Source organism: Talaromyces atroroseus (assembly GCF_001907595.1).
Source record: "Talaromyces atroroseus strain IBT 11181 chromosome Unknown scaffold_15, whole genome shotgun sequence".
Lineage (NCBI taxonomy): Eukaryota > Fungi > Ascomycota > Eurotiomycetes > Eurotiales > Trichocomaceae > Talaromyces > Talaromyces atroroseus.
Genome location: NW_017971447.1, coordinates 101,629 through 372,722, shown reverse-complemented (window position 1 = coordinate 372,722; position 271,094 = coordinate 101,629). Strand labels below are relative to the sequence as shown.

At 45.3% G+C, this 271,094-nt stretch overlaps 93 protein-coding genes across 93 annotated transcripts in view, besides 13 other annotated features; 43 read left to right on the top strand and 50 right to left on the bottom strand.

Annotated features, from left to right (window-relative positions):
* UA08_08708 (hypothetical protein) overlaps positions 1–1,277 on the bottom strand; it is a gene marked incomplete at both ends in the record, with an annotated part of 1,863 nt that extends 586 nt beyond the window's left edge. The window contains 3 exons of the mRNA XM_020263602.1: positions 1–29; positions 113–511; positions 555–1,277. The exon at positions 1–29 is cut by the window's left edge and continues 400 nt beyond it. Coding sequence (XP_020116244.1) covers positions 1–29; positions 113–511; positions 555–1,277 — 1,151 coding nt within the window. The remainder of the gene's footprint in view (positions 30–112; positions 512–554) is intronic.
* Positions 1,278–1,550: 273 nt separating this feature from the next.
* Positions 1,551–3,429, top strand: UA08_08707 (hypothetical protein; the record flags this gene model as incomplete). The annotated part of the gene is made up of 5 exons (XM_020263601.1): positions 1,551–1,571; positions 1,767–2,091; positions 2,150–2,463; positions 2,528–2,661; positions 2,712–3,429. 5 exons carry the CDS (start codon positions 1,551–1,553, stop codon positions 3,427–3,429), a joined length of 1,512 nt encoding a protein of 503 aa, XP_020116243.1.
* Positions 3,430–4,532: 1,103 nt separating this feature from the next.
* On the top strand, positions 4,533–5,902 carry UA08_08706 (hypothetical protein; the record flags this gene model as incomplete). The annotated part of the gene is made up of 4 exons (XM_020263600.1): positions 4,533–4,877; positions 4,933–5,165; positions 5,219–5,576; positions 5,741–5,902. 4 exons carry the CDS (start codon positions 4,533–4,535, stop codon positions 5,900–5,902), a joined length of 1,098 nt encoding a protein of 365 aa, XP_020116238.1.
* Positions 5,607–5,639: a repeat region (Identified by RepeatMasker using a combination of RepBase library and repeat library created with RepeatScout).
* Positions 5,903–6,941: 1,039 nt separating the features above from the next.
* Positions 6,942–8,285, top strand: UA08_08705 (hypothetical protein; the record flags this gene model as incomplete). Its single annotated transcript, XM_020263599.1, has 2 exons — positions 6,942–6,962; positions 7,095–8,285. 2 exons carry the CDS (start codon positions 6,942–6,944, stop codon positions 8,283–8,285), a joined length of 1,212 nt encoding a protein of 403 aa, XP_020116237.1.
* A 319-nt stretch (positions 8,286–8,604) lies between these two features.
* On the bottom strand, positions 8,605–9,309 carry UA08_08704 (hypothetical protein; the record flags this gene model as incomplete). The annotated part of the gene is made up of 2 exons (XM_020263597.1): positions 8,605–8,667; positions 8,734–9,309. The coding sequence occupies 2 exons, from the start codon at positions 9,307–9,309 to the stop codon at positions 8,605–8,607; spliced, it is 639 nt and encodes a 212-aa protein (XP_020116148.1).
* Positions 9,310–10,880: 1,571 nt separating this feature from the next.
* UA08_08703 (Diphthine synthase) lies at positions 10,881–11,887 on the bottom strand (the record flags this gene model as incomplete). The annotated part of the gene is made up of 3 exons (XM_020263596.1): positions 10,881–11,475; positions 11,544–11,668; positions 11,753–11,887. 3 exons carry the CDS (start codon positions 11,885–11,887, stop codon positions 10,881–10,883), a joined length of 855 nt encoding a protein of 284 aa, XP_020116239.1.
* A 322-nt stretch (positions 11,888–12,209) lies between these two features.
* UA08_08702 (hypothetical protein) lies at positions 12,210–13,393 on the top strand (the record flags this gene model as incomplete). The annotated part of the gene is made up of 3 exons (XM_020263595.1): positions 12,210–12,254; positions 12,386–12,475; positions 12,545–13,393. The coding sequence occupies 3 exons, from the start codon at positions 12,210–12,212 to the stop codon at positions 13,391–13,393; spliced, it is 984 nt and encodes a 327-aa protein (XP_020116149.1).
* A 128-nt stretch (positions 13,394–13,521) lies between these two features.
* Positions 13,522–14,276, bottom strand: UA08_08701 (Protein bli-3; the record flags this gene model as incomplete). The annotated part of the gene is made up of 3 exons (XM_020263594.1): positions 13,522–13,544; positions 13,604–14,012; positions 14,076–14,276. 3 exons carry the CDS (start codon positions 14,274–14,276, stop codon positions 13,522–13,524), a joined length of 633 nt encoding a protein of 210 aa, XP_020116240.1.
* Positions 14,277–16,893: 2,617 nt separating this feature from the next.
* On the top strand, positions 16,894–17,544 carry UA08_08700 (hypothetical protein; the record flags this gene model as incomplete). Its single annotated transcript, XM_020263593.1, has 1 exon — positions 16,894–17,544. One exon carries the CDS (start codon positions 16,894–16,896, stop codon positions 17,542–17,544), a length of 651 nt encoding a protein of 216 aa, XP_020116242.1.
* Positions 17,545–17,807: 263 nt separating this feature from the next.
* UA08_08699 (hypothetical protein) lies at positions 17,808–20,476 on the bottom strand (the record flags this gene model as incomplete). The annotated part of the gene is made up of 3 exons (XM_020263592.1): positions 17,808–20,097; positions 20,153–20,262; positions 20,336–20,476. The coding sequence occupies 3 exons, from the start codon at positions 20,474–20,476 to the stop codon at positions 17,808–17,810; spliced, it is 2,541 nt and encodes an 846-aa protein (XP_020116241.1).
* Positions 20,477–21,219: 743 nt separating this feature from the next.
* UA08_08698 (hypothetical protein) lies at positions 21,220–22,868 on the top strand (the record flags this gene model as incomplete). Its single annotated transcript, XM_020263591.1, has 2 exons — positions 21,220–21,237; positions 21,306–22,868. 2 exons carry the CDS (start codon positions 21,220–21,222, stop codon positions 22,866–22,868), a joined length of 1,581 nt encoding a protein of 526 aa, XP_020116144.1.
* Positions 22,869–23,384: 516 nt separating this feature from the next.
* UA08_08697 (Histidinol-phosphate aminotransferase) lies at positions 23,385–24,828 on the top strand (the record flags this gene model as incomplete). Its single annotated transcript, XM_020263590.1, has 3 exons — positions 23,385–23,470; positions 23,544–23,705; positions 23,778–24,828. The coding sequence occupies 3 exons, from the start codon at positions 23,385–23,387 to the stop codon at positions 24,826–24,828; spliced, it is 1,299 nt and encodes a 432-aa protein (XP_020116145.1).
* A 1,924-nt stretch (positions 24,829–26,752) lies between these two features.
* On the bottom strand, positions 26,753–27,581 carry UA08_08696 (hypothetical protein; the record flags this gene model as incomplete). Its single annotated transcript, XM_020263589.1, has 3 exons — positions 26,753–27,148; positions 27,248–27,515; positions 27,568–27,581. The coding sequence occupies 3 exons, from the start codon at positions 27,579–27,581 to the stop codon at positions 26,753–26,755; spliced, it is 678 nt and encodes a 225-aa protein (XP_020116138.1).
* Positions 27,582–28,881: 1,300 nt separating this feature from the next.
* On the bottom strand, positions 28,882–29,505 carry UA08_08695 (hypothetical protein; the record flags this gene model as incomplete). The annotated part of the gene is made up of 2 exons (XM_020263588.1): positions 28,882–29,344; positions 29,441–29,505. 2 exons carry the CDS (start codon positions 29,503–29,505, stop codon positions 28,882–28,884), a joined length of 528 nt encoding a protein of 175 aa, XP_020116139.1.
* A 590-nt stretch (positions 29,506–30,095) lies between these two features.
* UA08_08694 (hypothetical protein) lies at positions 30,096–33,010 on the bottom strand (the record flags this gene model as incomplete). Its single annotated transcript, XM_020263586.1, has 4 exons — positions 30,096–30,501; positions 30,568–32,649; positions 32,715–32,890; positions 32,993–33,010. 4 exons carry the CDS (start codon positions 33,008–33,010, stop codon positions 30,096–30,098), a joined length of 2,682 nt encoding a protein of 893 aa, XP_020116136.1.
* Positions 33,011–34,600: 1,590 nt separating this feature from the next.
* UA08_08693 (hypothetical protein) lies at positions 34,601–36,012 on the top strand (the record flags this gene model as incomplete). Its single annotated transcript, XM_020263585.1, has 2 exons — positions 34,601–34,767; positions 34,872–36,012. The coding sequence occupies 2 exons, from the start codon at positions 34,601–34,603 to the stop codon at positions 36,010–36,012; spliced, it is 1,308 nt and encodes a 435-aa protein (XP_020116137.1).
* Positions 36,013–36,653: 641 nt separating this feature from the next.
* UA08_08692 (DNA-directed RNA polymerases I, II, and III subunit RPABC1) lies at positions 36,654–37,515 on the bottom strand (the record flags this gene model as incomplete). The annotated part of the gene is made up of 3 exons (XM_020263584.1): positions 36,654–37,182; positions 37,244–37,326; positions 37,417–37,515. The coding sequence occupies 3 exons, from the start codon at positions 37,513–37,515 to the stop codon at positions 36,654–36,656; spliced, it is 711 nt and encodes a 236-aa protein (XP_020116142.1).
* Positions 37,516–38,213: 698 nt separating this feature from the next.
* On the top strand, positions 38,214–39,860 carry UA08_08691 (hypothetical protein; the record flags this gene model as incomplete). Its single annotated transcript, XM_020263583.1, has 3 exons — positions 38,214–38,342; positions 38,404–39,588; positions 39,660–39,860. The coding sequence occupies 3 exons, from the start codon at positions 38,214–38,216 to the stop codon at positions 39,858–39,860; spliced, it is 1,515 nt and encodes a 504-aa protein (XP_020116143.1).
* A 2,591-nt stretch (positions 39,861–42,451) lies between these two features.
* Positions 42,452–43,558, top strand: UA08_08690 (hypothetical protein; the record flags this gene model as incomplete). Its single annotated transcript, XM_020263582.1, has 1 exon — positions 42,452–43,558. The coding sequence occupies one exon, from the start codon at positions 42,452–42,454 to the stop codon at positions 43,556–43,558; it is 1,107 nt and encodes a 368-aa protein (XP_020116140.1).
* A 1,726-nt stretch (positions 43,559–45,284) lies between these two features.
* UA08_08689 (putative beta-galactosidase A) lies at positions 45,285–48,807 on the top strand (the record flags this gene model as incomplete). The annotated part of the gene is made up of 9 exons (XM_020263581.1): positions 45,285–45,422; positions 45,490–45,566; positions 45,623–45,925; positions 45,987–46,250; positions 46,315–46,330; positions 46,389–46,484; positions 46,545–46,679; positions 46,741–47,416; positions 47,483–48,807. 9 exons carry the CDS (start codon positions 45,285–45,287, stop codon positions 48,805–48,807), a joined length of 3,030 nt encoding a protein of 1,009 aa, XP_020116141.1.
* A 275-nt stretch (positions 48,808–49,082) lies between these two features.
* Positions 49,083–50,967: a repeat region (Identified by RepeatMasker using a combination of RepBase library and repeat library created with RepeatScout).
* Positions 50,968–51,470: 503 nt separating this feature from the next.
* Positions 51,471–51,906, top strand: UA08_08688 (hypothetical protein; the record flags this gene model as incomplete). The annotated part of the gene is made up of 2 exons (XM_020263580.1): positions 51,471–51,488; positions 51,556–51,906. 2 exons carry the CDS (start codon positions 51,471–51,473, stop codon positions 51,904–51,906), a joined length of 369 nt encoding a protein of 122 aa, XP_020116226.1.
* A 531-nt stretch (positions 51,907–52,437) lies between these two features.
* On the bottom strand, positions 52,438–53,133 carry UA08_08687 (hypothetical protein; the record flags this gene model as incomplete). The annotated part of the gene is made up of 1 exon (XM_020263579.1): positions 52,438–53,133. One exon carries the CDS (start codon positions 53,131–53,133, stop codon positions 52,438–52,440), a length of 696 nt encoding a protein of 231 aa, XP_020116225.1.
* A 917-nt stretch (positions 53,134–54,050) lies between these two features.
* UA08_08686 (hypothetical protein) lies at positions 54,051–54,893 on the bottom strand (the record flags this gene model as incomplete). The annotated part of the gene is made up of 1 exon (XM_020263578.1): positions 54,051–54,893. The coding sequence occupies one exon, from the start codon at positions 54,891–54,893 to the stop codon at positions 54,051–54,053; it is 843 nt and encodes a 280-aa protein (XP_020116230.1).
* Positions 54,894–56,729: 1,836 nt separating this feature from the next.
* Positions 56,730–57,826, bottom strand: UA08_08685 (hypothetical protein; the record flags this gene model as incomplete). The annotated part of the gene is made up of 3 exons (XM_020263577.1): positions 56,730–57,359; positions 57,425–57,602; positions 57,669–57,826. 3 exons carry the CDS (start codon positions 57,824–57,826, stop codon positions 56,730–56,732), a joined length of 966 nt encoding a protein of 321 aa, XP_020116229.1.
* A 517-nt stretch (positions 57,827–58,343) lies between these two features.
* UA08_08684 (hypothetical protein) lies at positions 58,344–60,156 on the top strand (the record flags this gene model as incomplete). The annotated part of the gene is made up of 5 exons (XM_020263788.1): positions 58,344–58,397; positions 58,457–58,496; positions 58,549–58,917; positions 59,035–59,199; positions 59,270–60,156. The coding sequence occupies 5 exons, from the start codon at positions 58,344–58,346 to the stop codon at positions 60,154–60,156; spliced, it is 1,515 nt and encodes a 504-aa protein (XP_020116228.1).
* Positions 60,157–60,482: 326 nt separating this feature from the next.
* Positions 60,483–63,009, bottom strand: UA08_08683 (hypothetical protein; the record flags this gene model as incomplete). The annotated part of the gene is made up of 6 exons (XM_020263787.1): positions 60,483–61,034; positions 61,064–61,241; positions 61,297–61,452; positions 61,506–61,718; positions 61,774–62,767; positions 62,922–63,009. The coding sequence occupies 6 exons, from the start codon at positions 63,007–63,009 to the stop codon at positions 60,483–60,485; spliced, it is 2,181 nt and encodes a 726-aa protein (XP_020116227.1).
* A 982-nt stretch (positions 63,010–63,991) lies between these two features.
* On the top strand, positions 63,992–64,820 carry UA08_08682 (hypothetical protein; the record flags this gene model as incomplete). The annotated part of the gene is made up of 3 exons (XM_020263786.1): positions 63,992–64,315; positions 64,367–64,466; positions 64,525–64,820. 3 exons carry the CDS (start codon positions 63,992–63,994, stop codon positions 64,818–64,820), a joined length of 720 nt encoding a protein of 239 aa, XP_020116234.1.
* Positions 64,821–64,969: 149 nt separating this feature from the next.
* UA08_08681 (hypothetical protein) lies at positions 64,970–66,673 on the bottom strand (the record flags this gene model as incomplete). The annotated part of the gene is made up of 1 exon (XM_020263785.1): positions 64,970–66,673. One exon carries the CDS (start codon positions 66,671–66,673, stop codon positions 64,970–64,972), a length of 1,704 nt encoding a protein of 567 aa, XP_020116233.1.
* Positions 66,674–67,757: 1,084 nt separating this feature from the next.
* Positions 67,758–69,781, top strand: UA08_08680 (hypothetical protein; the record flags this gene model as incomplete). The annotated part of the gene is made up of 4 exons (XM_020263784.1): positions 67,758–67,819; positions 68,027–69,378; positions 69,434–69,605; positions 69,658–69,781. The coding sequence occupies 4 exons, from the start codon at positions 67,758–67,760 to the stop codon at positions 69,779–69,781; spliced, it is 1,710 nt and encodes a 569-aa protein (XP_020116232.1).
* Positions 67,897–67,936: a repeat region (Identified by RepeatMasker using a combination of RepBase library and repeat library created with RepeatScout).
* A 716-nt stretch (positions 69,782–70,497) lies between the features above and the next one.
* Positions 70,498–72,893, bottom strand: UA08_08679 (hypothetical protein; the record flags this gene model as incomplete). Its single annotated transcript, XM_020263783.1, has 6 exons — positions 70,498–70,935; positions 71,011–71,693; positions 71,757–72,104; positions 72,168–72,480; positions 72,536–72,620; positions 72,685–72,893. The coding sequence occupies 6 exons, from the start codon at positions 72,891–72,893 to the stop codon at positions 70,498–70,500; spliced, it is 2,076 nt and encodes a 691-aa protein (XP_020116231.1).
* A 448-nt stretch (positions 72,894–73,341) lies between these two features.
* Positions 73,342–73,789, bottom strand: UA08_08678 (hypothetical protein; the record flags this gene model as incomplete). Its single annotated transcript, XM_020263782.1, has 3 exons — positions 73,342–73,468; positions 73,549–73,626; positions 73,695–73,789. The coding sequence occupies 3 exons, from the start codon at positions 73,787–73,789 to the stop codon at positions 73,342–73,344; spliced, it is 300 nt and encodes a 99-aa protein (XP_020116131.1).
* A 1,211-nt stretch (positions 73,790–75,000) lies between these two features.
* On the top strand, positions 75,001–76,658 carry UA08_08677 (hypothetical protein; the record flags this gene model as incomplete). The annotated part of the gene is made up of 2 exons (XM_020263781.1): positions 75,001–75,598; positions 75,739–76,658. 2 exons carry the CDS (start codon positions 75,001–75,003, stop codon positions 76,656–76,658), a joined length of 1,518 nt encoding a protein of 505 aa, XP_020116132.1.
* Positions 76,659–77,161: 503 nt separating this feature from the next.
* UA08_08676 (hypothetical protein) lies at positions 77,162–78,082 on the top strand (the record flags this gene model as incomplete). Its single annotated transcript, XM_020263780.1, has 1 exon — positions 77,162–78,082. The coding sequence occupies one exon, from the start codon at positions 77,162–77,164 to the stop codon at positions 78,080–78,082; it is 921 nt and encodes a 306-aa protein (XP_020116127.1).
* Positions 78,083–78,486: 404 nt separating this feature from the next.
* Positions 78,487–80,517, top strand: UA08_08675 (hypothetical protein; the record flags this gene model as incomplete). Its single annotated transcript, XM_020263779.1, has 2 exons — positions 78,487–78,848; positions 78,933–80,517. The coding sequence occupies 2 exons, from the start codon at positions 78,487–78,489 to the stop codon at positions 80,515–80,517; spliced, it is 1,947 nt and encodes a 648-aa protein (XP_020116128.1).
* A 1,020-nt stretch (positions 80,518–81,537) lies between these two features.
* On the bottom strand, positions 81,538–83,040 carry UA08_08674 (Adenylosuccinate synthetase; the record flags this gene model as incomplete). Its single annotated transcript, XM_020263777.1, has 3 exons — positions 81,538–82,245; positions 82,316–82,767; positions 83,001–83,040. 3 exons carry the CDS (start codon positions 83,038–83,040, stop codon positions 81,538–81,540), a joined length of 1,200 nt encoding a protein of 399 aa, XP_020116129.1.
* Positions 83,041–83,679: 639 nt separating this feature from the next.
* UA08_08673 (hypothetical protein) lies at positions 83,680–86,659 on the bottom strand (the record flags this gene model as incomplete). Its single annotated transcript, XM_020263776.1, has 3 exons — positions 83,680–85,006; positions 85,083–86,463; positions 86,563–86,659. The coding sequence occupies 3 exons, from the start codon at positions 86,657–86,659 to the stop codon at positions 83,680–83,682; spliced, it is 2,805 nt and encodes a 934-aa protein (XP_020116130.1).
* An 811-nt stretch (positions 86,660–87,470) lies between these two features.
* On the bottom strand, positions 87,471–90,675 carry UA08_08672 (Positive regulator of purine utilization; the record flags this gene model as incomplete). The annotated part of the gene is made up of 3 exons (XM_020263775.1): positions 87,471–88,313; positions 88,370–88,422; positions 88,473–90,675. The coding sequence occupies 3 exons, from the start codon at positions 90,673–90,675 to the stop codon at positions 87,471–87,473; spliced, it is 3,099 nt and encodes a 1,032-aa protein (XP_020116123.1).
* A 521-nt stretch (positions 90,676–91,196) lies between these two features.
* UA08_08671 (hypothetical protein) lies at positions 91,197–94,510 on the top strand (the record flags this gene model as incomplete). The annotated part of the gene is made up of 8 exons (XM_020263774.1): positions 91,197–91,250; positions 91,802–92,496; positions 92,561–92,760; positions 92,826–93,013; positions 93,115–93,211; positions 93,276–93,327; positions 93,499–93,522; positions 93,676–94,510. 8 exons carry the CDS (start codon positions 91,197–91,199, stop codon positions 94,508–94,510), a joined length of 2,145 nt encoding a protein of 714 aa, XP_020116124.1.
* Positions 94,511–95,748: 1,238 nt separating this feature from the next.
* On the bottom strand, positions 95,749–97,590 carry UA08_08670 (hypothetical protein; the record flags this gene model as incomplete). The annotated part of the gene is made up of 3 exons (XM_020263773.1): positions 95,749–96,484; positions 96,539–97,439; positions 97,506–97,590. 3 exons carry the CDS (start codon positions 97,588–97,590, stop codon positions 95,749–95,751), a joined length of 1,722 nt encoding a protein of 573 aa, XP_020116125.1.
* A 2,510-nt stretch (positions 97,591–100,100) lies between these two features.
* Positions 100,101–101,697, top strand: UA08_08669 (hypothetical protein; the record flags this gene model as incomplete). The annotated part of the gene is made up of 2 exons (XM_020263772.1): positions 100,101–101,579; positions 101,692–101,697. 2 exons carry the CDS (start codon positions 100,101–100,103, stop codon positions 101,695–101,697), a joined length of 1,485 nt encoding a protein of 494 aa, XP_020116126.1.
* Positions 101,698–102,007: 310 nt separating this feature from the next.
* UA08_08668 (hypothetical protein) lies at positions 102,008–104,768 on the top strand (the record flags this gene model as incomplete). The annotated part of the gene is made up of 4 exons (XM_020263771.1): positions 102,008–103,588; positions 103,865–103,909; positions 104,068–104,168; positions 104,249–104,768. The coding sequence occupies 4 exons, from the start codon at positions 102,008–102,010 to the stop codon at positions 104,766–104,768; spliced, it is 2,247 nt and encodes a 748-aa protein (XP_020116218.1).
* Positions 104,769–105,094: 326 nt separating this feature from the next.
* On the bottom strand, positions 105,095–106,281 carry UA08_08667 (hypothetical protein; the record flags this gene model as incomplete). Its single annotated transcript, XM_020263770.1, has 2 exons — positions 105,095–106,010; positions 106,118–106,281. The coding sequence occupies 2 exons, from the start codon at positions 106,279–106,281 to the stop codon at positions 105,095–105,097; spliced, it is 1,080 nt and encodes a 359-aa protein (XP_020116217.1).
* Positions 106,282–108,842: 2,561 nt separating this feature from the next.
* Positions 108,843–110,070, bottom strand: UA08_08666 (hypothetical protein; the record flags this gene model as incomplete). Its single annotated transcript, XM_020263769.1, has 4 exons — positions 108,843–108,929; positions 108,995–109,791; positions 109,859–109,956; positions 110,009–110,070. 4 exons carry the CDS (start codon positions 110,068–110,070, stop codon positions 108,843–108,845), a joined length of 1,044 nt encoding a protein of 347 aa, XP_020116223.1.
* A 521-nt stretch (positions 110,071–110,591) lies between these two features.
* On the bottom strand, positions 110,592–111,575 carry UA08_08665 (hypothetical protein; the record flags this gene model as incomplete). Its single annotated transcript, XM_020263768.1, has 2 exons — positions 110,592–111,199; positions 111,449–111,575. 2 exons carry the CDS (start codon positions 111,573–111,575, stop codon positions 110,592–110,594), a joined length of 735 nt encoding a protein of 244 aa, XP_020116222.1.
* A 473-nt stretch (positions 111,576–112,048) lies between these two features.
* UA08_08664 (putative aldehyde dehydrogenase-like protein) lies at positions 112,049–113,638 on the top strand (the record flags this gene model as incomplete). Its single annotated transcript, XM_020263766.1, has 2 exons — positions 112,049–112,173; positions 112,240–113,638. 2 exons carry the CDS (start codon positions 112,049–112,051, stop codon positions 113,636–113,638), a joined length of 1,524 nt encoding a protein of 507 aa, XP_020116053.1.
* Positions 113,639–113,954: 316 nt separating this feature from the next.
* Positions 113,955–114,046: a repeat region (Identified by RepeatMasker using a combination of RepBase library and repeat library created with RepeatScout).
* A 360-nt stretch (positions 114,047–114,406) lies between these two features.
* On the bottom strand, positions 114,407–118,862 carry UA08_08663 (hypothetical protein; the record flags this gene model as incomplete). Its single annotated transcript, XM_020263765.1, has 5 exons — positions 114,407–115,314; positions 115,386–115,684; positions 115,749–115,866; positions 115,934–117,682; positions 117,767–118,862. The coding sequence occupies 5 exons, from the start codon at positions 118,860–118,862 to the stop codon at positions 114,407–114,409; spliced, it is 4,170 nt and encodes a 1,389-aa protein (XP_020116224.1).
* A 950-nt stretch (positions 118,863–119,812) lies between these two features.
* UA08_08662 (hypothetical protein) lies at positions 119,813–121,012 on the top strand (the record flags this gene model as incomplete). The annotated part of the gene is made up of 3 exons (XM_020263764.1): positions 119,813–120,122; positions 120,181–120,756; positions 120,819–121,012. 3 exons carry the CDS (start codon positions 119,813–119,815, stop codon positions 121,010–121,012), a joined length of 1,080 nt encoding a protein of 359 aa, XP_020116052.1.
* A 1,474-nt stretch (positions 121,013–122,486) lies between these two features.
* UA08_08661 (hypothetical protein) lies at positions 122,487–123,932 on the bottom strand (the record flags this gene model as incomplete). Its single annotated transcript, XM_020263763.1, has 2 exons — positions 122,487–123,692; positions 123,753–123,932. The coding sequence occupies 2 exons, from the start codon at positions 123,930–123,932 to the stop codon at positions 122,487–122,489; spliced, it is 1,386 nt and encodes a 461-aa protein (XP_020116219.1).
* Positions 123,933–125,022: 1,090 nt separating this feature from the next.
* Positions 125,023–126,252, top strand: UA08_08660 (hypothetical protein; the record flags this gene model as incomplete). Its single annotated transcript, XM_020263762.1, has 1 exon — positions 125,023–126,252. The coding sequence occupies one exon, from the start codon at positions 125,023–125,025 to the stop codon at positions 126,250–126,252; it is 1,230 nt and encodes a 409-aa protein (XP_020116221.1).
* Positions 126,253–127,165: 913 nt separating this feature from the next.
* UA08_08659 (hypothetical protein) lies at positions 127,166–129,925 on the bottom strand (the record flags this gene model as incomplete). The annotated part of the gene is made up of 1 exon (XM_020263761.1): positions 127,166–129,925. The coding sequence occupies one exon, from the start codon at positions 129,923–129,925 to the stop codon at positions 127,166–127,168; it is 2,760 nt and encodes a 919-aa protein (XP_020116220.1).
* A 730-nt stretch (positions 129,926–130,655) lies between these two features.
* Positions 130,656–131,861, top strand: UA08_08658 (GPI-anchor transamidase; the record flags this gene model as incomplete). The annotated part of the gene is made up of 1 exon (XM_020263760.1): positions 130,656–131,861. The coding sequence occupies one exon, from the start codon at positions 130,656–130,658 to the stop codon at positions 131,859–131,861; it is 1,206 nt and encodes a 401-aa protein (XP_020116109.1).
* Positions 131,862–132,766: 905 nt separating this feature from the next.
* On the bottom strand, positions 132,767–135,410 carry UA08_08657 (hypothetical protein; the record flags this gene model as incomplete). Its single annotated transcript, XM_020263759.1, has 2 exons — positions 132,767–134,575; positions 134,637–135,410. 2 exons carry the CDS (start codon positions 135,408–135,410, stop codon positions 132,767–132,769), a joined length of 2,583 nt encoding a protein of 860 aa, XP_020116110.1.
* Positions 135,411–136,180: 770 nt separating this feature from the next.
* UA08_08656 (Mannosyl-oligosaccharide alpha-1,2-mannosidase) lies at positions 136,181–137,883 on the bottom strand (the record flags this gene model as incomplete). Its single annotated transcript, XM_020263758.1, has 4 exons — positions 136,181–136,263; positions 136,322–136,496; positions 136,556–137,606; positions 137,681–137,883. The coding sequence occupies 4 exons, from the start codon at positions 137,881–137,883 to the stop codon at positions 136,181–136,183; spliced, it is 1,512 nt and encodes a 503-aa protein (XP_020116079.1).
* A 1,672-nt stretch (positions 137,884–139,555) lies between these two features.
* On the top strand, positions 139,556–141,630 carry UA08_08655 (hypothetical protein; the record flags this gene model as incomplete). The annotated part of the gene is made up of 3 exons (XM_020263757.1): positions 139,556–139,642; positions 139,707–139,801; positions 139,854–141,630. 3 exons carry the CDS (start codon positions 139,556–139,558, stop codon positions 141,628–141,630), a joined length of 1,959 nt encoding a protein of 652 aa, XP_020116235.1.
* Positions 141,631–141,677: 47 nt separating this feature from the next.
* On the bottom strand, positions 141,678–143,166 carry UA08_08654 (hypothetical protein; the record flags this gene model as incomplete). The annotated part of the gene is made up of 3 exons (XM_020263755.1): positions 141,678–142,487; positions 142,542–142,843; positions 142,914–143,166. 3 exons carry the CDS (start codon positions 143,164–143,166, stop codon positions 141,678–141,680), a joined length of 1,365 nt encoding a protein of 454 aa, XP_020116112.1.
* A 625-nt stretch (positions 143,167–143,791) lies between these two features.
* UA08_08653 (hypothetical protein) lies at positions 143,792–144,403 on the bottom strand (the record flags this gene model as incomplete). Its single annotated transcript, XM_020263754.1, has 1 exon — positions 143,792–144,403. The coding sequence occupies one exon, from the start codon at positions 144,401–144,403 to the stop codon at positions 143,792–143,794; it is 612 nt and encodes a 203-aa protein (XP_020116078.1).
* Positions 144,404–145,011: 608 nt separating this feature from the next.
* On the bottom strand, positions 145,012–147,154 carry UA08_08652 (hypothetical protein; the record flags this gene model as incomplete). Its single annotated transcript, XM_020263753.1, has 9 exons — positions 145,012–145,642; positions 145,699–145,845; positions 145,912–146,014; positions 146,077–146,380; positions 146,438–146,457; positions 146,506–146,634; positions 146,715–146,861; positions 146,937–146,966; positions 147,037–147,154. The coding sequence occupies 9 exons, from the start codon at positions 147,152–147,154 to the stop codon at positions 145,012–145,014; spliced, it is 1,629 nt and encodes a 542-aa protein (XP_020116236.1).
* A 640-nt stretch (positions 147,155–147,794) lies between these two features.
* UA08_08651 (hypothetical protein) lies at positions 147,795–149,729 on the bottom strand (the record flags this gene model as incomplete). Its single annotated transcript, XM_020263752.1, has 5 exons — positions 147,795–148,195; positions 148,263–148,613; positions 148,683–148,909; positions 148,984–149,284; positions 149,345–149,729. 5 exons carry the CDS (start codon positions 149,727–149,729, stop codon positions 147,795–147,797), a joined length of 1,665 nt encoding a protein of 554 aa, XP_020116077.1.
* A 379-nt stretch (positions 149,730–150,108) lies between these two features.
* On the bottom strand, positions 150,109–151,760 carry UA08_08650 (hypothetical protein; the record flags this gene model as incomplete). The annotated part of the gene is made up of 6 exons (XM_020263751.1): positions 150,109–150,227; positions 150,488–150,630; positions 150,703–151,434; positions 151,492–151,566; positions 151,610–151,661; positions 151,730–151,760. 6 exons carry the CDS (start codon positions 151,758–151,760, stop codon positions 150,109–150,111), a joined length of 1,152 nt encoding a protein of 383 aa, XP_020116111.1.
* A 3,958-nt stretch (positions 151,761–155,718) lies between these two features.
* Positions 155,719–158,425, top strand: UA08_08649 (Histidine biosynthesis trifunctional protein; the record flags this gene model as incomplete). Its single annotated transcript, XM_020263750.1, has 2 exons — positions 155,719–158,125; positions 158,262–158,425. The coding sequence occupies 2 exons, from the start codon at positions 155,719–155,721 to the stop codon at positions 158,423–158,425; spliced, it is 2,571 nt and encodes an 856-aa protein (XP_020116076.1).
* Positions 158,426–158,817: 392 nt separating this feature from the next.
* Positions 158,818–159,754, bottom strand: UA08_08648 (hypothetical protein; the record flags this gene model as incomplete). Its single annotated transcript, XM_020263749.1, has 2 exons — positions 158,818–159,597; positions 159,659–159,754. The coding sequence occupies 2 exons, from the start codon at positions 159,752–159,754 to the stop codon at positions 158,818–158,820; spliced, it is 876 nt and encodes a 291-aa protein (XP_020116055.1).
* Positions 159,755–160,276: 522 nt separating this feature from the next.
* UA08_08647 (hypothetical protein) lies at positions 160,277–160,748 on the top strand (the record flags this gene model as incomplete). Its single annotated transcript, XM_020263748.1, has 2 exons — positions 160,277–160,421; positions 160,489–160,748. 2 exons carry the CDS (start codon positions 160,277–160,279, stop codon positions 160,746–160,748), a joined length of 405 nt encoding a protein of 134 aa, XP_020116056.1.
* A 432-nt stretch (positions 160,749–161,180) lies between these two features.
* Positions 161,181–162,014, bottom strand: UA08_08646 (hypothetical protein; the record flags this gene model as incomplete). Its single annotated transcript, XM_020263747.1, has 1 exon — positions 161,181–162,014. One exon carries the CDS (start codon positions 162,012–162,014, stop codon positions 161,181–161,183), a length of 834 nt encoding a protein of 277 aa, XP_020116057.1.
* Positions 162,015–162,648: 634 nt separating this feature from the next.
* On the bottom strand, positions 162,649–165,040 carry UA08_08645 (hypothetical protein; the record flags this gene model as incomplete). Its single annotated transcript, XM_020263746.1, has 4 exons — positions 162,649–163,504; positions 163,559–164,450; positions 164,499–164,858; positions 164,932–165,040. The coding sequence occupies 4 exons, from the start codon at positions 165,038–165,040 to the stop codon at positions 162,649–162,651; spliced, it is 2,217 nt and encodes a 738-aa protein (XP_020116133.1).
* An 832-nt stretch (positions 165,041–165,872) lies between these two features.
* On the top strand, positions 165,873–169,137 carry UA08_08644 (hypothetical protein; the record flags this gene model as incomplete). The annotated part of the gene is made up of 3 exons (XM_020263744.1): positions 165,873–165,916; positions 165,971–166,164; positions 166,220–169,137. 3 exons carry the CDS (start codon positions 165,873–165,875, stop codon positions 169,135–169,137), a joined length of 3,156 nt encoding a protein of 1,051 aa, XP_020116134.1.
* A 422-nt stretch (positions 169,138–169,559) lies between these two features.
* On the top strand, positions 169,560–170,781 carry UA08_08643 (tRNA(His) guanylyltransferase; the record flags this gene model as incomplete). Its single annotated transcript, XM_020263743.1, has 7 exons — positions 169,560–169,573; positions 169,650–169,739; positions 169,795–169,926; positions 169,978–170,022; positions 170,074–170,249; positions 170,312–170,400; positions 170,455–170,781. The coding sequence occupies 7 exons, from the start codon at positions 169,560–169,562 to the stop codon at positions 170,779–170,781; spliced, it is 873 nt and encodes a 290-aa protein (XP_020116058.1).
* A 162-nt stretch (positions 170,782–170,943) lies between these two features.
* Positions 170,944–171,861, bottom strand: UA08_08642 (hypothetical protein; the record flags this gene model as incomplete). Its single annotated transcript, XM_020263742.1, has 1 exon — positions 170,944–171,861. The coding sequence occupies one exon, from the start codon at positions 171,859–171,861 to the stop codon at positions 170,944–170,946; it is 918 nt and encodes a 305-aa protein (XP_020116059.1).
* Positions 171,862–172,338: 477 nt separating this feature from the next.
* Positions 172,339–172,901, top strand: UA08_08641 (hypothetical protein; the record flags this gene model as incomplete). The annotated part of the gene is made up of 2 exons (XM_020263741.1): positions 172,339–172,552; positions 172,624–172,901. The coding sequence occupies 2 exons, from the start codon at positions 172,339–172,341 to the stop codon at positions 172,899–172,901; spliced, it is 492 nt and encodes a 163-aa protein (XP_020116060.1).
* Positions 172,902–173,484: 583 nt separating this feature from the next.
* Positions 173,485–174,939, bottom strand: UA08_08640 (hypothetical protein; the record flags this gene model as incomplete). Its single annotated transcript, XM_020263740.1, has 6 exons — positions 173,485–173,640; positions 173,706–173,772; positions 173,920–174,266; positions 174,330–174,396; positions 174,462–174,561; positions 174,624–174,939. The coding sequence occupies 6 exons, from the start codon at positions 174,937–174,939 to the stop codon at positions 173,485–173,487; spliced, it is 1,053 nt and encodes a 350-aa protein (XP_020116135.1).
* Positions 174,940–176,458: 1,519 nt separating this feature from the next.
* On the top strand, positions 176,459–177,666 carry UA08_08639 (hypothetical protein; the record flags this gene model as incomplete). The annotated part of the gene is made up of 2 exons (XM_020263739.1): positions 176,459–176,670; positions 176,766–177,666. 2 exons carry the CDS (start codon positions 176,459–176,461, stop codon positions 177,664–177,666), a joined length of 1,113 nt encoding a protein of 370 aa, XP_020116061.1.
* Positions 177,667–178,453: 787 nt separating this feature from the next.
* On the bottom strand, positions 178,454–180,135 carry UA08_08638 (hypothetical protein; the record flags this gene model as incomplete). Its single annotated transcript, XM_020263738.1, has 5 exons — positions 178,454–179,528; positions 179,587–179,727; positions 179,798–179,886; positions 179,942–180,003; positions 180,066–180,135. The coding sequence occupies 5 exons, from the start codon at positions 180,133–180,135 to the stop codon at positions 178,454–178,456; spliced, it is 1,437 nt and encodes a 478-aa protein (XP_020116175.1).
* A 708-nt stretch (positions 180,136–180,843) lies between these two features.
* On the top strand, positions 180,844–186,339 carry UA08_08637 (DNA-directed RNA polymerase II subunit rpb1; the record flags this gene model as incomplete). The annotated part of the gene is made up of 4 exons (XM_020263737.1): positions 180,844–180,972; positions 181,045–181,323; positions 181,402–186,269; positions 186,324–186,339. The coding sequence occupies 4 exons, from the start codon at positions 180,844–180,846 to the stop codon at positions 186,337–186,339; spliced, it is 5,292 nt and encodes a 1,763-aa protein (XP_020116174.1).
* Positions 186,340–187,203: 864 nt separating this feature from the next.
* On the top strand, positions 187,204–191,140 carry UA08_08636 (hypothetical protein; the record flags this gene model as incomplete). The annotated part of the gene is made up of 5 exons (XM_020263736.1): positions 187,204–187,243; positions 187,317–187,460; positions 187,569–189,509; positions 189,597–190,002; positions 190,129–191,140. 5 exons carry the CDS (start codon positions 187,204–187,206, stop codon positions 191,138–191,140), a joined length of 3,543 nt encoding a protein of 1,180 aa, XP_020116160.1.
* A 251-nt stretch (positions 191,141–191,391) lies between these two features.
* UA08_08635 (Beta-glucosidase 1B) lies at positions 191,392–193,133 on the bottom strand (the record flags this gene model as incomplete). Its single annotated transcript, XM_020263735.1, has 5 exons — positions 191,392–191,530; positions 191,600–192,185; positions 192,266–192,738; positions 192,809–193,000; positions 193,075–193,133. The coding sequence occupies 5 exons, from the start codon at positions 193,131–193,133 to the stop codon at positions 191,392–191,394; spliced, it is 1,449 nt and encodes a 482-aa protein (XP_020116088.1).
* A 902-nt stretch (positions 193,134–194,035) lies between these two features.
* Positions 194,036–196,468, bottom strand: UA08_08634 (hypothetical protein; the record flags this gene model as incomplete). The annotated part of the gene is made up of 3 exons (XM_020263733.1): positions 194,036–195,855; positions 195,933–196,019; positions 196,117–196,468. 3 exons carry the CDS (start codon positions 196,466–196,468, stop codon positions 194,036–194,038), a joined length of 2,259 nt encoding a protein of 752 aa, XP_020116087.1.
* A 533-nt stretch (positions 196,469–197,001) lies between these two features.
* On the top strand, positions 197,002–198,885 carry UA08_08633 (hypothetical protein; the record flags this gene model as incomplete). Its single annotated transcript, XM_020263732.1, has 1 exon — positions 197,002–198,885. One exon carries the CDS (start codon positions 197,002–197,004, stop codon positions 198,883–198,885), a length of 1,884 nt encoding a protein of 627 aa, XP_020116086.1.
* A 737-nt stretch (positions 198,886–199,622) lies between these two features.
* Positions 199,623–201,275, top strand: UA08_08632 (hypothetical protein; the record flags this gene model as incomplete). Its single annotated transcript, XM_020263731.1, has 4 exons — positions 199,623–199,640; positions 199,780–199,881; positions 200,188–201,158; positions 201,236–201,275. The coding sequence occupies 4 exons, from the start codon at positions 199,623–199,625 to the stop codon at positions 201,273–201,275; spliced, it is 1,131 nt and encodes a 376-aa protein (XP_020116085.1).
* A 454-nt stretch (positions 201,276–201,729) lies between these two features.
* UA08_08631 (hypothetical protein) lies at positions 201,730–203,715 on the bottom strand (the record flags this gene model as incomplete). Its single annotated transcript, XM_020263730.1, has 1 exon — positions 201,730–203,715. The coding sequence occupies one exon, from the start codon at positions 203,713–203,715 to the stop codon at positions 201,730–201,732; it is 1,986 nt and encodes a 661-aa protein (XP_020116084.1).
* A 988-nt stretch (positions 203,716–204,703) lies between these two features.
* Positions 204,704–206,119, bottom strand: UA08_08630 (hypothetical protein; the record flags this gene model as incomplete). The annotated part of the gene is made up of 4 exons (XM_020263729.1): positions 204,704–204,743; positions 204,807–205,091; positions 205,179–206,037; positions 206,101–206,119. The coding sequence occupies 4 exons, from the start codon at positions 206,117–206,119 to the stop codon at positions 204,704–204,706; spliced, it is 1,203 nt and encodes a 400-aa protein (XP_020116083.1).
* Positions 206,120–208,396: 2,277 nt separating this feature from the next.
* Positions 208,397–213,358, top strand: UA08_08629 (hypothetical protein; the record flags this gene model as incomplete). The annotated part of the gene is made up of 4 exons (XM_020263728.1): positions 208,397–208,544; positions 208,652–212,297; positions 212,340–213,053; positions 213,115–213,358. The coding sequence occupies 4 exons, from the start codon at positions 208,397–208,399 to the stop codon at positions 213,356–213,358; spliced, it is 4,752 nt and encodes a 1,583-aa protein (XP_020116176.1).
* Positions 213,359–213,816: 458 nt separating this feature from the next.
* On the bottom strand, positions 213,817–214,080 carry UA08_08628 (hypothetical protein; the record flags this gene model as incomplete). Its single annotated transcript, XM_020263727.1, has 2 exons — positions 213,817–213,894; positions 213,961–214,080. 2 exons carry the CDS (start codon positions 214,078–214,080, stop codon positions 213,817–213,819), a joined length of 198 nt encoding a protein of 65 aa, XP_020116065.1.
* A 521-nt stretch (positions 214,081–214,601) lies between these two features.
* UA08_08627 (putative D-arabinono-1,4-lactone oxidase) lies at positions 214,602–216,359 on the top strand (the record flags this gene model as incomplete). Its single annotated transcript, XM_020263726.1, has 1 exon — positions 214,602–216,359. The coding sequence occupies one exon, from the start codon at positions 214,602–214,604 to the stop codon at positions 216,357–216,359; it is 1,758 nt and encodes a 585-aa protein (XP_020116066.1).
* A 4,863-nt stretch (positions 216,360–221,222) lies between these two features.
* UA08_08626 (hypothetical protein) lies at positions 221,223–222,146 on the top strand (the record flags this gene model as incomplete). The annotated part of the gene is made up of 2 exons (XM_020263725.1): positions 221,223–221,277; positions 221,365–222,146. The coding sequence occupies 2 exons, from the start codon at positions 221,223–221,225 to the stop codon at positions 222,144–222,146; spliced, it is 837 nt and encodes a 278-aa protein (XP_020116064.1).
* A 615-nt stretch (positions 222,147–222,761) lies between these two features.
* Positions 222,762–225,231, bottom strand: UA08_08625 (hypothetical protein; the record flags this gene model as incomplete). The annotated part of the gene is made up of 6 exons (XM_020263724.1): positions 222,762–222,925; positions 222,995–223,933; positions 223,997–224,654; positions 224,756–224,982; positions 225,057–225,141; positions 225,199–225,231. The coding sequence occupies 6 exons, from the start codon at positions 225,229–225,231 to the stop codon at positions 222,762–222,764; spliced, it is 2,106 nt and encodes a 701-aa protein (XP_020116187.1).
* A 363-nt stretch (positions 225,232–225,594) lies between these two features.
* UA08_08624 (hypothetical protein) lies at positions 225,595–226,968 on the bottom strand (the record flags this gene model as incomplete). Its single annotated transcript, XM_020263722.1, has 1 exon — positions 225,595–226,968. The coding sequence occupies one exon, from the start codon at positions 226,966–226,968 to the stop codon at positions 225,595–225,597; it is 1,374 nt and encodes a 457-aa protein (XP_020116063.1).
* A 459-nt stretch (positions 226,969–227,427) lies between these two features.
* Positions 227,428–229,121, top strand: UA08_08623 (hypothetical protein; the record flags this gene model as incomplete). Its single annotated transcript, XM_020263721.1, has 4 exons — positions 227,428–227,565; positions 227,612–228,114; positions 228,163–229,043; positions 229,078–229,121. The coding sequence occupies 4 exons, from the start codon at positions 227,428–227,430 to the stop codon at positions 229,119–229,121; spliced, it is 1,566 nt and encodes a 521-aa protein (XP_020116186.1).
* An 86-nt stretch (positions 229,122–229,207) lies between these two features.
* On the bottom strand, positions 229,208–230,813 carry UA08_08622 (hypothetical protein; the record flags this gene model as incomplete). The annotated part of the gene is made up of 4 exons (XM_020263720.1): positions 229,208–229,897; positions 229,962–230,120; positions 230,176–230,715; positions 230,754–230,813. The coding sequence occupies 4 exons, from the start codon at positions 230,811–230,813 to the stop codon at positions 229,208–229,210; spliced, it is 1,449 nt and encodes a 482-aa protein (XP_020116184.1).
* A 239-nt stretch (positions 230,814–231,052) lies between these two features.
* Positions 231,053–232,938: a repeat region (Identified by RepeatMasker using a combination of RepBase library and repeat library created with RepeatScout).
* A 645-nt stretch (positions 232,939–233,583) lies between these two features.
* On the bottom strand, positions 233,584–233,910 carry UA08_08621 (hypothetical protein; the record flags this gene model as incomplete). The annotated part of the gene is made up of 1 exon (XM_020263719.1): positions 233,584–233,910. One exon carries the CDS (start codon positions 233,908–233,910, stop codon positions 233,584–233,586), a length of 327 nt encoding a protein of 108 aa, XP_020116185.1.
* Positions 233,911–234,575: 665 nt separating this feature from the next.
* UA08_08620 (hypothetical protein) lies at positions 234,576–237,758 on the bottom strand (the record flags this gene model as incomplete). The annotated part of the gene is made up of 5 exons (XM_020263718.1): positions 234,576–235,689; positions 235,749–236,025; positions 236,096–236,259; positions 236,648–237,511; positions 237,583–237,758. 5 exons carry the CDS (start codon positions 237,756–237,758, stop codon positions 234,576–234,578), a joined length of 2,595 nt encoding a protein of 864 aa, XP_020116062.1.
* A 1,717-nt stretch (positions 237,759–239,475) lies between these two features.
* Positions 239,476–239,557: a repeat region (Identified by RepeatMasker using a combination of RepBase library and repeat library created with RepeatScout).
* Positions 239,558–239,567: 10 nt separating this feature from the next.
* Positions 239,568–246,883: a repeat region (Identified by RepeatMasker using a combination of RepBase library and repeat library created with RepeatScout).
* Positions 246,884–246,891: 8 nt separating this feature from the next.
* Positions 246,892–247,441: a repeat region (Identified by RepeatMasker using a combination of RepBase library and repeat library created with RepeatScout).
* Positions 247,442–253,304: a repeat region (Identified by RepeatMasker using a combination of RepBase library and repeat library created with RepeatScout).
* Positions 253,305–255,189: a repeat region (Identified by RepeatMasker using a combination of RepBase library and repeat library created with RepeatScout).
* Positions 255,190–255,690: a repeat region (Identified by RepeatMasker using a combination of RepBase library and repeat library created with RepeatScout).
* Positions 255,691–255,795: a repeat region (Identified by RepeatMasker using a combination of RepBase library and repeat library created with RepeatScout).
* Positions 255,796–255,817: 22 nt separating this feature from the next.
* Positions 255,818–263,129: a repeat region (Identified by RepeatMasker using a combination of RepBase library and repeat library created with RepeatScout).
* A 679-nt stretch (positions 263,130–263,808) lies between these two features.
* On the top strand, positions 263,809–265,099 carry UA08_08619 (hypothetical protein; the record flags this gene model as incomplete). Its single annotated transcript, XM_020263717.1, has 2 exons — positions 263,809–263,812; positions 263,871–265,099. The coding sequence occupies 2 exons, from the start codon at positions 263,809–263,811 to the stop codon at positions 265,097–265,099; spliced, it is 1,233 nt and encodes a 410-aa protein (XP_020116183.1).
* Positions 265,100–265,486: 387 nt separating this feature from the next.
* Positions 265,487–267,396, top strand: UA08_08618 (hypothetical protein; the record flags this gene model as incomplete). The annotated part of the gene is made up of 4 exons (XM_020263716.1): positions 265,487–265,658; positions 265,696–266,181; positions 266,256–266,561; positions 266,642–267,396. The coding sequence occupies 4 exons, from the start codon at positions 265,487–265,489 to the stop codon at positions 267,394–267,396; spliced, it is 1,719 nt and encodes a 572-aa protein (XP_020116182.1).
* A 1,609-nt stretch (positions 267,397–269,005) lies between these two features.
* UA08_08617 (hypothetical protein) lies at positions 269,006–270,764 on the top strand (the record flags this gene model as incomplete). Its single annotated transcript, XM_020263715.1, has 4 exons — positions 269,006–269,053; positions 269,131–269,682; positions 269,806–269,816; positions 269,897–270,764. The coding sequence occupies 4 exons, from the start codon at positions 269,006–269,008 to the stop codon at positions 270,762–270,764; spliced, it is 1,479 nt and encodes a 492-aa protein (XP_020116181.1).
* Positions 270,765–271,086: 322 nt separating this feature from the next.
* Positions 271,087–271,094, bottom strand: part of UA08_08616 (hypothetical protein) — a gene marked incomplete at both ends in the record, with an annotated part of 2,018 nt that continues 2,010 nt past the window's right edge. The window contains one exon of the mRNA XM_020263714.1: positions 271,087–271,094. This exon is cut by the window's right edge and continues 1,146 nt beyond it. Coding sequence (XP_020116179.1) covers positions 271,087–271,094 — 8 coding nt within the window.

The window sequence follows — 271,094 nt, the reverse complement described above, 5'->3', positions numbered from 1 at the left end:
GCTATTGAAAGACGGACTATTTTGTATCCCTAGCCGCATTATCAGTGATTTGTTCTTAACGTGGGTGATGATGGATAGATAATACGTCTAGCCCTATTTCCAAGAAACTGACGGCCTCACAACCCAGCAGGCGCTCGGTCACTAGAGAGTTTTTGGGACAACCAACCCATTTTGAAACCTTCCCATCACCGTGGACGACTTGTAGAGCTTGGATTCCTCGTGATCCCATCGCCAAAACGAAGCCCTTGATTGTTGTAATATCGAGATGGAGTTCCTTGCCCTCGGTAATATAGCCCAGGCAAATATGCGAACAGTCCTGTGATATGAAACGCATTCCAGTGAGATAACCATTTTCTTCTCCTGTGACAGAAAAGGCAATTCCGACAAGATCACTAGGTAAAGTTGTTGTTTGCGTTTGCAAAAGTCGACAACCCTCGTAAAAGAAAGCGTTAGGAACTGCGTCTTCTTGGGTATCTGCGGCTACCGTCCAGGGGCTCGGGGTTCGTAATCGCTTGATAATGGCAATCCGTAGATTCGACTAGTTGGGAACGGACCAGATTAACAAGTGGCTTAATCAGCGTCCAGATCCTCATTCTATTCTTCAAACCCGGTGGGCTCTGAACATCGTTTGTCATTTGATACAGGCTGATCCAGTCTTTCGGCTGCTGCTGCCTAACTCTGGTCTCAAAGACAGACTCGCGTTCTCCTCCAATCTGGAACCTAGAACTCCAAAACGTCTGACTGGTCAAAAACGGGAGAAAAGCTTTTGAAGACATTAGAAGGTTGGCAACATCATTAGTCGACAAATAAATGGCAATAGCTTCACGAATCTCCCATGGAAGTACTGAAAAGCAATTATTGCTATTCGCGCCTAAATTTCCACGATAATCGTGATTCTTTCGAGGGAGCATCGATAGCAAGTCAGGTAATTCGGGAATGTCATATGGGTTAAAGGTCGCATGTTGATAGGTTTCCGACCTGCTAAACTGTTCTATAAGTCGGTCCTCCCATGGATAGAAGTTCTGGTTATCGATTATACTGACACCCCCGTAATTATGGCCCCAAGACACGCCGATTCCTTGTATAGGAAACGGCAAGGAGCTGCAAATCTTGTAAAGCCGAACCAGAGGAATATCATGGGGCTCTGAAGCTTTCTGGAGAAGACGCCAACAGGCATCATGGACAACATAGCCATGCCGATTGTCTTCTGGACGCTGTTTCATAACTGGAATCTCGTAGCTGGAGGGTTCCGTATAGCCGTGATCGTCCCATCGCATGTGTGGAAGAGGAGGCGCCACCCATGTGCCACTACCGGGATCATCATAGCAGCCGACACCGGAAATGTGAATTTCTTCATGAGTTGAATAGACTTTGGGCCAAGGTCAGCCCACATATCGATTGCACGCTGGGGATCGTACTTGCACGGAACTCCTTCAACCAAGACTTCCGAACGGACGTGACATAGCCATCAATTGCGTACCCGCATATAATACAAGCAAAAACGACGGGACTCATGACAATTCGAAGTGTAGATATCCTTGAAGCTAGGGATGCCACGAAAAGAGGATGATGTGAGTGCAAGTTCCAGGTAGTAGTGGGGGCTTAGTAGCCACTAGTTGTAGAAATAGGCAAGACGTGCACTAATTCTCTAGCACGGGGCAAGCGCAAGCCAGTCTCCTACTCGTTCGCATGCAGCAACGCCCGTCAAGCGTGACTCAGTGCTCACGGATAACTATTTTCATAAATTAACCACTCGATGACTGCAGATGGAGGAGACTGGGAAGCGCCACTGTTGGGAGTGTCGCCGGCGCCGATTGGTCTGCGACTTCACACGCCCCGAGTGTAACCGTTGTTCGCGCGCTGGCATCGTCTGTCCGCGATATGGCGACACGAAACCCCTCAGTTTGAAATGGCTCGTCCCTGGAGTTGTCCAGTCGCACGATCGCAGACCCAGGAAAAGGAATGTTGGAAACATACCTGATGCCACTGCAGAACGGTCCTTAGCCAATGCCCGCGGAATGGCCGTTTCTCCTCGTCACATGGAGATGATCGTGCCTGCGGAAAGTGACTTGGTCCAGGCTACGGAATACTGTATGTGAAGACGACAAAAGACGTTTCACAGCGGATTTTGACCTCTTATCATTGGCAGTTAATGCGTATGTTGGCCCATCTATACAGCCTGTGCTTGAAGTTGTCCCCGAATTCGGCATTCCCCTGATCTCGCCCGCGATATTTCAAAAGTGTCTAGGCTGTCCCAGCCATATAAGACATTTCATGATATGCACCGCCCTGGGCCACCGGATGAACCACAATGGAGCCCAGTGCAATGCCTTGGAACGGAAATATCTCCACTATCGAGGCCTGATGATCAAGTCTCTTCGTAGCGACATTAATGTCGAGTGCACCGCTGGGAGAAGGGGCGGCTATACTATTGCCGGAATTTTGGCCCTTTTACTGACCGACGTGAGTCTCCTTTTGGATAAACGAAAGAGAGCTAGCTGTGCTTAATGGTAGGAAACAAAAATAGGCCCGACAGGGTGCCTCTTACCAATCTTGGCGACATCACCTCGAAGGAATCCGAAAAATCATCAAACTGCGCGGCGGCATGCGTGTGTCAAGTGGAACGGTTGGCATAATGCCTTCGCTTAATTTATTCATGCTGTACGTGGGTTGGGATCTAGAAGCATGATTGGAATTGACAAATCATCTAGCACCGCTGTTCTAGGCGATACTACATCTCCTGCGTCAGACTTGGCTATACTTCCTGCACACCTCGAGGACGTGGAGTATATGGTAAACACACATGCCGATGAAAACCATGCTCTATATATAATGTTTCCCTCGCCTCTTTTCGCTGGAACGGCAAAGACCAATTACCTTCGCATGCGAGCCGCCAAAGATAAGTCAGTAGAAGCCGGAGAGCTCGCTCATGAGGCTTATGACATACTAGACGTTGTTCTTAGTTTCTCTCCAGAAAACTGGGCCAAGACTAAGACAAAAGCATTGCAGAAAGACTGCATGCTGCTGGGGAACCTATATAAAGCTGCCGTGGCATTATTCTGCATCTCCTCGCTACAAAGCGTGTCAGCTCTGCCCATGACACCATTCCTGACACGCACTTGTGCCGCACTAAGCCAGCAGCTGCAGTCTTTCCTCGGCGAAGCACTCTTGTCCCAAAAATTCGAAAGAATTATTATCTGGCCCCTGGTTGTGCTCGGCGCGGAAGCTGTGAGAGGCGACGCGGCAATGCGCGACTTTGTTCGAAAGGGTTTACTGGAGGTAAGTGGCTACACCGGCACAATTACGCCGCGGATGGCAAAAAGCGTGGTGGAGAGATTCTGGGCTTCGGGAAAGACGCGTTGGGACGATTGCTTCGACGAGTCGTATATGTTCTTGGGCGCGCATGGGATTGACTGCAGAGAGTTGTAGGCACAACATTTGGGGACTGGGAGGCGCATGCATGGCCATTTTCGCTGGAAATATATATATGCCTTGCCGCCATATGGAAACATGTGCTTGTCACAAAATTAACCTTGGAATGCTGATATTGCCCACGTGAACCGGAGCTTAACCCGACTTGGCTGAGGCTGTGCACTACAGACAAGAAGGGCAAAGTGGCACGATGAGCTCCACAGTGAAAGGACTAGTTCGGAGCCGAGTAGCCAATGGATTTCCTATTTTGGTAATTGAGGCTTATTGAGCGCCAAAGCGAGAAAGCGCACTTCCATGCCCACCCATCTCCTCCGCACACGCTCCAACTCTTTTCATGCTCGCTCGCCGCACGGAGAAAGAAAGCAAGGCGTACCCCAAGTCTTAACTTAAGCACCATCAACGACCAATATCCATACATAGGGAGCAGTCGTCTGGCATCCAAATGCACACGATCGGCGCTACTAGTCGCAGAGCCCCTGGCGCTTTCCCGTTTCATCCGCACAACAGCCCGCGCTAGTACCTGCCAAGCCGCAGGCAGTCATACTCGCCGGGCCAATCAGAGGGCCGCACTGCCGGGCCAGCCCTAAAATAGCGAAATGAGGTGTTCGCCGGCCGGTTCATCGGATGGGGAAGGCGCCTGCTCATTGGCTGTCGATGGTGCAGCTGCAGTGCCTGAAGAGGGAAGGAAGGAAGGAACCGTCTCAAGTCGGCACTCGGGGCCCTGGGAGCGCGCCGTCCTGCCTTGGCCCCCCAAAATATCTCCTCTCTCTCTCTCTCTCTCTCTCTCTCTCCCCTCTCCTCTCCTCTTCCTCCTGCTTTGTCTGCTTCGGCTCGACTCGTCGCTCCTTTCGCTTCGTCGTTCTTTTTCTGCCATTCTGACCTTAGTCTTTCGTTTATCAACGCGATCTGGACCGTTTGCTTCTCTCCTTGAAGGCGAACCCATTGCTTTTGCTTCTCAACCGCTCACTACTTTCGTTCCATCGCAACTGCAACGTATAGTCGCACAAGCTGCCTATAAGCCCGAGCAGAGCCGAATAATATCACTACTCTACACCTTTCCTATCAGTTTATCTCGTCATCAACAAAACAGCCCAGCCATCATGAAGTCAGCCTCCCTGGCTTGCCGCGTAGCCGCCCTAGCCGGGCTCTTGGCTTTCGCTGAAGCATCGCATAGTCACCATCACTCTCATGATCACAGAACTCAGCATCTTCGCACCCCTACCGAGGAAGGGGATCTTGCTGTGCAGAAACGAGGCGGACAATGCCAATTCCCTACCGATGCCGGCTTGGTCGCTGTTACCCCGGATTCTGACAACGCAGGGTGGGCTATGAGTCCGGATCAGAAATGCACGCCGGGCTCTTGGTGCCCCTATGCATGCCCTGCAGGACAGGTTTCCATGCAGTGGAACCCCAAGGCTACTTCTTACACCTATCCGCTCTCGATGGTATGTATTCCTTGGCTGTGCATAGACAACACCCGCGTCTGATGAGTGCATTCAGGATGGTGGACTATATTGCGACGAAGATGGCAACATGCAAAAGCCTTTCCCGGACAAGGATTACTGCGTTGACGGAACTGGCACTGTTTCTGCTGTCAACAAAGCCGGTCAAGCCCTTTCTTTCTGCCAAACGGTCCTCCCTGGCAATGAAGCCATGCTCATCCCAACCCTGGTTGAGGATACTGCAACCCTTGCAGTGCCCGGACCTAGTTTCTGGTTAAGCACGGCTGCCCAGTACGTACCCAATAGTGCTAGCTGTTGTGACGAGTGCTAACGATACTCCTTAGCTTTTACATTAATCCCCCCGGTACTGGAACCGAGGGATGTATTTGGGGAACTAATGCCAATCCAATCGGAAACTGGGCTTACTTTGTCGCCGGTGCGAATACTGATTCCACCGGAAACACGTTTGTCAAGATCGGCTACAACCCGGTCGTACAGGAAGCCAGCACCCCTTTCCGTGATACACCTGCAACTTTCGGTGTTGAGATCACTTGTGATGACGATGCTGGTTGTAACGGCCTGCCATGCAAAATTGATCCTTCCGTAAATGCCCTGAATGAAGTTACCTCCAATGAAAGCTCCGACGGAGCCGGTGGCGCTGCTTACTGCGTTGTCACTGTTCCCAAGGGTAAAAGCGCAAACGTTGTTGTTTTTGAGGCAGGAAGTAGTGGTTCCAGCTCCAGCTCCAGCTCCAGCTCTAGTGCCAGCTCTAGTGCCAGCGCCACCAGCACCACCACCAGCAGCAGTTCCAGCACCACCAGCACCTCCACTAGCACTTCTAGTGAGACCTCTAGCTCTAGCTCTAGCTCTACTCCATCGTCAACTTCTTCTCCCACAACCACGTCTCACAGCCCAAGCTCAGCCAGCTCAACAAGCACCTCAAGCACCTCAAGCGCATCAAGCTCGACTCCAAGCTTGACCACATCCACTCCGATCAACTCTTCTTCCTCTTCCATGTCATCCTCTGAAGATTCATCAACCCCATCCCCCTCGGCTTCGCAGACCCCTTCTTCAAGCTACAGCTATGCGCCACACGTTTTCGTTGAAACTTCATCGAGCCAAGGAGCTTCCGCTTCGCCCACTTCTTCCGGTGATTCTACCGTGGCTTCTACCACGTCGGCTAGTCATTCTTCTGGCGCCACTCCCCTGTCTGCTAGTTCGATCACCGGCCTAGCATTGTGCTTAATAGCTGGCATCATGATGCAATTTTAAGAACCAAACGATGCTCAGCCTCCGCCTGTCAGGAACCCACCACGAGACCACGTGCGCTTCTTGATTTCTTTTTTTCTGTTTTTAACGACTTTGAACTTCTCTTCGACTCTATCTTTATTATGTTCAACTTCTTGATCTGATGATCTGATTGATACCCCTCAATTTTTGGTCTTTGAATTCTCTCCAGGATCTGGCGGCAGCATCTTGAATCACTTTTTTATTTACCTTCTACACGAATAATTACTATTAATCATTGATATTTAATTCACTGTATACACTATCACGGGTCCTGACAGGGCGGCGGCAGTCAGATGTCTATCTTCTAACAGAAGCAAGGGAATGCGAAATTCCTGCTCAAAGAGCAGGTAACTTCAGTCAAAAGTGTTTTCCGTTCGATGTGTTTATATTCCACATCTCTATCACTCTATGGCTGTCATGGCTATATTTCTATTCTTGGCGTGAGCTATTTCAGCTATCATTAGTTATATATATTTGATTATACTAGAATGTGAAATGTTCATCTTCTTACCAAAATAGAGCGATCTGAAGATATCACTTGAGCAGAATGTCTGGGACTCCTTTCAACCGATAATTTAGTCGTCTACTCCTGCACATTGGCGGATGCCTCAACGTTTAAGGAAACCCACGTGGGGCCCGCCCATCCGAGCTTCCGGCGCTGCTTGAACGTTGCACGAAGCTGGAACACCAAGCCACCTGGAATCCATCGCCAAGCAGAATACATTTCCCTATTCGCCAGTCTCATACCAGGTATAAGGCATATGCCATCATTGAAATATGCCTTCCTCGACTCAAACTGTAAGTCTGCATTGTTGCTCCCTTTCGAACGTTATCGTCAACCCCGCCACTTATCAGTTCAACAACAATTGCGTCACCTCAGCCTGTATACACTACACATCCATGCTAACAAAATACCTAAACTCTCGCTAGACAAAGCTCCAATCCACGCTGCGTCTACTGATCCCTCGTCTGCGTCTTCTGCAGAAGAAAGATACTGCCTCCTCGGTTGCGCAGCGCCGCGAACTGGCGCAACTCCTAGAAAATGGACGCGAAGCTTCTGCTCGGTACAGAGTTGAAAATGTCATTGCCACCGATATTGGCGTCGAGGTTATGGAAATAATAGAGCTTTACTGCGAGTTGCTACTTGCGCGGGCAGCCGTGCTGGATCAGATCGCGTTCTCGGAAAAGGGCGTGGAGGGACGGAATAAAGCGAAAGAGGAGTTTAAGCAGAGTCTTGAGAAAAAGAGTGCTACGCCGTCTACGCCGGAGCCACAGAAGCAAAGCGGAGGGAGAGGGATGGGTTGGTTTTTCAGCGGCAGGACATCGTCGACAGTTCCTGATCCTCCTCCGCACGTTGCGGAAGGGGTTCAACGACAAGATCCGGCTGCGGCTCTGGATGAGAGCGACGGCTTCGACGAGGAAGCTAATAGCTACCTTAATGCTGGCCTTGATGAAGCAGCGGTAGCAATATTCTATGCTTGTCCTCGCTTTCCACGCGAGGTCAAAGAATTGACAACCCTGCGCATATTACTGATGGAGCGCTGGGGTAAAGAATTCGCAACTCTCGCGCAAAATAATAAGACTGCAATTAAAATCCCTGAGCGACTAGTCAAAAAGCTCCGCGTGAAGCCACCTTCTGTCGAACTGGTAGAGAGCTATCTGAGAGAAATTGCAAAAGCATACAATGTTGCTTGGCCCGGGGGCGAAATAGCAGAAGGCTCGGTGCCAGAACCAATGACGACGACGGAGGAGCAGGCACCGTCATCCTCACAGTCGCCCCCGCCAGGTTACGACGATACGGGAGATGTCGCGGCACCCCCGCATACGCCTCGAAAAAATCTTGCCGATATCCGTCGGATGTCTGAAACGGATGAGCTCTCGCGCGCTACGCCACCAAGAGATATCGGACAACACGACGCTACGGGGAAAAGCCCTGTGAGCGTTGCGAAGCCAGGACCTAGTAGTGACAACCCGGAGCCTAGAGTCAAGATCCCAGGCGATGCCGATGCCGATCCGAAAGATCTCAATCGCAGACCAAGCGGTGGGCTACAGAGGAAGGATAGTAAGGGTATCCCTGATGTGGATGAGCTGTCAAAGAGGTTTGCTGCATTGAAGAAGTAATGTGAATCTACGTCGTTGACATCGCGATGGGGATACTTGAATAGTGCATATATACTTCGTTTATTTTCCTTTTTATATACCACCTGAGATAGGCAATGCCGCATTTATTTTTACCAGTCATTAGATTCTACATGCCTAAGTAGACATCAATGGTATATTCCCCAAGGGCACGCTCATTTTGCACAAATAGAGAAACGTCAATGAGGCATCATATGCATGTATATCAAAGTATCTCCAGAAAACAAAGAGATGAAAGCAAATGGGTTTATCATGAATCATCAGGTTTATTCGTCAAGCCATATCCTCGCAATTTCGTAGCTCATGCTTTGCGTCGCCAAAATGATCTCTTCTTTTTCAAACCAGGTGTTTTGGGCGATTCAGGCTGGAGAAAAGTTAGTATGAGACCTCTGAGACAAGATGATGATGATGGTGATGATAAAAGACGCACTGGAACAAAAGGAGACGACTTCCCAGTCTCCGAGCTTTGAAAGCTGGCAATATCACTATGACTAACATCAACATCATCACCAGCTGCTTCGGCATCTAGATTGTCGTTGTCCTCCATTCCGGGATAGTATCTCTCAGGATCGCCGTTGTAAACGATCCACCAACCGATCTTCTGGCCCGGAGCGACGGCATCACGAACCTCGGCGAGCGCGGCTCGTCTTTCAGGCGAAAAAGCGTCGTCTAGCAGATGCTGATCGATACTCACACTTAGTCCATGCACCGGTCTCGCGGTCTCCGGGAGCATGGTGACGCTGTCCGCAACAAAGGCGTACGGCTGGCTGACAGCCGTATCGGTCATGTCTAGAGGGTCATATTGTTCAATCAGTTGCAGATCGGGCAGATACTGAGCAGCCTGTGGATGGTTTTTCTTCAGCGCATTCAGAATCAGATTTGAGGTTCTCTTTTGTTGCACGTATTCTGCGGCTGCGTCGTCCAGGTTCTCCAGCACAATGAAGACTCGTATGCTGGGTATGCCACCTCGGGGCCATTGGAAACCGTGGACTTTGTAGACGGGCATTTCTCTTCGTCTATGTGAATGAGATGAACATTTGCTGAGGGGGAAAAAAAAGAAGCAAAGAGAACAGCGTGTGTTTGGGCCTCTTCAACTCAGTGCGGGGCCGACATAGGTTTCACGACGTGAAGCTCTGATGCTGGGTTTTTCTTCATTCCGTGAGGCAGATGGCTTTCTCAGCGCGAGTCTGCAATTTTCACATACTAAAAGAAGAATCACTCCAAGGAGGTTTTGGGCAAATAAAACTCGACCTGTTCCCTTTTTTACGCATTCTAAACAAAGCGATGTGCCCGATGCAAGCCCCCGGGGGCGGTGAGCAGTCAATGGCGGCAGTATAAGCAGCTTGCTTAGTGCGGATTACAACTGTCGCATTAATTAATACCATCTGCCAACACTACCAGTGACTTGCAGAAGGGCTGAATGGTCGAGGAGCTGTAGAGCTCTTCCTCCCCACATCAAACGGGATGGTTCTCTCGTTTATTCTCATTCAAAATCGCCAGTAAGTGTGCTTCATGGCTGTTCCAGGGGGACATCCAGAGCATAGTCCAGCTGCTAACACGACATCGCTCTTGACAGAGGCAAAACACGGCTGGCGAAGTGGTACGCTCCATATAGTGTATGTGATGGTGGCTGAGAAGTATACAAAAGAACTCGACAATACTGATTCACCCGCATCAGGATGATGAAAAAGTAAAGCTCAAGGGCGAGGTGCGTCGACTAACTTCCCAAACTTCATCAAAGCTCTGACAACTTCGAGACATTATCTGACCGCAGAGAATTGATAACTAGGTCCACCGCCTCGTTGCCCCCCGAGACCAGAAATACCAGTCCAATTTCGTCGAGTTCAAACGCAGCACGAAAATCATCTACCGTCGATATGCCGGCCTCTTTTTCTGCGTCTGCGTTGATGCGAATGACAATGAACTAGCGTACCTTGAGGCGATCCATTTCTTCGTCGAAGTTTTAGATCAATTCTTCGGGAATGTGTGTGAATTGGACTTGGTGTTTAATTTCTACAAGGTATGTATATGATTATTCGCTTTTTAAGCGGGTATATGTCTATCAGATATCTGACGACTTTCGATCGATCGTGGGTAGGTTTATGCCATTTTGGACGAGGTTTTCTTAGCAGGGGAAATCGAAGAGACTAGCAAGCAGGTTGTTCTCACGAGACTTGAACATCTCGATAAGCTGGAGTAGTCCGGCTTATTTGTTTCTTGTCAGGATACTTGAAGGAGGGGGCGTTTGTCTTTCACAGGGCTCTGTTTGTTTCGCCTTGTATATAGTATATACTTTTATGAAAGCATCACGCAGGGCATGATTGGAGTTTGGCGTTGGACTTATATCGCACGTCTACCAGCGGCGTCGAAATTATTGTTGCGAAATATACATAGTTGCGCACGATTTTGAGCAGCCAGCGCTGTCGATGTCTTGTGGCTTATTGGTTATAAAACAATTGTAGAAAGGTTGGAGAGAACTGTTATTGATAAGTTTTTGGGACTGTTCGTTAAAAGTTCGAAATATGTACAGTTGAAGGGCATCCAAGCTCGAAAAAGATAATTAATTGCCAAAAGTGTTTAATTTCCACCGTATCCACGCTTCCAAGCAGCATTGAAGGTTTCCTTGTTGACTGCGAATTGCTCAATGTAATCTTTCTCCAGATCGTGTGCTCTTTTACCGAGCAAGACAAGACTGTGAAGAGGCCTTCCCATATCAACATCTGTCAGTTCCTTCAATGTCCCCGCAACGAGCTTCTGGTCGGGGGCTCCAACACGAGCGGCGCCTATGGCAAGACTGTCCGGTCCATACACCCCTTCCTTTCTTTCCTCCTCGGTCTCTAGCATCTGGCTTGCACACTGTGCAACAGTCATGTAGCGCGGAGGCTCGTAAATCTTTCGTCCTCGAGCCATGTTTTCCAGCGATTGCTCCTTCACCTTGATGTCTAGGAGCACAAGTGTATGCAACCCGAGATTCGCATTCTCTTTTACTCGGTCGTAGTATGACGAAGGCTTCCAGGTTTCTGTGAAGAATACCATGCTGACAGTCTGACCGAAATTATACAACTGTAAGCCTGTACAGCCGATGGCGGACATTATTGATGCATTAGGGATCGTTTTCGTGGGTATTCCGAGTTCGCGAGCCCGAAGCACTAGGTCTGTATGCGTGGTCGCTCTGAAATATTTCATATCAACAAACGGAATTGTCAGGGAGAGAGAATAATAGAGTGACACAAGACATACCCAAACGGATCTCCTACAACGAGGAACGCTACATCGACATCTTTGGCGTTATCCAGGATTTCGTCGCTTCCGCTTTCAACAAGCTCACGGTCTGCTACAATCACAGGACGTCCATAGTAAGCTTCCTACTAATTGATTACGAGGCCCAGTTAGTCAAAAATTTCTTCTGTTTGCGACCTCGGTGCTAATTAGAATAGTTGACAACCCACTAGCTTTTCCTTCTCAATAAGCAGGATGCTCGTGTAAGCTTCCAGGTAGACTCTGGACGCGGTCTTGACGACTTCCAGTCCTCGGACGGTGATGTCCTTTTCATCTGCAAGACCGAGGCCAACAAGGTAAAGCATATTGAGATTGATGAATTGAGTAAGTAAACGATATTATGGAATCAATCTTTCATACGCATAATATTTGCTCGTTAAGTTCCCCCGCCCCCGCCAAAAGACAAGAAAAAAACTATTTACGGAGCTCTTTCTATGCGGCGCGGAATAAAGATTTCCCGGTGCATTCCGCCGACCCACTTCGATGCTACAGCCTCCGCGTTTCTCGAGTCATCTATATCCTAATCTGGTTCATCCAGACTATCGTTTACTTTCTAGACTTTTTGGTATTAGTTGTTATCCATATTCTTACATATTACTGTCTGGCAACCGCCAGCGACTTATCACTATGGCAGCTGAACGTGCCCCCAAGTACAGGCAGGAAATCCAGCAGGTATGCCTTGCTCTTTGTCTTTCTGTCTTCGATCATGAACCCCCGCAAACTATCGAAGGAGGCAGCCTAAGTCCAACAGAGACGTATTTCAGCTTGTGGGATTCAAGGGAGTCGAGCTAATAAAATAACAGATGATGTTTGTCTCTGGAGAAACCGCCGAACCGTCCCAAGAGACCACCACTCTTATCGAGGAGATTGTGCGTCAGCAAGTTGTCGAAATGGTACGTTGCTGTTCTTGACATACTTTACATTCTCTTTAAGGTATAATTTCAGGCTGATTAGTTGAGCAGCTTACTCGCAGTACTGCCCTAGCTACTCGACGCGGGAACCGTTCGATTTCAACTGACGATCTTATATTCTTAATACGCCACGACAAAGCGAAAGTCTCCCGTTTGAGGACATTCTTGTCCTGGAAAGATGTTCGCAAAAACGTGAAAGATTCGGACGACAAGGCAGGAGGGGCTGATGCTGCCGATTTCGCGGCTGGCGATGATCCCCTGGCTGGTGCCGGAGTGGCTGGCCCCCAAGACATGGCTGCAAAACCGAAGAACAAGCGCGCCAAAGTTGGTCTTCCGTGGGATGTTAACAGCTTTTATTCCGTCCAAGTACCCGAGCGAGAGGATGAGGAGGACGAGGAGGAAGAAGAACAAAACTACGCCACACTTCAACGTCTTGCAACCGCCGACGAACGCACCAAGAATATGACTAGAGAAGAATACGTGTTCTGGTCCGATTGCCGCCAGGCTTCATTCACGTTTCGCAAAGGCAAGCGTTTCCGCGAATGGGCCGGGTTTGGCGTCGTTACGGAGTCCAAGCCAAACGATGATATTGTCGATATTCTTGGTTTTCTCACGTTCGAAATCGTGCAGACCTTGACGGAAGAAGCACTCAAGGTGAAAGAGCGTGAGGATCGTGAGAAGAAAGGTCGCGGTGGCACTGATTCCGACTCGGGCGAAAACCAGAAAAAGCGCAAGCGCGAGACAGGATTATTCGATCCCCCGGAAGAAGGTCGTACGCCAATCGAACCTCGACACATCCGAGAAGCGTTCCGTAAATTGCAAGCGACTCCACAAAAGGCCGTTGCTATGCTGCTTCACGATGGACGTGTTCCGGCGCGATTCCCAATTCGATTGGTGTAGACTACCCTCGTTTCCAAAAAATTACGACGCCGACTATACATCTTGGAAAGGTGCATGAATACGCTACGGATGAATCTATTAGATTAACACGCAATGAACTGTATTCACTATGCTAAACCGCGGAATATTCACTCCGGATGAGTGCGACGCCCTTGAGAAACTGTCAGTTATCTTTTCGAAATCTCCGCTACGCAGGAAGAAGATACTCACATTCGGCCAGCTCTTCTGTCCGAATTTCGTGGATTTTATTGATGGGAGGAACATCTCCCTTGACAATCCCCTTGCCGGCATCTACTGCCCTGCCGATCATTCCTTTGCGAGGGGAGACATGTATAGCTGATTTGGCTTCCACTTTGATGACACCGATTCGGGGATCGGAGGGACCACCATCATGCACACCATCACCTAAGTCGCCCAGCCATGCCTTGAGAGATGGGGAATAGAATTTTTGAACCACTTCCTTATTAGAGAGAATGGTAGCCGTTCCGGAGACAGAAGCCCATGCACCAGATGCCACATCAAGGAACGAGATGTTTGTCTCCGTTGGGTGTGCCGTAAGGTCCATTGTCTTTCCAGAGAAGAGGTTGGTGTGAAAAATCAGATCGACGCCACCGCTCTCCTATACCAGCGAATGTGCCGTCAGCATTTTGTTACTTCTTTTCGAGCGTTATTAAGTCCATACCGTTCCCGCAAGAGCCATTGCTCGCGATGACAGCCGCTCGCTGTCCGAGGCCTTCGTGGTGAGCATTCCGTACTTGAGATCAGTGATGAAATTGACGAGACCCTCGACCTTATCCTTGAGTGGTGCCTCGGGATCGAGGTTCTTGGCCTTGTATGGATCGATAGGCTTGCTACCGGAGCTGGTCGAGATTGAGGAAGACATTTTTCGAGTTGGATGCGAGGTATATTTTTCTATAATATAATTAGAGAGATTGATCTAATTTTAGTTCTGTCAACTTGAAATGAAGGAGGAAGCTGCAAAGAGAAGTAAATTTATGCAGACGTTGTTGACCGGCTGTCGTCTACATGACGTAAAATCTTGGCAGTCGGTCAGCCCTAAAAGCCACCTTCGTGACTATCTAAATCTATGGACTAAAGTGTTGTTCCTAGGTACAATATACCTCTCACTACCATTTTCGGAATTAGTGGAATTGTTTCCTTGTTGAAAGGATGCGTATGACGATATTAAAGATCTACAGGCTGATAAACCAAGACGTGGAAGTATCCCTTAAAGCAATGTTTTCCCAACGTTGGATTCATTCTATCTGATGCTTTCTTTTGTAAATGTCATCCTAGATGGAAAACCATACTCTTAGACTTTAATTTTATCAGTAGTGTTTTTAACCGGCCAAAAAAACGGCGTATAACATATAAATTTACAAGGTTCGTTTTTATATTATATTGTCTTTTAGGCGTATTTTTAATGCCAGTCGATTTGCGAATCGCCATCTGCAAGTCCGGATCGGATTCTCATACCAGTCTTCAGCGTATATCGCTTTGTATAATTAATCATGTAGAGAAAAAGCCCAATTTGCTGACGCTGAGAGGTGATACTAGTTCTCAAACAGGAGTGTGATGCATGGATTTGAGTCTGCGTAGGGTTTTTAGCGCTACAGAACGCGGCCTAAGGCCATCAGGAGACGGTGGGTCGGGTAGGTATCCACCAACCACATATAACCCCTTGTTCTCAGCTAAACGTCGCTTTACTTGACTCTCATCGCAAAGGGGAAAATAGCCTCAGAATTTTAGCTGAATACTTTGTTGGTTATCTTATATCTAGGAGGCACTCTACAGACAGCTTCTTCTCTCTTCTCCGCCTCGGTATGATGGCTGTGGCTTCCGTTGCAGCCTAATCGACTCGTGTTTATATCTCCTATCAACGGAGGCAAGTTACAGATTGCTGGCGCCTAACTTGTACAGAAAGCATTTAATTTGCATTAGGTGTCATCTAGATGGAATTTTTATCTGATATGCTAGTACTACAAGTTGGCATGGCCACTGGCAGCAACTATTCTTGAACAGATATCACAAAACGGACGCCAGGCCACTTCTCTGATCTTTCGGTGTCTCTTTGTTATTGACCACAGTGTCTTCTATCTTCCTGACGTACTTTATTCAAATGGAGGACCTGAATCAAGTCAGGATCGGCAACTTACCTGAATTGCATCGGCCAGAAGCCGAGCCCCGAAATCTTATGGATCTCCCCACAGAACTCCATATGCAAATAGCCTCTTTTCTCAGTTACCCGGATGCGCTCGCCCTGAAACATACCAACCGACATTTTCACTCTTTTGTATATACGGGCATATATCTGAAAATCGGCTGGTTACTCGAGCGGTTTGAGTGGAACCTCGAGTGCCCCCAGAAGGAGAAATCTTCGTGTTCTTTTCGCACGGATGAATCATTCTGTAACAAGACTGTCAGGAGGATCATGGAACGCAGGAGACGCCACCTTGAGTGCAGGGCTGGCGCTGGTGGCTGCTATGTGATTTATGGGAGAACTTGTAAGAAAGCGACGATACCACCCTGGGTGAGGGAGCTAAAGAGCTGGAAAGTATTGGGGAATGAAGGTGGGGTTTTAATTTTACCTAATTTCGTTTATTAGAACATGAGAAAAGAAGATGGTTTTCTGACTTTGGTTATAGTCCTTACATTCGGCTTACTGTTTGTCTTTTGGCTGCTTGTATGGCATGCAGTCAGAATGTAAGTGGCGAGATTACATCCTACGATGGTCAGTGCAAGTGTCAACGAGTTTCTGATGACAAGAAAACAGACTGGTCCTCGGACGATATTCTGAGCTTGAATCGAATGGCAGCTTGTTTGTGCTTTGAAACATCAAACATGCAGGAACATCCATTGAGGCATTTCCACGGATCGGGAATACGATCCAGCACATATAAACAGCAGCAAGGATTTGTTAATAGTCTGGATTGTGTGTCTCGAAGAAAGCCACCTTCTGAGGCGGGATGAACAGAAATCGAGTCAACTATGTCAATCCTAGTATACTCACTGTACATATTTGCTATACCCAGCAGTACCCTTGGGAATTTCGCTCGCACCTGAATATCGTATCAAGATCGACAATTGCCTACAGTAGAAGAATACAACGTAGTATCTCTACCTAGAACAATTACTAGTATACACTTCATCCTAGCACTAGAAACAGGCACATTTTCAAGAAGACTTAAGTGTATTTAATTAGGTAGTTATGGCACCAAAAACCTTGTAATTCTTGATGTGTTTGTTTACCTTAGGCCTTCATCCTAGATATGGTCACGCTAGTACTAACGTAGTAATCGAGATTTGCGTGCAAAAGTAGTGGGGATCGCCCCACCGCCACTCAAGCTCTTAAACTCTTGAAGCTCCATACAGCGCCCTTAAAATAATAATATTCACATTCAACGTTAAAAGCACGCTGACTTCAGTCGTCATCGAACTCAAAAGTGCGATACTTGCGAGACAGCAACAAGAGAAGGAAGGAGACAAAGAAAAATAGAGCAATGTCCGACCATACCGCCAAGCGTTCGGCCTATGGCACCGCATCCACAGACACCGATTTCCGCAAGACATGGGATCGCGAAGAATATGCCAAGAAGGCAAAGGAGAACGAAGCCAAGGCAAAGGAAGAATCGAAAGCCCGATATGAAGCCAAGCTAGCTGGCAAAAAATGGCACGCCCCCGTCGATTACAGCACGCTCGATCAGACTTCGTTGCGAACGCAAAGGCTCGATGTCGCCTCGATGGTTGGGAAGACTACCATGGTGCCTGCGGGTGCTTCTGTTGGGAAAAGAGGCCGCGGAGCTGGATTCTATTGCTCTGATTGTGATCTCACTTTCAAGGATAATATACAGTTGGTGGAACATTTGAACAGCAAACAGCATCTGATTGCTATTGGGGAGAGCGGTGAAGTCAAGCGCGCGACACTTGAGGACGTTCGAAATCGATTACGGTGGCTGGCGCATAAGAAACGAGAAAAGGAAGAAGAAGATCGCAGAGCTTTTAATTTGGATCTTGATGCTCGCTTAAGAGATCGAGAAGAGCAAGAAGCCAGAGAACGCGAAGAGAAGAGAGCCAAACGAAGAGAGAAACGGAGGGCCGTCAAGCAAGAGGATGATGAGGGTTGGGAGGGTAGGCTAGGAATAATTGCATAATATGTCTAGACCGCGTTACAAGGAGGCTGCTGTCGTTAGTATTACTGTTGAAGGTATGCTATTTACTATACCCATGGCGTTAGGTTTAACAAAAACAGATGGTTTAAATTGGAGCAGTCTGGGTGTTTCTACCAGGAATATTAACCAAATCAAGTGCATTCAATATCATTTACCCAAATGACAACCTTATCAAATATACAAACAATTGAAAAGCCTCCAAAAACGCCCATTTCATAATGCTAAAGTCCGCACATTCTCAGAAATCAGTCAATGCACTCAATACCTTCTAACGCCCTCATAGCCCTGCCGCCTTCTCTTTCAAAAATGCTAATGAGTCTTTCGCATTCTTGTCTCAATCGCTCCTCTCCATTCTTCGCATTAAATTGAATCCATTCCTCCACTGTCATCTTTTTCTCCGGGCTTGTAAGGATATCCTTAAGGCTGCTCTGATTAATCGTGAAATCACGATTTTCTTTGTCATCGAGGCTGCCGAGAAGTTCGTCGATATCCATTGGTTGCCATGAATGTGAGGATGATAGGTATCCTGTACCAACTTGACGTTTTGACGGTGATTTAACTGGAGTGCTGGCTGCAAGAGGTACGCGTGTTGACAGTGTCTTTGATGGCGAGACAATAGGCGGCCTTGCCGAGCGTGGTCTGGTGGAAGGAGGTTTGTTCTCGGCATCGGACGATTGAGGTGACGGCGACGGGGTTCTTTCTTGTGTTCTTGAGTGCGTTGTATCCGGAGCGCGAGTTTGAGGCGAAGAGCTTTCTTGCGCAACAGACTCTATAAAGCTTTGAGCACGGTGCCTGTCTTTTGGTAAGTCGCTGTAGCGCCGAGTATTCTTCGGAGGCAGTTTAGACTTTGGCGACCGCCGCGATTGCTTGGACTGTTCCTCAGTTTCTTGCTCATCTTGGTCTTCATCTCGTGGTATCTGCTTTGATGGCCGGCCTCGTTTCGGCTTCGCTTCAACGACTTGGTTGTTGTTGTTGTTGTTGTTAGGATTCTCTTGAGATTTCCTCTCAGCGTCTTTGGCAGGCCGTCCACGCTTCGCCTTTACTTGTGGCTGCTCGACAGCTGCCTCATGCGCTGAACCTTCCGGAGCGGCATTCTGTTGGTCTATGACCACCACAGCCTTGTTAGCTTCTTTGCTTTTACGTTTCGAACTGCTGCCACGCGTTTTGGCAGCATCAAGAAGAGCATTATGAGAATTGGTATCAGAGGCTTCGTTTTGCTCCTCATTGAAGGCAATATCATCGTCTATTCGCTTCGAAGCAGCGGGCTTCTTGCCTTTACTTGCTGTCTTCCTTCCTTGCTTTTTCATCGGAGGCTGCGTGCTCTCGGTATCTGATTCTGGCTGGCGCTTGTTGATTTCAATCTCGACAGCTACAAGCGAACCTTGTCGTGCATGTGGCTCGACTTCCGTCTCCCTTCGTACAAGTTCTTCTTCTTCAATAGATTGTGGCTGCGAGACATCAAGTTCTGCAGGTAGATCTGGTTCTGAGTGCATGGACTCTACTAGTTCGGGCTCGGGCTCGGGCTCAGTAGGGGTGGCGGCCTTTTCCTTCTTAGATTTCTTTGTAGGGGCCTTGCGCTTAGATGACTTTTTGGCTTTTGGTTCTGCAGTGGCCTCGTGAATAGGTTCAGGCTCAGGCTCAGGATCGGGGACATGTTCTCGATATGTAGCTTGAATTTTTGCTCGAGTGTCCTGAGCGTCTTCAATGTCATATTGTGTGACTGGCACTACTTCCGTTGAAGCAGATATAGATTGCTTCCTGAATCTCGCGCTTTCTCGTTCCTCGTCCTTGTAATGGAATTCAAAAGGCTCGGATTCCTGCCTGTTGCGAGCGAGATCGGCTTCAATGGCAGCCTCGAGAATCGAGTCATCTGGGATCTTGCTGTTGGTCGTTCTTCCAGAAGCAGATGCCGATGATATTTTGCGTGTCTTCGTTGCTGTACTTTTCTTGGTACCCTTGCGTCCTTTTTTGGGCATCACGGGGGAAGTCGCTACATCTACAGGAGCTTCGTCCGGATAATCCGGTCGCACATCCTCATGGGGCTGAGAGAGACTGCGGCGAATTTCTGTGGCTCGCCTTTTTGGTGAGGGTTCCTCTGGGTCAGGGGTTATATGCACCTCCGTTGAGGTTACGAGAGGCAAATCCTGAGCGACAGCCTCGCTACCCCGTTTTGTTCCTCTCGTTGCACGCTTAGGTCTCTCTGGTTCTGGTTCTTTTTCTTCGGCCTGTTCTGGTTCCACGAGTTCGTCGAGTTCGAGAGGCTCCTCTTTCTTTCCCTTTTTGGCTCGAGATCTAGGGGTTTTTTTTGTGCCTTTCGATTTCTTAGTTGTCGCCTGAGACGTGACGCTTATATCCATGGTGTCGTCTTCATGAGTAGGGGCTTCCGAGGTTGTTATCATGACAGACTGTGTCGATAATCGCGAAGTCTTTGAGGCGCGTGGTTTCTTTGCGCGAGTAGCCTTTTTGGTAGGTTTTGCAGCGGGTAAAGCGAAGACGAAGAAGGAGCAATCGGATGACCGGCGATAATGTTCCTCGCTGTCACGATTCATTGAGTGTGCAAGTCAAACAGGAAGGAACGATGGGTACTCACAATGGATTATCCGTTTCTTCCCAGCCATCTAAGGATAGCTTGCAGTAAGGGCAGCTTGCCAAGTCCGGGCTTTCTTCGTTCGGGCAGAAATACCATCCGGCTTCGACCATCTAAGAGACCATTGGGTCAATTAGGATACGCAACTCAGTGTTTACTTCTAAATGTGCATTGTAATTGCCGTACCTTGTCGGACTGGCATACCCAGCCAGATTTTCCATCGTGTGGCCACCCTATCGCGAAAGTTGTTCTGCGAGCCTCTACAATGGCCATACTGGTGGGGTCCTCGATTTCAGCAGGATTGGACGTCTTTTGCTGTATATCCATGATGATAGCCCAGGCGCAGTCCGGTGAGTGCTTTAAATGCTCCGTTATCGGGTTGTCGCCTTCTTCCCAGCCATCTAACGCTCGCCTACACAGGAAACACGTCGTGTTGTCGGGATTGGTGTCATATGGATTGAAAAAGAACCCGGCATGAGCCAGCTGTCAGATACGTAAGCAAACCGTTACGACTTGTATGATAACTTGACATTTACCTGCTTCGGCGACGGAGAGTCATATGGCCATGCTATGGGCTGGATGTTTCTTGAAGTAGACGTTCTCGAGTTGATCGATGGCAGGACAGAGTCAAAGCTCGCCAGTCGAGCGGAGAAAGTCTCCATTCTGTGGCCCATGTCTAATTTCTTTTGCTGCCCTATAAGTGTCTCGACGCACGTCGCATGTGCGAGAACTGCTGAAGAGCAAGAATCATGCGAAAGTGGCGTGTTGGGATGGAGGAGGGAATGTTTATTTACCTCGCTGCGCGCAGCTCAACGCGGGAACGACAGCACGTGACCTGGGGCGGAGTTTGGGGTCGATCGGGCCCGAGCGGAAGACCTGCGCCTACGTCAATACTTCAACACCACAACATATTAACAAAGCCTCATCAACCTGCTGCTCTGTGAAAATATTGTTGAGTAGTGCTAGCCAGCAACGCCATGGTTTAGCATTTGTTCTTGCGAGCCCTTTTTAAACTTCTTCCGACGTTCTTTCCTAATTTGTTTTGACATAACCCTGTCCGTCTTTCCACAATGCGACGACATCTTCCGGTAGGCTTCCTTCACCTGCAGCATTTACCCGAAGTTCGTGGGTTGTTAATACAATGATGTTGCTATAGCACAAGGCCGTTCTACGGCGTGGACTTTCCGCACAGTCGTCCGTCCATTCGCTGTCAATACTAGGCTCTACTCGCAATGCGAGGCCTACCCATTATCGCTTTCAATCCCACGGTATCCGAAGCCTCCATACATCTCTTGAGAAACCGCATACAAATTTGTATACATCCAATGATTTAAGGTCAATATATACACCAGCATACAGCCTACAAAATGGAATTCCCGCCGGCTATTCATCACCTTTCTCAAGCTCAGCTCTCCTCCAGAAGGAGTTGACCGACTGGGAAGACAACCCCGACCCCTCTATTTCTGCCTTCTCGCAACTGCCATCCAAAGACTTTGGTGTCAATCAACATATGATCATCAATGAAGAATTTAAGGAGGCTCTTCGGCAAATACTTTGGAAATTCCGGGCCCCGATACGATATGCCTTTGCCTATGGTTCTGGGGTATTCTCTCAGACAGCAACAGCAGGCTCAGAATCAGATCCGGGCCATCCGTCTCCGCCGTCAGCCATTCGGAATGTTCAGCAGGGAAAAGGGAAGATGATCGACTTCATATTTGGCGTATCACATACACAGCATTGGCATTCTCTTAATTTGCAAGAGCACCGCGATCACTACTCTGCGCTCGGCTCTCTTGGATCTTATGCGGTATCAGAGGTGCAGGACAAACTAGGAGCGGGGGTCTACTTCAACCCATTTGTAACCGTAAACGGCACGTTGATCAAATATGGCGTTGTTAATATCGACACACTATGCAGGGATCTCAGTCAGTGGGATACCATGTACCTTGCGGGGCGTTTGCATAAGCCCGTGAAGATCCTTCGCGACCACCCACGGGTGCGTGTAGCGAACCAGATCAATCTTCTCTCAGCATTACGTGTTGCTCTTCTCCTATTACCGGAGGACTTCACCGAGCATCAGCTTTACACCACAATTGCCGGGCTTAGCTACATGGGTGACCCTCGAATGACTGTCTCTGCTGAGGATCCCGATAAAGTGAAGAACATTGTCACAGGTCAGATGGACTATTTCAGACGTTTGTACGCACCGTTGATTGAAAACCTACCCAACTGTGTGTTCAACGATTCTCGCTGCTCCCAATCCGACTGGATCGACGACCCCTCCGCGAATGTCAAATTGAGCCAAGACATGGATCCAGTGAAAAGAGGCAACATGGTACGGCGGCTGCCCAAATCCTTCAGAGAGAAATTATATTTTCAGTATCAGAGTCGTTATCAGATTCCACGGGCAGAGTTCCTTCGGATGATGGAGCAGACGAGCGATGAAGACCCAGAACGAATTCACCGGCGTCAGGGCGGCGCCTTTGAACAACGCATCGCTGGTGACGATAGCCTTAAAGAGGAGCTACAACATACCATCACCAAGACAATTCGCTGGCCAGCCACCATGCAAACTGTTAAGAGCGCAGTGACAGCTGGCGTTGGCAGGGCATGGACATATGTTCGCGAAAAGCGAAAGAAACATGCCAATTCTAAAAAGGGCGCTTCTGAGCAATCATCAGAGCAGCCGCAAACAGCAGAGAGTTCTAAGAAAGAGTGAAAGAGTGATAGTCTTGTTTACTCTGCGGAGTACATACATGCTTCCGTTGACTTGGAAAAGGGTTTCATTTGTTCATGGACTGAAAAGATAGAAGCATCGACGGCGTTAGATTGCATCTTTCTAGGCCCCGGCCTACGATTATGTACATATATAGATGATTTGGACTTGGGCTTTCGGCCAGTCAGTGTTTGGTGAAGCTGCTGTATATTGTGGACAGTTTGTAAGAAATTTGGTTGTGAATTGAGAGATACTCAGGTATCCACGGACGCATTGGAGCATTGGACATTATTGGCACATGGACAGAATATCAAAAGGGTTAGGAATATATATTTTATCTATATAATAATAAAAAAATCGAAGGGGCCATTCAAAGGAAATTCGTGAAAGTTGCGATGAGTCAGAAGAGAATTATGTCATGGAATGTGGGGGGCTTCAATTATTTCCTCCGTCTTCGGATTCCCAACTCTCTCAGCAATTGCTACATCCTTGCACTCCTCTGCACCACAACCAGGCTCAATGGCTTCACCAAAATCAGCGTTTGACTTGTCCAAATGCGCGCGACCGAATATTCTCAAGTTGCATCCCTACCGGTGTGCCAGGGAGTGAGTATTGCTCGATGCGTTTTTCTTTGTCGGTGGAGCTATAGCAAGCGCTAATAAAGTCACCATTTTATAGTGACTACAAAGACGACGGGACAAACATTTTGCTTGATGCGAATGAGAATGCGTACGGGCCTGGTCTCTCGTTGAATGCGAAGAGGGATCTTGAGAATGCCTCGTCAATTAATGACTCTCATTCACAGATTGATTTCCTGGGGTTGAATCGATATCCGGACCCGTGAGTCATAGTTCAGCGATTTTAAGAAAAAAATCCAATCAAGCTGCTGACGTTATCTTTGGTCTTGAATAGTCACCAATATGACCTAAAGCAATTGGTCTGCAAACTCAGAAATACCAAGGTTCACACGCAGAAGGAACTGAAACCGGAGAATCTTTTTGTTGGCGTTGGCTCCGATGAAGCCATTGATGCTCTCTTGCGGTGTTTCTGCGTCCCAGGCCAAGACAAAATCCTTACATGTCCTCCGACATATGGAATGTACGCCGTCAGTGCGGACGTTAATGATGTGGGAATTGTCAAGGTGCCTCTGGACGTCAACAACGGCTTTCAATTACAACCGGAAAAGATCAACGAGGCTCTGACAGCGGACAAAAGGATAAAAATTGTCTACATCTGCTCTCCAGGCAATCCAACAGCAAATCTGATACGCAAAGAAGACATCCGAAAAGTCCTCGAGCATCCAACGTGGAATGGCGTTGTTGTTGTGGACGAGGCATACATCGATTTTGCGCCGGAAGGGTCAAGTTTAGCGGAATGGGTTACTGAGTGGCCGAACTTGGTGGTTATGCAGACACTGAGCAAAGCGTTTGGTCTAGCTGGTATCCGATTGGGAGTTGCGTTCACAAGTCCCGACATAGCGACCTTGCTCAACAGTTTGAAGGCGCCGTACAACATCTCCAGTCCGACGAGCGCAATTGCTCAGGCAGCGCTGTCTCCCGAAAGTCTTGCTGTCATGCGAGAGAATAGAGCTAAAATTATTGCTCAGCGTGATCGGTTGTTGAGAGAGATGCCCAAAATTCCGGGAGTCGGGCGGTTCCTTGGTGGGCAGGCCTCAAATTTCCTGCTTGTGGAAATGCTCAATAAAGATGGCAAACCAGACAATGTCACTGCGCTGGCCACGTACGAGGCGCTGGCTGAAAAGAGGGGAGTCGTATCACGTTTCCGGGGCAAGGAGTACGGATGTGAAGGCTGCTTGAGGGTGACGGTGGGCACTGAGGAGGAGGTCACTCGGTTCCTGAAGGAGCTGCAGGTTGTTCTTCAGAATCTGCACTCGGAAACACCGATACTGTCGTCGAAAGAGGAGGCAATTAAGGAAAAAGACGCAAGTGCAGTTGTTGCGTGATGAAGGTGAGATTCTAAAAGTGATATAATAAATGATATAAATCAATGGACATCGAACAGACTAGATATTATGTCTAGGACTGCTAATACTTTATGCCAGTTCAATATTATTATAGATGCTTAAGATGATCCATTCTTGAGGAACTCTCGATGATAACCCTATGCCAATCCCAATCCTGGGAGTTTCCGAGGAAGCCCTAACCTCCAAGGCTGTCTATCTCCAAAACCACCCTAACTACCCCTGGCATGACACAATGAGTGAAAGCTAAGTCACAAAAAATATCACTCATCTAAAAGAGCGAATTCCCTCCTCACTCTTGGGTACTCATTCCCCAGCCAGAGTTCGCCACTCCGTGGCACTGTACTAGTCATGGCAGATCACAGGCAGTATATCCAATAGTGCATAAAACATTAAGACCAAAAATTCGACAAGCGGTGAAATCTCAAATCTCAGTAGCAGGTATCCATTCCAACATCCGCGATTGGCTGCAGCTGGTCAACCCTTGTTGCATGCTGCCAATCCCTTCCACGGATCAGTATGCAGCCGAAGCCTCTAGAAGCGAAAAGCGGTGTCCGACCATTTTTCTTTGTTTCTTTTGTGTCTCGCAAAATATGTACGTACATCGTGCATGCACGCATTCCTTTGGCGGTTGGCCGATATTGCAATACCACTGCGTGCTGCGTGCTGCCTGGCGAGGAGTAGCCGGTACCACCACGGCCAGCCCTATGACTCTAGAATATCCACCAGGCGCCGGTTCATACGGTCGAGAATGTCTCATACATCGCTTGGATCTACTAAAGAATACGAGATGACGCCATTGCACGGCGCTCCTATCCGTGCTAATACATAAAGAGTAAGAATGAGCAGGCGTTGTTGGGATTTTACATGTTTCACTCCCTTCCCGAGGTTGTTTTTAGGCTATTCGCACGGGCAGACGGGCTGTAATGCTGCATGCTTGATAGTGTGTAGTACACGCAGGCCACAGGCATCAACCGCGTGCCCCCGCCTGGCTAAGTATGCGACCTGCTTTTTGGCCCTCGAAAAGCTTGTGCTCCCGGCCCCGGGCTATGGAAATGGCCCCGGGCAGCGGTCGTGCCTATCGAGTCGGCGTTATCATCGCCACGTCAGTTTGGGTGGTCGGACAGATGCATGCAGGTAGATAGAAGGAAAGACAGAGAGAATGTCAGCAGGTTCTCCCAGGCATGTGAAGACAAGTGGAAAGATGCAGGTGCCAAGTAACTACGCATCTACCTATAGGTGTCTAAAGGAAGTGCGTATTGAATAATTATGTGCGTATATCCAAAAGAAGCTACTGCGCTCTTGGCCACTCTATCATTGATATCCTGGATATACTGGATACTCGTGCTGCTGCTCCGATGGGCGATTAGCCGCAAGATAAATAAAACAGGGCTGATGGAGCTAGTTAAATAGTGAATACCAGTTGAGATCAGATAACATATATTAAATGTGCGGCCGCACAGACATCCGGGGCTCTAGGGCTTCAGGATTTAACAGTTGGATGGATTCAATTTCCCGATTTGGCAATTGCTCTATCCGGAAGCGGGTTAAGAGGGGCGTACTACTATAGCTACTATAGCCACTAGCTTTAGGCGAAATTTATAGTGAGTAATCACATCGGTGACGACTTGAAGTTCGGAAGGATTCCCGTTTTTCTAGAAACAACACTCGGAGTGTCATGGTGGCTGCTTACACAGATGCAGGATTAACAATTGAACTGATCACTAAGCAGCCACGCCTATATTAGCTAGTTAATACATATAATGACAGTTAAGTTTGTTAATAGTCAAAGTGTCGACGATAAGTTACATTGAAATGAAATCCCAAACTCCACCCGTGTCCGCTCGCTAACCTCGTAGTAATATCTCCATGCAATAATAACAACAACACCACTCTGCAACTATGACTACGTGAAATGTCCGTGTTGCATATGATGCATGCCCGGCATGACTGTAATGTGAGCATGCCCGGTAGGAACTATGCTATTATTTGCCTCCACCGGAGTCATGGTCGAGCTCGGGCCTAATGTCGACGGATGCATAATCATAGGAGACGCAGCAGATGAAGGAGATGAGCCGGCACTCGGGGGCTGCGCAAGACATCGCCAGTAGTCGAGTTCTCCCTGGGCTTCGATTAGTTGTGTGTAGAGCGCGCTGACTTGGTCGGTGGACTCTTTATAGGACGCTTGGAGATTCTTGTGGCTGGCGTCGAGCGTTTTGATGTGCGCCTCGAGGTTTTGTATATATCGGTCTTTGCGTTCGCGGAATGTGCGTTGTGCGATGCGGTTTTGTTCTCGTCTTCTCTGTATGTGAAGGACGGTCAAAATAAAGTAAAATAAAATAAACATGTTTTGCAAACAGGTGGTACAAGTCCTCTTAAGCGAAAAGTGAAGACTGCCTACCTGTGATTTGTTCTCCGGGCTATCTTCCTCAGAACCGGGGCTTTGTTTTGAGGACCGCGTTCTTCTAGACTTCTCTTTCCTTGAAGATGGCCTGCTGTCGTCAGGTTGGAAGAGCCCAAAGTCTGGGCTGGCGGTCGTGGAAGGAGGAGAGGATGCTATATGATCTGTCGGTGGGATAAAATGCTCAAACTCGATCTCGTCCTGCATGAATTTGGCATTTGTGATACTGTCAGTAGCCTGCGGATCCTTGTTGCACGGCTTGTCAGAACTGGGTATGATTCAGGAAACAATAGACAGATAGAGTAGGTAGGTACACATACAGATATGGCAGCATTATGATAGCCTTTCAAGCTGTAATTATTGTAGAACCAGGGTCGGTTGTCAGTGTTACCCGACAGCAAGACGACGTCTGCTTTCATGTTGTGGATGTTCATTTGAAATAATAAATAAATAAGAACACACACAGAGCGACTCGAGGTTGAACAAGCTCTGTCAGAGTTGAACGAGAGATTTACCTGGGTAGCAGCGATCAAGTAACTATATAGCTGGAACTTAAGTAATCGTACAGTAACTGTCGGGGTGAGCGTTCAGCTTAATATAAGAGAACAACCACATTACCGATAACTGCACGAAGGGGCCACCCAAACCTCCCATTGGCCAGCACCCGGATTCCAAGCATATCCCTAGAACGTGGATTAAGGGCAAAAAATACGCACAACAATACTATTATTCCTGGGGTTTGTTCCACGGAGTACGCTCGGTCAACCGGGTTAGTGCTCTTTGATCCGGCCAAGGACTCAGCCCGAAAAGATGGGACAGTAGCAGCAGGATGGGCACATTTCCTGCAAGTATGGATAATGATGTTACCCACGATAGCTAGTTACTACTAATAGATAGTCCCGTGTCTTAAGATAACTCGGTACTCGATCTTGGCTGCTGCGCCTGGCCCGACCTAGAGACTTCCTCCGCTCGAGTTTAAAGACGTATTATAAAGCGCCACTCCGTAACTCGCACATGTGCTATGATAACTAGAGGAAACTTGCCCAAACACCCCTGTCAGCACTCGGCTTCACTGCCCTATCAGTGCCTAGCTTCTTCCCCCCCCTCCGGGGCTGTAAACATTTTAGTCTTGCAGGAACGTTGACTCGCATGGCGGACCAGACCGCCCCTTGGGACATGGATAGGAAGGATTTCAGCCGCACCCCGGCTACTTATATGTCGTACAGATCGTCTGGATACGGTGTGTCTCTTGTGTTTTCTTTTTGCATTGCCATGCTTTCTTTTGTAAGCGTGCACCGCACTGGAATTTAAGCGGTTGTGAAGCGGTGTTTAATCCCACGTATGAAGATTCACGATGTGTATGCTGAAACAACAGAGTTTTACTAATACAATAATTTTTATTTTGACTGGAAGCGAAATATTGGCAAAGAAAGAAATAACAAGGGAAATAAGAACGAAAAATAAGACAGGTGCGGGACAGACACGGGAAACCGTGACCTGCGGAACCCTAATTCAATGCGAAAACAACCTGGCCAAGCCCTAACGCAGATGACCATATTCCGTCAAGTCCATTCCTGATTAATCTGTATGCTAAAACGCATGCATGCAATACTAAAAATGAACATCGGCCTTTTCTATTTCTTTTCGTCCCGCGAGAAATACGGGGGTGGTGCATCTGCCCGCTGTCCTTCGGACGAGGGCTCCCTGGGTGCTTCTCTAGGCCAAGAGTTAGGACCACCAGAAGCAGGATATGGAGATTGACGCTGAGGAGGTGGAGATTGGTATTCAGAAGAGTAATTAGGATTGTATCCGTAATTCTGGTCCCATTGTGGTTGCTTTTGCTTTTGCTGTTGCTGTTGTGGTGGCAGTGGTACTTGTCTCGCGGAGTTGCTGTGACCAGGGCCATACTCCTGTGGTGGTGACGGTCCATCTCTGTAATATTGGCTAGGTGGTGGACCGTATTCCACCGGTCCTTGCGGTGGTTGCTGGTAGTATTGTTGATATCGAGGAGGGATATAACCGTAGCCAAGTCTATCGAATCTGTCGAACCTACCGTATCGATTATATCGATCATACGGAGTATACCGACCGTCATAACTGTAGCAGTAGTACGTATGTCAGAATGGAAATTGCAAGACATAATATAGACATGTATATATGCTGTAGAGGCAGAGGATGACTTGGGAGACTTACTTTGGTCCAGCACCAGTGTTATTGCTTAGCGCACCGACCACAAGAGCAGTTCTGATGAGACCCATGATGAATATTCACTCTAGGTGGTATGTATATAAAACGACGTGAGAAGCCGATTGGCTAGGCCCGGAATAGTTTAGAGAATGAGTATAGGAAGAAAGATTGTTGGAAGAGTACTGCTTGAATGGGAAACAGAAAGAACAATCAGACCCAGCGGTCTTTCAAAGCCATATTTATACCTGAATTTCTACTCTGTTATCATTTAGAGCAACATGTTGAAACAACTACACAGTGTTGTTGATCGCCCGTAGTGGATAAGATGCCAATTACTAATTACGCGTGTTTGCTGTTGGGTCCGCGTATTAGTTAATCCCGTATAAGAAACCAATGAACATCGTTTGAGCCTTGAGGGACTTGTACGTTGGAAGCTAGAGATAGCTTAGCTTGGCCAACTTTGATATCGGCCCTCATTTACGTAGAGTTTCAGCCTTCCACATACGCGGAAGATCCGTTCTTTATGAGAAAGTCATTGCTGGCTAGTTACTCTCTGGGTCCAATCAACCATTGTACCATGATGATACAAACTTTCAGATAACCACACGATGTATTTTGTAGCTGCAAGTTACTCCGTATCTCCCAGATCGATGCCACGTGGCTATACAGTCGTATTGAACCTGTCTTCTTCATCCCCATCACGTTGATAAGTCTCCCGTTTGGCCATGAGATCTTCCTGCTCTTCCCCGCGCACAATGTCTTCCGTTTTGATGTATTCCTCTTCTGTCTTTCCAACCGGGGGTGGAATATCTTTTACGATCTCGGCATAAGCTATTTCGGGCTCCGCTGCACTAGGCTCGAGATCAGATCTCGAAACTGGTTCGTCTTCTTCGCCTACTGTAGGCGTGGTGACACTCTCATCTCCTCCTGCAGCTTTCTTGGATGGAGGATGTCTGACAGGTGTGTCGTCATTGAAGAGTCGGAGAAGTAGTGCGCGCCGATCTTCTTTCGAAAGCATAAGGTTGAGAGAGTACATTGATCGCCAAAGAGGGAGCACCATCCGTTCTCTGTAGCGAATGTTAGCTAGGCTATAAGATTGGATTACCTCCTGCCAAATACATCGCTTTACTTACGGAAGTCCTTCCTCAGTTTCACTTGGCTCAACCCTCAATATACAACACCCAAGCTCCATATCTTTTGTTTGTTCTCCCACTTCTCCCAGATGCTCATAGGTATGTTTGTCGAGTTTTGGGAAGAGGTCAATGAGTAGTCGCCGTAATGTCTCTTTCTTATGTAATGTCACTGTTCGCTGAGGCCCAAGCCAGCGCTCGAGCAATTGCAACCCATCGGTCTGGATGCGCCATGGACATTGGTTAGATCGCTGAGCATCCTGTTTCACAAACATTTTCACACCAGCGTGCACAAATTTAAGGCCTCGTCCCTCATTTTGCGTCAAGATGTCCCGCACCAGTGCACTGCTGTAGTAGACTGTCTTGGTCAGACTACCCGACGCATTTCTCACCAGGAACCGGTCCCGTGGAAACCGACTTGGAATATGATAGAATTCGAATATCTTTTCAATTTCATCTTGCTTGCCATCAATATATTTGAAGGGTTCTTCAATCGGCTGTCCGGGTTTCCTTTTTGTCGGTGCCGGGACCTCTGTTTTAGATTGTGTAGGCTCTTCTACTTTTGGATAGTCAGTAGTATCTTCCGTGCCCTCCACCAGGGATGGGGGAGGGAAATGGACAGGTCGGTCGCCGATAGCAGCATCGGTGCCATCATCAAGCCTCGTACGTTTTGTTGGAAGCTGTTCTTCGAGAACGGACCTCGCTCGTTTGGAAGGGGAAGAGGGTACATCCAAAGTTGTTTTGTATGGAGGTTGATGGGATGATTGAGCGACGGTCGCATCTTTGCCATCTGTTCCCTCGCTAGGTGGTACTATATCGTCGAGGGCCTCAATCTTCTGGATGGGATCACCGTTACCATCGCGAGTTTTCTGCTCCAACTCTTCCACTACCGCAGCAACGGATGCTTTCGGTATCACTTTCGAACTGTCCTCTTTAAGGGCTCTGATCTCGCCCTTTTTCTCTAAGACGGTAATAAAGAAACCACCCGTATCTTGTAAATGGGGATAAACACGCATGCAACGTTCGAGGTGCACTTCCTCCGTAGGTGGGAACATGGTCCCCGCTAATCGACCAAGTCCACTAATGCCGGATTTTTGCCTATGTTCGTCGACTTCCTGCCAGCTATTCCAGACGCGAGAATCGCGATCCAGGACTTTCCAGCTGCGTAGCCCATTAACTCTCTTCAAATCAGGCAGCTCCTTGCTGCAGTCTATGATTTCGACATGAGCTGATCCACCACAGCGGTCGATAGCTCCAGCAACGACAGCTTCGTTTTCAATTGGGTTCATGCTACAGGTGGAGTATACAACGCGACCTCCGACTTTGAGCATCTGGAGAGCCCGGACAAGAATGCGCACTTGAGTAGCGTGTAGGCCTAATGCGTTTCCAGGCGTCCAGTCGTTCCAAATACTGGGGTTTTTCCTTGTCGTTCCGTCTCCGGAACAAGGAACATCCGTCAGGATGCGGTCAAATTTAAGATAGACATTACCCTTTCCGCTTCCAGAGTGTAATCTTACAGATGGAAAAAAAGTCGCATCGTGGTTCGTAACAATCAAGTTAGGAGAGTTCAATCGTTTCATCTGATGGATTAACAAATGCGCTCGCTTATAATCGCTATCGTTGGCGATGAGAAGACCAGTAGTTCGACCGTCATCTCTCAATCCTTCGGGGTAATTTGATGCGTCGAATGTGCCTTCTCGGATCTCAGCAGTTGCCTTTGCGATGCTGTCTTCTTCGCCGGCGTGCAGCATCTCCATCAACTGTGTGGATTTGCTTCCGGGCGCGGCGCACATATCAAGCACGGTCATTCCGGGCCGAACGTCAAGAAATAAAGGCGGAATCATGCTCACGACTTCCTGGCGCGTGATATTGCCTACATCTGCCTCGGAGACAAGGAATTTCTGGAAGGACGAAAACGGGGGAAAGCGTCGGATAACATTTTTCGGAGTTGTCATGTACCATGCCAGTTGATCCGGGTACCAGGGGACGGGCTTTGGAGGTTCGACGACATTTCCCTCATAAGTGATGGACGTGATTTGGGGGATGTGGTGGTCGACAAGCGTCTTTTTAACCGCAATCGCATGGCTATTGTGAAGAATCATCGTTAATACCACACATAGAGGGCGTCTAGAAATCAGGGTATGACGTACCCTCGGGAGCCAGTAAAGCGGAAGCTGTTGGGAAGTTCTCTCTTCAATGCAGCCCAAAAGGCTTCTTGTTCCTCCTTGGGGATGATTCCAAAGTCATTGTAGTATGATTCGAGTTTCGTGTTCGCCTTTACTATGTCCTTCCAGTCCGCACGTTGGCGACTGCCTCTCTTCGCAACCTACGAAATAAGACGAGGTTAGTGGTGATTGCGAACTTGTGTCAGATGAAGGAAAGATGACTTGCTATTCTGTCATCCTTTCGCATGGGAGCGATGTCCTACCTTTTTGCCTTTACCCATCGCGAATTGGTGGCGAATGGCTCGTTGTGTTCGTCGCTGGCTGTCCCGCGATGAGATTTTGCTCTGCGAGAGCTAAAAAAGAGCTTGCTGCTTATCGATACGGAAATTAGTCGGGCCGACGGGGGATGCGTCTAGTCAGGTGACTAGGGTTAATATAATAGGAAAGATTGGCTACAACCCTTAGATATTGCTCTAAGCTTGTTATGCAGAAGTTAATTTTCGCGCTTACGAATAATAGAAAAGACTTATGGCCCCGAGTCTTTGGATTGTGAATGATATAATGTCCAGGTAGAAAGTAAAATACTAAGGGGAGCTTCTGGGCGGCCCGATCAATCCATTCACTCGACCAAGGAACAATCACAAAACAAAGCAAGCGTCTGCCTTTCCTCGTTTACGCCCGGTTTGTATAGTTACTAATATGGCATCATGACATTGATTCGCATGCCTCTTTGTCTGGTGAGTGCTCTGGTCTGCTCATAAAGCGAGGAGCCGCCGTGGCGGGCCTCACACGTGGTGGGCTGGGCTGATTGGCTGGAAGCGAATGCTGATACGGCCAAACCCACGGCCAGGGCGTCTAAAAGTAAATTACCCAAGTTTACCCCGAATTACGCTGATAAAATACACCGAGCCTTTAGAAAACGGTGCTCTAGCCTATCCGGGGGGACTTCTCGCCTTTTTTTACATATCTGGTACAGCCTTATACAAACACAGGCTGACATCTGCCAGCGCCATTTTTTTTTTCGGCCTTTTTCGCTCGCGTGAGGCGGTACTTTTGTTGTTGTCTCTCCCAAGTCAAGCAGAACGGCCAAACGGTCGGTTAAAATTATTCTCTAAACCATCGTAGCTGGTCGTCCTTGGTACATCCTACTTACTACGTCTGCTGTCCACCTCGTCTGGAGGACTCGAATTCTTTGTTTTCAAGTATAGACCGGAGTAATCGGTTGTTGGTTTCTTGGCTGGCTTTGAGCATGACTCGCTATCTGCTGATAAGTCTTTCGTGCCTCATCAAGTAGCGAAAGCCTAATCGTCCCTACGCGCCCAGGGACTTCTATGTTTCTATATTTTCTCTCGATCATCTCTTCACTTCTGAATTCGTTCTGTGCTATACAAACTAGACCTGTCGGCGTATATTTGCCGTCGTTGGGTTGGCGTTTTGTATATATATATACGTATACTGGCGATTGAGCAACCTAGACTCTTGCTTTCGCGCCTACCTAGGTACTGCTCACTACTAGGCCGACTTGGTGCCGATGGATTCAAGCCGTGCAGACTTCGTGAAACAACTATTGCAGAATCATCACAAAGTGCCTTGATAAGCCACCCCGGCTTTCACACGGCTGGCTAACACCAAGACCTACCTGTATCAGGTAGGAGAAGGGCGAGGCAATGCTAGAATCTGCATTGCGCTCCTTGCCCGTCGTCGTCAGGGGCATATATAACCCTGTCCCGCCAAACCCACGCACGGCATACGAGGATCATCCAACTCTACTGGTGTGCTGGTGGTGCACTTCCGTCTCTTTGGGCATAATTCTCATTCGACTCGTCGGCCGCTATAAGCGAGTGAAGCGACTCTTTACCGAAGACAAAGTTATGATGGCTGGCGTTGTCCCACTTGTTGCTAGGATGACTCTGGTCCACTTGGTTCTGACTTGGGGCACGAATAATGCGAAAACCGCTGCGCTGTCGGAATCTGATCTCCAAGATCGAGAAAGGGGGAGCCGGCTTGTCCTGGCAGCGAGAATATTCTATGCTATTTAGTGAGTCCTGTCATCTTGTAGTAACCCCTGCTAGTGTGTTGCATTATAGATGTATACGTACGGCGAGTACAGAACAAACATCTGACTGATAGCTCGTGCAACAGCATCTGGATGGCCAAATACACTGTCTGCGAGTTCCTGAAGCGCCTAACAGGCATGGTATGGACACGGGCTTTCCAGATAGCACTTCGAGCAGTTGAGTATTTTCTTGCCAGTACTCTCGCCGCGGTGATAATCGCGACACTTGTAGAATGCAAGCCATTCAACCACTACTGGCAGGTCGTTCCAGACCCCGGCCCGCAATGCAGACTGGGATATGCCAACCTGTTAACCATGGGAGTGTGTGACATTCTAACCGATATTTTCCTTGTGGTACTCCCCGTCTCGCTCTTTCTGGCATCAGCCATGTCGCTGAAACGGAAAATTCAGCTGGCTCTTCTCTTTGCCTCGTCACTCCTTCTGGTTGGTATCACGGGATACAGAGTGCCGGCGGTGATTGACCGAAATGGGCTGCAAAGCTTTCGGTCCCTACTCGCCTCTTTCGAGATCCTTGCCGCCACATCTGTCTCCAACTTTGTAGTCATTGGCTCTTTTCTCCGTGACCGCGGTATCAAGAAGGCCAAATACAAACGAGCAGAAGGATCGCTTTCGGCAATTGATAGCGTTGATACTACCTCGGTGAGACGAGCTACAATTACAAAACATCACTGGGGGAGTGATGCGGACCTTGCCAATGGCCTAGGTATCCGGCTCAACCCTGAGCTGTATGCGGTACAAAACTACATGATACGTCCTGCGCCCGTCGTGCACGGAGCCAATAAACCGGATAGTAAATGCGAGAGTGATTCGAGAAGCATGGACAGCTACACCATGACGAGTAGTAGTTTGGACGCAAACAACAAGACAACAGCACCGCCACCTCAATTTGTTGCTATCAACAAGCCAGCAATATCCAAGATTTCACCGCGAAGTGTGTCATTATATGACGTGGGCGGTCTATTGAGCGAGTCTACACTGCCGTTGCATCAATCTGTCGAGAGCATCAGCATTTCACCACAGGAAACACAAACCTCTACTTGCCCTCAAATACCACCAATATACACACTTCCACCTGATAATGGGGAAGTGACCAGGCCCTTTCTTCAGGATGTGGGTGGCCTCATAATTCCACGACACGACGTATTTAACGCTGCTTCCACTATAAACCGATCCGAAGACAATGTCAACGGACATTGTGTCGATTAATGTTCTTACCTTAATCATATATGTACTTATTTGTGTCAGAAACCCCTTCACATTTTATGTTTTGAGAGTCATGGTTTGCATATGGTTAGCGACGGCGTTGGCGGATATACCCCTAGTCTCTTTCGTTTGTTGGGTATACCTGGGTCTTGAATCTATTGATATTGAATTATAATAACCCTGATTAGTATCTCGCAATTACAAATGCTTTCAAAGTACTTATGCAGCCGGTTCGCAACATTCATCTTGAGCTCAGCATTGATTTTTGATAGCTACCCACCTAGGTAATGGCACATAACGGTAAGAGACACTTGCATAATACATTAATAGGTACATTCGAATTGCTAATAATCTCAGTTTAGGTAGTCTCCTGAATCTGCTTTTTTTAAAACACTGATTTGCACATGCGCCGACACGCCGCCCTATAAAATGTGCTTTCTCTCACTCTCTCTTATTTTTTCTCCCTCTGCATGCCAATGGCTAGTATACTGACTAGTATTGCAGGGGGCTGGGTTTGGGCTTGTTATCAAATTGACCTCCAGAGATGCACAATGCAATGACTGCTCTTTTTTGCCTAACAAGCTTGTGTGGCATGGAATAGAAAAAAGAGGAATTGAGAAGGAAAGAAAGGAAAAGAAAAACACCTAAATAACCCAACGGTAACTAGCATATCGACCGGCTGTCTCACTTTTTCGAATAATTTTAACAACCTGGCCCCTTCGCAACCCGTGATAGCGCGAGACAGGATCAGAGACCTGGATACGAGGGAGCTGTGACTCCTTTAGACGATACCGTTCCAGCAATCGAGCCTTCTCTTCAGCACTCAACAATACATGTTTTGGCACGAGCTCGTGGTGTGTAATATTGACTAGTAGATCTGACTCTTGGAAATGTTCGCAGATATGGCCTATAGCGCTGCTCAAGAGGCGAACGGCCGATGGCGAGATGGCGGTTTGTGTGATGAAGATTCCGGAATGAAAGTTGCCCTCGTCAACTGTGTGATTAAATGCGCGCACTTGCTTTGCGCCCACGGCTGAGGTGTCTGGGCAGAATTGGACATATATTTGTCCGCAATCTGGCACGGGGTCGGGGTCTGAAGCGCGCTTTTTGAGCGGCGTGTATTTCGCTCTCATCGATTCCGAAGGGATGGCGGCTATTGTCATTTTGCTCCGGCTATGTATTCGAAGGCGTTAGACTTTACTGTCTTGTGAAGGAGGAGATGAAAAAGACATACTCAGGCCCGCCCAACGAATCCGTATATTTGCTCCTAAAATCATCGTAGGTTATGTTCAATTCTTCGTCAGACATTTCGTAGCCCTGTATTTTTTTTTAAAAGGCCGGTGCAACTGAGTTAGCAACATGTATTCACTGAGTCGACGGTAAAGAACAAGTCAGGTTCAAGCCCACCCTATCAGCAAGCATCTCATGCACCGTTTTCCATATGCGCCATAATCTAGCCGTCTGTCGCTCAGACTCCTGGGAAGTCCGAGAAGTGTCTTCATCCATGGTAGACACTGTAGGCGCCTGTGTGGCGCACTGGAAATTGAAATGAGGTTCAAATGAGAGCGAAGAGACAGAAAACTAAAAGACCGAGAAATCTTTTTTCTTCTCTTTCCGTCGCGGTAGCTCTGAAGACAGCGCTCCAGAAGGTGGATGGAAGGTCGAACAGCAGCAAGTGGCCCCGTCAGCTGCGTGTGTTGCGAAAAAGCACCAAGAGATTGTCCTCTGCCTCTCTCCCTCTCTCTCTCTCTCTTGGGTCTGGCTCTTTTTTTGCAGCAGGAGGAACAAAGTCGGAGCGCGCGATAGATTTCCCTAAGCGGGCGCTAAAATCGGTTCTTAGACGCGGGCTGGCGGCTTGGCGGGCAGGCGCCGATTGGCCAGCGGGCGACCAGGCTAGAACCGAAGCGAAGGGGACGGAGAAAAATAATAACGGCGATTCATCTGGCTGTCTGTCCTCTGTGCTGTGCTCGACTCAATTGCCCTCCTCGGTGGTGTGCGAACTTCCTCGTGGGATATTCTCCTTCAACTTGCGCATCTTTGATTCTCTCCGGCCGGTAAGTCCTTGACAAGCTCACCCACAGAGCTCCCTGCTCACACGACCGATCTCGGTTCTACGATATTCGTGATCTGTCTTCTTCGTATCTGTGACCCGCCACCGGCATTCGTTTACTGACATTCCTGCCCAAGGTCGGCGTTTTGAAAACATGGCTGCTACTGCCGCAGATGTCCCTGCCGCCGAGCAGAAGACTCGGCCTACAAAGCCTGATGAGGGGGCTTACAAGGCCAACCTAGCCGCGGCCGAAAAGGAGCACGCTACCGCTCAGGAGAAATTGGTTCGCTCATGCCTTAGTTATCCTAAAATACATCATCACTAATTGTTCAATTGCAATCTAGAACCAAATCAAGGCCAAGATCGAAAGCGCAAAGCCCAACAACCAGGACTCGCCTGCTGCTAAGAGGCAGAAGGAGCTGCGTGCCGAGCTAGCTTCTATCCGCCAGAAACAACAGGGTTTCAAATCCGCTCGCGCAGGCACTCAGGAGAAGCTAAATGCCCTGGATTCTACCCTCAAGGCCCGTGTGGCTGAGCAAAACAGCTCTCGTGGCAAGATTGCCTTCAAGAACGTCGAGGAAATTGACAAGGAAATCTCTCGCTTGGAGAAACAGGTCGATTCTGGCAGTATGCGCCTGGTGGACGAGAAGAAGGCCCTTTCGGATATTTCCAGTCTCCGCAAGCAGCGCAAGAACTTTGCTGGTTTAGATGACGGCCAAAAGACCATTGATGCTTTGAAAAAGCAGATTGGCGAGCTGAAGAAAACACTCGACAACCCAGAAGCCCGTGCTCTGAGTGACAAATACAATGCGATCCAACAGGAGCTTGACACCATCAAAGCCGAACAGGATTCCGCCTACAAGAACCTCAATTCATTGCGAGACGAACGTACCAAGCTGCAGCAAGACCAGCAAGCGAAATTCACCGCCATTCGCGAGATCAAGGACACCTATTATAAGCAGCGCAAGGCGTACAAAGAACATGAGGATGAAGTGTGGCGAATTCGCCGGGAGCGCCAGAAGGCCGAGCGTGAGGCTTTCGAACGGGAGAAGAAGAAGAAGATCGCCGACAGGAAGCTCGAGGAGGCTTCGCAACTGGCCTACACTGACGAAATCTTGACAGCACAGGGTCTTATCCGTCACTTTGACCCGTCTTACGATTTCTCAACCTTGGGCCTTGATGATAACAAGAAGGTTACAGGCAGTGCTTTCCGTGCTGAGATTGGACGTACCGTCGATGACTCGAACATCAAGGGCGTGAAGATACTCAAGAAGGACGACCGTGATGATGACTACTTTGTTGGCACCGGGGGAAAGAAGGGCAAGAAGGGCAAGAAAGGCGCCAATGCTTCACCCGCTCCTTCCACTCCATCTGAAGGCAAGTTTAACCTTAGCTTTGGCGTGATCGAAGACTTTGCCAAGGTCAAGGTCGACCAGCCCATGAGCCAGGCCGATGTTCCAGCTGTTATCGAGAAATTAGCTGCCAAGATCACCGAGTGGAAGAAAAACCAGGCAGCCAAGACTCAAGAGGTATGTCAAAGCTTATCCTATGCTCCTTTAACCTATTCTTTCAGAAAGAACGATCGCTGATACCCTAGCAGAACATAAAGAAAGCCCAAGAAGAGATTGACCGCCTAGACGAAGAGGCCCAGCGCGCTACCGACAGCGGCAAGAAGGTCTCCCAGACGAATGCCGGGGTCAACGGCCATGTTTCAGCCGACGCAGAAGCCAAGCAGGAGAAAGATGGTGCTGAAGATGCGGCTGAGGAGCTCCAGAAGGCTACCATCGAAGACAAAGAGTAAGAAGTCTCGCAAGGCCGTCGATCTGACCTGTTGAATAAATAAAAAATACACATTTTTCGGCAACTTTGCTCTTGCGCGCCGATGTAACTGCATAGCTGCCATTACGGAAAAGGCGTGTTTTGCATATTACTGTTTCAGAATAGCCACCGAACGCCCCAGTATATCTGAGCGCTTTTGTTCTTCTCGTTATTTCTTTTGTATCTTGTCATTTGACTGCATCTCATCCCATCTCAACTCAAAACGTCTTGTGCCTTGCCCTTACTTATGCTGTTTATTCTCCGCCTTTCTTCTTTGGTTAAATTTTTTGATGAGGCCATGTGGCCGTGCCTTTTCCCGCGAAAAGTACTCCAACTTTTGATTGTTGGCTTTCTTTTCATGTCTATGTTTCTCTTTCTAATTTATTTTTACTGCCTTTTTTTGCCATGTGGCGTGGACTGCTGAAGCAGTACACAACTGCTCAGGTCATAACTTTATCTCTTTCATGTAATTTTGGTTTCCTCTCTTCCTTTCATTGGTCTATCATATATGAATAGCATCATGCTGAAATGAAAATCAAAAAGACATACAAATTTAAACAAAGGGTTTTTGCTCCACTTGAAATTATGCCGAGAGTCAGATAAAACCATGATCGTGCTTGCTAGAATAGGACGTTGCTGGGATAACCCAGTGTGGATAGGGTTAATGCAATCACGGGACCGGAAGATGACGTCTCTGACCATCGTCAGTCACTCACATGGATATTTTTTACAGGTCAGCTCAGCATAGGCTCGGTGAACCCATGATTTGTGCAAAACGAGGTGGACGTCTACCTAAAGCCGCTTAGAGTCAATGCTGCAAGGGTCAGTTTTTTCCTAATTAGGCAAGTTCCATTCGGACATTGCTATCAATGGCTGTGCAGTATTGCTTAATTTACCCCGAAACACAATCATCATATGCAACGAGCCAAGTCGCAATATTTCGGAGGCCTCCTAAGAGGCTTTGTTGACGAACACGCTGCATCTAACTAGTATGTGGAATAGGCATGCATGCATGCGACCGGGGTCTAATCCCTGCCAGACCTTGAGTGCCAGCTTCCGGTCGCCACGTTTGGTTTTATTTCTCCAAGCATGTATAATATACCATGGCATTTCCCAGTTTTATGTTATCAGTGAATACAGGGTACGTAAATCCTCGCTCTAAGCTTGCCAGGGTATTTATGAGTCCCTCGACTCCGTACGGCTACGCCAAAGGTCCATGCACAACAGCGGGTCTATGCTCGTACTTTCTCTGCATTGCTTTTATTGGAGCAATTGGCTCAGTCAGAGGTCATGCGTCCATAGGCTGCACTCTGTCTCTTCTGGTTTTCTTTGTTCTGTGCTCATCTGCCTCAGCGCTCGGCTAAGTGTTCCTACATTCGATAGATGAATACTCTAAGGTATAACTACGAACCAGAAATTCTGCGCTTCATTTCCTCTTTACAAAAAGACCATACTTCAAACGACTACGGAGTATTTACTATTTAGTACTTAGTAAAAGATGGATCGCTTCCACACGTTCCCAACGTGCAATCAATCACCACCCAGCATCCATCTGTTGATCCGTGCTGTTACACCTACACCCAAACTTGGGCATCTGGCATTTGCGCTCCGTGCTTTAAGCGTCCATCATATGCAGCAGAAATATTATTAGGTTGCTTCTGAGTAAAGCCAATCCCGCTCTTGGATCAGCCTCTAATCTAGTAATCCTCCCGTTGAGCCGTGCGGGAACTACATCCCGTCATTTTTCTAGCTCGTCAAGGGCTGGCTGAAAGCCCCAGGCTCAGAGTCACAGCAAGTGACACGAATACGGATTGGGTGGTGTGCTTAAGCTTTCCACCCTGAGCTTCAAAGACAATCCGGGCCTTCCATGGCAGCACTCATTCACAGAGCAAAAAGTCATCGGAAGCGAGCAAGATGCCCATGCATGGAAATCTTTGACCCCGGCAATCTAACTGGCCACGAGTGCCTCTGCACCTAGACTTCTGCATCATTTGAGACACCTCGCGAGCTAGACGGGGCTTTAATGTCTGAAGGACGGAGTAATTACTACCTTCCATTGTCTGTGGAGTCTTCATCTCGCCCTGGCCGGAGAGATCGTCATTAGCCCCGTCAAAGTTGCATGCCGAAAGATCAAACCAAGCATCTTGATTGGTGCAGAGCAATGTAGTTCGACTCTTCAAGGCGCGAGCGTGACTAGTTTATGGTTATCAATCAACTGATCTTAGTATAATACGGGGGTTTTCTTTGGGCTGGCCCGAGCATAGTAAAAGTACTCCATACAGAAATTATCACACATAATTAACGCTAAGGAGATGTTGGTCCTGTGCCGCTTGCTGGCTCATTTAGCATGCACAGTGGCTGACTAGCTAGCAGCTAGGTGACAGCTCTTTTCATTTCCTCTTTGACGCGACTTGGACTCGTGTGTATTTTGACTTTTGAGCCTCTCACTGATCTTTGCGTGTTTCTTTGATACCTTTTAATTCCTTCACCACTTTATCCTCTCTGTGTATGGAATCTCATCCACCGGTCTTTCGCTTCCCATTTCTACGACGGGCTTCGTCTTCAGTACGCGCCATGAGTCGTCTCTTCTCGTTTGACCGAGAAGAGAAAGGCTTTCCTCCAGAGGGCGACCATGTCTCCCACATCCCCCCTGTGCAACCTTTCTCTGGTTCAGGTTCAGCTCATTATGACCAACCCCAACAGCCACCGCCCTCGTTGCCTATGGACGAGCGAGATCGAATCAGTCAGCTATACCATGTTCAACCACATAACCTTGTTCCGGCAAACAACAAACTCCTCGTCTTCCGCTCATTGACTGGTATAGACCAGGTTCCTGTCCTCTCCAAAGATGGATTCTTCTCTCCCAGAAACGCTCCCAATGTCGGCATCTACACGCGAGTTGTGCAGGCCGAGAAAGATGCTGCGTCTCGCTACCGACTCTTCAATACATTGATTAACACGTGTTTGGCTATTCAGATAGTGTTTTCGGCTGCACTGACAGCCATCGGCGCTGCGTCTGGTCCACATAGTGCAGTGACGGCGTTCGGCGCTATCAACACTATTGTGGCTGGGATTTTGACCTATCTAAGAGGGTCTGGACTTCCAAACAGGGAAAAGAACGTTGAAAAGGCATGGGGCCGGATACGCGAGTACATTGAACAGCGGGAACGTGAATTCTGTCTGGAGAATTGTATGTTGAGTGTTGAGGACGAAATCCATAACATCGAACGTATGTACGAGGAGGTCCGCACTCAGATGGAGGTCGGTGCTTCGGATTCTGGTGGTTCCAGAGGCTTGGAGAGACTTACGTCTCTAAGGCCGAGGGGCAACTTGTTCTCTGAGGCAAAGGGTATGGCTCATACGGGCCTTGAAACTGTGCGAGGCGCTATTTCCGGTCATGAGGCTCAGACCGAGCATCATTTTCGCGATGAGTTGCACAACATTGGAACCCGTTTCCGAAACGCCAGCAATCAGATTAGAGATACCGGTGACTATATCAGGGACACAACGGATGGTATTCGGCACACTGGAGAAGATCTACGGCAGACTGGTGAACGGATTCGACAGACGGGAGAAAACCTGCGAGACACAGAGGTGCATCTTTCAATGAATGTGCCACCTCTGTCGAAGCAAACCCAAACTGATCAGCTAAGCAGCACGCCAGAAAAACACTTGAACTAGCTTACTATTCAAGTCGATATTTAAAGACGATGAAACCACGGTCCCAATAATATCCATTAATTTCCGTGGCGAACATGTTCTAATTCGTGTATCAATTTACTGTACGCCCTTGTCCTCTATGTACCATTTATTGCTACAAGCCGGCTTGTGTTATCAGTTCTCTTTAACATGACGAATATTGTTATTGGTTCCAAAGATACTTCAAGCAGCGGATACCCTATCATCACGATCAGCTAGCAAGCACATCGCTTCGGAATAATCGTTTTCTTTCAGAATCTGATAGTACACTTACATAATACCAATAATTCGGCGAAATAGAGAGGACACAATAAGAATATTGCCCTTTTTCGGTGCAGTTTTATACTTATCTTTATGACTTCATACATCTGTACATACCTGCATCTTAGTGGAAGTTCAAAATAATAATCGCTTTGCCTCTGAAGATTGTTGAAAATAAATTGAAAGTGCTTTTGAGGTGACAACGGTGCTGTTCTTATAGCCAAAAGATGATCCCTAGTTCCTCAAAGTACACTACTACTTAGACAGCCTTTTTCCTTCTGCCTGCCGTTCTACCGGATACAACCCCTATTTTATTTTGACATGAGCCGCACGTGCACAGGATATGCATGAAAGTAATCTTAATATGCCTCCTGAAGATCACCCCTCCACCGCAAGTGCGGGGAAGGGTTGATATAGACAAAAGTTTTGGACGATATTATGCCCAGGAATAGAGGCAAAGTTGAAGAAGGCATATCGAACAATTTTACGAGATTGGTTCGATCTAACCTCAACTCTGATATATGAATTAAGCCTGCAAGGATGATGCTGTCTACAGAAGCTGCAACTCCTGACTATTCGGACTCTGTATGTCTATACAAAGGCGAGCCATGAAAAAGAAGTTTCCTTGGTATTGTTACACCGGGTCTTGTATTTTATCGGCCATGGCCACTTGTCTAGAACACAAGGAGTTCCGATGCGTGTATGATATTCTTCTTTTCATCTAGACATCGAGGCTAAAATGGTGTAATAAGGAGTGTTAACACATCCCAAAAAGCTGTAGTTGGCCAATGAATCGACAGGCATCGTTGAATTTGAATCGGCATTTCGGCAAATGATATGATTTTAGACAAATTCCTTGCTAGGCTTTATTTTGCGTTTGTGGGATTTTGCATTCGCCAGAGCTGCACAACCCCGCCAGATATTATTTCCTAATTAGGAAGGTATCGTGAAATTTCCCGATTTGGCTGCGGTAGGGGATTGCAGACGAACTCCGCCTTCCTCTTTTCTATTTATCCATGTCATGTCACTATAGCGAAGTACATAGACAAGAGCAACGCTATTAAATACGAAGTGAATTCGACATGCCTAGTTATGTAGGATTGCGGAGAAACATCCAGAAAGATTGATTGCATCTCGGGCTATGAGATACGCAACTGGCGGGACAGCTTCCCCCGAAAGTTAGTGCGCTACATATTCTGCGTAGGACTAATGCATGAGGAACATATCCCCCGCATTTGAGAAGCGTAGAAAAAAAAAATCCTCGCAGGGAGTCCCCATCTGCCTATCCTTGGGTGGGATCGGCATTTTTCCGAATGGCTTCTCGGTTAAATTCCGCAAAAAAAATTGTCGCAAGGGACCGGTGTAGACATGAAATAAATGCCTCTCTCCCACAGGAAACGGGTACTTCATCAAGGCAGTTCACAATTACCAAGATTGAAGAGCAAGCATGAAGCTTTTCTGGACGGCTGTAGCTCTGGCCGGCCTCTCACGGCAGGCCCTAAGTAGAGCTGTGTCGCGTAATGCTGGTCGATTCGGTGTAATTGAGCATCCTGACATTGAGCAAAGAGCGTTACTGCAGGATATTGTAAGCCATGATGTCTTTCTGTTTGCTATTCGGCTGATTTATACCTTCCCCGGACTGACGAATCTAGGTAACATGGAATAATCAATCGCTCTACATAAATGGGGAACCGCTGATGATTTTCTCCGGTGAATTTCACCCGTTCCGGTAGGACTGATTCTAGGATTCACTGAAAAAGATACCTTGCTAATCGAAATACTTAGTCTTCCGGTACCATCCCTCTACATCGATATTCTCCAAAAAGTCAAGGCTTTGGGCTTCAATACGGTCTCATTCTATGTCGATTGGGCCCTGGTTGAGGGCAAGCCCGGCTCTTATCGTGCAGACGGGATATTTGACTTACAACCTTTTTTTGATGCCGCATCGCAAGCTGGACTCTATCTGCTCGCCCGTCCGGGTCCCTATATCAATGCCGAGGCGTCTGGAGGAGGCTTCCCAGGTTGGTTGCAGAGAGTCAATGCAACCTTGCGCACCGCGCAGCCTGGCTATATGGATGCTACACAGGTGTACGTGCCTTTTCCTAGAAGGAGATTCTAAATAGTGGGCTCACATATTTTCTATCTTTAGCTATGCAAACAACACCGCCGCGCTTATTGCGAAGAACCAGATCACCAACGGCGGTCCGATCATTCTTTACCAACCAGAGAACGAGTACACTAGTTTCTCTGATGGATTCTCGTTTGACCCACAATACATGCAAGATATCATGGATTCTGCCAGAGCTGCCGGTATTGTTATACCATTTATTAACAACGATGCAGCAGCAGATGGACATGACGCGCCTGGATCTGGGGTTGGCGCTGTCGATATCTATGGGCACGATTCGTACCCGTAAGTTGATCTTTTCCAAACGGTGGCTAATTAGACTTTTGTGCCTGATTAATGTCTTGCAAAGACTAGGATTCGACTGCGTAAGCTTACCAAGTACCAAAACTGCTTTATATCGCCACTAATGCAAAAATACAATAGGCCGAGCCATCATCATGGCCATCCGGGGATCTACCAACTTGGTTCCGCGAAGTTCATCTGAAGCAAAGCCCCTCAACTCCCTATGCTATTGTTGAGGTGCGAGATTTAAACACAAAATGTTCCAAAAATAAGTCCCTTGTCCTAACTCTTTACTAGTTTCAAGGCGGTTCTTTCGACGCTTGGGCAGGGAGCGGGTTCGCGAACTGCGCCGCTTTGCTCGGTACAGAATTTGAAGATGTCTTCTATAAGAATAACTTGGCTGCTGGTGTGGCTATCATGAATTTGTACATGGTGAGAAATTCTTTCATAAATAGATGCGACCCCTGTATATATGTCTAATTGTCTCCCCCAGATATACGGCGGCACCAACTGGGGCAATCTGGGATATCCAAGTGGCTACACATCCTATGATTATGGTGCCGCTATCGCAGAGTCTCGCAACATCACTCGTGAGAAATATAGCGAGCTCAAATTGATCGGGAACTTCCTCAAAGTTTCACCATCTTATCTTGACACCGTTCCTGGCAATGCTTCGACCACGGAATACACCAACACATCGGACTTGACTGTTACACCCCTCATTGGTCAGAGCGCCGACTCATCCTTCTTCATAGTCAGGCATTCAGACTATAGTAGTCTCGATTCGACCAGCTATACGCTGCAAGTGCCAACTAGTGCTGGTGTTCTGACTTTGCCGCAGCTCGGTGGCTCTTTGACCCTAAATGGTCGCGACTCTAAGGTGCATATTACGGATTATGATGTTGCAGGCACAAATATCTTATATTCGACTGCCGAAGTCTTCACATGGAAAAACTTTTCCAGTTATAATGTACTCGCTCTCTATGGGGGACAAGAAGAACACCATGAATTGGCAATTTCTTCCTCTCGGAATGCGAAGGTTTCGATAATCGAGGGCTCACACACTGGAATATCAACTAAGTCAAAAGATGGTCAAGTTATTATCGCATGGGATGTGCCATCTACCCGCACTATCGTTAAAGTCGATAACCTTCTCGTCTTCTTGCTTGGTGAGTCTCTAGTGGAGCATATATGGCTAGTTATCATTGAAGATTTGACCGCTGACACCAGCATAGATCGCAATTCTGCGTATAAATACTGGGTTCCTCAAGTTGGTACATCAAATAACAGCGTCGGGTTCACCAGCCAGAAGACGGTGACTGACTCGATAATCGTTAATGCTGGCTACCTCGTGCGGCTTGCCTATCTACGAGGAAGCGACTTACACCTCTCGGCAGATTTTAATGCAACCACTGACGTGGAAGTAATCGGAGTGCCGGAGTCCGCTAAGGATCTGTATATAAACGGTGTCAAATATCATTATACCACCGACTCTAACGGATTTTGGAGGGCAACTGTGAAGTATAGCGCGCCAAAAATCAGCTTGCCAGACTTGTCAACATTGGAATGGAAGTATATAGACTCACTTCCAGAAATCCATCCAGCCTACGATGACAGTCCATGGATTCGTGCTGATCATGACTGGACCAACAACAGTGTCACTCCACTGCAGACTCCTGACTCACTTTACGGTGCCGACTACGGCTTTACGGCCGGTTATCTCCTATATCGTGGCCATTTTGAAGCCAATGGGAATGAAGAATTTCTCTCGATTGAAACTTCTGGTGGCGATGGGTTTGGAAGCAGCGTGTGGCTAGATGACACGTATTTGGGTTCATGGACAGGCAGCAGCGACGACGAGACTTACTCTTCCAATTACACCCTACCAGCCCTTGAATCCGGTTCTACGTATAACATTACAGTTCTCATTGACAATACTGGCCTGGATGAAGATGGCACAGTTGGTGCAGATGGAATGAAAGTCCCCAGAGGAATTCTCGACTATGAGCTATCTGGTCACAGCCAAAGCGATGTCTCATGGAAACTGACCGGCAACCTCGGCGGTGAGGACTATATAGATCTCACTCGCGGCCCACTGAACGAAGGAGGGCTCTACGCCGAGCGACAGGGATGGCATCAACCGTCTCCACCAAGCAGCAACTGGGGAGCATCGAGTCCTTTCGACGGTATCAGTCAGGCTGGAGTAGGCTTCTACTCGGCCTCATTCAAACTTGACCTTCCCGAAGGATATGATATTCCGCTGTACTTTGTGTTTGGCAACACCGGTAATAGTTCGTACCGAGTGCAGCTGTATGTCAATGGGTACCAGTTTGGGAAATATGTTCCGCAACTTGGGCCCCAGACGGAATTTCCTGTCCCACAAGGAATCTTAAACTATCAGGGTGAGAACTGGGTAGCAGTAACTCTATGGGCACAACAGAGCAGCGGTGCACAACTGGACAGCTTTGAGTTGATCAATCAAACGCCAGTGTTGACTGCATTGACAGGCATCGTATCGTCACCGCAGCCTGCATACACTCAGCGAGCCGGCGCATATTAGGTATCCAGTATGTAGGTAGTTGACATAGTTTCGTATTAAAGTATAGCAATTACTTGCTTTTCTCGTGCGTCGTTCGATTGGGGGCCTGTAGGAAGAAACTGTCTGTAGATGCAACGAAGCACTCTGATTGGTGGATGTATACCTACGTTATGGCTGATGTTTTCAAGGCAACCGGTCGACTTTGAAGGAGGTCAGAATCAAAAAGCAAGGCTCCTCATTCTATGTCTTTTGACAATTTTAACAAGTCTGCTACATTTTTACCTAGTTAACTAAACTAACGTAATCCACACCCGAGCGGATCACACCACCGAGCGGATCACTCAACTCCGAGCGCGTCAAATGAGTCAACTCTCTATATTCAACGCGCCAATATGCCACCAATTCCTAATAAAAATCAATCAAATTCTCAGGAACAAGAAGGACGAATCTTATTAGCTATATCCGATTTTAAAAATGGAAAATTATCATCAATTCGTCATGCAGCACGCACTTATAATGTGCCATATACAACTCTCTCGCGCCGCCTCAATGGTATCCCAATGAAAGCTGAGATACGTGCAAATGGGCATAAATTGACTCAATTTGAAGAGGAATCGCTTATTAAATGGATATTAGATCTAGATAAGCGAGGATTACCTCCCCGACCCTCTATGGTACGAGATATGGCCAATATTCTTCTTTCTCAACATGGAAATCAAACAGTTGGCGAGAACTGGGTTTATAACCTAGTCAAACGTCGCTCAGAGCTAAAAACACGATTTTCACGAAGATATAACTACGAGCGTGCTAAATGCGAAGATCCGAAGATAATTGAGGAATATTTTGATCGCGTACGAGAGGCTATAGCCAAGTATGGAATCCTATCGGAGGATATCTATAACTTTGATGAGACTGGCTTTGCAATGGGCCTCTGCGCGAGCGCAAAGGTTATTACTGGAAGCGATCGATATGGCCGTCCACATCTACTACAGCCTGGTAATCGAGAATGGGTAACTGCAATTGAGGCAGTCAACTCTACTGGCTGGGCCTTGCCCTCGTACGTGATCTTTAAAGCTACTAAATACTCCCAGGAAGGCTGGTTTGAGACCCTTCCAGATGATTGGAAGATCAATATTAGTGATAATGGGTGGACAACAGATCAGATTAGCATGGATTGGCTCATCAATCACTTTATTCCTCATACAAATGGCCGGATAATCGGACAATATCGAATGTTAATTCTCGATGGCCATGGAAGCCATTTAACTGCCGAATTTGATCGTACATGCACTGAGAATAAGATTATCCCAATCTGCATGCCTCCACATTCCTCGCATCTCTTACAGCCTCTCGATGTTAGCTGTTTTGCAGTTCTAAAGCGACAATATGGAAAGCTTGTTGAGCAGCGGATGAGACTCGGCTTTAATCATATTGATAAAATCGACTTTCTTACTGCTTTTCCAGAGGCCCGTACGATGGCATATAAAGCTGAGACTATTCGGAATGGCTTCAAAGCAACTGGATTAGTTCCATTGGATCCAGATCGAGTTTATAGTCAACTTACTATCCGATTAAAGACTCCAACACCACCTCCTAATCCACCTAGTGATTCTCAATCATCATGCTTACAGACACCTCAAAATCCACGCCAATTCAAACGCCAATTGAGTACGATTAAGCGACGAATCAGCCGGCGTACAAGGAGCCCCTCTGAAGTTATTGATGAAGCAATTAGTCGCATGTCAAAGGCGTACGAGACCAGTATTAACGAGCTTCTTATTATACGGAAGGAAGTTCACGATTTACGAGCTGCACATGAGAAAGAGAAGCGAAAGCGTACACGATCTAAAAAGCAGATATCTCATGAGCAAGGAATTACTAGAGAGGATGCTCAGGCACTTATAAATAGGCCAATTGAGGCATCTCAAGCTCCTACTACTGCTCCGGCCGAGCCTGAGCTTCCGGCCTCTCAACCACGTGTACGCCGTCAATTTCAATGTAGTGAGTGTGGAATTTTCGGGCATAGAAGGCCTCAATGCCCTAATCGTATTACTAATTAATTTTTTGTATATAATTATTATTTCGGGTTGAAAATTGAGGTTTAAAATCTATACAAGACGCTTTCTTGGAGCTGAGTGATCCGCTCGGTGGTGTGATCCGCTCGGGTGTGGATTACGTTATTCTTCTGCCTGGCATTTACATAAGCGGATTCTATTGGCCAGGGCGCCGCTCCGGAAGTGGCGCAGTGACTTCTCCATCTTTCCTCCACCTTCCCGAACTGTTCCTCTGTTCCTCCTCAATCCTTCTCGATAGCAAGGCCGCCAGAAGAGTCTGCTCAACGGATTCCTATATGCGGATTGCAGCCATTCAAACGCGGTATCCACTTGTGTGCGTCTGTTCTATCTTTGAGGTATTGCAGTTGCCTAGCTATAGGCTTTTTCGACGGTGGCTATGCTCTCTTCCCAGACTACGTCAGACCCTATGCTAATATCGGAATCACGGCATACTAGGATTCTTTTTATAATCGTGAATTTTCCGAGCAAGAACAAGCCTCTTTGCGCTTACGTATCCGGCGTTGCCGACGACATCCGACCGTGGTGTGACTTCTTGAATAAATATACCTTCTTGGGACACAACTGGACCCTCTCATCCTCTGCATTCCCTTTTGTAAGCATATAGTCACCATGTCAAACAAAAACCGCGTATGTTCCCTGGCTTCTAATCGACATGGCAAAGCAAATCAACTGACTCATAGTCTCGTTTTTTCAGGAACAACCACCGGCCTATCCCGCTGCTGTCCATCAAGACGCTGGTCCCTACAATTCCCAAAGCCCACCACCCCAGGGGGCATACTATTACCAATCTACTCCTCCGGGCGGTGCCTACAATGGCTACTCTAGCCCTCCGCCACAAGGGTATTATCCTCCAGGACAGCCGCAGTACGGACCACCGCAGGGAGGGTATTATCAACAGGGGTATCAGCAAGGTTATCCGCCACAGGGTTACTATACCCAGCAACCCAATCGAGGATATAGTAGCGGAGCGGATGGTATCTGTGCCGGGTTTTCTGCAGCACTTGCCCTCTGCTGCTGTGCTGATCTTTGTTGCTGGCTTATTTGAGCCTTGAGCCCATACTGGTACTGGCGGCGAGCGCGATAACGAGTTTTTGAATGACTACTGTTTATGGGAAGTGTGTTTGGCTTCTGCTGCCTGGGTTTCTTTCTGGAGTCTTGTTAAATTATTGATATCCTGTTGGGAATGGTTTAGGTAAAACGGCGCTTAAGATGACTTCTTTGCTGTCTACTAGTTACTTTCGGTTTTGTCTTTTTTTATATATTCTCTCTTTCTCTATCATTGGCCTTGTGCTTTAAATTAGCACTATACATCAGTCATCATTCATATCGCTTATACTTGTGATTATAGCTATGTATTGATTGGTAAAGTATATACAACTTTAAGGTAGCTAAGCATGTACATCTCGCATGGGAAAAATTGTCGTTATGATAGGTGAAGCTGAATATGAAGAAAACAGAGGAAGAAGTAAGAAATCAGCAGTCCTGTGGTAATAAAAAACAGTGAGGGTAAAAAAAAAGTTATTCAATAGTCATACAATAAACATGCAAATGTCGAGAAGGGGAAAAGAAAGGGCCATCACCGAGCCCGTCTATAAGATTCATCGCCATCTCCATACGCTAATGGGTCGACTCTCCTATAACTTCCACTTCTTCTCCTACGCCGCGGCGGACTAGTCGCGACACTACTCTCCCCCTCCTCAACCTCGACGAATTCATCTGAGTAATGTGTGCCGGTAGTTTCCTCTTCCTCAACCACTACTACATCCTCGTCTTCATCTTCCACTGGCTCGTGTCTTCTGCGTGAGGCTGGCCGTGATTGCACTTCAACCATCTCCTCCACGACACGGCGCCCTCCAGAACGATTCGACACCGGTCGAGCAATGGCACTGCGGCGAGAGCCCGTGCGAGCCACACCAATATTCCTTCTCTCCTCAACTACTACCACGCTTTCGTCGCTGTCGCCAAAGCCAAGTATCTGATAAACGACTAAAAGCGCAATAATTATACCGGCAACGGTGCCGAGGACGATGCCGACAACAGTGCCGGGGGTGGGTGATGTGTCGAGGAATGCATATGTTGCGGGTATGGAGACCATTCCATTTTGCCTTTTTTGCATTGGATGATCTAGGGAGGAGCCAGAGGAGGATGTTAAGCGTTCTAACGAGTCGAGGCGTGTGGCGAGTTTCGATGGTATGGAAAGGGGGATAAATGCGTGCGTGAGGTTGCGGACAGCGCGTATTATAGGCTCTGTAATGGATGAAATGGGCGCCATTGCATAAAGGTCATATATGCGAGGTCGGTAAGTAGGTTATAATACTATGCGATGCGAACAACGGGGCTGATTAGTCGCAACGTTTGCGCGGTTTCTCGTTATCGAGAGCGCAGGGCGCATGTTGCAGCTGCCAAAACAAGCAGTGAGCTCTTTGCTGCAAAAGTTGCAGGTAGACTATTCGGTCACACTCTGTCCGACTTTCAGTAATGTGCTTGGAAAAATGATGTTGGTGAGGCTGTCGTCTGGAGAAGCTCGAGTAAACAAACGATGTTGTGGCGCATGGTGGGGCTAGTTCTGAATTCAACCAATCATGGCGGACTCTCTGCTATTGCTCTAATAAAGTATACACTGCAAGGTTACATAGTAGTCCGAGTACAGAGTAGGATTTGTAGTTGGATATAATCACTTATGAACAAGTTATACTCTAGGCAGCGAATACGAGTACACCGGTTAAGTTGATAATATATATTTAACCAAGCGGAAACAGCTTGTGAAGGGTTGTTGGCTTCCCTAGTTACTTAGGTATCGTGGAAATCTGGCTTGACTGCTATCTGACAACAACTGACTGCCTGAGTTGGACGGTGTAATTGGCACTGAGATGATCGACTTCATGATGTGTTCCAGATCGGCCAATTCCTGATCCCTTGGTTCGATATGTCCATCGGGTACCTGGCAAACTCCTCAAAGAAAAGCGCCCCCTATGGAGTGTTGCATGTATGTTAACTTGCTGCGCACGTTGTCGGTGTATAGCGTCTAGAGATGATCTTTGATCTTGGGAATGCAGGCTCAAAACTGTATTTACGATCACTAATGCCATAGCATACCCCCATGTTTAAAAAACCTGATGAATGTAAGCTGTAGGGCAAACATCTCAATTAACTCAGACAGGCTGTAACTCCAAGTCCGCAATATCATTCCTATAGGATGACTGCGGATGACTGCGTGACCTTCTGGAGTGACATTATGTTAGGACCAGTCATGTCTCTAAAGCCCTTCTCGATTGCTTCTGATCCTGAGCTCGCCTGCGTAACCAGCTGTTTAAACTCGTTCAGAATAACAAACTCCATCTGCAACTTGAAGGCATAAACAAAGGAATGAATAAATGATTTGAGTATGTAATAGCCTGCAAAATCCAGGGTGATAAGCAGTGCGTCGCAGAGGATGACGGCTATCTGGACGGTAATAAGCAGGCGAATGGTTTTGCGAATGCGACTGTTGAAAGAATCCCGTTCCATTTTGAATGTTCCGTAAATGTACAATCCGCTGATAATGAGTTCTTGGACGGAAAAAGCAACGATTTGTATGCGTTCAAGTATGTTCATGCATGTGACATACTTTTCAAACATCGCCCCACTCGAAGTACCAATGATGAAGATCACAAGTGCAGGAATATGAAACAGCATTGCATCCGTGATGATCATTCCCAGCGCCAGTCTCAGAATATGGCGGTTCTGCATGACGAAGCTGATGAGATTCAACCTCGAGTATAGAACGACCGCGAATCCGGACACCATCCCAACCCATCCAACCTCGGCCAACACAGAACTGGCTATCTGGTTACAGGACGGAACGCAGTATGATAGTAGAAACCCAATGGCGTGCACAGAGATGCTCCATGTGGTAACAAGAACGGACCAGAAGTATAGACCGGACCAGCGTCGAAATACATATAGCACTGAAACGGTGAGTTCGATGGTCATCCAGAGCGGGAGTGCGGTGAAAGCTGCGACCAGAGACCTTAATTTTGGAAGGTCAGCCATATTTTCGAAGACGAAATCGAAGAAGAATGAAGTAAATTGAGCCAGAGATTCTTACCAGGTTGTTTGATTCCAGGGTAAAGGGCTAGGAGATTGGAGATTCAGACCCCAGTCGAACTGGCTGAATGGAACGTAAGGGACGGTAATATTTGTCGCCATATTGTTGACTACCTAGGTAGCAATGTATTTGTATTCTCTGGCGATAAGCGGTTTCGCGGGTGAATACTGAAAACTTCTGTAGAATTTTTGCTACATTTCAATTGAGAACACAGCACCGGATATTTGTGCCCACCCCAGCGTCGAACCGGGTACGCAATATTGGTCTCTCTCGCCCTTTTCTCTCACGTTGTATTGCTCATTGCTGGAAAGGAAAATTGAATGAAGAACCCGAGACGACAGCCATAGCTTGGAATAGAAAGGAGGGGAAGAAAAATGCAAACCCAGGATGGTGTGGACGAACTCAGTCTACCAAGAAAGATAGACAAGACCATTGAGCATTTAGGCATTGATCGACAGCTTTTCCAAGGCTTGGTTTCAGCTCAACTCGTTGTGATGACTGCCGTTCTCGCAAGGGACTGGACGAACGGTCGAGATTCAGCCCCGCGCATGCATGACGGGCCCTTCGCGGCCCGGCCCCCAAACTCTATAAAACGTGGGCCTTGCCAGATCGCTCGGATTTTACCGTATAAATTGTTTGCCTTGGAGGTCGAATCTGCTGTCTGGTTTTATTCGCCCTCAGTCTCTGGGATGGTGGTCGCTGTCCTAAAAGGGAGAAGACGGCTTGCAAGCTGTTGACCTCAAAATTAATGGGATTGTGATAGACACGCATAGATAGTTGATGAATTAACAGGGCGTATCGCAGTGTGTTGGTTTAGTATATAAGTATGCATTTGTGATTCCCGCGGCTAGAACTGGGCGTGCCTGCGAATTTTTAAACCGAGGAGGTGGAATATCGCGCCATATAGGAAAGCCGAATGACCGAGACATCACTCTTGTCACGGCTTAACTGAGGTCTTCTGAACGTAGAAGAGCTGTAACTGTAGCTGAGTACCTAGGTATCTCGCACAGTATAGGCTGCAAGGCAGACTCACTTATCTAACTGCCATTATACTACATGACTTAAGAATTAACTAAGGACTAGTTATATAGTCTGTGCGAGCCTACTAACTACCAACGTGATGTCTTGCATATGGTATTAGTCCCTATCAGATAAACATATCAATAGGCTAGGCAGACAGCCAGCATTTATCACCATACAGCCAATCGGCGTACGACAAAGTATTGATATGACCCATTTTTATAGATCAGAAATCAATCATATTTCTCAGTATCTAAGTAATGATGAACGACTGACTTCAATATTAGTTAGAGCAGCACTAATCAAGGCATCTAGGCTGTTCTCCAATCGGTTATGTGCGCATTGAGAATTTTCCTGACTAGAATGAGATTACAGTTATTTTTAAGGGAAGGAAACAAGCAAACAAAAAAAGTGATAAATGAGACTTTGCGTGCGACACACAAAACCGCCGACTGTACTTGCATTGTCACTATATTATATGGAAATCCAAAAATAACATCAAGCTTACTGTATATGTTTGAAAAATTAACCATGGCTCCGAAATACGAAGTAGGCTAGCCTCATGCAACGAGCATTGTACATATGCATGTAGTTTGGCCTCCTCCCGAGCATCACTTGAGTCCTTCTATTTTCCCAAACCAAGTCTAGAGATGATATATTCAAGTAAAGTACAAACTAAAATTTGCTCACTGATACATTTGATTCATAAGACTCACATACTGACTGCGAATGAATGACATAGTCACACGAAAAAATATAGCTTACAGATCCTGTGCAAAGAATACCGGCTTGGACGGATAGCGATTAACTCTCAAACTCAGCATATCTGGGCGGGAGTAATGGCCAACGAGGTCCAAGTTCTGCTTTGCCTCGGCTTTCCTGCTGAGATCGCAATCAGCATACAAGATTCCCTCCTGATCGGCAGGAAGTGGCTCGACTAATTCCTCCCCAAACGGACCAAAGATCATGCTGAAACCCCCACTGGGAAGCCGAGCAAATCTGAAGCCATCGATGCCTATCTTTGCTGCATGCTCCTTGCTAACAACCTGTGTGGCAATCAGTGCAAAGCAGCCGCCCTCGATGGCCAGTATGCGGGTGAACTCCTGAGAGCATTTTGTAGATATATGATATGGCCACTTTTCCAGTCCCTCGACTAAGAATATACATGGCCAGCTGGCGACGTGGATATCTGAATTTTGTGTGTATTCGTAATAACGGAGGAGAGTTTGGGTGTGCTCCCAGCACTTGAGACCACCGATGTTTCCGAAAGAGGACTTGACAACGGTCTGCAGAGACTCGCCTTGGCCGTCTCCCCAGTACGCCCGCTCCACGTGGGTTGGCTTGATCTTGCGGCGGTGGAGAACCACCTGGCCCTCCTCGTTGATGAATGTCTAGTACAAGTTAGTCAGACTGTGCGAGCCGCGGGGGCATGTTGATCTCCGAGTAAGTAACGTACCTGGGATATGTACAAAGTGCCCTGGAAGCGTTCACTATACGCCATGACACAGAAGATGCCAGCATCTTTGACTGCATTTTTGATGCGCTCCATCTCCGGAGACTCGAGCTCCATGGAATTGTTGAAGTACTCATTCATGAACTCGCCATTCTCGGTGGGAGACTTGGCCCAGATGCTCCTGAGCGGTACTTGAGTCAGTCCATCACTATGAATTACCCCGGTAGCATACATGTATGGGGCTCACCATGGGTATCCTGGAATGAAGACTTCAGGGAAGCCAACAACATTCGCTCCGTTGAAGCTAGCTTCCTGGATCAACTTAATGGACTTGTCGACACCACCCTGTAGGTCGTTCCATACTGGCTCGGCCTGGATGGCCGCAACTCGAACGGTTTTGCTCATGGTGGACTGGACGATGTGAGGAGGTAAAAGATGGGAGAAGAAAGAATGATAGAAGACAGAAATTCGGCATAGCAAAACGAGAAGGCTAAATACTTAACATATCGCCAGTTGCATCGGAGAGCAGTCTTTTTGACCGAAAAGGGTTACCCTCCTTATCGGCGCAGATAAAGAGCGTAAGCCCCGGATAAGCAGTAACGCGGCCGGCTAAGCAGTACCCTATCACCTCCGGACGATCTACCCCAATCTACCCTGGATTAGTGGAGGACTTCTCATTTTAGCTTTTTGCAATGACAATGAAATATCGATCATCTCTGAGAAGTACTCCGAGACACGCGCCGGTCTTATCGCCTGGTGATAGAGAGGCTGTGGTCTGGCCATCACCGGCGGCGCGCTTCAAAAGGTATTTGATCCCCGATGTTTGCATCTAGAGTCGAACTGTTCAGTCGTCTTGTGTCGATAATCTTTTGTTGCTATTTTTCTACGGTACAATATCAGACTAATCGACTGGTCCTGCAAAATGAACACCGCCAAAGGCTCGGCTGGCAGCCATGTCAGCTTCTACAATGCCCTGGTAGGAAGCGCGTTTGGCCATTCACGAGAAGACACAGGACAAACTAATCTTCCTACTAGATCATCGCGTTCGCATGCTTTGGAAGTATCACTTATGGATGTAAGGAGCCATCCACGTTCTCTTCACTGTTCACAACCGCTTACACCGACAGATTGCTCCTCTATCATCGGAACCACTCTTGGTCAGCCATCCTTCACTACCTATTTCGGGCTTGCCACTAGCTCCAATGCCCACGGCCTCGAAGGCGCCATGAATGGTCTCTTCCAGGCAGGAGGTCTCTTTGGAACGCTGTCGTTTGGCTATGTAGCCGACAAGTTTGGCCGGCGAACAGCTTTGTTCACATCCTCCGTCATCTGCGTCATAGGAGGAGCGCTCCAAGCTGGATCTGTGGACATAGCCATGTTCATTGTTGCGAGATTTATCACTGGATTTGGAGTCGGCGGCAATGTATTCCTTGTGCCTCTCTGGCAGAGCGAAATCGCGCCGCCTCATGCACGAGGACTGCTAGTTGGTTTACATGGTCAGTTTCATTCACCAATTGGGGAAAAAAAAAAATAAAATAAAAATAAAAATAAAAAAATAAATAAAAGGGTTCACTCTACGTTTTTGAAAAGAAAAAAAGCTTACCGTTTAGTAGGAATTTTCATTCTGGTCGGTTACAACATAGCGACTTGGCTTGGGGTTGGTTTCTTCTATGTCAACGCCGGTGGCGCACAATGGAGACCACCTCTAGCCATTCAATGCTTGCCGCCCTTGATTTTGGCCTTGGGGGTTCCTTTCATCCCCGAGTCTCCACGCTGGCGTAAGTTGGAAAATCCTTTTTTCAAAGAAAAAGAAATTTCGAATCGTCGACTAACGAAACTCTGTTTCAGTGATCGATCACCAAAAGGAAGAACGAGCGCGATTGATCCTTACCAAACTGCACGAAAGTAAACGAACAGAACAGCAAGAATCCTTCGCGGACCAGGAATTCTACCAAATCAAAACACAGCTGGAATACGAGCGCACACAGGATTCGAGCTGCAAAGCAATCTTCACGACAGACCACTACCGCAAGCGTGCCATCATTGGCTTCTACCTTTTGTTTGCTGGTCAACTCACGGGCACCACGGTCATCAACAACTACGGGCCAACATTGTATGCTTCGCTGGGCTATGGAGCAGCGGATCAACTTATTCTTTCCGGTGGCTGGCTAGTACTGGGCCTTGTGGCCAATGTAGCGAACGCTATTCTTCTCGACCGTGTGGGCCGTCGCTGGCTGATGGTATCGGGCATGATTGGTTGCTTGATTAGTCTCATTGGCGAAATTATTATGCTGGCCCTATTCCAGTGTTCGGATAACAAGAGTGGGAAGATCGCTGGTGTGTTTTTCCTGTACCTGCATCTGGCCTTTTATGGAACCTGCATCGACGGCTCGACGTACGTGTACGGTAGCGAGATTTGGCCAACTCATCTCCGGGGTAAGGGCTTTTCGCTTTCGGTTGCTGGCCTTTTTGTAGGATCCACGACACTGTTGACCGCAGCTCCAACGGCATTTGCTAGAATTGGCTGGAAATTTTATCTGGTTATGACTGTATGCACCGTCATTTCCACCATTTTTATCTGTTTCTGGCCTGAGACAAAGGGCTTGCCGCTGGAGGAAATTGCTGCAAAGTTTGGCGAGAAGGTCACTGTACAATTGAACGATTCGGCAGATGCCGCATCAGTCTCCATCGCAGACGTTTCAGCCCCAGTGAAAAAGGCAGAAAACGAGAAGTGATCCGGTATACACATGTTTGGCTGGAGTTCGGGAAACTCTTGGGAGAAGGATTGGCAATCGCTGGATATGGTTTGAATGATGCAATCATGACCACCAAATAATTCGAAATGTTACCCTCAATCTTTAGATTAATCAATCTCTTCAATTGAATTTTCATGTCTGATCATCACCAAGAAATAATCCTGCAATTTTGTAGCTCTTTTTGGTCGCAGTATCATGCTCGCGGGCCCTGTCAAAAAGATAGAAATTGCATGGCACTTGCTTGATACCGCGGATAGTTCTTTCAACTATAAATCCAAAATCTGTCTCTAGTTGGGTACAATCAACTACATGAAGCCGATCTCTTCCAGCCAAAGCTGAGCCATCCTGTCCATTTCAGTCGACGCTGAAGCATCTTTGAAAAGAGAACCGAATATTGAGGCATCAAAATGCGGTGGATATACAATGGAGCTGCTTTCTTGATTGATGTCTTCGAGGACCGGCGGTGTTCCGGTGAAATTGACGCTGTCAGCGTCCTTCAAAGCTGACCGAGACTCCTCCAGTTCGACAGCCGACTCCTCCCGGCTAACCTCATAATAGAGCGAGCTTGTAGATTTTAAATCGAAAAATTCGTCGACATGCCACTCTTTCGCCAATACCTGCAGAGCTTGGAGAGCGCGTTGACTCCACGCGCACCATGCCACGCTCAGATCCTGGAGTGTTTCAATGCAGATTTGGAGGTATAACAGGGAGCGTTTCCGGAGCGGTTTACTGATGGCGCGAGATCGGACATCAAGTAAGTGAATGACAGAAGCCGTAAATACATTGTGAACGGTAACGATTGCAATTCGTCGCTGGTGAACATGAGAATCAAATTCGATTCTTGTGAACCTACATAGCTAGCAAAACTTAGGCAAAGTAGACATACCATGGTGTAAAAGTGCTTATATATTCGCAACATATTGACAACTTCAGTTGCAGAGTGTCTGCAAGCTTGCATGTGTGCGTTTCCATCATCGAGCGACGAATTATTTTCAACTTCCCTCTGGGTTTTTGCTTTTATGAGGGGCCGATGGAGGAGGATCTGGCAGACATGATATTGTATACTTTAATTGGTCAGCACCGAGAATTTTACAAGGACGGATCTGTTGGTCAGCTTACTGAAGCTCGTAAATGTGAGGTAGAGTAGGAACCCGGGGTGAGGATGGTAGGCGGAGGAAAGTCGGGAGAGATGTGTAATACATCTGTAGAGCAATATCTGCTTTGGTAATTATCGATTCCATTGTTTGTTTTGGCAGTCGATTGTTTGGTGAATATCTGATCTCTGTTAGTAGCCCAAACTTTTGGGAAGAAAAATGACTGGCACGCACATCTCATCCATAGCTTCCGTAGCAATGGTCAGACTTTCAGATACAGAGTGAGCCACAGACACAATGCGTGAATGGGCGGCCGGCGCCAACTGACCTTTGTGAAGGTCTGCTAGCCACGGCCCGTATTCAACACTTGGGATTAATTCAGGACGAGGGCATGTCACATGAGCTTTTTTAGTCGCAGCAGGTCGCCCAAGAGCAATTGCAAACAGTCTGTTTCCTCGTTAATGGGTGGCCGAGCGGTGAAGGTCAAGGGATATCAGCGTACTTGTCAATTGTATATACACCCCACCAAGCGATTTTCCTCACTTCTGCCTCTTCTTCCGAAACCAAACCCTTGGCAACCCAATGCGTGCAGTCAAGATTGAGACCTATATTATATGCCATGCGGGTTGCATTTCCTAATCGTCTATTATGAGAAACCGCGTTTAACATGTAATAGATCGAGTCAAACATGAACGTTCCGCAATATAACCAGCCTAAAGCGTCTTTATTGTCGGACATCGTCCTGAGAGCCAGTAATGATGCAGCTTGAACCGTCGTCACTGTCGGCGCTTCAGTCTCGTATAGTAAGAGAATTTTGGCCTGTTCAACAAAAGCATCCCCTGCGGTGTTCGGATCATCGGCAACGCTCCGGATTTCGATGCGGTCTGAATAACGAGATGCCAAAGCCAGCACAGCTGAAAGCAGTAACGGGGAGCAATATTTACCGTTCCCGTTCTGAAGATCCCGCATAAAGGGTTCTTTGTGTACGACATAGTTCCACGAGTTCTGCCAATTCCAATACAAGTCAAGCAAATGGTCGCGTAATTCCTGTGATACGATAACCGTCTTGTTGAGTTGAGCTGCAGCCAAAAGTCCCAGCTGTTGCATCTCAAACGAGGTCCCCGAGATTCTCTTGACGCCCATTTGGCTCTGGAGAAGATGATAGTTGCTCTGAGAACCAAAGTAATGCAGTTGGCCGTCGCTACCAACATTGAGTCGACCCATGAGTTGTGATACGTCGGTCACCGGATCACGCTCGTCTGAGCCTGGCGAATCGTGATCAGAAGTATCTTCAGTCGCTGGACTATACTCTGCAGGCTCGATAGTCGGCGGGAACGCTGCCGCGGTCTGTCCAAGTGCTGTCAACTCATCCTCTAAGGACTTGATACGCGCCAGCAGAGATTCCACATATTGTTTGCTGGGTGGCCTATATTTGATCTCAGTCACAGCCACGGAATGCGATGCACGGCAGAGTCGGTGACTCCACTTACTTGCGCCTATTCTCGGTGATTTGATACTCGCATTTAAGACTCCTGCTCATGCAAAGACCACACGTGGGCTGGACGCCATCGCACTAGAGGTCACTAGTCAACCTAACGAACAAACCTTGCGGTAAATAACAGGTGAAACAGCTCCAGTCAAGCAACTTACGCGCACTCTTTTCTTTCGACAAGATAGACATGCGATAGACATCCTCTGCCTCTGCTTTCCCTTCGGGGCGCGCCTCGTCTGTGTTCATTGTGCTTATGTGCGGTACAGTTCCTTCATGATGAACGCCAGTTAGTAATAACTGGTTTCTGTAAATTTCGATGATAGAAAGGCACTGCCAAAGAGAGGGAGAGATATAGAGAAGGAAGGAGGAGGTGAGCGGGTCCAGGATTTTCCGGCCTTTTTTAGTGCCGTGGGTACCGGCGGTGGAGTACGTCGCCGCAGTACTTTCTTTTCCTACCAATTTCATATACTTGATAGCAAGCGACAGTAGGAGTGTATAAGTCTATTTTGTCGATCTGACTAGATGTTGGTTTTCTGTCTCTACCAAAGATCTACGAAGGAGTCTGCTTACTGAACTAGTGTGCATGAGCCTATATAAACACAGAGCTGGAATCACATTCTGCTCGGAGCGGAAACGACATATCCGCAGATGATACCGGCTAATTCCTCGTCGAAAAGCCATTCCTGATCACGAACTAGTTTAGGGCAGCAATGGTACTTATATTCAGAGAGCGGTCTGTTTTTACAGGCATTTCACTATGTTGCCTTGCTGCCGTACACCGTTTTCATGACTCCTCGCCAGGGCGAGAACAAGATGAGAAAATCCCCGGATACCCACTGCGATACAACTGAGCACCATTCTCGAGATGGCGGGCTTAGAGGCTGGACACAATGCGGACTCGCCTGGCTGGTAACGTTTTCGATATGGGGCTTCGCGAACTCATTCGGAGCCTTCCAATCCTACTACGAAACTCGAATGCCCGAAAGCTCGTCAACAATCTCTTGGTTGGGATCGCTTCACGTCTGCCTGCTCTTCCTGTTCGGTTCTGTGTCTGGTCGAGCTTTGGATCTTAATTGGATGTACCCGGTGCTGATCGTAGGCGTATTACTACACCTGGTGGGCATTTTCACGGCCAGTGCATCAGGGCTTGTCTTCTAGAGACTACTCCTTTCGCAGGGCGTCTGTGCGGGCATTGGAAGCGGCCTCCACCTTTTGTCCCTTTCTCGCCATGGTGGGAACCTACTTTACGGAACGACGTGCGTTGGCAATGAGCTTGGTCACCACTGCTACATCCGTCGGTAGTGCGATTTATCCTCTGGTAATCCCAAGACTCCTGGACGAAATCGGATTCGGATGGACGATGCGCACCATTGGCTTTCTCAACCTTACTTTGTTCCTGACTGCCACTATCTGTATGCGCCCGAAAAAACAACCTCCGGCGCAGCGACCCTTGAAATTGCTGGAGCTTTCGATGCTCCAGCGGATCGATGCCATACTCTTTTTGGTCGGAATAAGTGGCACGTTCGCAGCGTATTGCTTTACGATTTACTATGTGAGTGCACTTTTACCTTACTACTACCACGCAAGTCTAACACATTATCAGATAACTTCGTTCTGTGAAGTTGTCGGCCATGAGAACTATGATGATGCCACTCATTTACTTGCCATCATGAATGGCATTGGGGTTCCTGCCCAAGTATTCTGTGGGTACTTAGCGGACAGATACGTGGGCTTATGTAACGCTTTGACACTTCTTTATAGTTGCATTCTCGTGGATGGCAGTACGCAGCTCAGGCGGTATCTATGCTTTCATCTGCGTCTATGGATTGGTCCAGGCAGGTTGGCAGTCCATCTTCGCCGCGTCTGCCACGAGCTTTGCGCGCAAGACTGGGGACTCCGGTGCATGCATTGGCATCACTTTCACCGCAGTAGCCTTTGCTATGCTGGTCGGTGGTCCCATTGGCGGTACACTCATTTCTTCCGATGAACCAATTTCTTGGACGCTCAAGCGTGGGCAGCTGCCAGTACAGCATTGGGATTCATCCTGGTGGGAATGACAAGGATCTTGAGATTCGGCGTCTCTCCAGGTTTGAAGTGTTGAATAGATCGCACGGTTTTTGTTGATTCTTTTCTTTTTTTTTTTTTTATCTTTTCTTTGCATTCTTGTTCCCCTCCCACCCCCTCCTCCCACTCGCTGTAATAAAAATCACGAATCAAATGACACGCTTTCCTCTAGAAAGGCCTTGAAAATGTCTTCATTAGCAATGACAGATTGCATTGCCTCAAAATCGGCGTCTGTAAAATTGAAATCCAATGAAGACGCGTCAAAAGTGTGTTCATCCACCTCGATGCGATCATGTAGTAATGCGTTGTGATTCTGGAGCGATAATTGAAAGGCAGGGGAATAACTGAACCGCAACGGTAGCGCTCTAAGTACACCCCATCGAGTGGCCAGGCTCTGGATGAAATGAACGGCACGGCTGGCTTGCTGCCACCAAGGCTGTTGCATTTCTTCGAGACTCTCTAGTACTACTTTCAAGCGACGGGCAGCGCGGCGCTCAAAGGCCGTATCAGTTGATGTGGCGAGTAAGAGCAGAAATACCGAGGAGCGCACGAGATAATATACTATCATCGGCGGACATTTCACAAGGGGGTGGGCTTTCCGATACTGAAGGAGAATGTCTGTGACATTGAATGCGGATCGAAACATCTCCTGGAGCAACGAGGATAGTTGTTGATGACTGGTTCTACTAAGGAATGGAAGAAGCAAAATCATTGGGGAGGTCTCAATAGCCATATGCAAAAAATAAACGAAAGGATGATGACCGGTAGATTTGGAAGAAGAGAAACTGAGGCGAGGACATACAGAGGTCCGCATATTCATGAGCGCGCGACGGCAATCGAAGAGCATCTCCTGTCGCTTGGGCTCTTGCAAGGTGCTGAACCGTGGCGAGTAAATAGTGTGCATATAATACCCCTGATTCTGCCACAGGGACCACAAGTGATCAAAATATAGCCCCTCGATGGCCAGTGACCCTGCCTCCATCGGCTCAAATAGAGATGAGTACCGAGGTATGCAAATCCGCTGCCATGGAATCGTCGATGTTCTGCCCAGGAGTGCCGTACAAATGCGATCGACGTGCGAAAAGGCCCAAAAAGCGGCCACTTGTGCGCGATACTGTGGCGTGTGGCGAGTCTGTCCAATGTAAAGCTCGGTCCAGTCAAAAACTCCCAGCTGTTGCAGCAATCCGGCGGCCAGACAGACAAACAACCAAGCGCGAGTTTTACTACCACCTACAGTGAGCTCACGCCAGGCGAAAATGGTCAACGCTCGGAATAGATTCAGCGACGATCCAGGAATTCCGGACGCATTTAGGATGCATGGCTCCGCGGCTTGAGATACAGCGTCTCCCATTTCCAGCTCCCCTCTAACCACAGTAGCCGCGGAGATCACGGCGAGGAGAAGCAACACCGAATCTAGTCGCTGGTTGAGGGACAGGTCTAATGACAGAAGAAAGTCATCCTCCAGCAGATGCTCATAGGCGTTGATTTTCTCCGTAAAGCATCTATATGTCGCTTGTCGATAGGGCAGATCGTAGACACCTGATGGCCATACGGGCCGCGGAAGGCCCGGGCCGCTCAAGTTTGCATGTATGGGTGGTTCAAACCCAGTGTCTAGATTATAGATACTCGTTGATCCTATAGTGTTGGGGGACACTCTTGGCCGGGCCCACTGACTGACTTCACGAGTCGCTTCTGAAGTCCAGCTCAGCGGTACAGGTGTTTGAATCGTATCGAGGCCCCGTGGAAAATCCTGTGCCTGTTGCGATGCTTCTGAGACAACAGTGGGAGTTTGGTTTTCGGTCAGAGCTTGGACCAGAGAGCTGAGACGTTCAATCTCCGATTGCATGTGTTGGATATGCATGCGCTGAGAAGACGTCCGTCGAGTTCCATACACACACGGTGTTGAGAGCTGTTGACACAAGCTACACGCTGGCTGGCCTCCATCACACTAACATCATTAGAGCTTTCTCTATTTCGGCTTGCTAGTTCGTCCGGTCTGTACCTTTCGCTTCTTTTGACGGCAATTCGCACATGCGAGCCAAACACGGCGTTTTTTATCCGTATCGGCTGTCCCCATGTTGATCGAGAGAGCGGAAATAATAAGATGACTACTACCTGATAGTTAGTCCTAGTCAGCACATGAGAAGTAGTTAGTTAACTTACAGCCGCACTCATGTCAGAGAAGACTAGCCAACGATTAAGCCAACCAATAGAATCATATGTAGTTGACTAGTTAATAGACTAATGCGGTTGAAGAATAGAAAAAAATCAATGCCAAGACTTAGTGGCTCAGAGCTATCGTTCGGGAGAGCACTACCCTATCTCAACCCCGTCTTTTGTTTCAATGGGGATGATTAACAACATGTCCCGGACCGGAGTTGCCCTTCTTCCTTTGCAGTGCACAAACAAGGCTTATCTTTGTCCTATGGTCTCGAGCCAGCTCTTAGATTATAATCGAAATAATATTCAAATACAATCTAGCACCTCAAATCACTTGATTCTTCGTTACAAGGCAATATTCACATCTAGCTATAGATCAGTTAAGCAGAAGCAAAAATTCCAAAAAAAAAAGAAAAAAAGAAAAAAAAAATTAAGATTGATAGTCCCTTACTGGAACATTTCAAGAATCTCCATCTCCATCTCCATCTCCATGAGCTAGCTATCTTATCACAGCCACACCGGAGCGAGGCATTCAATGTATTGGAAGCTCTTATTATCATCTATCATCAAATTCCACTTTCGCCCGACTACTACATAGAGATACCGTATGTTCGAGATCCTGATCCCGGGTAGAGCTTTTCCGGATAACAGGGCTTCTAAAGACGGACCTAGATAGAGAAGATCACAGAGTATATATATCCGTATGTATGTGTGTGCGTATGTTCAAGTAATCTTCTGCGAAACAAGTGCCCTCCTCCCCATCAACCACCATGGTCAATCTCAACAGGCTTTTGGGCTGTGTAGTTTGGCCCGTGGCCATCACAACAGCTCAGTATGTGTGGGTAGAAACGAATGGAACTTCACCAAGGCCTTACTGTTCAGAAAAAAATCACCCAAACGCTGCACAAAATCAGCATCATCATCATCATCATCATCATCATCATCATCAAACTTCTTCTTTCGTTATGACACAGACATGGCGGTAGGAGCTACAGCGACTCTGATGTGAATTGGTTTGTTCATACTGACAACGAAACAGCTATGCCGAGTCTGCGCCAAAGCCTACAGCAACTTCGACATATGGAAGACCCTACTCCGAGGTCAGCAGCTTGCTTCCCCCCTTGAGAACAACGACTTGGGGAAGCTTCGAGCCTGGGACCACTGCTACACCAAGCAAACGCGCAGATGATAATGACCCTTTTGGCGAGGCTCAGTGGACCTCTTCCTGGCTCGCAGCAGACCTGCTCAATTACACTACGGTTGGCATATATACCACAACGGTGGCGGCGACCCCTGTTCCATCTTCCGAACTGGTTTTCCCTCCGGCTCTACCTTTTGCGGAAAAGGACTGCTATAACTTCCCCGAGGGATTTATGTTTGGAATCGCCACATCTGCCAGCCAGCAAGAAGGCGCCATCGCATTGGAAGGACGAACCCCAACTATCAGCGAAACGATCATGAAGGGGGGGGGTGTAAGCGGAGCCACCAACTACGTTGCGAATGAGCACTACTACTTGTACAAGCAAGATATTGAACGAATGGCCGCCATTGGCGCCGAATATTTCAGCTTCAGCATCTCTTGGGCCCGCATACTACCATTTATATTTCCCGATACCCCCGTCAACCAGGAAGCAGTCGATCATTATGATGATGTGATCAACACCGTCCTCAACGCAGGGTTAAAACCAATGGTCACGCTCATCCATTTCGACACGCCGTATGCCTTTGTTCGGGACTCGGTCGACCTCGATTTTCAGATAGGCGGGTGGCGTGGTGGTTACGATAATGTGACTTTTCCGGACGCCTACCTACACTACGCTAAGTTGGTCATGTCCCTATATGGCGACCGTGTCTCGCATTGGATCACATTTAATGAGCCCATGGCACACACAAACAATGCCGAAGGGGTCAGGAATGTGATCACTTGCCATGCAGACATCTGGCACTGGTACCACGAGACATATGAAGGAAAGGGTATGGTTGGAATGAAGCAATTTGACTACTTTTCCGCCCCCCTGGATCCCAGCAATGCATCACACGTTCAAACAGCAAACGACTTCAACGATTTCTGGACCGGGACCATTTATCGACCACTCTGCCTAGGCGAAGATTACCCCTCGATTTACAAAACTTCAATTGCCAATGCCACGGCTTTCACGGAAGAGGAGCTGAGCTACATTGGAGGCAGCATTGACTTCATAGGCTTGGATATGTACGGCGGCACGATTGCATTGCCCCAACCCGGAAACTTCACCCCTTCGCCAAGTTTGAAATGTATATCGATGTCCGGTACTTGCTTTGGGGTTGATTTGGTAGATGTGACAAATGCAGGATGGACGGTGGGCTTTGGCAACACGTCTGGTGGCAATACCTACTCCACGGGATTTTTCCGTGCCTTTTTCAACTACATCGATCGAACATACAAAAACCCCTTTTATTCTCACAGAATTCGGCTTTAGCAATCCGGGTGACTCCGAGAAGGATCTCGATGATGCACGACTTGACGTTGCTAGCTCCTTGTTTATCACCAATGTTCTCACGGAGTTGCTAGAGAGCATTTGGGAAGATGGATGTAACATCATTGGTGCTTTTGTTTGGACATTGACAGATGACTGGGAGTAAGCATAGGACCTCCCTCCTTTCGAATGAGTACTGACTTGGCTATTTTAGGTTTGGCACATATGAAGGCCGCTATGGCCTTCAAACAGTTAATCGCACCACTCAAGAGCGGTCCTATAAAAGAAGTTTCTTCGACTACGTTGATTTTGTCAAGTCTCGCCTTCCAAATCATTAAACACGACTATATGGGTGTTCAACGAGAATGCAGCTTATACCAGGGCAGCATTGCTCTCGTACATCCCCTCGGCGAGGATGAGAGACAGGAAAATATAAAATGCAGTATACAGATCAACATCGCAGTTTTAGAAAGCATCATCAGCAAATACCAGAAAATTCATTTCCGCATATTATTTAAGAAGGCCGTAGGAAGGATGGTAGTGTCTTAACTATTTTATCGATTAATCTGTGGTATTATGACAGCGGTCTTGTCGTTGTCTTCAAGCCCTATAAGACAAAATATATAGGCTCAGATTGAACATTATAAATATAATACTTATAGAGAAGAAGTTATTAGCAGTAATCTAATAAAGATATACATTATGCTTGGTAAGTAGATCAGTATAACTACCTATTTACTTAGCTTTAGACCACTAAGCATGTTCATAAGCTTATATAAGGCTTACTAAATTAATTATAGTGCCCTAGGGCTTGCTCAGTTCTATTCAGTGAGTAAAAACAGTGAGGGGGTGAGTACCAAAACAGAAAGGGACTTTTAAGCCCTGGCGCGTCAGGGAAAATCCGGTGCGTAGGTACAACGGAAATGTTCATGCGTCATATTTCTTCTATACATCGAGACTATGCCCAAACCCTCTAGCTATCTTTCTATCTACAAAGTCATAACCAAACCCGTCATATTCTATATCCACGGCTCTCGTTCTTTTTTCCACGGAATTAGCGAACCACCTTGATGGTCTGGCCCCCATCCCAGGTAATACGCTTGCGAATAACCATCTTGAAAGTCCTGTGTTTCACATCCATCGCTTCATGATGCGCATCGAGGAGATAAGCAGAGGGTGCGAATACGAGAGCCTCGCCAGTTCGAAGGCTAGAGATCTGATAAAGCCCGTCGGTTGCATGGTTGCCGTCGATCCCCTCCTGATCGCTATCACCCTTCTTACCGCCGATAGCGATGTGTTTCTTTATAGTTTGATACCACTCTGGACTAGAAAAACGGTGGACAATGGTGATTGAACACAAGTCGATGAGACGAGGTGATATCGTTGGTTCTTGGGTTGAAATGATGATTCGAGTCCCAAGATGGCGTTGTTGGCGGATGATGTTAAGGAACGTCTCAGTGAGTGCGTTTGCAGCTTGTGTGTTTGTCATATACTATAATTCCAGTGGTTAGTCACTAATTTGATTGCATGAATACGCGCAGAATAGTGGCGACGAGAGACAACATACTTTGTGCGCTTCATCCGCCACAATCAGCTTTCCACGAGATGGGTGCGCATGAAGGAACAGGTCAATCGCAATTCGGAAAAGGATGCAGGCTGTATCCTGGTCCATGAACGGACATGACAAGTCTAGAATGGTTACCCCGCCATCAACAAAATAATCGCCACTAGTTCGGTCTGCACCCTTGAGATCGAGGAAAGAATCCAACAAATCTAGACGTTGCTCTAAGAATGGCGTCTGGGATCGATCTAGGTGTAGATCCTTCAACCGTTTACGAAACTCAAAATAGTTGAATCGCCCCTGGTTAGTAAGTGCCATTTCACGCAGAACCCGGGTCAGCTGGGCCATGTATAAAGGCATAGAATCCTTTTTGCCCATGGACATAAGCGACAGCATTGTGGCAATGTTCAAATGGCGCGGCTGCAAGCGAAATGGCTGAACGCTCACGCTAGGGATTTGCGAGTACATCTTTTCTAGGTTGTGAAAGTTAGAAGGTGAAGTCAGAACCCTCACTGGAATCGACTTTTTGTAACTGCCGCCGAATTCAGGCATCGTAGAGGCGAGAAAAGCTGCTTCACTGGGCTGATTGCTCACATTGGAGCTGTATTCATTGTAGTGAAGAACCAAAGTCGAGAGTGGCTTTTTCAGTATCCCGAGACTGGGAATAGGAAGGGAACAATTTTCTGTTGCTTTTTATTAGCTAGACACATTCAACAATAAGGTCCATGCCAATACCACTTTACCTATCATACAGGATGTCGTGTGGGATTTTCCACTGCCTTGAAGACCGCAGATGAAGGCGGAGAATGGAATGTTAGTGTTGAGCATGACGCGAGGGTCCATAAGGTCTTCAGATTGGCGTGACGCCAAGTGGCCCAAGAGGCCGAACTGAGATGGCATTGTATTTCCGATGTCCTCGAGTATCGGTGATACCAATACCGCATGCTCAATACTACGAGAATCCTCATTGGGTGCACTTCTGTTATCGTCAACAAGGCTCAAGAATTGCAACTGGCGCTCAAGATCAGGTGTCTTTGTCATGCGTAGAGAATTATTTTCCTCGGAGTTCATGCGTTGGGTAGCTAAATGTTCCTTAAATTCTGCGCTTGGTTAGATTTTGTTTACCTGTGTATTTTCGCATACGAGTAGAAACCAGCACCTACCATTCAAAATAGCATTGGTAGATTGCACCAAGTCAGCGTGCACCTCAGCTGATTCTGGTTCAACTTCCTTGGTCTCAATTGACCTTTTGGGTTTTTTACCGGTGGACTTCTTTGAAGTTGGATCTTCATACAGGCCAGAATCGTTCTGCTGATCTTCGTGTTTCAACTGCTTTATTTCTGCGATTGATTTGTTTTGATACAGCTCATTTTCGGAGCCAGAAAAGCACTGGATGGGCTCGCTTTTCTTTTGCGCCTTTGACTTCTTCTTTTTAGGCGGCTTTGGAGAGTCTACTGGAGTGATTGGGCTAGGTTCCTGTCATTCATTCCTTTAGCACGACTGGACGAATGCATCTGTAACTGTGTTGTACCTTGGGAGTTTCTATCTGCTTTTTCTCAGACATTCCCCAGTTTGCAGCACCTCTAGCTGCTTTCTCATCGATTGCTTCCGCATAGCTAACATTGTCAGTGTGTTAGTTGACACTCCAGAACAGAGGAAACTTTAGATGATAGTACCTACCCAGTGACTACATTTCGTATCTGATCGGCCTGCCGAGGGTACTTGTTGATGTACTTGGAAATTAAATCATTTTTATTAATGCGGCCTTGCTTCATAAATGTAGTGCGCATGTCTTTGCGAATGTCCCTTTTCAGATGCGTTGGCTGCTGCTCTGGCTGCTGCTCTGGCTGCTGATCAGGAGCTGTTTTTTTCGATTTCGACCGCGTCATTATGGCGGGAATAGGCGCAATTCAACGAATCAAGCAGTAGAAGGGAGGTATTGATGCATATCAAGGGAAATTCGTGTATGTTGTTGGTGTTTGTTGTGTTGTTGTTTGGATTGAATTTTGCCATGACCCACTGCGGGTTTCCGGGGCCTTAGGCAGAAAGCCTATCTTTACTGCAAGGCTGTAACTACACAATTATTACTTTATATGATGTCCCTGACATCATTTTCATAAAACCTTCGGTAGATAGATACTCATATATGCGGAATCCAAAACAATGCGGCCGAAAAACCTGATACACGCCCAAAAAATCAAATCAAATCAACAAAGTACAAAGTGTACTTTCCTCGCGTGGAAGAAAAATGTGTCTGTAAGTATACCTACTCTCAAAATCATTCGTGGCCAGTCCTTCAAGCACCGCGGATCGATGCAACACAAGCCAGAGGAACTCTTAACGAAATACCACCTCTTGGTCAGCATTATAAAATGCCATATTCCACATGACATATTCGCCATCACGGAATTTCCTCCTCAAACCATTTCTCATTTTGTAAAAATCCTCGTAGTCAATGAACCAGCTGTGAAAGAAAACAGACGTCAGATCCAGCAAATTCAAGAATGCTACAGGACTTGATTTGTCATGGTCGATTGAGCGTACCATTTGTTCTCCTTCTCATCATACAAGACATTGCCACGATGTGTATCACCCGGGCGAATACCGACGCTGTACAGTTCCCTGATGTAGTAGCGTTGATTAGTCCGGACGCATACAAAACTTGCACCAGGAAGTCCACGAGAACTTACATTAGGCTTTCCCGAAATGCACACCTGATCTTCTCGCGCTTCTCAGGGTCGTATGTCCAATAGTCGACTAGCGGCACCCCAGGGAGCTTCTCCATTACGATCACAGCCATCCATCCATGTGGCACAGGCAAATGCTTCCAAGGCTGTAATCCCCGTATGATATCAAGAGGCTTCGCAGTCACTTTACTGCCCTTGTATTTGAAGTACTCCAAGAATTCCATCTCGTTGCTTGCCTTCTCAGACAGCACCTTCCTAGCGAGCCTCCTGCGAACCTTTGAACTTAGGCTAGCGGGATAATCGGGGGGCACTCTGCATCAGTGTAAGTATGTTGGTTTATTGTCGTGGCAAAGGTATAGTCGTCACTCAGTGCAAGCGTATCTTAAGAATGGCTTCCTTTCCTTCCTCTGGACCTTTGAGCTGCGTGCAATGGTAGACTGCGAGGGCTTCAGCGGTATCTTCGGGGAGTCCGATAACAACATCCGGATAAAAAATGGCCCTTTCAGAGATTTTCTTGCCAATCAGCCATTCAACATCATCCGTACCCGTGATCTTGACGTTGTCAAACAGATCCCCGATCCATTCTTGATGAAAGTACTTTCGACCTATCTAACCCATGAAGATGAAAAGGACATAGATGTGGCATGAAGGAGCAAGATAGAAGAAAATGAAGAGAGAAAGATGCAAAGGACGATGGTGACCGACGTGACTTGAAATAGCAAGAATGAGGTTAATAGTAGGTAGTGCAAGAAGGGAACGGGAAGGAAGCTCTCCAACTCCGGTCCCCATCCACCCGCAGCCACGGCGCTTACATTATCCACCAAGCGGCAACCACCAACCGTTTGAACTTCCATGCAGCTCGACGTTTCAGTTGATATACAGTCTCGCCCAATGATGAACATCACGGTCCTAGCCAGGCCTTACCTCGACTTGATTGATTGGGCAATGCAGGGTGTCGAGAAACCTGAGACGCCGTATTACACAAGCAGGGATCCAACACCCAAAAATACTGCCCATTCATGGCCCCGATCATGGACGATGTGGTGTTGGAATCAAGCCCATCGGAAGAGTCCGTCTGGTATTTTCGAGGGCCTCCGTATCCAAAATTACTGTCCATTCATGGCCTCTATCATGGTCGATTGGCCGTTGATTCATTCAATCCGCTGGAAGGCCCGCGAGCTATAAAGGTGGATGGATAGGCCTGTCTTTCTACATGAATCCTCCCTCCCATCCACTCTACAAGCATCTTTGCCCGTTGATATATCCTAACACCCGCCTCGTTGCCTTTTGTGATTCCCTTCAATCCACCATGCAGCGGCCATCAGTCGAGTACCATGACTCTGCGTCGATCCTCCGTGATCCGCTTCCCAGTCTTCCAACTCGAGACGGTTATCAAACAACGAGTACTGCCTGGCGCAGTCTCTACCACGTCGCTCAACTAAGCCCGTGGCGAATGGATGAAGAAGTCCGTCGTTGGGCTTCTCCAGGGCGCCTGAAGCCGGGAGACTTGTCGGTCCGTTCTCATCATTTGTTGCAGCAAGTAGGCTGTCTTGACCATGAGCATTACCTTTGCGGTGATGAGCAATCTGTTTGTGGACGTTTTGCACAGAATACCCTTGGACCCGTGACTGCGGTTGCATTTCACAATGAGATGAAATACAGGTTTGGTGACTACAAGGTTTGCGAGGAGAGCAAGCGTTCGGCAAGCAAAAAATTCATTCCAGATTTTGTCGGCGTCTGTTGTTCGGCTACGAACATTGAACAACTGAAAGCGCTGCCCAAGGATGAAAAGCCCACGATGGTGCTCTTGGGGGAAGCAAAGACACCCTGGAAGCATAACCTTCAAGCGATATGGGACCGTTATCGCGCAGACCCAGAAGACGACGAAGGTATTCGACTAGCATTCGGTAGGTATTATATTCTTACATTTGACATCTCGTTGGTCTAACTGACGGTTTCTTCTCAAGGGCAAATATCGTCCTACATGCATGAATTCAAAATTAAATACGCCTTTCTCACCACTTACGATCATACCATATTCCTGCAGCAGGCCATGTGGGAGGGAAAGCACCCAGATTAAATTTCTCGCGCCCCATCCCAGCCACCAATTCTCCAAGAGACGGCGAGAATTGTGTTTCAGTTCGCCAATGTTTCTATTATCTGTTGTCTATCATCGAGGAAAATAATGATTACCGGTTTGATAACCCTTGTCCTCGGGAGGAATGGGGGAATTCAAAGGCCCATATTCCCGGATATGAACCTCTAACCCCAAACACCAGCGCTCGGGATCCTGGCAATTCTATGATCCAAGCGACTCCTAGCGGTCTCAGACCGACCTCTCCTTCTTCACCACTGTACCTTCAAAAGACGTCTGGTGATTATAAAGCCGAGCTTACATTCCGGGACCATCAGATCCGCGATCGCGGTCTTGGTCGGAAGGTCGTAATACTCAATGGACAGGGAATAGGGATTATCGTCGATGGCGATGACGAAGAAAAGGAAGAGGAGGGTGATGACGGCAACGACAGCGACGACAGCGACAGCGATGATGATAATGCTGAACCTCTCAATCCCCTACAGCGACGGCCAATGTCGGGGTATTTCACACTGCCGAAGGGAGACCGGACCCCTGAGAAGCGAAGCGTAGCCTTCAATTTGCCAATAAGAACAGAGAGACTAGAAACAATTCCTACGCTCGAGGTCGAGTCGCCAACTCCAGCCGCGAGACTCGCACGCGAGGGCGCAGCTTCACGTGGGCCGAACGATCGTCGGGGTACGAGCGCTCTTAATCCTTTGTCACAACGCATGTCTACAGCAAGACCGTCGCAGCCGGCCGCACAGGCAGGTCGGAATCTGCCTCTTCGACCAAGGGACGCGGAAGATGAGCAAACTGCCGAGACCCGAGATGCCGGGGGCAGGCGGCAGTTTCCTGCAAATGAAAATACACCAAGACGGGGCAAGCCGTAATTAGATTTAGGACACAACCTCACCGGATGTGCAGGTCGCTTCCTTTGGGTACCGTGTCAGGGAACTAGGAGATTGTTGAGGGTGAATTTGTTGCGAGGTTTGAGGCCTTATAGGAATGCTTCAATGAGCCCTTGTAGTAATGACAGCGGAATGCTAAGGTATACTTAGATGAAGGTAGTGGAACGATACTATTATTGAACGAGGATGGTATTATTGATTTATCCGTATAACTGCAGCTCTCCTGTATGCTACCTGCATGAAAGAGTATATCATTATCAACCCAACAGGGCGGGCCGCCATCATGATTGGTCAGCCTCGGCCTCTTCAGCCTCGTTGAACAGCCTCACTGCCGACACCTTTGAAAGAGGCCCAACAGCCAGAGAACGCTTCCATCCTTATAGAAAGTCACACTGACAGGCTGCCACAATATATAATGTCAGCTTTACCATTCAACATCTAGCCAACAGTCAGAACAAAGGCCCAAGTCTCTATTACTTCACACAATGTCCAACAGCGTATTTGCTCCCCGCCATGTATATTTTCCTGCAAATGAACACAAAACAACTGTGCTTTTCCTCCACGACAGGAATAGCACTGGTCCTGAGCTTGCAGACTGTCTTGCAAGATCCTTAACAGCGTCGGGGGAAACGTTGTATCAGCATTTTCCCAGCACTCGTTGGGTTTTACCATCAGCTCGAGCGAAGCATTTCTACTGGACCGCGGAAGACCGACAGCAACTGTCTCAAATCAACAAAGATAATACCACTGAGTGGTTCCACATGCCTTCCCTTACAGACATACAGCTGACGTCGTCCCAGCAACTTGCTTCACTACAGGAAAGCGCTTCTTACGTATTACGGATTATTGATGATGAAATTGCGCAAGTCGGCGGTGATCCTCAGAAAGTCTTTCTAGTCGGTATAGGGCAGGGAATGGCCCTGGGCCTGGTCGTTTTGCTGTGTACGCATCATCAACTCGGCGGGTTTATAGGGTTGAATGGCTGGATGCCCTTCGCTGAGACTTTGTCAATTTTGCTCAAACAAAATCAAGTCGAGGAGGCCGGTGGATTTTTCAAGTCAAAGTTTATTGCTGTTGCACAGCAAACATACCTCCAGCAAGCTGGCGCTGCATTTCCAAGTCCACAGCCAACCACGGCAGAATCTACAGTGGTTGTGCCCGTCCATGTCAAGCATATACCCGTCTTTTTGAGTCATTCACAGAAAGGGACTGGACCAATCAAGCCTGAACTGGGGATTGAGGCTTTGAGGCTCATTGAACAAATGGGCTTCTCTCAGGCCTCATGGAAGACATATCCAGGACGAGACGAGGGGGAGGAAACAAACGAAAGCGTCTTTCCCTTAGATATGCCGGAGCAGTTGAGAGACGTGATTGGTTTTTTTCAGGAGCTTCGACTTCTAAGCTAAGATTATTTGAGGGAGTGATTCTAAGTCACAGTGAAATTAGACGTTCCTTTGTATGAATCCAATGGAATATGTTGTGTTTTGTATATTTTCGTTTTTTGGCTGCAAAAATCGGCTCCACTAAGTGTCTCCACCAATCACGGCCCGCGTTCTCCACTTACCTCTTCCTGAATACGCACTAGCGCATATCGGGCTAGTGCCAATGGCAATCAGTTGGCTTCCGATATTTTTTTTCCCCTTCACTCCTTCTCCTGTTGGCATACGATTCGCCTTCTTGTTGCTGCCTGTTTTCATCATCCAACAACGACTGCTTTCAATCCATCACTCGTTATCCATTTCTAAAGCGGTTCCCTTTACGTCTTGTCCCACAAGGCTCTGAAAGGGCTCTGTATTTCTCCCTTTTCACCATGTTGAGCGCCGTTCGTCGCGGGCCGGCCCTGGCGAGAGCGCTTCGAGTATGCGCTCCTCGGGCCTTGCAGTCTACTAAGACTACGCCTAGTCTGGTCGCAAACTTCAAAACTACCCTGCCACCAGCTTATTCTCCCGCATCTCAAGTTCGATTGTTCCAATCTACGGTCTCTCCGAAGCAGGCCAATGCTGCAGCTCAGAGCCAGGAAACTCCCAAGTCTATTGACCAATTTAACGAATTGGCAGTCCAGGGGCTGGTGCACCCGCGTATCATTCACGCCATTACCGAAAAAATGGGCATTCATACCATGACGGACGTACAACGCCTCACAATTCCGCATTCTATTCAGGGGGTTGACACGTGAGTCTTATGTCCCTACTTTTTACGTACGATCCGAGATGACAAAATTCACTGACTTTTTCCCCCCCAATCATCGGTGTATAGTTTGGCTCAAGCAAAAACCGGTACCGGAAAGACACTCGCCTTTCTTGTTCCTGTGCTTCAAAGGATCATGACCAACGATCCTAGTCTGGCTCAAAGGACAAGAGGGCCAGCAAGATCGCATTCTGAGGACATCCGTGCTATTATAATCTCGCCTACCCGTGAACTCGCTGAACAGATAGCTGTGGAGGCTAGGAAGGCTGCAACTGGTACTGGAATTGTCGTTCAGACCGCTGTAGGAGGAACAAGAAAACAAGAGGGTTTAGCACGAATCTTAAGAGAAGGTTGCCATATCCTCGTTGCAACACCTGGTCGTCTTAAGGATATCTTGTCAGACTATAGCAGTCGTGTCAGTGCACCCAACCTGGATGTTCTTGTTCTTGACGAAGCCGACCGCCTGTTGGACGATGGCTTTGGTCCGGAGATTGAAAGCATACAAAACCTTCTTCCCGACCCGACCGTTAGGGACCGACAGACCCTGATGTTTTCTGCAACGTTGCCCCGTGAAGTCATGGGTATGGTACGCAGGACAATGAAACCCGGCTTCGAAGTCGTCAACACTGTTGCCAAAAATGAGGTTCCCACACATCTGAGGGTACCCCAGAAGGCGGTCTTCTGTCGAGGCTTTGAAAATGGACTTCCAGCTTTTCTGGAGATTTTGAGAAAGTACAAGGCACGTGAAGCGACGGAACCCAACCTGCGACCACTGAAGGCTATCGTCTATTACAACACTACAGCTGAAGTTCAATTTGTTTATGAAGCGCTTGGGCAGATGCTCAATGACCCCACAGACCGCCGTAGCGGCAACCCTATCGGACGTAACATCTTCCGTATGCACTCCAGGCTTTCTCAAGCCCAGCGAACTCATTATTCCGAGGCCTTCCGGCGCTCCCACACCGGTATTTTGATTTCATCTGATGTCACTGCTCGAGGCTTGGACTTCCCTGATGTTACGCATGTGATTCAAATGAGTGTTCCGAAAACTCGCGAATCTTACATTCACCGCTTGGGTCGTACCGGTCGTGCCAACAAAGAGGGTGAAGGTTGGATTATCATTCACGATGAAGAAGATGATGTTTTCTTCCAGAGACTAGGTGACCTGCCTATTGAACAGGACGAGTCCATTGAGACCGCCAATGTCGATCTATCTGGCAAAGATCAATTGACCGGGCAATCCAAAGATATCATCAACCAAGTTACAGCAGCTCTCCGGTTGATTCCTTACGAAGAGAAGGAAACGGTTTACCGTGTTCAGATGGCAGCTAACGCCTTTAACTTCCGGCGCAAGCAAAACTTTGTACATGCGCTTAATAAACTTGCCACACAAGGATGGGGTCTTCCTGAACCACCAAAAGTTCCTTCAACGCTTGCAAGTAAGCTCGGTTTCAACGGACTTTCAGGGATTAATATCGGTGGGGATGAGCGACGATCTTCCTATAACGCTCGTCATGGCGATAGGAACAATTTTGGTGGTGACAGATCACGATTTCGGCGCCCTCAAAGAGACAGGGTTGATTGGAGTGGGTTTTCTGACAGCGATCATGCGCAAAGGCGCTTTGGTTTTGATTCACTCCGAGGCCGCCGTTAGAGGACTAGAATGGTCTTGAAGATGAAACTGCACGATCCATTTTGCCTTCCTATTCATGAACGAGTCAGCAACAATGAGAGAAATTACCTCCCAGATATCGTTCTAGCATTTCAACACTTTCGTTTTCTTTTCCCCTCTTTCAATTCTTATCCCCTGGGTAGATCACCCACTCCTATCCCATCTGACAAGGCAAAAGATCTACCGATGAATGAGGTTTGTTTTGATGCATATATTAGGAATTGCTCTTTTCAACCCTGTCGTTTTTTATTATATCTTCCTCATTCAAAAGCTCTAATCTTTTTTTTTTCTTTTTTTTCTTGTCTGCCTCATATTCTGATGGGATGAAGATATGACATCCATGCGGTTCGGTTGTTTGGATTATGAAAAACGCAGAAACAAGATAGGTCGTCATCATGAAGCTTAACTTGGTGACTATGTACGATAGTTATTTCTACATTTTGCTGGTGATCATCGGGCATGGCGTCTTTTTTATTCTTACGGGTCTCAGGCTTATTCTGTTTTATCCTTCACCCCTTCTTTTGCTGTATATTGACCATTTGGATTTATTCAAGATTGAATTGTGTGTTATACTTTACTTTGCATGTCCGGGGGCTTCATCAATTTGGATTAGTATATATAGATCGAAGCAATAATCTCCTCTTTATACACATTTTTGAAAAATGGCTCGTTTATTATTAACCATCTCTTACACATACGCGGCACAGAACATCATAGGTATCTAACGATCAGCGATCAAAGAGGAAGAATGACTCGATACAAATCAAATTGCTTCCACAGGCCAAATTCCGCATTAAATGGTTGTTGTATGAAAAGAACAAAACGAAACAAAATAGTGACAAATCTATCTATCCATCCATAGTTTGTTTTCCTCCTGTATGTGTGTAGGGTCTTTGCATCATAAATAGAATTTATATCCTTCTTATTATGGCATTGATTCCATTTTAATTCCTGGAAGGGTTGTGATAACAAACTGATGTTTCTTCTTTTCTGTAAATTCTTTTACCGGATGATCAAGTGCTCTCGAGCTGGACCAGTGCCAATCCACTTAATGGGTACTCCATCCATACCCTTTTCTATGAAGTCGACATACTTTCGCGCATTCTCGGGGAGATCCTCGAATTTTGTCGCGCCCATAGTGTTGCTCTTCCACCCCGGCAAGGTGATGTATTCAACCTCGAGCTTCTCGAGCACATTGGGATCGGCTGGGTATGAGTCCTCGACGCGCGTGCCATCGGGCAGTTTGTATGCAACAGCGACTTTGATCTCGTCAAAATCGTCTAGGATATCGAGCTTGGTCAGATTGAGCTCGGTGTAGTGGTTGACGGCGAGAGAGTAGCGGCAGAGCACAAGGTCGAACCAGCCACAACGGCGCTTGCGGCCTGTCGTTACGCCAAACTCGCGACCGACGGATTGCAGTTTGTCGCCGTCTTCGTTGAGTTGCTCTGAGGGGAATGGACCTGAGCCTACACGGGATGTGTAGGCTTTGACAACACCGATTATACTCTTGATCTTGGTCGGGTTGAGGGAGAGGCCCTGAATGGCGCCTCCGAGACCCGTGGACGATGATGTGACAAATGGATATGTACCGTGGTCCAGATCGAGCATGAGGGCGTTGGCGCCTTCAACTAGTATCCGGTCTTCGTTCTTGTATTTCTGGAGGAAGGGGAGTTGATCAATGACGTATGGTTTGAGGATTTTGCGGTATTCCTGCATTCGGCCGAACATCAGATCTGGATAATGAACGTATCAAAGGAAGGAATAGCTAAATGCTGCTCACCTTGAAGCGGTTGATCTCATCTTCGACATCATAAGTCAGATCCCCGAAGCGGTTCCTGTACCCACTCTCCAAAGAGCGCAATTTGCGCTCAAATACCTCTTCATCCAAAATCTCGCCGACGCGCACACCACGTCGTGCAGCCTTGTCACTGTAGCAAGGACCGATACCTTTTCCTGTTGTGCCAACCTTGCGGCCGCCGAGCTTGGCTTCTTCCAATCCATCGACAACAGAGTGCAGGTCGAAGCAGACGTGGGCTCGGTCAGAAATGAAGACACGGCTCTTGACATCTTGCAGGCCTTTTTCTTCGAGCGCTGCCAATTCCTTGAAGAAACTAGGGATGTGCACCACGGTCCCAGCTCCGATGAGGTTGACGCATTTTGGAGATACGAGACCGGAAGGAAGGATGTGGAAGTCGTAGGTCACGGAATTGTGGACGATGGTATGGCCGGCATCTATTATTCGTTGTCAAAAGTCAGCCCAGTCGAGAAGATGTCGCAATGTCGCGCGCGGGAGAGGGGCACTTGCTGTGTCCGCCGGCAGAGCGGCAACAGAGTATCGCTTCTTGCGATAAGTAGTCGGTAATCTTTCCTTTGCCTGCGAATGATATACTCAGTCAGACTCGAATTGACACATAGGACGCTCTCTACTTGTTTGTAGTCGTAATTCCGGGGTAGCATCGACATACCCTCATCCCCCCACTGGGAGCCTAGCACGATAGTCACCATTGCCGCGGGGTAAAAAGAGAAACGAATAGTCAACCTGGCTAACGTTCGTTAATAACAAAATGTGCAATGATAAACTGGACGTTCGAATCAATTGGGCATAAACAGTCAGACGAGACGAAGTAGAAAGAAGAAGAGAATGAGGAAGATCTTGATCGCGATGTCGGCTTATGAGTCAATCGATGACTTAACGTCGTAAAATCTCTGGCTTAGGCAGGCTTTGCCGATTTGGGCGGATTTTTCGTCGTTTTGCGAGCAAATTTCTGGCGGGGAAGAAAATGACAGTACAATACGCTATTAAATACCACAGCCGTATTGCCGGTACCCGGCGGCGGTAACTGCGGGAATGCAGAGGGCAAACATGACAAACTCATATCAGATGGGTATATAATTAATTTGCTTGCAGGAAAAGAAAAGCTCCTTGTATGATTGCAATGATTAGTCCAAAATTCCGAGCCCTGTCATATCATATGTAGAAGAATTATACACATCTAAAGTGTGTTACTCCTTAATCAAAAAACGCCGTAGTATGCAGTACATTCAAAATAAAAGAACTTCTGCCCTCTTCAGAGGCAAAACGTCTTCTGCAGGAAGAAACAAATATTGGGCACTTTGAGAAGACATGGCATGAATCTGGAAAGTTCACACCAATTTCCGCTGCCCTCTAATCCATTGGCGAATCTCCCCAAGCTGCGATATGCACTCGCGATGGCGCTCCCAAGCAACCGTCCAATGCTCGAGGACCCGCGCGTAGTCGTCAACCGCGTTGAAATACGCCTTATATCCACCGTGAGGATGATGGGGGACCAGTGTATCCGAATCGTTATCGGCATCACTTTCTCCTGCCCCCACCTGCGCTGCTGTCGAGTCAAGATCCTCCTCGTTAGTCCTCGTGCTAAGGCGAAGAGAGTCTCCAGAAGCATCAATCCACCGCGGCGCGAGACCAGTCTCAAACCCCAGCTGTCGGACAGCTAATAGCTGCAACATTTGTCTCTGGAATTTGTTCCACTCCATGATGTACGCGCTCATCTGCTTTTCATAGCGTTCCCAACTTTGCTTTGGAAGAACCATATTTCGCGGGTCGTTGTGGTTTGGCACGACTGGCGGTCTCATGGGGCGTTTCGGAGGCTGTGGAAGACTCATGCTTCTTCTACTACTCGGAGGGGTCATCAGGCGGCCAGTATTGGGGTCATTTGGACGAGACTCGAAGGGTAGTGTTGTATAGATATCATTCAAATCATTTATGCCACCGCTATTTGAGCTCGTGAAGGGCGTCACATTATGGAGCGAGTTCATATTAAAGAGATTGCTCATCCATTCAGATGTCTTCCCCGCACTTTCACTGGCATCGCCAGCACTATCCTTAGCATTCGAGTCGGCTGCTTTTGAAGGAGTCGTTGGTGATGGTATAGACCCGTTTGTTTGTGCTTTCGTTGACTGCAAGGAGGGCTCCTCATCTATCTCCATTGCATCAAGCACTGGGACCGAGCCCAGTTTGGAAGATGGTTCGGGAATTGTCTTCTCGTCTTCCTCGGCTTCGGTCGCTACAGCCGGCTGTCGAGGTGGTACTGTTCGTCTTGCAGGTCTAGAAATGCTCCTCCCTGATGGTGCAGTAGTGGCATTTCCCTGTTGATTTTTTGCGGGTTCAAACATCCAATTTTGACTCTGGAAATGTTGACTCCATTTGTCAGCAGAGAACGGAGTCTGATTCCAGGGCTTGGAGTTCGGGGTCGCTCGTCTTGCAGCTTCATCGCTTGAGGACATGAAATTAGTCGGCGATTTGGAGTCACTCCTTGTTGCAGGTCTGCCACGCATAGGCGAAGTTCTTGATCTACTACGACGATGTCCATTGGTTTGATTTGGAGCAAATAGGTCGGGGTTGAAAGCATCGCCCCAGTCACTAGCAGAGAACCCCTTATTCAGGTTATCATGGCTTCGACTCTTCGTGCCATTTTGAGAGATGTGGAATCTGTAATCAATTTCCATCAGGATCCTTCTGGCCGGTTCACGCCAAATTAGCTTTTCAACAGGACGAAGGGACTTACGCGGCAAGTTCTTCCGCAGGCTGCGCTGTCTCAAAGATCTTTGTATTCCCTTGGGCAGTGTAATTTGCAGCGCGAGTAGGCCGTTGAGCTCTAAATGCGAACGAAGCACCTTCAGAATCGTGTCCTTGAAGATAGTCACTGTCAGTACTCTGGTCCTGGAATTCATGGTAGCTGCGGGGTCGATCTCGGTCAAAGAGGCTGCGATGGCGCCGATGACTTCGGAACGAATGGTGGTCCATGTAGTAGTTGCTGTTTGAGGATTCCTCACCTGATCCGGGGCCTTGGAAGCGGAAAGTATGGCCAGGTTTTAGCCGGCTCTTTGGAACTGCTTTCCGTCGGGGCACAAACGTCGGCCGATCGGACTCGCTATCGGAGCCATCCTCGCTGCTAGAGCTTGTCGAAGACGATGAATAAGCCTTGTGTTGATGTCTCATATTTGGGCTAGCACTACGATGCCTGTCCTGGGCCGGAGAGCGAGGGCTAGGCGGATTAGTCCGCGAGCGAGCCTTGGAGCTAGCAGATGAATCACGCATGGTGTAGGCACGGGATAATCCGGGACTGGCAAGGTAGGTTCTCTCGCCGCCAGCTGTTGCGTATCTGTGACTAGTACGTTCAAACTCCGGGGCAATATCATCCACGGGGGTTTCAGATCTCGAAGAAACAGGGGTTCTTTTCACCTTGGCCGTTGGAGCTGGGACGCTGTCGAAAAACGCAGAAGACCGATCAGCCCGGGGTGTATTTGAATAAGCCGAGTTAGTCCGTGGTGCCATCGGTTCATCGCCTCCTGGAGTCCCCGGAGCAAAGCCATGCTTTTTCCTTACGGTTGAGGCCCGTCCAAATGCGTCCGGATGCGGTCGAGCATTAACATTCACATGCTCGTAAGCTGATTTCCCACGAGATGATGCCTGTGCATTGTTAGTAGCGGGCGGGTTACGGGGCGTAGGGGTTGCTGTAGGCCTTCCAGATGTAGGATTGAACTTTGCCCAGCCAGTGGGCTTCATACCCTGGAAGGCACGGAAAGCATCAGCCCGGGCTTGCTGCTCATGCATCTTGTCATACTGCTGCTGAGGTGCAGCCTTGGCGTAGTTTGCATATCTCTGGGCACCACTGGAAGGCGGCGGTTGGTATGAGGCTGGGCGAGAGGCCTGTGTCTTGGATGTTGGCGTTTTGCTCCCGTTCCCAGCAGTAGTAGTGTAAGCGGCGGAAGTGTTTGTTCGGCGGGGAGTGTTTGCAGTTGACGGCCCATAGAGCCTCCCATATCCAGCGCGCAGTCTCTCGGTGTCATACTTCGTGCGTTGTTGAGGATCGGTAAGAATTTCATGTGCGGCTTGAATCGCTTGGAACTTGGTGATGAACTCGGCTTCGCGGCCTGGATTTCGATCTGGATGGTACTTTAAGGCTGCAAAGAAATGAACCAAAACACGTCAGTCTTGACAATCGAAGCCGGCCGAGAGAAATTCTTTTCAAGTTTGCACTGTACCTAGCTTCCGGAACTGCCTCTTGATCTCATCAGTGTCGGCTGCTGGACCCACGCCCAGATCTGCATAGTAATCTCTCCGCACATCTGCCTTAACCATCCTCACAGCGAAGGTACGCTGCTCGCACAGCGTCCTTCAAAGCCGACGGATAGTGGGATTATATTGGTCCAGTATACCTGCTCCTCTAGTCATGGCACTGTCCCGACTGTCTGTGCAAATATGTATGTTGTAGCTTTTGTACAGTTGGGCGTAGCGAGTGTCGCAAGATGCAATAGAACAAAATCAAAGTGACGACAACGCCCACGACAGCGGACCTAGTAGCGAGATAGTTAGCCCTTGGTACGTACTGGCAGCTGCACATGTCTCGGACCATAAGCACGGCGGTGAAATGTCACATGAATGGACGCGGAAGGGCTTTTACCGCAGGGTTTGGGAGGGGGCTTTGACTTGAACCACGAGCCTGGGCACTTGTGCAAGCGCGCGTAGGTTTTCGAGCGTCGATTGTAGGGCCAGCATGAGAGCCAAAGTGAGGCGTCTCTTGCTGTTCCTCTCTCGCTTTCAGATCGCAAAAAGACCGCTCTAGAGGCCCCACCGCGCAGTCAACAAACAAGCCAAACTGCCGAGCAACAGCGCACTAACCTTATCCCTAAGGCAGCAATTCTTCTCAGTCGGCCTGGGGTATAGTTATATAGTTAAGCCCCATGCACGATGAGTTGTTCGTCTCCAGATGTTCTGAATTGAATTGGTGCCCAACTGTTTCTCATTGGCGCTGTTCTTCGAGATCGCAGGCCTTTGGATCAGGGACACACATCCATCTTACATATGATTCTGCAGCAACTGGCTACGTAGTCGCTTGAATCATGGGACAGCGAAATTGCCAAGGGTATCATATATATATTCTTTATCAATTCTAAATCCCAGTAGCTCCTCCTCCACCAGACATGCCAAACCAGTAGCCATCCATCAGATCATATCCTGAGCCATCAGTGGTTAGATCTCGCAGGTAATCCGCCTCTAAACCAAAACTTGCTAGGTTTATCCCAGTGCCTTCCACGTCATGCTGGTTGAAAGCCCCCAGCCCTAGCCCCATGGTCTCCAAAGTTGCTCCACTACCGTCGTGATTGCCCATGGCGGTGTCTTGGTTGATGCTATGATGGTTGGCGAAGTCAAGAAAATCGAGGCTGAGATCCGTTAAGCTATGCGGCTGTTCGTGCTGTGCTGGTGGTGTAAAAGCAGGGGGTGCCGATCCCACGCTCTGAGGTGAATGGGTCATATAATATGGTTGTTGCTGCTGCGAAGGCTGTTCGTATCCCGTGTAGGTCTGGGGGAACCCGGAGCCGGTTTGATACTGTTCGGATTGGGCTGTCACTGCCGGTTGATAAGATCGTTGTCTAGGATGGTTTGCTTGTTGCTGGCTGGTAGGACTCTGGTACAGATCACTGAGATCCATATCAAAGGTAGGAGGCCGCCGCGTGGGTCTTTGGGTGTTTGTCCGCTGTCCGGATGTTCCGTGAGTGTTCTGAGCCCCAGTACGATTGGTGTTGTCGGTCGTTGACGCTAATGACTTGGTAGATGCTGTAAGAGAAACCCCGCCCACAGCTTGCGATGCAAACCCTTTTGAGCCCATGCGGACTGTAGCTCTGCTCATTCTTTCAAATGCATCCCGACATATCTCTGCTGGTGGACAAACTTCCATCAGATCGCTCAGAATGGACGTTGCAGCAAGTACAGTGAAATCGACATCGTCCAGAGTCTATATATCATCAATGATGAGTTACCAAGATTTATGATTAAACTTCCACTACTTACCAAGCGACTACGCACAACAGGCGAGTGCCAGATTGCAAAGAGAAATGATATACCTGTTCTTCATTAGCGTATCACCAAGGTCGACAAGACAAAAGAATCTTACCAGCCATAAAAAGATGGTGAGTCGTCAAATATGTATAATTCACGAGACGGACACGGTGCAATTGCCGGTAAATCTTAATGACCTTTTGGCCTGCTTCGGCTATCTGAAGATAAATGTCGTCTTCATCTTCTCTATCATCAATGTCAAAAGATGGCGGGCTTGAAACATCCTCCGTTGGACTGAGTTCGCCGGCCAGCGCGGCAGGAACGGTAAGCGTCTGCCTGTATAGCATAATCAAAGCCTGGTAGTAATTCAATTCAAAAAGTTCAATGGAGAACTGCACTCCTGTGTTCTTCTTCGTCGGCGAAGCCTCTTTCCATTCCAGCAAGCGGCGATGAACGTCCCGACGCCACGAACGGAATGAATCAAATCGGTCAAGAAAGGCCGATTGAAGTTTAGTGTGCATAAATTGATTTTGACTGTTCTTCCCTGACCGTCGCACAAAACGTGCTTGTTGATATTGCAGAACTTCTTGGATTTCTGATTGCAATAACCGCAATCTAAAATAATGGTAAGAAACGTGCTTATAACTGGGCTTCTCTGGATTCGGCGGGCGAAAGCCACTCTTTGTGATGAATCGGTCATCGAGAATGGAAGGAAATTCGGTGGTTATAACCTGATCTGTTATTCCAAAGGGACGGCCAACACAGGTGCTGACAAGTCGATCAAAACTGTAAACACACCACCAAAGCCGTCTACGATTGTCACGAACCCACTGAAGTCGACCGCGATCCGGATGAGTCTGATGGTTTGGGGACTGGACATCTTCTTCTCCAATCGAGTCTACACCAGAACCATCCTCATGGTGGAGACCAAGATCAATCGCAAGGCGGACGGCAACTCCGACAATATACCAAAGGCCTGGAGCAACAGGGCGCAGGAGTGCAAAACTAGCCAACAACAAATAGGCCTGTAGCTCGTCCAGACCTCCTCCAGAACCATCGGACAGAGGCGATGAGCTCAAGAAAGCCTCCCAGTGCACGACTGCAGATGCATGGTACTCTTCCGGCTGAAACTGGAAGCCTGACAGCTTCTGTTTCTTGGCAGAGTGAAACGGTGATGACTTCTTTCCAGAACTAACATTCCCGTCATGGTCTTCATCTTCACCTTCTTCTGATGACCTTCTCCCTTCAAAGATGATACCGGCGCCGATAGCAAAAACAATATTCAATAAATACAAATCACGAGATCCCCTTGCGGATTCTTCGGTTTTGTACACTCGGTCTAAAAGCTCCATGAATTCACCTCGGTGTAGAATAGGCATCTGCGGATTCGCATGCTCAAAATACAGTGCAACCAGCTTATCAGCAAGTTCGCGCTCGGGAAACGCAGCTTGCCTCATCAAGGGACGGGATTGCAGACCGAAAATAGATTCTCGTATCGTACTACCTGTGCTAGTTGAGGACTTACGATCATGCAACCGCGCCGAGCTGGGCTCGGATCCACTTGTGTTCACAGAACTTTTGACGGCCGCAAATACAAGTCTAGCAAATGATAGACCAGATGTGGAACCCAGGTAACGCGAATCTGACATGGCCTGTACTGAGACCATTCCAATGTTGGACACTAACTGATCCAAGTGCTCTTTGGAATCCTGCTCGTGACTCTTGCCAGAGGCCGGGGCATCGCGCTGCTGACTGTTGATAGTGTCCTTCTTTTCTGTCAGGGCTTTCTCTTTCTTCTTCTTGTCCCTCGAGGTGCTGCCAGCCTCTGCCACGTCTTGTTCTGAATCCTGAGCTGTTCCGCGCACTTCCGTCTCGCCATCAAAGGCAGAAGAGGGCTTAAACTCAATGCCGTTTTTCAACAATAACCTTTCAAGGTACGTGACACGCGCCTCCAAGAAGAAGACATAGCTTCGAGGTATCTCGCGTTTCGTGATTGGGTCAAAGCCGACACACTTCGCATCGGCTTTTTCGCATGTTTGGCAACGAGGAAGACGTTGATCGCATCGATTCTTGCGCAAACGGCAGCGGTTGCAGGCGGAGACATTGCGAAAGGAAGATGCAGATGCAGGCGCACTGGTTGACGACTGGGGACCCCTGGCGCTCATTGCAGAGGCCGGTTTGCTTCCGCTGTGACTGGCAGAAGGGCGCTGCAATAGGGGATTGGGGGACTCATCAGGTGACCGTGATCGCTTGATTCCTGTCGTTGCTGTAGGTGTATATCCGGGTGACGTGCCAGGCTGTGACGGCGAGTCCGGCATAATTACCATACATTAGCGATGGGACTTCTTTCGCGTGCCAAGTACAGATATCTGACAGTCATATGTTATTAAGCGCAATATCCATGACGCTCTCTCCAAGCCAATGTAATATGACTTTCATCGACAGTACGGAATACTGGGAGAGTCGGGTAGATTTCACGGCGGGGTTCGACGGGGAGTACGGGGCTGATAAGGGGGGAGTGTCCGTGCTCGACAGAGCGAGTGGTGAGTCTGCGATCTATAATGCAGTGTCTCTATAGTTCTCGAGCAAGAGGGACGGCGATAGACCCAAGCAGCGACACAACAAACAGAGGAGGAACAGCCTGTGGGATCTCTTCCTGCGCGGCCGACGGAAGGCTCCAAGGCACACTGCGATCGGTGGCGCTGATTGGCGGGAGATAACTGACGGCGCCTTGCCGTTTAGGGGCTAGTACGGGTGTCTATCTATCTCTGCTGTTATAAATTTAGAACTGTCACGAGTATTTTTATGTCCATCGCTAACCCTAAAAACATCAAAAAGAATGTCTCAGCGTCAGCAAAGTAGCGTATATACACAAGGTGAAGCCTCAGGTCTTGTACGTGCGCTCCCACGCACCTTATTTTGCCCAGATTTACACATCTATCAAGCATCTTAACTCAAAAGCCGCTCTAAGCGCGGTCAAAATAGAGCCCGTCCTTCTACACTTCTAATGTTGATACGGCCCGAGGAGTAGCGAAGGAATTGGGCCGTTGATTGGAAGATCGAACTCAGTAGGGGAAAGTAAAGCTAGGCATACTGTCAGCAGCTTGCAGTTGCAGAGTATGAAAGAACATATATTTAAGCGGAGACGTTCCTCGTCGAAAGGATTATGTGGAGTGTGAATCGAACATATACGACCTTGAGCCCGTCTGAAGGCATTGCACTGCGTGTGACCAATCTCTCCAAGACGAGGATTGAAGTGTCTGATTAAATCTATAGGATCCGTTGTCACGACGGAATATATGGGATATCATTCAAAAAAGGAAAGACCGGCGAACAACCTTGATTACCACGCATTTCTTAGACGAGATATCTCTATCTCTCCTTCCCCTGAAGTTCTTCTTGGACTCGTGGCCTGAGACTGATTAATGCTAATCACCCAAACAGGCCGATGTGCTAGCAGGCCATATTATTATTTTATATCGAGGCCGTGTAGTTTGTCAAGGGCCAAGTACTGGCCTAAAAGACCAATATGGAGATGGCTACCGAGTAATTAGCATCACAAACTCAGACACGAATCAATGTTCTACATGGAAACTGGGTAACTCTACCGAGGCTACACGCAAGGTCCTGGATCTGGAAGGCGCAAACAAAGTGTGCGATGTCGTATACCCGACACTGGAACTGGCCATTCTTAGAGTCACCTCGGACTCGATGGAAGCTCAACGTTTTAGTGGCGATGGAATCATTGGAGACGAAGCGGTGCAGACAATGTTGGACGACCAACCTGAAGATGAGCTTCACAACCTTTCAGATCTAGATCTTGAAGTTGGCAGGGCTGTTGGGATGCTGCGGCAAGTGTGGCTTGTGTTTCGAAAAAGATACATGCTTCTTCGGTCTGGCTGGTTTGTATATCTTGTCAATCTGGCGATCCCAATTGTAGTCGCCGCTGCTCTCTTCAAATATATCCGACATTGGGATACTTTGACGACGTGCGATATGCAACGAAACTATCTTTATAGTGGGTCACCACTAGGAGATATTCAAGACTTTGAATCCACGGGAGGCGACAAAATTGCTGTCCTCGGTCCCAACAACTGCTTTTCAGGAGCTGTGCAGGATCAGCTGCTTGTGGATAGTGTGTACGTTTGACTGCCTCCGTTCCAAAAAGTGGCTTTTTATCGGAGTTAACATTTTTTGATCCAGGTCTTCTTTTCTAAGCCAATACGATAGCACAGGTAGCCAGTCACCTGCACAGCTTATACCTGGCAGTGTGGTCAAAGTAGGAGAGGAAGATGGCATTCTTAAGGCTATAGAAGATGCCCAAGGACTCATTGGATTCGGGTTACGGTCTCCAGAACCGGGAATAAATACGTTCTTTCATGTCGCGAGTCCGTACGCAACTGGTAAGTAGTTCTCATCCTTGGTTGCACTTCAGTGTGCGATGAGTATTTTTGCTTACGTATTTTAGGGATTGGACTGCAAGCATTTGATTATGTGACAAATAGAATGAGCAACATGACGGCGTCTGCAGGACTGACGCGAAAAGTCAGTAGCAGCGTGCAGGTTCTCAATCATGTCCCTATAAAACACGAATGGAGGACTCTGCCTCTCCAGATGCTTGTCGTCCTAGTGTTTGTGGCTGCAGCTTCCACTGCGGTAATTTACCCAAGTAACTCTCCTACCTTGATACTCTCAGAACCGAACAATACTCATTTTCGAGCAGCGTATAAAAAAAAAAAAAAAAAAAAAAAAAAAAGTCCCACGTCAGAGCACTGCAGTATAGCAACAGAGTATCGCCTTTGGCATTGTGGGTTGCTTATTTACTATTTGACATCCAATTCATTCTGATAGAAGGTAAGTATCGCCGATAGTCATCTCTAACCTCTTCTATATGCTTTCTACTAACACTCACTAATAGCATGGGTTGTCTGGGGACTATTGTTCTCCGGTCCCAACGGCAATCGAATTTCGTACGCTCCGTCTTAGTTGCTTGGTATCTTTATTCTTTGGTATTGCGTCCTATCTCGGCATGTATATTGTATCAATATTTTTCAGCCGGTGAACTTTTGCTATCGAAGGAGGTGTGCATGTCGCGCTCTCACTAATTTACCTGGCTGCGTACGTTATGAATCAATATCTAGGTCCAGATTTTACGCGACTCACAGGTAACTAAGTGGTTCGGTCTGTCTACAGCGTCGCAAGATATATCCTTTGATATATCGACGAATGAAACAACGGCCTTACTGGGAGGCAACGGTGCAGGAAAACCCACACTTTTTAACATGATTCGAAAGGGAACTGAAACTATATCATGGAAGCATCTACGTGAATGGAATATCTGTCGTGGATCAAGCTCGCAAGGCTCGGATGGACATCGGGGTGTGTCCTCAAGAGGACGCCGTTGACAACCTCACTGTCCAACAGACGCTTACATTCTACGCCTCTGTGAAAGGACTCAAGAACGTACAGAGCAATGTAGGCCAGGTACTTACGGCTCTCAATATTTCTCGGTTCAAATACCAGGCACACAAAGCGCTGAGTGGCGGTACCAAGCGTAAATTAGCGGTCGCCATTGCTCTCCTGGGTAACCCGCAGCTCTTACTACTGGATGAGCCTTCCACAGGACAAGATGCAGGAGCTAAACGTATCCTGTGGCAGGCCTTGAGGCGGGTGGGCAGCGGCCGTGCCATCTTGCTGACTACCCACAGCATGGAAGAAGCTGAAGCACTCGCAAGCAAAGTGGCCATTGTATCTACACGCATACTCGCTGCGGGCTCACTTTCATCTTTGCAAGAGATGTATGGTGATTTGTATGAAATCCGGGCACTTCGATTGGATACTGTCAACAAATACGTAGCAGAAACAGAGGTGAGATCGGTTCTCGGCCAGTGGGGTATCGAAGTTGTGGATTACTGGGACGCAAATGGCCTCGTTCAGTTCGATATTACCCTTGACCGAACAGCACTAGGGAGGATCATGGTGGGGATGGAGTGTTTAGTTGGAAACCACGGCATCATTTCCACTGTCAGTGAAATGGGAAGCTCTTCGCAGTCATACGGAACGGTCCTTAAGGCATACAACTTGATTGGGCCGACGATGGAGGAAGTCTTCATGAACGTCATGATACTCCCTGTGGAAAAATTACAAGAATAGAACCTGAAATTCAGATAGAAGTAGTTACATATGCAGGTATCAGTCGGAGGCACGAATCTCAGCTTGGTCCACATACAAACTGCTGCACGGACTGAAAAGGGCGTTCTATGGCGAGAAGTTCATTAGGGAAGAGTTCTGTAGAAGAAGAAATCCGTGGTGTTTCATTCCCGTCTAGTGCAATCTGTGCACACGATTTAATACGTACGATTAGGTAGGCATGTTGTACAGATATACAATAGTCCACTCAGCTTGGTATCCTGTCCGGGTGAAATTGAAATCCAATCTGAGTAGACGGGCTACCTAGGTAGGGACTAATGCACGTCTACAGAATACTCCGAGCTGTCAAACCTGCCATGGATCCAAGATGCCAGCCGATGCAGTTCTGTTTTGGCCCACAGGAAATCAAGGATAGGTATAGAATGACGTGGGTGATGGACATGGCGGTGTATATATATCCCTTACCAAGCTAGGTAGGTTGACTACAGTTGTAAGCCATGTACTTAGGTAGCGCCCAGCTTATTACCTAGGTAACGAGGTTCGTCAGATTCCGAACTGAACTGATGATGTACATATACGTTCATGCCATGGATATCATGCCAACTCATAGTTAGACGAACCCGCAGTTTATGTAGCTGCATGGTGTGTAAAAGAGAAGAGTATTACACTGTAGACAACTATTTTTTTCTGTACTGTAGGTGTGTATTTATGTGTGTATGTATCTCTTATACTTTCTATCAAAAATGGATGTGTATATCAAAATGACTCGCTAAATTTGTTTCAAAATACCTCCCTCTCACATAATTTTAGTGCAATGCAACGCAATAAAATGCTCTTTCATAAACCTTGTCATGGTGCCCAAGTGGTGCGATGCTAAAAGAAAAGAAAAAAAAAGACGCAAGACGGAATGACAAAATATCCCTCCTAAATGTAAATTAGTCATCCTGAAAAAAACCAGAAAAAAAAAAAGCCCGCATCTTTGCGGTTTATTTGAGAAGTTTTTTTCTTCCCTCTCTCCTCCGTTGTGCTCGCTAGTTTGTATGTCACGCTCAAAACATAACCAAAAGAATAATGCCCGATATCTGTATTAATACGTTGTAATCCGAAATAAAAGGGTGCGTCAAATAAACCCTGTTAATACTGTTACCGGCACAGTATTGAACTTGAAAATGAAAAGAAAAGTCAAAAATGATAAAGTAACGTGGCATGCATAAAGTGCAAGTAGAGACATGCCGGTCTATTCAGACTTTCTCGAATCTGTCGTCAACCAACGTTTCGGCTTCGTCGGAAGTCTCGCAATTGGGGCACATGCTGGAGAGTAGCCTGACCTCCTCCTCTGGCAGAGAGCGTGCTGCTGGTTGGTCGTCGGTGTTGTTTTCGGTCGTGTTCTCTTTTTTCTGATCTGTGCTCTGCAAAAAGAGACTTTCGATGGCGCCAAGCACGCAAACAATTCCCAAAGCCCACCAGGCAATTATTGAGAAGCCACTGTGCAAGCCTTTCGAGTGCAAGAGCCCCGTTATTGAAGGGCCAAGGGCTCGACTTAGGCTGGCAACTGATGACGCCAATCCGTTGACCGTTCCCAAGACATTTGGCGAGGAGACCGTGTTGGCAAGGAGTAGATTTGTCGCTGGGAAGCAAATGACATGCAGCGTGATCTTGCCAAGCAAGGCCACGTAGGCAGCTGGCACTTGTAGCGCGCTCGGCAGTAAAACGAGGAATGGGACAGCAAAGTAGAGGGGCGTCCAGGTGAACAAGGCCAAGCGAAGAGTTCGGAGTGTACCAAGACGCTCAGTTAAAACTGGGAATAGGTAGATTTGTGCGAACATAGAGTAGATGCCTTGGACGGCTAGCATGTAGCCAATGTCCTTGGTCGAAAGGGCCAAGCCTCCGGTGAATTTGAAAGGTAGCTGGACGCTCTCATCCGACGGTGGTGTACTGAGGAAAATGGGCATCAACTGATCGAAAGCTACACTGTGGCTGGACCGGAACGTTAATTACGTGAACTGATGTGATGTGAAAATAGAAACATACTAAGCTAGAATTCCGTATCCCACAATAACGCAGATAACCGGCCGAGTCAATGCGTCGCTGAAACCAACAGGACGGCTCTGCTGTAGCTCCTCAAGGTCGGCGTCAATTCCACGTGGACGATCATGTCCCACAGAAGATGAGCGAGGAGAGGGTTCCCGGCTTCGGTATTCGGGAGGTTGGTCTTCGAAATCATCGTCGATGAGCGCATCCTTGTCCTCCATGAGTGCAGGGCCCTCTTCCAGACGCCTCGAGGATCGGCCCAACAACCACCGGCCGAATTCCAGGCCACGGTCTCGGCGATACTTCTTTTCGGCGTGTGTTTCCTCCAGGAAGAGAATGCCGATGGAGATTCCGGTAATGAGAACACCGACACATACCAGGTTGGGAAGGAGAAAGGGAAACCGGTCGAAAATAGTGCCTTGCTTGAATAGGTGCGGATAGCTGAGAACAGGCCGGGCTAGAGCACCACCCAGATAAGGACCGATGATTGAGCCGAGGCACCACATGAAGGGCATGATGGAGTAGGCCCGGGGCTGGTCTTCCTTGGTGGTCACTAGTTCTGCTACTGTCGTCTGTAGGACGCCGATATTGCCATTAAGCAAGCCACCGAGAGCGCGAGCCACCAGGGCTGTTGGAAAGTTTGGCGCGAAGCCGAAAACGAGCATGCTGATGGCGGTTCCCACTAGGCCCATGATGAGGACTGGCTTCCGGCCGATTTTGTCGCTTAGACGGCCCCAGAAAACTCCGCTGCTGAATTCAGCAAAGGTGAAGGCAGATGTGATCATGCCAACAAAGAGAGCAATCTTCTGCTCGTTTTCCGCGACATGGAAAGATTCGACCATGTAGTAAGCGTAGGGGAAGACCGACATGAACGCAATGGGTTCACAGATGCGGACAAGAGCTGTTTTCTGGTCAGAGCTGTTTTGGTTGGTATGCCTTCTAGAGGCTGAGAAGGGGACGGACATACCCAGGACAATAAACTGGTTCCATGGGAAAGTGCTGCTCTTCTGCCACCACCGCTTGGATGGAAGCCTGTGCGATTGAGGCCGCATGATGTGCAAGAAGATCTTTATATAAAGGGCAGCCTTGGACGTCAACGCATCAAGAGCCAGGGCGTCGTCGTCCGGTCAGATATAGTATGGCTCGATGATGTGCTGTGGTGAGGGAGAGAAGAGCAGAAAGCAAGAGAAAGGGAGGGAGGGAAGACCGATAGTTAAATCCCAACGTCTGCAAACGAAAAGAACCAAAGCTTAAACGTCGTTCGATCCCACTTAGTGCCTTGACAAATAGGAAAGCAAAAGCAAAAGAAAGAGAAAAGAAGCGAGGAAGGGGCCACAGTTTTAAAGGCGAATATCCATTCTGTGATCCCTTCATGATCCGTTAGGCTTAGGGTTCCAAGGAAGCTTCTGACAGGTAACACGCAGGACCAGCCTTAGGATAGCGAAAAGGGAAAAAAAAAAGAAAAGAAGGCCCGATCCACAAGTGAGTTAGTATTAGCCCAGATGTGGGGAGATGAGTGGATTTTAGTGAGCAACGATCTGTTGCTAGACAAACAAGGGCTGGCTGGACTAAAGAAAGGGGCTGCTAAGATTTCGGGCATCTGTTCTGCTACGTGCTAACACAAGGCGCCAGTGGCGCCTTGTGTTAGAAAAAAATTAAGAAAAAAAGAAAAAAGAAAGAAACAAGAGAGAGCAAGCAAGTGATGCTGGCACTGCAATTGCTACAATTACGATTCCGACTGAATACTCGTATTTCTGTTTGGGCGAGCGAGGATTTGACGTCCAACCTATGATGCAAGGCTCTATGCATGTATACAAGCAGTGGTCCGAACGCAGTCCGTACATATATTAAACCTAATAACTTAACACGCAGCTGCTGATACGCATGCTCCATACTACCTAGTAGCATGATTACAAATCTGTATGTGCAGGCAAAAGTAGACCCAAAAAAAGGGAAGGGAGGGGGAGGGCTTCTTCAAAGAGGGCCAATAAATTCCGGAAAAGGAACACACGCAAAGATTCCGGGACAGGGCACCTTAACCCGGGGAACAGGACCAAGGGCTTGAAAAAGGCACTAGCAGCAACTAAAAAGCGAGAAGCGAAAAGTCAAAAAATCACTAAAAGTGGCGTACACACGACGTGATACGCTACTATTTTCCCAGGAGTCCGGTTGCGGGCTTGGAAGGATTCCTTGGTTAATCTCCGCTATCCACCATGACGAAAGGCTCTGTACTTGTACCACGCTGGCGGAACGGAGAATATGCGGTGAGATAGGTTTGTCCATATATAAATAATTCTCCTGGAAACCCTCGTCGTTGCGCCAATGGGATAGCAATCCGTGCCCTTCCATACTCCTACGTTACAACAATCCATGTCCAACTCGAGGGAGAAGTCAGGTGCGTTCGGCCAAATGCAGTCCATATCGCGATTGGCCTATAGGCTGGCCTGACGTTGCATCATCAATGATCAGAAGTCATGGTGAAACGGCTTGGCCTGGCGGTGTGAATGTAGCCTTAAAATTGCATTCCGAGAGTTCGGGCCGACGAGTTCTTGCGCTGCTAACTACGCACTCCATACATATAGATCTGTAAGTGATGCAACTAGCCATGCAATTCTAGTTTAAGTTGTCAGGCTGGCTGATTTGCATCTTACATCTTACATATTGACGTCGGGCATTGCCTCGAAAGAACAGCTGCACGGCCGTTTGTTCTATCTCGCACTCACCGCTCCAGTCGGGCTGTGGCTGAGCCTGCAGGAAACACATGGCTTTTGTCCGATCTTCTCTTCACATAGTCTGTCTGTGTTGAGTCAGATGACATTTCTCATGCAGTCGGTATCCTGTTATTCCGACTGGGGTCTTGCAGTATACTTATTTCACAGCAACCACACCGACACTTGGACAAGGCGCTTGGCATGATATTAGGATATTAGGATATTAGGTAGTAATGTACCCGGGAAGAATCAGGGGGAATGTGAGAGGGGGAGAGAGAGGTCCACAAGCCTACCAGACAGGCAAAAACAGAAATCCGCCGGGTGCCAGGGCGTGATTCCCCGACAAATAGTAGACGCGACCACCGGAATGCCTCCCGGGCGGGCCTCAGGAGCGACTAGACTGGTACGGTCTATAGTTATACCAGGTCTGACACAAAGTTAGCTCAGGAAGTCAATCTGGAAGTATACTCCGTCTACATCTACAGACTAACGTCTGTTTCGGGCATAGCGCGGTGCACGCTAGCATTCCACCGTTCTGGTTTGGCGTTTCACTAGCGCAGCCAATGAGCGGCCGGCGGGTCATGTGATCCGTCATAAAGATCAGCAAGATGATTGTGAGCTGTCAGCTCAAGGAGGCCATTTTTTGAGTCTTTGGCAGCATTACCCCATGCAGCAGCGAGACGCATCTCATACGACAAGAAAAGCCAGCTATACCGCAAAGTGAGTGCCTGGTGACAGGCGATAAGCCGGGTCACGTGAGGATAAGCAGCGCCAAGCGTGCAATTCTCACGACGAACGCGCGCGCTCTTTCTCTCTCTGATGACTTGGGGCCGACAACAGAACCATACGCCATGTTCCTCTGCCCCTTCCGGAACACGACCGCATGCACGAGGCGCACTACTGTGAGGGCTTCACAAAAGCTGTTGCGAGGCCGCCGATGGCACACCGCCGCCAGTCGAGATAGCGATGGACATACCCCGGACCTCTCCCATCTCAATCCCGCGCCTTCCGACTACTCGCGATTCATTTTCCAGGACAAATGCATCACGACGGTGGTAGCCGGATCCGGAGGCAACGGGTGTGTATCCTTTCTTCGGGAGAAGTATATCGAAGAAGGGCCGCCTAATGGTGGTGACGGCGGCAGCGGTGGAAGCATATATATTCAAGCCATCGACGGCCTGACAAGCTTGCATAAGCTGGCGCGACAAGGCGTCATTCGCGCTGGTCGGGGAAAGAATGGACAAGGCAAGAGCAAAGGCGGGAAAAGAGGCCACGATATTCTGATCCAAGTGCCCGTGGGGACAGTGGTGCGCGAAGTGTCCCGATACGATCCCGTAGAGGAAGAAGAACTCAAATACAAGACGCTGAAAGGCACTTTACCGAGGGAGGAGCAAGCAATGGGAATGTTTTCAGAACAACGAGACCGTTTTGTGCTGTATCCCGGCTCCCTTCCATCCGATTTCCTCACCACCAATTTCCCGAAACTTGAACCTCCGCGACGGTCAAACCTGGCTGCATTGGAGCCATCGGCCCCTATCCATTTAGACTTGTCACAACCGATGGACCAACCCAAGCTGCTGGCCGCTGGGGCGGTTGGAGGATTTGGCAACCCCCACTTTGTGTCGCGCAATATGGGACGTCCTAGATTTGCCACCAAGGGGGAAGGGGGCATGTCACTGCAACTGGAATTCGAGCTCAAGCTTTTGGCCGACGTCGGATTGGTTGGGTTCCCCAATGCTGGAAAAAGCACCCTCCTTCGTTCCTTGACGAACAGCCGGACGCGGATCGGGAACTGGGAGTTTACCACCCTAGAGCCGAACATTGGCACCGTAGTCCTGGACGACTTCAAAGGCAGGCCACTCGTGGAATCATCAAATAAAAAATCGCCTCGCACCAATTTCACGATAGCAGACATTCCCGGTCTCGTCGAGGATGCGCATTTGGATCGGGGTCTTGGTCTGGGCTTCCTCCGCCACATCGAGCGCGCTGGCATTCTCGGCTTCGTCGTGGACCTTAGCTCAGCGAGCCCCATAAAAACACTCCAGAAACTGTGGCATGAGCTGGGAGAATACGACCGAATGCGCAACGCGGCATCAGACTCAACACCCACCGAAGGCCAGTTTATGCCCTGGGGGGACCCTCTTCCGCCATTGGCATTGCCGCCCATCTATAGAAAGCCGTGGTTTGTCGTAGCCACCAAGGCTGATTTACCGGAGACGCAGGACAATTTCCTTGCTCTGCGAGACTACCTGGCCCAGGTTCAGCAGGGAGCCGTCGAGCATCCCAGCGGACATAAAGATGCGTTCAAGGAGCGTCTTGTGGCAGTTCCAGTGAGTGCTATCAGGGCTGAGGGTGTCAGTGGCATACCAAACCTAGTGATGACTTTTCTTGAACCTCACTGATGTGGTTGGGCTCTCTGTATTATAATAATGATCATTGTAGATGTAAAATAGTTAATTGTATAGCCTTCTTGCATATAACCATTAATAAAGAATGAAATTTTTAAATGATCTATATATCTATATATAGATCACGTATATGTGATATTTAGAAAGTGAAAACCAAAAAAAAATGCTCGGTTTGTTCCAGGTCCTTTTGTGGTGGGGTTTATCATACTGTATTGTTTCGATGATCCACGCTAGGCAGAACAACACCTCACCTCATCCCAAATCTCAGTGCAATCCTTCTTCTTCACAGAGTCGTCTCAACTTGCTGGAGATAGGCAAACCAATCTAGCTGGATCGCGGCCTTGTCATCAATGGAGCCTCTCACTAGCGCCATTCTGGCCGCTATCGACAACCCTCAGCCCGATGACTCCGTTCTAGAATGCGTTGACCACAACACTGAAAAGCTTCGCTCTCTTCTTCGAGATAATACCGAGACCGCTCTCAGTCTGGCGGACGCGAAATTACGCGTCTTCCCATTCAAGGATGTGAGGAATTGCTGGCGTCGTCTCTACACCGACGCGAGCATCGTGCTAGCTGTACGTCTGATCAGGGAGAATCTTGCACGACAGTTGTCCCCTGATACCTGCAGAGAAGGAGCAGGAGGAGGAGACTCATCTTGGCTTGCGGCAGTGGTGCGATACTTGGACATGGCAGTTATTATGACTGGCGCACCGCAGCGAGAGGAGATGATTGAATCTCTATTTTCGGCCTTGAAGGACTGGCGACGAGCGAGTCAACAACAAACATCTTCGCTTGCTGAGTTAACAGGCTCTGACGACAGTACTGAGCAGCGCGCGGCGAAGCGCAGGAAGCTGTCTGTTCCATTATTCCCTCCAGGATCGGCCCCTTTGCCTGAGCTGACGAAGCCAATTCCACGTGTCTCAGCGCCGTCATTCTATACAATGGAAAGCCACATACAGGATGTGCGCACGCCTCTTGTAATCACCGATGCCGTCGGCCACTGGCCCGCTCTTGGTGACCGACCCTGGGCATCAAAGGACTACTGGTTTGACCAGACACTAGACGGGCGACGCCTTGTCCCCGTTGAAGTTGGACGCTCATATACAGATGAAGGGTGGGGCCAGCGCATTATGCCTTTCTCGGAGTTTGTAGATACTTTCCTTTGGAGATCTAACGATGACCATCAAACTGGATACATGGCGCAACATGATCTTCTATCTCAAATCCCCGCCTTGCGGAAGGATATCAGCGTACCGGATTTTTGCTTTATCGACCCCCCGGCTGCTGAGCCCGGAACATCAGTGTATGAGAAGAAAAGGAAGAAGCGCGAACTGGAGAAGAAGAACGACGCTGCTGCTACTACTGCTACTGCTGCTGCTTATACAATGAAAAACGAACCCAACAAGAGCGGCGAAGGCGCACAGCAGCAAACGTTCAAAGATCTTTCATCGAAGCAAAACCACGCAGGTAATAATGAATCAGAGAGCGAAAACGAGATCGGCATCCCGGCCGATCCCATTATCAATACATGGATCGGACCTTCTTGGACCATATCGCCATTACACCACGACCCCTATCATAACATCCTAGTCCAGGTCGTCGGTGCCAAATACATTCGATTGTACTCGCCACACACGCCGGCTTCGCAGATATACCCTCGAGGGATGGAGGCAGTCAATTCTGAAGATAAAACTGACGGTGACGATAAAGAGACAAAGGCGGACGAGAGCCAGCTTATTGACATGTCAAACACATCCCAAGTCGATCTAGCTGCTATGGAGTTGTCGCCTGCCGAATTCGAGCTTTGGGATTCGACATGGCCTGGGTTCGCAGAGGCGGATTACGTCGAAACGGTACTAAAGGAAGGTGAATGCCTTTACATCCCTGTAGGCTGGTGGCATTATGTGCGCGGACTTCGGGCGGGCATCAGCGTCAGTTTCTGGTGGGGTTAAGTGAAATACTGTAGAAAGCTAGTTGTTGACTGCCAAAAGCTTAGTTGAAGATGTAGATTCCTAGATACTCAGGCACCGAGGCATCCGTCGGTGGCGGCAAGCTTTATCTGTATCTGATCGACCGATAAAAATAAAAATACAACCAACCACCTCAATCCTCCGCAGTCTTCGGACGTTTCCATCCTACCAGCTAGTTTCTTCTTCTTCTTCTTTTTTCAACCCGTGTATCACAAGCTTTAATTGAACATGCCAAAGAAAGCCGCCGGTGAGAACTCCAAGAAGGCCGCTGGCAACGCCAGAGTGAGTCAACCCCGCGCACATTTATTTCCATCTCCCCGCAATCGGCCATGAATTTGGACGCAGCTTTTCAAACAGTATCTTATGCGAAAGAGCTATGATTTCAACTATGCGGATAATCCTTTCTTTCTTCTGGATAATAACGCAACAGAATTTATCAGAAAGCAGAGGCTGCTGCGCAAAAGCAGGCTGCTGCAAACGCCAAACAGGCCAAGGAAGAGGATGCCTACTGGGAACAAGGCTCAAAGTCTAATTCCAAGAAGTAAGCTAGCTTTCCCTTTCCTGAGAATCTTTTCTTTGCGTGTAATAATCTCTTAATATATCGTGATTTGAAACTATTAGAGATGCCGCAGACGCCAAAAAGGCCGAGGCCGCGCGCAAAAAGGCCGAGCGCGAAGCCATGCTGAAAGAGGAAGAAGCCTCACAACCTTCCAAGGGCAAAGGGGCCGGCGCGAAGACAGCACAGAAGAAAAGTCGCGGACTGGATCTCTCACAACTCGACGATACAGGTCTACCGGGCAGCCGAAAAGCAGCCGCCCTCAACGCATCCGGTATCGAGAATGCGCTCGATGCGCTCGAACTTACGGAATCAAGCAATAATACAAAGATTGATAGACACCCGGAGCGCAGATTCAAGGCTGCTTATGCTGCCTTTGAGGCTAGGCGGTTACCGGAAATCGAGGTTGAGTATCCGGGTCTGAGGAAGCAGCAGCGCGTTGAGATTTGTAAAAAGGAGTTTGAGAAGAGCGAGGAGAATCCATTTAATAAGGTGAATGTTGCTTTCGATGCCAGTCGCGAGGAGATTGCGGCTGTTAGGGAGGCGGAGAGGAAGAAGGTTGAGGCTAGATTGACTGCGAAATGATCGTTTCCTCTACATTCATGCATGCATGGGGTACAAACAGTATTGGGCCATGAGAATCAAGCATTTGGATAAATTCTTGTTAGCCATACATCCTCTTCAACGAATCAAGCACTCCTAGTTGCTTACTACGTTGGTGCAGATATTATACAAATGGACAAGCCCTATGAAAGCGACTACATGTTGTAAAACCTGACGAAAGAATGAAGAAATGCTATTTTTTAAATCATATTAAATATTTTTATACATACATAGAAAAAAACGCAGACTCAATGATCAATAAAAGCCCGTAACGCCATCTTTGTCACGTAATAAAAGGACGGACTGGTCTATTGCTTCATAAAAGCCCTCACATCCCAAACGTATAAACTCTCATCCCATCCCACAGTACCACACCAACCCTCAGCGCCAAACAAGCACCAGTCCACCCCCGTCACGAACTCCTTATGATGGCTCATGCAACCCACCTCCTCGCCCATAACAGGCCCAGTGGGTCCCATGCGCATAGGATCAATATCTGCCTGGGTCTCGCACCGATCGTTCCAGACTCGACAGGTCATATCGTAGCTGGCTGTGAGAAGCAAACTGGAGAGATGTGGCGACCATGCCAGTTTGCGAACCGCATAGTTGTGGCCCGGCATGATAGCTATGGGCCCGTGTTGTGGTGCGCGAATATCGAATGTGCGGACTACCCGATCTACTCCTGCTGTGGCGAGCACTGACGAGCGGTATTTGTTCCAGTCGTGTGTGAGACATTCCGAGGGAGGAGCAGCGGCAGCGGGTTGAGGGGGCATGGCACCAACTTTCGTAGGTGCGGCCACTGGCGATGTACCGTGTATCGGGATTTGCATGGTTAAATGATTGGAAGCGGAGGCAGGTGTTCGAAGGTCAAAGATCCTAATGTGCGAATCCGATGTCACACAGGATAAAATGTCTGGAGAATGAGGAGAGAATGCCGCCGAATAAGTGCAGCTATGTGTCGGTAGGGTGAGGAGCGACTGTGCTCGGTGCGGTGACCATACTTTGACCGTGCCATCCCAACTACTCGAGCAGAAATTTTCTTTTGCAACGAGGTTCCAATGTACCGAAAACACCTCTCGATTGTGCTCCTTCCACGCTTGAACGGGAAAGTCGTTCACGGAACTGTCAAATAGTTTGACACTCCCATCACCAGAGGCGATCAAAACTTGATTTTCATGAACCTCCGACCAGGCCAGGTCGTAGAGTGCATCTTGTGTTGTATAGCTGCATTGTATACCAGTATCAATCAATCAATATTTGCCAATCTGTTTGATTTGCGGGGTCGACGGGGCAGGCGGCGGCGGGGGGGAGAAGCGTTCGTCGAGACTCACAATTTTGCAGGCACGATGCCATTTGGGGTTAACTCCAGGATGTACAGACGACCATTTCCCACGAGGCCAAAATTCGCCGATGCGCTCACGGCTAGTCGATTGTCGAAGAAAGGGGAGTATTTGACGGCGGACCCATTGAAGCCTTCAGTGCGGAAATGAAGCATGGTGCCAGCGAGAAATAGAATCACTGAACTCAGGGGTTGACCGTCAACTGCAGTTGGGACATTGACATTCTCAGAAAGCTGGCAGCAGGGGAGACCGCATCATCATGGACATCTCTGAAACGATGCAGCTTCTGTCAACGTAGAGATGAATGTGATGCCGACCCGCACCGGCAGTTTCGCCGAGGTAAGCTCTCCGGCGCCGCCATTGGCATATAATATTTACATAAGCATTATTACTAAGCACACGCAGTTGGACTAAAGCAGGAATAAAACACATCAAAGACTCAGGTGTATCTAACCATGTATTTCACCACTTCCCCCTCAGAAAATTATCTCCCTGAAAATGCATATCTATTGATAGGCCCCAGAGGGATATTAGAAACCCTAAAAACCACGTTTATCCTAGCGGAACACGGCATGATTTCACAACTTTCAATGAGCAGCTTGGCTGCAGCGAGTGGGTGAATCCCAATGTGGCAACAAAAACAGGTCCTCTGTTATGCATTTCTCCAGGAGTATCGCTGCAACGCAGCAACAGTCCTATATCTCGCTCAAGCCTATCAAAGCTTTGTCTTCCAGGCATGCTAACACGCACGAGAATCTTCCACGTCTCTCCGGGACGCAATGAAGCGATAGATGTCCTTCCGCAAACTTGAATATCGTATTTAGCACTAGGTGTAAGTCTGACATGGAGGTTTGTTATAATTCCTGCTGTAAAGCCAGAACGAATATGGCAGAGCGCCTTCTCGATCTTATCATGAAAATCGCTCGCGGAATTTGGATTTGTGTTGATTTCGGGATAGATGTGCCAGCCAAGGCGTGGTGACGGGCCAGAATCATAATGATCCTCGAGAGTGATCGTCGTTAAACCGACAACTGCGTTATATACGGTGTTTAATGTGGTGTCATGATTGGCCGAAATCAAAAAGATGTGAGGAATAGAGTGTTTACTGGCATCAAATAGCCGGGAAGCAGCTTCCACAGCATCTCCTAGCAAATCGTCGTCCCGGAGAGCACCATTGATTGGCGGCTTCCCAGAAGAAATACACTTCGAGATCAAGCGCTTTAAGTCCAAGTCACGGCATTCACTCGACTCACAAATCACATCGATGAGATCGTGCCGCTCAAAATTCACACATGCTACCGCAAAGGAATCTTTCGACTTGAACTTGTCAAGGATGACTTGAGCCATAGCAGTTACCTGTGTCATCTCACTGTCACATCTAATATGAAGATGTCAACACGCGGCCTTACTTAGAGTAGGAATTGGTCATCATGGGTCTAACTCACGTCATGTTCAGAAGGACCATGGCATCAATGTCTAAACCGTATTGCATATATTTTGAGCTTTCCATATTCACGTCATTCGTGATAGTGATATGGATGCTCGTTTCAGTCTTTCTGAAATTGCTCGATAGCTCATCAACATGCATTTCCATACCCACAACTGATATTGGAGGTGCAAAGATATACTTCCTTGGTGGATGCGAAATAAGACTATGTTCCTCACTTTCGGGATGAGGCGACCGTATGTTACTCGTTAATCTTTTCGAGAACCCACGAGTTGGATGCCTGATAAGTTTCTTATCCAATGAGTGGAAAAATTGAGATATCCTCCCTTGTGTTTGAAGATGACCACCAATTGGAAAAGGTGAACTCGACAAAGGCTGTCCTTCAATCTGACTTTCCGTGGCGCGTGTCGCGTTGTATGCTGGTACAATTAATCCTCCTCGGCGATTCCCCTTCCCGTCCGATTCCGGCGCATTGCTTTGACGGACCCTTGGTATGTCCAAATTTTGCCATCCAGCATGTGGAGAGCTATTTGAAGCTAGCACGGTTGAATCACTGGACGAGACCGTAGTTGACGAATTTGTTGATGAAATCCTGCCGAATCTCGAGAGAAGACGTTGTGTATGATTATTCCCAGGCTTTGCAGCAGGCATGCTAGCCCTCTTGGTGATTGACAGAGGCGTCGGTGAAAGGTCCATGATTGAATGATCTAATATACGCTTGCGTACGGGATTTTCACACGTGCTCTCGACCCTGCACAGGACTGTGGAGTTCAAGCTCGAGGTCGGTTGTGCCGGTCGCTTTCGTCGACGTTGAGATCCTCGGGGTGGCCGTATTGCTGGATTTGTTGCTTCGATCAGTCCTCGTCCGTTTTTTCCAGACCATCCACTGGTGCCGGCGATGACAGTGACGATTCTCGCAGGATAACAAACAGCACACCGCCGTAGCGACGACAAATACAACGAGGAGAATGGGGACTAAGACCAATGCTAGAGTAAGAAAGTTCTTTTTCAAGCTGGTCGAGTTGATGGACATCTCGAGTGACTAAATAAATATTGAAGTATCGAGACAGCATGGAAGACCTTTAGAAAATAGTCTGAAGATACACAATCCAAGGCAGCAAGTCTTGCTGGCCGAAGGAAACATTCGTCAAGAGAAAGGCGTGACTCGAAAGGCGAGGCAGGAGGGCTCGACCGAGGAAGGTGCGGCCCCAAACACACAATTGATAATCAAGAAGGGGTATATTTAATCATCCAACACCGAAGCACAAATCATCCGTTGAGATTTTCTTTCAGTCCCGAAATCATCCTTTCCTTGACGCCGTTCAAGGCAGCAGAATCCAGATTCACGAATCGTATCTGGTTGAGAGCGATGGTTAGCAGACATAGTTTTATCGCAGAATATAACAGGCTGTTTCACTTACAGATTCTGTTTCCATCCTAGAAGCATTCGCAAACAATACAGCATCAGACTGACTGGCCTGGATTCCGCTTTGGACCCTCTTTGCCCACACCCCTTCCCAGTTCCACTCTCCAGGCAAACGGGCCTGAGGGGCTCCTCTCTTATCCGGCGTTGCAAAGCCTGCACCTTTAACCGTTCGACGATGTGCTTTCCAAGCATGCCATGCGCCTGGGTTTCCGGCAGCATCAAGAGGGAGGGAGTCAAGTACATTCTCGTCATCAAATGTTGAGCGGATATAGCCGAGCAATGTCAGCACGTGGACTGTTGCTACGTTATCCTCGTGCGGCGTTGCTGCAGGGGCTTTAGAAATGCGAACAGTATTCTCGGTCTGCAAGAGGGTTTCTCGCGTTGATGGCTTTGCAGCGCTCTCATCTATATTCCCAGCAGTTGGTGTTTGAGAGCTGTTCTGCGCATCATGACTTTGCTGTTCACTTATCTCGCTGCGAGTCGTATCATCAGATGCTATGCTCCCTCCACTAACATTTCGAGAGGCATTCACCGAATTGCCTGTAGTTCGCTGGGCTCGACCAAACCATCGAGGGAAGCCATGGCGTAGGCTGAATGCCCCGGGTGACAGTCGTTCCTCGTCTGTTGCACTGACGGGTGCTTCATTTGAGGAACCTGTTGTGAACGTGTACGTTGTTAGAGGGACAATGAGTGGGTGGAAGATATCGGTCGTAAATGTGACAAGCGGTGGTAATTCGGGGTAAGAGGCAGGAAATTTAATATTGAACCGGAGGACGGCCGAAGTATAGGGGCCTTGAATATAAGTGATTTGTTAGAAAACATGTCGACAACATAGAAATCCAAAGCATAAGTGAATCACCTTTTCGAATGAATATGACTCCGCTCCAAAACGTTGGGTCTGTAGGATTGGCGATGCTCACGTAGACACCAGGAGGCGGCGCATACTTTAAACTCTTACTGTGCGCAATGGCTTAGTATTCAATCTCATGACCATGGTCGCCTAACATACAATTCCAGTAGCAACTGTTGCTTTCGCAGCGAAGGTATGTTGGGCAATCCCGAAGAAGACATATTTGGAGTAGTTATTTGGAGGTAGAAGATTGGCTGGCGAAGCTTATCTCAGCCTGCGGATGTTTTTGCCTCAAGGCAAAAACATGAGTGCCAAGCTGGTGTGTTTGGCCTTCCAGTTAAATGATTGGCTCGGAAACTTCAAAACTTTTACATGTGATTAATCCTGGCAAGTTATCCCAACTTTTCTATAGTCTTCTAGCCAATCAAATCAAGGCTGACGTGAGGAAATGTGATAGCAACCTGCACATTTTCCACAGCTTCCACAGTTTCTGTAATCAATCACCTTTTAGCGAGGTTACTAAGCGGTAGTTAAGCGGCAAGTTATTCGCATCTATTAAAACCATAATTGCATTGAATCTGCCAACTTTGTGCAACGATGAATATCACTCTAGAATAAACAAAAATAGTACCACATTCTAAGATATTTACAGCACAATTTTGTGTTGAGTCTGTTGACTTAGTTTTGGCTATCTACTCCGTGTGATGCAGCAATTGAGTATATGTAGCCGGAAAATATTGGTCTAGGAAGGCCGTCGCTGTTCTAATTCGCCGTTTGGGCTATGAGCTACTCCAACGGCAACAAGGCCCTCGTTAACGCCCTCGTATATACCACCAGCAACAGATTCGCTCAGCCAGGCAATCAGATCCCCTACCGCCGTCATAATCTTGCCTTGATTTGAAATCGACAAAAATAAGCCGACATTATGGGCGCCTTTGCCATTGGCCCCGTCGGCCGTATTCAGAGCGGTAGCAAGAACTTTTTCGGTAAGACGATATTTTCGTTCATATCTGTATATCAAATTCAAGAGCTTTCTTAGGTACGGAAGTATTACTTGTACGAAGACGAAGATGTACACGATAAAGGTGGCAATCAGGCGGTGCAAATAAGATGGCGAGTTCGAGGAAGCTAGATTTCTCTGCGAGGTGGTTGCGCCTGCTGAGTTCTCGACACTCACCCTTACAGATTCGGGGAGATGATCGTAAATGGCACGAGCTTCGTCGACAGTCAAGTCCGACGGCAGTGCATCGAGCAAGTACCCTAGACCGTTGATGAAGAGGCTTCGAACGAGTCGAGTGTCTGAGTTGGATTGCTGAGCCTCAAAACCGGCATTTCGAAGCAGTGAGGAAGCTGTATGGTTCAAATCAGCTGCCCTGAGGGTGGGTATTCATAAGAGGAACGCAGAAACAGATACTATACCAGGTACCACCCTATTCCATCGGACACCAGAGTCTATTTCATAAGACGACGACGACAAAGAAGATGGTCGATTCGCCTCCGGTGTTGAGGCCCCCGAGGTATCAGTAGAAATAGAGATTGTAGACCCTTTACTACCTGCAGAAGCCGGGCGCGATGACGATGGAGTGCCTTTTGGCGTACAAAAAACAAAGTCCACCTCCGAAAGCGGGGTCGCGTCAATTTGAACACGGTCCCGCTCTGCAGCCAGAAAAGATAGCTGTAGATTATGCACGCGATCCAGGCGTCGTCGGAGAACGGCCGGAAGCATAGTGTACAAACGGTTGAAAGAGGCACATAACCGTACACATGTGTTGTGTCGTACTTAGGTCAGCCATTGTCATTGTGGCGGTTTGGTCGCGAAGAAAACGCGCGATGTAGGAAGATCACATGTGATAACCATGCTATATAATACTCACCTATACTAGGTGAGTGTTATATGGCTAACTAGCCAAAGATTCGGAGATAAGCACTGTACAGTGTTGATGTTGTTCGCTAAGTGTTTTTCCGTGGCCAATCTTAATACTTTTTCTGGCAAGCGCGCAACAAAGGCTCGGGCAGGACCTTCCTAATGCGGCTCACTCTTGCCTCCAATGAAATTGTGCTTGTCGGCCTCTTAACTAACACCACGGCAATGCGGGGTACAAGATGCTTCCAGCATTTAAATACCATCGTCCTTTCCAGCTCCCAGCACTCTCCAAGTTCTCTCCTCGTCTCTTTTCGTCCAAACCCAACGGTATCACAATGACGGACCTCTCAGTGGAGATCACCGCGCCCAATGGCAAAAAATACACCCAGCCCACTGGTCTTTTTATCAACAATGAATTCGTCAAGGGCAATGGCGGAACGATTGTCTCTATTGACCCAGCGTGAGGGATAGATTCCAATGCCCTCTCGATTATTAACTATTACTGATTCTTCTTTCCCCCTTCCAGCACGGAAACAGAAATCGCGACAGTTCACGCCGCCAGCGCGGATGACGTCGATCGTGCGGTGCGAGCCGCTCGCGTCGCCTTGAAGCATCCTTCCTGGAAGAATCTTCCAGCTACAGATCGGGGTCGCTTGATGGCTCGATTGGCGGATCTGGTTGAAGAAAAGAAAGAGATTTTTGCTACGATCGATGCCTGGGATAATGGCAAGCCGTACTCGGTCGCCTTGAACGAAGATCTTGGAGAGGTAGTCCTCACTTTGCGCTATTACAGTGGCTGGGCCGATAAGACCTTTGGACAAACCATCAACACTACCCCTGAGAAGTTTGCATACACACTGCGCCAACCCATTGGCGTTGTTGGACAAATTATTCCATGGAACTATCCTCTTTCAATGGCAGCTTGGAAGCTCGGTCCAGCTCTGGCCTGCGGCAATACAGTTGTTCTCAAGCCCGCGGAGCAGACACCCCTCAGCGTTCTATTGCTGGGAGAATTGATCAAGGAGGCCGGCTTCCCACCAGGTGTTATCAATATTGTCAACGGCTACGGTCGTGAAGCGGGCGCCGCTCTTGTGGAACATGACTTGGTCGACAAAATCGCCTTCACTGGCTCAACTACCACTGGTCGCCAGATCATGAAGTTGGCATCCGCAACAATGAAGAATATAACACTCGAGACGGGTGGTAAATCCCCACTTATTGTGTTTAGCGACGCTGATCTCGAACAAGCTGTGAAGTGGTCTCATTCAGGCATCATGTCAAACCAGGGCCAGATCTGCACAGCAACATCCCGCATATTCGTCCAAAAGGAGATATACGACACATTCATTGAGAAGTTTAAGGAAGCTGTCAAGACAACATCCAAAGTCGGCAATCAGTGGGATGAGTCCACCTTCCAGGGTCCGCAGGTGACCCGTGCTCAATATGAGCGTATTCTGGATTATATCAATGTTGGCAAGTCCGAAGGTGCTACCGTTCTTACTGGCGGAGAACCTTATCGTGGAGAGAGCGATAGTGGAAGCACTGATTTCAGCAAAGGATTTTTTATTGCACCAACAGTATTCACCAACGTTGTTGACTCTATGCGAATCTGCCGTGAGGAAATCTTTGGTCCCGTGGTGGTAATTGCCTCCTTCGACACAGAGGAGGAGGTTATAGAACGCGCCAATGGAACAACCTATGGCCTCGGTGCATCCGTTTTCACCCAGAATATCCAGCGAGGTCATCGCGTCGCGGCAGAGATCGAATCTGGTATGGTATGGATTAACAGCTCGCAGGATAGCGATCCACGCATTCCATTTGGAGGAGTCAAACAATCCGGGATTGGCCGAGAATTGGGTGAAGCTGGCCTAGAGGCTTATTCTCAAATTAAGTCTGTTCATGTCAACATGGGAACTGTCCTATAATGAATTATCTCTATCTTCTCATAAATCGAACATGTGTACGGCAGTTAATTCGGAAGTGATTTAACGTGATATAGCATAATGGAATTTTAGCGATAGCTATCTGGGAATCTAAAGTAGTTGGATTATTATTTGTTGGCACAGAACAACTTGTATTCAGCTCGCATGTAGGCCTCTTTCTGTCTATACGTTGGAATAGACATGCGGGAGTAGCCGCCGCTAGCCGCGCGGGCCGACGGCTGTGTCACAATCCGACGGCGCGTGATATGCATAACCCTAAACGTCAGAAATGACTCGAGACTGAGATGGAAATTATAACAATATTAACCAGTAAGCCACCAAAAAGGGACCCCTTTATGGGGCTTCTGGTAATGCTCATTTTATGTCTAAATAATGCCTTATATTCCGCTGTCAGGAAATGACGGAACGCTAGAACCGACAGCATGTACAACACGCCGCCACGAACGAACATGATGCAGCGGAGCACCTATGCATGGCGGAAGTGTGGAAACAGTTTCATTGGTAGCACGAATTAAATGCTATTTCTTCTTGACTTACGTAGGCTGGCTTAAGAGCTCCGTTTCAACGATAGGCCAGACCGGAATGCTTGCCTTAGTCTACGGTTGTATGTTCGTGCTCCTAATACAAGACTTGCGTATATAAACGAGTAACACAAAACAAAGGCTCAATTCGAGTATGCTAAGAAACTATCTTTGCATATTTATGATCTTTATATTGACAGATTTAGACTCAATGATGCCCGCGCTATCATCACGTCGTGGAAATAGGATAGGCATATAGTTCAAACAAGATGCAGCCGTGATGGTCATTGACAAGATATCCTCCTCCGTACGATAGATCGGTGGATAGATCAGCGCTGTCGCAATAATCAGGCATCCATTGGTCCATACAGACACCGACTGCGTTATCACTAGGATCACCAGTGAAATCCCACGTCTCCTCGCTACCACCACATCCTGACTGGTCGGGTGCCCAGCCTCCAGATACTACAATGGCGTATGATTCCTCTGTGAATTGTGTAGTATAGCTGATTGTTGCGTCCCCAGATTTTAACCTGTACTTCTTCTTGCAGAAGTTTTCTGAAGCGGTAGCTGCGTTTTCCAATGTGAATTGGGTGTAGCCGTCCGCTTCAGTGAAGCAATATGCACCAGTAGTTCTGACTGTGGACCCAGTTATGGTTGGCCAGGATACAGCGGTGGTTGATGGAGTCGAGGATGTTCCAGAGCCACCGGATCCACCGGAGCCCCCGGTACCCGCAGAGTCTGTAGCTGTGCTTGTAGAGCCCCCAGAGCCCGCAGCGCCCGTAGCGGTGCCTGTAGAAGCAGTGCCCGTAGTGGCAGTAGTGGTTACTGGAAACATCGCGTTCCACATTGACGCGATATCGGACTCCATTGAGGCTAGGGCAGCGGAACCAACTGTGGTAATCGGCCGATCTGCAGTAATAAATGCCGGAGCTGCCACAGTGTATTCACCTGAGCTAGAACTGGAGCTGGAACTCGAAGTGGACTTGGAACTGCCAGTGGAAGAGGGGTCTGACGATTTAGTTGAACTGCCATCATCACCACCATCACCACCGCCACCTCCTGATCCCCCATCATCTGAAGTATCCCCAAAATCAGGTGGACAATAAGGGCAGTGGGGATGACAGAAGGAATGACCTGTCATGCTCATGTTAGTGAGAAGTAGATATGAACAGACCAATGTTTGTTGTACGCAATCAAGAACTCACAAGCATGGCCGGCACCCTTGGAACCCTTGTGGGTTGTTTCCTTGGGCTTTCCCTTTGAAAACGATGTCCTTCTAGTGTTCAAAGTCTTATCTGGCGTGGATTGTGCTGTATCAGGGTATGGATTTGGAGTGAAGGTCGTTGTTATTGGAGTTCCTGTGGTCCCACCAGTTATGGTGGTCGATCCTCCAAATATGTGTGTTCCTGATGGACCAATATATGTATAATGCCCCGATATATAAGTCATTGGAGTCTGAGTGGTGACTGTGCCACCTGAGACGTTTGTTGTCCCTCCCCAAACACTAAAACATAACCTATTGTTAACATTTGAGATAGACAAGAGGGGGAGAAGTGGGAAAACCATACGGGGTGATAACAACTGGGAAAGGAGTGGGCTGAATGGAAGATATCATTGGAATTGTCGTAGGGTAGGGTGACCCGGATGGAACAGAGACCCCCCAGACGGGAATCGAAGGGCCAGTGTCTAAGTATCGGAGATTAGCAAGCTGCCATATAGTGAGTTAAGATCAAGGTAGTTCATGTCAACATACACGCAGGTATATTCAACACCGTCGGTATCGACATAGGGATGTAGGAGATAAGTGTAGTTGTTGTTGTCCCAATGGTCGTGCTAACAGGCGTAGGACTAGAAACCACCACAACTATCGACGTTGGAGGAATTGAGACGGTGGTGTTAGTTGACAGAGGAAGTGGGGGCATTATAAATGAGCAAGGCGGGATGCAATCCAGAGTTCCAGTGTCATTAGTCCAAATACTGGGATCGATATAAATAGTTCCGGAACCATTGGTGCTTGATCCAGGGTCAAGGTAACTTGTTGAACCATTATTTTGAAGATCGATTGCCCAATCTACCCATCCACCCATGGCAAGGACAGAATAAAGCTCGCCTCTCTGTTCCTTGTTCTCATCATCCATATATGATACCCATTGGTCTTCATCATAGACAAGGATATTAGAGTAACTTTCATCCACAAACTGGATCATTCCAGATGAATTCTGGGCAATGATATCAGCAATCTCGCCATTGCCTAAATAGCCTGCAGTGTCAGTGCATGGCCCAGGAGTTGCACCAGAATCTGGCCCAGTGTAGGTGCACATGTCAGTATAACAACCTGGAGTTGTCATCTTGAACGAACGACCATAACTAGTTACTCCAACCACAACCATGTTTGAGGGAACCCCAGCCTTAGTGATCATCGACAAGGAATTAAGAGTCTCCGTTATATTCACATCAGATCGAAGACAGTTGCCTGCTGGGCATCCTGGATCGGAAAATTTACTTCCGTAATCCCATTGCCCATGAAGATCATAAGTCATGAACACAATATAGTCCACATATGCTGACATAGCATAGATTGGAATATTCTTTAAATACCAGTAAGACGAAGGAGCAGTGACAGAAACTGAGTATTTGCCAGCATTCGATTCATAGAATTCTCCCAAAAAGACATAAAAGTCAATAACATCGGCAGTAGTATCGGCTGGTATCCCTGGAATATCAGGCTCGCCAGGGTATTCCCAATCAAAGTCAACACCATCGAGGTTATTTTCATCCAAGAATTCAAGCACATTACTGATGAATGTTGCCCTATTAGCTTCTTGAACAGCTTGTCGAAATATTTCATATGTTGAGGAGCTAGTTGAAAATTCCCATCCTCCAAAAGATAAGATTCTTTTCACGCCTGATAAACTGCCAAAATCATCAAAATTCGAAGACATTGATGAAACATTGACAGAGAAATCTGCGTTTAGGGTAGCAAAAGCAAGATGAATATGAGTATATTTGCTTGTGTCGACTGACAGAATACTTTCTGCAAGGCATGGCCTTTGCCAGTCATAGCCCTCAAAATATCCGATTTTAAGAAACTCTGCAGGAGGATCCGAGTAGATAATATCTGCTCCACAATTTGAGATACAACCATTTGTTCCATTAGCGGCAGTCCCAGGTGCTCCAGTTGTTGACTCAGTAACAAAGCAAAACTCAGCAGTAGTACCACACTGCCCCCAGATATCACAGCATGCATTTAATGGGCACTCATTAAGAGTGCTCAAATTTGTTCCGTGTGGTGCAACAGCCGTGCCATTTACCTGAGGGCCACAGACTGCATTTGAGATAGTCGATGGCATTGGAGGATATCCAGAGCTGAGGCAGATACGAGCACCAAGTTGCAGGTCACTGCAGCCCATCCATCCCCAAGTATCGTTATTATAATTATCAATATCGCTAACAGTAATGTCGTACGTCGCCGCAATTACAGAGCATGTGTCATTTGCTGCCACTGTATATGTATAGCATGTTCCATTTGAGTAGGCACTCGGTGTCAAATCCGGGAGTGACCCGGATGTACAACAAACTGACTCACCAGGAGTGAGTGAGGAGCATTCACCGGAGCTTGGATTGTACTCGGTGAATTCGGCTGCGGTGATTCCACATTCTGCCGCTAGAGTAGTACAAGTATCACCTGAAGCAACTCTTATTGTTGTGCAAGTGTCCCTTGCTTGGAGTGCGTGTCGACTAGACGAGGTGCTGTTTGAGGTATGATTGCTTGAGACTGGTGCAAGGTAATTGATGGCATGCCAGGTCGTTGCCTCGTCATAGGCAGTGACACAGCTGGCATTACTCCATGCTTGCACTGCTTCTTGGACGAACGTCCAGTCCGCATCGGTGCTCAGCGCGACTCCAATGGAATACCTTGAGCTTGTATACGTTGAGGCACAAGATTGAGCGACAAGATTGCCGGATATACCATTGCTCTGTATGTATGACAAGAACTCCTCCAAGATAGGGCCTGTGACATTTTGGCTCTGAAGTCCAGCGCCTGCGTACAGACCAACAAGTGCCTTGTCAGAGTATGCGAAAGTAATCTTCTCATCACATGAGTTGTCAGCTTGCATATAGGACTGCAGCTGTTGAACTGCGGCGATTGCATTATCCGTAGTCGTGCTTCCAGCGCTATTCGAGCCTGACCAGGCTAGCTGAAGTGTTGATTTCCTCTTGGTGGTGTGTTTCGCGGTGGCACACGATTTGGCGTCAGTTTCTTCTGAGTCCACTGCTGAGGCTGAGTTGACTGCTGATGCGCATGCGTACAGACTAATATGCGTGTCGTCATCCTCTAGAGGGGTGTGGAGCGCAAAGTTGACGAGCATAGATTGGTTACAATGCGAGAAGCGGTCCAAGTCATGATAGACGGTCCAGCTGCTTGGGTCGTCTCCGGCTTCAGCGCAGCTTACAGGGCAGAGAGTTCGGCTGAATTTTGGTGGGCTCGTTGATGCCTGTTGAAGTGTGCTCTCTCTTGGGCCAAACGTTGTCTCGTTTCTGGGCTTGACAGATATTGGGTGCTTCGACAGATATTCATCAAACGCAGCTGGCACTGAAAAAGGAAGCGAGGCATGCACAATATCTATGGCAAGGAAGACGAAGATCAGCAGCAAGCTAATCGCATGGTTCCTGAAAGCCATTGTCACTAAGTGTGATAATGGAATCCAGGTCGTCACAAGATGGGCAGTTGATGTCCCATGGGAACCATGTGAGTCGAGAGGATAGAGCAAGGTCTGAATACAAGCGCAGGTAGTTATAATTATACTTGAGGGGAAATATCAAGGCATCAAGTCCGATGACCACGGAGTATCTCAATAGCAATGGGGGAATTTTTCTAATAGTCACCATCACTGCGAGATACAAGTGGCGTCTTTAGCGCGCTTCAGCTGAGCAAAGCACAATGAGGTATCAAACCCACTATGTTTTGCACTATGTCCACCGTCAAGGCCTACAGATCCGAGTTTAGCAGTAAGCAGTGAAGGCTGATCAGATCAAATGTCTTCAGGCGAGACGGGATACAACGTATTTTTTACTTTGTATTGCGTATTTTTTTAATACATATGCGCACAGGTATTGTACTTCGGCAACGCAGATTCACGATTTGACAGTTTAGAATGCTTACTAGGTACTATAAGTTTAAGATTGCTGGGCTAAATTTGCTTTTGGATTAAAATCTGACAATGCTTTCTAGTTTCAAAGTTTGATCCTGCAGGAACTTCAGAAGTGGACGCGATGTTACTTCATAATTCCATACAAGATGGAGCGTTAGATTAAGCTAAATGAGATATTAATTTGAGCTACCTGTTAGTTTCGTAGCTCTCTGGCGTATATTCCCAGCCTCGACCTTTAGAGCTTACATCGCGCCCAAAACCTTGATCGGGTATCAGAAAAAGAAGAAAGAAGAAGACGAATAAGAGAAAAGTGGACTCTGTACTTGATAGTGCACAAGTCTCACCCGGAGTCACTTGGAAGAAGAGACGTCGTAGTATCACAAGCTTCTTATGGCCCTTATTCACGACGGCTTATATTTATTCCACGGTTGCTCTCTCGCATTGGGGTTTACTCACCCCACCTATCTGTCGTCAAGAAGATGCGGCTTTCCTTCTCGCGCTTTTGTGTCCTTGCGCTGTGCGGTGCTGCCAGCATCTCGCGCGCTTCGCTCTTCACCTTGGTGACGGAGGGCGGGGGACAATGCGACAGTTCTATGCAGACGACACTGGATCAATGGATTTCTGACAGCAAAGAACTCGTCGCAGCCGCGCTGTGGGCTGTTGAACAAAGAAGTTCAAACAACGAAGAGATATTGGCATTTTTCACTTCCTATTTCGGTATCAAGTTCGACTACGAAAATGGCGGATTCGCAAACTCCGCCTCTGGTATTGTGTTTGCGACGGTTCGCAGTAAGACTCTATAGAATAGACTGGATGAGCAACAAGAACTAAGATTGTTTACGTGCAGACACGCTCACCTTGGTGTCGAACTTCCTGAACGGCCAGGGCATCCCCGAGGCCATGAACCCCACGACACCGCCGTACCTTTTCTGTGGCGATGGTGCTTATTCGGCTACGGGTTGGTACGCGTCCGTACTTGGTTTTGATGGAAAGCCTGTCCCAAACCTGGACACAGGCGAAGGGTACTATACTGTGTGGGATATGTACAAGCAAGAGGTTGTAACCCAAGCTAAGAACCCGTTCTATTCAGCTGTACAGAATGGGTACGCTTTTGGACTGGGCAAAACACCCTGTGCCACACGTGTCGTTGATGGGGAGGAGGTCGCACCAGCGGCTTTCGTCACAAGGCCTTATTTTCCCAAGTCACTCCCCGATGAGGGTTTTGTTATTGACTGGAATCCATCTATGACTTTGTGTGATATGATGCTCGAGGCCCCAGAAGCGCCATATGTGGCTCTGCTTAAGGATATTGCGTATCCGACCAAAGATTCTCCGATAAACTTGGACTCCCAAGTGCCGCTAAGTACGAGTTTCTACCATGAGCTTACCCACCTCGTGTCAAAAGCCGTCGAAGATAACTGGTGTAAGTACTCCCCAGAAAGAAAGCAAACTGAGGTATACGTCTAAGTACCTTTGGGTTTACAGATGACTTGAACGCCATCATCAAAAACGCAGTAATAGATGCCGCTGGCGACTCACAGGGGGCAGAAAACAATGCTGAATCCTACATGTTCTTTTCCTTGGCCCTTTGGTACTACAGGAATCCGAATGATGGATATCGCGCGACTTTCTACCGGGGGAAATCAAACGACCCGCTCAGGATTTCTACTACGTCTTAGCCCCGAGCACTCGATGGAATGATACTAAGCTTGTCATTATATATGTGTACGTAGGCTTCTTGGTTCTAAATCATCTCTTGGAATAATTACTCAGTGACACATTTACGTGTTCAAAACATTCAGTCTTGCTGCTGCTGCTGCTGTTAGATAGTGTTCAAAGTGTATGACTTTGTACCATGCTTGAAAGAATCATGTACGGAAGAAGTGAGACAACAGAACTTGGTGAAGTTAAAAAGCCTATATATCAATTCGTTTCCCTTTTTCGATACACTATATGATTCGCTAGTCCGCCTCTCGAGCAGAGAAATCAGGGATAGCTGGTGTAGCTTCGCTTGATGTCTCTATCGGTTGGAGATAATTACAGCACCGAGCATGCTGCTTGTGAAAATACCCCCGCATACAAGTCCGTCCATGATAGAGATAGATAGGTGCATCATGCAACTAGCGAAATGTTCTATGAGGCAATTTCCTTCATGTTTGTGTCACATTTCTCGGAGGGCGAACCGTCTCTGCTCAGCTGAAGGCGCAATTTTTCTATTTCTCCTTATGTAAAAGATTCCACTAGTTATTACCTATTATTAGAATTTTTAGGAGACCATAGTATCAACGCGTCGCCACGGAAAGCTAGGAGTTATTTGACCATGGTTACATCAGCTAGTGAGCTTCTTTTGGTGGTGATGCCGTGATGGTGGCGAGGTTGGACCAGCGTCGTGCCGAAATACTATGCAATGTTCAGTTATGTATAGGCTATATGGCCCACTTTAGGTTCTGACCAAGATATGGCATGCAATTGTGGCGGTCTAAGAGGAAGGACGTGGGAACAATGTAGTATTACTATTTAGTCAGTAACGTATGTTAGTAGTTCTATGATGAAGGAATCATACAAGCATCTGGGCTTTGCAGCACTGCGTGGAAATTAAATATACAGGTAACGTACTTTAATTCCATGTCGTACAGTTAGGGCTTACTGTAGTGACTAGTGCAATGCACTCAAATTTAACTACTGGTGCTTTAAAATCGAGAACAAATTAGGGTTACTCCCAGCCTAAGAGCCTCCACAGGATTAATTAAACTACAAAAACAAGCATCCCGATCTTTCCGACAGAACACGACATGTCGGCTGTTTCGGTCTTAGATAAACTAAAAAAAATAAAGTTCAAAATACGCTTACGCTTAAGGCCAGAATTGGCCCCCAAAGTCTGCGGAGGTTTTTCTTTTCTTGGGGTCGAGGCGTGCATGTGGCGCCTTCGCCCCGGGAAAAATCTTTGCCTGAGTCAGTTGTATTGCGTCGAACTCCTCGAATTGCAAGATGCGAACTACAATGTGCTGAAACCGGTCTAGGGTTCCCTTAGGTTGGAACATGGTGCCATTTCTTCGACAATGGAGATTAGTGCAAGGTAGATAGACTATATAGTTCATAAGCACTAGCACAATTCGCAGGCTGTGAAGGATTGCTCATGATACGCCCGAGCTTTTATGAGGAAATGCCGACACAGACATAGTAACCTAGGTCCAGATAGTAACATTCTGTTCCAACCGCTGGGTTCCAGTCATAGAACTCGTCTAGTGAGATATCATAGTCTGTAGCGATGGTGTCGCAACTATCTCCGCTTTTAACCAAGTAGAACTCGTCACAGTCAGTCACCATGCCGGTTTGGTATGGTGTAGGAGTTGTGATGCCGTCACCAGCAGCTGTTGTTGTAGCAGTAGCAGTAGTCGTAGTGGCACTTGGTGTGACCCCAACAACATCAACACAGACATAATCGCCTAGATCTAGAGATGCGCATCCTGTCCCAACAGCTGGATTCCAATCGTAGAAGTCGTCCAGTGATATGCCATTGTCCTCGGCAATGCTGTAACAGTTATCTCCACTTTGAACCAAGTAGAACTTGTCACAGTCAGATACCATTCCTGTTTGATGCGGTGTAGGGGTTGTAATGCCATCTCCGGATGTGGTTGTAGTAGCAGTGGTAGTAGCACTTGCTGTTACGCCAATAACATCGACACAGACATAATAACCTAGATCCAAGGACGAACAGTTTGTGCCAACGGCTGGATTCCAGTCATAGAATTCATCAAGAGTAATGCCTTCATCTGATGCAATAGTACCGCATTCATCTCCGCTTTCCACAAGGTAGAATTTATCGCAATCAGACGCCATTCCGGTTTGATATGGTGTAGGGGTTGTAATCCCATCTCCAGATGTTGTTGTCGTTGCCGCGGTGGCAGTTGTAGAGGCAGCAGTAGTGGTAGTAACACTTGGTGTGACTCCAATAATATCGACACAAACATAATCACCTAGGTCTAGAGCAGAGCAGTTTGTTCCAACTGCTGGATTCCAGGCATAGAAATCATCTAGGCTGATGCCTTCGCTGGATGCAATAGTACCACACTCATCTCCGCTTTGAACTAGATAGAACTTATCGCAATTGGACGCCATTCCTGTCTGGTAGGGAGTGGGAGTCGAGATACCGTCACCGGAGGTTGTCGTGCTAAAGGTAGTAGCTGTGCTGGTGGTTGTAGTGGCGATCGATGAGCTGGTTGTAGTTGACGAGGTGGCTGACGCAGTTGAGCTGGCTGTCGATGATGATGTGCTCGATCCTCCAAAGTTGATCTGGACGCAGTAATCTAGGCCCCCGATTAGAGTACAGGTGCTTCCCAGCTCCATAACGACGGGATTCTAGTCTCCAGAGGTCAGAGAGGGTGAAAAATGGACGAATTCTCCCGGAAAGGCCCTTACCCATGTCTCAAACTGGCTCGGTGTTAGACCATAATCTGCCTCGATGATAGGACAGTTAAGATCATCCGAATATGCGACCCATTCACTGCAGTCTTCAGTGGTTCCAGGAGCGGCAACACCGGGGGGTGCCACCAGGTAGGCTCGCACAGCAGGGAGCACAAGCAAAGATAAGAACTTCATGTTTGCTGGCTATTCAGACTTGATTTGATGGAGACAGGGGATGAGATTGCCGTGGTCGTTTCCTGCTATTTATATTCCGCCGATACATGAAGTAGAATTTCTAGCTATACGTACGCACCTATTAGAACATAGGTATAGTGCATGTACGACATAGTAGTAACTGTAGTAAGTTTAATATAACCATTGCTTTGCAAAGTTCGGAGCCATGCCCATATCTGCCTCAACCTGTCGCTATTACCGATCAGGTATATCTCTGCTTACGGCTACCCACAGAGCCAGTTACTAGCTTATACATAGTGCTTAGATATCATTACTGTACGGAGTAGGCACCATACTAGCTCGGAAAAAATCCACAAGGCAACATTTTCTGGAATCCGAGCACGACTAGGCATTTCTGTTGAACAGATGGTAGTGTAGTATATACTAAATCCGTGTGGCGTTGGCAATGGAAAATTCGGCAAATGTGCATGGAGGCGCGGATAGGAGTTATTAGATATTTGCTTGCTCATCACAGTTCTCATCTGAAGAACCGAGGTGATGGTAATAGGAAGAAGAAGCGAGATGAAGATGAGAATGCGTGCCTGAGGCAATCTCACCCTCTGTGAAAACTTGAAAACCGACAAGCGGGGCTGTATGCCCTAAAAAAGAACGCAAAAACCGCCAAAAAGTGTGAAACACCCCTGTTCGGCATAGTGAGATATTTTGCAACATTGCATGACCTGAGGCTCGCTGCTGCAGCGCATGCTCGATAGAAGTCATATTAAACATGCACTGTGTCAATTATGTCAATTTCTATTTCTTTCTATTTTTTCTATTTTTCATTATTTTTTTGCTTCGATATGTATATCTTTTCCATCTTGTGTCCAGTATGGCTCATAGTCGTTGTATTTGTAGTTATGACTCATGATGGCTAACGGAAAGTATGTAACTACTAGAGAGCAATCACTCCCTATGTTGTTGACCTTTTGGCCTGGTATAAAAGCCCCCCATCATGTAATTACAACAACTCCTTTAAGAAAGAATCAAGGCAATCACTCTTATGCCACTACCTCTCAACAACACTTCAAACACCCACGAGCAACCATCAGCCATGGAGTCTCAGCCATATCCTATACCGTCTGGTTTACACGAGATACCTGTGCATCTTCTCGATTTACGGTCGGATGCGGAAATTGATCAGGATCTTCTCAGCCCCAAGCCCGTTACAGACGAAAAGAACGTCTGGTTTTTTTGGCACTCCGGTTTCCAGCACATGCATGCATACACACAGCGTAATATCCGTGCCTGGCACAGACGTCTTTCAAAACATGGCTGGAAAATACGGGTCCTGGACCGACAACCTGAATCGCCACTGAATGTCGCCAATTTCCTAGACGTCTCAGACCCAGCTACTTTCCCCAAGGCTTTCATTCACGGCACCTTGGCTGGCAAATACGCGCTTCAGCATACTTCCGACCTGGTGCGATTTCCGCTACTACTAAAGTATGGTGGTATTTACGCGGATGTAGGCTTGATGCAGATTGGGGACCTCGATCGTCTATGGAGTGCGACAATTGGCAATCCCGAATCGCCTTTCGAAGTCCTGTCGTTCAACGCCGGTGGCGTGGACGGCCGCAGTCTTACGAATTACTTCCTTGGCTCCAACCGCAACAACCCATTCTTCTCCAGGTGCCATCGCCTTTTGTTGGCGTTGTGGGCGGCCGAGGGCGGCAAGACAAGCACCGAAGGAATGCACAGCAGTCCGCTCTTGAAAGGCGTACCGTTGATGGGCGGCAGTTTCACCATTGAAGAAAAGGGAAGAGTGATTGACCCGGACGAAACAAGCCGCCTTCTAACGGATTACATTATCCAAGGTCAAGTGATTACAATGGTCATGGAGCTCATCGACGAAGAAGGCGGTTGGAATGGTCCCCAATACGTGGCAGAAAATATCTACGCTGTAGAATTTATGGAGGGATCACAATTGATCAACGAGTTTACTAATTGGGATGGCCGAAGGGCTTTTGAGCTGATGTCGCTTCCCCTTCCGAAAGATGGCGAGCCCGAGAGTCCAGATCAGAAACAGGCCCGCGAAATTGTCGAGGGCTGTCTACAGAGAAGCTTTGCGTTCAAGCTGGCACATGGGCTGATTTTGAGAGTGTTCCGAGCCACGCTTGGTTCTTGCTGGAGGGATAATCCGGGTTCGGATAACATCCCAGGCACGTACGCTCATTGGCTTCGATATGGGACGATTTATTGGAACCAGGACAACATTCCACCGACGCTGCATTTCAAGATTACCCCCCCAGTCAAGAAGGGTCCATTGCTGCGACCAGAATAGATATATGTTTATGTTAGATTTTGATTTGCGCAGAATCTGAGCTGTAGATATTGAGGAATATACATACCAAGTTCTCATCGATCATGCTTTCACATTTTCCCTCCCCCCGACGCTGTGTCAAGGCCGAAATTAAGTGCCATATATGTTAAACCCAGCTTTAGACAGGATTTGTTCGCGCTGCAGCGTTCTGTCGTACTTTTTTCCAAGATTGCGGGTGGATACATATCTATGTCTCTCGGGTTTGCTCGCTCAAAATACCGGCCTGACAACAAGAACATTTGGGTGAAAGATGTGCGAGGAGTCGACGATTTGCAAACAAATTTGATGTCAAGAGAGAGGAAACAAAGGCAAGTCTCTGAATTTTCCAATCTAATGATGAGCGGGGAGGATAATATGCCCTGGTGTTTCCTGGGCTGAAACAAGTTGTTTTATCGACTTTCTTAAGTCTTCTTAAGTTGTCTCAAGTTTTGCAAAGTTTCACAGCCAATCAAATCCACAAACAAAGGGGCTGGGAGGCATGCTACCTGATATTAAAAGGAGCTTGTGACGATTCCAAGGTGACGACTTTTTCTAAGCCTACATGCTAGGAACTGAATTGGCCTAGGCAGTTTTTGTTGGCCCTTGTGCCCCGTTAGAGGTTGTCAATCGAAGGGCGTGCTGTACTACCTAATTTGTCTACCTGTGATTGGTATGTTTGTACCTGGGTAGTCATTGAGTCATAACTATGAATTTCATGTATATATATATATTATGTATCCTTCCTGCTTGAGAGCAGGTTGTAAAGCAAATTTCATTCTTTGGGCGCTTCCCTCCCCATTTGCATGCGTATAAATGATCAGGCAAGTCATTATTGAAACCCGCAGAAAATATAAACATTCTAAACTAATAATTAATTGCAGAAATTTCGTATTCATCATTGAAATCTAGTTTGCGACGCATATAATGGGTCGAAGTATTGATGCAGAGCCGGATCGTCGAGGGGAGCGGCGGCAGTGGGAATACTTATCGGCTGTGTCTCAGAGGTAACCGAAAATTCTGCTACACCATGCAATGACTGGTTGTTCTTGGCAGCAGTATCAGCTACCGAGGGTAGGACATGGTTTGGCATTGTGTGAGCCTGTGATTCCAGTCCTCCAAGGCTGAAATCATGCGCATCAACACCTTCGCCTTGGGAAGCCGCTGCGTTCAATTGCTCTAGGAGCTCAAGATCAAAATTGGACTGCGTGAAAGGGTCCAGTATCCCAGTGCTTCCAACCCAATCCGACGATGATTGATCGCCTACAGAAAAGCTACTACTCCAAGCGCTTGACAGGGCGGGTACGCCAGACAGCGGCCTAGCGGAGGATACCCCAATGCTGCCGGAAAAGCTGCCAGCAAGACTTCCAGGTATGCTTGGAGCAGCTGAGTGAAATCCACTGCTGAGAGGTAGAACTGGGCTTTGCATCTCAGATACCGAAACTGCAGCGCTCCCAAGACTGGAATGGCCAAACCAAGAGTGACGCACAGTTCCAGCAAGAAAGTTGTTTGTTTCTAGAGGGGGCTGTTGCATCTGACCGACGAAAGGAGGCTTCATCCCTAAATCTTGCAATGTAATATTCTCCAAACCAGGAAGATCTTCGATACCACTATCTCGCTTCAACACGCTGAGCCACACCGCATTGTCAGCGCATGTTCGTTTTGATCGATCGTTCGAGCCATAAATGATGATTCGGCCGTGATCTTGAATCGCTGTATCACTGGGCACAACTCCATCATGCAATTGGCGCCCAATGAATGCCTTCAGCTCGCATTCCAGCCGCACAAAGGATGTTTCATCAGCGGGAGCTGACGGAGACACTGAAGATGAACCTGCGGAAATATTGGCAACAGTCTTCGGATGTTGTGGTGCAGGGGCTTTATTTCTGTTCAAAGTCGAACGCTCATTAGCAATAAGATAAGGAGGTATGCTGTTCTCTACAAGACGCTGAACATAAGGCTCAAATCCCCAGTCACCTTTCCACTGCGACATGTCGGCTCCGTTCTTGAAATGTTGGGCTAGGTGATCAATACGGTCTTTCCAGGTGACAAAATTCGTATCGCATAATCCACATCGTGATTTGATTTCAGTTGTCGTGCTCCGCCATTGATCCATCGACGAATCATATTTAGCATCATGCATCAACCGCAAGTGTTGATTCAAGTGATCTTTGCGATAGAAAGTGCGTTCTTGCAATGTTTTTTCCTGACATGAAGCAAAGTTATGGGTTTCTAGATGGTCTTCGGTTGGATCCGGAGCCCTACAAAAGGCACAAGCCTTTTTGCCATCAGATGTAGTGATCACCCCTCCCCATGGAGCGCAGGTCCACTTTTCTAATGCCAAATGAACAGACTTTTCATGCCGCTGCCAGTCATATTTAGCTGGAAAGGAGTCGGTACAGAATGTACACTGGAAAATCCGGGCGCATCGAGCCGGCTGCCGGTCGAAGGTTGGAACTGGTGGCATATTTTTGCGACGGTGACGGCGCTCTTTTCGCTCCGCCGAGTTGAATGACCGTTGAGAAGATCGGTGTGAAAATGCAGAGGCGAAGGAGAAGTCTGAAACTGATGAATTGTTCTCCGTTTCATAACTACTCACAGACGGCGCTTGGAACATGGAGCTAGAGTCGTTGCTCGAACCCGTCTTACGGGAAATAGACCGGCCGTGTCCAGAAACCGTTGGGGCCCCATATAGATTCTGTTGTTGTTGCAAATGGGAAGGTGATGGTGGAGGAAAAGTAGTGTTGGCCATGGCTCGAATAATGGCACTTGTTGATGCAGCTTCGTGCTCAGGTGGAGATTGCTTCCATCGCTCGAAAGGCGTCATGAGCGCATATTCAAGTGTAGACGAGGATGTTGCCGAGGCCGATGACGGCGAAGATGACGAGGAATTTCGTTGTCCAATATCAACGGAACCTGGAATCGGTGAAATACTACGTGTGGACGGTTGAACTTTGCCGCGACGACGAGCGTTAGCCAGCCAGTTGGCAATTTGGCTTCTTTTGAGACCAGTGTGGTCTTTCAATGCGTCTTTCTCTGCCTCGGTGGGATACGGATGTTGGTGGTGCTCCGAGAGCCAGTTCTTCAAGACTCTGACAGCATCACGCGAGAAGCGCGCACCACTTTTGCGGCCACGGGATTCTAGATTATCAAACTTGGATCCCACGGATTTCATGGCCCGCCTGCCTGTCAAAGCGCCGTTGTAGGTGACGTCGTTTTCACCCACTGGATGCAAGGTGTTCAAGTATTTGCCTGGTGCTTTGGCGCGTTTGAAGCTGCACTCTCGCCATAAAGAGACACAACAGGTACAGCCATTATTTAAGGCGCCTCTTTTGATGAGAAAGCAATTAAACCCCATTTGGCGACAGAAATCACAGGGCGCTGGGGCTTGGAACATGGGGTACTCTGCGCCCGGTTTCTGGTCGGAAACAGGGGATTGGGGCCCCGGCTGTCCGTCGGTTAGTCCCTGGTCGTGCAGGTTATCGCTTTCGTCAGCTGTCAGCCCCGAATCTGGACGCAACTGAAACGTCTTTTCAAAGAAGAGCGAGTCAAAGTTGTCGACGGCATCAGCTTCGTCTACTTCCTGGCAGTCCGATGCGACATCGTCCTGGACATTGGTGGAGGCGAAAGAAGCCTCTTCGAAGTCGAAGTACTCCATTATGAGGTGGTAGATGAAGTGATGTCAAAAAGATGAGTCAGAGGAAGTCCGGGAGCTGTCGCACCTGTCGCACCGGGCTGTCTCTCGCGGGCACGCACTCTATTATGGATTCTCAAGGAGTACCAGGGAGAATCAACTCGGATGGTAAACAGGCGAGAAGTTGCAGACACGAGGCAGCTTTTCTTCGTCCGTTCTGCTCTTGTGACCGGCGAGGCGTGATTGGCCGACTGCCGGAGCAGGTTCGAGAAGGAGCGCGCCCTGTGAATGACAACGCTTTGTCTGATCTGGCTTAGCGCTGCGTATGTTTGCCTGTTACGGACTAGCGGGCCGAGCTGCTCCGCAATAGCGCCTGATCAGTAGTAGCCTTCCTATCTGGGCCTAGCGGCTAATGAGATTGTGCGCCAAATCGTAGACCAATTGGAATAAATCGCTATGATTGGTTATGGAACAGATCTAGGCAAGAGTGTTCACTGTTTATAACCCTCTACACGGGAGAAAAAGAGAAAAGAACACCCATGGCTGAGACAACCCGCAAAGGAAGGCTTATTAGGGTTAGTTTTATTAGGGCTATCTACGTATTAGGTTAGAGCGATCTTCTGCGCGCGGCAGCGCCACTTGCTCACTAAGCAACTTGGCAACTCTCGTTCATTCATTGAATGTTCAATAGTCACAACAACAAATAACAACAACAACAACCATTCCCAATCTGCCAGTCATTCATTCCTCGACCATGCGACTGCCACTAGCAGTCGTGGGCCTTGTTTCCCTGCTGTTTTCGTGCGCATTAGCAGAACACACATCGAACTGGGCGGTCCTCGTGTCTACTTCTCGTTTCTGGTTCAATTATCGCCATCTCGCCAATGTCCTCTCCTTATACCGAACTGTCAAACGTCTCGGGATCCCCGACTCGCAGATCATCCTCATGCTTCCTGATGACATGGCCTGTAACCCGCGCAACGCCTTCCCGGGCACAGTCTACAGCAACGCTGACCGCGCGGTGGACCTCTACGGCGAGAATATCGAGGTCGATTACCGGGGCTACGAGGTGACTGTGGAGAATTTCATTCGATTGCTCACCGACCGGCTCGACGACGATGTCCCGCGAAGCAAACGTCTTGGCTCTGATGCCGGGAGCAACGTGCTGGTGTACATGACGGGTCACGGTGGCGATCGGTTTCTGAAATTCCAGGACTCCGAAGAGATTGGCGCGTGGGACCTGGCGGATGCTTTTGGTCAAATGTGGGAAAAGAAACGCTATCATGAACTGCTGTTCATGATCGACACGTGTCAGGCCAATACCATGTATACTCATTTCTACTCCCCGAATATCATCGCCACAGGATCCAGCGCACTGGATCAGTCATCTTACTCGCATCACGCGGATAATGACGTGGGCGTCGCAGTCATCGACCGATGGACATACTACGTACTAGAATTCCTCGAGACGCAGGTGACATCGCCAAATTCAAAGCAGACCTTGGGCGATCTTTTTGATTCGTACGATGAGAGCAAGATTCATTCACAGCCCGGTTTGCGATGGGACTTATTCCCTGGCGGTGAACAGGAAGGTCGGCTGCGAACTGTGGTTGATTTCTTTGGAAATATTCAGAATGTGCAGGTGGAAAGTAACGCAACGTCGGGTCCGGGTTCGCTCAAGGAAGATTTAGACGAAATTGCCCGGCTTGTTGAAAAATGGCAAAACCGCGAGCAAGAGTACCCTTTCTTGTACCGGGGAAAAGGAGAGAACCACACCTTCTCGAAAACCCAATCTCCTCCTGCTTCTTCACTTGCCAATAAAAAAGACCGTCAGGTCGTTGCAGGTGCTAAAAAAATGACCGATGAGGACGGTTGGACAAAACGACTCGTTGGTCTGGCAGTTTTCGGTGCAGGCACAGGTCTTTGGCTGGCTGGATCAGTCTTGGGCAGGAAAGTCTGATATAACTTGTTTTTCCACGCCATGGAGCGTTCATTCATTCAAATAATTTTGTACATATTCACTATACCCATTTATTAATCAATGCTTAGGAGAATTTACTACGCTTCTAGGTTAGCTGAACAAGCGGGGCCTCAGATAATGTCTAAGAAATAATCATGCATTCCACCCCATAGAAAGATACTGCTACCCAATGTATGTATTTGATATCCCCATGTCCTCATTCATATTCGTCACCAATTCCAATTGCATATCCATATCCATGTCCGTCCAGCCTATGTATTTCAACAAATCAACCCCCAGAACTAATCATTCAAAGAAATAAAAAGGAAAGAACAAACAGGAATAACAAGACTTTGTACGATGGCAAGAAAATGAGATGGTAACAACGCACTCCAGGAATGAAGGTGCGAAAACATAATATGCATAACGGGCGAATAATAGAATAATGCTGATGAATGATAGTTGTGTACAACAAAACACGCGTAGTAACAAGTGAAAAAGAAAATCAAACAAAACAAAACGAAACCAGGGAAACAAGTAATCCGGGGGGGGCGGTACAGAGAGCGAATAACAAGCAACATGGAAGCCCTAAGTAGATCTTTTGTCAACGGCAACAATTGCAATAGCATGCAACACCATGCTTGCTCCCCAACGTTTTATACTCTCATAACGATAGTTCTTGCGTCAATATGGGAAGATGCAATGAATAAATATAAAGCTCATTCCATGCATATAAGACAAATGCAATTTTAGCAATAGTAATGTTAAGAAAAAAAAAATGGAAAAGAACAAGAAAATGCTGTATCAACGCTGATTTAATCATGCCATACGCCGTCCAGCACCGAGTGAACGTAGGGTTATAGTATAAGATGGTGGGAAAACAAAGGGAAAAGAAAATAATGAACTTATCCGACAACACTCCTGAAGCTCAGTGCCTCTAGAAATCCACTTAAATCCTCCTTTTGAACTTCTACCACAGAGTGCTCAAAGCTGTCGATTCGAACTCGAGCGCTAGTCTCCTGGACCACTTCCTGAAATGCAATACCAAAGCGATTGCGAACAAGTCGTTTATTCCCGTATAAGCTTTTTTCGTCTTCTGATTCGTCATCGTCAGAAGATGAGTCCTCCTCTGAATCCTCGGTCTCTTCGTCCTCGTCGCCGTCTTCATCATGCTCGCCTTCGCTACGACGGGCGCGTTCAGCTGCTCGTTTTCTCCGTCGCTCTTCACGTTCTTTCTTTTTCTTGTCTGTTGCTTCTTTCTTGGCTCGTCGCTCTTCGTTTTTCTTTGCAATTGCTGCAAAGTCAACAACACCACCGCCGCCGCCAGTGCCGACGACCACATATACGCCGCGATCCTCATCCAGCCCAGCCAGGACAAGTGGTGTGCCTAGGATCTTCTTCTTTCCCATTTTGCTCTCACTTCGGTCCCGCTCCTGCACTTGAATGGCTTCTGCGACCCAGAGTGCCAATTTCGTCAATGCGCCTGGGTTGGTGAAGAGCTTCACGTCAGGTCCGTCCTTAACTACAGCAATGCGGAAGGCTCGCAGATGGCGAATCTGGTTTTTTGATAACAAGGAAGTTCCAGTACGCAGAATAGCACGGTGTAGATGTTGTGCTAAAGGCAAGGACTCAACCAATGATGTAGGTGAATCAGACCCAGTTGGCGAGAGCGCATCGTAGGCACTCCAGAACCGAGGATGTAAATTGGCAGAATCTGTTTCTGACTTGGTTGTGGATTCGAGCTGTCTGGAAGAAGCAGCTCCCGATTCCCAACTTGATGCCGCGCTCGGTCCGACTTCGAGTATTGACCCCAAGATGACAGCAACATCGGTTGCTGATAGACACGCTTTCCAACCCCAGCTTCGTACAAAGCCCCAGCCTTCTCGGTTGCTGCTGTGTCCAGACGCGACAGGCGGAACCAGCCCTTCCAAGCCGTACATAGGAGCGTATTTCAGCAGCCGGGAGCGCAATACGCGCTTCAACTCCATATCCATATGATTATAGTTTTGGTGGCATTGTGTCAAGCTAATGCCCATTTTGGCTAATAGCTTATGGAGTCGTTTTCGGCCATTCTCAGTCCATACGTGCAGTCTTGATGCAAGATATGGGCTGTGCAACATGCTTTCGTATAACGACCAGTGGCGTACTAGCAGAAAGCGCGGTTCCGGTGATATTCGTATTGATGTATCCGCTGGAGATCGCCCCGTCGTGGGAATGACATCGGTATTTGAACCTGGTACGTCGCGAAAGCTTTCAATGCCCTCGGGGGGGTTGAGACGGTGGACTTCATCTCGCATTATCTGTCGAATCCGTTCGCCCCGAGATCCACCCCAACCAGCCGAGCCTCCGGATTCAGAGGAACTTGATATTCCTACGCCTGTCATTGTTCGGCCAGAGATTTCCATGCTCGAGCTCCCTACAATTGCCAACCACAAAAGGTCATTGTCTTCACGTCCCAGCTCAGAAGCGAGGGAATACATAAGGGAAGAGATTGGCTCGGAATAGGCTGTGCCTGTACTGTAGTACGCTTGTAATATACTTTCGTGTTTACTCTTCATTCGTAAAAGTCGTCTTCTTAGCGTTCGCGCTGAGGGTTGTCTGGATGTCGGAGGCGACACGAAGCTGGGTTCTGGAGTAGGTGTGCGTGATTCGTTCGAAGAATCATGTCCAATTGCACGACGTCGATTACTTGGAGAAGAGGTAATGGGGGAGCTCTGGAACAGTATAGTTGAGTAAACAGAAGCCAAAAAAGACGCGGAAGAGAAAGAAACGTACCGAATTACTCCTCCTACGCTGCCGTGGACGTTCATCGTCCTCATCATCACTATCCTCCATTTCGCGTCCCGACCATGATTTTCTTTTCTTCGAACCCCCCTCCAGGCTGTTAGCATCATCTTCACTTTCCGAGCTAGACCCATCGTCACTATCATCGTCGACTTCCGGCATTGCTTCAAGGGCATAATAAGCATCACGTTCTCTGGACAGATCTTCCTCAATGTCGCCGTCGTCGAATACGATAATTCCTCCGCTGCCACGTTTGTAGCTTCGATTAATACAGCCCTTATCCACGCCACGACCTCTACGCATGGCAGCGAGGTCCATCTCTGCTGCATACTCGCGGTCACGGAGATGCTCTGAATAGCCGCCAAATATATTCACCAAATTCCACGGTCGTCGCGCGTCGAGAACCCAGACTTCTACGCCTCCCATCTCGTCGGACTCGTCTTGCTCATTTGTTAAGCACAAGATCTCGCTCAAGTCAACAAGCCCGCCGACGCCGAGACAAACAACGACTCCCCCGCTGCCTCCATCGGTGGTGCGCATGGGACGCACCAGCTCCTGTCCTGCACGTGCCAGATCACCATATCCAGCAATGGGTTGGATCTTGTGAGCGATATAGTCGCGTTTCAACAGCGTCGTAAGGATGCGGCACGCACAGAGGGCGTCGGGTTCCAGGGCAACGAGTATAAGGACCGGCGGAGAAAGCGGATGGTGTGATCGAAGGAGCTGGAGGTATAGCTGGCTTATAAGTGAGCGTGGAAGATACATGGCTAATTTTTCAAGTCTCGTTTATGCCCTGTCTATATCAAAGACACGCTTCTTCTGTTGGCCGTCTAGCGAGGCATATCCCCTCGAATATGGCGTGAATTTGTGAAGCAAGCGGTATTGGCAAGGCGGAGATATAATTGAAGAGAAATCAATAAGCAAATAAAATCTTTTTTTTGGCGTCAATATAAGGGTTCTGCGCGTGGACGCATGATGCCCATGGGCTGGCGTGCTTTATTGTTTTGTTGGATGGTGTTATGTGCAATCAATGATCCCAACGATAAGCGCGCGATGTTGTTCACGCGTCGACGTGCTTCGCGGCGGGCCGACTTCCCTTTTGGGGCTGGACGTCCTTTCCCGGCATTCCTTGCTTCACAGTTCACCTTGCAACAGACAGCGCATTCAATATATTTACTAATAACAGAACAGAAGAGATGCATTTCTTTCGTCGATTATACGAATGAGTCAAGAACCTATCTATCCCAATAATCAAGCAAGATTGACAGCCCATCTCGAAGCAATGTTTCCCAGTGCTGATTATTAGTTAGGTACTGCCTCCGCATTTCTCAGTGACAGGGATGAATGCCTTTTTGATATTTATGCCCTGGGGGATTATGTGAGGAATTAGCACAGCCTTGCTACTCTGGTTGTTCTATGTTCCGTCGAGGAAATTCGGTATTTCTCTCGTGCTATCCCTAGTGATATGAACAATGAAGCTAATTACAGCCGGGATTGCTCGTGCTATTTGCATGAGTAATACTTTGGGATGCTCACTAGCTAGTGATGAGGACGGGGTGAGCTTCGGTATTGAAGACGAATTTGTTCTTGCCATTGGCTTTGACTTGCCAGTCGGCGTCTAATGAGGCCAGTCAGCGGAAAATCGCTTACTCGAAGTTGAAGTGCGTAAAACTCACCATCTGCATGGATCATATATGCGTATTTCAATACCTCGGCGAAGAGGAATGTCTCTTGCTCATTGTCAAATCCATCCCCCCCAGCCACGTTGACGTTCTCAATTCCACTGTATCCAGAGCCCACGTGGGTCGTGGAGTTGATGGCAACAAACGCGTCCCAGGCCCAGTCTCGGTACTTGGTGGTTATTAGCAGGGATACATTTAGATCCCAGAAGAAGAAACGCAGAAACGCACCTTTTCGTCACCTGTCACACGATAGGCATAGTAGTAGCTTTCCATTACTTCGGGTCTCAAGACATAGTCCGCTGATGTGATATAAAACCCGTTAACTTGGTAGAATGTCTTCTGATCAGATGGAACTCCAGCTTCATCCCATGCGAAACCCTCGGGACCAATCTTAGTGGCTGTTGCATTGTAAGTTGCATACCACGAGTCAGTAAAAGCTAAACCAGCGTCGATTAGATCTTGACGATCCAACACAGAGCCAGCTAACAAAAAGTTGCCACCAATGAAGCCTGTCAGATGTCCGCTACTTGAGATCAATGTACCATTGTCCCAGATATTAACAAATGTGAGGTCTGGCTGGGGCACGGGGTGTGAAAGTAGATACTCGAGCGTTGAATTGGCTGCAGCTAACCAACGATCCCGATACTCGGAGAATCTACTAGGGCTGTAGACAAAGAACTTGATAAGGTATTCGTAAAACGAATCGTCTCCACCGTTCCAGGTAACGTAGTCGTCAACAAACTGACCATTAGAGATATTTATATTGCTACCAACCAGACCGGGGAAAGGCTGGGTCCAAGCTGGCTGCGGATTCAGAAGATATGATTCTGCCTTCTGAGCGATTTCGCCGTAGGTCTTATTTCCTGTCAAGTCTGACAAACGCGTCCACTCGAGGACCAAAGACCCTGTCGTAGCCAAGCCATTGGTAGTCGAGCCGTCGTTGCCGCGACTATTCAGAAGCAGGTTGTTGTATGGAACGCCAGATGGCGTTTCAAAAGCGTAACTCAGGCTGTCGGCAAGAGACTGGGCCTGGGTCAACAGAGCATCTACTAGGCTTTTGTCGGACACAAGGTTCGCAGCCGGGCCGGCGAGCAGGTCGTAACCGGCCAACAGGCCCCCCAAGTAGCGGATTGTGGTCTCAAACAAGCTGATTGTGGTCTCATTTGACTTTGTGAAGTCAATGGTGGCGATGTAATTGAGTATTTGATCGACAACTTGGGCATTTCCCATGATAGCCGCCGTTGAGATGGCGTCAACTGCAGAGGCGCCCCAGCCGTCGCTGATATGTTTGTTAGCTCTGTACGTTCCATAGATGTTTACCATGTCATGCAGACTAGACAGGGAGACACGCACTAGTTATCATCATAGCCATTGTCCACTGGATGCAGTTCGTCATGCGGGAAAGCGTGGGCATAGTAGCCATCCCAGGCAATCTGGAAGGCCTGCTTGACGGCGTTTGCGCGGTCAGTCGCTTCCGTGTCTCTCTTCAAGACGGGAGATGCAACAGCCTGGCTGACGACAGTCGAGGCTGTCAGAAACACGGAGGACAAACGCATTGTATAAGTGAAGGTATTCAAACGAGTGAAGAAGGGAAAGACTGAGTTGTCGCGACGGGGGGTATGTATATATAGTATGAATACGACGCCAATTACGGGCTAAAAGAGTGACATCCGGTTTCCTGGCGCAAGAAAGAGAGAGAGAGAGGTATTGAGGAAGATTCCTGAGGCCGTGACACGCGTGACCGATCTCGTGCCTTCCTCCGCCCCTGTCTTCCGACTGCTACCTGCCAAGCCTCTTTCTATTTTCTTCTCTTCTCTACTTCTCTCCTCCTCCTCCTCTTCTTCTGTCCTTGCGATAGTTATCTCATCGTGCAGACTCACGTTGAGCTACGGCGCCCCCGCACGGTATTTCTCACAGCGCTAGTTAGCCAGCCTGTCGATCTGTGGAGTACAGTCCCCTGAGCCTGCAGCACTCGCTATATACTTCCCCGTACCTACTACTCCGTACTCGCATCTCGATTTTCTCTCGTTCAATGGCATCGCATAATGCATTGTATAGCCGATCTTTTGGTTCGGCGAGGCAAGGTAGGTATACCAATGGTTGATTTGCAGCATTCCTGAGATCGACAGGCACTAATCCTCGCACTTGATCCTCCCTCCCTACGGAGGAGGATCAATAGATTCGGAAGTCGGTATTACTATGCAGGACTATGTTCGTCCGTGCACACCATGCAATGCTGATTTTCTTGGAATCACATAAAGCCGACTTGACTGCATCGTCAACCCATGACGATAGTTATGAGACATGATGGCACTGTAGTATCGACTGCAATCTTGGCACACCATGCATCATCAACTGATCTTTGTCCCGTGCGGGGTAGATAACTCAGCGCTCAGCAGCATCAGGACCTGGGCTGGTGGGATGTTGATTGCATTGCGGTTGTGCATAACCTGGAAAAAATTCCGGTCAAATAGCACAGTTGTGACTAGCTATGTAGTTGCATATAGACCGACACGGCCTTGGACTTTGGAATTTTGTCTGTCGAGCGCGTGGCCTCCATGGATTCGCGTCATACCTGGCCGAACTGATGACTGAACTTGACAACACCAAGTCGGACAATTGGCGGTGCTTCGAGGATGTCACGTGGGATGCCTTTCTTGTGCCGAAGGCCCCCTTCACCTCAAAGCACATCCTCCAGTGGCCATTCAGTGGTTTGATCACTTCGAAGAGTCCGAGGCATGTGATAGCAGTGTACCATTTAGAAATCGTCTATCTGACAGTTTTACGGCCTTACTATAGTTTGTAATACATCATAACTATTCGACCAGATCCAGATACGGGCGCTCCCTTGAATCAGCATAAAACTGCCCTCTGAATATCTCAATTAATCGACACCGCTCGTCAGTATCGCGTCTCGCTTTCAAAAGATGCTGGAACTGTCGGTGTTTACCGCGTGTATTGCCAGTAAGACATTGCCCCGTCAACGTAGGATCAAAAGAATGAGGGCTATCCCGATACCGGACCTGAATAGCCACTTGGTAGTAGTCAATGCAAAAAAGTGAGAAAAGCTGTGCTATGCTCGGGGATATACTTTACTCCGCGTCGAGCCTCTCCCGGCGACGCTGATTGGCCCAAACCTTGCTTGCTAATCAAGACGATAAGAAAATGAAGGTCTCTCGAGTTCGAGCGAGAAGACAACACCATCATTCTCTAAGTTCATGGTCCAATATGACTGCACTCCGTGACCTGCAGCTTGCTGTGTCCGGTAGACGCTCATCCAAGGTCTGCGCACGGTGTAGGCGGAGGAAGACCAAGGTTCGTTGGCAGTCCTATAAATGCGTCCGTCCTATACATATGCTCACTGGATCTCCGGGAGCAGTGCGATTCCGGCTACCCATCATGCGGTGCTTGCACAAAGGCTGGCGCCGTCTGTCGTGGCTACGACTCAAATGGCCACCAAGATCTACCAAGGAGGTGGGTGGGTGTTGATTCTGTTGCTTGAAATCAAATATTAATCTTCTGCTAGTCTAGTCAAGGCGCTCGAGGACCAGGTAGCTGAACTTGAGCGGCAGGCCTCCAGTCTCCATCATTCGCCTGCTAATATCACCTTGGCGCTGACCTCAAGGCTGGCACAGGCAACATTGCTGGCTGATATATCGGGTCCCCGCCCTTTTTTCCTCTCCGATATCACGTCTTCGGTCTTGCTCAGACCTAGTTGCCTGCCTTTGGTTGTGTGCAATGTGAAAAAGATTGACGGCTCAGGCAGCAGACCCGAGGATCAAAATCAACAACAGCGGCTATCATCCACCAACCTTGGCCGCATTCCATACGCAGCAATCGAGCAGATGATATCCAACTATACAAATATTCATCTGCCCCAATATCCCTGTGTTTCGGAGCAACATCTCTCCAATGCAGTCAGCCGCCTTCTCATAGTGCTTAATGGCGATACAGATGCTGCTCTAAGTCTTGGGATTCCAGCCAGCTCAGGTCTCACTCATTACGACTACTTTATTGTATTTATCGTCTTAGCAGTGTCCTCCCTGACTCTCACTTGGAAAAACGAGCACCAGGCGAGAACTGCTTCTGATGCTTTCTTTGATACCGCGCTGCATCACTTGCGGCTAGCTCCTGAGGTGACGGATATTCATCGACTCCAGACATATCTACTTCTAGCACACTACGCAAATTTGAATCCCAACAAGGCGGATAACTGGATATGCATCTGGAACGCCACGAGGATTGTGCTAGATCTAGGATTGCATAAACAGGCCTCAGAGGTGCTTTTGCAGGATCAAGAAGAAGTCAGGTTCCGAAACAAGCTTCTCTGGTGTACGTACGGCATGGAGAGATCACTCAGCGCCACTGTCCGTCTGCCGCTCGCGTTTCCCGAAGAAGCCTCCATCACGATATCACATCATTCAATCTCGGACGCAGATACGAAACACGCGTCAGCTAGTCATCTATATCGATTCCGTGCCTTGGAGACCGAGGTTCACCGTACACTGTATCTTCAAGATGGCTCGACTCACAGGAGCAGGTCCGAACTCAACTCCTGGATGGTCGATGTTACTCGTCGGCTCGACGCATGGCTGGAAAGGGCCAAGGATTTCTCCAAATACCAGATGCTGGAGTTCAGGATGGTTCAATACGGGCTTCTATTAGCTAGACTATTCCGTCCCTCGCCGAGGCTAGAATCCCGAACACCAGAGGAGCGCGAGAAGTGCTTCGATGCCTGTTCAATATTGGTTGAAGATTACCAGCACCAAACAAAGAGGAGGCGCTTATTCTACCCGTGGCACGGCGTCCACAATCTTTTCGAGGCGGCCGTCATCATGCTCGAGTCGTGCTGGGCATTGAGGGATTACGAGCCACTTAGACACCGGGCCCGACATATACTAGCTGTCACCTTGCCTGACTGTCTAGCTCTATTAAATAAAGTTGGAGAATCTTGGCAAGATGCAGCGTTATGTTCCGCATACCTCAGCCCCATCCTAGATGAGGCATCTCGCGCTTATAGTGACAGAGCGCTTGCGCAAATAGACCCGGCTCGAATTGAGGCTGAATGTCTAATGACAGAAAAGCTACGGAAGTTACTCTTCCCTGAGGGACCTCTCCTGTGGGAATCTCGCATGTCGTTCGAGACAGATCAGAATAGCGCTACAGATCCTGCTCCATCCCTCGAACCGGTGATGTCTGGTATGAAGGACGTGGACTGGGATGCATTCTGGGAATATGTTCAGGATCTCTCCCCAATTTGGACAGACATTCAGCCCTCAGACACTGTGATTGTAGCTGGATAGTCTAGCACTAATTAATTGAAGAAAAGAAGAAGAGAAAAAAGTCTAAACTATTTTCCCAATATGTCATTCTCGGTCGACAACAGCCTTTCCATAGTCGGCTTAAAGATGAACGGCAGCTTGGTATCTTCAAACGTACTCCCCTTGACGATCTCCGCCATCGCCTTTGAAGCAAGACATATCAGAGGCATTCCGTGGCCGCTAAACCCGGCAATTATGAGCTGCCCGGGCTTGTTGGGCACTTCACCCACATACGGCATGAAGTCCGTCGTCCAGCCCATGATACCAGTCCACACCATGTCCGTATAAGCACCAGATTCCTCCCAGCCATTGAAATGACGTTGCATCAACCCGTCAAAATAGTCTTTGGCAGGCTCGATCAGCTTGCTATCATCTGTAACACCATACCAATGGTTCAGATCATGCCAGAACCTTGGCTTTGCGCCCCCGATTACGATGGAACCATCCAGGCGTGGAATCATATAGTCATATATGCCCTTGCCATATCGTATGCTGCAACTGCTTGTCAAGCGGGAGACCTTAGCTGCGTCCGGTGCAACGATGCGACTACAGATTCCTCGAACCGGGACAATCTTCTCGTGGAACTGCGGCGAGATGGCGGCTGTGTACCCATTCGTGGCGAGAATGAGCTTCTTGGCTCGTATAGAGCCGCGGTTGGTAGTGACTGTCCACCTTCCCTCCGAATCACGTTGTTCAGATATTGCAGTTACTGGTGTATGTGTTTGGAGATTGATCCCCTTGTCGACCAATTTAGACAGGAGGCCCATAACAAGCTTGTAGGGCCAGAGATGCGCGGCAGTGAAAGAAAAGCAGCATTTTGTGTCTTTTATGCCAGTTATCTAAAAGTTTGTGTATTCTGTTAGCCAGAACTTCATGCAGGAACTGGGCAAAACAAAACCGCTTGCCTTCTCTGCCTTTTCACCGTGCACTAATTGCACATCACCGAGATCCGCGACGCCGATGCGCACGAGTTCCTTATATGAGTCTTCTGTTGCTTTTGCATGTTCGGCATCCAGGTATGCATCGACTGCTCTTGTCATGACGAAATCGCAGTCAATGCCCTCTTTCTCGACCAGCTGTTTAACGGCAAGGACGTTGGCGGCCTCGAATCGCGCGAAGCTGGCAGCGGCCTCGGCACCATACTTCTTGGTGTATTTGAGAATGTTGTAGTATACATCGGGCTTTACATGGCCCCCTATACAGTAGAATTTAGTCTAAAACAAATAGAACTACGTGCAAATTGAAGAAGAATTCTTTAGTCTTACCATTCCTTGCCGACGCTCCTGAGCAAGCCTCTCTCGCCTCGAGCATGACAATCGAGGGCGGAAAGTCATTATTCTCTAGGATATGATATGCCGTACTGACGCCCGCATAGCCAGAACCGATCACTACAACGTCGCATTCCTGTGGTGGCTCTTCCGTCGACCTGAAGGTGTCGAGTTTGTGAAGCTCGGTTCGCCAGAATGGCGTGGTTGCATCTGCAACGGGACGCTGGCATGGAGGAGTAGTAGCAGTCATAGTTACGGACTCGACTGAGAGAATGGTAGTTGTTCAGCAAGAAAGAAATGCAAAGGCGAGAAGAAATGCGCGTTTGCTTTGGGCAAGTCTGGTAGCGGATTTGTCCGCGGCGGGGAGACTTGGGAAGAGGGGAATTCCGTTTATCATGCTATATACTCCGTACGTAGCTACTATCATATCAGGAGGTGCGGAGGTTCTATTACCAATTATCAAACTTGAATGAAACAGTCCTTGGCCTAGATCGTGCTAATTTTGGCGACACAAGTAATCTTAGGCGATTGACAAGTACGATGATAGATAGGGCTAGGGTTAGGGCTGTCTGCATTCCAATAGAACCGCGCAAACTACCTTTTGTATTTTTTATGATCAAATTGAATGGATAATGTAGTAAAGATTCCACATATATGATTATTAGAATAAAAACTCCGGTCAACCGTGCTAGTACGTATGCTTATTGATTCGACGCCGCAATGATCTTGTCTGCCATTTCTACCAGAGAATCCGCCATCACGTCAATCTCGCCAAAGACTTCTGTCGTCGGCTCCTTTTCATAGACCGAGCACCAAGCCGCTTTGAATCTGGTTGCATATGTCAGCGTTGTTTCTTCATTTCTGCGGTATATCAATCAATTAACTTGCCCGCAATGCTTTGCTGCCGCTGTGTCCCACATGTGCGCCGCAGCAAACCATTTCTCCTCAGCCCCATCAAACTTGTCAAGGACATATTTGTATACCCCTGGGTCTGGTTTTACGATACCGAGAGTGTCGCAGGTGACAAAGTTCTCCGTGGGCAACTCGATGCCGTTGCTGGCCAGATAGCTCTGGACACGAACGGCATCGCCAGATGTAACGGCCCAAACGGTGAAGCCTGCCTTTCGCAGGCGCGCCCAGCACTCTTGGACGCCAGGGCGCCCCTTGAGTTTACGGTACTCGCCGACCATGAAAGCTGCGTCCTCGTCGGTGGCGAACTTGCGTGGCTCCTCGATGCCGGCCATCCACAGAATGCGGTAGAACAGAGGCTGGAAGACGTTCCAAAAGGGCACGTAACGGCCAGAGCGGTCCAAGTAGCTGCACTCACGCTCTGCTGCTTCCATCCACGCAAAGCCGAACAGTCGCGGCTTGATTCCCTCTGCACGGAGGCGGTCGCCCATGCGCGCCTCGATGCCCTCGAAGAATGCCTCGTAGGACACACAAGTGCCCACGACGTCGAAGACGACGTGCTTTCCTGTGTTCGCCATGGCGGTGCAATTAGGTATGTTGTAGTTCGAGAGCAGAAATAAAGACAGTACAGGGAATTTATTCTTTCTCATTTTCCAGCAGCTCGAAGAGCTCTAGAAACATACTTATTATTAGTCCACCTCGGAGTTTCGCATGTCGGAAATCCGGCGAGTCGCATAATTCCGGATGTTCATTGGCAATTTGGCAGCAGATACATGATCTGTAGATAAGGATGCATAGATAGTAGATAGTAGATACATGGGTATTTTTTTCTTTTTATTTTTATTTTATTTTTTTTTGGGATACTACAGACTACTTGGGAATTTCCGATACGGGTATGTGTGCCGATTTCTTAAACAAATATAGCTAAATTATGAAGTATATATGTACTATTAGGTGTATACAAGCTTCAAAACTTGTCTGTCAACAAGTTAGCTTGACAGCCATTGGCATTATCAAGTTTACGTATTTTCCTACGCACTTAAAGTTATGCTTGTTGATATGCAAGCAATTCTCACTATATTTTTACCTAGGTAAGTAGATCGCACGAGAGATATATTTGAAATATACAAAAATTTGGATGTGAATAATAGACAGGCCATATTAATTTTCACTGCCCACGTGTTATTTAGCTGAAGATGGATCGTCCAGCCCTGATATACCAGGGGGCGTCTTTCTTCGGCGCTTCCTCGATGTCTGGAATGATCTCTCTTCGACCAGTGACTAAATCGACCTCCATCAGCGGCACCATCTTTGTCCTCTTAATGATCTTCCATCCCACGAAGAGAACGACGAAAACGGCAACGACAATGTAGTTGACGACAAAGCCCACGGCATCAAACCCGTCAATGAAGACCGAGTAGCCCGCGATCAAGGTCAGGAAGGTATTGATGAAAATTACAAACCATGTGCCATAGGGGTAGAATAGAGCCTTGTAGGGCAAATCTTCGACGCGGTTGCCCTGCAAGACCCAAGCTCTGCGAAACCGCATATGCGTTACTCCAATAACCGCCCATGCAACGTACGTAGCTGATCCTGAAATGTCAACGAGATACGTAAACACCTTGCCCGGACCGGCCCTGTAGTTCAGAATGGCTATGAGGCCAAGGGCATTGCAGAACACAAGAGAGTAGACTGGGGTTCCATTCTTTGTAGTTTTAGCGAAGAACTTTGGCGCCCGCCCACGAGAAGCGAGCGTGACGAGGCTTCGAGATGCAACATAAAGTGCCGAGTTCATGGACGAGAATTGTGCAGTGATCCTTGTAGTCCAATGTTAGCCCAAAGTTGAGACAAACCAAGAAGAAGGGAGCGCTACATAACAACATTGACTACATTTCCAAGTTGGGGGGCTCCAGCATTGGTAAATGCAATAGTCCATGGAGATTTGCCAGATTTGGTGGCGGCAGTGAGCAGCTCCGGACTGTTTGAAGGCACAAGGATTCCCGCGAAGAAGACAAGACCCCTGTTCCAGATAACGTTGTGTCAGCTATATTGATTCAGTCACCAGGGGAAGATCGAGTCAGCGCACATAAAGATGATCAAAATCCGCCAGAATGTCTGCTTGATAGCCCTCGGAACATCTCTCTCGGGACGCTTGCTTTCCGCTGCAGTAAGTGCGAGCATTTCAGTGCCTAAGAATTCACAGTTCATCAGCTATCCCTGCAATTGCAAATCCGTGGTAGGAAGCACATACCGCAATAATACACTGCGGCCAGCAGAAAGGATTGCCCAAAGCCGTTGATGCCATTAGCAAAGGGGCCAGGGTCTTTCCAGTAGCGAAAACCGATATATTCGTGACCGTGACCGATAGCTCCGGTATTGAGCAAGATGGCTGAGATAAATCCACCCATGATACATATCAGCTTCCAGCACGCAAAGTAGAATTCCATCTCTCCCCAGACAACGACGCCTAGGAGCGTTGTGACCTGGTAAAATGCCCACCAGATCAGGATCCAGCCATACGAAGGCACTGCGGAGGTCCAATAACCCATGATAATCTGATCCATCAAGAGTCAGCAGGCTGCCACACAAAGTCAGAATACATACAGACGTACAGAACTAGCATTAAAGTCACCTATTCGACGGTTAGTCTTCATTCACATGAGCTGCAGAAACAACGCACCAGCTATATTAGTGATCCAAAGGTACCAATAGTTATACCCAACACTGAACGCCAGAGCAGGATCGACGAAGCGGCCAGAAAGTTCTATGAAAGCTCCTGGAATGGGGAATAATGTGGACATCTCTCCCACTGTTTCGAGAACCAAGTTAGCGCTTGCCTAGTAGTAAGTACCACATAGAGAAAAAAAGGGGGGGGGGGGTCGAACTGACAGCATTGCATGACGAAGTAGACGTCAATTCCAACGATGAAGAAGCATATCAACGCGCCCACCGGACCGCTGTAGGCAACTGCAAAACCTGTTCCGTACCAGATACTAGCCCCAACAACACCCCCGAAGCTGATCATGACCAAATGGCCTACATTGAAGGATGTTAGCAGAGGGGGGACATGTCTTTTTTCCCTTTTCTTCAAACCATATAGGGGACACTCACGACTCTCCAAGCCTCTTTGTAGGCCATTTTCTGTTGACATAAGAAGAGACACAAGTCAGCGGAACGCAAATCCCCCATCAACAAACACCAGGCCACTCACCCATCACGTTGCCATTGCCTGCAACATTGTAGGTAGTGCCTTCTTCAGCAGTAGACGACTGGCCAGAAACGGCAGTCGTCTGTACGCCGTTCTTCGAGATCTCCGACTGCAGAGACATGGCGGAAGATTCTGTCTTGGGAGGCAGGAGTGAAGGAATTCAGAATTTCCTGAATCCGTCCCAAAGCCAACTTTTGTATGCAGAGAGGCCTACGCACAGACTCTACATTTAAAGATATCTATTATCCATGCTATGGCAATAAATAACAAACTTCCCAGTAGTCGTAGTAGTACTAGATAACGCAAGGCCTTATCGACCAAACTTATTATTGAGTTATCGTCTTATCCTCGTTTGGGAAATTCTCAAGTGGCGTCGGAAATCTGCGAGCAACAGCGGGTCTGTGAGCGCAAGATTCCGCGTCCTCTATATGATAGGAATCTGATTGGGGGAAAAGGTTGAGAATGAGGGCTGATAAACATTCATCCAGCTGATAGTAGCAAGCTCGATAAGCGAACCAGTATGTCCGGGATCGCATTCTTGACATGGAGTAGAATGGAGGAATTCTTTAGGGGTTTGTATACCACGTGGATTCGGAGATATCTCAACATGGTCAGCTAGAGTTTGAACTAAGTTTGACAACCAAGTTATTGACTATCAAGGTTTCATAATTCGCAGCGCGGGGCACTAGACAGCCAAGATGCTCAAATGCTATATTCTATGATGGATATGTATGCTTTTCAACTAGGTGAGACTATGCGGATCACCGGACTATTCCATTCGTAACATTTCGCGTGTTTTCGGCAGACCGTTCCATGCAAGCGTCGAATATGTCCTGATCGCGCACTTCGAAGAATGCCTCAAAGTCCTTTGGAATCGCACTCTGAGCCGTCGTGTTACGGTTATAATCCACAAAGTGCAGGTTAGGTTGCTTCGACGGCTCGCTCCCCTGCTCGATTTTGAAGGAGACAATAAGCCGCAGGAAAATGGCGTATAAAATCCTGTTGGAAAAATTGATGGCTGTACACATGCGTGATCCCGCACCAAATGCAAATTGATGCGGAGAAGGTATCTTGTTCCTCATGCCATTCCCTTCTTCTTTTTCGTTTTCCAGCCACCTTTCCGGACGAAAGACGTGCGCATCAGGGCCGTACGTAGCCGGATCTACTCCTCAATTAGCCATGATCTCCCTTTTTTTGCTGTTTGTGGAACCTTGGGTTTATTCACTTACCATGATTAGCTGCCTGGCAGTTGATTAGAATCATAAGTCCTTTGGGAACCTTGATTCCATTTTTCCATGCAAAGTCCTGGTATGTCTGCCGCGGAGGTAGCAAGTGTAAAGGAGGGTAGTGCCGCAGTGTTTCCTTCACAAAGGCAGCAGTATACTTGGACCTCTCCTCGTCGACTGCCTTCTCAAAGGCAGCCTCCACAGAACCATATGACTCCACAATGTCTTGATACGCCTTTTGCTGTACTACTTGGCCTTCAGGACTGGCGAGAAATGCTAGACCAGCAATTGCAGTTGCAAATACGGTCTCGAACCCGCCAGACATGAGACCACCAAGAATCGTACGGACGTCAACTATGTAAAATCAGAAACCGAGATCGTGGCATTATAAAAAAAATATCCAATGAAAATGAGCCAACTTACGCTTCGTTAAGTTTTCCTCGCTATCCATCAGCAGTCCGGAAGCAACACAGTTAGTGACCTTTCCAGAGGCAATATTCCCCTTGACTTCTTCAAGCAAGGCAGCAAGCCATTTATCTCGTCGGTCTCTGACTTCGGTGGCCAATGCCTTTCTCTTTTTATCTTGCAAAACGCTCAAGTATCTGAGGTAAGGGACATAGTCCTGGGCATTTGAGTTGGTGGAGCGAAAGCTTAGAGTATCCAATAAGTACAATCAGTACCATTGGCCACTTACAGATTTTTATGTTCGGAGACATGTGCATACCTTGAAATGATTGAAGCATCGCTCAGAATGCGCAGGAGAAGAGGGTCATTGACATTCTCAAAGCGCCTTCCATAGCAGAACATGAGGACGACATTCAGAGACAACATCTTCTGATAGATGTGAGGCATAAGCGGTTTAGAGCCTCCTTTCCCGTCACTGAAAATAGCCTTGACCATTTCTGATGTTTCGAGATCTAGCATACCGGCAAGTCTTTTAATAGCAGGTGCTGTGGTCAAGGAGCCTACAACTCGGCGCTGCTTTTTGGTTCTCTCATTCCAAGGGTTTGTGCCAATTGTCGCCGCTAAAACCACTTGATTAGAAAGCATGACCTAAACTCACGCTGATTTTCTTGCTAACTCACCGGAAGTCTTAGATACTACCCCGTGGAACGTGTAGAACAGAGGTCTGTCGACGGTAGAAGCTTGGTTGGTAACTATCCATTCTCGTGCTACTTCGAACCCATTCAGAACAACGACACGTCTGTTTCCAAGCCGCATTTGGAAGATGGGCCATCCATATTTCTCCGCCCACTTTTGCGCAGTAGTAGCATGGTCATTTCCAAGCTGATACAGATGTCCGTGGAGGAGGGACGCTCCAGGTATTTCTGGAATGCCTTGGATAGCAGCGAAATCGACGTAAAAATAGCGTAGGTAGATGAAAAATGCTACACTCGATAGGATAGTTGGTATCAAAATTGCCGATTGTAAGTCGATAGCTGTAGCTAGAGGCGCAGTAAAGACGGCCATGATGAATTTGGCGGTTACACTGTGTATCCAGGAGGATATGACTGCTGCAACAGCAAAAGATAATTCAATCTCGAACGAAGATAATGCCCTAAACAACTAGCTCTGATAAGCAAGCTCCTGGCGTCGGGGCTTTTGCTCGGTGGGGTAAGCGGAGATGTGAGAAGCAAAAGCTTGGAGCGACGGACAACTCCGAGAGGACACTTCAAGAAGATAAAATCAAAGAAGATTGTGAGATTGTGAAAGCCTCTCTAACTCCGGCTACGCAGCTGCGAAGGAGTTGGCCCACTAATTTATTGCCCGAGCAAGTTGCCGAAAAATTTCAAAGTAATCTCTTCCTCCTCTCCACAATGAAGATGTGAAAGTCAGGACTTCTGAGCACTTAAGCAACGACCCGAGACAGTTTTCGGACCCCGGCCAATGGGTCGCCATCGCAGTTAATAAGACGCATGCTGCCATGAAGGCCCTTGAAGCTGCGAACATTGGCGGGATAAAGACGTCCTGGGAGGTTACCAGCGTATGAACAGCCGCAGCCAAGGATATTGCTTCACGAAGCACTCGGCTATGCAGCCCCCCAGCCTCGTCTACGTTGCTCGGCGGGAAAGACAAACAGGAATCACAGGGAGCATGGTCGACCAGGAAAGGGTGAAGTAAGAGCCAAACTTCGTGAGTGACGGATTCCCCGGTATTCGTAGTAGTAGACATAGTTTCAAGAATATGCAAAATTGAAAGGCCAGTAGTATTAGAAAGCGGGCATTCACCATCGTCAGGACGCTTTGGGTTTGTCCCGAAATAATCACGTATGATCTGCCAGTAGCTGTTATACGCAAAGTCACTACTGGACTCCCAGGTGACTGTGCTAGCTCTCAATAGCGGGGTGCGCTGCGACAAGACGCTCAAGGGCCTATTTTACGGTTAGTTTTTGTCATATGATGATGATAATCATCAAGAGAAACAGAAAAGTGACTATGCCTACCTCTCGATGTTTATGAGCACAGATAAAAGCGTGCGGCGAGTCTCCGTACTCAGGGTACCACGAGCGAGATCATTACTCTCATCATCAGAGACTTCCGCGGGATCCTCGTCGACTCGATGCCATCCCAATTGAAAGCAGATACGTGTAGCCGTGGATATAAACTCCCATATAAGGCCTCTTTGTGGATCGGCAAGTTCATACACGATGAACATGATCAGGACGAAAACCGAAAAGTCATCCCGCCTCTCTATCAAAGGCTGAGCGAGATCGCCAGCCCAGTCACGGCAGGCGGTAGCAAGCGCTTTCCAACTTGGGAGGTGGTAGCTCTTGTGAACGGCAGCTGTGGCGCAAGCAAGAAGAATTACACAACGATTGCCATCACTGAGTTGCTTCAAATCGGTCTCCACGCCCTCCCCGCATTGGATCAATTTAGTTGGATAGGTGGGTTCGATACATCTAGCGTAGTATGTGAGAAGCAACCGCACTACGCTTGGTGAGAGGCTGTTTCTGTCGCACTTGATTTGGACTGCAGCTGGCAATTGCTCATACTCCGACGTGCTGCGAGACGAGTCTATTTGAACTCCAAGCTGCTGCAGCTTAGCAATCGTAACGTTTCCAAGAGCCACCGGCGGAGATGGTCCCAAGAAGAGATACTGGTGGGTTCGATAAGGAACAATATAATTAAAGGGCTCAAGATACGGCGTTGTTGAGGGCACGGCGCTCGCCCCTGACCTGCAAGTAAAGAGTGCTGAGAGACGTATTACCAAGCAGGCAGGTAGTAATACATACCTCTCTGCATGCGATGCGTGCATGGAAACAAGCGCAGAGAGCTCATCAATCTTGTCGTAGAGACTCTTGATACGACTTCGAGGTACATTTTCCTTAAGAACTTCATCATAGTACGTACATGGCAGGCTTGACTTGTAGCAGCTCAGACACGACGGAAGGCGAGCGTCGCACTGGTATGCAACTTGGTAAGCTATGTTCCTTTTTTGTAAGAGAGAAGTATCTGGGAACTATCACTCACCTTGATACGCCGAGAGCGACAGCGCGTGCATGTTTTAAGCATGGCGCCTACAGGATGACAAGTGGAAAGCTTGAAGAGATGGAAAATGAAGGTGTGGATTCCGATTTCTGTCGGTTGGCGGTAAAACAATCTGCCAGTGGAATTTATTGAACTAGCGAGTGGTCTATTACTACATGATGTTTGTAGATTGGTTTGATCAAGTTTATAATGTCAACGACTGCACCAGAGACTAGAAGGATTAAAAATGAAGTAGTGAATTGACATGCCAAACAACGGCCGGGCAAAACGTTTGTCATTTGATGGGGCAGACAGGGCGGTGGCAGAATAAATCCGCTAGCTGTATAAAGAATAGCTCCCGTAATCCATCCCCTCGCCCCGCACTCCATATAATTTCATTAATATCTTTTTTATCTCTAGTCCACCGTAATTCCTTCCATAGGCAAACCAGAAACAATCCTCGCTGTAATTTTACTCTCCTAAGTTTCAGCTAGTTATACATACAGCTGGTTGAGTCATGTGGATGGTAAGTATATATGTACGGTCAATAAGTTGTTGTAACCAGGGTTACATCAGTTTAATACCGGCGTACACTGTGCAGTACATATTTCTTATATTGTCACTACCTAGTTAGATAGTCAAGTACCTATATTTTATCCTCTTATGAAACATGTTGCTGGATGGTTTCTACCAAATCTTTATATTTTGGCCCCGGGATCTACCAATGCAATCTCCTATATACATGAGAGGGAATAGTGATCAACGACATCATGTCACTCAGAGACATAGATACATCAATTAGCCCTTGGGACAAGAATATTCGTTAAGATGTTACAGCATCAGCTGCACCCTTAATTCAGACAATCTAAATGTATATCTTTCTCTACGCTCTTGACTTTCTGGTAACTAGATAGCCGTCATCCTTATAACTATCTATCATCATCTACTTCATCTACATCGAGCATCTACTTTATTTATTACGTCTTTGCCTTATCCGCAAGACCATGACCGGACGTCCTGGTGAGCCAGCTTTTATGCGATTATTGATTGCCTGTAAGAATAGTCGCTGTAGGTGGTCCCCAGAAATCTTGCCACGCTTCGATATTTGGAAGCCGTCTGGCCATACTGGGGAAAGCAATGCCGTCAAGTTCATGCGTAAAAATCCTTTGATTTCTCAATGACACATCTTTGGCATTGATAAGCTCATGTGTATCACCGAAGTGAGTGCTAAACCAATCATTAGGGCTTCAAGAAATGGACGAAGGTTGCGGCAGGCAAAGGCCCTTGTTAATTGGCTTGCAAGTAGATTTGCGCGCCCCCAGGAATGTTTGACCAGATTCTCAATGTTTGCACGCCATTCTTTGGGTTTTAGAGCGTTAACCATGTCGAGAATGGGTTGCTTCCGGGAAGAAGGTTATCCAAGAATGAAACGAACTGTTTCTGACTTGATAGTACTTTGGATTTCGTGTCATCGTCAATGTCTCGCCATACTCTACGAACTATGGCGAAGTCGTCACCGAATGAACTCGTTTCTCTTGCAGCAGCCGAATATGTGTCAGAGCATGCTTTTCTAAAGTCTCCTTGACAAAGAACTCAACTACCCACATAGTTGACTACATCCATGATATATTAGAAAAATGTGTTCATATAAGGCTTTCTGTTTTTGGAAAGAACCTACCTGAATGGTTTCTTGTGAGATCAATTGCCAAAACAAGAAATGCCTTTCGTGGAATTGAGAGTTAGATTGTTCATCTTCAAAACAGCTGCTCGTCGATGTTGTCCGCTTTCTGATGTTACTTGAGGTTGTTCGCGTTCGTCAGGGTAAAGTGCATTAAGTATGGCGTTGACTTCGATGACCACGAGATCATCTAATGAAGTTGCAGTGTAGTTATTGCTGTTTGTCAACAGCAGAGAACAAAACGAGCGAATGGTGCATTCGCTTGACATCTAATTCGAGAGTCATACCGGCGGTTCATCGCGAGTGAGCTGGTCAACAAGAGGTGTCAACATGCCGTTCGATAATTGATCGATTGGCGTTCAATACTCTGCCCTAGCAGGGATACAACGATGCGTGGTCGACGGTGGCTACTAATTGTCGACGTTCCCTCACTTTGTCCGCTTCCAAATCAGGCATGGTTTATGTTGCTGTACTGCCTAAGCAAACGATACTTGCCCCTTCAAGTGTGCTTTTCTGTCCATTCAATCAGCTCAAGCTTTTCGAATGGATTAGATGGTTCGACGGCGCCCATGTTGGGCGGTTCAGTTGCAATGATGTTGGAGCCCGGAGATGAGGAACAGTCTGTGAGCGAGATGGAATTGAGAGATAAACAGAATTAGGTGAAGAATAGGAGGTTAGAAGTAGATGATAAGTAATAGTGAATGAATCTGATGAGATAAGGAAGAGCATTCGAGGGTAAAAATGAATGAAAGAAGGAACAAAAGCGGTGGCGGGGGAGCGAGTGCTGAGGGGATGCTGCAAACGCTGAACAATGGTCAGTTGAATGATGTATCTGCTATATTGAACATGGCTAGGTAGACTATGAAAATGGCTAGTTCCTAAGATGGATATAAATATATGTGATGATCATGGGCATGTTGGATAGCTCCAATGGAGGTATAAGTGATGTATTGTCTCCAGTAGTAACCATAGCCACAACCATCCGCCTAGGTTCACAGGTATATACATATATGCCTTTTAACTTAATCTGAATGCTTTTTTGTTGAAGAGAACACATGGGTCGATTCGGGGATCCTCGCGCCCTTTTGCAATTTCCCTGCGGTTCGTAAATTGACGGCCCTGTTTGTTTTTGAAAGTAAGGCAAATAGAAGACAAGAAGGCACACCAGAATGTTTCGCGATTCATTAGACGGCGGAATTGGCTGATAACATGCCTTCCTCAGCGGGCAATTGCCTATAATCCACTACATAGGTAGCCATCTTTTCTACTTGACTAATTATTAAATATCTTTCCTGAATAGTCTGCTTATCTTTCGTTAGAAATCTGGCGCTCCCTGATTGGCTCCAACACTGCCTGGCTAGTTTCTAGCCTATGCATGTATAGATTATCGTGTTGGATTGACCAACGTCCATCGAATGGCGTTTCCCTCGCAACCAATTCTGCAAGTCTAGATCATCAAATGGGCTTCCTGGTGGTAGGTTAAGTCCGGGTATAGGAGAAATAAAGGCGTATCCCGAATTTCTCCTAATATACATGTTTTAGTGGTCCGTCGGGTCAGGCAGAATTAGCTCACTATAACCCCGAGTTTACTCGCTTTCTCCCACTCCTTCTTAGTGCTTACTGTTATCTCATCGGGGTTCTCTCCGCTTGATATCGTTCTTCCTGTTCGCATTTGTTTAATGACAAGATAATTCTAATCCTTTTAGTGGGAAGATGTTCTCAATTTCGAAGTCGAGCGGCCATATAAGCGTTTATCGACAGATTTCTTGTGAGGGCAGTTGCCTACCTATATCTTGAGGAAAACGCGAGGAGCGGGCGGACATGAAAATGCTTGAAGCCTACGAAATACCAAGATTCTTTGTAAGAATGTAATACACTAGTAACTATATAAGGACTAAAGGATTGGAGCATACTCTGTTGGTTCGGAGCTTGTATGCAGATCTTACGCGGTGTTTCCTACAGTTCTCGCACATTTATTCCTTATTAGTCACAGCGCACAGAAATTGTGTAACAAGAGAGAAGTCAGGCTTATAAAAAGCTGGTTGTCCCCGCGAGCGTGCAAGGAGGTCCAACATCCCCAATTCCAGACAATCAGATAAGGGCAAGGCAGGTCACGGGGCGGTGAACTGCGGGGACTTTTCTGCCACTTTCTCTCCATTCGTTGTATGACTCAACCAAAGGCAGTTGCAGAAGACTCTCTAGAAATTAAGAAAACTTGAGTGAGATCTGTAAGGTTTTCTCCTCGCAAAGGAAGCAGCTGAGGAAACCTCACCCAGCAACTTGTGTACATTCTCCTTGTGCACAGATTTTGACAATGGCGTCGCCCTTGGTGATTGCCGTCCAGCCCCGCGCTAGACTGGGTGACCAGGAAGATGACTTCGGTCTCAAGGACATTTCTCGCGTCGGAAGCGCGTTCATCAAGGTCTCAGCTTCCGTGGAAGCAGTCGAATTCATCAAATCCAACTCGAGCCTCCTTGATACCTATGTCGATGTCACAACCATTGCCCCCGCCGATGCGGTCGAAGTTCTCAACGCCGGTGCCGCAAAAATATTCCTTACCCCAAAACAAATGATTACGCTTGCCGCAGAGAACCACATTCCTTCATCTAGGCTAGTGGCATATGTGGCCTCGGACGAAGACACCACGGAATTGCGCAACTGGCTTACGGATGCCCCCGAATTTGAAAATATAGGCGTATGTGCAACAGCTAACGCTGCCAGACTCTTCGAAAAATTCGGCTTTCCACGGGATGGCGGACAGGTGTACAGGTTGTTCGGGCGTGATGTAACTGAAGCGGCTGTCATTGAAGAAGTGACTCATGGCGTCGTCGCCATTGTCTCGTCTGAACAGCTTACAATTGTCCCAAATACGAATGGCAAGGTTTCAGTGGCAAATGTGCTGTCGAGTCGTGCTGTGCCTGATGCAAATACCGGTCTCATTGCGACCTTGGTTGTTGATGAGAGAGGTGTATCTTTGGGATTTGTATGGAGTAGCAAAGAGAGCCTATTGGAGGCCTTGAAGACAGGCACTGGAGTTTATCAATCCCGCAAGCGGGGTCTCTGGTTCAAAGGCCAAACTAGCGGAGATGTTCAGCAGCTACTAGGTGTTGGATTTGACTGTGATGCAGATTGTATGATTTTCAGAGTTAAACAGCTTGGTCGAGGATTCTGTCACCTTGGGACAAACACCTGCTTTGGCCGGTATCAAGGTCTCTCGAGCTTGCAAAAGACCCTACAATCTCGCAAAGAAAGCGCTCCGGCTGGATCATACACGGCACGTCTATTCAATGACCCCAAACTTGTTGAAGCCAAAATTATGGAAGAAGCGGAGGAGCTGTGCCAGGCGACAACAAAGGATGAAATTGCGGCGGAAGCAGCCGACCTGATCTACTTCGCTCTTACTCGATGCATTGCCGCAGATGTAAGCTTGGAGGATATTGAGAGGAATCTAGACATGAAGCATCTCAAGGTGACGCGCCGCAAGGGTGACGCCAAACCTCGTTGGGCTGAAAAGGTTGGGCTGAGCAACACAGAGACTGCGCCGAAACCAAGTCCTGCTCCAGAGAAACCGGCAGCCGCTAAGTCTGATCGAATTGAAATGAAGCGCATCTACACGGCTTCAACTCCAGTCAGTGTTATTAAAGATGCTTTGCAGCGTCCTTCTCAAAAGTCCAACGATGCTATAGTTGGTCTTGTGAAACCTATCATCAACGACGTGCGCACGAATGGGGACGCTGCTGTTCTTAAGTACACTCATAAATTTGAGAAAGCCACCTCATTGACTTCACCGGTTCTGAAAGCACCTTTCCCGGAGCATTTGATGCAACTGTCACCTGATACTATCAAAGCAATCGATGTAAGCTTTGAGAATATCAAAAAGTTCCATTCCGCACAAAAGGATGACAAGCCGCTCGTTGTTGAAACCATGCCAGGTGTAGTCTGCTCCCGTTTCTCCCGTCCGATTGAGCGTGTTGGTCTCTACATCCCTGGTGGAACTGCAGTATTGCCCTCGACTGCTCTCATGCTTGGTGTCCCTGCAATGGTTGCTGGTTGCAAGAAAATTGTCCTTGCCTCTCCTCCTCGCTCCGATGGCAGCATATCTCCAGAAATTGTCTACGCAGCCCACAAGTGTGGTGCGGAGAGCATTGTTCTTGCGGGTGGCGCCCAGGCTGTGGCAGCTATGGCCTACGGCACAGAGAGCATTAGCAAAGTCGACAAGATCCTGGGTCCCGGTAATCAATTCGTTACAGCCGCGAAGATGATGGTATCCAATGATACATCAGCGGGAGTTAGTATTGACATGCCTGCTGGCCCCAGTGAGGTCCTTGTTATCGCCGATAAGAAGGCCAACCCAGCGTTCGTCGCATCGGATCTTCTGAGTCAAGCTGAGCACGGCGTTGACTCACAGGTCATTCTTATAGCAGTTGATCTGGACGAAAAGGAGTTGGCAGCAATTGAGAATGAACTGCATCAACAAGCTAATGCTCTGCCACGAGTGGACATTGTTCGAGGCTCGATTGAGCACTCGGTCTCTTTCGTTGTCAAGAACGTCGAAGAGGCTTTGAACCTCAGCAATGAATATGCTCCGGAGCATCTGATCTTGCAGCTTGAGAATGCAGAGGATGTTGTTCCTCTAGTTGAAAACGCTGGAAGTGTTTTCATCGGTCAATGGACTCCTGAAAGTGTTGGCGATTATTCTGCTGGCGTCAATCACTCTCTACGTAAGTTGCAATGCATCACCACTCCCTTAATACTGGCCCTAAAAACAGAGTGTCTCTCTCATGGTAACACAAAGGCTAACATGCACTTTTTCCCTTTATGTAATAGCAACCTATGGATATGCAAAACAATATTCAGGTGTCAATCTCGGCTCGTTTGTGAAACACATTACATCCTCGAACTTGTCCGCCGAGGGTCTTCGCAATGTCTCTGGAGCAGTCATGCAATTGGCCGCTGTTGAAGGATTGGATGCACACAAGCGCGCAGTTAGCATTCGTATGGACGTTATCAATAAAGCCTAACGATAAAGCAAGTTTCATTGGCCAATTTTCTCGCACACCAACTTCATGGAGCAAAACCCGACATTGATATATATATGTTACTTGTCGATATCTCTTATCCTATTGATACTTGAATATTGCTGTGGTTTTTTATGACTCCGATGCCTTATGTAGATGAGTTTGTCTATATACAGTACCCAGGTAACTAGGTACATTCCAAGGCATGGGAAAAAAATTTTCGGGCTTGGTTTTTATCTAATAAAATCAGTGAATTGTTGTTAGGATCGGATAGTTATACCCCAAGCACCAAGAAGATTGTATTTTCCTATATTCCAGTACGCCATTACCTACCAGGTTATGATATTTGGCAGTTGTATAAATCCAAGTATAATGACATGGCATTAAATAAAAGCCTACCTCTTGCGTTCCTTCACTTTCCATTTCACACCGTTTTTATTGACGCCTCCGATAGAATTCGACATTCGGGCTCGTTGCAACTCAAGTTCTCTCTCAGCGGCCGTAATTTCTGTATATTGTTTTCTGAGGGCTTCCAATTTCTTGCGACGACTTTCTGCTGCTCGTCGTTTTAGTCGTTTGGCCGCACGTCGTTGTAAATGAGCTTGTCGTTGAGCCTCTATTTGTCTCTTTGACGGTTGCTTTGATTTTTGTAGCTGTTTTCCGAGCGATTCGCTCTCTTTGTCCTCATCTTCCTCCACCACCACCTCCTCCTGATCATCATCCTCGTCATCTCCTTCAGAATCAATTTGCCGACCAAGTCTCTTCTGATCTTCTCGACTATCCGCAAAGACAAGTTTCCGTTTCTTATTTCCACCACCACCAAGAAGAATATCATCCTCATCCTTATCCTCATGGTTCCTCGACGAGGGCCCCTTCACCCCCAGAATCTTTTCCATGCCGTCCTGCAATCGCACCTCTCTTTCCAACCGCTCCATCTCTCTGCGCACTCTCTCGCCAACTGTTCTCAGATAACCGGCGTCCTGCGTCTTGAGTAATTTCACCGTATCATGGCTGAGCGATGCTGAATCGCGCGCACCATGCTTACCCTGTTGTGCATTTCGGTCCGATAACATGCCAAATGCGAATTCGTCGGGGTTACGGTCGCGCGCCTTCTCGCGCAGACGTTGGAGTTTTTGTTGTTTCTGATTGTAATCTTTGGCACGGAGAGAGTAGTCCTAATATGCATGCGTTAGATTTTGTCCTTCATTATGATATTGCATATATATATATACTTACCTTGTGTTTCTCCAGTATACCCCATTTCTCTCGCCCTTCGAGCTGACCACGCTCGCGGTGCTGCCGTCGATGAACGGCATTTCGCATAGAAGACATTTTCCGTGAAAGATTCTGGCGCAAGGACTAGAGGTAATGGTAACGGCTGCCGTTAAATTGTATTAGATCAAATTCCAGGTACTGGCTCTGCTGAATTCTCAAAAGTTCCAGCTGTAAATGTTGGTGTATCAGTAATGTTAGTGAGTTTTGTCTCCTTTTTGTTAAAAAAAAAATAGATAAAGATTGATTAGTTTCTGCCGGCGGCGGAAAAGGCGGCGAAGGCAGGAGACGGTGGGCGCGACTCGGAAAGACAGACGGACGGCAGCTTCCAGAGCTTCTTTTGCTGCTCGGAGGGTTGTGACTTTCAAGACACTGCAATTGTCTACTCATTTCGAAGGGAGACATTGATGAATGCAGGAGCTTTATCGAGAAGAACAACAAGAACATACAGGCACACGAGACACGCAACATGAATTCTATATAACCCATTTCTTCTTCTCCAGTCAGACTCCTTTCCAATACATGCAATTGAACAATTGATGATCTTTTCTACTCCCTCCCTTCGAATTGGAGATAAATAAAATGTCTACCTCATCATCTCCCAAGTCGCCTACAGACCCTCAATTCAACTTCCGCAATCCATTGCCTCTATCCGCAACCCAGGAACAGCAAGTCAAAGAGGTATATTATAAGCGTGTGCGCGGCTATTGCGCCCCCGAAATCAAAGGTACCCAGCTTCGAGAGGAAGGGAAAGAGGAAGAGTATCATTACTAAACGCTCTGTGACTATTATAGCATTCGCAGAATGTGCTCGCGGTCGAACCTTCACAACAACTTGGGTCTGCCGAGAGCAACGCCTGGCCATGAACTCGTGTATGCTTGCACATGCGAAACCGGAAGAAGAAGACCGAGCGCGTGAAGAATGGTTCGCGGGCCGCGAAGCTCGACGACGTGAGCGCGAGGAGGCCGAGGCTGCGGTCGAGAAGCGACGACAAGAGGTTATACAGTTGATGAAGTCAGATGAGGAAAGGAAGCGGAGTAAAGAGGCTTCTTAGGCACGTCCTCCTTTCCAGCTCTGGGACTTGCGGAGCATGGTTCTATATTTTTTTTCCACTCCCCGTTACTATCGAATGTGTGTCTTGTGTTTTGCATATTGAAGCGGCGTCTAGGTGATTTTCAATGTTGGTGACGAGCTGAAGCTGAATCTCTATTTTGATGTCTGGTCCCGAAATGTACATTATTTTGTAGATATATATTATATACCATTGGTACAAAATTTGAATTCAATTTGGCGCCAGGTGTATGTCCCGGTGCGAATTGTTCATATCAGATTCGAGATAATGATACAAAAAATTTCTTAAGAAAACGGTACGATAGCCCAGCGCCGTCCCAAAGAAAAACACGCAGCCCCAAAAACGCCGGCTCTGATATATAATCCTAGACTCCAATCAAGATGCTGAAACTGTGAGAGATAAAAGAATACTGCATCAAGCATCTGCCATATTTTCATCCTCTTCGTCGTCTTCTTTCATATCGACATCCTCACCGAAGATATCTTCCATTTTTCCATCTCCTTCATCCTCCATGCCCTCCTCTTCGTCGTTGTTGGCAGCGCTTGGTAGGACTGCCGACTCTAATTCTTCAACGTCTTCCTCGCCTTCACTCTCCCATTCATCCCTCAAATTCCAGCCCGTCCCGGTCAGACAAAACCTTTCTGGAGGAAGTCTCATTCCACCCATGGATACATCCGAGAATGTGCTCCTGGATCCAGTCTCTCCGCCTCGCGCAACTCCAGGAAGGGCAATCCGATTTCGTTCTGAGGCCACATCTACCAAGAACTCTTTGGGCAATCCGGGCTGAAACTGGTAATGAAGTCGAGACGCTATGCTCAGTCGCAGCGCTTGTAGTGTGATTGTATTTAACTCAACGACGCCGCGACCGCTACCGGTTGACACGTTCGTTTCCCCAGGCCCTGTTGCAGTGCCCGCATATCCCTCCATAGCGAGATGAACAGCGTCTTGAAGCGTGGATGAGGTATAGCGGTAGGCGAAATCAAGCAGTTGCAGGGGCACTCGCTCTTGGTATGCAGTCACACCGAGCGAGGCTAGAAGCATATGTATGAGGCGCGCGTCGCGTGGGCGCCGCCATTTACCGGAGTCGTTGAGAGAGGTTGCCGGAAACGACGGGGCACTGGCCGCAGCACCTGGGTTGGCTGTGCCGTTTTGCGACGAGGCCGGATTGGCAGATGAAGAAGGGTCGTCAGGGGGTGTCAAGGGCTGGGTTGACCCAGTCGCAGCTGGGGCTGCTCTGGGAGATGCCATTTCTCGAAATATATTTGTTTTCTCGTAGTGGGTGGTTAGAGGGTTATTCGTTCTCAATGTGAGATTTCAACATCAGGCGCAGGTCGACTGAATCAACTCAAGCCGATAGATGGTATGCCGATGAGCTGAGGTTGGAAAGGATTGAAATATAACGAATGTGTCTGGAAGATGTTATAAGTCTCTCTCGGAGACCTATGTACTTCACTGGGCGAGCACCTTAAACAAACCGTGGTCGAGTTGGTGAAGTGAAGGTGAGGAAAGCTCACCATCAAACCGTCACGGCTCAATGCCGCTATTCCCTTTCGAGCTACCGTGCCGCCGCTTTAGACCAAAGTACGACTACATCTTGTACATGTATTCGAAGCGATAAAATCCTGTGTTCATGCCCTATTCAGACCATAATTATGTGCGCACGCTTTGAACACGCCGCTTGAAACTCCTGCCGCTTATGCGTCTATTTTACACATCAGATAAATCATAGCACACTGATCAAAAGACAAACAAAACGATGGCACCCTCTATGCAAAAGTCGTGCCGTAACAATAATGATCAGAAAATCAAGAAATCAACTCGGGTATAGAATGAGACCGCTCAAGCGATCTAGCATAAGTAATCAACAAGCTCTTGAAGTCGTTCAGAATTTTGTATCGCGCAAGGAGACCCCCCCTACGTCAGGTAGATCGTCATCAGTTTCCGAAAGTTCGTCGTTGGAAACTGCATCATCCTCGATCGTCGACTCGATCATTGAGCTGGTCATCTCCAGATTCTCAACAGAGTCTTGCGAAATATAACTGTCGCCCATGTCGCCGACTGGTTCATCCTCATCCTCCTCCTCCTCATCACTGAAGGCGTGGTCAATATCGAGGCCATGTCCTTCTTCTACATCACTGTCCGTGACGGAGAAATCGTCCAAATTGGCGTGTTCTCGCCAGTAGGTAAAGTCCGTGAACTCCTCGCCCCCTCCTTGGACCAGTAGACTGATAGGAGGGAAGAAGTGGTCAACCAACTCTCTCATTGTGACGTAGCTACTCTTATATTTGTTGAGGCTCAGCAGATCCAGCGAAACCTCCGCGTAGGAGTTAATCGTGAAAATTCGAGACGAGGGGATATTGACAGATCGATAGCTAAGAGCATCGGTCAAGCGGTTGCCGAAGCCAGCATAGAATGGATTCTGGCTTGGGGGAAAGAGGTTGAGTATATCACGAAGGCAAGCCATCTTGAAGACTTCGGGCTTTCGCAGGTAAATCTCGCGTCGTAATGCTGCTATCGTTCTATCGGGACTCATGATAACAGGCCCTTTTGGTAATCTGTATCCGTCCTGTAGGACGCCTTTCAGGTACGTCCGAGTTAAGTCCGCTTGCCCAGTAGAGCGGCTCGTAAGGTACATGATGTTATATCCGTTGCTTACAATGTCGGTGAAAAGCTTCGCAACGCCTTGATGGGTCCAATCACGTCCAATCATATTCAAGACATGTCCCAAAACGTCGGATCTACCATACCCATGTTAGTTAACAGAATCGACAAGGAGTTTCCCAGTTTCATACTTTGTAATTGTCCCGTCAATGTCGGAAATGACAATGGGAGTCTTGTAACTCCAAAGGTACATCATAGCTGGGCATGTAGCTTTGTTGACCGTGAAGGAGACAGGATTGGCCCCAGGCTTCAGGTTGAGTGCCTTGAGTTGATCGCTAGTTAGTCTTAGTGTTTTAGCATAATTTCGGTTGGGATCTCCAGCGCTCGCGTCTTGCGGCGGGGTTTGAGGAGGAGTCGGGAAGCCAGGCTGGACATCAGATTGAGCACGATGATGACGAGTTTGCAATGGGGCTTGCAGAGATGGCTGTTCCCCTTCACTGTGGTACCCAGGATCCGAGATAGCATCGTCATTGTAGGCTGTTGGTTGGACTTTGAGGGTGTTCAACGTAGCTCGACGGTCGGCCGAGGCTTTCGCCTCCTCGCTACTATATATCCAGAGATTGCCGTGATCATCTGCACCGATCAAAGCCCCAATGTCATAATTGCCTTCTAGTTCTTCGGAAAGAATTTTACGTGCGATAACCTCGGCACGAAGCGCATCTTCCTCACTGCTTTTATAGCCAGTCATGTCAAGCATCAAGTCACCACTTTCTGTAACATGCGAAGGAATGTTGGAACCCGATAGTTTCTTGGAAAGAGCCATGGCGCGTGAAATAGCTTCACTGGGTGAAACGGGAGGCGGGCTCATAGAACGACGACCCTGGGGTGGATTCCCCTGGTTCGCAACGTGAAGCAAGCTGACAGGACTGGAAGGCTCGCTACCTAAGGATTCTTTTTCCTGGGACAGGACGCCATCGGAAGCCGAGCGATCTAATTTCCTGATGGAAGGGCCTTCGAATGAATCAAGTCGGTCTCGTTGCAAGGTAGAGCCATTTGGTGATTGTGATAAGGGTGTCAAGTTGCCTGTTCAAGGGTTAGAAAGGCAAATGAAGCAGCAGTTATCGGACATACCAAAATCGTGGCTGGAAGGGCGATCATTTGATGGGATCGGGATGCCCAGTGGATCCTTCGAGTCAAGTTTAGAGGGAAGCAAACTGTCGAGATCGAGATCAGGAGGGTCTTGCAATGAAGGTAGCTCGTCGACAGATGTAGAGGCCGGACTGCTTGCAGCGGAGACCAAAGGAGACGTCTGGAGCGCCGCCGGGACATCTTCAGTTGTTTCAAAGACAAAAAACGCTTCCCCTCCATCGCCCAGCTTCATTGAAAAGTCTTGTTTAATCCCATTGACTCTGAATTCAACTTTCTTCTCGGACGGCCGGAGCAATGAGAATTTGCCAAATCTGACGTGGAAGGGCGAGCAGGCAAGGCTTCCTATCAGCGTCTTGATTAGCCTCGAATCTAACACATAGCGAAAAGGAAAAACCTAGGCGGATATGCCACTCACCATCGTCGTGTTCAATGACTATTACATCGATAGCCCCGCTAAGCGTAGCCGGATTGATGGAATTCCATGTCTTGGAGACCGGACCACTCAAGCTTCGCACGTACTGCATTCCGGCGACTGCTTGTCGAGCGATGGATTGTGCAGGCTAGGTATAAGCAATGTGTATCGATGTATACCATGCAGTAATAATACTATGAAGCGAGCACAAGTTCAAGTGGTCGAGGACCGGGAAATGCGGCTGGGGCGATTCGGCGTGGAAATGGACGACGATTATCATGTGAAAAGTGGCTGCGCTGCGGCCATACAGGGCACGTTATTTCATGGCTTGCAGGCAGAGCACAACGGGCGAGCGAAAGTCGACACAAAAGCCCAGCAGAGCACGAGCAAACGAGATAAAAACGAAGACTGAACGAGAGTGAGCGAGGTGAGATGGAGACAGAGCGGGCGTTGGATTCTCAACGCTTCAACAACTGCAGCGTCATCGGCCCGCCTCGGTCCCAACCTCTTAACTAGTTATACAGTACGCGGCCAGCTGACTGATCAGCTGGCAATCTATTGAATTTCCACACTATTGAGTACGGAGTACGGAGTAGACTATGTGGCATCTACAATGCGGAGTATTCGTATTCGTTCTTCTACACAGTGAAGCGCTACCATCGAGGGCGTATTGTCTTTCTTAGAGCGCAGTCTAACTAACTAGTCCCTAAAGGGAAATCTGAGGGAATTCAGAACCATCACGTGATAGGATCCGCCGCTAAGCCGCTTGGGGCAACACAGCCAGGCGCCTTCCAGTTTTCCATCACCATCGCCGTCTTGCTTCTTTCTCTCCTGCTGGCGGTCTTTGGCGGATGGAATTCTACAACGCGGGCATGTACGAGCCGCTGTACTGGTCTTTTGATGCATACCCCAGTGTGGTCCCTCGTGTGCGGGTGCGAGGCGTAATGGCTCTGTTCCTCGCAGCCACCATCCTCTGGGCCCTGGTGTGGTGAGTCAAGCTTCCCTTCTGCTCGCCCTGCTGCAGTGTTTAACCCCTTCATAGGCTGTTATACCGAGCGTGGCAAGTCTGTCAGACCCCGAACGACATCCTAGTTGATAAGCTCGGTCTTGATATTCCCCCATCACCCGAGGTCACTCTGGAGGAAATTTCGGCGCGAGAAATCCATATTGCCTGGAAGCAACCAGACTTTCACAATTCCATTCACAAACATATAATTCAGGTTAACAGTGCAAAAGGTGCGGGCTTCTCACTGAGTATTCGTCGCAAGTACAGGGCTAACGGCGAGCGCAGTGGGCGAAACCAAAAGGGCGGAAACCGCGGTCACCATCGGGAATTTGACGCCAGGACACATCCACCATATCTGTGTATTTGCTGTGAGCGCCGCTAACTTCCAAACCGCAAGCGCTGTGCTTCATGTCCGTACGAAGCCGCTCCCATTGTCGCAGACTCAACAAGATGGCGATATCGAGGGCCCTACGATTCACGCATCCGTCCCGCGTTCGACGGTTGCACTTTCCGCTCCCTCTGCTCCGGTCATGGCGAGAGAGCATAGCGCCGGTTATACGCAAAGCAAACGCACCGCTGGAGGAAAGAAAATATCATCGGCTTCGAATCTAGTTGACTCTCAATCCGAGGACTACCAGCGTCACTCATCCAACGATGATCATGCCGGAACTTTGGAGCGTCTCGCAGAGCGTCTTAAGAATCTTCAGCAGGAAAATGAAAATATAGATAAACAAATTGCAGAAGAGGATGAGGAACACGGCGCCACTTTGAAGGAATTGGAGAAACAGCGCGATGAGCTCAAGCAACGTGTGAAAGAGAAAGACGAAGCCAGTGGTGATTTGAAAAAGCACGTGAACAAGCTAGAGAGTGTTAATCGCACTGTTCAGAGTGAAAAGTCGAAGCGAGAGAGATTGCTCCAACAGAAGGAAGCTGATCGCAAAAAGCGGAAAGATGACATTGTTCGATGGCAAGATCAAATCGCGCAAATCAACAAGGACATGGCGCGAGTCAAGGAAGAGAGAATGAAGGTTGAGCAGGACGCCGCTAAGCAGGCCAGCGAAATTCGGGACAAGATTGCCTTGGAGCAAGTGAAAATGAAGGATATTGACGATGAGATTCAAGAAAAAGGTGGCCGCATAAAGAAATTGGAAGATGAACGGCAGAGACTCGAGGGCGGTGACAACGAAGATGGCAAGGAGCTCGATCGTATTGATATTGAAAAGGCTCGTCAGTGGGAAAACCGTCTCAATAATCTCCACGCAAGATACGCTACACTCGTCAATCTTCATGTTCAAGCTCAGCAACAATATCAAGAAGCTCAGGAACGCCTCAAGTGGCTGACTAGTCAAAGAACTAATGGGACGGGACCTTTTGCCGCATTGCAGACTCTCGACTTGGATTTGTCTCAGTCCTCTGCTATGCGCCGCTCTCGGCATCGGAGTTCGTTGACAAGCAATGTATCTTCGCCAGTGGCGTTTCCACAAGTGGACACCGCATTTTCTCGAAGCACGAACTACAACCCATCTAGTAACTCGCCTACATTTCCTTCCAGCACCGCTTTCTTCAACATCAACAACGGAATGACATTAGCCGGTCTTACAGGAAGATCGGAGGCTCTTCCTACGGAATCCGATACGTCGTTGCCGCCGATGAGCCCACGCGCCGACGCATTATTACCGTCTGATCTGCTCGGAGATGAGGAGTCCAACGAACTTCCCGATCCCATCATTGAACCCAACGTCCCTGATGCTGATGCAGGAGCAAGCTCTTTGTTCGATCAGCCTCGCTCGCCTTCTCCCGACCCTTCGGAAACCAGATCTAATAGATTCTTCGCAAGCCCCCACGAGAGTCTAAGGGATAATGACCCCAGCATTCCGACTAGTGAGGGGATGTCGGAGGAGACTGATACATCTCAAGCTCAAAGTGCGTCGCGGCGACTTTCTGGGTTGTTTAGTTTTCACAGACCACGCGGTAAAACCACAGTCGATGGGCCTCCGTTACTTGGAAGCCTGAAGCCTGGGCAGAGTCGCTCGTTCCCGCGAAACTATGATGAGATTGATGCAATTGGGGCACGGCGACGCCGTCTCACTCAAGCTACTAATTGGGCAAACCCAATGTCATACTTCCCTCGAAGCAGTGCCACGTCGCATGTGACTGCTGATAGCTCTTCCGATCACACCCCATCCAAAAGGAGTGCATTTGCAAGTATATTCTCTGCTGGCAAGAGCGGGTCGAGTGATTTGGTCAAGTCGGACCAAGGATATAATCAATTCAGCCCTAGACATGATCCCATCGATCCTGCATCTATCCTGGGCCCGATTCGACGAAGTTCCTTGTCTCCGCGACCATCGTCTGTGTTCTCTTTTGACAAACAACTCCCCCATCCTTCCACTGAGCCCTTTGGCTGGCCTTCTGGCGATATTGTAGGCACAAGGGGATCTCTAGCTTTTGAATGGGCGTCACCGTCAACGTGGTCGCGCGGTCCTTCTCGCAGGCCGTCGACTCAGTATGGATCCTCCAGTCACCTACCTCTTGGAATGTCCCCCGGGGAACCGGACTTTTTGCAGGCACCACATGACAAGCTTCGCCCGTTACAGGCACCCATTGGAACCAGACCTTCCTCATCTCATCGGCCTGCAACGCCAAAGTTGAACCCGGCCGCGCCGACCTTTAAGACTCTTTTCAAGAAATCGGAGCGGGATAAAGAGAAAGCAGTGTATAGAGGCTTTACCTCGAGATCCGAAGAATTTGATTTCCAACCTGAAGATCACTCGCCTCCAACATCTAGCCGGTCTAGAGATTCTCGCGCATTTTCTGCTGCTGCAGAATCTCTAGAGTCTTTGGATCTTATTCCTTCCAGCAGCCCCTCGGACACTTATGGGACAAAGGAGTCTTTTATCCAGAAGATCACGCGCAAGGGAAGTTCTAGCAAGTTTAATCTTTCCTGGAAGGACCGTGGAGGGATATTTTCGAAGAAATATGACTCTTTTCAGGGGGATATTGACGAGGACAACAGTACCCATGATGAGGCGCAGCTTGGCAAGAGTGTGGAGAGTGTCGTTTCTAATACACCGTCTGCGGATAAGTCCAGCACTCGCAGCAGCCGAAACTTCTTCAGCCGGAAATCCAGGAAAGACAAAAATTCGGTCGAGGCCAGCGAGAAAGCGAGTGAAACTGGAGATGAAGAGCTAGTCGAGGAGTAAATACGTATTGTTAATAGTTAATACCCAAGAGAATGACCATCTACACAATAGCAATGCTGTAGCTACCAGGGTCAGCTTGAACTATAATAATTTCGCGGTTTATTTATTGGGATATCCTGCAATCGCATAGTTATACATGTAGGACCATAATTCGTTAGAAAATGTAGGTATAGGGTTCGTCCCGCACCTGACCAAGCACAGCTTGACAATGACTCAACCATCAATCCAAGCTCACAACACCTTCCCAAGTCATACATAATAACCACAGACATTCCTGCATTCCCCGACGTCTCTTCTTTTACTGTAAGCGCTAGCAGCTGTGCATTTTAGTCTCTTCATCGGAGGAGTGACTGCACTAGGTGGAATGAAAATTTTGTGCGGGGAAGAACAGGATATATATCGACCTCCTCACATCCAACTGAATGGCGAACTCGAAGTGAGTCAAGAGAATAGACAAGAACAGGACGTGGCTAGATGCTAAGCAGAAACAAAACAAAAAAAAAAACATGCAGATACGAATACGTGAGGCTATTCGAGCAGCCAGACAATCTCCTCCCCCAAACATGGATTGTTGTTCGAATAGACGGGCGAGGATTCCACAAGTATGTTGAAGTTTTTCTTCTTTTTTTCGCAATAAATTGACCGAATTCCATTTAGGCTCTCGGATAAGTACGGCTTTGAAAAGCCAAATGACCGTCGGGCACTGGATCTTATGAATGCTGCTGCTGTCTCAGTGATGAAGGATCTCCCAGACCTGACTATTGCCTATGGCGTTAGTGACGAGTATAGGTATGTATACATACTCTGGAAAGGTTGTATGATGGCGCTGACATGTACAAGTTTTGTCTTCCATCCAAACTGTGAACTTTTTGAAAGACGAAGCGCGTAAGTAGATAGATTCACACGAGTTGGTATAATACTGATTAGTGCGTACAGGAAACTCGTTACAACAATTGTTTCAGGTTTCACCGCGGCATACGTTTACCAATGGCCAAAATTCTTCCCCGACAAGCCTCTTCAATTATCGAATTTACCGACCTTTGATGGGCGGGCTGTTCAGTATCCCAATGCCAGTATCCTTCGGGATTATATGAGTTGGAGACAGGTGGATTGTAAGATCAACTTTTTACACTTCTATTGAAGGGGATACGGCGTACTAATCTCTCTGAAACAGGCCATATCAATAACTTATACAATACGACCTTTTGGTCGATGGTTCTCATAGGTGGAATGACCAATGTCGAGGCGGAGAAAGAGTTGCAGGTATTTACATATATAGAACATATTGATACCTTTCAAAAGACTTATAGTCTACAGGGAACTGTTTCATCCGATAAGAATGAAATCCTCTTCAGTCGCTTCGGTATCAATTACAATAATGAGCCCGAATTCTTCAAAAAGGGCTCGGTCGTATACCGACAATACCAACTCCAGGAACCAGAAGCAGTAGGAACAACAACAGCACATACGCAACAGGATGATGAACCCATAAGCCAGCTCTCGCGGACGCAGCAGGAGAAAATTCGCAAATTGCGCCGGAAGGCACAGGTTGTCGTGGAGCATGTGGATATCATCAAGGATGATTTTTGGCTGAGAAGACCGTGGCTATTATCTGGTAAACCGGGGAAGATACCGGTTGAATAGAGAGATGAAAATGGTCTTGGTTTTGTCAAAGTATAACTAAATTAGTTTGCCTGATACAATGCTAAAAATGCACGTGAGACTGCGGCCGTTCTATGTATTCGTGATATATTGGTAGTATATAAATGATATTTAACAGTAAATGTATGTTGGTGACAGTCGTCTTTAACTGTCTTTATCCTTTCTCTTCTTTTCCTTCTTTTTCTTATCGGACCTTTTCTCCTTCTTTTCTATCTTGGTTGGAACATGGTCATCCTCTGCGAGAAGGGTTTCCGTCCTCTCTCTCTTTTTCTTCTTGCGTTTCTCTGCCTTCTTGTCGGCGTCAGTATCCAAATCCTCGCTGCGTTTCCTTCGATTACTGTGCTTCAACTCTGTTGAATCAGCATTGGTGCTGTCAGAAGACTCCGGAGTGGTATCAGCATCTTTTGATGATTTTTCCTTCTTGGTCTTTTTCTCTTTCTTGACTTTCTTCGTCCTTGCGGTTTCAAGCTTGTCGGCTTTGTTGCTGTCAGTAGACGAGACAGCATCTTCTTCAATCAATAACTTTTCTTTTTTAGCCTTTTTCTCTTTCGTGGCCTTTGTTTTTGCAGTTTCGGGCTCATTGGTCTCGCGTTTTCTCTTCTTCTTTTCCTTCTCGTCTTTCCGCTTAATACTATCGTCGTCGTCCTCCTCCCTTTTCCGCTTCTTCTTCTCCTTCTCCTTATCCTCGCTCGATCCTTTGTCCACAATATTCTTCTTGTTGTCCTTTAGTGTTCCGGGAATAACTTCCCCCCTCACAAAGAACTTGTACAACTGACTACCATTTCTCGTCAGCGAATTCGTCGTATCGTCGGCAGCCCCCGTCGCGACAGCACCACCATCCTTGCCCACTCCTCTCAGCGCTTCTTCGAACCCGCGCAGCCACCATTGATTCGTGGGATCTTTCGTTGGCACTTTTCCGACACCGATCTTGGTTTCGCGGCGAGATATGAGGAGCGGACGAGTTAGCCCGAGACCGCCGTGTTGACCGGGTCTTCGGTTGGGATTGAGAGGGTTGCCAGGACCGGACCAGCCGTGACGCATGAGATAGGCTTGAGCGTCCATGATGCGAGGTTGACTTTTGTTTTGATCTCATATGGATGGATTGATGGACGAGTAGTCGGAAGCAATTCGGGAGTGTATCAGCAGAAAAAAAAAAGATTTCAATTCCTCATCGTAGTGTATGACCTGTCAATTACCAGAGAACGAAATAATCAAGTACATGCAAGGCTTAACGCCTTGTCAAGTTCCCACAGTCTTATCCAGATAGAAAAAAAAAATGGTGTTTAGCTCCGTAAGTGGATAGCGGCGATCGATATTGCCGGGCGGTAAGCGATAAGGCTGATATGTGATGGGCCAATCAGGCTGCGTCTCAGCCTGGCTTTGGTATGTGATGCATTCATTTCGAGTCTCTCTCTCTCTCCACATATAAATTACACATTCTCCCCCTGATTTTAACTCTTCCCTACACTCACCATCTCACCCATAGGGTTATTCATCTAGTGCGTCCAACCCTACACGACATTGATCAACCCAGCCAAGATGGAAGCCAAGTGTACCGCTTGCCAAGGCATCATCGACTATACCTTTTCAAATCCCACCAACATTCTCACTGCCCTCAACATGGCTGGTGGCAATGTCTTCTATCACAATAGCTGGGTTACATTGGACAAAAACACCCGTCTGGCTGTCTATGGCGACTCTGCTGCTCATGCTTATCTGTGCGGGCAGTGGGTTAGAACCAAGCTTGACAAAGGTACCTACTTTTATTTTTATACTTTTTTTCTGTGCGTTCATTTAGATGCTCACTAACTGACTGATACTCAGCTTCGTGGAACCACATCCGTAGCGATGTTATGAGCAATGACAGCCTTGCTCGCGTGGGATTCTCATCAGGGCTGGATCGTTGCATCAATCTGAACCCCGGCACACTCAAAGTCTCCAGCGGAATGATGGCTACAACCGTCGGAGCAATTCTGGGCGCTGTACATCTGGATGGTGGAGATGCAGCCTTGGCTATGGTCATGGATAATCTAGGTCTGACGCATGATCTCCTGGTAATGTCGTTCCTTTCCCCCCTCCGCATTTATTCTCTCTGTTTTTAGAAGTAGTAGTCTTCTTGCTTGTTCAACTCAAAAAAGAATATTGAAATTCATAGGTTCCTTACATGCAGGCTTCTATTGTCCCTTCGCTTGTCGGTGGCACTTAAGTATGCAGAGACAACTTGGATTCGATAACCTTCCACAGTCCCGCCGTCTTCTCTGGACGGGTTGTATTTCAGAGAGGACCGGCGCAGTGTGCAGAACACTATTGGGATCAAGCTGTCTTCATATACTTGGTTATCGCCGAATGGAAAAGGGGCTACAGAAGCCCGTATGTCTCGGTTGACTGCGTGGCTTCTCATACGCGATTTTCGGGGATAACCGTATGCCTGTGTGTTGGTGTTTTGGCCTCTTGTCTAACTACTAGTTCTTTGCTTAGGCTTAGCTAGGTGGGAGACTTGGTCCGGAAGCAATGTTGCTGAGGAGATTTATAACGGAGTGCAGATGGAGCAACAGGATTAGGGGCTGCGTCAGTCAGTTGGGGTTGCTATGAAAAAGGACATGTCCATCAAGATTAGATTAGCTCAAAATTGATGTGTGAATGGTATAACCCTCAAATCGCTTATCATAGTAAAATATGCTTGGATTAGTATGGTTTGAATCGTTTTTCGTCCTTGTACTTCTTTCTCTCTTTCGTTCGAGTATTTGTTTTCTCGAATGAAGGGTCTTGCATCTCCTCGCTCTCTGGCTGCCTCCATGCTCGAATAAATCCGTCTTCGCCACCGGTAAATACCGTCCTTGACTAAATAGAGGTTTATTAGCAAAACAAAGCAAAAGGATATGTAGGTGCAGAGAGAAATGGCATACCTGGTCATCAATATGCACCGCTCGTACAATCTCTTCCCCGTGGGCTCCTGGCAACCGCCACACATTGCTGTAGTCAAAATCCCACTTTGGAGTCGATATAAGGGGGAATAAATCAAGGCGTTTTTCTCTTTTGAAAAAAAAAAGAAAAAAAAAAAAAAAAAGAGCGAAGGTTATTTAAACCGAATCCTAGTAATCTCTGGATGGATAAACTTACGTCGTGTTCCCAGCGGCAAGATACGAACCCTGGCCGTTATCGCTGGTCAAGGTCTGAACGACATATTCGCATCCCAGTAATGGCCTTAAGTCTCCGTATTTGATTGGACTGTATTCGTTCTGTTCTTCAGAGTCTGGATTTGTGATAGGGTGGATAGAGAATGTTTCGTCGTGGCTAAGAGCATAGATGGCTGTCTCGGAAAGGAATCCGGCATGATGGATTGACCCGTGATTGACCACCTGTAGGAGCGCATCGTCTTCGTCTGCTACGTTGATATCGTAGAGATTTACTAGCCCGTCCGTACTTCCGGAGAGCAGGACATTCTTACGAGTAGGGTGGAATTGAAGCTAGACAGAACAATAAGAGAGGGGCTGAAAATTGGAATCGCCGTTTTGATTTGCAGGACTTACCTCTGTCACGTCGTCATTGTGGCTCTCCACATATTGTAAGCGCTTCTGTGCTGGTGCTCGAATGTCCCTAGAATTGGGAAGGTGTCTTTTAGTACATCTAGACATCCTATCGTGCAGATATACAGGACCAACCATAAAGCGACAGTAGCCTGCGAGGATACGAGCTCGGTGCCAGCCACGACGGAGTGTGAGTCGGGGTCACAAGACAGGGACAAAATGGGCGCATGTTTCTCTGTGGCCTGGCTGTTAAATGGGCGGGAAAATAGTTTGACGAGCCATTTAGAATTGACATACCAACCCTCATCTCCACGGCAGGTTTACTGTGCTGGCCAGAGCGCACATCCCACAGTCTGACAGCTCCATCTCGACCGGCAGTGGCCAGTAGATAGGTATCTGTTGTGCTACCATGGAACTCTTTCAAGGCCGTCACGCCATCATGGGCCTTTGCAGATGTGATGGCGAGCGGCTGCAGTGACTGGCCATCGAATAGGCGCAGAGAATCGTCGGATGATATGGCAGCAAAGTGGGATGGCGCGGCGGCAATGGCATAGATGTACGAACCCGAGGGCAGTGACAGGGATGAGGCTGCAGTTTGGTGGAGGACGTGCATGTCATCAACAATAGCGACTGAATCCTATTGATGCACGATGCGGTCTACTTGGCGCGCGGTTCCCTTGGAACTGAATAGCTGGTTTCTTGAGTAGTTGGCGCTGTGCTCGACGAGTTGGTCGAGCTGGTGGCACTCCGCAGCGTACCATGCGAAACAAGACAGCGTTGTGACATCTGATTTGAGGTCTCGAAAATAATCCCAAAGCGGCCTGAAAAAAGCTGGTGTGGGGTTGGGCCGGGCTGCCGGCCAATGAGAGAGCGCCAGTCACGCTGCTGATGCTATTATTGTCTTCGGCTTGAACTTGAACTACATAAACTATAATATCTTGAAGGAGTGCAGAAGAGAAGGGAGCAAAAAAAGGAAAGAAAGAAGAGCTGACTCGCGGCGCTGCTGCAGGTCATAATCTCCCACCTCTGGTAGGTCGACGCGGTGCAGCTAGTGTGGTTCGTATACATGCATACATGCAGTATGCAAAATTTACAAGCAAGACTGGCTGTGACATCAACTGGGCGAATGCTTACCGCCAAGCGATCGACCTGCGCCGCAAAGCCCGCCCAAGTGATACGCAGTCTAGTTAGACGCATGTAACTAGCCTGGTCGAAGTTGACTGCGCCGCAGAATAGCGCGAGGGGTGACCGCAGCGGTGAACCCAGACTCTCGGGTTGCTGGCAGAGGCCAGCAGCCAGTGTGTCCCAGGGGCGTGGTATGGATAGGTATGCTGTCAATCTGGCAGTGCACTACTCCTGCACTGTCTGCCGTATTATTGCTCATTCGTTACTGGTATCCATCTCAGTTGAGGCACAACTACGTGATATATTTTATTATACTATCGATGCGGTTCCCCGGAAAGGAATAGCTGCAGCTTACCGCGGGCCGGGCCCTAATTTTAACAATCCGCATTGATTTGCTGCTTAATTATGGACCCTTCCATTTCATTTATTTCTCGTTTTCGCTCGTCTCGCTCTGCGTTGCTCCAGGACATGTACTAATCCTATGTCTTATTGACTTATATATACGTAACTACTATTGTTGGTTGCTATTACTATTGCTATTGTCATTATTGTGCTTATCATATATATTGCTATGCATATGCAATCCTAGTATATATATACATTTATGCCCTCCCCCCTCCCCCGTTTCTGTCCTCTCCTCTTCTCGTGTCCACCACTCAACCACTTAGCTGCCAGCTACCACACTCGCTAGTCGTCTCTGCTTTGCTTCTCTTTCCTTCTGCTTTGCTCCACGCGCTCTATGCCGCCATGTGGCTGCGTTGCGCTGGAGGAACCCTTGCCTAGTTGATCATTTGAAGTCTAGTGCAAACTCCCCCCGGTTCCTTCGATACGACCTGAACAAAATTTTTGAAACGAGAACAAACCTTTCCCCCCCCCAAACACATGAACTGCTCTGCTTGTGACCGCCCAATCGTGTTTGTCTTGCGAAGAAGCAGTTGAACTGCAGGCACGCTGCAGCCGATCTGAAAAAAGCTGCACACTTTTGCGCGCACACAGTGGACGCCACAATGTTCCCCAATCGACATCCAATTCAACCGCCTGCTATCCCCTCCGCTCCCTCTGCCACAGAAAGTCCTCAATCAACTCAACTTACCTACGCCTCGGCGGATTCTTCGAGGTCGATGCATAATCTGGTCGACGCAGCCAACCCCCACGCTGCAGAATCGGCGCACCATCACCACCCGCCTAATGCACATAATCTGAGGCCTTCTCACTACAAGTAGGTTGCCGTGTCCCCTTCGTTTCTTTCTCCATGCATGTGTCAACGCATCAATCCGACTGGCTAACGAGTGGTTGAATGAAAAATAAATAAAGACTTCCAGAACAACACCCTCGCCACGTGGAGAACGGGCGGACATATCATGGCTACCGAAGAGGAGTGTATATGCTGCCGTGCGACGACGAGGAACAAGATCGCCTCGATTTGTTCCACAAAGTCATCACTGAAGCTCGCGTGGGCGACGGCTTGATATACGCCCCCCACCCTCCGAATGCGCGCGTGCTGGATCTAGGCTGTGGCACAGGAATCTGGGCCATCGACGTTGCCCACCGATATCCCGACGCCTTCGTGGCTGGAATGGACCTCGCCGATATCCAGCCGGAAAACTGCCCGAAAAACTGCGATTTCTACGCCCCGCGCGACTTTGAGTTTCCCTGGGCGCTGGGCGAGGACTATTGGGACTTGATCCATATGCAAATGGGCTGTGGTAGTGTGAGCAGCTGGCCATCCCTGTATCGCCGGATCTTCTCTCATCTGCGGCCTGGCGGGTGGTTCGAGCAGGTGGAAATCGACTTTGAGCCGCGATGCGAAGAGCGCTCGTTGGAGAACACCTCCATGCATAAATGGTACCAGTACCTGAAACAGGCGACCGAGATGTCGGCGAGGCCCATTGCGCATAGTGTCAGCCAGACCATGGCCGCGCTGGAAAAACAGGGGTTCGTGAACATTGACCACCAGATTGTCGGTCTCCCTTTGAATCCGTGGCACCACGACGAGCACGAGAAGAAAGTGGGAAGATGGTATAATCTCGCTATTTCGGAGAGTGTTGAAACTCTCATCCTGGCGCCTTTGTACCGGGTATGGGGTTTTTCACACGAACAGATTCAACAATTGGCCTTGGACGTGAAGAGGGAAGCTTATAATAAGGACATCCGCGCCTACAATATACTGCACATTTACCAAGCGAGGAAACCTGACAAGCCGGCTGGAAATTGAGTATTATATACCGGCAGACATCTAATCACGCCAGTTGCGACTTGTCTGTGTTGACAGATGCCACAGATTCCTCCGGCTCGCTCTTCGCATTTTGCATTCCAAATCAAAGCGGAAAGAAATGATATGCAGTATTCAGAGCGCACTTCAATGCGTAGTGGTATAAAGACAATCCTTGACTGGACGGCACGTATACCATCACTTCTATATCCGCACAATCATCGGACATACACAAACGTGACACCACATTACCCAGAGGGGGAAAAAGAAGAAAAGTGGAAGGAAAACACAGAGAGATAGAGAGAGGAGGAGAAGGAGGAGAAGAAACGAGTGACGACTCTACATTTAAACGGTTTATGGGTTGATTGGCTTAAGGGAAAGGATTGAAAAATGGACGGGTCTAGTTTAGGGCGATGTTTTATTCTTTCATTATTTTCAATTTTTTTTCTTTGTGTTGCATTGTGCTAGCGACGAGTATTTTAATTAGGTGCTCTGGTTCGGGCTTTGGTTTCTGGCTTGGTTCTGGTTCGGCGTTTGGGAGAGAGGGTAAATTTAAAAAGAGAAAATGAGAGAGAACGGGCAAGGAAAATGGAGGGACTATACTATATATATTATATATGACGATTCTTTCACTCCATGTCTTTCATCCTTGAAGAATGTCATCTCTGAACAGGTACATGTAATCAATCATCCATACGCCGGCGATGTGCATCCGGAATCGCTGAAAATCAAGGAGAAAATGATAAAACAAACAAGAATGGTAGGTTGACAGAACAATGAACTTTCAATATCACTTCTTTCTGCCTCTGGCTCTTGAAGAAGACCCGTTCGTTGCGCCTCTACCAGACGCCGCGTTAGGCCCATCATTTGTATTCATCCATTCACGGCCTGCGCCCGGACTTCGTCGCCGCATGGTTCCCGGTCCGACTGCTATGATGTCTTCCTCGCTTTCACTGTCTGAAAGATCAAGTAGGATGGGCATGCGGAAGGAATCAACATCCATTTCACCCGCGCCGTCTGTGTGCTCAATCGTGAGCACATCGGGCGTCTCGTCTTCCTTGTCTAGTCGTTGTTGGTGTACTTCTTCCGCGGGGTGAATGTCGTATTCGTCTTCTCTCTCGACATAAACAACGTTTTCCTCAACCTCGGCAAAGTCTGGTGCCAGAGCTGACCATTTCTGTGGTGTTATTATGGACCACATGTAAATAGATCCGGATTCCAATCCACACGACATGATCATAGGTCGCGATGGGTGCCATTCCACAACGCCCATTTCTTCGCGCGGCCCTTCCAAGATTTTGACTAAGGAGCCATGGCTCCGTTCCCAAATGTAGATGTCTGGATTCATATACGTCGATGCCATGATGAATTCTCCTGTCGATGAAAATGCCACATGGTTCCAGCTTAGCCGATTGACAACGTCCTGGAATTTATGTTCAAGATCCAGCTTGATGTTGGACACATCCAGACCCATTCCTAGTTGCGAGAGGTCCGACATCATAACCGTTCGAATTACTCGGTCTGAACTGTTAACGAGCAGGTCGCGCCCGTTACTCGCCAGCCGAATGAGAATAATGACACCATTGCAAAGTCGGGTTGAGTGTATTGTCTTGCATGTCTGCGTTTCAATTATATTGATCCATCCCTTCGACGTCCCCGCAATGATGTGATTTCCTAAAGCCGTGAATATAGTAACGCAGGTAGATTGCTTTGCATCTTGTGCAGCTTGCTTAGCTGCCGCAGCTGGGTCGACCCCATCCTGCGACCGAAGAGGAACCGATGGTAGAATGTGCTTGATAGGTTTTGCATTTGATATATCGACGAGGACCGGTTGTTCTTCGAATAAGGAAGCGACGAATAAGAGACTTGAATCCAACCGTCAGCCAAGACAAAGCGACATCAAAAACTGGTATCGCCACTCACTGGTTGAAAGGGTGTAATTCAGCAATGTATACTGGAGCTGCAAACCGGACCATTCGCACCCGCGAGCCATCCTTCAAGTCCCACAATATACATTTCCAATCTTGTGAGGCGCTCAACAAATATCTGCCGTCTCTCGACCAGCTACAAAAGAGTTAGCGACTTGCTGTATAAGCGCATGTCTCTGCAGGTTATACCAGGTGGTGTAATGTACCTAAGCGACTGAATTTGTCTTGTGTGTCCTCGTAGTTTGCGCGCAACTCCGTTCGTCTCTAGATCAAAAATAATGACTGTCCCGTCCACCTGAAGCAAATCAGCCTCTTGTTTTGTCCGATTGGGTCACCATATCGTCGCTTACCCTTCCTGCAGCGAGGTAGTCTCCCTTGCGACTGAACCGTAAGCATGAAGCATGGCCGCTTTCTGATCTTAAGCATTAGCATAATATCCCCCACTGCGCGCTAGATTGAAAGCCATCGACATACGCAATTTCCCGGTCAGGGTGTCTGGATAGTCCTGTGCGAGGGCGAAAGGGTCGACGAGTGATAGATTCATGGTAGACGGTTAATCAAGTGCAGTCGCGATTCCTGCCTGGTTGCGATCCAGGAGGTGCCAGCAATGCCTCACTCATTTATCATACTTCTGACGTAGAACCTGCTTCTTCGCCAATCAAGGAAAGTCAGATGAGAGAGACTGAAGTGTGAAGTCAGTTCTTTGAGAGATGAGAGAGAACAATAAAGTAATGAAAAAAACGGGGCTTGCCGCAGAATCGCATGCCAAGACCAACTCGCAGATGATTGGTCAGCGGCTAGCGGCTCCCAAGAAAACTCGAGCTAACGTCCCTGCCCGGACGCAGAGAAGGCGACTGCAAACCTTCGATTCTTCATCAACGCGACAACGCACCTGCCCATCACTAGCCATCGCGGAGTATTGCGTTTCGATCTGGGTTTTCGGTAAGGAACATCAGGGACGTCTCTTTCTGCGGCTGTTTGCCTCCCTACCCCCCGAAATTGTCGAGTTTCGCTGCGTCCCGTTGTCTAGGTGAACGGCGCCCTCGTGGCAAGGGCTGCCAAAGTCCTCACCGGCAGGCCGCTCAGTTTCTCTACTAACTGTCGCTCACTGTCGCGTTGCACTTATTATCTACGCCAAGTTCCTGCAAAGTGCTTTCGGCAGAGCTTTCAGGCGCGCCGTCGACAGCTGATACCACGTTCTCTTACCGAACCGTCACAACCGTCTCCGTGATTAACGTCAAGGACCCCAACCATGTCGAACGTTTACTTCCCCTACTCCAAGGCGCCTTTGCGCACAATAAAGGAGATTCAGTTTGGCCTCTTGTCACCTGAGGAAATCAAACGCATGAGTGTGGTCCATGTCGAATATCCTGAGACTATGGTAAGGCGGCATTTCTTCTGGTTGCCAGATGGACATTAAAAAGATGTTAAACTTTTATCCTCTTTAAATTAGGACGAGCAGAGAATGCGACCACGGACCAAAGGACCGAATGATCCAAGGCTTGGTACTCTCGATCGCCAATATTATTGCGAGACTTGTGAAGAGGGCCAGAAAGAGTGTCCAGGACACTATGGTCATATCGAGCTGGCGACCCCAGTTTTCCATATCGGTATGATTACATATATATCTTGGTCATACGAGCCCGGGCTAATTCAGACAGGTTTCATCACGAAGACGAAAAAGTTGCTGGAGACAGTTTGCCATAACTGTGGGAAAATCAAAGCAGATATGGTGAGTTTCAGGAATGAAGTTGTTTTTTTTCCCGCAAATGCATTTGTATATTAACGTATGCTTTTCTACCTCTTCCAGAGCGACTCGAAGTTTCAAGACGCATTACGTATTCGCGATCCTAAACGACGATTTGACTTAATTTGGCGCTTGTCGAAAGATGTCGCTGTTTGTGAGGCTGACCCTCTTCCCGAGGAGGAAGATCCTTTCTCCAAGGAGGCGTCTAAACCCCATAAGGGACATGGTGGCTGCGGTAATGCTCAGCCAACTATTCGCAGGGAAGGCCTCAGTCTTGTGGGAACCTGGAAACCAAATAAGGCGATGATGGAGGATGATATAGATCTTCCACAACCCGAGAAACGAACTATCACTCCTTCCGTGGCTCATAACATTTTTCGCAGTATTTCACAAGAAGACGTCAGAATCATGGGTCTCAGTAATGATTATGCTCGCCCCGAGTGGATGATTCTGACTGTTCTCATCGTTCCTCCACCCGTCGTCCGTCCCAGCGTTGTAAGCGGCAAGAGTACGAGCGGCCAACGTGCTGAAGATGACTTGACTTTCAAGCTTGCAGAAATAATTCGTGCAAATCAGAACCTGCAACGATGCGAACAGGAAGGTGCACCAGAGCATGTTGTTCGAGAATTCGAAGCTTTATTACAATATCATGTCGCTACTTACATGGACAATGATATCGCTGGCCAACCGAAGGCTATGACGAAATCAAACCGACCAGTCAAAGCCATTCGTGGTCGTCTAAAAGGAAAAGAAGGTCGTCTTCGCCAAAACTTGATGGGTAAACGTGTTGATTTCTCGGCTCGTACTGTCATCACTGGTGACCCCAACTTGTCTTTGGATGAAGTTGGTGTACCACGAAGTACCGCCATGATTCTTACCTATCCGGAAGTTGTTACGCCATACAATATTGAGTTTCTCCAAAAGCTTGTCAATAATGGTCCCACAATCTATCCCGGTGCGAGATACATTGTCCGTGACAACGGTGAACGCATAGACTTGCGCATGGCGCGGAAAACGAATTCTAATTTGCTCTACGGGTGGAAGGTCGAGCGTCACATTCTTGACGGTGATGTGATCCTTTTCAACCGTCAGCCGTCGCTTCACAAAGAGTCTATGATGGGTCATCGTGTACGGGTCATGCCTTATTCTACTTTCCGTCTTAACTTGTCGGTCACAACTCCTTACAATGCCGATTTTGACGGTGACGAGATGAACTTGCATGTCCCTCAGAGCGAAGAATCCCGCGCCGAACTTCATGAACTAGCCATGGTACCCTTTAATATTGTGTCGCCTCAACGGAACGGTCCTTTGATGGGTATTGTGCAGGATTCTCTGTGTGGTATCTACAAGATATGTCGGCGTGACGTATTTCTCACCAAAGACCAAGTCATGAATATTATGCTATGGGTTCCTGATTGGGATGGTGTGATTCCTCCGCCAGCAATCCTCAAGCCCAGACCTCGTTGGACCGGAAAGCAAATCATTAGCATGACCTTGCCTCCGGGACTCAACCTTTTGCGTGTCGACAAAGATAAGGCTCCGCTTTCCGAAAAATTCTCTCCATTGGCAGATGGTGGACTTTTGGTACATGGAGGCCAACTCATGTATGGCATGTTCTCGAAGAAGACCGTAGGAGCTTCTGGTGGCGGTATTATTCACACTATCTTCAATGAGTATGGGCCCGAAGTCGCGGTGTCTTTCTTCAATGGCGCACAACGAGTTGTCAACTATTGGCTTCTTCACAATGGGTTTTCTATCGGTATTGGTGATACAATTCCCGATAGGAAGACCATCGAACGAATAGAGATTGCAGTCCGCAACGGAAAAGCAGAGGTTGAACAAATTGTCGCGAGCGCAACTGAAAACACGTTGGAGCCCCTGCCCGGTATGAACATCAGAGAAACATTCGAGAGCAAGGTATCACGTGCCTTGAACAACGCCCGTGAAGAAGCTGGTAGCGAAACTGAAAAGAGCTTGAAGGATCTTAATAATGCCATTCAAATGGCTAGGTCTGGTTCCAAAGGTTCCACTATCAATATCTCGCAGATGACAGCCATTGTTGGACAACAATCCGTTGAAGGAAAGCGTATTCCTTTTGGATTCAAATATCGCACACTTCCCCATTTTACCAAGGACGACTATTCTCCAGAGTCTAGAGGTTTCGTTGAGAATTCTTACCTTCGTGGTTTGACACCTACCGAATTTTTCTTCCACGCTATGGCTGGTCGAGAAGGTCTTATCGACACTGCAGTTAAGACTGCTGAGACTGGTTACATTCAGCGCAAGCTTGTCAAAGCTCTCGAGGAATTAATGGTCAAATACGATGGGACTGTTCGAAACTCCCTTGGCGACATTATCCAGTTCCTTTACGGAGAGGACGGTCTTGATGGTGCTCATATAGAGAACCAGAGGGTAGATATTATTAAATGCTCCGACGCTCAAATGGAGGAACGTTTCCGAATTGATCTTATGGATCCAGAACGAACACTTGGTCCTGAAATCCTTGAACAGGCTGCTGAAATCGAAGGCGACGTCGAAGTTCAGAGGTATCTTGATGAGGAATGGGAGGCTCTTCTCAAAGATCGAGAATTCCTTCGTTCAGTCGCCAAAGGAGACGAAGAGATGATGCAGCTGCCAATTAATGTCCAACGTATCCTTGAATCTGCAAAGACTACATTTCATATCAAGGAAGGTACTATTAGTGATCTTCATCCTGCTGAGGTCATTCCCCAAGTGCAGGCTCTATTGGATCGCTTGGTGGTGGTTCGAGGTGACGATGTGATTTCAAAGGAAGCGCAAACAAGTGCAACCCTCTTATTCAAGGCCCAGCTACGTTCAAGATTGGCCTTCAAGCGACTAGTCACCCAATACTCTATGAACAAACTTGCCTTTAAGCATGTCTTGGGAGCAATTGAAATGCGATTCGCACAGGCACAGGCTAATCCGGGTGAAATGGTTGGTGTGTTGGCTGCTCAATCTATTGGGGAGCCTGCCACACAGATGACCTTGAACACCTTCCACTTTGCTGGTGTTAGCTCCAAGAACGTAACTCTTGGTGTTCCTCGTTTGAAAGAGATTTTGAACGTAGCCACCAATATCAAGACTCCTTCGATGACGGTTTACCAAGAAGAGCACAAGAAGCATGACAAGGAGTCAGCTAAACAATTGCGCAGCGTTGTGGAACATACCAGTCTTCGTTCAGTAACGGAAGCTACCGAAATTTACTATGACCCAGACATTCAGACAACGGTCATTGAGAATGATAGAGATATGGTTGAGTCGTACTTTATCATTCCCGAGGACGTTACAGATGACTCCAGTCGCCAATCCAAGTGGCTTCTGCGTATTGTGCTAAGTCGACCTAAGCTTCTCGATAAGGGACTTACTGTGCAGGATGTTGCTACCAGGATCAAAGAACAGTACCCGAAGGATATTGCAGTCATCTTCAGTGACAACAACGCCGATGAACAAGTCATCCGTATTCGTCAGCTCCATGATGTGAAGGAAGATGAGGACGAGGAAGATATGGAGTATGACGTTACTCTGAAAAAATTAGAACAGCATCTACTAGATACTCTGACTTTACGTGGTGTATCAGGCGTAGAGCGTGCCTTCATCAATGAGAAGGACAATGTTCGCGTTTTAGATGATGGCTCTCTCTTCCTGAGCAAGTCGGATCCACTTTGCAAGGAATGGGTTTTGGAAACAAGTGGTTCGGCGTTGGCAGATGTCCTCACGATTCCAGGTGTTGACGCCAGCCGCACTTATTCCAATCAATTTATTGAAGTGTTCGAAGTGTTTGGCATTGAGGCCGCTCGTTCTGCCCTTCTTCGAGAATTGACGCAGGTGTTGGCTTTCGACGGTTCCTATGTCAACCATCGTCATTTGGCCCTGCTGGTCGACATTATGACGGTGCGCGGCTACCTCACTCCTGTTACACGTCACGGTATCAATCGTGCGGATAATGGTGCTTTGATGAGATGTTCCTTTGAAGAGACCGTCGAAATTCTGCTTGAAGCGGCCGCTTTTGGTGAACTTGATGATTGCCGTGGTGTATCAGAGAATTTGATCCTTGGTCAATTGGCCCCGGCTGGAACGGGAGAGTTTGATGTGTATCTTGATCAGAGCATGCTGAATACGGTGGTTTCGAGCAATACCGGCATTGGCTTGATGGGCGCCCTTGGAGCGAAGGATGCGATGATTAACGATGGAGCTGCAACTCAGTATGACAACAACTCCCCAATGATGGAGAGTGGTTATATTGGCACGCCGGATCCGGACGCGAAGTTTTCTCCGATCCGACAGGCTGGATCAGAGACTCCTGGTGGTTTCACGGCTTATCAACCATCTGGTGGCATCGGGGGGTTCAGTCCGGCACCCCAGAGCCCTGGTGGTTATTCCCCCACCAGCCCGTTCAATACGAGCCCCGTGTCTCCTGGTTATTCTCCGTCTTCCAGTTATTCTCCGGCGTCACCTGGAATGTCCATTACAAGCCCTCGCTATGTGACATCGCCAGGCTTCTCTCCACAGAGCCCCAATTTCCAGCCGACATCGCCTGCTTATTCACCTACGTCTCCCGCTTATGGACAGGCATCACCCACCTCGCCATCGTACTCTCCGACATCGCCACGCTTCTCTCCTTCGTCTCCCAACTACAGTCCATCTTCACCAAATTTCAGTCCGGCTTCTCCTGCGTTTAGTCCCAGTTCCCCGACTTACAGTCCGACCAGCCCGGCAATTGGTGGCAGTAGACAGTTCTCGCCGTCATCCCCAACATCGCCTAAATATTCTCCCGCGTCGCCGGGATGGTCTCCTACAAGCCCTGAGATTTACTCTCCCACGTCTCCCAATATACACGGATCGCCGACGTCACCTGTCCGCGGCGCAACTTCACCTAGCTACAGCCCGACTTCGCCGCAGTACAACCCGACGTAAGTCAATTGTTTAGTATCTAATCATATGCATATACTGACACATCTTCCTAGGTCCCCACGCCAGTAGATTGGGAGTGCTAATACGGGCAACTCTCGCAAGTCGACTTGCTGTATTACTACTGTCATTTTTTTTTTTTACATAAAACCCGAGAAATTAAACATATCGACTTTTACGGCTTCAAGTTGCTTGGTTATTTCCTTTCGTCCGACCCATCTTTTTCATCATATTGACTTATTCCCCCTTGCAGTCGGTTTCATTCACTTGAACACTGACTACAATAATATTGTTTCCAAGGTGACAGAGCGATGACAGCTCTCTTCCTTTTCTTCCCCATTTATTCCAGAAAAGTAGACACTACCATTTACTTTTTCCTTCCCCGAGTTTGAAGATGGTCGCGCATAACAGCATGGAGTTCAGAGATTGCTTTCTGAGATTTTCCCTTTCATTTCTTTATCATGAATGATCACCACCACCACCAACAAATACAGATGTGAGAATCATGAACCTGTAATTTTTGTCTCTATCTTGATTTTATGTACACAGCTGCTTGCAGAGAGCCCCCCCCAAAAAGAATAAAATACATTAGGCCACAAAGAGCTGTAATATCTAAATAATAAGGAATGCCCTGCATGATGCATCGCGTGCCATAAAAAGAGAGGGAAGTAATATATTCTCTACATATTTGCCTGCTACACGAGACGCGGACATTTATTTGGTGGGGAGCGGAAACGCCGCGGACGATCTCCGGCTCACTTTAGAAGTTGGAGCTCCGTTCGTCATAGGTGGCCCGTTGCTTATCACGAGCACAGCTGGACAAGTTGCAACTCCTCTCCCACAGCATCACCGTCATCAAGGACATGGCTGCTCTCTAAGCCGTCGCGCAATGTACTTCTTCTCGAGGCCGAACCGAACGTATTTTGATTGAGAAAGATGAAGCCCTGGGCGCGCTTGATAATATCTTTGGTGTTCCGTGAGTGCTTCGGAGCGAGCGTTTCCGTCAACACGCTGTGATGGTAGTAAGCTAACAGGCGATGTCGACGTAGTTTGGTCGCTGGCGACTCTAGGACTGGGCGAGGGTCAATCTACCGCCGTTTCAATACCCCGACATCGATCTGAGAAACCTGCTTCCGCAGAAGGTTATGCGTCCGGTGAAAAAGATGGCTGGGAGAAGGACGGAGTCGGCAAAGGTAAGAAAGAAAGAACATGCCACCCTATTCAATACAGCTGGCCATTCCCCCGTTTTCTGCTGTCGTGGGAATTTATTTTGTACTGAGAATTTCAATGCGTTGTCACAGAGCTTGTCGATTCTGCATTGCGAAAACTTCGAGCGATCAAGATATCAACATTTGCAACCGAGAAACCCTCCGGGGTGTTTGGATATGCCTTGCACTATGCAAAACGCGCATTTTACCTCTTGTTTATGAACGGGCCATCGCTAGACGAGCAATCTCGGTCGACAATTCGTACAAATCCGGAGCTTGAAGCAGCAGTGCGTGAGTTGCAGATTGCAGCAGAAGGTTCCCAGAATGCGGATGCAATGCTCCTGCTTGCTGATATGAATTTCTACGGCAACTTCTCACACCCACGCAATTTCACAGAGGCATTTCATTGGTATCAAGAATTGGCTTCGTCAACCGGGAATAGCTCGGCGCAATATATGCTCGGATTCATGTACGCAACCGGCATCGGCGACGCTGTTGAGCGTGACCAAGGCAAGGCCCTACTGTATCACACTTTTGCTGCCGAGCAAGGGAATTCCAGGTCGGAGATGACCCTAGCTTTCCGCCATCATGTCGGCATTGGTGCACCACGAGACTGCGATCAAGCGGTGCATTACTATAAGCGAGTTGCCGACAAAGCTATTGATTATATGCGATCCGGTCCTCCCGGCGGTCGTGTCATGCTTCGAGAATCATATCGGTGGGTGGATGACGACGGGGGTGTATATGGAGAGGGCGCAAGCTTTTCAAGCTCGGGACATAACGCTCAAAAGGATGTTGGCCCCGGGAATGCAGAAGCCAACTTGGAGGATATACTTGAATTTCTAGACTTGCTATCTAAAAAGGGTGAATTAAAGGCAACATTTACCTTGGGACGGATGCACTATGAAGGTGCTAGGGCGTTACCTCGCAATTATCGCAAAGCTATGAAATACTTCAAGAACATCACGAGGCGCTACTGGACTAAAGAAGGATCGATTCTTGCTAGCCGTCCCGCGGGGATCGATAAGGTTGCAGCAAAAGCCGCTGGATATATTGGTATGATGTACCTTCGGGGAGAAGGGGTCGAACAAAATTATGCGACTGCCATGATGTGGTTCAAACGTGGTCTGGCGAATGGTGATCCCCAGTGCCAATATGAAATCGGGTTGGCGTACCTACATGGCTACGGTGTCCCTCAGGACTCCTATAAAGCCTCTGAATATTTTAAGGCCGCTGCTGAGCAGGATCTCCCTGAAGCTCAGACAAGGTTCGGTGCGCTTTTTCTTGACCAGGGTGATGTACAAACGGCCACGAAATATTTTCAGCTTGCTGCTCGTTGGGGTTGGATGGAAGCCTTCTACTACCTGGCAGAGATTTCCAACTTTGGCGTCGGCCGAGAAAGACACTGTGGAATGGCTTCTGCATACTATAAGATGGTCGCAGAGAAGGCTGAGGAAGTCCACTCTTCATTCATTGAAGCGAATGAGGCATATGAGAGAGGTGACCGCGAGACAGCCTTAATCGCTGCAATGATGGCCGCTGAACAAGGATATGAAAATGCACAGGCGAATGTTGCCTATCTCCTAGATGAACAACAATCCGTCTTCTCGCTAGACAGGATACTTCCATGGGCGGAAAAGCCGCGTTCATCGCTGCTGCGGAATGCTGCGCTGGCTTTGATTTACTGGACTCGGTCCGCGAGGCAGTCGAATATAGATTCCCTGCTTAAGATGGGAGACTATTACTTGGGAGGCCTTGGTATTCCAGCTGACCCTGAGAAGGCTTCCACGTGCTATCATACTGCGGCTGAAGGCCACCACAGTGCCCAAGCATATTGGAATTTAGGTTGGATGCATGAGAATGGTGTCGCGGTAGAGCAAGACTTCCACATGGCCAAACGCTACTACGATCTGGCCCTTGAAACAAATCGAGAAGCCTATTTTCCAGTGAAACTCAGCTTGATCAAACTTCGTATCCGTCATTTCTGGAATCGCATAACAAATGGCAATGTGAATCCTATCCAGGATGAGAAAGGTTCGTATAGTGAGGTTTCCCTCCTTTCCCACCTCTTTTTGTAGAAATCTCCCTGTTTATTCTCATCACCTGACTTGCTATGTTTAGAAACCAAAGCACCGAGATCTTTCAAGGAATGGATAATTGCGTTCCTTGAAAATGATGAGGAAGAAGCCCAGCACTACGCGCAACTGCTAAGGGAGCGTGAAGAGGAAGAAGAACTACTTGGGACACACCACCACCGCCATACGGACAACGAAGATACAGGCTACTATGACGAACTTGAATTTGATATTGATGAGAGCGCACTGGAGGCTCTCATCATTGCTGCTCTTGCGGCAACGCTGTTGATATTGATATATATCAGACAGCTCCGCAACCGACAGAGAGATAATAATGAAAACGGCGGCAACGGTGGACAGCCAGTTGCTCCGAACCAAAATGGAGGCGTCAATAATAACAATGGCAATGGTCGAGGGCTTTTCCCTCGTCAGGATCAGCCAGAATTTGCACAGTGGGTGGCCGGAGGCGTAGGGCATTGATAATGTCTTGTCATGAATCTTACATAGCTAGCTTACATTGTTATATCTCATTATATCTTGTTGATTTCTCTTCTCTTCTCTGATTCAATAAACGACAGTCGAAGCCTCAGCTCACGTGGTTGTACGATTGATAAGCCGTTGGCGTGTGGTCATGTGCCAAAGCCTCTTCCCCGACCCTCACCTCTAGTCAGACTCATTTACTCTCCTACTGCCATCTATTTCGAAGCATTCAAGAACCGGACAAGCGTTTTCACTAGCATGCTGAATCCCAGAGCCAAACGCCGCCGTCTAGACGAGGAAGCGTCTGCATTGTCGCGTCCATTCAAATCACCATTACGCAAAGAGCACACCACAACTCCAACAAATCGCAATAAAGAAGGGGAAAGAGAAGGAGAAAATGCGCAATACTGCACATCATCCAATCCAGCTTTGAGCCGAATCAAGCCAGTTGTCTCGAACACGGCCACCACCCCTCTTCAGAACTCCAAGACCGGCCGTCTTCAACAGACATCCCGCCATCCCCCGGGATCTGAATCTAAGTCAGATGCCGAAATAGCGGCTCTTAGAAGGAAACGGATCTCTCTTCAATCTCAACTTGCCTCTCTGCGCGCCGAGCTCGAAACTGCTCAGCAGGCTCTAAGAATCGAGGCTAGTCCTAGAGACGAGGAGCTAAAGACTCTCATAGATAAATGGCGAGGAGTAAGTCAAAAGGCTGCTGATGAGTTGTTTGAGGCTGCAAAGGATAAGATTGAGAGGATGGGAGGGGCTGGTGCTTGGAAGGAGAGTGAGAAGGAAAGATTACGGAGGATGCAGATGTGGGAAGATGAGGACTTTTATGGTGATGGGGGAGATGGTTCTGAATGCGATGGTGCAAGCAGGGATGCAAAAGTTCCCGCCACGCTTGCTGGGAAAAAGGGCGGGCAAAAGGAAGCTGGTGACGAAGAGGTCAGTATTAACCTGTATTTTGGGGCATCTGACTGCATACATCCAGTAGGCTCACTGATAGCTCAGAAGTTCACCATGAATATGATGCTCAAGAGCCTGAATATTGAGCCAGAGACTATTGGCTTCGATGAGGTGGAGGAAAGATGGGTGAGCAGTCATAATTAGGACGACCTACATTTATACTACGGGTTATTATCAACGGGGTGAAAACAAGATGATCTACATAGTCAGGAGATTTGTCTAGGATGAATCACATGTAGAATCCATATATGATTTCTCTAGTTTAATGAATGACAGAGCTGGCTACCTAAAAGAATGAACAGAAATGTAGAGGGCAGACAAGCGTAGACATTGCCTTATGGGATGTGTGGTAATGAATAAAGAAAAAGGTTGCAGATAAGAATAACCTGTCTAGCTCAGTCTTTTGTAATGTATTTGTCGAACAATTCTCCAACGACAAAAGCGCTCTTCTTTGGAATTCTCTTCTGGTTGTTCTTATAATCAACGTAAGTGACACCAAATCTGGACTGATATCCTTCAGACCATTCGAAATTGCTAGAAAAGATCAGCACTGTTAACACATACATTTATACTGATGGAACTAGCATGTGTAGCACAACTTACTCCATTAAACTCCAGGCCATATATTTCTTGACATTGACCCCGTCGATAGCAGCAGCGTCGGCCATGGCTCCAACATAGTCCCGGTAATACTGAGCCCGGAACTCATCGTTAACCAATTCCTCTAGGGGCAAATCATTTTCTCCCTTGATGCTGGTGCCATTTTCGGTGACGTAGATCTTCGGGTATCCGTAACGCTCTGAGAGCCATTTCATCAACTTTCTAAACCCTAGAGGATGCGGACGAAGCCATTCGCAATTAGTCTCCGGTCCAATCGAGTTACCGAACTTGTCTTCGAAGAGATGGTCAAGGTTTCCGGCGGTATCGTCTGGGTCGGGTTCTCCTTCTCGATGGCGGATGTAATTGGCGCAATAATGATTCATTCCGTAGAAATCATTGCTACCCTTGATCAGTGAAACCTCGTCGGGTGTAAGAGGTGGAAGACGATCACCCAGTTGCTTCACCATGCTATCTGGATATTTCCCAAGGTAGATCGGATCAGCGAACCAAGATATAGCGAACTCAAGTTTGCGAGTACATGCTTCAATATCCTCAGGGTCTTCCGGATCCCAAGGTTCAGCCCAGTCACCTTTAAAGCAGAAAGCAGAAAAGAAAGTAAGTCTGTAAGCGTAATACGAAAATCATCATCAAGCGCAGAAATGGTCTAACCGTTAAGTGTAATGCCGATTTCTCCTCCCTGTATTTGTTTGAACTCTTTGCGGTAGATATCAACAGCAGTACCGTGCGCCACTAACAGGGAGTGGCCAACGATCCAGGGTTCTCGCGTGCCGTCTCCAACTGGATTCTTCGTACGATCACTTGTCCTCCCTGGTGCATGCTTACCAATATTGTGGCCTAGCACAGAACTACACCAGGGTTCGTTGAAGGTGACCCAGTGCTTAACTTTGTGTCCGAGACTCTGGAAGACAACACGGACATAATTCGTGTAATCAGCTACGAATTCATCCTTGTTCAGAGGACCGCCGTATCTTTTCATCAGCTCATCTGGAAGGTCCCAGTGAAACAAGGTGACAAACGGCTCAATTCCGGCAGCATGGAGATCATCTATAAATTTCGAATAAAATTCCAGTCCTTTCTGGTTGACTGGGTCTTTACGGCCACCCAAGGGGATTATTCGAGGCCTAATATACTTCGTCAGCCGTCATTGGTCAGATATTTGGGGGGGAGGTTGTTTCAAGAGAATAACATTACCAGGACAATGAAAAGCGGTAAAGCTTAGCACCGTATTGCTTTAGTATTGCGATATCTTCGTGCGTACGATGGTACGAGTCGCAGGCCACGTCGCCATTGGTACCGTCTTCTACTTTTCCTGCAGTCTTACTGAAGGTATCCCAGATGGAAGGCAGTCGACCATCCTCGTCATGAGCACCTTCAATTTGGTAGCTGTAGTAATCCAATCGAACATGAGCTGAGAATACAACAGCCGCTTTGACAATCACCAGTTATACAAGGCTTACCTGGCAGTTGCATATCCCCAAATAAAGTCCGGCGGCAACCTGGACTCCGTGACAGCCATTCTGTATCGATGCAATGTATATATTTGTGTGTATGTATGTATTGTCCTTCCAACAGCCTGGGCGCTCTTGTAAACGAAGTGGTACAAGCCAACTATCAAGTCAGGGATAGAAAGGAATATGGAGAGTGCTTCCGAGCGAGAAATAAGAGTCCTTAAATATGCTCGAATCTAGACTGTAAAGCCACTAGCCAAGAGCCAGACTCGTATTCGGCAAGGTCAGACCGATTGAGGTAAGCAACAATCAGCATCGAGGATGGCGATAAGACCATAGAGGTGCTGCGCTGTCTGAGTGGTCGATGCGTGTATAGAATGGTAGATGGGAGAGGCGGGAAGCGATACTCCGCGCAGGTGGAGCGGCTGGCTGTTTGCCTGTTCCCCGCTCTCAGACATGCAGCCAGGAACCCCGGTCCTTGAAACCGACCATTCGCGTCTGCTATATTGATCTGGTTAGCTGAGAGTGACGGGCAGAAGCGCTAGCGTCTGCATCGTCCAGCCACAATATGTGCCGGTGCTGGTGCGCTTACGAAGCTCACTGAGGTGAGACTCCACGATGGGGAGCTGACCGCAGCAGTGGGAACAGTAAGTGTATGACTTCGGTATATATCTGTTGTTGTGCGATATACTTTTGAGCTGGAAGCTTTTTCACGGATTTGAACTTGAATTTGTCCATGCTAGCACAGGATGTTAACGACCTATGCGACAAGTTGAAAGTTACAGGGAAAAAAAAAGATGGACGCAATAAAGAGACAGATCAGAACCCAGAACTTCCCATAAACGCCCTTCGCCTATATTATCCCCGCTAATGCAATGAAGTGTTCTCGTGAACCATGCACCTTGAGCTAAGATAATGACGGAAGTGACCCCTGACGAGCGTCCGCAACGACACCAAAGGAATCCCATCATCATAGCTCCATACCGTCTTCTTCGTCCCCTTCAAGCTCATCCATGTCTTCCGTTAATGAGTTTCCAGTGAGCCGAGGTCGTTTTGATGCCACCGTTCCAGAGCCAAGAGCACCGACCATTTCTAATTCTGGTCCAGCGACAATTCGGCCTTCGGTATCAACAACCTCGCAGAGCTCGATAAGGCTTTGCCGGTTTAATGATTTGAAACCTGCTGTTCGAACAACCCGACCCCAGTTTGCAAGACAAAACTGTGCCGCACGACGACGAAGCCAATCTTCGTTGGTCCTACCAGCTCTCTCCCAAATGATAGCCGCATTCTCAACGTCAAGCTCACGACTCAGTCTGTGGACGCAAAGCAGACGTAGTTTGGGCATATCGTAAAGGTTGGCCATGACGAGCATGCCGGCAACATCGAAAATACTCGAGCAATAATCCGGGTGATCTGAAATACTGTCGCTATACAAATAATACAGAAAGGCGCGGACTACAGAATAGGGTTCCGGTATGTGCATCCTCTTTGTGTGATACTCGGCCATCTGCGCCGAATACAGACGCTTGAAGTGAGGCCATCTGGCTTGTAAAATGATGCGATGAACGTGAATGGGCGCAGAAGTTGTTGCCGTGGGCGAGAGAAATGCTGGGCTGGGCTGAGCCTGTAATGCAGACGGCGAAGTACTTTGACCAGTATCTTCATCTACGGTCTGATCGTCACAGTCGGCTGTGATAATGAAGTCGGTGCCACTACCCGTCTCTGGGGATTGGTCAAAGACAGCTAACAAGTCAGCGCCGAGGCCAGCGTGTTGGGGTGATCCTTGCCGTTCAGATGCAAGAATACGGTTCTGCTCGGACGATTCAGGAAAAAAGTTATTGCCAAGAAGCCCGTACTTTTCAAGGTCGAGGCAGAGGACCTCATTTAGTTGATTGTCATCCCCAGCATTTGTAGAGTTTTCAATGTTGCACCCGAGCAGCCAAGCCTTGGTGCCATCCTCGTTGATGGTGCAGTAGTGCCATCGATACCCTGGTCGGAATACTTCCTGTCCATCAGCAAGCGTCTGCCATCTCAAGGAATCTAGTTCAAGTGACGACAAGTTGCAATCGTAGGGTCGCACCGTTTCTGATGGCGTGATCAAATCTAAAAGTACACCAGAGGAATACGCATGAAAATGGGTTCCAGAAAGTAAAGAGGGAACATGAGGCCCAGAGTGGAATCGAAGCGAAGAGATAGCTCCTGGTGCAGTTGGCTTCCTTCGGACAAAGGACCGGATCTGTACACTCGCTGAGTTGGCTGCATATCCGCCTGACCGACTGGACAATTGCTGTGACGGGCTAAGGGCACCTCCAGGGCTAGGAGTAACACGGCTTAGCGAGCCCGGTGTCTCCTCGATGCCTCGAGCAAGTGACATCTCTAAGGAGGGGCTGCCCTTAAGGTCCAGCCACCACAGATCGGTAGTTCGCTCCATATCTAGACCTAGGCCACCAAATATCCACAGCCGACCACCCCAGACCCAAGCAGTATGGTCGAAACGAGGGGTGAAACTCCACGTTCGAGACCATGTCCAAGTCTTCAAGTCAAGATAACACAAGTCATCCAATATCGAATTACTTTCTCCGGTAACTCCTCCAATAACGAATAACTTATCCTCGTAGATCACGGAAGCATGGCGCGCTCGCCCTCGAGGAACGGGGCCTCGTACGTCAGGTTGCGTCCAAGTGGAGGTTTGGATATCGAGAATAACAATGTCAGATAGATATTCACGATGTTCGTTCTCACCGCCAAAGACGAGTAACTTGGTCCCCTGATAAAGGGAAGCCGTATGCCCTAGTTACGGCCAAAAAAGATTAGTGTGCCATTTCATACCGCCTAAAAGCATTTGCTACTTGTATGGTGTAACGAACCCATGCGAACGCCGGGGATGTCTCCATAATTGTCGACCAGATCCCACATGAGAGTACTTAAATTAAGCCGAAGGACATGATTGTAGACTAATTGGTCAACGTTAGTGCTACAGTACCGAAAATAGGCTGGTGCATGGCTTTATTGTAGACAAGTACTGGAGAACTAAAGGACTGGCTGACTGACCTTCGTCAGTGAATTGGTCAAAGCCTCCAAAGGCATAGATCTGATCATTGCCACAATAAGTGACGGATGCATTTACGAGGCATGCCGGAACATTCCCAAGTGCCCTCTTTATGCTGGGACGATAGTCGGCGCTGCCGCGACGGCCTTTGGCTGGACTGGCCGGCATTAGGTACGTGTTCTGACCCCTAACAGCAGCCACAGAAGGCGAGGAAGATTGGAGCGAACGACGGTGGGATGTCGTAGCGGCAACAGGGTCCCAGAAAGACGTCGACCCACCCTCGTGGAAGTAAGAGAAGCCGGATGCTGAGGCGACGGAAGCGTTGCTAGGCGTGGATGGCGGTTGCCGCGCCATTGGGGCGGGTCCGGAAGTGGATAGTTGTAGGTAGTACGTTGAATGTGCACAAAGGAGGCTTGAATAACATGGAGAAACTTGCGTCTTTCTCGTCAGAGATGAAGCGATTCACACAGGCAGTGAGTTCAATGCAGGAAGCAACAGTTCTGTCCACAGCGACGACGATGGATGGAAAAAAAACTTCAGTCCGTGGGAAGGTGCACCCCGTGGAGCGACGGCGCTAGTCCTAAACGGGGCATATGAAGGCTAAAGGCGCTAAGCCGGTACGCAGCGAGGCACTAGCCGTTTCGGGGTTAGGGTATCTCTGCCCGTTGCTATGGGTACTTGCTGGGACGTCATTATTTACTTGGGTCTCTCGATATAAATCCCTGACCTCTTTCTCATACTACTCTCTGCATTGCTCACTTTCTTTTTAACCCTTTTATTTGCTGCATTGCATACTTTGCATCTCCCTTCGTGCATGACCTACTCATCCCAGAAGCTATCTTGGAAGTACATTTATCGATCGCTCACCCCTCACGAGTTGATCAACGATGGCTACTGCCTCCGTCTCAACGCCTTTGAAGACCCATCGTGGCATTTTCTCGACAAAGACCGCTGGCGGTCGATTGCCTCTAACTCCTTCTCCTCGCACAAGGACAGCTAGCAATGCCGATCTGAACTCGTCACCTTTCACTCCCCCGCGTGAAGCCCTGGATGGCGCTACGGGAACTCAGCAGTCGGTCTACGGTGGAGGGAGTCTTGCCTCACATTTTGCCAAATCGGTCTCAAAGTCCCGTGCCTACAGGGAATCGCCCAAGTCCAACATTGCTCGCACACGCAAATCGCCAAAGCACCTAGAACTGGGGGTCTCTGACTGGAGTCTGACGGGTACTGGTCCGTCCTCTGGCCACACGCCTTCTAAAGAACGCTCTCGTAAAGACCTGGGCCGGCCTCGTACAACCAAAATTACTACATCGAAACATGGCACCACATCAAAAACAACAATTCGCATCCCACACACTGCTGGCGATCGTTTTATTCCTAATCGAATGGCCAGTGAAGGACTGACAACTGTTGGTGCTGCCAAGCCTGAAGAAGGGCAACGACCTAAGACGAGTGGCAGTGACGGGTCTGCGGTTCTAGCCAACGCTGCTAGTGCATTTGATATCGGAGGCCGTGGATCGGATGACGATTTGACCGCTGCTCTTGAAAACCTGGGGCTTGATGACAATGAATCGTCAAGTACCTACTCACGACCTGCTCCTGACGCTGTGGCTTATGAGTCGTCGTTAGCCAATGCCTGTGGTGTCAAGCTCAACACACGTATCCTAGCATATAAGCCTCCCCCACCAGAGTCTTCGAAGCCGATTGATCTGCGAGCCCAGTATAACCGTCCACTCAAGCCAAGTGCCGCTCAATCCGCGCAATTTCGCCGCCGAGTTCAAACTGCCCCAGAACGTGTATTGGACGCCCCGGGACTACTTGATGACTACTACCTCAATCTTCTTGACTGGAGTTCTGGCAACCAAGTTGCCATTGGATTGGAACGCAACGTCTATGTCTGGTCAGCTGATACTGGCTCAGTTGACTGTCTTTTAGAAACTTCCCCTGATACATATGTCAGTAGTGTCAAGTGGAGTGGTGATGGAGCTTATGTGGGTGTTGGTTTGGGGACTGGTGAAGTTCAAATCTGGGATGTTGAGGAAGGCACCAAACTGCGCAGCATGTACGGACATGACACCCGCGTAGGAGTGATGGGATGGTCCAAACATACACTATCCACTGGTGCTAGGAGTGGGCTTGTTTTTAACCACGATGTGCGCATTGCCCAACACAAGGTTGCAGAGCTTGTCTCTCACACCTCTGAAGTTTGCGGCTTGGAATGGCGATCAGATGGAGCACAGCTAGCCACTGGAGGGAATGACAACCTCGTTAACATCTGGGACGCACGGTCACTCAGTGCCCCCAAATTCACCAAGACCAATCATCGTGCCGCCGTCAAGGCATTGAGCTGGTGCCCATGGCAGCTCAACTTGCTCGCAACTGGTGGTGGTTCCTATGACCGTCACATCCACTTTTGGAACACCACGACTGGCGCTCGTACAAACAGCATCGACACCGGATCGCAGGTTACCAGCCTGCAGTGGAGCAATCACTACCGAGAGATCGTTAGTTCCAGTGGATTCCCTGACAACTCACTGAGCATCTGGAGCTACCCGACTTTGGTGCGTAACGTTGAAATCCCTGCTCACGAAACTCGCGTTCTCCACAGCTGTTTGAGCCCGGATGGTCAAATGCTTGCGACCGCCGCTGCCGACGAGAGCTTGAAGTTCTGGAAGGTCTTTGAGCGCAAACCTGGTACAAGTGCTGCAGCTGCTCGTGAAGGTGGTGTAGGTGGCAAGGCTCGCATGGCCAAATCCATGACCATTCGATAAATTCGTACAAGCTGATAGCATAGGGGGAAGTAATCTTACGGAGTTCTGGAATCATTTGCGGGGTGTTTTTGGTACATATTATATTTGGGAACGGTTTGTGGTTATTTTTCTTAATGAAAACTTTTGTCACTTTGGCGTTCTCTTGCTTGGTTTGCTTGATATTATTTCTATGCGCGTTTAATACATCCTTCTACACGTATCGCGACAGGCAAGCAAGTGACAACGACGCCCATCTACCTAGACTATAAAGAGTTATTAAGATTGATTGCTTTTCTTTGGGACAGAATAGCCAATGCGGTCTATAAGAACGGAGAAGTATATTTTATGTCTGCATGTGAATAATCCCGGCTGCAATGCCAAGACTACGGTGATGACTAAGCCTGAGGTTATCAATGATTTCTCCCGGGCATACCAAACCTGCCTCACTCAACAATCAGCATTACCGCAGAGATCCGCTTCGTTGCCCGCTCTACAGACCGGATATATTCCTACCGACTCTTCGTCTGATAGAAAGAAACACCGGCTTGGTTTATTACATCAGTCTAAACGGGCTCCCTGAAGCCCTGCGACTGTAACTGCGAAGACACTTCTTAGTCGGCCCTCGGATACACCTGACCCAGCCTCACTGGCAAGCAAGCCTAGAAGTACTCACAACCCCCAAGCCAGGGAACAACCCTCGTATCTACTACTCCAGTTACTGCAAGAAATACTCATTGGGAGAGGGATTTAGAACCGCCATGGCCAACCAGCAAGTGGTAAGTGAGCTCAGATGATCACTGGCTTTGCACTCGCTTCAGAACGACTGGCGAGCGTGATCCCTAGCCCACTTCTTCTTCCCTGCCATGGCATTTTCTTAACCGTCGTGATTATGGACTCACACTCTGTGTTGCATAGGGCATGGTCTATGACCGTGTCATCCAGGAGGTGTGCGAAGCATCGCGAGTCGACTTTGAGGAAGGCGGAGTCGACCAACAGACTCTGGAAGAGATGAAAACCGTTAGTATCCCGCTTCTTTTTGCCGTCTTCCCTTGTTTCTTCACCTATTCTCTCCCATGCTGTGACCTCCCTTGTTGTCGTTCCCATCAAGGCAGGCAGCCGGCCGGTGGCAAAAGCGGGGTTTCGGGAACAGTTGGGGGAAACGGGCTGCTTAAGGGGAGTCATTTTATACCCGCGCGAAACCCCTGCGCCGCTAAGACTCGCTTCTAGCCCACCATAGCCATCGAGCCTGGCCAATCACACCCCGCCATGCTTCCACCACAACTTTGTTGAACTTGACTGACATGCTATATATACGTTTTGCAGAGCTGGCAGCAAAAGCTGTCTCTTCTCGGAGTCGCCCATTTTCCTTGGGATCCTCCACTCAAGCAGAGCCCACCGCCGGTGCAGCCTCCTAATCCAATCCTTCCTCCGCCTGCCACAGTGCCTTCCAACGTTCCACGTCAGACCCATCCACCGGCGCAACCATCGTCGACACTTCCACCTCAAGCACCCGTTCCAGATACTCTGTCCTCTACCCCCAATATCCCTGGCCCGGCCATCAAAATCGAGCCAGGAATCAATGGCCAAAGTACCAGTGCGGCGCCCCCGGGGCTACTTGATGCTCAGGCCCTTGCTCGCGAACGTGCCATGAATAACATGCATTCGAAGTACGGAGCAGCAGCGGCCAATTCAGTTAGCCAGTTGCAAGCCCAGAGCCAAGCAGCTCTCTCTTTGCCGGGACAGCAACGGCCTCCGAACGGCCTCGCCTCTCATAGCGTCGCTCAAGATGCCATGAAGCCTGTTCAGCAACCATATCCACGGATAGCGCCGCCTCAACGAGCTCCATACCAACCACCACAAACCGATGGTGCCAATGATGCCAACGATGCGCTTGCCGAATGGAAAGCAGAAGTTGCCCGCAGACGCGAATATGCCAAACGCCAAAATGGCGACGCCGACCGACTGTTAATGACACAATTAAGACTTGATGCGTTACGCCTCGAAGGCGGCGGTCTCATGCTCCCGCTTGATGAGCATTCCTCTTCCAAGTTAATGAGACGGATCCCTTCGGATCAGAATACACTTTCTGCGCAGACTGACGGCCCTGCTGATGACGAGGATGAGGATGCCATCAACTCCGACCTCGACGACCCGGATGATCTTGTTAACGAGGATCCAGAAGGGGACGAGGCTGTTGGACAGGTGATGCTCTGCACTTATGACAAAGTCCAGCGGGTAAAAAATAAGTGGAAGTGTACATTGAAAGACGGCATCCTCTCCACTGGCGGTAAAGAGTAAGTTATCTATTTGCCTAAAAAAGCGAGTAAGAAAAAAAAAACAAACGTTATATCGTTGCTGACTTGATCCACAGATATGTCTTTCACAAGGGACAGGGCGAGTTTGAATGGTAGTAACGCTTTTTCCAGATCCTCTACTACGTTACTTCTCCCTTTTTTTACGCGTTAACCCAATTTACGAATATTTCCAAAAGATGTACACTTATGTTCTGGGGCAGCAGGCGTTTATTATATTGATTTTCTATCCTTGACACCCCAAGTTTGTCTCGTGCTATGTTCCTTGCTACGCGCTGCGAATATCCCTTAAATTGCTTGTCCCCCTCGACGGCTATGTTCCTTTAATCATGCTTATCTTGTCTGCTCTATTTTCTTTTTTTCTTTCTAAAAGCATAGACACGAGCAATTGAGAAATAGTAGTTATGCAAGGACATGTCTAAAGTAATGAAATAAAGTTAAGACTCGATTTATTGGGCTTTTTGAATCAATTTTGATTTCCCCGGGGATATCTACATGAATATTAGAAATTAGAGACATGATTAATTAGGTAATTAATTACAGAGCGTTATTTCTAATAGTAGCTTGCATCTGTAAACGGTGGTATCTGCGATGATGTCAGAGGAGGAGGTTGGAAGAATGCATCCCAGTTCCAAAGAGGATCCATGAAGTCAAGCAATCCAGTCGTCCATTCTAGGGGTGGGGTTGGTGGCGGCGGTACAACATTCATAGGAGTCGTGGCATGCATGAGAGATGTGCTGTTGCTATCGTCGTGGGTATCATGAGGATTGTTGCTGTTGTTATTAATGCCATTACTTCCTTGCATGGCGTTCGGTTTATGTGCAGCTATATTATTTGTCGAAGACGAAGAAGTCGTCGTATAATTTCTGTCGATCTTTCCGGTCGTCTTTTCAAGAATTGCAGTCTCTTTCTTCTTCTTTTCCGCCATTGACCGCACAAGTAATTTGGCCGTACTCATTGCTTCGTCTGCAAGATGCGTTTTCAAATGTTTCGCAATCGTCTCGAGCGTTTCCATTGCCTCTGGTATCTCGGCCAGACTCTCACTGCTGTCGATGGCAAGCAGAACGCAGATATATTGGAATACTGTGCCGACAGTATTCCACCAGGGATGATTTCGCAAAATCAGGATTCGTGCGGCTGGTAAAGCAGCTTTGCCTGCCTGGATGATCTGTGTGAGCTGCTCTTGTCGGATTCCGAGGTCAAGAAGGCGAAGACGACGGTAGATGCAGAAGCACAGGTCGCCTTTGATGAGGCTGAAGAATTCGTGGTCTGTTGGGGTGGCAATGAGGTTTCTAAGAGCAAGACTGAGTTCCCCCTTCCGAGCCGCTTGGTCCTGACTATCTTTGTTGTCGTCATCTGATGGGAGAGTATTCACTAGCGCGTTGAGTTGGAGCGTGAAGTCTCCGCTACGCTTGGTGATGTGGTGCTCCGAAACAGGACCCATGTCGGCCATTGACCGGCCGTGTTCGTAGGATATAATGATATGCAGACAGCGCGCAACCATGGCGACACGAGCTAGTATATCTTTTGATCCATTAGGTGGCCGGTTCATTATCGAATTGATTTCAGGAGGAGCTTCAAGCTCTCTGTAGATGCCAATCGCTTCAATAAAATGCATGGTGGTACAACTGTATAGCCATGCTGAGCCGGGCCGCGACGTCGAGCGAATATATATAGTTCGTAGTATACAGGCTGAAATTGTTTCAAGCCGTGGGAACCTGAGAGTATGGGGATCATCTAAGATGTCTTTTGCATGCTGGATTATCCTCAACTCTCGACCCTCGCAGAGCAACTTCGAAAACAAGGATGCAAGACCTATTACACCGCTGATCAAGGCCTCGAAGTTCGAGTCCTGCTTCCTTTCATGCCAGTGATCATGGCTCCTTTGACGCAGGTCGTCGATGTCGACAAATCCGAAGACCGGGTTGATAACAGAGGCATAGATATCCAGCGAATCGTGCACTTCAGCCCAGGTGATGTACTTTTGAAGATCAAAAGTGACGGAATAAGGCAGCTCCCTTCTGATGCCTGTATTATACGCAAATGAGTGTACCCTTGGAGGATTGATGGATTGCAGGTTTTTTCCGACCCATTGCGGGAATGCCACTGAGGAGTGTTTACTCATGTATCTGAATTTGGAAGGCACTAGTACGCCGCGGTCTTTGTGGCTAGTAGGCTCATCGCTGAGTACATGCAGTGCACCTGGTGGCGTCGGCCTGGATCTGTGAGAAGTACTAGTAGCTGGCGACGTTGCTGGCTCGTCCAAGCCTGCCGTCAAGGCTTTGCGCTTGCTGTTGCCCGTAGTGGAAGTACTCGTGGTTTGCTGCGATGCCTGGGCAATCGCAGAGCTACTGCTGCTCTCCGGATGGACATTGCCACTGTACTGGCATTCATAGCCATATCCAGTACAGGTAGAACATGGAAATGTGCCGTCACATTTCCGTTTACGTTGGCGACATGGAGCGCAGGCGTATCTTGAGCGTTGTCGCATATAGCCCGACGGCGCGATGGTCGGCGCCGACGAGTCTCCGCCCGCCATTCTCCGTTTATATGTATGGATGTTTCAGAAGGGCCTTTTTTTAGAAGACAAAAGAAAAATCCATGACAGAAACTAGGAGTATTGCAAGAGTTGAACGACTGCATCACGCATTGAAGTTGGAAACGATAAACTCCGATGCCGCTTTAAGGAGCCGGAGGTAAATCACGGGACTGCCAAGCTGTCCACCAATGATCGTCGTTACAGTTGATGAATGGAAAAGAGAGGAAAAACACTCTCATGGCCCCCAAGTAAATCCCAAAATAATTCAGATAAGAACAAAAAACCAATCCCCCTTACGAGCGCTCGTTCGAGGAGTCAAGAGGTAGAGTACAGCAACCAACTATACCCAAGTAGGTGTAGCGCGTTCTAACCGCTTTGGTATCTAGTGTGTTTATCGAATTATATACACCCAGGAGAGGTGATACTCTTTTGAACATCTCTAGTATATCGTCTTTTCTGCACAAGGATGTTAAAATAAGCTTTAGGGTATGCTATGTACAGCATTTGAGAAGCTGGCACGATCTTCCGATTGGCCGCTGCCATATAAAATGTAAAATCCTATGTTCCAACCCTTCAGCCTCTTGTACCTAGGTATTCCTCTTTCGCCTACAGAAACGTGAAATAAATTTCTGCCTGTAAATCAAAGATAAGCAGCGTTTTTGCAGGCAGCTTTCATACATGGTTAAGGTGTCACGTATTGGTTGAAGTCCTATTCTTAGATTCGAGGAAGGTGTGACAAAGTCTCTGTCGGAGCGTAGGTCTACATTCTCGTGGTAAGCTTTAGCAAATTCTGGAATCTTTGCATATGCCACTAGGGTTTCTCGACGCTTGGCGGAAAGAATCACTTTGTTAGTAACATCTGAGATGGGATGCGTGAAGGGCAGACCTACAATCTCTTCTGTCGCTTCATGGACTAGGTTGATGAACTCAACGAAAATAAGAGAAGAACAGAAGCACCAACGCCCCTTACGTTCCCTCTTTCAACGACTTAGGCACAGATACGACGAATCAGAATAGCAATATTAGCTCTGTATCCATGCCAGTTAGCAAGCTCCATACACTCAAAGTAGAAAATCCCAGCAGGCACTTACAGCTGTCCCATTTTCTCAGCCACAGATGGCAAGTCTCCTTTCTGAGAAAATTTGTGTTCCCGTGACAGCCAATCCCTGATCCTGCGAAACCTCGACACCTCAGAGTCCGCGTGGCTCATTAGCATGGCCAAATGCGACAATGGGCGACAGCTAATTGAGCTGGAGACGGTCAGTACATTCGACTCGTGTGGGCTGGGCATATAGTAGTAGCCTCCTTTGGGGGAATATTGTGGGTCGGCCAAAGTCATCATCGCATCCATCAAGCAGCGGCCGACATTTTGGCCTCTGTTGAAATGCCAAATCATTATTTCCAACTGAGCAGTGCCTGAGACAGAGGGCTGCCCGCCCAAGAAATTGGTTAGTCGAACGTACCCCAACATCTTGCGCCCGGAATTTTGCGACCTCTCTACATCTATTGCAACTATAAAGGGAAGTTCCTCCTTGCGCGATTCGTCGATGCATTGGCGCATGTCATCTACGGCAATTGGTTTGGTGTCGAGGCATTGGAAAGTGCCGCGTACGTAAGAATTGTATAAATTTATCAATTCCTCGGCGTCCATATGTGTAGCGTGACGAAGAAGAAGGGTAACACCCGGTTTGATGCAGCGAGAACCCCCTTTGGAGACTAGAGCTGAAATCCTTTCTTCTGCTCTCTTGACACGCAAAGAGCGTTCCACTAGGTAAGAGTCAGTGCTTTCGTTGTCTGTGGCTTGACTTTCTTTCGATGACAACTTCACAACAGAACGAGTCTCTAGCTCTTTGAAATGAGTGTCTCCGCCTTGGAAATCCTCCTTGGCCATTTCCGTTGTGCGCTGCTCAGGGTTGGCCGTGTCGACCCAAGCTCGCATTCGCTCCTCGAACGCAATGTCCTGCAGGTCCCACGAAGAGAGGAGGTAGGATTCATCCGATTTGGAAAATATGCGTTGCTGTTCTTCCTCTTGTACTTTTGCAATGGACAGCGTCAAGTTTTGTACGGATAATGGAAGCCACGGCTTGTCCACATTGTCCGGTGATTTGATATCATTCGCCTCGTCTAGAATCAAAGAGCGATCTGTATGAGGCGCCAACTGCAGGTAATTCGACGAGTCCGGCATTATGTCCGCTGTCAACACGGATCCCTTGTCCTGGTCAGCTTGCGATCCATCATTTCGCTTGCTATCTATGGGGCTGCTCCAGATTGCAAAGGCCGCTCTGTAAGCGTCAGCCAGCTTGATTTTCTCGCCGGCGCCAACTAGAAAAGACACCAAAATACTTTTCAGCATAGTGTATCTCTCATAAGTAGGAAAGTACTAACCCTCTTCTTTGGGATTCATTGTAGCCTCTCGTTTTCGGATGATCTTTTGGTTTTCGTCTCAGCCAGCAGTAGACTTTGAGACCTCGCAAGTGTGCAAAGTACAGTCGAGTCGCCCTGTATTACCTCGAGACTCCAAGTAAAGAGAGTAGCCAAAGGAATAGCTAGGAGATGTGCAGGGAAGTGAATTGTAGTGAGCCCTGAAAGGGGGAAGAAGTGAGAAGAGTGAGGGGGATACCCAAACATCTAGGCATAAACATTCTATTGGCGTGTGGCGTCACATCGGATGTTCACTGTGGTGAAGCTGTTGGCTGTGGTGGTTGCTGGCTGCCTTTGTTCAAGTTGGAAGGCGCGCCTGCCCCATTTCACTTCCTACACACAACTTTGCCTCTCCCAGCTTCCCATGGCTGCTTAGCTTCTCACACCGCAAAGATGCTTTCTATTTTGCGCAAAGCCAAATTAAAAGACAAGGAGATGAGGATATTGATGCTGTGAGCCAGTCTTTTCTATTGCGAGCGTGTGCGCGCGCGCGAGAGAGGAGAGCTAACCTGCAAATCCCCCACCAAGTGGACTGGATAACGCCGGCAAAACCACCATTGTGAAGCAGATTATGAACGAAGATGTCACAACAGTCAGTCCAACGCTTGGATTCATCATCAAAACCATTGATTTTGAAGGGTAGCACATCTGGACCCAGATAGCAAGACCACGGTGCTAATGTTGATGTGGCAGATACAAGCTGAATATCTGTAATGCAAACCCTCCCTTCCGCCTCGGTACAATATGTGTGGCCGACCATCAATTACTAAGAAAGTTCGTCAGGGGATGTCGGTGGGCAAAAAACGCTGCGTTCATATTGGAGAAATTACTTCGAAAAGACCGATGCTTTGGTTTGGGTGGTGGACGCGACGGATCGTCTTCGCATCGATGATTGCCGAGAGGAGCTGGCGGGCCTGCTGCTCGAGGAGGCAAGTTTCTTCCCTGGTCCCTCTTCTGGTCGCCATTGTCGTATATGCATATTTATCTACATCTATTCTCGTAGTCGTTATTCGGTTTCGGGGTTCCCTCCTCGGCTAACTTGTGAATAGCGTTTAACGGGCGCAAGCTTGCTCATTTTTCTAAACAAGACCGACGTCGGTGGCTGCATGACCGAGGAAGAAATCCGCCAGGTTCGCATTGAGAGTTCCCAGTTATTCCGAGGGCAACACGATCTGATTCTTCTGTGATACGTATAGGGACTCCAGTTAGACGCGATTAGGACACATAAATGGGTGATATTCCCATGCAGTGCCATGACGGGCAAGAATCTCCACGAAGGGCTGAATTGGGTGGTCCAAGACGCAAAGGACCGACTGTTCTTATACTGAGGTAGCTTCCTTACTCTTAGATATACATATTAATTGTGTAAACTAATGTATATTCATCCTAGTATAGTCGATTTACTTGTTATATGAGCCATCCATGCATGTCTGCATAGACTAGGAATGCTGCATGCACGGACTATCAGAACATTAGCTATGAAAGCTGTCAGTCACCCCTTTCATCCAAGACACTGGCACATTCCATTCACTGAGCCATGTGAGGACCCTATTATGCCGGACAAAGACACTCGTACTCCGTACAAAGCATCATGATTCCGGATACGTAATTTGTTTGTGGGCGATGGAAATTGAAAATGGAAATCGTAATCGATCGACCCAGGGATGCGAGACTCAAGGGGCCCAACCAAAGGCCGTTCTTCTCCACAGCCGCAAAGAGCAATTCGAAAACAAATTCGCACGCCACCAACGTTGCTCTCGTCCGGAGTTGAGACGCCAACCTTAGACGAGGAAGGCCGAGACGAATCTTCAATCCAATATAGAAAGGACTACCTAGGTACTCCGTAAATGCCCAACGTAGACCGAGCTGGAGCAGGGCGGATGGATGCATGGATGATCGATCATGTTGGCAGTGGAGCCGCCAACTTTGACCGGAAGAACCACCGGAACGCGTGCATAGAAGAAGAGGCAGACAACAACAATCTCCTCCTGCACCGTATCAGCCCGCGTTTCGTTGCAGACAAACCCGCGCTCTTCCTGCTGCCGTCCTGTCTGGATTGCTTCGGCCGTTCCTGTCTCCCAGCGAGTATATTTGAAACACTGATGGATGGCTGCTGGTAGATGACTTGTTTAGTGCGTCCGTTGTGACTTGTCGTTCTGTCTAGCAGAGATAGCGTGCCCCGACCCGATCTTAAGGCTCCCCTCCCTCCCCAACATCCTGCCTGTTGTTTCCCTCCGTTTCAGCCAGTGCACGAATAAACATGGACGGCGGTTCGGAGGACGTGAACGAGTTTCTCCTTCGCATCCGGGAGTTGGGCGACAAGCGAGTGAAGGAGGATGAAGAGCGGACGCGCAAGTTGGAGGAGGAAATCTTGCAGGGCCGGAAAGAGAGGCAGGCGCGGCGAGCTGGTAAGCCCACAGCCCACCAGGCGGCTGCCGACCCTCCAGTTTCTCTCTTCACCATCATGCATCATTGGCCGTGGCTAACCATTCGTCCTGTCGTTCTTTCTTTCCAGAACGAGCTCGCTCGATTTCGCCCACCAAAGACTTCGCCTCGCCCGTAACGCCAACCTCTGCGTTGGCCAGCCACAAGTCATTCCCTCTTCTGCCCCCGCAGGTCTTGCAACCGTCGGGCAATTCATTTGAGCAAGACGCGCTGTCCTCTCTGAAGGCGTACTGTGAAGAACCGCATCACGAGTCTGGCAGGAGCATCCCTTCAACTCCTCCCAGGCAGCCAGAATTGTCAAGCGTCACCAAAGAAAGTGCAGAGGAATTGAAGGAACACGCCGCCCCCGAGAAGACTCCATTGACACCACAAGAGACAATGGACACGGTCGATGACACGATGCCATTAGAAGAGGACGTAACGCCTTCGCGCTCTCAGATCTCACAAGCGCTTTCCTCTAAAGACCCAACTTGGTTTCGACAGACCGCTGACCGTGAGAAGTCTTCTTTGGCTCTACGGAGGAGTGCAGAAAATACAATGTCTGAGACATCTTCTACCGAGGGAAGCTTCAGATTACCTGGTCTGACTCGTGACTCCACAGCTGAGCCTGAAAAGGCCCGCGACTGGGTTGGCGAGGATCGATCACGGTCTCCCTCAAGAGCAAGCTCTACATTCGCTGCTAACAGCAGCATTGGGAATCGCTATTCAAGCGTGTCCTCTGTTTCTACCAGCGGCTTAGGCTCTCCAGTGCCTTTATCTACTCAACGGCTTGATGCCCGAAAGACAGAACAGCAACCATCCAACGATGATCGCGCGCCTTTGTCTCCCAGTCGCACATCACCAGAGCGCTCCGTTTCTCCAACGAAAGGCTTGGGAGGGTTTGTGCAGAGCGCAATGATGAAGCGCTCTGATAGCATATCAAAACGATGGAGCGTGCAATCTCCCGCCAATCTTAGTCGAAGCAATTCAATTGTAAGCAATCGCAGCGGTGTTGGTCGTTCTGCATTTGGAAGCGACATGCTTCCTGATCCAAAACCAATCCGTGAGCATTCGCCTTTGTCGCCGTCGAGACCAGGCTCAAGCCACAGTGAAGCCACAGTTGTCCATCATACGAAAAGCAACGGGGTGAAAGACAATGATCAAGAGAAGATTCAGGGCGATACTAGCTTTACGAAACCCTCCTTACACACCCGCACTCGTTCTAGTGTCTCCAGCGTAAAGACAGGGACCGATGAAGCCATACATGGTGACGTCGAACCTCAGACACCACGAAGCCCCTCCAAGTCAATTGATCAAAAGCGCTGGAGTCCCACTAAATCCTCATGGCTTGAAAGTGCGTTGAATCGACCAGAATCGCCCAGAACGAAGACCACACCGGTCACACAGCAGCCTGCATGGTTGAGGGATCTATCCAAAGCGCGACAGTCCAGAGCCAGTGTTGACCTTGGAAGGCCAGCATCAAGTGGCGAGGCAACACCAAGTGGCTTGATGCGTTCGCCTCAGATCGGAAGCCATTCCAAAAGCCCTAGCGCCTCTCAAATTACCATTTCTAACATCAATGCTACCGTGAGCTCTGCGACAGAGGATAGGGCAACGCCCGACAATGACAAGAACGCCCAGTTGTCCACCTCAGACGTCAAGGATAATATTGAGATAACCCCGAATGACTCCAATGAATCTGTGGCTGCTACGTCTGAAGTCGACAGCAAACCTTCATCTATATCAAAAGCCCCCCCGCCAGCCCTGCCAAATAAACCAAAAACAGTTGCTGTCACTACGGACCACGGCGTATCTCATGCCAAACCCCAGCCAGGAGTGGTAGACTTCAGGTCAAACTTACGACGACGTGAGGCTACTAGTGGCAGTCCTACTCAGGCGGAACCGGAATTCAAGAACGTCTTTGGGAAATTAAGGAAAACAGAAAAATCCAATTACAAGGCGCCAGACGTATTCAAGGACAACATCATGAAGGGAAAAGCAGCCCTAAACGCAACTGGTGGCCCTAAGAAATCTGACAGGGTAGATGAGTTCAGAGAGAGTATACTAAAACAGAAAGATGCGATGAAAGCTGGTGGAGGTTCTATCCGCCGGACGGGTGAAGAGAATGGAAGTATACCATCGAAACCACCAGTCCCTATTCCTGAGGCTCTCTCAAGACGCACTCATCTCACTCGAACGGACAGCACTAAGAGCAATCTGTCGTCCTTTTCTTCTACATCACCAACAAAGTCCTCGGAGTTGGAAGGTCGACCGAGGCCTCTCAGTGTGTCAACTAGCCAAACCGGTGGGAATTCTCCATCTGTCGAGTCATCGCCACAATTGCCCTTGGCTGCTAGTACGATTGAACCAAAGAAACCCTTGAACATGGATCCTAATGCGAGGGAGAGGGAACCAGACTCCGAAGCCAGTTCTCTTCTAGCCGTGTTGACTGAGGAAAATAAGAACAAGGAAACTGGTCCACCGGTTCGTCCCTTGCCATCAAAAGTCTTAGTAGGAGCTAGTACAAAGACTACTGCTGAGCCTAGAGGACTTACTACTAAAGGACATATTGCAGACCGATTAAACCCTGCGCTAGCCGGCATGCTATCTCGTGGTCCGCCGCGCTCAGGAGGAGAAACGGAAAACTCTGCTAATAATATCCTGTCTACCTCATTGCCAACTCCTTCTACGCAGGAACCCGAGCCAAAACCGAGGGCTACGCTGACCCATATGACAAAGGGGCGAGCTAGGGGCCCAAAGAGAAGGCTTCCTGCTTCAAACAAATCCGGACCTAAGCAAGCCAAGGAGGAAGGTGGTCGCTCAAGAACAGAGTTAAATGAAGAGAAAAAATCCGTATCGGAGTCAGTCGAACGGAAGCCCTCGTCTGAAAATGTACGTTCGCCACCAGTGCCTGCAAAGAAACTAGACACACGTCCTGTCCTACCATCAATACCTGATGAACCGGCCGTGGAGCGCCGAAAACCGCTGATACCTTCAAAATCGCCAGATATCCCAAAATCGGTATTGATCTCTCCTGATTCTAAGGCGAGCCCCCTCTCCAAGGAGCAAAGTGTCAGCAACCAACCCTCCAATATTCTCCTCTCGAAGAGTCATACGTCTCCAGCAATTCCACCCAAGTCAGGTTCTCTACGTAAAGTTTCCACATCCAGTGACAAGAATCCGCCATCCAACGAGAAACCTACACCACCGCCTAAATCAGCCCCATTGCCTTCGACTCCTACGCCCAGTAACGCAACGCCGTCCCCCTCGTTTACGTCCAAGTTGAAAGATACCATTGTGAACTCGGCCAACACATCCCCCCTCCAGACGAGGTTCGGGTTAGGCATGGGACTGGGGAGCTCATTCTTTCAATCTCGACCAGAGTCACCGCTAGGCAACAAGAAATCTTCACAGCTTAACAAATCTCCTGCATCGCCACCAGTGCCACCCAAAAAGAACTTGACCATCTCTTCTCAAGTTTCTGATGGAACACGAAGGCCTTCTCTGACCTCACCAGTTCCCCGAACCTCAGAGTCTGCTGGAGTAATCTCCGAATTTTTCGACACGGTTCCAAAGTCCAGTGACAGAGTGGATATTGATCCACAACTGGTACTTACCACAGAAACTGATGAGCTAAAGACGAGGACTATTCGAAAGCAAATCTGGGAGATCACAGGCGACGGCAAGAAGCAAGATCTTCCTATTCACCAGGAATACATTTTGTTTGAGGGCAGTATGTATGTTTGTGTGCACAACTTTGAATGTGAATCCGGGAATAGGACCGAGGCTTACTTGTGGCTGGGCGATGAAGTGGCTGAAGCAGCCATGGAGGATGCTCAGATTTTCGCGCGGAGGGTCGCAAGGGAGAATGGTGCTCGATTGGAACTTATCAGGCAGGGCAAGGAACCAGCAAAGTTTGTTGAAGCCTTGGGAGGTATTATGATTACGCGGCGCGGCTCCAGTTCCCGGTCGAGCTCATCGGCACTTTATATGCTCTGCGGTAGACGGCATTTGGGTCAAATCGCATTTGACGAAGTCGATGTTTCTCGCCGGAGTCTTTGTTCAGGCTTCCCGTTCGTCATTTCAGCCAAATTTGGCAAACTCTATCTCTGGAAGGGAAAAGGTAGTGGAGCTGATGAGGTTGGAGGTGCACGGCTAATTGGAATGAACCTGGGGCTTACTGGGGAAATTGAGGAGGTCTCTGAAGGGGAGGAGCCAGAAAGCTTTTTTGATGTATTTCCTGATTCAAAGACGGCTGAACCAATGGTGACATCGGAGCACTGGCATCTCAAGCCTCGGCACGACAAGTATCGTTGTCGACTGCTTCGTATCGACCATATGTTGGGGCAGAAAGGAGGGTTTTGGAATCGACGCGGCTCTTCTTCGCCTGTGACACGACCCAATGATACTGTTCAAGAAATCGATCCCTTTTGTCAGAAGGACCTGCGTTTCTCGGAAATTTACATTCTGGACGCTTTCTTTGAGATCTACGTGTAAGTCTTATCGCCTAATCAATTCTACAGGAGAGACTCGCTAACAAATTGATCTCCATAGCATCATCGGACGTGATGCCAAATCTCGACCTGCCGAGTTCGCGTCGGCCCTGGTCTTTGCGCACGAGTACGGGATTTTGGCGGTTTCCCTCCAAGACCGACCGTTCATCCCAAAGAGCTACGTTGCCATGGGCGGCATTCCCGACTGCTGCACGGTTGCTTTTAGAAAATGGGACCGCAAACTATGGGCGACAACTCCACACATATTGCCATTGAATGCTGCCATTGAAGCTATCCGCTCCTGAAGATACTAACCCGATGCATATATTGGTGTTTTTTCCCGCTCTGCTTTCTTCATTAGGTGGCATTTTCTCGGTTTCTTTTGGCGGTTTTGATGACTCATTACTGATCTTGCTGGTGCTGTGTGTATATTAAGGATAAACGCTGAGGGCGGAACTCATCGTTGGATTCTCTGTCTGTGTAACTAACTTGTCATATTATTTCGGACGGCATTGATGTACCACTATGTACTGGATAATCAACACGCATACTACACTACGTAAATCTATTGTTGTTCAATTGGAAATTTTTTGACGCAGCATGGGTATCCTCATTTATTAATAGCAAAACCTAACGTATAGCCACCACAAAACTCGGCCAGGGGAATCACATTCGACCAATTCTTTGAGTCTGGATCTACTTCAAGAAGGTACATCACATAGTTGGCAGGTTCACGTAAAGAGATCTATCAAACAGTCATCTTTCATGGGGAAGCATCCCATAGAGCTTGTGGTGACGGTATATACGAACGCAAACTGTCGACAGCAGGGAAGAGATAGCACTGCCGTGGTTCATAAGTTATTAAATATCCTTGCTGCTCGTATCACGGTGTATTGCATTCACTTACAGCAGAGCAAGGCCCAGTACTAGAATCACTCCTCCCAGGGGACTTGCCCCCTTCTGTTCCCATACCAGTGATGATGAGGAATGCAAACCAGAAAACCGTATCAATGATATTTAAGACCATGTTTGCCTTGATGCTTGCCCAATTTCGAAACCGTTCAGTATGTGTGGTTAATAATTGATAAGCCAGAAATACGCCCGATTTGATGCACTGGAAATCGGTTAGCGCGTTCTGATTGGTTCTGCCCTGTAGATACGGACCCACAAACTAGTGCCAAACGGGTAAGCATACTTCTAGCAACGTCCGCAGTCACATGACGCAATCAAGTCACGTGACTACCGGTCTTACCTGAGAAGAAATTTTGATTCGCTGTATTTTATTTTTTTTATGTCTTAGTGTATTGCAATTTCAAAAGTTACTGTCGCCATAATAACGGCGATGGTGGCATGATAAGAGCTTCAGCAATCTAATCGGTAATTTTCATGTGGATCTGCTCTTTTTCGCCCCTCAACTCTGGAGAGAAGACACGATGAAGCTGTCTGCTGCCATGAACGCTCTGTCTCTCATCGTCATGCATTGAGACCACCGCCGTCACTTTGCTTTTTTTTCTTTTTTTTGGCCCTTTCCTTTTCGCAGAGTCAGACATGTCGATAGACCCCACCATCGCCCGCGAGCTCTCCCGGCTCGACCCGGCCATCCCGTTTCGCGCCACCACGAAACATGTGCACTCGACATGGGCCAAGACGTTCTACTCGCGGCCGGAGCTCTACATTCAGCCGCAGAGTGTTGAGGAGATCCAGAAAGCTGTGACGCTTGCGCGCCGTTGCGGACGGAGATTAGTGACGGTCGGCAGCGGTCATTCGCCGTCCGACCTGACCTGCACCTCCGCGTGGCTGATCAACCTCGACAAGTTCAATCGCATCACCAACGTGTCGCCAGAGACCGGTCTCGTGTCGGTGCAGGCCGGAATAAGGCTGCGCGATCTTGGCCGCGAGCTGGACAAGCACGGGCTGGCTCTCCCCAATCTCGGCAGTATCGACGATCAATCCATCGCCGGCGTGATCGCCACCGGCACTCATGGCAGTTCTTCGCGTTACGGCCTGCTTTCGGAATGCATCCAGGCCCTTTCAGTGACTCTTGCCAATGGCCAAACCGTGCGATGCAGTGCAACCAACAACCCGTCGCTCTTCCGCGCGGCCCTCGTGTCACTCGGCGCGCTCGGCATTGTAACTGAAATATCGTTGCAGGCCGTGCCTGCCTTTCGCATTTCCTGGGAGCAATCACTTCATCCGCTCTCGAGTCTGCTCGATCGCTGGTCCGACGATTTATGGACATCGCACGAATATGTGCGTGCCTGGTGGCTTCCCTACATGGACCGGGCCATTGTCTGGCACGCTGATAAGACCGATCTCCCCATGAACCCTCCGCCGAAATCCTGGTATGGTGGATGGCTGGGTTTTCACACATATCACAATCTACTTGCCTTAGCAAACTGGTTCCCACGGATTCTCCCTTGGGTCGAGTGGTTCGTGTTCGGCATGCAATATGGATTCAAGCCCGACTCTGTGGTGACAAAAGCCGTGGAACAATCGCACAAAGGTCTGCTGATGGACTGTCTTTATTCACAATTTGTGAACGAGTGGGCATTGCCCTTGGAGAAGGGCCCGGAGGCTATCACTCGTCTGTCAGCGTGGATTCATGGCGACCAGGAAACTGCGCGAATTCCATTCAGCCCCAAGGGCGTTTGGGTTCACTGTCCTATAGAGGTTCGTGTATCCGACACGACTATCTCTTCCTCGCCACATCCTTACCTTGATCCAACGTGTCGACATGGACCTACTCTTTACCTGAATGCCACGCTCTATCGCCCTTATCTTCGGGATCCGCCGTGCAGAGAGCGCTACTACGAAGCATTCGAATGGCTCATGCGTGACTTGGGTGGCCGTCCTCACTGGGCGAAGAATTTCACTACATTCTCCTCGGCTCAAGATCTACATGATATGTACGGGGACGACATGGAGCAATGGCTCAAAGTGCGCCGCGAAGTAGATCCCGATGGTTTATTTGTCGGAGAATGGCACCGGCGGAACCTGCTTCTGACAACCGGCTCCCAGAAACTCGACGAAAGCACGACCATGACGGCCGATATAGATGACGGTCAGCTTCTCTTAGGGGAGCGGGTGGCAGATGTGCGGAGGCTGGGAGGCCCTGGAACTGGAGATGGACTGGAGTGGGTGGGAGATCGTCGCTGGGAACGGACAAGTTCTGCGTCTGGACAAGATTATGACAGCGACGGCCAAAGGCCAGGATCTCCAAGCCCGCTAAAGACATCGACTAGTGAAGAAAGCTTTGATCTCCTGGCCCACGGAGAGGCCAGCATCATCATCCCAGACAAGCAATAGCCTCGCACGTTTCTTTGGTGGGCATTTGTCATGGGGAAAAACCCACATTTGTAAGTAGGCTTATATCCGAAGATTTAGACAGGCAGGCGTTTCCACATGAATGTTTCCTTGCTTGTTTCTCGTTGTACAGTCGGATTTTTTTGTGAGGTGCTGCTCTCTTTCTCGTTAGTTAGCACTCGAGTTATTAGACTAGATTCAGAAAACATATACCTGGAGACGACGGGGAGCTTTCTTTTTTCTTCCTCCCCTCTCTTTCACATGGCTTTCATGCTCGCATTTTTTTCAAATTCAAGTTCTTCCCCGAAATGGCAGTAGATACCTACTGCCTACCTGGGTAAACAAGAGATCGATCTTCTTTGTTCAGTAACTTTAGATGTTGTTGCCTACATAGGTAAGTACTTGCAGCCAGGAACAATGATGAACTATCAGTATTTACCAGGGTATATGGCACCTACCTAGTTATCTAGTGTCCTGTCATAGGAAACAATCCGTTTGGCGGTTATTTTGTCTCGAGTCCGCGTTCTGTCACATACATATCTACTAACCTAGCATCTCTGCACGAGAGAGACAAATAGGAACTAAGGGTATTCTATCGGTGTGACACTAAAATTTAACTTTTCTTTTTCATGACAATGAATAGAGAAAAAGGAAAAAAAAAAAAAAAAAAAAAAAAAAAAAAAAAAGAGTAAAACGACAGAACAAACGGGAGCTTGTTCCGTTGCTTGGCTCGAGAAGCCCGAAATCGGTAGATTGACTATTGATCAGCGCTGTCCAAAGGTTTGCTTTTTCTTATCCTACTGACCGCGTTTGACAGTTGCATTCAAATCTACCTATTATATGCAAGTTAGGCTGATTGAGCAAATGCATTTATGCATGCATGTATGGCATACGCAGTGTCGTTGCTCAATGCCCAGTGACAGTGGCTGCCAATTGGCACACGACATTTCTCTTAGCTTAGTAAATATCTAGGCTAACTACCTACTATTTGCTATTGACAGCTCTTCGGGGTTGTCACGGAGCTTGACTTGCTTGCTTGTACTATAGGCAGGGATTTATTGACTCCCTTTTTTGAATCGATGCCTTATTGAGAAGGGGAGCAAAAGATCAGTTAGCATTTTTATTCTGTTGACCGAGTGGCATTGTCGTTGGAAAAGATACCCAGATCATTTTCGTCCTGTAGATAGCACTAATAAATGAATAGGACTGCGTATCTGTTCGATTAATTCTTACTGCTGATTGGCCATTTTCTTCGTCCTGCTATTTACGTCTCCATTCTTCTTTCCTCCTTCCTTTTGGATTTTTCTTTCTTTCCTTTTCCCACTGTTCCTTCTCTGGTTTCGATGGACTGTTGCATTAGCTTTATGTACACGGGCCACTGATCAGCTCGTCTCATGCATGCCAAACAAAGAGCGAGTAACTCCAAGCAGGCAAATTAGGGTTAAAAACTCCGTCCCGTATGTACAGTACCCGTTCCGTAACCAGTTAGCTCTTCACGGTACGGGCCGAGGCCGTGGAGCTTAAGTTTAACTGTTCTCCAGACTATAGACGTTCTATCAGAAGAGAATCAAGAGATAGGGAAGCGAAGATGAAGCGATTCATCAAGATTAGTCCATAACTTCAGCAAAAGTTATTGAAGCCTGCGCCTCTAGCTTCATTCTGCCAATTAACGGCATGACAAACACATGCCGGATATAGGCGGATGGTGCCTGTGCATTGATTGATTATTTAGCTACTACCGGAAGTAGTTACCATGTACATGTATATTTCAATGGGCGGCCTAACTCTTTTATTACCATACATTACAAATACGCAGCATCCAGCATAGAATATGAACATTGTACACACACTAAGTCGGCCAAACCACGCGCCTTCTAAGCCTCAGTGAGGCTGGCATCTATAAGGCTGGGACGAACCGTGCTTAGTTGCTTCTAACATCCGGACTGTTTGGTTGGTTGATGGACTCTCAGCCCCCTCTCTCCTTTGCTCTCCTTTCTCTTTCGTCTGGATAATTCCTCCCGTTCCTATAATCTCAATGGGCAAGGGACGGAATAATTGCTATTCAAAAGTATCTTACTGCCGAGCGACTATTGGCCGCAATTCCTCGGTGTTCTACAATAGTAACCGTTCCGTGACTCGACCGTGGGCTATGTAATAAGCAGCCAGCCAAAAAAAAAAATGAAAAAGAAAAGAGAAGAATACTAAAGCATCTTAGATTCTAGTTTCATCGAGAACATGAATCATGACAAAATATTTTTCCTCACCAACCTAGACACATGGGAATACCGCATGCGTTGTCTCTTATTCGCATCCTCAGGTACTTGCAAATCTAAAGATTCTACCTAGATATGTAGGTACTTACCCACCCACGAGTGACGGATTCTTTTCCTTGCCGAGCTTAGGCGATGAAATACATAGTGTTCTCTATAGTTATTAGTTATTACATTAGTACACAAGTATAAGTAACGGCATTTACAATCAACGTCCCATATCCAGGTTGAGAGAGAGGGTACTACGTAGTACACTAGTAAGTAGATATCGGCCCCTCCCTTCTTCCACTCCCTGAAGTAGGGATGGTACGTATACCCATGCAACGTGGAAGTCTCGTCCAAATCCATTAACGCAAGCCATATAGCACAGTTCTACTACTTTCTTTTCTTGATTAGCCGATAAAACAAACAAACACAGATTTCGATGAAGTACGCTATAGGAGGCTGAAAGCGGATAAAGCTGGACGGAGAGTTGAACGGTCTGAGCACAGGATGCAATCAATGTATCTTTCAGCATTATTAATGCAACGTATTTGAAATCTTGTTGATGTTAGGTTACCTTTAATCTAATAGTGATGTGAGCGTATTGATAAAATTGATTACTACTGGTGTCAGTCATCGTTATATGTCGCCTGAATGAAAGAGATGCTTTGAACTAAACATTTTCCAAATAGACCAAGAGACATACACAAGACTAGTTCATGGTGTTGTATACTTCAACAAAACTCACCTACTAGCGTAGTGTGGTGACTTCAGAGAAGGGAGTACCCTACCCAGATTCTAGATTAAAAAGAATCGCAAACGGAGAGACAAGACAATATGACAGAAATAGATGTATCATAAGCATAGCGTAGGCTCTGCAAAGTTCTTGCTTTACTCTAGATAGCACTTGTGCTATGATAACATCCATATTTTATTGTGCAGAAAAGAACATGACAAGTTATGACCGACCTTGCAGAAAGAATGCTAAATCGCACTCTCTTTGTCCTAGGCTGCCGAATAGCCAGCCGGCCTTGTCCTCGTCTTTTCCCTTTTGCCTTGCACCGTGGCCTTCCTGCACGTCATGCCGGATGTAATATCCACCCTGGGTATCGACCCCATCATTGGACTCGAGGAGAAACTCGCCTCCCTTTGACAGTTAAAGCGTTGATTGAGGTAGTTCTGTTTTGAGTTAGGGTGTTCATTAGTTGGCTGTCATTTGTTGCTCGTGTCTCTCTATTTTTATTGGGATTGGGCTGGAGGTGACTTGGTCTACATTAGCTTTGACAAGTTGAAAACGAATCTAGGTAGGCGCGGCAAACGCCGACATTTTCACCTGAAGTCAGAATTAAGTAGGTAAACAAAATTCCCATCGGAGAATGTGAGGCGGTTTGGGTATACACACTTCCAAACTAATGTATAGTCCAGTCCCTTTTCCTCTAGGTCTAATCAGTGCGTAATACCTACACACTAAGTTTAACACATCAAGCGAATAGCAGGCCGGATCGAACACTATCTCTCATGGTATTGGCTTCAATTGACCTTCGGGTATAGGAATGAATGCCGGAATGATTGAGCATGTCTGCAATAGGAAAGGCACCTTCGGTATCCCACCAGTAGGTAAACGACATCAAAGACAGCCTTGTCACTTCGAAAAGAAAAAGGGTTCGTGTATATTCGTTTTTATTGAAGCATAACGAGAACCGGGGAAAAAAAAAGCAAAACAGCCTAAGCTATATGCGTTTTCTGCTCTGTGCGTCAGAACCTTCGAGCACAAAGACCAAGCCAGTAGAACATAAACTACCTTTTTTTTTTCCCTTTTTCTTTTGAAGAAATGCAAGTCATAGCAAAGGACCGATAGTTGGTAATAACCTCTGCATAATGGAACGCCACCCTCGGACATCTGCCAGTCAGAGTCCACAAAAACAGTTGTCTCACAGTGCAGGGATTGATTCACGCGACAAACCACATAGGAGCAAAATCGCAGACGATGTGTCGTCAAGAGACTTTCTCCACGTCACCGAGGTTATATAGATGCGGCATTTTGCTATTGGCCACAATCATAGAAATGGATATCCCTGTTTTGATATGGCCGTCCCATGTCAAATGTAGATTTAAACCAAGAAATCTACCTGTTCTTTTCAATCCCCCGTTCCCCCCGATCTCTCAGCGTTCCCCTGTTTGTACCAGGATATTATTTGCTCCCGATTTCTTAAGCTCTCCAAAAGCCACTTGCTTTTGGATGTTACCTGATCATTCCTGTCTCAAGCCTCCCCGAAATTTTGTGTTTCACGAAACATTCAACGAAGATACGTCGAGATTTGGCAGATGTCCCGGCAACATAAAATCCTCTTCCCCAAGCTCAGCCCTGGTTGTTCGAGTTTTCAACTTCCAGGTTCAGAACTCTTACTAAACCGGCGTGACGAGGAAAAACCTGCCCATCGCGTATTTCGCACCAAAAGAAAGCACGTGCAGAGGGCTTGTGATAGATGCCGAGTCAAGAAGTCCAAGGTACTAATCTTTTGAAGTAACCTCACCAGTCCCAACACTAATTTACTCTGGTTTCCCTTTCAGTGCGATGGTAATCAGCCGTGTAGCAGGTGTATGGCCTACAATCATGCCTGCATCTTCCGTGATCGAAAAGCAACCCAAGAGAAAGTTTATTCACGAGGGTAAGTTGTTCCTCGAATTGACTGGCTTCACGAAGAAAAGAAAAAAAAAAAAAAAAAAAAAATTGGTATGACAAACGATATTAAGAGTTGCCTGCAGGTTTGTGGAAATGCTCATTTCTCAACATGCCGTTCATCTTCAGGCGGTGCGAGATCTATACAGGCGCTGTGTCACTCGCGAGGGTTTTCCTGGCTCGCCGCTGCAGGAATCAGTCCAGGGTTATCCAGGGACGCATGCAATTTTAGACCGCTTGGGACTTATTAAACATGCAGAGGAAACCATCGAAGATCCACAGAAAGTGCTCGCAGACATAGTCGATTATCTCAAGTCCTTGGATACTCCTACCCCGGAGTGTCTCGACTGTGCCGAATCAACGGACACAAGTGACACTACTATTTCTGGCGAGGTATCGCCAGAGCCGAGTACCCCGAAAGAGGCATTCAACATTTCTATCCCGTTCGTTAATTTCTCATGGCCTGGGACTTCGGACGATCGCCGCTTGTGCCACACATACGGCGGCCCTGAGCCTTTGCAACAGCAGCAGCAGCAACAGCAACATGTCAGCATTGCGAAACCCGTTAGCGTAGACGACACACTGGCTTTTAGGGGCAACTTCTCTCCCTCAGAAGTACCAGTACTGTGGAACGACTTTCCCTCACAGCTTCGGTTCATGCCCGCTGCGACTGATGCATGCCAAAGGGCCGGATTGCCGACTGACATGTCATGGCCAGCAATGGCAGGCCATCCCTCCACGAGCATGCCAGTAGGTTCGCGAGATAACGCTTCAGATGCATCGCTTTATACCACTGATCAAACTTATTTTCCGGGACTCTTTGGTTACATGCACCTTTACAGCACCAGCTCCTCCTAGTGACAGCGGATGTCGGAGCCTATTGAGCCGATCTGTGAGATAGTATAGTTATCCATGAGCAGTACATGCATGGTATTGGGATCTTTGGGTGAGGATTATTGTTCATTCTCGTTGAAAAGAGATCAGGTGAAGGAGAATCTTGATAGAGCACACAATTGGACTGGAGCATGCAGGAAGTGTGGGAGCATGGCCGTATTGCATTTGACATGATTTTCCGCATATTTAAAGCAGCCCATAGCATCTTCAGCAATATAGGCGTTGCACGATGGTCGAACAGCAGCTGGGATGAAGAAGGTGAATGTGTGAACCGAGGAGAGACAACTCGACGGTAGACCCAGTCATGCTTCCTGGCTAGTCAACTGTTAGGTACCTACACATCATTTTCATAAGATCGTATAGATTGCAAGGCAGCATGCCCATTCAATGCTGTATAGGTTCGCATAAAGTACATAGTCTTATTCGCTCGTCCAGATGCAACAAACACCTCACTAATCCATGACAAGAAAGAAACGAGAATAAAAAAGGACCCTTCAACAAATTAAAAGGAGAAGAAAGAGAAGAAGAGAAGTGAATGCAATTCTTTATTATAACACGAGGGAAATCATTGAGAGATATTTATTCGCCATCCGTGTCTGTCTCTGTATCCGTCTCACTGGTATCTTCCTCATCGCCCTCGGTGTCGCTCTCATCTTCTGAATACTCGTCCGATGATCTCCTCGTCTTTCTCTTAGGCGGGGGTACACCTGTCTTCAAAGCCTGCATCTGGCCGGCAATCGAATCTATGGCAGGTTATTAGTTATATATACGTGCTAGCGGCTTCCGTGGAACAGTGTGTTAGAAATCCGTACCTTCATCTGGTTCGCTAATGTCATCCTCCTCCTCGAGAGCAACCGCTTTGGCTGGGTCGTCTATGTGAAGGGTGATCTCCTTCTTAGTATCAAAGCCCATGTAGCTGTCTGAGATGAGGTGCAGTGCAAAGGTATAGTGGCCAACTTGGGGCGGAGCCTGGAACTGCATTTTGAGAGTCTGCACATTAAATGTGGGCTTCCCAGACTCGTCATAGATGGGCTTGTCAAATGTGGAAAAACTGAACGGAGGAACAGCAATCTTCCCTTGCTTTGGATCGGCAAGGAATACATGCCATCTGGGAGAGTGATCGCGAGGCAAGAATGGGGCATAAGTCAGCGGGGGTTGAATAGACTCCTGCTTTTCTTCGACTATCGAGCCATCTGGTTTCTTGACCCTCCTGGTTTTGCCCAGATTGCGATTGAGGAGAGCATCAAGGTCACCTTCATCGGGGTCAATATCTTCCAAGTCGAGTTCGTTGACCTGAGGGACAGATTTCGTCCCTGGTGGGATAACGCGACCCTTAATTACAAGCTGCACGAGACTGCCTGGTGTGATGACGCGCTCTCCAACAACCTTGAAGAAGGCCTTGGAGAGTTCAAAATATGGCAATTGCTTAGCAACATTGGTAGTAGCTTGGTATTCTTCCTCCGTTAACAGGCCAGGTCCTACAGTTAAGGAGCGTCTTTTCTCTTCTGTAAATTCCATGTACTTCTGTAGGCTGAGGTGCGTCTTCGCATCGTTGCCCTCCACCGATTTGACGACCTCGGGAGTGAAATGTGGCAACTGGAGAAGAGGCGATGAGCCAGGGGATGTAGCTTGAATGAGATTCTGGGACATTCGATACGCGCCAATGACAGGCAGGAGGTTGCCGAAAGCAAGTGAAATAGAGGCGAAAGACTCATTCAAAGCCAACGCAATAGCACCCGCTTCATATTTCTCTGTAAACAATCACGTTAGCTAAATCATCTGCAATCTTGCACTGGCTAAGGAGTATGGCAAACCTTCTTCCAACGCCGTATCTTCCAAATCAATCCTGTTGAGATAAGCCCATAGTAGCGAAAGCGCTTTTCTTCTGGTAGAGTCATCCAATTTTCGAAGAATTTCGCGGTCAGTCGAGGTAAAGATCTTCTCATCAAGAGCCAACAGTTTCTTCTCCACCTTAGCCAGACCTTCCTCTGACCTAGAGCCCTTCAAAAGTTCCTTAAATTCCTCACCGGTCGAAAGCGCACTAACGACACGACCGCCAATCAGATCTTCTTTGTATTCTCTGAAGATGTTGCCGGCACTTGCAAGGAGAACTTTCTCACGAGTAAAGCGTTGAGACCCGTACCACCACTTTCCTACAATATAGGGTAGGAGGACACCAAGAAGGCCTCCGTAGACCAAAAGAACGTACTTGCCACTACCCTCGGTGATAATCAATTTGGGCAGCGCAATACCGATGCTAAAGCTCTGTTTACCATCTGGGTGTCCGTATTGCAAATAATTGTTGCGGATTTCCTCGTCTGTCAGAGCTTTGTAGGCTTTCGTCAGCTCCACGAATCGTTCATTGAGGGTATCCATGGTCTCATTTTTGGCGGGATCCGGTCGAACTTTATCAGGATGGTAGATAAGTGACAGCCTCTTGTAGTGGCGAGAAATAGCTTTCTCGTCGGCACTCTATATCAGGCGAAGTCAGGAATGGCACCATAGCATGTAATAGAGCGAGGCAAAAGAAAAAAAAGAAAAAAAAAAAAAAAAGAAAAAAAGAGCGGACTTACCCTGGATACGCCAAGCACTTCATAGGGATCATAAATCTTTGGAACTGTGCGAGCTGTGACTATTATAAGGTATATCATCCAGCCGATGATTGCCCAGCCGACCAGCACAGCAATACCGCGTTTGATCCGTCTCTCTTTGCGCAGACGCTTCCGTTTCTGACCCTGAATGAGATCGTCATTTTTTGGTTTGAACGCCGAATTTATTCGGGGAGCGGTGTTCTCAAGTTCTACAAAGCGAAGAACATGTTAGTAGCCAGGACAAATAGTGGAAACCATTCGTGATAGTATCGCAGAGGCTTACTCTTAGGTGGGCTGAGGAGACTATACGTGAGAGGGAGAGTAACGAGGCCGGTCAGAGTGAGAATAAAGTATGGGAAGAATTGGCCCTATATCTCAAATCAGCTGAGTGCGCAAAGCAACACAAGGACTCCTCCGTTCGCTACCTGTTCATCGTAGTTGTATTCCGTTGAAGACATCTTTGACGCGGAAGGTACCAGCGAGGGCCGCTTGGGTGAGCGCACGGGTTTACAAGTCGAAGGCTGCCAGTACTGCAGATGCACAGCGCATTGCCATCTAATCGGTAAATAAGACGGAAGAATGCGTGAATTCCAGAGAAAGTGCAATCTGTTACGCTGTCAAGTGCGGCACCATCTCCTACGTCGTAATTAATCTGAAAGGACACGAATTATTGTTCGCATTCCGCAGACCGCCTGCCCTTGTCGGACTAGCGCTGCCCTTATCGCCTTGGTCCATTGGATCCTCAGGCATTCATAAGACAAGACATGACTAAGACGGCTTCCTCAGGCATCAATCATTATGATGCATGTGGAGATGTCTATTTAATCTTCAGGTTGACTATCCGCCACAAAAGAGATCGACTCCGCAAAATTCCTCGCCAGAGGCCATGTCGATTGGCGATACTGCTCTCGAGCCTCCCAATCCATATCCTGAACACTGACAAATTTGAACACGATCCCTGCAGCACTACAAATATCCCGCAGCTGTTCTATTAAGGGATCAGTCAGCTCCACCTCTCCCTCATCCTGAATGTCAAATTTCATCAGCTGTGATTCTCGGCGAGATTGAATCAGCTCATCTAGCTGCTGAGGTAGGTACTGTAAATGAACCGGATTACACCAGGAGAGATACAGGGTGTCGAGAGAAGGAGGAAGAACATCTTTCAATGCATTCCGTGGTGGCCCCTCACCAAAATGACCAAAGTTAAGGAGATCTGGAAGCCGAACGTGCAAATGTTTTAGGGCAGTAAATTCGACAAGAGACCCAATCAGCATATCCTCTCCGTCGATCGGGTCCTCGCAGTCTATTTCCACCCAGAGGCGTTCCAGGCTTGTCTTGTGGCGCTTCAAAGATTCAACAAGAGCTCGCGGATGAAAGTCGTCATCCGAAGTCATCACACCACCGTATCCTAGTCTAAACGATCGTAGTGCCTTGCAGCTGCCGATCAAATGAAGCATTCCGTCCTCGGTATTATTGCTTCTTTGGAACTCAATATGTGTGATCCCAGAAGATTCAATGAGAGGAAGCTCATCCATTTCACCTGTAAATAACTCTGTCGAGGTTGGGTCATACTCAGCAATCCTAGATCCTCCCAGTCTGCGCATGCTGGGGAAATGGAGGAAGGACATGAGATACGGGGAGGCCACTGCACCTCTTTCACCATACCATGTGATGTAAGCCGCTTCGAGTTTTGAGAATGCTCGTACATCTCCCAATGCCGCTTTTCTGAGGATCTGGTGAAAATAGGCCGAACCGTATGGTAAGACAACGACGATGCTTCTTAAATTAGTGAGTCGCGGCAAAATTAAGCCCAGCCAAGCATCGCAAACTCCGTCTTGGGCGTCCTCCTCCCATTCATCTCTTTCATCATCAGGCTGGTTTATTTCGTCAAGTAGTTGAGATATGAGATTGGGGTCACAGTGAAAATTATCAGTGGCGGCGCTGACATCCCAGCTGTATACGTAGAGATCCCTCACAGCCTCGGCCAATTTTGGTCTTTGGACGATGGTGTGCATAAAGTTGAACCATTTTGTGTCATCGATTGGTTCAAAAAGCGTGACTTTTGAGTAAAGCGTTGGTAGCAGGAGTTCATAGAAGCGACGACACGATAAAATCAAGGCATGGCGGTCACTTTGCTTGGACAGATCTTGCGCTATTATGTGTATTAAATCAAGAGGGAGTTTGTCGAGCGCCATTACTGATTACCTCTGCTGTATACATAAGAACTGAATATGTATACATATCAGAGACGGAGACTGTAAAGGCCGTTTTCCCGGAACTTGGCTGTGCTCTGTGGGTTTGGCTACTTAGTAAACTTTACCTGGCTCAAACGAAGGCGGTCTCCGTTGATATCTTGCCAGACAATCAAACAATGCAACTACCGAATAAATATGAAGAATTGTTAGATAAGGAATATAACGCTTCATAACTTCTCAACTGCTTCTCTCCTATCGGCAATTTTCTGTGCAATACATAAAGATTTAAGTTACGTTAGTTGCGCTGGTTCGGGATCCACCATCGCATGGGTCTCAGAATGCGGTTTAGCGGGTTTCCCGGGGCTATCACTATGATTCCACTATAAAAGCTCCCCATCACCCTTCACTCAAAGGTATAAGAAGCAAAGATCTCTTTCGAATGAGTCAAAATCAAACACAATGCTGCTCCCTGCAGAGACGCCGCAAACAGTCCTCTACGGACTCGGTATCATAGCCCTCCTCGCCATTGGGCGGTTTTTCATTCGTCTCTATCAAGTCAGGAGTAGCATTCGCGATGTGACCAATAAATATGGCGTTGTGAGTGCTGACAGTTCCAATGTTTAGCTGAACTAACTCCGTACAGCCTATCTTGCCCCATTCATTTCTGTTCGGGCATCTCCCCATCGTAATCAAAGTCATGGCCGCCTACCCAAGCGACATTTATGGACACTACCTGCCCCTTCTCATCGAAAAAGAATACCCCGACATCTGTAAGTCCCGCGGTGTGATGTACATCGATAGCTGGCCTCTAGCAAACCCCATGTTGGCCGTCTATGATCCCGGCCTGATGAACCAATTCACTACGGAGAATTCACGGCCAAAACACGAACTTGTTAGAGATGGGTTTTATATTCTCGGCCAAGGCCTCGACATCTTCGTTTCGGAAGGACAGCAATGGAAAGAGTGGAGGAAAATTTTCAATCCGGGCTTTTCGCTCCAAAATCTCATGTCGTTTGTTCCAGCGATAGTGGATGAGATTGAAGTCTTCCGAGGCTGGTTGAAAGACGTGGCAGAATCCGGGAATGTCGTAGAGTTGGAAGAACAGACCGAGAGACTAACGACGGATGTAATCGGTCTCTTGGCTTTGTAGGTGATGTTCTCTTGCGATGAATATGCCTGCTAACCAACCAACAGAAACACGCGACTTCATTCCCAAACTACATCCAGCACGTTCTATAATGCTATGAAGAAACAGGCCGGTTGGTTCCCCTATGACAACCAGCCCAGTGCTTTATTCACACGGACCCTAAACCCTTTTCGCCCATTGGCTGTATGGATGAATAACTGGACCATGAGGTCTTGCTTAATGCCACACATACGAAAAGCCTTAGCACAAGAGAAGGAGGAAAGTCTCAAGACTCTTCTCAATCTTGCCATTCAATCCAAAGAGCGGGGCTCATCAGATGGCCCCCCGACGTCCCAATTCATCGACATAGTAGTGTCACAGTTGAAAACATTCATGTTTGGCGGCCATGAAACAACAGCAGCAACCCTCTGTCTTCTTTATTATCTTGTCTATACTAACACCGCCGCGCTGGACGCTTTACGTCGCGAGCATGATGAGGTGCTCGGTAGTGACCCGGCAATGGCCACTGAGCTCATCAAGAAAAGCCCAGCACTCTTGAATCGACTCCCTTACACCACTGCGGTTATTCGAGAAACCGTGCGCTTATTCCCGCCAGTGGGAACCGTCCGCGCTGGGAGTCCGGATTTCTTCCTAACGGACCCGACGACCGGAGACCGCTACCCAACTAACGGCATGATGGTCTTTGGCTGTTCAGCCGTTGTTCATCGGAAGGAGGCATTCTGGCCCGAGCCACATAAATTCATGCCTGAGCGCTGGCTTGTTCCAGAAGGACATGCTCTGCACCCACCGAGAAGCGCTTTTCGGGCGTTCGAACATGGCCCTCGCAATTGTATTGGACAGGAGCTGGCCCAGTTAGAACTCCGAGCAATCTTGGCTATGACTGTTCGAGATTTTGACATCCAGCCCCAGTTCCCTGCGGATGCATTCCGTCTGTTTGGCGATGTGGCATACCAGGTTTACAGACCCGGGCAGGTTACGGCGCGACCTCGGGACGACATGCCCGTGAAAGTGAAACTATGTCGACATTATGTTGAGAATAATCAGTAGTAGTAGATAATCTGATTCTTTTTATCAGGAATGCAAACACTGAATTTAGATAGCTCCTACTTGTGTATACATGAATTTCAGTATATTGTTTGCTGCTCTGCGCTGCCAAACTAACGAGAAAGGAGACTGGCCGATCATTCGCAGAGGCTGCGTGACTCGCAACACATGCGACCATCGTATAACAGCATCCGACCCGATGTCGCCTTTGAGGTCATCACTCACAATAAGAGACTGCGTATTGTGTACTGTTGCAATGGCGAGCAAGACTTTCTCAGCGAAATTCTGAAATTCATTCGTAAAGTGATCCTGCCGTTCGGAAAACTCGTTTCGTTGTTGCAGTGTGCAGCCAGGCATGTGAGATGTGTGCAGCAGGAGTTCCAAAGCATTACTCAAAAGTCGCAATTTAAAATCGCTTCGAACCATTCGATCGCCAAAATTACCGTTTGCTATTTGGTATGGACCCAGCGATGATTGCACGTGTCCTATGACTCGATAAGTTATGCTTTCAATTTCATCGACTTGCTGCAGAAGAGACTGCGAGCGAGACAGCAGAATTTCCGAGTCAGCTAGATCAATGAGTCTTCTGATGTCTGAGCATATACGATAGCAAATGTAACAGAAGACAGCGGCATGTGCCGCGCCCATCGTTGATGGTCCACTGTGTTGAATGAATTCGCGAAGCCAGTTCAAGCTCTCTGGTGGACAGTCTCCGCCGGTGATTACTGCCCGATTTAACTAGTCTCAAGTATTAGATACATAGCAGAGTGCGTGCAAGGTGAGAATTTAAACTACAACTTACCAAGGTGCAAAACACCATGCAGAATATTTCCCGCCCTCCTTGACTCAGGAACTGCTCTCGACCCCGAAGGCGAAGGAGTTCTGCCATACCACTCATATGGAGATCTGATCTCGCAGAGGCAATCGCAGTGTCAACACCATTGTTCAAACACCACGTAAGCTTGCCATAATGTCAGCAAAAGATTGCTCCTAGTCAGCCAATGAACGCGTCTTACTTCATATACTCTCAATAGCCAAACGCTTAGTAAAGTGCTGTCGCTTGTGCGCTCCGTAGGATCTCGAAGGGCACGGTTAATAGCAACTAAAGAATTCCCATAAGCCCTAGCCAGGGTGGTGCTATGGTGAGAGCGAATGGTACTAGGCAAATATGAACATCCCAGTGTCTTGCTGACATTATGAAGCGGCGAGCCTTCCTCGGCCGCTGGAATTAGATGCGGGAGGATCTTCACGGGGCTCTCCAAGTCAACATCGGCCGAAGCAATTGAGAAATGATGCAGCACCAACGACACGAAGTGGTCAGCATGCAAGTTTGACAGGTCATGTCCTAGCGGGAGGAAATGATACTGGGGCACGAGTGACGACGGTCTTTTGCGACGGTCTCGCCCGATGGCCGTCTCGTATGTACTAACGGTCTCAACGCGAAACCGCATGTCCCATTCGTCTCGGTAGCCCTGACATGGGACTTTCTTCCGCAAACAGCGGCGACATTGCGGACGAGTGAGGTCGCACTGCTGGATTATCAGCAACGGCTTGTGCTATGTATGTGTGTGTGTGTGTGTATATGTAGACGCACCTTGACGTGTTTCTGGCGGCAGGGGAGGCAGCCGCGGCTTGGGCCGCCAGCGTTCGGCATGGTGAAGAGGACAAGTTCTTAATTGAATCTATCATTAACAAGGATTGCGCTCTTACATTGGCTTGGCTATCACTAGAAATTCCTTCAACGAGCCTAACAAGCGAGTCGTAAGGTGAGTTAACTAGAGAATTAAGGAGTAAGCATGAGATGCGGCCACGATCTCACAGATTTGTAATCGCATGCCGGCCGTTGATTGGCTACAATAAGTGTATTACTAATCCATGGATATCGTAGTTAACTAACGTAACCGGTAAGCCACCCGGCCATGTAAGCGACCCGGCCACCTCCGCCCAGAAACGCGTTCTATTTCGATCTTACAATTTCAACGCGTCAATATGCTATCAATTTATAAGAAAAATCCTTTAAAATTAGCTAAATTAGAAGAAAAGATTTAATTAGTTATTTCTAATTTAAAAAATAAGAATATTCAAAGTATTTATAAAGCTATATAGGTTTATACTATCTCTTATATAATTCTCTAAGACTAACTGAAAGGAATATAATATAAATATATAAAATATACTAATAGTTATAAATTCACTTAGTTTAAAGAGAAATTATTTATTAAATAGATATTAGATCTAGATAAGTAAGAATTATCTTTCTAGCTATTTATAGTATAAAAAATAGCCAATTATCTTCTTTTTTAATATAAAAATTAATAGATTAAAAAAAAATAGATTTATAATTTAATTTAATATTATTTAAAGCTTAAATTATGATTTTTTTAAAAATATAATTATAAATATGCTAAATATAAAGATCTAAAAATAATTTAAAAATATTTTGACTATATATAAGAGGTTATATTAAAATATAATATTTTATTAAAAAATATCTATAACTTTAATAAGACTAGCTTTATTATAGGACTTTATATAACTATAAAAATTATTACTAAAAATAATTAATATACCTATTTAAAGCTATTATAATCTAGTAATTAAAAATAAGTAACTTTAATTAAGATAATTAATTCTATTAAATAAGCTTTACTTTTATATATAATTTTTAAAGTAATAAAATATATATAAAAAAGCTGGTTTAAAACTCTTTTAAATAATTAGAAAATTAATATTAGTAATAATAGATAAATAATTAATAATATTAATATAAATTAACTTTAAAATTATTTTATTTCTCTTATAAATGGCTATATAATAGAAAGATATTAAATACTGATTCTTAATAACTATAAAAGTTATTTAATTATAGAATTTAATTATATATATACTAAGAATAATATTATTCTAGTCTATATATTTTTATATTTCTCTTATCTCTTATAGCCTCTTAATATTAGCTATTTTATAATTATAAAATAAAAATATAAATAGCTTATTAAGTAATAGATAAGACTTAGATTTAATTATATTAATAAAATTAATTTTCTTATTATATTTCTAGAGGCTTATATAATAATATATAAAGCTAAGACTATTTAAAAAAGCTTTATAATTATTAGATTAGTATTATATAATCTAGATTAAATTTATTAATAGCTTATTATTTAGCTTAAGACTTTTATATTTTTTTTAAGTTAATTAAGTAATACTTAATTATTTTACTTATAAATATCTTAAAATCTATACTAATTTAAATATTAATTAAGTATAATAAAAAAATATATAAGCTAGTATATAAGAAGTTTATTAAGTTTAGTTAATAAGATAATTAATTAGATATCTAAGATGTATAAAATAATTATAAATAGCCTTATACTTTTAAGGAAAGAAGTTTATAATTTATAGACTATATATAAGAAAAAAAAATAAAAATATAGATAATCTAGAAAGTAGATAGAATATAAATAAGAAATTATTAGAAAGAAAGCTTAGATACTTATATAAAATTAAATTAAAGTATTTTAAAGTATTACTACTGCTCTAGCTAAATCTAAACTATTAGTCTTGTAAGTAATTGTACACTATTAATTTAAATATAGTGAGTGTGGTATTCTTGGGTATAGAAGGCCTTAATACCCTTATTATATTAGTAATTAGTTTTTTTATATATAATTATTATTTTGGGTTGAAAATTATGATTAGAAATTCATATAGAACGCGTTTCCGGGCGGAGGTGGCCGGGTCGCTTACATGGCCGGGTGGCTTACCGGTTACGTTATATCAACGCATTTTGTATTTTTATTCACTTGCAACTCCTCCCAAGTATATATCAAGAATATATAAGCAAGCGCATGACGAGATTATCTACAGGACTGCGAACAAAATATCCACATTGGTGCTCCAACCATCCGGACGCTGGCGGAAGAGCATGGCGAAATGACTGGTCAGCAGTCAACCTCCATAGCGAGGAGCTCAAGCATCAAGGGGGATGCGAGCACCGCCCACGACAGAGGGACACAGTCTCACAAGTCTCTTTCCATGTCCATGTTTCGACATCAGTCTTCGGTTCGCTCTATGACAGGTGCGTCATCCTGTCTGGTCAGTTCACAGATAAGCCGTAAATGGACCAATCCACGCATGGCCGTTGTCTGAGAAAGCCAATACGTTTCATTGCTGCGAGTCGGAATGGCTCTTGATTACTGTGAACTGGAGCGGAATTGTTTGGTTTGGAGCACGATGCCTGTCACCGGCCGCTCATCGAGGCTCAGAAGAGAGTCAAGCCTGAGGCCTAGGCATAAGCCTAGTGTCTTTTTCCGGTTTTGTTTGGTTGTTCTTTTTCTTCTTCTTTTATTTCCCTTCCTTTCGCCCATTCGCTGTAAAAAAAAAACTTTTCCCTTGTCCTTCCAACCTATATTCAAGGGGTATCATGTATCAATGTAGTCGAGTCGACCGAAAAAATCCAGCATATTGTAGCACAGATTGGCGTCATCACCAGGCTCCCCGCCGAAAAAGCGATATTGCTGCATTGCCAATTCGGGCGTACTATGTCGAGGCTGCAGTGTATTGTATTCGAAATTCTGCCATTCATCTAACCAGCTGTTATGCCGGGTGTGGGCGAGCGGCGCGAGGAAAGCAGGTTCCGACAGGGAATATTGCTGCTGCTGCTGATGCTCGTTGGCGGTGACGGTCCTGGATTGGGACTGGTTGCGAGATCGTGGTCGAGTGCGACGTCTGTTGTGTCTCTGGCCCATATTTGGTGTTCTTTCGATCTTCTCTTTTTTGTCTTTTCAAAAACAAAAAAAAAAGCAAGACTTTTGTGGTGGATGAAATGCGATGGTATCAAAGATGAAGCAGGTACTTAGTATGTTTTGAGGGAGCGGAGAGCATGCTGGATGATCATCCCCCAGTCATAGTCATCAGCGTGTGAGTCAATGATGAATGATGAAAGGAGGAGACCGGCCAGGGAAGAAAGAGGGCAGGATGGAAGAAGCTGAGACAGCTCTTTTATAGCTTTGGGCGTGACTCTTCAGGCTGCGTGAGTCATTGGCCCCACTCGGCCGCTCTTCCGGTCCCGGCGATCGCAGGCTAGGCTCTTATGGGCTAGCGTGATGAGCCATCCTATCAGAGCGAGGCACATCACGCGATTCCGCCCATCACGCAAAACAACGTGTGATGTTTGGGCCGAATGAGTGCTTTGAAATTTTCAGCAGCAAAGGTGGCGTGATCGTATAGGCTTATTCCGTCGACTGGGCAGGGATGAATCATGACTGAAGAATCATGTCACAACATGTAGCAAAATAAACTAGTTGACAGCGAATGTGCGTGTCACTGTGACAGTCGCTGCAAAACAAGCATCTATGTAGGTAAATACTATGTACAGCCATGGCAAAGGAAAAAGCACGCAATTCGTAGCTCGTCATGAGCCATTCTGAGCAGAGCTCCGTCGAACAATGTCCAATGCCTCTTGTCCCTTGGGCGCCGTAGTCAGATTCTCGTAGCCGTCAGCCGTGACAAGAATGTCGTCTTCAATCCGCACGCCACCAACGGCGTAGTACTTCTCAACTACGTCAAAGTCGATGAATTTGGAAATAGGCAACTGTCGTGCATTCTTCAGAGCCAGGCGATTGAAGTAAATTCCAGGCTCGACGGTCACGATCATATTCTCCTCGAGAAGCGCTGCCGCCGACATGGCATCTGAAGATTGCATCAGAAAGCTCCCCCGGTTCCTCGGGTTCAGCCCAGACGCCATGACAGAATGCTCGGACACGTCATGCACCTCCAATCCCACATGATGTCCTAGTCCGTGCGGAAAAAAGACAGACACGGCGCCAGACAGCATAATTTCGCTCACAGAGCTGCCTTTCTTGAAAACCCCCAGTTTCAGTAGTTCCTCCACTGCGACGAGGGCGGCATGTGTGTGGACATCTCGAAAGCGCACTCCGGGCTTGACCAATCGGATCGTCTCTTCTTGCATTCTTTCCACGGCAAGGTAGATATCACGCGCTTCTGGCGTGGGCCACTCACCTGTACAGCTGATGGGAAAAGTGCGAGTGACGTCTGAGGCATAACATTCAAACTCGGCGCCAGCGTCCAGGCAAACCAAGGGCCGGTCGCCAAAATCCTCGTTGTTTTTCATGTAGTGAAGGGTCGCAATATTCTCGCCCGACGCAGCAATAATACCGTATGCTTGTTCTGGTGCTCCATGAGTTATACTTGTCTTGAGGAAGAGGGCTGCGATGTCGCTCTCGTTTGTCATTTGTCCGATATTTTCTAATATAGCCGTATGGGCGAGTCCCGAGACGACGTTTGCCTGCCTAATTAGTTCGATCTCGTGGGCGTCTTTGACCCCACGGCTTGAATTCATTGCTGGTAGCAGACGCTGAGTCTCCAGCAATTCTTGTGCACAATCAATAGGCGGTCGATGCTCGGGATGGAGAATAATAATCTGTGCGTCGTCTTTCCGCAGTCGCAGCCAGGTACTAATATCGTCGGGGAGGGACATCGCGTATCGCGCATTATCGACGTCAAATCTTAAGCCAATGTCAATAACGAATATTCCTTGCATGCAATGATCTGAAATAGCCCTCACTTCTCTAGCGCGTCCTCAATTGAAACGGTAGGACCCATCCATACTGCCTGTCGCAAATCGAAATCCGGCACGTACAAGGTAAGCTTATCTTTAGCGATATCATAGGTGAGGTGACAGTCCGGTTCATTGGCACCGCTTAGGTAGTAGAAGTAACGCCGTTGTCGAAATGGCTCGGCTTGGTCCGAGTCGTCATGGAACACGGTCGGTTTACCGGTCAGATAAATAAGGCCGCGGGAGGCTCCCAGCTTGGATGCGACTTTGCGAGCGTGTTGTTTTGCTATATTCTCGAGGAGCGATTGATTTGCATGAGCGAGAATCGCGAGTCAGAAGGGATGGTTTGCGCTCACCGGGATATTTGTTAATCTTTGTCCCTGTTATGGTCAGGTTGATGTGGTACTGGTCAAAATCGAGCATATCACTGCCCTCCGCAGGTGCGGAGAGGGGTTGAGAGGTGCCCATGATTGTAAGGCCTTGGTAACCAGTCGGCGACAATAGATTCGGTGTTTGTGTACTGATTCAGTTGCGCAAAAGTCAGCAATCACGAAGATGGTGGTGGTTCACCGAGGGATGGGAGTGACGGAGTAGCGTTAAGTCCGCAGTTGCAGCTAACAGCCGCTTATCTCAAAACTCCACCCAACCAAAATCTAGTCTCCAGCAACGCTCTTAGCGTCGTATGCACTTGAGAATCAATCATCTCACCTTGAGAATTCAGTTTTACGCTTTCGATACGGCACAACACCGAGAGGCAGATACCCGGGAACGCAAACGTGAGCGCGATGATGTGAATCAGCGGCATAAGCGTCAACGCAATTCATGATATTCAAGAGGTATCACATATGTATTCATCTTATTAGTACATTTATCTCTCCATCGCAGCCTTTCCAACCTCGATTACAAACTTTCCAATCCCTCCTTTGCCGGCAAGAACTTCCTGACAACCTTCCCTAACGTCTTGTATATTACCCAGGCTTGCAGCTCTACCTACCACTGGCCTCAGTCTTCCCTCGCCAACCCAGTTTGTGAGTCTGTTCAGATCTTCTGCATTGGGATTCATGAACTGAAAGACATATTTGACACCACATCTCCTAGCACGATATCGAGAAAAGGCACTGGCACCATCGAGCAGCCAGCGAAAAGCAATTGGGATTCCAAGCGCTTTTCCCTTCAAGGCTGAGCCAAATGGCGCACCACTGACACTGACGATAATGCCTCCTTTTTTCATCAGGTGCAACGAGGCCATTGCCGAGTCCATAGTGTTGAACATGAAGTCCACTGACCCTGCTGTGATGATCTTGCCAGGGTCTTCCTTGGTATAATCTATTATCTGGTTGACAACCTTGCCCAGCTTCTCTTCCACCTTGGGGATCTTAGAAGGTGAAGCTGTGGTTATGACTTTGGCTGCGCCAAACACGTTCTTGGCCAGCTGTGTCGCCACGCTTCCAGTTCCTGACAGGGCTCCAGGTATATATACTGTTTTTCCCTTTAGTCCACCCTCGATATGCTTATCGGCCCTGTCGAGGGCTTGGAGGGCTGTAAGGGATACCAGCGGTAATGACGCGGCCTCAATATAGGATAGGGAGCTGGGCTTGAGTGCAGTTGCTGATGCGGACGAAAGAGCAAATTCGGATGCTGTTCCGCGATGGTGTTGTGGAACGCGGGAGTATACTTTGGCACCGATCTTCAATTCAGGCCGAGAAGAGAGGACTTCAGAACCGACTGATACGACCGTACCAGAGAGGTCATATCCGATTTTGTATGGGAACCTTTACGCCGCAAGGTTTAGCACCAGCTGGCCGTTCATAGTCTTTTGGATATGCAAACGTGAAGAACTTACTGCTCTGACCAGATCATCTTCATGGTCCCTGCTGCAAGCTGCACGTCGACAGGGTTGATTGAGGCTGCTTGCACTTGAATGAGAACGTCATCAGGAGCCGTTACTCTGGGAATCGGGAGGGATAGATTATTGTATTCCTCTGGCTTGCCATATCTTTCGATGGCTAGTGAGTTCATGGTAGAGGGGAGTCCCTCTTGAGCCATCTCCGGACTGTCACGCATACGATATAGTCTGAATGGAATCACACGACTGCTACAAGATACAGTTTTAATCCCCGAGTGAGGTAACGAGCAGCGAGGGCCCTTTTATACCGGACAAGGGCCAGGCCTCAAAACAAATTGTTTTGAGCGATAAACGATCGGATTCGCTCTTCACGCTATGCATCTAGGATGGATCTCGAATACGATTCGAGTGCTGACAATTTCCTGAAAGGGCAACAGTGACTCGCGTTTTTATACTTTGACCGCATTAGGAAAGGTCACTCCGCGGATGTTGAAAACCCTAATTGTCAGTGTCGGAGTTGAGATGGAACTGGAGTAAGCCGTGATAAAGAACAGCAACAATAGCTTCTGTGGCTGAATCGTCATTTACTTGCTCAAACAGAAGCAACCAACCAGTATGCGGTCACCACCGAAAGATGGAAGCAAAGCTGCGAAAGGTAACATCCACGTTAGTTGCGCGCTTCTTAACCAGTTAAATCTACATAGACGAGGTCATGTTAACCCATCCACCTGAATTTCTCAAAATGCCAGAGAAATCGATACATTGAAGAGAGTTTTGATTCACCATTGACCAGTTACTAGATATCATACTTGGGCTCTTAGATAGAAACCGTGGATGGTATCAAACTATCGACTATCAATATCAACTCATGAAGGTCACTTCTCAAGAAATTTCTAAATGAAATAGAATACATTTGACTGATTATGTAGTGTGTCCTGTGATATTTCTCTTCATGATATCTCTCAAACTCTGTACTCCGTAGATGCCGGGAGAAAAGGGAAAATACAGAACAATACTAGTGCGGTAATACTCCCTCCCGGTTGGACACTTGGCGTTGGGCGCCTTAAAGACTAGTCTATTTCTAGTTAGTGGCTACTATAAATGGGGTACTTGCCCCATAGCCGATGATTTCTAGAGAATCTCTGGCTTTTCATTGGTCCACATATACTTCGGATACTCCATATCTCCGCACCCGTTCCGAGCCGAAGGAAGACGTTTGGACGTCGTCTCACCTCTACGGAGTAGATTGATATCACTTTATACATTTACGTGTCTGACGAATTGGACCCCGACAATATATCCGGCACATGAAGTCTAAATTTCGAGGCCAAGCCTGGAATGCAAATCTGCAGCATGCTGATGAGTCCTGACCCACCGATAAGCGCCACGCTATGCTGAGCTGAAAACGAGCTTGTCAAATGAGAGGCACCAGCGCGTGTCTGTAACTTTTCCATCCCGTGTGGTCGAACCTTGTTGAAGTTTGGCATCTCCACCAAGTTCTTTTGATGGGAGCCGGGCCATTGGTCAGAGTTCATCTATGATGATTCGTACATAGTTTATCTGTTTGGAGGCAAAAATCTCTGCGGCCGAGACATTGTGACTGAGGTTCTATGGCGATGCCATACTCCTGTACCCCGGAGGCAACGCATACTCTACAAAGCTGCCGCGTGGGATGCTCCGTCCGGAGTGGGAAATCACTGCAGGCCCTTTCGTAAGGGATCAACCGTACGAGATTGACACCACCTACGTACTTGATAATTATTACTACTCTGGTTGACCCCGGTGATTTGCCTAGTACGGTTTTTTATGCAGGGGTCAACTACCAATAGAATTTACTCAATTCTGCCAATTCTGCCAACTCTGCTAATTTTATATATTTTTGCTTACTACATTAATATTTAGTATGGCCACCTTCAGCAGCAATTACAGCCTTATATCTAGCTTGCATGGAATTAATCAAATCCTTAAGAAATTGCTCTGGTTGTCGGAAACTTCGGTTTGGTTACCGTCGAGTATAGCTAGGATAGCTATTAACGGGCGAAGTTAATAGGCTTCTAAGATCGAAAGGTCTTGGTAGATAAAAGAAATAAGAATAAGGCTATGAATATCTTGATTGATAGAAGATTATATATTTAAGTTATTATAATTAATTTAAGACGATAGAAGAAAACTAAATATATAATAAATAAGTATCTTTATATAGCTTTTCTTTATTATAGTTAATATAATAATAGCTTTATTTGTTCTATCTTAACTAATATAGTTAATATAGTAACAGCTTTACTAATTTTATTATCTTAACTCTAAGACTTTATAGATAATTCTTTATTTTAATATATATTAATCTTATAATAATTAATCTAATCTATTAATTATAATATTCTAATTCTCTGATAATCCCCTTCTCTAAAGATTAGTATCTTAATAGTTTAATAAATAGCTTATATTCTCTAAAATATAAATAATTAATTCTAATTTTTAAATATTCTAAATATATAATTTTATGATTTTGTACTAATTATATTTTTAAAGCAAAATATTAATAAGAATAATCTTGCATTATATATTAAGTAATCTAGTATAAAATTATCTTTATCTTATTTTTATTACTCTTTATTAAATAAGATTTATATAAAATTAGAAATATTATCATACTATAATAAATATATATAAAATAGTTATTGTAAGTATATTTTAATAATTTTATCTAATTTTATATAGAAAAAACTTCTTTGTGCTTAAAAATATCTAGAAAAGAATAAAGATAGAATAAATACTGAAATTAAAGCTCTTTTAGTAAAATATATTTATTTTAATAAATAATAAAAATTATTATAAAAGCATGCTGATTAATTTATTTAATTAAATATAAAGAATATTAAAGAGTTAGAAAGATTAGAAAAAATAGAAGAAAAGATAAAAATAAAATAAGTAAAAGAATAATAAGAGGCTAAAAAGTTTCTAATTATTATTTTTACTTTATAAAATAATAATCTTATTCTTAATATTAACTTTAATTTTTTTATTTTTTTTAATTATACTTCTATCTTTACTTTTAAATTTTCTTAGAATAATTTAAGTATCTAATAAATTCTTATATATTTTTTTTAGATTTATATTTTTTCTATCTTATAAAATAATAGATGTGTTTTTTTTCTAACTTATATTATAATATTTTTTTAACTTTATATTCTTTGTTGTCTATTATTTTATTTTTATTTATTAGATTAATAATTAATTCTAATAATAAGATATAAAATATTAAGTATATTTATATTCTTATTAATAGCTAGAGTTTATAATTATTATTTATAAATTTCTCTTTAATAATAAATGGTTTAAATTTAACTATATTAAATTTATTACTTAATCTTATACTTTTTATATTAAAACTTTTTAATTCTAGTATTTATTATAGAAGATAAACTCTCTTTCTCTTTTTAAGTACTAGCATATTCTTATATTTCTTATTATAATATCTCTTCATTCTTATTTTTATTTATTTAATATCTTTTAATAAATTGCTATATATTAATTGCATATATATTATTTAGATATTTATTTCATTAAATACTTCTTCTTATTTAATATTTTTCTAATTTATCCTTGGAATTCTTCTTAAATTAGTGAAATGTAGTACTTATTCTATTAATATATTTATAATATTATTTATTATAAACTAAATAATTAATAGTAACTCTATTTAATTATCTTAATTCTAATCTAAGTAATATCTTAGATATTATTTAATTACTTAAATTATTCTTTTAGTCTAGTCATTAGTCTATTAATAATATATAGTTAATAAATTATATTTTATTCTATAATTTTTTATAATTATCTATTAAAATTTAGATATAAATAGCTTGTCTCTATTAGATATAATTTTACTTAATAGTCTAAATATTATAAATACTTCTTATAATATTAGTATTATATATTATTATACTATTAAACTCTTTAGCATTGGCTTTAAGATAATATATTTTATAAATTTATTTATAATAATAATAGCTTTAATATATGTGATTCCTAAAATAGGATCTTTTAATTTTAGTAAGCCTTATATAAAATCTATTATAATCTTCTATTATACTTTTATTAATGTTTCTAAAATCTATATTCTTTTATAGAGTTAATAATTAATTAATTTATTATAATTATAACTATTATATTTCTTAATATAGTCTTTAATTATTTTTTTTATTCTTAGAAAATAATATATTTGTTGTATCTTTTCTACTATTTAATTAATTCTATAATATTCTTTAATTAGCAAATTATAGTTTATTTAAATGATTTCTATAATTATTAAAAATAATATTAATATTAATTTTTTCTAAATAGCTAGTTTATTCTTAATTACTATTTTATTATTATATAGTGCTGTCTGTAGTATTTTGTTATTCTTAGTAGCTTCTATTATCTTTTTATAAAAACTTTTGCTTTCTATTATAATTATTATTGCTAAGATTATTTTATTATTATAATAAATTTTATTTTTATCTTCTACTAATATATTTATTTATAACTATTATATTCTAATTATATAATCTACTCTTCTATTTAATATATTAGTAATAATATTTTCTTTTCTTTTAATATATTTAATTTAAAATTTAAATTTTAATAAATACTCTAATTATCTAACTTGTCTATTAATAAGCTTTTTTATTATTATAAAATACTTTAGATTATAATAGTCACTTTTTATAATTATTTCTTCTTTAATTTCTTATAAGTAGTGTCTCTATTACTTAAATATTTTAACTACTATAAGTAGCTTTTTATTGTGAATATTATAGTTCTTTTCTATGATAGTAAATTATCTGGAGTAAAAAATAATGGGTTGCAATTATTTATTGTCTTTTAATTATTTTAAAATAATTTTTAATGTATATTTTAATGTATCTAGTTAAATTATATTTAGTTTTTTTAGATTATAAAGCATAAGAATTGGTGCTTTTCTAATTAATTCCTTGACTTTCTTAAATGCTTATTATTATTATTCTATTTAATTAAATTCTTAATCTTTTTATAATAATTTTATAATTGGTCATGTTGTTTCTATATAGTTCTTTAAGTATCTTTTAATATATCCTATTATGCTTAAGAATTGCTATATTTTATTGATATTTGTTGGGATAGACTAGTCGAGTATTATATCTTTCTTTTCTAATTAGATTTTTAATTTTTCTAACATATAAATTATTCTTAAGTAATTAATAGTTATAATATTAAATTCACACTTCTTAATTTTAAGCATTAATCCTTTATTTATAAGTATTATTATAATTAGTTATATATACTCTTTATGTTCTTCTAGGTTTTATAAGTATATAATAATATTATTAAAATAGACTGTAATAAACTTATTTAAATATTTTTATAGAATATATATTATATATTATATAAATTGTGTTAGTAGGTTCTTTAAGTCTATTAATGTAATTATCTATTTAAATAGTTCTTTATCTATAAGGAAAGCTATTTTCTAAATATTATCTTTAGCTATTTATAGGTTATAATAACTCTATTAAATATTAAAGATTATTATAATCTTTACTTCTTATAATAAATCTCTTTTCTATTCTTAATAAAGTACTTTATTTGTATTATCTATTATTCTATTATTTAGTGCTCTATAATTAATAATTATTTATTTAATTATGTCTTTTTTATTAATAAATATTAATTATACTAATACTTTTCTGTGTTCTAGTTATATATATATTACTTTATAAAACTTATTAATAAACTTATTCTTAAGTTTTAATTTATCTCTTAATTTATGATATTGTTTGATTGATAATAGTATAAATCCTTTTTTTAGTTTAATTTATATTTTAAATTCTTTATTATATATTAATAATTACTATTCTTTTTTTATAAATAGTTTAATAAACTTGTGATACTTCTTAGACAATTTTACTAATATTTCTGCAAATTTCTTTTTATAAAGTTTTTTTAATTTTAATTTTATTTTCTATACTTTTTTAGTAATTCTTATCTTATTAATTATTTATGCTTGCTAGATTATCTTAATTTTTCCTATTTTATAGTTCTTAATTCTTTTTTTATTTTTATTACTTAAAGTTCTCTAACTATCTTATAGCTTTTCTATATTTTATACTTTATTTTTCTTATTAATATATTTAATATCTTTAGTAAATATTATCTTTTATTCTTATTCTTTTACCTTTTATATTAATCTTTTAGTTTCTAATAATATATTGAGGATTTTCTCTGATTCTTTATATAGTTATATAATTTTTTTAATATTCTTTTTAATTATTTATATTTTTAGTGTTGTTTTATTAATAATTACTATTCTTTTGATCTAGTTAATTATTAGATTTTAGGTTTATAATTATATTATTCCAAATATAATATTATAGTATTCTCTTGATACTAATGTGATGTTAAGTATAATTATTATAATGTATTGTTTTGATCTTATAATAATATTTAGTATTTATTTTTTATAATCTTAACTAATTATTTCTTTACTAATAGAAATAATTATTATCTATTTGTTAATCTAGATTATAGATAGTCTTATTTCTTTTATAAATTCTTTTCTAATATAATTATAGGCTGCTTCTAAATCTAATAAGATTCTTATATTTTTTCTATTGATTTTTATTAATATCATTATTATTTAATTAACTGCTTTTAGTTCTATAGTTATTATAATAAATTCTATTATAATTATATGCTTTTCTTAATACTTTTATTAATATTCAAAGTATTTCTTAATACTATAATAATACTATTTATATAGTTCTTCTACTTTGTATTTAGTAATTATAATATTATTGTGATAGAGATATATAGGTTCTTGATAAATATACTAGTATTTTATCTATTCTTATAAATATTTAAATCTTGATTCTTTAATTACTTCTAAGATTTTTAGAAACCATCCTTTTTATTCTTTTTCTATAAGATGTATTTTATATAATAAGTTATAATATATTATCTAATATATTTTCTAATATAAATTTTCTTTTAATGCTAGATAATGATAATAAGAGTAATTTCTTATATATTTAATTATTTTATTACAAAAGCATTATCTTTGCTTATATAATATATATTTGTATATATTAGCTAAAGGTATATATATTTATTTATATTATTAGTATATATAATATATTTATTCTTTATAGTGTTTGCATTTTTTAATATAATCTTTCTATTTTTATTAAGACTTTTCTTAGTAAGTTACATTTACTAATATATAATTATACTAGTTATTTTCTTAAGACTAAATAGTATTATCTTATATTTTATTTAGTTTTTTTTTAATAAGATTTTTATTTAATTCTTAGTATAGGTCTTTATAAATTATTATTATTAGCTTATTATCTTATAATATTAATTAAGTATAAAGTAACTTTTCTAATAAAGATTTTGCTTAGGTATTCTTTATATTAAAGTTTTCTATATTAATTTCTTTTAAATTAATATTTTTACTGTATCCTTCTAATAAGTCTTTAATATTTTTAAAATAATATATGAGAAATATCTAACTAATTAATTCTTTCTCTAAATTATAAGATTAGTGTTTCTTTTTTATATTAATACTAATTTATTTTATTTGTTTAATACTTTTTCTAAAGCTAAATCTTTTCTATTTTTATTTTTTATCTTTATTACTTAGATCACTAAGTATTTTCTTTAATTATTTTAGAGCTTTTTGTTCTTTAATTTATTATATTTATTCTACTTAAATTTATTTATAGTTTATTATTTATTCTAATTATTATTTTTTATTTTTAATTAATTGCTTTAAATCTTTATTAAAATTAATTTTATTATTAGCTGTTCTGTTAGCTTTGCTATTATTAATTATAATTAATAAAATTATTATTATAATTTGCTTTTTTAAATCTAAAATAATTAATTTCTAGTTTTTTCTTAGCTTTTAGTATTAATTTATAAAATGATCTAATTTTTTATAATTAAAATAAGCTTTATTTTTTCTTAATTTATCTTTTTCTTTTTTAGATAAAATTATATTTAGTTATATTATTATATCTTTATTCTTATTTTTAATTTATTTCTAATATAAATTTACTTTATTTCTTTTAAACTCTTCTTTTTCTATTTATTAAGTATATATAATTAAATTAATTTAAGATATTACTTCTATTATTATCTAAAATATTTCTAATTATAATATTATTATTAAGATTTAATCTTTAATATTATTCTTTAGTCTTTTATAAAACTAATCTCTAAATTCTTAATTATTCTATAAAAGTCCTTTTAATATCTATAAGAATTTTAAAATATATTTTTTAACTAAGGTCTATTACTTAATATATTAAATCTTATTAATAGCTTCAATTTTTTTATTAATAATTTTTTATAACTAATTAAATTTTTCTTTATAGTACTAATAATTAGAAAATATTATAATTATCTTAGGATTTCTTTATTCTTTATTATTATATATATAATACTAATTAGTAATATATAGAGCAAATTATTTTATAACTTTTCTATTAAAAAAGCTTAATACTACTAGCATTTTATTAGACTTATTTATAATTTATTTACTATTATATATAAAATAGAGTTATATTTAAGTAAAATATATTTTAAAAATTCTATATTTTTTCTTAAATAATATTACTATTCTAATCTTAATTTTTTAAAATGTTTAATTTAGTCTTTTTTTATTATTAATTATAGCTTTTTCTAGTTTTTTAATATATTATAATAATGCTACTATATTTCTATTATTAATAATTATAATATTTCTACTACTAATATTAATAGTTTATAAATTAGGACTTAGAATTACTAGAATTAGGATTTAAAATATTATTATTACTTATTCTTAAGACTTTTCTTTTAATTAAGGGTCTTAAATTATTAGAAACTTTAGTTTAATTATTATTAAGTATAACTAGAATAACTATTAATAAATAAAGTTAATAGGCTTCTAAGATTAAAAAATCTTAGTAGATAAAAGAAATAAGAATAAGACTATAAATATTCTAATTAATAAAAGATTATATATTTAAATTATTATAGTTAATTTAAGATAATAAAAAAAAATTAAATATATAATAAATAAATATTCTTATATAGCTTTCCTTTATTATAATTAATATAATAATAACTTTATTTGCTTTATTCTAACTAATATAATTAACATAATAACAGCTCTACTGGCTCTATTATCTTAACCCTAAGGCTTCACGGGTAATTCTTTGTTCTAATGTGCATTAGTCCCGTAGTGACTAACCTGATCCATTGGCTGTGACGTTCTGATTCTCTGACACTGGTAAAGTATCCTAAGAAGCCCATATAACCTTATATAATTGATTATAAGAAAGCTGCTCATCATTTGGATATTGTTTCTAAATCTAATCCTTTATCTAATTCTATATAGCTTTAATTAGATTTAAATCTGGAGAGAAAGCTGGCTAATATATAGGATATATGCCCTAGGTTCGCAACTTTTTCTTTGTATTCTTACTTGCATGCTTTAAAGTGCCATCCTATATTAATTAAAGATATTAAGATTAAGATTGTTGTCAATTTAAATGTATATATCTATTAATTATAGACACTATTCGCTTATAATAGCTTTGTGATCTAATAGAGCCCTATTCCTTCTCCTAAAATAGGCATAGGCTTTTAATATTACTATAAAATAAAGCCTAAAATATCTATTCATATTTCTAGGCTAGATTTTTACGTAGACACATAGAATCTAGCTCTTTGCTAGCCTTTCTAGTGACCCAGATTCTTATATAGAAGCCTGATATAACCTATGTCTTATTAATTTAAAGAATTTGATTTCATTATTTAATTAACTAATTAATATACTTAAAAGTGTGACGGCCTAGTACGATTTGGCTTGGCGGCACACGGTTACTGCGGAAGTACCTGCGGGCCGCCTCCTGTGGACGAATCACATGTAGGGAAGATGTGGGGCTAGATATTTCTTATAGGGATTACCCTGTGTTTTGATTTATGCTGTAGATTGTTAGAGGATCTATGTGATATTAAGAAGAATAAATAGCCTTTGCTAGCTAGTATTCTATATTATTAGAACCTTCTAGAAATCTAGATTACTAGGCACTGGCACACAATAGAGATAGCTTATAGATATCTAGAATAAAAGGAAGTATAAGTAGAAGGAAGAAAGCTGGTAATTATTTTTTTCTCTTCTTCTCTCTAGTTTAGTCTTTTTATGTTTAGTGATTAAATAGATTTAATATTATATTATTATATTAGACTAAACTTTTATTTACTTACTAATACTAATCTTTATAAATTTATAAATAGATTAATACTCTAATCCTAAATGATTTAATATACTTAATTTAAAATTATTCTTTTTCTTATCTTATTATTCTTAAACTAAGATCTAGATTCTAGATTTAAAAATTAAGATAATTTGACTGCTTAAGCTGGCACTGGAGAAGCTAGATGAATATTATCTATTATATCTTCTCTTAAAAATAGAAGATAATAAAGAATAAAAATCTTAGAATATTGAATATAAGATATTCAAGAAGTATATAAATAAGAATCTAGCTATACTATTCAGTTAATTAATATAAGAATAGTATAAGAATCTATACTAAATTAATATATTAAAGAAATAATAAAATATCTATAAAGAGACTATTATAAATTAGTATAAAGTAATAAAGAAATTAATAAAAAAATAAGACCTTTTATAATATTAATTTATTAAATTAAGCCTTAAAGAACCCTCTCCTATTATTAAAAATAATAGTAAAAAGATTATTAAATTTTCTGATAGATTAATTCTAATTAATAGAAAAAATCTTTTCTTTAAATTTTAGCTTATTAGAGTTAAAAATAAACTAAAGATTAATATTAACCACTATCTAGATTCCTTGATCTATATAGCATATATACAATGTATATACTATAAAGAAGCAATAAACCATATTCTTCTCTAATTCTAAGACAATGCCATTAAACTATATAAAGATATTAAAGATATTTTTAAATATCTTAAGACTATTTATTATAATATAAACTAAGTTATTAATATAAAGACTATATTTTATTATCTAGTTATAAAGTTAAATAATTAATTTTAGACCTTCCTATTAATATTTATATATTATATTTAAAAATCAAAGATCTTATATATATAATAAAAAAATAAATTATATAACAAGCTAAGCTTTAAGTTAATAAAATTAATAATTAAAGAGATAAATAATAATAATATCTCTTATTTTAAATTTATAACTTAATATACTCAGATAATCAATTGCTTAGAGTAGATTTAGAAAATTAAGAAGTATATTTATTTATATAATAATAAAGAAGATTAAACTGCAGGAATATTATATAATTAATTTAATACTAATACTAGCAGCAGCTTTAATAATAATAGTAAGAAAATATAATATAACTACTTAAGTGAGAAAGAATATATTAAACTCTTTAAAAAAGGAAGATGCTATTATTATAAGATTTAAAAATATTAAGCTAGTGATTGCCCTCTTAAAAACAATTAATCTAGAAATAATATTACTAGATAACTTAAGATAATAGATGAGGATAAGCAGACCATTATCTAGAAAAAAGATTCTAATTTAAAAAATAATAATACCTAGAAAAAGTCTCCATTCTAAGTAAAGTTTATGTTAACTTATATAAATTAGATATTAAATAGTTAATAAGATCTAATAAAAAAAGTTTTACTATACTTATACAACTTACTTAAAGAATATATTTAATATCTATCAAAATATTGATTAATACTAAAGCAAATAGATTAATATTTATTAATATTTATTTAACTATATTACTGGTAAGGTTTTTTAATCTTAAGATAATACCCTTAAAAGAGCTAGTAAGAGTAAAAGGATATAATAAAAAGAGATAGAATAGAATCTCTTACATACTCAAGTTAATATTAGTTATTAATAGAAGATATTATATTAAAATATTATTTCTAATCCTTAATATTAAAATATATAATATAATATTAGGCAGGATGTAACTTATTAAGTATAATATCTTAATAGATTATTAGAACTAATAATTAATTTAATCTAAAGATATCTCCCTAAAAGATTAGACTATAAAGATTAATTACCATATAATTCTTAGAGCTATTTTATAATGATTAAGAGATATTAATCTATAATATTAGAAAAATATAATATACTATAATCATCTTATAGAAATAAAGGACTGGATAATAGAAAAACTTAATCCAAGTTACTTCCAGGTCTAGAGCCTAAAAATAAAGAATCTTACTAACCAATCAGAAGCCTTGAAATTTAACTCTTTATATATAGAAAAATTAGTTAATTAATCAGAAGAGAAAGAAGCCTAATTAGATATCCTTCTATCTCTGCTTAGAAAGGCTATTTTAATTATATAGGGTTATATATATCAGCAAAATTATTAGAAATTACTTAGAAAGATAAAAAAGGCCTTAATTAAAGCTTCAAAAAAAGAAATAAAGAATAAATTAAAGAAAAAATTCTTAGATATAAAACAAGAATAAATGTATTAAGAGAAAGCCTAAGAAACACTAAAAGAAATAAATATAACACTTATTAGTGTAATAAGATTTAATATAAATATTAAAATAAAAAATTTAATCTTATTAATAATAAGTCTTTATAAGATTAACAATATTATTAAAGCAAAGAAGGATCCGCTAGAACTTATAGTACTTAATATTAAAGAAATCTAAAAATAATTATCAAAGATATACAGGGATTATGCAGATATATTCTTAAAGGATCTATTAGATTAGTTACTAACTCCTAAATCTTATAACTATAAGATTAAATTAACTAAGAAAAATATATTAAGATATAATCCTCTCTATAAAATAATCTTAGAAGAATTAAAAGTAGTGTATAAATATATTCTTAATAACCTTCATAAAAGATTCATTAAATTAAGCAATGCCTCCTTTGCATTGCCAATCTTAATAATTAATAAACCTAGAGAGAGAATATAATTCTATATTAACTACTAAAAATTAAATACTATAACTAAGAAAAATTAATATCCTTTGCTCTTAATTAATAAGATTCTTAATTAAATTAGCAAAGTACAGGTTTTTATTAAACTAGATATTTAGTAAAATTTCTATCAAATAAGGATGTATTCTGATTTAGAAGATTTAACCACCTTTTATACATAATATAATATATATAAATATAAAGTAATGCCTTTTAGAGTGATAAATAAACCAGTAATATTCCAATATATAATTAATAATATCTTTATAGATATATTTAATAGATTTATAATAACCTTTATAGATGACTTATTAATTTATAATGAAAATAAACTTAAGTATTAAGTGTATATTAAGAAGATACTTTAATGTCTTTAGAAGGTAGGATTATAAGTGATACTTTATAAGTGTAAATTCTATATTAAGTAAATCAAGTTTCTTGGATTTATTATTATACTAAATAATATTAAAATTAACCTTAAAAAGATTAAAGTTATTTAAAGATAAAAGTCTTTAATAAATATAAAAAGAGTGTAGTTATTCTTAAGATTTTGTAATTTTTATTATATTTTTATTAAATACTACAGCAAGATATTATAATTATTTAATTAACTAACTTAGAAAGGAATATCCTTTATATAAAGTAATACTTATAAAGTAATATTCTAGAAATTTAAGAAAAAACTAATATTAATCTTAGTTCTTAAGTATTACTAGTATGATTTAAAAATATAATTAGAAACTAACATCTTAGAGAAAGTCATTATAGCAGTATTATTTTAATAATATATTAATAGTAAGTAATACCTAGTAGCTTATTTTTCTAAAATAATAGACTTTATATAAGCTAAATATAATATTTATAACTAAGAAATACTAGTAATAATATAAGCTTTAAAGACATAGCGAGCTGAGCTTTAAGGATTAACTAGAAATGAATCTATCTAAATTCTTATCAATTATTAAGCCTTAGAATATTTTATAATAATAAAGAAGCTTAATAATAGATAAGTATAGTAATTAGAAACTTTTTCTAGGTACAGTTTTTATATTAAATATTAATTTAGACCTTTAAATAAGAGAGCTAATACTTTAATCTAATATATAGAAGATAATTAATAATCTAAGAAAAAAGACTCTTTACTGTTATCCTCTAGCTGACTTGACTCTTAGATTATAAAGAAACTCTAAAAATAAAATTATATATAAAAAGTAGAATCTAAATTAGAAATCTTAGTTATTATAAATAATATATTATATATTATTACTAGAATCTTAAAAAGTAATTAGGAGAGTCAGAAGACTATAAAATATTATAAGATAGCTAGGAATTCTAGATCTAACTAGAATTTAACTAATAGTTAATTAACATTTAAAGAAAGACTTTATATACTAGATAAAAAAAATCTTAGAGTATAATTATTAAATAAGATATATTAATAACCTACTACTACTTATTCTAGAAAGAATAAGATGAAGAAGCTATTAAGAAAATAATATTACTAGAAGATATAGAACTAGAATGTTAAGTAGTATATTAATAATTATTTTATATGTAAGAGAATAAATATATGTAGAGACTTACTACTAGGATTACTAAAGCTATTACTTATATTTATTCAATTATAATAATATATATTAATAGATTTTATAACTTATTTAAAAAATAAACATGGTTTTAATGTAATCTTTATAGTAATAAATTAATTAAATAAAAGATTAAGATTAATTCCCTATACTAAGAATATCATGGCCAGGAAAATAACTAGATTATAGATTAGATATATATTCCCTAAGACTAGCCTGTTAAATTTAATAATATCAGATTAAGGGGGATAATTTATATTAGAATTCTAGACAGAGATATATTATATTCTAGAGATTAAGCTAAAATTATTAATAGTATATTATATATTTATAAATAGATAAATTAAAATTGTAAATTAATATCTTTTAATCTATTTATAATCTTATATTAGCTTCTATTAAGATAATTAATTTGAATAGTTATTAATAATAGACTTTACTGTAGTATTTTTATCCTAAGAATTAACTAGACTATTGCTATTTAAGATTAAGAGAGGTTTTATATTAAGGATATTATTTAATTAATTATTACTAAATAATAAGAATCCTATGTGGAATTAAAAGCAAGCTTAAATCTAGATAAAACGCTTATAATAAATATAAAATTATGTAAGATAGAACATAATGCGAGTATAGAAATAGTAGAAAATATAGGTGAATAAGTATTAATAAAAGGTGGATTTTAATATTAAGAATAAGATTATATTAATAACTAAGCACTTTAATAATAAATAATCTAGCTAGAAGCTTTTTTATTAGAACTTAGGCTTATTTAAGATTATTACAAAGAAAAGAAATATATTTAAATTAAAGCTCTCTAAATATTTTTAAATATATCTAGTTTTCTTATTAGATAAACTTTAAAAGGCATATTTAATAGAATTATTATTAGGGCAGATTAAGGATTCTTTACTATTAGTTAAGATTAATAATTATAATAAATAGGAAGTCAAATAAATTTTTAATATATAAATATATTATTAGAAACTATAGTACTATATTTAATGGCGAGGCTATAATAATAATATAATATAATATTTAACAGGAAATTTCAAAAATATATTAAATATTATAAAGGTATTCCATAATTCTTATTTAGAAAAATCTAGACTATTATTATATTTAAAGAATTAGCTAACGTAACCGGTAAGCCACCCGGCCATGTAAGCGACCCGGCCACCTCTGCCCAGAAACACGTTCTATATGAATTTCTAATCATAATTTTCAACCTAAAATAATAATTATATATAAAAAAACTAATTACTAGTATAATAAGAGCATTAAGGCTTTCTATATCTAAGAATACCATACTTACTATACTTAAATTAGTAGCATATGATTGCTTATAAGACTAGTAGCTTAGGTTTAGCTAGAGCAGTAATAATATTTTGAGATATTTTAATCTAATTTTGTATAAGCGCCTGAGCTTTCTTTCTAGTAATTTCTTACTTATATTCTATCTATTTTCTAGATTATCTGCATTTTTACTTCTTCTTTTTATATATAGTCTATAAATTATAAACTTCTTTCCCTAGAAATATAAGGCTATTTGTAGTTATTTTATATATCTTAGATATTTAATTAATTACTTTATTAACTAAATTTAATAAGCTTCTTATATACTAGCTTATATACCTCTTTATTATATTTAATTAATATTTAAATTGGTGTAGATTTTGAGGTATTTATAAATAAAATAATTAAGTATTACTTAATTAACTTAGAGAAAATATAGAAGTCTTAAGCTAAATAATAAGCTATTAATAAACTTAATCTAGATTATATAATATTAATTTAATAGCTATAAAATTCTTCCAAATAGTCTTAGCTTTATATATTATTATATAGGCCTCTAAAAATGTAGTAAAAAAATTAATTTTATTAATATAATTAAATCTAAATCTTATCTACTACTTAATAAACTATCTATATTTCTACTTTATAATTATAAAATAGCTAATATTAAAAGGCTATAAGAGATAAGAGGAATATAGAGATATATAGACTAAAATAATATTATTCTTAGTATATATATAATTAAATTCTATAATTAAATAATTTTTATAATTATCAAGAATCAGTATTTAATATCTTCTTATTATATAACTATTTATAAGAGGAATAAAATAATTTTAAAGTTAATTTATACTAATATTATTAATTGTTCATCTATTATTGCTAATATTAATTTTTTAATTATTTAAAAGAATCTTAAACCAGCCTTCTTACATATATTTTATTATTTTAAAAATTATATATAAAAGTAAAGTCTATCTAGTAGAATTAATTATCTTAATTAAAATTACTTATTCTTAATTACTAGATTGTAATAGCTTTAAATAGATATATTAATTGCTTTTAATAATAATCTTTATAGTTATATAGAATCTTATAGCAAAACTAGTCTTATTAAAATTATAGATATCTTCTAATAAAATACTATATTCTAATATAGTCTCTTATATATAGTCAAAATATTCTTAAATTATCTTTAGATCTTTACATTTAGCATATTTATAATTATATCTTTAAAAAAATTATAATTTGAGCTCTAAGTGACATTAAATTAAATTATAAATTTATTTTTCTCTAACTTATTAATTTCTATATTAAGAAAGAAGATAATTAGCTATTTCTTATATTATAAATAATTAGAGAGATAATTCTTACCTATCTAAATCTAATATCCATCTAATAAGTGATTTTTCTTTAAACTAAATAAATTTATAACTATTAATATATTTTATATATTTATATTATATTCCCTTTAGTTAGTCTTAGAGAGTTATATAAGGAATAATATAAACTTATATAGCTTCACGAATACTTTAAATATTCTTATTTTTTAAATTAGAAATAGCTAATTGAATCTTTCCTTTTAATTTAGCTAATTTTAAAGGATTTTTCTTGCGAATTAGTGATATATTAACGTGTTGAAGTTATAAGATCGAAATAGAACGCGTTTCCAGGCGGAGATGGCCGGGTCGCTTACATGGCTGGGTGGCTTACCGGTTACGTTATATATAGCTGAGAAGAATAAATTCTTATCTAATTATAATGAGGATAATATACTATTATTAACTTAATATTTAGAGTGAATATTACTTAGAATAGAGAATAATATGATAGCTTAGTATAATTTAGCTTGGCAGTATATAGTTATTATAGAAGTATCTATGGGCTGCCTTCTATAGATGAATTATATACAGGGAAGATATGGGGCTAGATATGTTTTATGGAGATTATTCTGTGTTTTAATTTATACTGTAGATTGCTAGAGGATCTATGTGATATTAAGAAGGATAAATGGTCTTTATTAGTTAGTATTCTACATTGTTGGAATCTTTTAGAAATCTAGATTACTAGGTACTAGCACACAATGGAGATAGCTTATAGGTATCTGGAATGGAAGGAAGTATAAGTAGGAGGAAGGGGGCCAGTAGTTATTCTTTCCTCTTCTTCTCTCCAGTTTAGTCTCTTCGTGTTTAGCGACCAAATAGATTTGGCATTGCATCGTCACAAAAAGCCCATGCTAAACGTACACATTTTTATTCATCTAATAAAGGAGGCTTCTGTAAAGCTTTACAATGTGTATATCCTTATTTTTTAAGTATTTGAGCTAATGCTATAGCTCTAACTAGAAGCTCAATGTCGGAAACTTCGGTTGGATTACCATCGAGTATAGCTAGGATAGCTATTAACGGGCGAAGTTAATAGGCTTCTAAGATCAAAAGATCTCAATAAACAAAAGAAATAAAAATAAGACTATAAATATCCTAATTAATAAAAGATTATATACTCAAATTATTATAATTAATTCAAGATAATAGAAGAAAACTAAATATATAATAAATAAATATTCTTATATAGCTTTCCTCTATTATAGCTAATATAACAATAGCTCTATTCACTCTATTCTAACTAATATAATTAACATAACAATAGCTCTGCTAACTCTATTACCCTAATCCTAAGACTTTATAAGTAATCCTTTATTCTAATATATATTAATCTTATAGTAATTAACCTAATCTATTAACTATAATATTCTAATTCTCTGATAATCCCCTTCTTTAAAGGCTAGCATTCCAATAACTTAATAAATAACTTATATCCTTTAAAATATAGATAACTAATCTTAACTTTCTAACTATTTTAAATATATAATCTTATAATTTCATACTAATTATATCTTCAAAGTAAAACATTAATAAGAATAATCTTGTGCTATAAATTAAGCAATCTAATATAGAACTATTTTTATCTTATTTTTATTACTCTTTATTAAATAAGACTTATATAAAATTAGAAATATCATCATACTATAGTAAGTATATACAGAATAGTTATTATAAGTATATTTTAATAGCTTTATTAGACCTTATATAAAAAAAGCTTCTTTATACTTAAGAATATTTAGAAGAGGATAATAACAAAATAAATACTAAAATTAAAGCTCTCTTAGCAAAACGTGCCCATCTTAATAAATAATAGAAATTATTACAAAAGTATACTAATCAATTTATCTAGTCTAATATTAAAGATGTTAAGGAACTAGAAAGATTAAAAAAAATAAAAAAAAAAGCAAAAGTAAAATAAGTAAAAAAATAATAAGAGGCTAATAAGCTTCTAACTGCTATTTTATAAAATAACAACCTCATCTTTAATATTAACTTCAATCCTTCTATCTTTCTTAACTATACTTCTATCTTTATTCCTGAATCTTCTTAAGGCAATTCAAGTATCTAATAGATTTCTATATATCTTTTTTAGATCTATATCCTTTCTATCTTATAAGATAATAAATATATTCTTTCTCTAACTTGCACTGCAGTATTCTTTTAATTTTATATTTCTTATTATCTACTGCTTCATCTTTATTTATTAGATCAGTTATTAATTCCAATAATAAGATATAAAATATTAGATATATTTATATTCTTACTAATAGCTAGAATTTATAATTATTATTAGCAAGTTTTTCTTTAATAGTGAATAGCCTAAATTTAACTATATCAAATTTATTACTCAGTCTTATGCTTTTAATATTAAAATTTTTTAATCCTAGTATTTATTATAAAAAATAAACTCTCTCTCTTTTTTTAAGTATTAGTATATCCTTGTATTTCTTATTATAATATTTCTTTATTCTTATTTCTATCTATTTAATATCTTTTAACAGATTGTTATATATTAATTATATATATATTACTTAGATATTTATTTCATTTGATGCTCTTTCTTATTTGATATTTTCTTAACTTATTCTTAGAATTCTTTCTAGATTAGCAAAGTGTAGTATTTATCCTATTAATATATTTATAGCATTATTTATCATAAACTAAGCAATTAGTAATAATTCTACCTAATTATCTTGATTCTAATCTAAATAATATTTTAGATATTGTTTAACTACTTAAATTATTTATTTAGTCTAGCTATTAATCTATTAATAATATATAATTAATAGATTATATTTTATTTTATAATTTTTTATAATTATCTATCAAAATTTAAACATAAATAACTTATCTTAATTAGATATAATTTCACTTGGTAATCTAAATATTATAAACACTTCTTATAATATTAGTATTACGTATTATTATATTATTAAACTCTTTAATATTGGTTTTAGGATAATATATTTTATAAGCTTATCTATAATAATAATAACTTCAGTATATATAATTTCTAAAATAGAATCTTTCAACTCTAATAAGCCTTATATAAAATCCATTATAATCTTCTATCATACTTTCATTAGTATCTTTAGAATCTACATTTTTCTATATAATCAATAATTAATTGGTTTATTGCAATTGCAACTATCATATTTCTTAATATAATCTTCAACCAATTTTCTTATTCTTAGAAAGTAATATATTCATTATATTTTTTCCACTATTCAGTCAATTCCATAATGTCCTTTAATTAATAAATCATAATTCATTTAAATAACTTCTGTAATCATTGAAAATAATACCAATATTGATTCTCTCTAAATGGCTAATCTATTCTTAATTACTACTTCATCATTATATAGTGCTATCTACAATATTTTATTATTCCTAATAGCTTCTATTATCTTTTTATAAAAATCTTTATTTTTTATTATAATTATTATCACTAGTATTGCTTTATTATTATAATAAATTTTATCTTTATCTTCTACTAGTATATTTATTTATAGCTATTATATTCTAATTGTATAATCTACTCTTCTATTTAATATATTAGTAATAATATTTTCTTTTCCTTTAATATATTTAATTTAAAACTTAAATCTTGATAGATACTCTAATCATCTAACTTATCTGTTAATAAGCTCTTTTATTATTATAAAATATTTTAGATTATAGTGATTACTTTTTATAATTATTTCTTTTTTAACTTCTTATAAATAGTATCTCTATTACTTAAATATTTTAACTACCACAAGTAGTTCTCTATTATAAATATTATAATTTCTTTCTATAATAATAAATTATCTAGAATAGAAGATAATAGATCTCAATTTTCTATCATCTCCTAATTATTCTAAAACAATCTCTAATGCATATCCTAATATATCTAATCAAATTATATTTAGTTTTTCTCAATCATAAAGTATAAGAATCAGTATTTCTCTAATTAATTCCTTAATTTTCTTAAATGCTTGCTGTTATTATTCTATTTAATTAAATTCTTGATCTTTTCTTAATAATTCTATAATTAGTCATATTATTTCTATATAATTCCTTAAATATCTTCTGACGTATTTTATTGCACTTAGAAACTACTATATTTTATTGATATTTATTAAGATAGACCAGTTAAGTATTACATCTTTCTTTTCTAATTAGATCTTTAATCCTTCTAGCGTATAAACTATTCCTAAGTAATTAATAGTTATAGTATTAAACTCATACTTTTTAATCTTAAATGTCAATCCTTTATTTATAAATACTATTATAACTAGTTATATATATTCTTCATATTTCTCTGGATTTTTTAAGTATATAATAATATTATTAAAGTAAATTACAATAAACTTGTTCAAGTATTTCTATAGAATATATATTATATATTATATAAATTATGCTGGTAGATTTTTTAAACCTATTAGTATAACTACCCATTTAAATAGTTCTTTATCTATAAGGAAAGCTATTTTCTAAATATTATCTTTAACCATTTATAGGTTGTAATAATTCTATTAAATGTCAAAGACTATTATAATCTTTACTCCCTATAAGAGATCTCTCTTTTATTCCTGATAAGATATCTTATTTATATTATTCACTATTTCATTATTCAGTGCTTTGTAATTAATAATTATTTATTTAATTATATCTTTCTTATTAATAAATATCAATTATGCTGATATCTTTCTATATTCTAATTATATATATATTACTTTATAAAACTTGTCAATAAACTCATTTTTAAGTTTTAATTTATCTCTTAATTTATAATATTACTTAACTAAGAATAGTATAAATTCTTCTTTTAGTTCAATTCATACTTCAAATTCTTTATTATATATTAGTAATTATTATTCTCTTTTCATAAATAGTTCAATAAACTTATGATATTTCTTAAGTAATTTTACTAAAATTTCTATAAATTCCTTTTTATATAGTTCTTTTAGTTTTAGTTTTATCTTCTGTGTTTTTTTAGTAATTCTTATTTTCTTAATTATTTATATTTATTAGATTATCCTAATTTTCTTTATTTTATTATTTTTAATTTATATTTTATTTTTATTACTTAAGTCTCTTTAATTATTTTATGATTTTTTTATATTTTATACTTTATCTTTTTTATTAATATATTTAATATCTTTAATAAATATTATCTTCTATTCCTATTCTTTTATCTTTTATACTAATCTTTCAACTTCTAATAACATACTAAGGATTCTCTCTATTTCCTCATATAGCTATATAATTTCTTTAATATTCTTTTTAATCATTCATATCTTTAATATCATTTTATTAATAATTATTATTCCTTTTATCTAATCAATTATTAGATTTTATATTTATAATTATGCCATTCTAAATACAACATTATAGTATTTTCTCAATACTAATACGATGTTGAGCATCACTATTATAACATATTGTCCTGATTTTACAACAATATTTAATACCTATCTCTTATAGCTTTGACTGATTATTTCTCCATTAATAGAGATAATTATCACCTATTTATCAGTCTAAATCATAGATAGTCCTACTTCTTTTACAAATTCTTCTCTAATATAGTTATAAACTGCTTCTAAATCTAGTAAGATTCTCACATCTTTTTCATTAATTTTTACTAATATCATCACTATTTAACTAACTACTTTCTATTCTATAATTATTATAATAAGTTTAATCATAATTATATGCCTTTTTTAGTATCTTTATTAATATTTGAAATATCCTTTAATATTATAATAATATTATTTATATAATCCTTCTGCTTCGCATTCAGTGATTATAATATCATCATGATAAGAATGTGCAGATTCTTAATAGATATACTGATATTTTATTCATTCCTATAAATATTCAAGTCTTAATTCTTTAATCACTTCTAGAATTCTTAAAAATCATCCTATTTATTCTTTCTTCACAAGATGTATTTCACATAATAAATCATAACACATTATCTAATATACTTCTCAATACAAATTTCCTCCTAATACTAGATAGTAATGATAAGAGCAATTCCTCATATATCTAGTTATTTCATTATAAAAGTGTCATCCTCACTCATGCAATATATATTCATATATATTTACTAAGATTACATATATTCATTTATATCATTAACACACATAATATGTCCATTCTTTATAGTATTTATATTCTTCAATATAATCTTTCCATTTCTTTTAAGACTTCTCCTAACAAGTTGTATTTATTAATATATAACTATATTAATTATTCTCTTAAGGTTAAATAGTATTATTTTATATTTCTTCTAATTCTTCCTTAAAAGGGTTTTTGTCTGGTTTTCAGTATAGATTCTTATAAGTTATTATTATTAGCCTATTATCTTATAATATTAGTTAAATATAAAGCAACTCTTCTAATAAAGATTTTACTTAAGTATCTTCTATACTAAAATCTTCTATATTAATTTCTTCTAGATTAGCATCTTTACTATATTCTTCTAATAAGTCTCTAATATTTTCAAGGTGATATATGAGAAATGCCTAGCTAATTGATTCTTTCTTTAAATTATAAGATTGATATCTCTTTCTTATATTAATACTAACTTATCTTACTTATTTAACACTTCTTTTAAGACTAAATCTTTTTTATCTTTATTTCTTATCTTTCTTGCTTAGATTATTAAATATTTCTTTTAGATATTCTAAAGCCTTCTACTCTTCAATTTATTATATCTATTTTATTTAGATTTGTTTATAGTTTATTATCTATTCTAATTATTATTCTTCATCTTTGACCGATTTCTTTAAATCTTCATTAGAATTAATCTCATTATTAGCTATTTTATCAGCTTTACTATTATTAATTAAAATTAGTAGAATTATTATTGTAATTTACTTTTTTAAATTTAAAGTGACTAGTTTCTAATTTTTTCTTAACTTTTAGCATTAATTTATAAAATAATCTAGTTTTCTATAATTAAAACAGACTTTATTCTTTTTTAGTTTATCTTTTTCTTCTTTAAACAAGGTTATATTTAACTATATTATAATATCTCTATTCTTATTCTTAGTTTATCTTTAATAAAAATTTATCTTATTTCTTTTAAACTCTTCTTTTTCCAATTATTAGATATAAATAATTAAATTAATCTAGGATACTGTTTTTATCATTGCTTAGAATATTTTAGATTATAATATTATTATTAAGATTTAGTCTTTAATATTATCTTTTAGTCCTTTATAAAACTAGTCTCTAAATTCTTAATTATTCTATAATAGTCCTTCTAATATCTATAAGAATTTTAAAATATATTCTTTAACTAAAATTTATTATTTAATATATTAAATCTTATTAATAGCTTCAATCTTCTTATTAATAGTTCCCTATAACTGGTTAAGTTTCTCTTTATAATACCAATAACTAAAAAATATTATAATTATTTTAGGGTTTTTTTATTCTTTATTACTATATATATAATATTAGTTAATAATATATAAAGCAAACCACTTTATAACTTTTCTATTAAGGAAGCTTAATACTACTAATATTTTATTAGATTTACTTATAATTTATTTACTATTATATATAAAATAAAGTCATATCTAAGCAAGATATATCTTAAAGATTCTATATTTTTTCTTAAATAAAGTTACTATTCTAATTTTAATTTCTTAAAATATATAACTTAGTCTTCTTTTATTATTAATCACTACTTATTCTAGTTTTTTAATATATTATAATAATACTACTATATCCTTATTATTAATAGTTATAATATTCCTATTACTAGTATTAGTAATTCACAAGTTAAGATTTAGAGTTGTTAGAATTAGGATTTAAAATACTATTATTACTTATCTTTAAGACTTCTCTTTTAACTAAAGATTTTAAATTATTAGAAATTTTAATTAAATTATTATCAAATATAGCTAAGATAACTATTAATAGGTAAAGTTAATAGACTTTTAAAATTAAAAAATCTTAGTAGATAAAAGAAATAAAAATAAAACTATAAATATCTTAATTAATAGAAGATTATATATTCAAGTTATCATAATTAATTTAAAATAATAAAAGAAAACTAAATATATAGTAAATAAGTATCCTTATATAACTTTTCTTTATTATAGCTAATATAGCAATAGCTCTGTTCACTCTATTCTAACTAACATAGTTAACATAGCAACGGCTCTGCTAGCTTTATTACCCTAATCCTAAGGCTTCGCGGGTAATCCTTTATTCCGATGTGCATTAGTCTCATAGTGACTAACCTGATCTATTGGCTGTGACGTTCTGATTCTCTGACACTCAAGCTCATATACTACCTTATAATAAGGTATATAGCGTGCATGTTTAAAGAAGCTTATTTATTTAATAATTAAATTAACTTCAGCTTTAGATAGCTTGGAATTAGCATTATAAGCTTTTTTTGGTGTAGCATGTTGGGTTTGGCATATATATTAAACTTGATTATGTATAATATAAAGCTATAAAGTAATCTATAGATAGGTAAAATTAATGTCTTAGAGAATCAATATATAGATCCAATCATCTCTAGTAAGCTGTTTTAAATATAATTTTGGTTCTGGAGCTGTAGTAGACTCTGGGGTGGTAGGCATATTATTGATTGATTAGTTAGAGCACGTCTCGGAGCGCGGATTCTCAAGGTGTAGTAATAACTAATATAGGCAGGCGGTAAGTGTAACTTTGTTGACCGCCTACACCCCTGCAAGGCCCACCATACTAGGCAAATCACCGGGGTCAACCGTAGTACTCTACTCGTAATACTCCGTAATGCTTGTAATTATGACTGAGCCCTGAAGGCTTGGAGATTGCATTTGGCCAAGACCTAGGGAACAGACGTATGTAAACTTTGTTGCTCCCCTCCCTTACCGATCTCCAAAGTCTCTAACCTCACCTTCACCTGGACTCGTGACTCCTTCTCCCTGGAGCCTCTCGGATTCTCTCCCTTCTTTGTCCTATACCATGCGTAAGTCCCTTGACTCGCGACTCATTGCTCCCGAACTGACAAAACTCTTGCTCACTAGCAAACACCGACTGCCAGACAGATGACAATTACACCGCTCCTGATGGACTCAATTTCACCATCTACTGCGGAGAAGACATCACAGCATCAGCATACAGCTCGAGCGCACCGACGTCCAAATCCAACTACACCAATTGTATCACCAGCTGCTCTGAAGAAGACTACTACTGCTATGGCATTGTTTATCAAGCATCGAACAGCTCATGCTGGGAATTGACAAACAAGACCGCATCGACCGAGTCCAACCTGGCAACCAATACGGACTTGATTACTGCTCTGGCAGACCAGTCCCAGTTGTTCATCGCGAACACTTCCTGCCCCTATCAGAACCAAACAAAACAGACATCGTCGTCGGGGGTGGACTTCACGATAAACTGCAATATGGAAGTCACCGCTGGATCGTACTGCCCCTGGTCCTCCACACTTTGTCCCGTCCATGTTGACAGCCTGGAAGAGTGCATGGATATCTGTGTTGACGCACATCCGCTCTGTCGGGCTGCCTCGTGGAATCCCGGCATGATCCACGGATATCAGAACTGCTATCTATACGATGCCAGCGAGCCTGTCGTGAATTTCAATCCATATATTTTACACACCGCCGTCATAGACCTACCGGACATCGCCACAGGCTGCCCTACAATCACCAACTACACTAGCTACGCTAGCGACGTAGAGACTATATTCAGCATTTCCTGCGCCCAAGAGGCAACTAGCGCTACGAACCTCACATTTGTGCATGAGACAAATATCACATCGTGTATGGACAGATGTGCTACATATTCTGACCCTCCCGCCTGCGAGGCAATCATCTTCGATCCCACGATGGGCATTGGATACGAAAACTGTCAACTGCTGAATTCGGTTAATCTGGTAGCTTCTGCTTCGAACGTCAACTACGCTCATATTGTCTCTTCCAATTCTTCCGGCTCCGGTAAGACGTCCGATGCTTCTTCCAGCGGATCTAGCAGCGAGGCTTGGATTGCCGGTCCGGTTGTTGGTGGTATTGCTGCAGTAGCTGCTATCGGTCTGGGGCTCTGGTGGTGGAATCGGAGAAAGAGAAGCAACACTCGCGCGCCACCAGTGAATCCACCGTCGGCAGAATATAAGCCTATGTATGCGGCAGCTGGTGAACCCGTAGAGCTGCCGAAGAACTCTGTAGAACGCCGGCCCAGTAATTTCCATGAGCTATCGGCTCAGGAAGGACATGCCGTACATGAATTGCCCGAATAATTTAGATACCCGTGGGACCGCATCGCATTGTGTATGGCATTTTAGCTTATTGTTTTATTGGATGATTCCCTTCCAGGTTGCATGTATGTATGTACTAATCTTTGTTAATAAAAATAGTCCCAAGCCCTTGTCTACCTATTAATAGAACAGCCTGAACTTGGCGATAAAAGATGAATCGAGCCCGAGGGATAAAACAGAATCTTCATCGAGGCTTCCTCAAACCAGAGCGCTCCGTGTCTAGGTAGCAGACGACAGGCCCTGTCGATCGATGCTTGCCAGGGTTTTCGAGGGAGAAGGGAGAAAGGGGGGAGACAATGAGGATTGCAACACACGAGCAGCTCCAAGTAGCGTGAAGGTCTTCAACCCCAAGAAAAAGCAAGGATCCAAATGGGTTGTCTGAAGCGACGGCCAATCAAGCCGCATTACGTCACGTGCGCTTGCACGAAAGCGGCGAGGGTGCGCCGGGAAGGGGAAAGTGAACTAAGCTTATCAATTCGCCTTCTGCCTGCCTTCGCCTTCCCCTCTCCCCATCGCCCATCTCTGCAGCCCGTGTCCATTTGTGTGTTCTTATAGAAACAACAAGATATCTCTTCTAGTGCTCAGTTCTTCTTTGCGCCCGCCCGACTGCAATCGCCCGCCCGTTCTTAATGCACCACCACCAGTAATGCCCCCGCCCGATTCGGCCCTGCTGACGCCGGCCATGGCGTCACCGTCTGGCTTCACAACGTCTGCTCGCTCGCACACTTCCAGGCCAGAATTGACCCTGCCGCCTTTCATGCTGCGAGAGTTACCGGTGTCGATGTCGTCAACGCCAGATGTGATGGCTGAAGTCGCAGCTTCCTCCGGCTCCACCGGCAGAGGCATTCTTATCGGCCTTCTTTCAGCTTTAGGATCCGCCGGAGTCGCCATTGTCGTGCTGACTATCATCGTTTTTTTCAAATATACGAGGCGCGGTCGAATCCTGCTTGATCGAATAGGGAGACCGGGAGAATTTGACGATGAAGAAGCGTTCGCTCGAGAGGAGGCTGAAGCCTTGGAGATCATGGATGACCTTTCTAGGGCCGAGTATCTTCGATCTAAAGGTGCGTTTTTTGTCCAAAACGAACTTTCTTTTATTTATTTTCAGCAGTTCTAACGTCCTTGCGCAATTTGATAGCTTTTATTCAAGCAAATCCACCCGAAACCATGCAGACCGATATCTCGCTATCGCAGTTTCTGGCTATACAAGAAAAGGGAGTTTCTGCCTGGGAATTTGAACCGGAACTGGAAATCGCCAATTGTTTTGTGGAGGGCCGAACCGAAATTGAATTCTTCGACTCGGAATGCAGCGTTCAGACCAACCTGCCTGTTCCAAAACAGAACGAGGTCTATTACTGGGAATCCAAGATATACGATAAACCGGAGTCGACCTTGATTAGTATCGGCATGACTACAAAGCCGTATCCATTATTTAGACTGCCAGGTACGTTCATTGTTTTCGTTGGGCTTAGTTGCATATTCGTCCAAAAGTGCTTGACTAATATCGCATTGCACACCAAATAGGGTTTCATAAAATGTCTGTCGCCTATCAATCGACTGGTCATCGAAGATACAACCAACCCTTCAAGGCTCTCAACTATGGCCCAGAGTATTCCCAAGGCGATGTCGTTGGAGTGGGATATCGACCGCGATCCGGCACGCTATTTTTCACACGCAATGGAAAGAAGCTGGACGATGTCGTACATGGCCTCAAATCGCCGAATTTCTTTCCAACAGTTGGTGCCAACGGACCATGCACAGTGCATGTTAATTTTGGGCAGATGGGATTTGTTTTCATCGAGGCTAATGTAAAAAAATGGGGGTTGGCTCCCATGACTGGTAGTCTTGCACCGCCACCGCCCTATGGAAGTGAACAAGGAAGTATCCTCCTTGAATCAGGGCGCGAGACCACTGCTCCTGTTGCCCGTGGATATATCGATGATGGATATCGAGGCTCGCGGTCAAATGCGCCTAGTCCCGGTCCGATCCGATCACCAACCGATATCTCTCTAGCACAGCTGGCGCATATACCCTCGCACGAGGATATTGGTGAAGGCTCGAGTCGCTTCAGGTCGGGTGCCGCAGAGGAGGGTCTAAATATAGTAACCGCGACGAGCCCGCCCCCAGAATACTCAAGTCCAGAATTGAGCAGACAGAATAGTCTTAGTTCGGAGAATGGGGATGAAGATGAGGATGCTGGTCATCCGCCAGGGTATTCTGCTGTGATGACTGATGAAGAGAGACAAGAAGATCAAATTCAGCGCGAACAGCAACGATGACCTGCATGACGGTGTCTTGCCACACGAAGTGGCTTCCTTTCTTTTTTTCCTTTTCTTGTTTATCATACTTGTTTCAGCACCCTCTCCCCTGCTTCTCCTCTTCCGCCTACCTGCGCTTTACTGATCTATCATGTCACCATCAGTCGTTTTCCCTTTCTTTTCGTCATGTGTTAGGCTCATTGCTACGTTTTCCAAAATTAGCGGTCATGGATGGCGTCTTGCTTCCTTTTGTGTTACTATCGGGATTGTGTTTGGCTTTGCCTCTTTCTTTCTTTCTCTTTTCGTATTTCTTCTCGACTTACCGTTGGGCTGGCAAGGATGATTTATGTATTCGTTGGGCTTATTGTATTGGACTTTTTCCCCTTGTTAAAGTTAGAAGATTCCCCATCTCTCTTTTATTTATTTTTTTCCCCTTACCTACTCACTGGTGGTAGAAGCTGAGCGACTTGCGAGCACACAACACTTGGGTAGCATATACTAGTTACTATATACATTGCGCGGGCAGCGATCTTGCACTGTCAATATATACCTCTCTCTGCATAATGTACGTATCCGGTTCCGTGGTGGAACAAATTGAATGACGTTCCCGCTAGGCCCAAACCGGCTAGCTGAATCTGGAGTAATCGCAATCATCGCGGCCTGAGGCGGCCAAGCACAGCCGGGCCCTTCCCCCAGCCGGAAAGTGAGCTCTTGCCCGATATACAATCTGTACCACCTCTCTCTCCATCCACGACTCTTCCTGCTCCCAATTGACCCCAGCAATGCTCCTTTCTCCTTTCCCTGTTGTCCGAGAAACCAGACAGCCTCGCACACCACATCACGTCTCTGCTGCAAGACCCGTTTGTTCCCTGGGCAAGTTGCTTCGTGCGTTGTCGTAGCATGAAAGACGCTGCTTCTTTTGCCACCTCTCTCTTGAGTCTTACTTTCTATGTTTTTTTTGAGATGATACCTACCGCGCAACTAATTAAACAACCCTTGTCGCTGATCAGCTTCTTGTGATTCTTGTTTTTCTGGAGGATATCTGTTTTTCGTTTTTTTTTTTTTTTTTTTTTCTTTCCCTTCTTCTTTTACTTTACCTAACTAACACTACGTACATCATCGATCTGTTAGCGCCAGGTTTTATATACCATATACTTCGCTAACGATAACAATGTCACTGGAAATCGCGGCCTAGGAAGCAGGCGCCAACGACATTTCTTCGGTTTTGCGGCTTTTTATTTTATTTTATTTCCCGGGGGACTTTCTCACTTCTTTGTTCTGATTGACCGCTCATACGCCCGTTTGTCGAGAGTACACCAGTCTGATCTCCACCGAGGCTTACATCTTACATGAACGCTCTTCAATTGAGACATAGACTGGTCTGGCTGTCTGTCCTTGTCTCCATCTTCTAGAGATTTCATCATATTTTCTCACTTCTTTTATTTTTTTATATTTTTGTACTTTTGGTCCCGTTGAACCGATTCTTTGAAACTTGGCTTTCCGTCCAGCAAAAAAGTGGACCCGGTGCAGGATACATATACAGTTACATTCGTCAGATATCAAAGATCAGGTTTCTGGCGCAGGAATTGGGGAGTATTTCCTAGTGCAACAGCAGAAAGACTCGATAAATATGGTCGAAGAAACCATGGATAGAGCCGCTTTTCAAGTTATTGTCCTGGTAAGTTGAGTTCTACCTAATCTCAACCGGAATAAAAAAAAAGAGAGAATTTCCTAGAGAAACTAATTTCCTCATAGGGACCAACTGGCGGCCCAAAAGAGGACGCAGTTACCGGTCTTCTTGTTAGATCTACTTCCAGAAATTGGTCCAGGAGCTCGGTTGTTGCAGTCGATGCTGGGACTCTTCTTGCAGGCATAGTTCGTATTCTGGACCAAACCCTTACTACTGATAAAGACGGCAAAGCGGCCGTGGAAAATGGGCCTTTTATGGGCCTCCAGCCTCCACACAAAACAGCTCAGGCAAATGCTGCATACATCTTTCGCGAGGTGATTGCCTCGGTACTGATTACGCACCCACATCTAGATCATCTTTCTGGACTAGCCATTAATACGCCAATTGTCGAGGCAAGCAACGGCCCAAAGACAGTTGCCGGTCTTCCGTCCGCTATCTCAGCTATGAAAAACCATATGTTTAACGACATCATCTGGCCTAACTTGTCTGATGAGGATGGCGGTGCTGGCTTGATCACTTACCAGAGACTGGTTGAGGGTGGGAATCCGAGATTTGGACGAGGAGACAGCCGTGGTTATGTACGCGCATGTGAAGGCCTCTTCACCAAGTGTCTCAGTGTGAGTCACGGTCGGTGTAAGCAGCGGTTTCATGCTGAAAGTGGAAGACATCATCGGATAGGTAGTGCTGTTTTTGCAGAGTCAGTGGTAGTGCCAACGACTCGTACTCTATCAATTGACCAGTCTGATGGAAAGTAAGTCATTGGATTTTGAAATATCGCCTGCTTCACGTGTTTTATCAAACAGAGCAAAATAAGCTGATTGACTTGTCTAGCATCTATTCTCCAGTACGTTCTCCACACCTCGCATCAAACCTAGCAGCTACCCCTTCTAAAGACACTACCAATTGGGGAGTTGTGGAAAGCTCGGCATTTTTCATTCAAGACGAACATTCCGGAAATGAAATTATCATCTTTGGCGACATTGAACCAGACTCGGTTTCCCTGGAACCTCGCAACAAGCGTGTGTGGGAGATTGCGGCCCCGAAAATTGCATCTGGATCGTTACGCGCCATTTTTATCGAATGCTCCTACAATGATGCCATCGACGATGAGACTCTCTATGGGCATCTGTGTCCTAGGCATCTTATTGCGGAATTGAAGGTCCTCGCAGCGAAAGTAGTAGAAGCAAGAAGTCTACCTCTAGAACAAGAGCAGCAACAACATGAACAGCGGCGAAGAGGCCGATCCAGCAAACGGAAGAGAAGAGACTCTGATGCCCAGGTCAGTCCTCATTCAAACCGCCAATTCACGACACACCTTGCAAAACCGCAAGACTCTATCGAACGATCTACACAGACTCCGAAGGGGAACAATCACAACTCCAAAGACGACGCAGTCATGACCGACCATCACAGTGGGCAAATTCAAATCGAGAATAATGCCATTGATGGCGATGAGGTCAATGATAACGATAACAAAGCCGAAGAATCAGATTGTTTTCAAACGGAGAGCGACATGCAGTGGACAGGCCCGCCGCCATTGGCAGGATTCAAAGTGTACATCATCCACATCAAAGACACACTGGCCGATGGACCCCATCCTAGCGAGCGGATTCTGGAAGAATTACGCTCTCAAAGTGACGATGTAGGTCTAGGCTGTGAGTTTCATGTTCCATATCAAGGGGAGGGGATATTCATTTGACATGTCTCATCCTCTATCTTTCTTTTTCGTTGTATCTGTACTATTTCCGGTTCGCTGTGATTTTATTTTGAGTTGATTAAATACAGGCGGCGAGACTTTTACTTCGATGGTATTATGGTTGTTTTTTTTTTTATAGATGCGCGGTGTTGTTATGGATATGGTCAACGGGAATCATGCGGCGTTGATTAGTTAGATGCGTGGGAGGAGTAAGTACCGGTCTCTGTCTCTGTTTCTGTGTCTGTCTACGGTGTTGATGTGATTTGTTATTGTTTCTTACTCATTATCGTTGTAACTATATCCACTGAAGACAGAATACCTTTTTTTACAACT